At 39.4% G+C, this 206489-nt stretch overlaps 3 protein-coding genes and 2 long non-coding RNA genes across 11 annotated transcripts; 2 read left to right on the forward strand and 3 right to left on the reverse strand.

Annotated features, from left to right (window-relative positions):
- Window positions 1-17372: 17372 nt before the first annotated feature.
- Window positions 17373-94209, reverse strand: KYAT3 (kynurenine aminotransferase 3). Of its 7 annotated transcripts, none has more exons than XM_054236499.2 (15): window positions 94044-94209; window positions 79866-79974; window positions 79275-79368; window positions 61339-61397; window positions 60618-60762; window positions 57584-57733; window positions 53918-54004; window positions 53257-53382; window positions 53042-53162; window positions 45717-45793; window positions 43393-43482; window positions 38551-38737; window positions 30755-30828; window positions 30417-30503; window positions 17373-17847 (listed from the first exon to the last, which is right to left on the reverse strand). In XM_054236499.2, the coding sequence occupies exons 3-15, from the start codon at window positions 79365-79367 to the stop codon at window positions 17785-17787; spliced, it is 1359 nt and encodes a 452-aa protein (XP_054092474.1). In that variant the 5' UTR covers window position 79368; window positions 79866-79974; window positions 94044-94209; the 3' UTR covers window positions 17373-17784. The 7 variants fall into 7 exon arrangements, with proteins under 7 accessions (XP_054092474.1, XP_078188500.1, XP_008999887.3 ...); XM_078332374.1 differs by having other exon boundaries at window positions 79866-79978; XM_009001639.5 differs by lacking the exon at window positions 79866-79974 and having other exon boundaries at window positions 94048-94209.
- Window positions 94011-142364, forward strand: LOC108592425 (guanylate-binding protein 7-like). The gene is given in 11 exon segments (XM_078332377.1): window positions 94011-94157; window positions 122440-122549; window positions 122750-122814; window positions 122817-122945; window positions 124932-125177; window positions 125916-126044; window positions 126047-126192; window positions 129744-129953; window positions 132629-132731; window positions 140663-140856; window positions 141712-142364. Coding segments are annotated over 10 exon segments (1479 nt in total). The 5' UTR covers window positions 94011-94157; window positions 122440-122511; the 3' UTR covers window positions 141931-142364.
- Window positions 142365-145866: 3502 nt separating this feature from the next.
- LOC100404432 (guanylate-binding protein 2) lies at window positions 145867-172402 on the forward strand. The gene is made up of 11 exons (XM_035252067.3): window positions 145867-146106; window positions 151816-152025; window positions 152543-152670; window positions 153494-153603; window positions 155210-155406; window positions 155744-155986; window positions 158631-158911; window positions 160223-160435; window positions 169859-169961; window positions 170255-170448; window positions 171874-172402. The coding sequence occupies exons 2-11, from the start codon at window positions 151836-151838 to the stop codon at window positions 172003-172005; spliced, it is 1791 nt and encodes a 596-aa protein (XP_035107958.3). The 5' UTR covers window positions 145867-146106; window positions 151816-151835; the 3' UTR covers window positions 172006-172402.
- LOC144577170 (uncharacterized) lies at window positions 151814-155216 on the reverse strand. The gene is made up of 2 exons (XR_013520553.1): window positions 153999-155216; window positions 151814-153637 (listed from the first exon to the last, which is right to left on the reverse strand). It is a non-coding gene; the product is annotated as an uncharacterized LOC144577170 (long non-coding RNA).
- Window positions 170443-189919, reverse strand: LOC144577169 (uncharacterized). The gene is made up of 3 exons (XR_013520552.1): window positions 186191-189919; window positions 182621-182716; window positions 170443-171208 (listed from the first exon to the last, which is right to left on the reverse strand). It is a non-coding gene; the product is annotated as an uncharacterized LOC144577169 (long non-coding RNA).
- Window positions 189920-206489: the final 16570 nt, after the last annotated feature.

Genomic DNA, 206489 nt, shown 5'->3' on the forward strand with positions numbered 1-206489 from the left:
TTCCCAGGAATGTTGAGAACAGATAAGGTTAATCTTCAGCTGAAGGGAGGGAGAGGATGTTTATATTGCTCCTAAACTTGGGCCCCCAGGAGGGCCTTCTTACAGACAATTCTTTGCCTGCTTTAATTTCACATTATGTTGTTTTTATTAATTTTCTCTTCTCTCTTTGGTATAAACATTCCCCTTTTCCTGCATCCTCAACAACATCTGTTGTTTTCAGACATTTTTAGTAATAGCCTTTCCCACTGGTGTAAGGTAGTATCTCATTATGGTTTTAATTTACATTTCTCTGATGATTAGTGACATTAAGCACTTTTTTACATGCCTGTTGGCCATTTGTACATCTTCTTTTGAAAAATGTCTGATCATATTGATCGCCCACTTTTTTGTTTCTTTGAGATGGAGTTTTATGCTTGTTGCCAAGGCTGGAGTGCAACGGCATGATCTTGGCTCACTGTAAACTCTGCCTCCCAGGTTCAAGCAATTCTCCTGCCTCAGCCTCCTAAGTAGTTGGGATTACAGGCACATACCACCACACCTGGCTAATTTTGCATTTTTAGTAGGGACAGGGTTTCACCATATTGGCTAGGCTGGTCTCGAACTTCTGACCTCAGGTGATCTGCCTGCCTCAGATATTTTGGTTAATATAGCCTCCCAAAGTGCTGGGATTACTGGAGTGAGCTACTGCACCTGGCCCAGAAGCACTTAAGGTTAATTAAGTTTCATTTCTCTATCTTTGTTTTTGTTGTGTTTGCTTTTGAGGACTTGGTCATACATTCTTTGCATAGGTCATGTTCAGAAGAGTTTTTCCTTTTTTTTTTTTTTTCAGATAGTATCTTGTTTTGTTACCCAGGCTGGAGTGCAGTGGTGCAATCTCAGTTCACTGCAACCTCTGCCTCCTGGGTTCAAGTGACCCTCCTGCCTCAGCCTCCCAAGTAGCTAGGATTACAGGCATCTGCCACCATGCCTGGCTAATTTTTGTATTTTTAATAGAGATGGGGTTTCACCGTGTTGGTCAGGCTGGTCTCAAACTCCTGACCTCAGGTGATCTGCCCACCTTGGCCTCCCAAAGTGCTGGGATTACAGGTGTAAGCCACCTTGTGCAGCCTGAGTTTTTCCTTTTTATAGGATTTTTAGTTTCAGGTCTTATGTTTAGGTTTTTAATCCAACTTGAGTTAATTTTTGTATATGCTGAGAGACAGGGGTGCAGTTTCATTCTTATGTGTATGACTATCCAATTTTCCCCAGCACCATTTACTGAATAGAGTGTCATTTCCCCAGTGTATGTATTTTTGACTTTGTAAACATCAGTTGGTTGTAGGTTTGTAGCTTTATTTCTGGGTTTTCCAATCTGTTCCATTCATCTTTGTGTCTATTTTTATACCAACAAAATGCTGTTTCGTTTAATATAGGCTTGTAATATAATTTGAAGTCAGATAATGTGATGCTTGCAGCTTTGTTCTCTTTGCTTAGGATTGCTTTAGCTATTTTGGCAAATATTTTTTGGTTTCATATGAATTTTATAATTTTTTTCTAGTTTTGTGAAAAATGATGTTGGCAATTTGATAGGGATTTTATTAATCTATGGATTGCTTTGGGCAATCTGGTCATTTTAATATCAGTTCTTTCATTCTGTTTTTTTTTTTTTTAAGATGGGGTTTCACCATGTTGGTCAGACTGGTCTTGAACTCCCGACCTCAGGTGATCTGCCCACCTTGGCCTACAAAGTGCTTGGATTACAGGTGTGAGCCACCACGCCCAGCCCTCAGTTCTTTCATTCTATGAGCATGGGATGCTTTTCTATTTGTACTGTGTGTGTGTGTGTGTGTGTGTGTGTGTGTGTGTGAGAGAGAGAGAGAGATGGAGTCTTTCCCTGTTACGCAGGCTGGAGTGCAGTGGCATGATCTCGGCTCACTGCAACCTCCACCTCCTGAGTAGCAGGGATTACAGGCGTGTATCACCACACCCAGATGATTTTTCTATTTTTAGTAGAGATAGGGTTTCACCATGTTGGCCAGGCTGGTCTTGAACTCCTGATCTCAAGTGATCCACCTGCCTTGGCCTCCTAAAGTGCTGGGAATATAGGCATGAGCTGCTGTGCCCAGCTGTACTATCTATATTTCTTTCATCCATGTTTTGTAGTTCTCCCTATAGAGATCTTCCCCTCCTTGGTAAACTGTATCTCTAGATATTTTATTTATTTATTTTTGTGGCTATTGTAAATAGGATTACCTTCTTAATTTAGTCCTTGGCTAGACTGTTATTGGTGTGTAGAAATGCTACTGATTTCTGCATGTAAATTTTGTAGCCTGAAACTTTACTGACTTTGTTTATCAAGTTAAGTTTTTTGGTGGACTCTTTAGGGTTTTCTATATGTAGGGTTATATCAGCAAACAGGGATAATTTGATTTTCTCAGTCCCATTTTGGGTGCCTTTTACTTTTTTTTTCCTTTTGCCTGATCGCTCTAGCAAGGACTTCTAGTGCTATGTTGAATAAAATTGCTGAAAGTGGGCATCCTTGTCTTGTTGCAGTTCTGAGAGGGAATGCTTTCAACTTTTCCAGATTATGTATGGTGTCAGCTGTGGGTTTGTTGTATATAGCTTTAATTTTGTTAAAGTATGTCCCTTCTATGCCTAGTTTATTTTTTATTATGAAGGGGTGTTGAATTTCATTGAATGGTTTTTCTGTATCTTGGAGATAATTATATGTTTTTTGTCCTTAATTCTATTTATGTTATATGTTTATTGATTTGCATATGTTGAGCCATCCTTGCATCCCTGGGAAAAAAATCACCTGATTATGGAATACTATCTTTTTAATGTGCTGTTCGATTTGGTTTTCTAGTATTTTGTTGAGGATTTGCTGAGGCTTTTAGTGTCATCAGGAATATTGATCTGTTGTTTTCTTTCTTTATGTCCTGGTCTGGTTTTGGTATCAGGGTAATACTGGACTTGTAGAATGAACTAGGGAGAATTCCCTTATCTTTAAATGTTTTGGGAATAGTTTCAGGAGGATTGGTGTTAGTTCCTTGTATGTTTGGTGGAATTTGGCTGGAAATCCATCTGGACCTGGACTTTTTTTTTTTTTTTTGATTGGAAGATTTTAAATTACTCAGTTTCACTACTCATTACTGACTGGTTCAAGAGTTAAATTTCTTTTTGGTTCAGTCTTAGATGGTTGTGTGTTTTCGAGAATTTATCCATATCCTCTAGGTTTTCTAGTTTGTGATCATATGGTTGTCCAAAATAGTCTCTGATGATCTTTTATATTTCTTTGGTTTAAGTTTTGATGTCTTCTTTCTCATTTCTGATTGTGTTTATTTTGATCTTCTCTCTTCTTTTGTTGGACAGTCTAGTAATGATTTATGAATTTGCTTATCTTTTCAAAGAAACAACTTTTCATTTTTTTGTCTCTCTTTCATTTCTTCTCTGATCTTTATTATTTCTTTTCTTCTGCTAACTTTGGGTTTGATTTGTTCTTGTTTTTCTAGTCCTTGAGGTGTGACATTAGGTTGTTAATGTATGATCTTTCTACTTTTTTGGTGTAGGCATTTAATGCTATAAACTTCACTCTTAGCACTGCTTCTGCTGTATTACACAGGTTTTGGGATGTTGTTATTCATTTTCACTCATAAAGTAATTAATTTTTATCTTCAACTCTTTATTGACCTAGTGATCCTTCAGGAATATGCTCTTTAATTTCCGTGTATTTGTATAGTTTCTGAAGTTCTTCTTGGTATTGATTTCTAGCTTTATTCCTTGTGGTCTGAGAGATATTTGATATACTTTGGACTTTTAAAAATTTGTTAAGATTTATTTTGAGAATGTTTCGTGTGCTGATAAAATAGTGTGTATTCTATAGTTATTGGGTAGAATGTTCTGCAAATGCCTATTAAGTCCATTTGGTATTAAGCCCAATTTAACCCCAATGTTTCTTTGTTAATTTTCTGTCTCAATGATCTGTTTGGTGCTGTGAGTGTGGTGTTAGACTATTTCACTGTTATTGTATTACTGTCTGTCTCTTTCTTTAGGTCTAGTAATATTTGTTTTGTGAATTTGGGTGCTCTGATATTGGGTGCAAATATACAAAGGATTGTTATATAATGATGTTCTTTGCATTTTTTTACTGGTTTTTATTAATTGCTTGTTTTATCTGATATAAGTATAGCTACTCCCGTTTGCTTCTGGTTTCCATTTATGTAGAATATGTTTTTCTACTCCTTTACTTTCAGTCTACACATATCTTTATGGGTAAGTGAGTTGCTTGTAGGGAGCATATAGTTGGATTATGTTTTCAAAATCCTTTCTGTCAACCTATATCTTTTAAGTGTAACATTAATTCATTTACATCCAAAGTTAATATTGATATGTGAGGCTTTGTTCCTGTCATATTGTTAACTGTTTTCAAGTTTTTTCATAAATGCTTTGTGGTTTTTTTCTTTTTCTCTTTTTGTCTTTGTGGTTTGATGAAATTCTTTTGTATTGCCATTTAATTCCTTTTTCTTCCTCCTTTATGTGATTCCTTTATGAAAACTGTGAGTCTGATCTTTCAAAGTATTTTCAAGTTGGTAAAGATCAACCTTTTGTTTCCATGTTTAAGATTGCTTTGAGCATTTTCTGTAGGGTTGGTGTAGTGGGTACAAAGTCCCCCAGAATTTGCTTATCTGAGAAATACTTTATTTCTTTATTTCTTCTTTTTTTGGCTTGCTTCTTCTTCTGAGACTTTATTTCTCCTTTATTTATGAAGCATATTCTTTCAGGATAAAAAATTCTTCACCAATAGTCTTTTTCTTTCAGCACTTTGAAAATGCTATTCCATCCTCTTCAGGCTTATAAGATTTCTGCTGAAAAGTCCACGGTTAGGCTGATGGGATTTCCTATTTACAGGTGTCTAGGCACTTTTCTCATGCTAATTTTAAAATTATTTCTTTCACTTTGATTTTAGACATTCTGAATATAATATGCTGTGTTGAAGTTCTTTTTACAATATATTTGCCTGACATTCACTGGGCCTTGTATATCTGGTTGTCTAACTCTCTTAATAGACTTGGGAAGTTTTCATCAATTATTTCCTTAAATAGATTCTCTAAACTTTTAGATCTCTCTTCTCTTTGAGAATACTGACAATTCAAAGTTCAGTCTCCTTATGTAGTCCCATATGTCTTGAAGACTTTATTCATTATTTGTTATATATTTTTCCCTTACTTTTGACTTTCTTTTCTTTTTTTGAGACAGGGTCTTGCCTTGTTGCCCAGGCTGGAGTACAGTGGTGTGATTACTGTAGCCATGTTCTGAAATTCTTCATTTTGCTTGGTCTAGTCTATCACTGAAGCTTTTGAATGTATTTTCTATGTCCTTCAGTGAATTTTTTAGTTCCAATATTTATGCCTTTTTTTTTTTTTTTTTTTTTTTGATGGAGTCTTGCTCTGTCGCCAGACTGGAGTGCACTGGCGGAGTCTCAGCTTACTGCAACCTCCACCTCCTGGGTTCAAGTGATTCTTCTGCCTCAGCCTCCCGAGTAGTTGGGACTACAAGCATGCGCCAAATGCCTGTCTAATTTTTATATGTTTAGTAGAGACAGGGTTTCACCATGTTGGCCAGAATGATCTCCATCTCTTGACCTCGTGATCCAGCTGCCTCAGCCTCCCAAAGTGCTGGGATTACAGGCTTGAGCCACTGCACCCAGCTTTTTTTTCTTTTTCTTTGAGACAGGTCTCACTCAAATGCCCAGGCTGGAGTGCAGTGGTGTGATCTTGATCCCCAAGACTCAAGTGATTCTCTTACTTCAGTGTCCTGAGTAGCTGGGCTACAGGCACACACTACCACTCCCAGCTAATTTTTGTATTTTTTGTAGGGGCAGGGTTTTATCAGGTTGCCTAGGCTGGTCTTGAACTCCTGGGCTCAAATGATCCATCCATCTCTGTCTCCTGAAGTGCTAGGATTACAGGCATAAGCCACTGTGCCTCGGACTCTGCTGTTTTTATTTAAAGGATATCTATCTCCTTGGTAAATTTCTCATTCATATTCTGAATCCTTTTTCACATTTCTTTGTATAGTTTTTCAGATTTCTCTTGTATTTCATTGAAGTTCTTTAAGTATTTTGAATTCTTTATCTGGCATTTCAAGGAATTCTTTTTGATTAGGATCTATTGATGGACAATTGTTGTGGTCCTTCGATGATGTCATAGTTCTTTGCTTTTTTATGTTTCCTGTGTCCTTCCATTGATATCTGTGCATGTAGTGTAGCAGTTGCTTATTCGATTTTGTTGAATTTGTTTTGCAGGAGGTAATTATTTCCTGAAAGAATATGTATGTTGTTGATTGAGTAAAATGCTCTGGCTTTGATTTTGGGTACCTGCAGTAATGTGATATTTGTGTGACTTTTTAGGCAGAATACAGGGTCAGTGGTATCTATGATTTCCTCAGTGACACAGGGTACTGTTATTAGTTTAGGTTATAGTGAAGTTTAACTGGGGACTTGGACACCAACTGAACCAGTCTTCAGGCCTTAATGGTGGCAGTTATGGGGTAAGTGTGCCTGTTTTTAGGCCCCAGAGCAGCTTACACTGGATTTTGGTGTTAGTGGGTCCTGATTCTTGGACTTCCAGGTAGCTTGCTTAGCAGCTAGTAGTAGAAGCAGTGGGCCAGGTGTGTAGATGGGTTCTTAGGTGCCTGGTCTGCTAGTTTGATGTGGATGATGATGGTTGCAATGGTGGAACAATCCACTGGGAGCCAAGCAGTCCACACTGGTGTTGCAGAAAGCTTTGATGGGTTGGGCAGGCAAGTCCCTAGCCTTCATCTGCCTGTAGCAGCGTGGTGGGTATTATCCTAAGTGTGCTTAGGAGAGCTTGCTCTCCCTTGTCTCCTCCATGGCTCAGTGGCAGCTGCAGCTGTATCACCTTCAATTCACCCCAAGGGTAGAGTACAGCCTGGTGTTAAACTCTCAAAATGGTGCCAGCTGTGGGCTGTGACCAGAGAAGATGGGGCCCCTCTCAGGTGAGCAGCATGGCAAGAAGCTGTGGGAGTGTGATCTGCTTGAGTCTCAGTCTCACAGCAGCCCACAGCAGGGAGGTAGGTATTGTCCTAGGTGTGCATAGGAGAACCTGGTTTCTCTGGCCTTCTAGGCTGGGTGACAGTTGCTACCATGTCAACTCAAACTCAGCCTAAGAGCAAGGTGTGGCTTTGCATTAAGCTCTCAAAATGGTGCCTTGGGCTTGTGACCAGGAAGGGTGAGGTCCCTTCCAGGCAGGCAATGTGGGCAAAAAACATGGGGATTGAGGCCTGCTTGCCTCACGCAGCCCATTGCAAGGTAGTGGGTATTATCCTGGATATGTGTAGGTGAGCCCGGTTTCCCTGATTATTCTTGGCTGGATGTTGGCTACTGTCCCGTTGGCCTGAACTCAGCCTAAGTGGAGGGCACAGCCTGGTTTTAAACTTTGAAAATGGCACCTTGGGCCAGAGAGGATGGGGCACCTCTCAGTCAAGCAGCATAGGCAAGAAGCTATGGGAGTGTGGCTTACTCTCGTTTCAGTCTTAGCAGCTTGCAGCAGGGAGGTAGGGACCCTCATAACAGTGTGTGAGAGCGCCTAAGTCCCCGTTCTCCTTCCCTGGAGCAGAGCAGTGGCAGCAACAGTGTCTGTAGATCCCCAATATCTAGGCTCTCAAAAGGGCCTAGCTGAGACTGCTCTAGGCTTGGACACCTGTGGGATTCCATGTGGGTTTCCTTTCTGGAACAATGTCTCCGTGCAATTTTTAAGCAGCTTCATATATCTGGCCCAAGGCCCTAGTGGGTCAAGGGTTTCTCCCATAGCCAAGATTGTAAAAACCCACATCAGAGCCCTGGGAGTTTCTTTCTTACTGTTTTCCCATGTCCAGAAGCCTCTTTCAACTCTCAGTCAGTCCCCAAGCTGGGCAAGCTGCCTCAAAGCCTCTCCTTACTTCTGGTGTTTCCAGTCTCCTCTCTGGTGAAGCCTAGCATTCTCTCCTAGATGATCCATTTGTAATGCATCTACTTGCTGTTCCTCTCTGTGGAGGAAGTGGATACTACCAGCATGTAGACAGCCATCTAGATCTCCTCTGGATGTTTGTGCTATTAGTGGATAATTAGAGTTTGTAAAAAAAAAAAATGCTTCAGATGGGATGAGTGTTTTCATGGTCAAAAGGAAAAAAAATATTTTATCTTCTTTTGGTTTTAAGACAGGGTATTACTCTGTCACCCAGGCTGGAGTGTAGTGGCATGATCATGACTCACTACAGCCTCGACCTCTCTGGTCAGGCAATCTGACCACTTCAATCTCTCAAGTAGCTGGGACTACAGGGGTGCAACACCATGCCTGGCTAACTTTTGTATTTTTGTAGAGACAGAGTTTCGCCATGTGGCCCAGGCTGGACTCGAACTCATGGACTCAGATAATCTACCTGCCTCAGCCTCCCAAAATGCTAGGATTATAGGCATGAGCCACTGCTCCCAGCCTTTATCTTCTTAATCATGAGATTGTTGTCATAAATGAAAGACTAAACATAAGAAACAAATTTTGTATCTAAATATAAAGGAAAATAGCAAGTGTGTAATGTGATTAATATTGATTAGAAGATCCAATTATTTCTATGGTTTATTGTAATATATCCCAAGTGAGCTATTTGTTACCAGGTGAGCTTCCTATTTAATTGGCATGATTGAATAATTAGATGTATTCTCAGAGCAGCAATAAAACAAAATTCTCAGGTCTGAGTAACATAGTTGAGGTTTTCGTTTCATTGTTTTACTCTTGAGTTTATCCAACTGAGACCAAGTAGATTTTGGTTAATCTGAGATAATTTTTAATTTAATGTATTTTATAAGTGTGTGGTTACGGAATTATTTTCATAAGAATTATGGAAAAAATTTACAAACTTGACAAAAATTTGTGATAATGTATCTTTTTCTCATACTAAATCCTTCAGGGCCTCACTGTCTTTTTCCTGGGCTCCTACAGGAACCTTCTGATTGGCCCTTATCTTTGCGTTGCAGGACTTTTTCTTCAGGTCAACTTACCTTCTAGAAGAGAAATTTGATCTTTGTAACTGTATAATCTGTATCAGTAATGCATTCATCTGTAAATAACAGAAAACTGTATTATAGTGGCATAAACAAATAGGGGTTTATTTGTCTCATTCATTCCAAGTGTGGGGGTAGGTACAGTGGCTTCAAATTGCTTCCAGGGTTCCAGCCTCTTTTTGTCTTTCTGCTCTGCCATCCTTACCCTACGGACCTTCACCATCATGCTAGTTGTGGCATTAATGCAAGATGGCTGCTTTGCCTTCAGCCTTCACTTCTACATTCCAGGCAGGAAGAGTGTAAAGGGTGAAAAGGACAAAAAGGATTAAAAAGTCTCAGGAAGACTTTGCTTTTTTTCCATAAAGTGAAGCCTTCCTTGAGCACTTTTGACTAGTTGCAAAGGAAGTGGAGAAATTAGGTACTTTGGTTTTTTTAGCCTTAATAGTAGAAGTAGTCGAAGAAGAAGGTACAGAATATTAGTTTTTCAATAGCCAAACCATAGTTTCTGATCATATACCCTCTCTTCCATAAAAGATCTTCAAAAGCACTTTGGGAGTCTGAGGCTGGCGGATCACAAGGTCAGGAGATCAAGACCATCCTGGCCAATGTGGTAAAATCCTCTCTACTAAAAATTAGCTGGGTGTGGTGGCAGGTGCCTGTAATTCCAGCTACTTGGGAGGTTGAGGCAGGAGAATTGCTTGAACCCAGGAGGTGGGGGTTGCAGTGAGCTGAGATGGTGCCACTGCACTACAGCCTGGCAACAGAGCAGCAAGACTCCATCTCCAAAAAAAAAAAGATCTTCGAAAGTTCATCATTGCTTACAGTGTGAAGTTCATATCTCTTACTATTGAGTAGAATGATGTTGTTGTAGAATGACTTCTTACCTAACCTCAAGAATTTATGGACAACTTAACTTCATTTTTGCTAATGCACCTATATTAGTCAGCGTTCTCCAGAGAAGTAGAACCAATAGGATGTATAGATGTATAGAAAAAGGCTTATTTGAAGGAACTGGCTGGCCCAATTATAGAGACATGTAAGTCTAAAATTTGCAGAGTGGGCTCTCAGGCTGGAGACTCAAGAAGAGCCAACATTGCAGTTCAAGCCTGAAGGCCATCTGCTGATAGATTCTCTTTAGCTCAGGGGAAATCAGCCTTTTGTTCTATTTAGACCTTCAACTAACCGGGTAAGGCCCATCAAAATTATGAAGGGCAAACTGCCTTACTCAAAATCTACTGATTTAAATATTAATCTCATCTAAAAACATCCCCCTAGAAACATCCAGAATAACGTTTTATCATACAGCTACACACTGTGGCCCAGCCAAGTTGACACAAAAAATTAACCATCACAGCACCTAAATTAAGCATGCTTGAGGGCTGGGCATGGTGGCTCATGCATATAATCCTAATACTTTGGGAGGCTGAAGTGGGAAGATTACTTGAGCTCAGGAGGTCAAGACTGCGGTGAGCTATCATTGTACCACTGAACTTTAGCCCAAGTGACAGAATGAGGCCCTCTCTCTCTCAAAAAAAAAAAAAAAAAAAAAAAAGCATGCTTGAACACCAGGAAAGAATGACTGGGAAAGATGAGCCCAGAGAGGTAACAGTATCATGCAGAGTAGAATAGGTCCTGATGAGGAGAGACTAGCCCTTATGTGAAGAGCAATAGAGATTAATAAAGGGTTTTAAATCACTGCAGACAGGGGTTCCCAACCTCCAGGTGGCAGACTGGTACCAGTTGGTGACCTGTTAGGAACTGGGCTGCACAGTGGGAGGTTAGCGACAGGTGACCTGAGCTCTGCCTCCTTTCAGAGCAGTGGTGGCATTCGATTCTCATGAACCCTACTGTGAACTGTGCATGGGAGGGATCTGGGTTACATGCTCCTTATGAGACTCTAACTAATACCTGATGATCTGAGGTAGAAAGGTTCATCCCCAAACCATCCCCTCCATCCACGGAAAAATTGTTTTCCATAAAACCAGTCCCTGGTGCCACAAAGTCTGGGGACTGCTGACTTAAGATGTTTGCTCAGCCATTCGCCCCCATCTTTATTCTGACCCTTCTTCCAACCAATATAGTTTGTGTGGAATTGACTTCAAATTGACTTAAAACATTTAGCAAACCTAACCCCATTTGCCACAGTGATTAGTTCAGGGAGGGGCCAATAAGACACAGTATGCCATTTGCTGGAGCTTCTGAGAAAGTGTCGTCTTTTGCTGTGCTTCTAGAGTGATTATGTGATGCTTAGAAACTGCTGCAGCCATGCTGCTGTCACTAGAGGGGTAATCTGAAGGTTAACACTGACACATGGAGAAGACAGAACTGTGAGACGGAGCTTGGTGATACAGTCTAAGCTGAGTCCTGTATCAAGCTGTAACTGAAACTCTTCTACTCCTAAATCTCCAGTCGAGACAGAAAATTACCTTTTACTAGATTTAAACCCATATAACTTAGGCTTTCTATGCCTTGCAACATGAATATTCTTAATTAATATGTGTCATGTAATCACATTTTCATTTTAGAAAGCTCATTTTGGTCTATAGGGATAATAGAATGCAAGACATGAGGTAGGGAGACAAGTCCCAGGAGTATTAGGCCACACAAAAAATTTCCTTGGTTTATAAAGATGGCACACATCCACTTCCAAGTTCTGGGCTCTTGCTGCTGCAGGGCCACCCCAGGCAGCCTGTCAGAGAACAGTATTTTAGACCTGCCAAAAGCCTGTATGTAAGGAATTATGTCCTACAGAGACCCAGCCAAGAGGCCAACAGCAAGGCTTTTAGTTCTGGGAAATTCCATTCTTTTCCCTGCTTTTCTGATGTGGATCCAGACACCAGTAGCCTAAATACTGAACAAAATGACTCTGGGACCACTGAGAACTTCTGATTTCACCTTTCTGTGAAAGGCCAATCAGAGACCAAAGAAGAGGGTAATGGCCTTCAGAAATCTCTGGATAAATTCTATGAAATGTTTGGCCATCCAAAGCCAGCCTCTGGGAATCCACTCTCTGCATCTGTCTGCCAGTGCCTGTCTCAGAAAATCCCTCAACTAAGTGTACAGGAGTGGCCTGGCCCGGTGGCTCACGCCTATAATCCCAGCACTTCGGGAGGTTGAGGCGGGTGGATCATCTGAGGTCAGGAGTTCAAGATCATCCTGGTCAACATGGTGAAACCCCGTCTCTACTAAAAATATACAAATTAGCTGGGCAAGGTGGCGTATGCCAGGAGGCTGAGGCAGGAGAGTCACCTGAACCCGGGAAGGGGAGGTTGCACTGAGCTGAGATCACACCATTATGCTCCAGCCTGGAAAACAAGAGTGAAACTTTGTCTCAAAGGCTCTCCTGGACTCTTTTTTTTTTTTTTTTTTTTTTTTGAGACTAAGTTTTGCTCTTGTCCAGGCTGTAACGTAATGGTGTGATCTCAGCTCACTGCAACCTCCTCCTCCTGGGTTCAAGAGACCCTCCTGCCCCAGCCTCCCAAGTAGCTGGACTACCAGTGCATGCCACATGCCGGGCTAATGTTTTTGTGTGTGTTTTTAGTAGAGATAGAGTTTCTCCACGTTGGCCAGGCTGGTCTTGAACTCCCGACCTCAGGTGATCTGCCCGTCTTGGCCTCTCAAAGTGCTGGGATTACAAGTGTGAGCCACCATGCCTGGCCTGCCCTGCATAGTTTTCAAATGTCCCAGGTCACCTTTAACTTTGATGGCTGCTCATTCTTGCAGAGGGACACTCACTTCTACTCACTGGAGGAAAGAAGTACGTCTGTAGATGATGAAAAGCCAACCCAGAGCTTTCAAAAGGTATTATTAATTTTCTCTTATGGCAGCGTGCTATGAAAGACCCACAACTGGTGCCTGGTGGTGAGCAGGTGGTATTGGAAGTATAGGTTGTGACCAGTACTGTTGGCAGCCATCCAGATCCCCTAGGATCTCTTGCCAGCACTCTATGCTCAATCTTAACTAAGTGATTTGTGGTTAAAGCTGTTACCTGTGACCTGATGTTGGAGCCAGTCTGCCCATATAGAAAGCCAGCAGGCTCTGGGAGTTTTATGTGCCTGTGGCCACTCCACCTCCCACTCCTCTTGGCTGAGGCCACTGACTGACTGGGTTAGGAGTCAAAAGCCCAGCTCCCTTCACAAGAAGGCACACACTCTGAGGCATAATTTATGCTCCATAAGTCCGTCCCCTGGCAGTCAGGCCAAGCCGGGACTTCACATGAAATCACACATTTGCTGAGCTTCATCCCTTTCCCCAACCACCTCCCATTCATTTATGGGTGTATCTGTGAGCCTTTCCTTAATAAAATTCTTATGTCTGAAAAAAAATTTCTTCATTCAATATTGCACTATTAACCCACAGACCTCATATTTACAATCCATTCCCTCCTCCTCCCCAACTTAGGTCTCCTCATCAGAGCTCAGTGAAAAAGATAATAATTCTGTCTCTTGAATCACGCAGACATGGAGTTTCCCATGGGCTAGTCTTAGGCCTGTTGGACCAAACTATGGAAACCCTCACCCCAGGGTGCACACAGAAATTCCAGAAGCCCTGAGGTTGGGGTTGACATGTAAAACTTCAATGTTCACAGCACTAGATTCTAGTATTGCAGAATACTGTCTACTGAGAGCTCTAGCTGATTATTTGAAGGTACTGTGAAGAAACCCTATGACAACAGTGTTGATGAAATTCACTCAGGTTATTGTGTGTAGCTGTACTTCCTTAATTTTCATTGCTCTATGATATTCCATTGTATGAATATACTCCCTAAATTAATTATTAGACTATTGGTGGATATTTTGGTTGTTTCCCATTTCAAGTATTTATATACAATGCTGCAACAGACATTATTACTATTATTGTTTTGAGACAGGGTCTTGCTTTGTTTCCCAGACTAGAGTGCAGTTGTGTGATCACAGCTCACTGTAGCCACCACCTCCTGGGTACAAGCAATCCTACCACCTCAGTCTCCCAAGTAGCTGAGACTACAGGAGCACACCAACATGACTAGATAATTAAAAATTTTTTTGTGTGGAAATGAGGTCTCGCTCTGTTGCCCAGGCTGGTTTTGAACTCATGGCCTCAAATGATCCTCCTGCCTCAGCGTCCCAAAGTGCTGAGATTACAGGTGTGAGCCACGACACCAGCTGGCATTTTACATATTTAAAAAAAAAATTGAACAATACCCTGATTCTTTGGATTAAGCCATCATCCTTATAATAGTCCTCGAGGTCCTATGCTACTTCTCTGATGTAATACCTACTACTCTCCCCCTTGGTTATTCCATCCAGTCATACCAGACTCTTAGTACTCATCAGACATGCCAGGCACCCTCCTGTCTTAGAATAACTGCACCGTCTATTCTTCCCAAGATCCGCACAAGGCTGTCTCCCTCCCCTCCTTTAAATCTGCTTCCATGTCCCCTCCATGAGGCCTTTTCTCACCACCCTGTTTTAAATTTCAATTTGCTTCTGTAATAGTCATCCTCTTTCATCCCGCTCTACTTCTTTTCTTCATACAATTATGCACACATTTATATACAATATATTTTATCATGTTTATGACTTAATCTCCCTCCCCTGGCTAGATGAAAAGCCCTAGAGGACAGGAATTTTTAATGTTTGTTCACTGATATATACTAAGTGCCTACAAGAGTACCTGGCACATAGCAGATGTTCAAGTGATACTTATGAAAGGAAGGAGGAAAAGAAGGGAAAAGAGAGGAGGGAGGGAAAAAGCAGGGGAAGGAGGGAGGCAGAGAGGGAAGAAATAAAGAAGATAGGAATGAAGAAAAGGAATGGAGGGAGGAGAAGGAGAGAAAGGCAAGATAGAAGGAATTTTGCCCTGAATGGGAAGAGATAGCAGGTTAGTACATAGACTTAATCAGTGAAAGAATTTTCTAAGATGAGAGAGATTTGAACATGTCCCACTTCTGAAGGGAGCTAGAGAGACTGAAGGTCCAAGAGCGTAGACTGAGCTGATTCTGAGAGTGTGCGAGGAAACAAGATCCAGAGCATAGGTGGTAGAATTAGCCTTAGACAAGCTCAGGGAGGCAAAAACCTGCTTTAAACCCTGGTGGAAATTTTGTCAAGTTCCTAGCAAGGGTGGACAGGCTAAACAGGTTCCAAGGGGTTTCTATTGCTACTGTTACTGTTGGCTCTTTGGGCCCTGAGCTTCCTTCTAGATGGCTGGGCCTGGTAATTTTTAAACCAACAGTTCTCTTTACTCTGCTGCCACCACTAACCTGTCAGCCTTGGACAGGTCAAAGATGAATGACCATTATAACTGGAGAGATAGAAGGATGATGATGCAGACAATCACACGATTAGTGGTACAATCCTAGCTGGAAGCTGGTTTGCTAGCTTGTATTTTCATTTCATTTTTGACAGAAGTGGGGTTGAAGTCATTTGGTATGATTTAATCATGAGACTGGTGGTGGGCTTTGAGGTGAGAATCGAGGTAATGTATTTTTGTTATTAGAAATATGGGGGCTGGGCGCGGTGGCTCACGCCTATAATCCCAGCACTTTGGGAGGCTGAGGCAGGTGGATCATGAGATCAAGAGATCGAGACCCTCCTGGTCAACATGGTGAAACCCCGTCTCTACTAAAAATACAAAAAATTAGCTGGGCATAGTGGCGCATGCCTATAATCCCAACTACTCAGGAGGCTGAGGCAGGAGAATTGCCTGAACCCAGGAGGTGGAGGTTGCAGTGAGCAGAGATCGCGCCATTGCACTCCAGCCTGGGTAACAAGAGTGAAACGCCGTCTCAAAAAAAAAAAAAAAAAGGAGAATTGGTTGGGTGAGGTGGTTCGTGCCTGTAATTCCAGCACTTTGGAAGGCCGAGGTGAGTGGATCACTTGAGGCCGGGAGTTTGAGACCAGGCTGGTCAACGTGATAAAACCTGTTTCTACTAAAAATACAAAAATCAGCCAGGTGTGGTGGCACACTTGTAATCCCAGCTACTTGGATGGCTGAGGCATGAGAGTTGCTTGAACCTGGGAGGTGGAGGTTGCAGTGAGCTGAGATTGCGCCACTGTACCCCAGACTTGGCAAGAGTGAGACTCCATCTCAAAACAAAACAAAATAAATATATAGGGGAATGATAGTAATTGCTGCTGTTGTAAAAGGTAGGGGAACATTGAATTATGTCTAGTTTATGTCAGTGATGTGAATTCCAGTTGCTAGAGCCTGCCCAACTGTGCAAGGTACAGCCCAATCGCAGGCATGGAGCTCCAACCCCAGGGTTGAGTTCTTTCTTTTTGACAAGCAGAGATAGAACAATGGTGGAAATAATTCAAGGCAACAAAAGCATCTTGGCTGAAGTGATAGACAATGAAGTCAAGGCTAGATGAGGGAGTGAAGATTTAAGGGAACCAATAAAAATAAGATGGAGGATTCTACAAACTACAAGAGTAATGATCAAACTTTCATGTGTGTAAGTATCATCTGGAGGGTTAGATCCTGAAATTATTATTCATTAGGTCTGGGGTGATGACCAGAATCTCTTTCTATGACAAGGATCCTAGTAGATTCTAAAGTAAGAAGGTCACAGACCAATTTTTTTGTGAAATAGCAGATTGAAATGGTAGTAAGTTTAAAGAAGTGACTTTTTTTTTTTAGAGTTTTACTCTGTTGCCCAGGCTGGAGTGCAGTGGCACAATGTTGGCTCACTGCAACCTCTGTCTCCCAGGTTTGAGCGATTCTCCTGCCTCAGCCTCCCAAGTAGCTGGGATTACCTGCATGTACCACCATGGCCGGCTAATTTTTTTGTATTTTTAGTAGAGATGGGGTTTCACCATGTTGGCCAGCCTGGTCTTGAACTCCTGACTTCAAAAAGTGATCCACTGGCCTTGGCCTCCCAAAGTGCTGAGATTACAGGCGTGAGGCACTGTGCCTGGCCAAGAAGTGATATTTGAAAAGAGCTGAGAAGGAGAGGGAGGAGACAGAGGGACAGAGAGAGAGAAAAAAAGGGAGAACATGTACACAAGACAGCAAGCATAAATTAGAAGGACAGAGATGATGAATTTGTGATCTCAAAAGGTGAAGCAGACTTGAATGATAAAAGCCTCAGGGAGTGACCAAGGCAGTGGGTGGATGAACTCCAGGGGAGGTGAACACCAGAGATGAGGAGCTCAAAGTACAGAAAGCCTGGCTAGTCCTTGTGGACCTTGAAGCCACCGCAAATAACAGCAGTACTTGGGGTATGAGGCAAAACCGTGAACAGAGTTCAAGGCCATTGGTGAATGAAGGGGATGGTGGGTACACAAAACAAATACATGTGGTAGAGGCGTGGAACTGGTTAGTTCTTACACGGTGGCAGAAGCATGAAACTGGCTAAAGTCAGCTGAGTGTTTATTGTTTGCCAGGCTTTGCATACATTAGTCCATTTAATCCTCACAAACGACCCTCATATGAATCAGGTGCTGTTTTTAATCCCCATTTTACAGTGATTGAACTGAGTTACAGAGAGGTTAAACATCTCAAAGTTCTTACCCACTATGTTATGCTGACTCTTACAAAATGATATTGGAAGATGTGTTAATACATTTCAACTGAAAAAAAAAAAAAAAAAAAGGTCAGATCTCCTGAGTATTGTTAGGAGTTGGGTTAACCGCTTTGGAAAAACAATGGAAATAAGTTTAATTCCAGTTGTACTGAAATATCTTATAACATCCAGCAGGTGGCAGCACTAGGTAACAATTCCATCCCAGGTCCTCTAATAGAAACATTAATCCATTCTGCACATATCAAGACTTCTGGACACTCCATGCCTTGATGATTTCTTCAGCAGCATCCAGTGTGCTGTCTTTCTGTAAATTAATAAGATACTCGTCATTATTACATATCAACATAAATTCAAGATGCAGCAAAGATTTAAATAACATAATGAAGATTTAAGTGAATATCTGATCTCAAGTGAAGAAAAATTTTCAAAATGAAAAAGGAAAAGCAGAACCACAAAGAGGAAAACAATTAACTAAATGAACTATAATTACAGAAATAGATAGAAGAGTACAGAAGAGTTTACACCGAAAAAGAACAGCTGTCTGCTCCACCCCTTCCTATGATTCCCTCCACCTTCCAAGATAACCTTCCTTTTATGGCAATTTCTGGTTTTAGTTCTAATTGCTACCACCAAAATCTAATAATATGCTTATGCTTCTATTTCCTTATTTGTGAACTTCATGTATTATCTCCTACATCTATACTTTGCTCTGAACAATAAAAAGTTCATTCACACTACTCTGTCCCTTGTTTTTAAGGTTTCAGTTATAATTATTGAAAAAAGTTTATTTCTTGAATAGATGATTCACACATAGCATAAAATTAAACAGAAGGGTAAGCAGAGAAAATCCAGCCTTCTGTTCTTGGTCTTCTATTTCTCTACTTTTTCTTTCTCGTCTCTCCCTACCAGAATCATTCAGTCTGAAAGCCAATAGGTGAGGCTGAGCAAAGTGGCTCTCCATATATAGGGTTGGGAGAGCCTTGGTAACCCTAGTGCAGGACACTGCAGCCCAAGTGGAGTGAGCAGGGTGGCCAGCACGGGTGTCATGAGGTGGTGATGCTGGCTGGAACAGGGTGTCAGGGTATGAGTGGGGTAAGTGAGGCACCTGTCTGGTAGGGTGGCCTCATGCAGGGTCCTGGAGCCTGGATGAGTTGAGGTAGGCATCTGGCATGGTGTCAGTGCCCAAGAGGGGTAAGGAGGGCTTCTATATAGTAGGTGACAGTGGTGGCCTGGTATGAGGTATTGGAGACCCAGATGGGGGCACCTCTCTAGGAGGATGACAGGACAGGTTGGCATGGGTGATGAAGCTCAGGTGGGGTGAAGATGCAGTGCAGCACGTGGCACAAAATGTCAAAGCCTGAATGGGGAAAAGGGTATCTTCTTGGGGACTGGGAAGGTAGGGGGTGCACAGTAGCTTTGATAGGAGATCGATCTCACATAGAAGTATTGATTAAATTAGTAATTACATGACTACTGGCCAAATCAGGGAAAACCTAAGTATCAAAATAAGTAATAATAATAATAGTAAATCATAGCCCACTGTACTATAAAATAAAAATCCAGAAGTCTACATTGATACATATAAATAAGTTAATAAATTGCTTAATGAGATATGGAATATTTTAACAGTACTTTACTATAAACTATTTACTATTTAACAAGAAAAAGTATAACTTTATAGTAGAAAAGACTGGCAAATGCCACCTTAATCAAGTGGTTAAAGTTAACATCACCGGTAATAGGCATAATTGAAATTATGTGCCAGCTGATACAATGAAAAGAATAGAGTGTTGTCACTTCTGTGGTTTCCAGCCAAAGTGTATAACCTGAATCTAAGCATGAGGAAACATCAAACTTAAATTGAGGTACTTTCTTAAAAATAATTGGTTGATAATTTTCAAAAGTATCAAGATCATGAAAGTCAAAGAAACCTGAGAAACCATTCTAGCTTGAAGGAGACATGACAACTAAATGTGATGCATGAAGCTAGCCTGAATCATCTTATTAATGAATTGTTATAAAAAAGGACAGTACTGGGACAATGACATTTAAACTGGATCTGAGGATTAGATGGAATATCAAGGTTAACTTCATGATTTTGAGGGCAATGTTGTGGTTTTGTAGGAGAATGTCTTGTTTGTGAAGAACACACAAGAAAGTATATGGGGTTGATAGGAGTAACATTAGTAATTACGTTGATATCTTACTCTGAAATAGTTCGGAAAAAAGAAATTCTTGAAACTTTTAGTTGAGAGCATTTCAAACTATTTGTTTTAAAGTAAGTCAGCTTCTCACCTATCTACCTCAGCCACCCAGTTTTTCTCCCCAGAGGCGATGCTGGGATTTCATTATATATTTTTCCAGAGATATTTATGTACCTTTGTTTTTTACATTTTATATATATATATACATATATATACATATATATGTAATTATTATTATTATTTAACTTTTATTTTAGGTTCAGGGATACATGTGAAGGTCTGTTACATAGGTAGACTCATGTCACGGGGGTTTGTTGTACAGATTATTTCATCACTCAGGTATTAAGCACAGCACCCAACAGTTATCTTTTGTGGTGCTTTCCCTCCTCCCACTCTCCACCCTCAGGGAAGCCCCAGTGTCTGCTGTTCCTTTCTTTGTATCCATGAGTTCTCATTATTTTTGGCTCACTTATAAGAGAGAACATGTGATATTTGGTTTTCTGTTCCTGTGTTAGTTTGCTAAGGATAATAGGCTCCAGCTCCAGCCATGTTTCTGCAAAAGACAAGACTTCATTCTTTTTTTATGGCTGCATGGTATTCCATGGTGTATATATACCACATTTTCTTTATCCAATCTGTCACTGATAGGCTTTTAGATTGATCTGAATATAGCATCACTTATTCAAGCAGCCCCCACTGGTGAATAATTTTGTTGTTTACAATGTTTTGCTATTACAAATGATGCCTCAGTGAAAATCCTTGAACACAAGTCATTCAAAATGTGCAAGTAAATCCACAGGAAAACACTTGTAGAATTGTTGGGTCAAAGGGCATGGGAATTCACAGCTGGAGAGAAATTTTCAAACTAACCATCACAGAGATTTTACAAATTATCTTTCTACTCTCAATTTGTAAGAGTGTTTTATGAAACATTTTAGTTGTTTTGGTTGTTTCCAATCTAAGTGATAAAATTTCTTTGCAGTTCTAATTTTCATTTCTCTTATTATGAAATAGTAAGTTTGACAACTTTTATAAGTTTACTGAGCATCTTACCCATAATATGATAGTGGTATTTTTTGCATTAAATTTATTTACTTTTATCATTTTTATTTTGCTCTGAATTCAGACGGCTTTCTTTTGATTTCTATTTTCTTGATATGTTTTTGTCATTCTTTTATTTTTAGCCTTTCTAAGAGGTGGGGTTAGGTGTGTCCACTTCCCCTAGTAACTACCACCTACTGCCACACTATCTGCCAGTATTAAATGTTGACGTAAGAGAGTCTGGGACCACACTGATCCTCTTCTCCTGCCCCACTGGAGGCCTTGATCTTATCCAGCTGCCCAAAGGAATTTTCAGTGAAGCCCAATGTATCAAATGAGGTATATCTCCGTGTTAGTGATTATGTGACAGTTTTTCCTGAGACAAGGCATTCCCTTTCCATTTCCAGCTATGTCTTTCTCTCTCTCTCTTAACGAAAGCATGCTCAAAATGAAGCTATAAAATTATTTCCAGGTTCCATTTGTTCTGTTCTTATTTTTTTTCCAGCAACTCTCCATATTTTATTTTTCCTCTGCGTCTATAATTTTTCTAACATTTTAAACGTTATTTGTTCCTTTTTACTTCCTTTTGCTCACTTATCTCCATCCTTGATGTCCTTACAGAAGTATTCAGTGTTCTTTGTTGTGTCTGTTAATATCGTCACCATAATTTCCAACAGCCTTATTTTTTCTTTTCAATTTCCTACCTGAACTCTGATAGCTCCCATTTTATCTTCTTATAATATCTTACCCTGTCTTCCCTGAACTCTTAAAATTTCTGCTTTAATTTCTCATTTTAAAGGTTTTAAATTTGAAATAGCACTAATTTTATTTGCTCTAGGGTTACATTTTTTTTGGTGAATAGTCTCTAACACTTGTTTTTCCTTGTACATTTCTCTTTTCCTTATAGTGTCTTTGTATAGATTCATAGTTGGCTCCTCTTTGGTTATTATTACTATTACCGTTATTACTTTTTGAGACAGAGTCTCACTCCATCACCCACGCTGGAGTGCAGTGGAGCGATCTCAGCTCACTGCAACCTCTGTCTCCCAGGTTCAAGTGATTCTTGTGCCTCAGCCTCCCGAGTAACTGAGATTATAGGCATGTGCCACCAAAGCCAGCTCAATTTTTTGTATTTTTAGTAGAGATGGGGTTTCACCATGTTGGCCAGGCTGGTCTTGAACTGCTGACCTCAAGTGATCCTCCTGCCTCAGCCTCCCAAACTGTTGGGATTACAGGTGTGAGCCACTGTACCTGGCCCCTCCTCTTTGATTATGAATCATTTTTGATTGAATTCTCTTTGTAAGCTCCCACTGTCAAAGCATGTACTATTCCTATTGTTCTGGGTAATAATCATGCTACCTGCTGGCTTTGTCTGTGATTTGAAGATAGATTTGCTGATTTTGTTGTATAAGGGAGTAGCTGGGGCAGCACCAAAAAAGAGTAGAAATTCTGCTTGTCTCATAGTAAAAGTTAATATAGTTCATGTAGGGTTCAGTGAATGGGAGCTCTTTTAGACCTCACTTTTTACCAAATAATTAAATTGGCTATCCCCGATTTAATACATCTCTTCCCCACTGCTTCAACACAGCTTTTAGCACAATGACAGGAGTAAATGAGGAACTCTATAGCCCAACCAGTGTCTCCTTTCCACTGCGCCTCACATAGTTTCTGGATGACATGACTGTATGTCTTAGCCCTTTTTCTCCATGATGCCAAATGGTCTAGAGAAGTTCCTGCTGCCAGTGCATCAACGGTTCCTGTTGTTCTCAATAATGAATATGCTGCCTGCTGGTTTGTCTGTAATTTGAAGATGTAAAAGCAGGATCCTTTCTAGGATCTTCCCTCTGCCATTACCTTCCCTATTTGGCAACCTTTCCTCATACACTGGGGAATTTGTTTTCTATTGTCTTAGTTGTTTTTAAATATTTTAAAAAAAGAGATTAGAGGGCTGGGCACAATGGCTCACACCTGTAATCCCATCATTTTGAGAGGTCGAGGCAGGCGGATCACCTGAGGTCAGGAGTTCCAGACCAGCTTGGCCAACATGGTGAAACCCTGTCTCTACTAAAAATACAAAAATTAGCCAGCGTGGTGGTACATGCCTGTAGTCCCAGCTACTTGGGAGGTTGAGGCAGCAGAACTGCTTGAACCCAGGAGATGGAGGCTGCAGTGAGCTGAGATCGCACCACTGCACTCCAGCCTGGGTGACAAAAGCAAAACTCTGTCTCAAAAAAAAAAAAAAAGATTAGGGAAGGGGCTGTGTTTACCATTTTAAAACTGGAAGAAGTCCTATGTTGTTTGTTTCTTCTGTTTTGTTTACAATTTCAAATAATATACCACTATTTCTCAATCCAGTATAAGATTAAAAATAAAATAGCATTACCCTTCTTTAAAATTTCAGTCAAATGTTTACATTGTTAGGTTATTAATATTTATATTCTGAACAAATCTGGAATGGTCTATTGGTTATCTCTAAAAATTAAAAACAGTGTTTATGTTATTTTCACCAGGTTTAAAGATGAGTGAGTTGATAGACTGTCTTGATCTTAGTAAGACTATTGTCAGTAGCAACAAAATTTAAAAAACACCAGTAACACACTCAGAACCTTTTAAAAAAAGTAGAAGTTTGATGGTGATAAATCTCTCAGCTTTCATTTGTTAGGGATGCCTAATTCATTTTCATTTTTAAAGGATATTTTCCTAGATATAGCATTCTAGGCTGGAATTTTTTTTTCATGTCAGTGCTCAGAAGATGTTATTTCATTGTATTCTTGTCTCCATTGTTTCTGATAAACAGTTAGTTAACATTTCTACCTGGATGTGCTGGACTCTTGAGATCCTTGTGAGGAATGTATTCTCTTCTGGGATCCCCAAGGGGCTGTAGTTTCAAAGGCAAGAACTTTTCAGTGCCATACCCTCACCCCAGTCTCCATCCGGGATCTTAGAGGTCTTTGTTTAACTTTCACATGCACAGGGAAAAAATCAAAGGTCAATCACTCCAACGGAAGTTTAAAGGAACTCATTTCATAGGACAGAACGTTTGAATGGGGTTAAAAGTCCTTCTCCCTCATCCAGGGAACTCCATATCTGGATACCCTTCCATGATATTGTGAAAGCTGCTTGTTGTTCTCCTTTTTCTCTCTCTGCCTAAATCACTTTCTGCAAAACTCTTTGGGGTCCGATATTTACTTAAATGAGCCACTGTGCCCAGTGGGGTCCTCCCTCCCATTCTTGTGAGGGACCAAGAGCTTGGAAGAACACCATCCCATCGGGAAGCAAGCTGAGCCTCCCCCAAACCCAGAACTGGTCTCATCATTGGCGAGCCATCCAGGAGGCAAGAAAGCATGTCAGAGCGGTGAGTGAGTTGGACCCCTCTCACTTGCAATCTGTTCTGTCGCTTTAAAGTAACACCAGGAGCCACATGCTGGGTCTTGGGAGCTGCATGCTGGGCTTTGGGAGCAGGGTGCAGCAGGGCCTGGTGGGTGATCCAGGAATCAGCCTGTCTTTAGGTGATGCAGGCCAGCCAGACTTAAAGGCACAGCTTTTTTTTTTTTTTTTCTCCAAACCGGCTTTCTCCTCCCCACCTCCCTCTTTCTCTCCCAGCTGCATCTTGGGGCAAAGTTCCCAGCGGTAAACTGAGCCTGCAGGGGTGGAGCAGGTGAGCACTCTGCTGGGACCATTTGCTCACTGGCCTCATGCCCTGGCCATAAACGGGGGCCACAGGAACTGCAGTTCGCCCTGGGAGTGGGCCTGGGCTGTTAATACCAGTCACCAGCGCTGTGGGTGGGAGCAAATCAGCGTGGAGGGAGAGAGGTATGGCCAGGCCCTGCATGGGACTATGGAGCGCAGTGGCCTGGTGCACAGCCGGGCAAGCCTCTCTGGCATCCAACAGTTTGGAGGCAGCAGTGCAAAGAGGTGCTCAAACAGGGATGCATCTGCCTTTGAAACTCATAGTGGCAAGCAGTTTTTTTTCTTTTGGAGCATTGTAAGGAGCCAGCAGCTGAAGCGAAAAATAGCCACTGGCTACAAGTCCTGCCCAGGTTTTCAGGCCCACACCTGGGTTCAGATTTCAGGAAGGCAGACTTCTCCCTAGCGTCCAGATGTGGCCCGGCTTCTGCCTCCCCACACCACACCGCACCACACCGCTGCAGGGTGCAGCATTTTCATTCAAGGGAGGCTTAAGGAAGCTCTCTGGTCTGCTTTTGGAAGGAATGGCCTGTTAGCACAGTGGGTTAAGCTGTAGGGCTGGCAGCTGCAGCATTGCTGATTCAAATCCCTGGTGGAAACAGTCTTGAACGGGGGAAGCTTTTGGGCAATCCAGAAGCTGAAGGCTATGGGACTTTGTGTTTTGTGTATAATTTGTCTTGCTTAGGACTGGCTCTCTGTATGGCAGAACTTCTCCATCTTGAAGATCATAGTCAAACTGGGAACTAGTATTTTCACATAATGGAAAATGGGGTGGGGGAGGAGGTCCGGGTCCTGAGGGCATTATTCCAGCTTCAGCCACGTGGCCCCACCTTCTTTAAATTGTGTGCTTTGAGGCCCTCCCTAGAAGTTTACCCTCCTAGGGCAGTTTTATCATCTGGGTTATGTAAATTGGACTTTTGCCAGGGAATATTAGTACTCATATCCCTAGACTTACTGGCCTGGTTCAGGGACGTGCTGGCATGAACCACCCATCCCAGCAGCCCACATGTCTTTATGGTGGTCACTAAAGGCATGCAGACAGTGAGCGTGAGTACCCATGGCGCTGGTATCATGATTAAGCCGAGCACATGGGTGGCCCAAAGAAGACCACACATCTTGGGCATATGGTTATTATGAGGTACTGGTTGGGGGATGTCCCAGATCCAGCGCCCTGTCTGAGGGATGCCTCAGATTGCACAACTGCAATTAACAATCGGGGATGCAGGCATCCCTTGTGTTCGGTTTCAGATGGGTGCTACTATTCCCAAAATAAAGTCACCATTAAAATGTATCCTGGAGAATTGAGATCAATTTGACAGTCTTTAAAGAAGTGGCTCAGTTTTCTCTGCTGGACAGTGTGGCTGAAATACCCTCAGCCGAGTGGAAAAACCTGGCCTCCTAAGGGAAGTATAGATTATGATACTATTCTACAATTAGACCTGTTTTGTAAAAGCAAGGGTAAATGGTTTGAGGTCCCCTATGTACAACTTTTATTTTCTCTAAGGAATAAGCCTCAGCTCTGACAGGCCTGTTCCCCATACACTACTCAGCCCTCCTCAGGACTACCTCCACATTTGGGACTCCCTGTGGCTACTACTTCCACCAATGCCAAACAGGGCTCCTCAGCCCCTGTACCCCAACAGGAGCCAGGGAGGGCCGAGACGGCCAAGGTATGTCAGGCTACTAGGATGCCCAGACTCTGCCCACTACAGGCAGTAGGAAGAGAATTTGGCCTGACCAAGGTACACACCCCCTTCTGACTTTCTGACTTAAAGCAAATTGAGGTGGACTTCGGAAAGTTTTCAGATGACCTGGACAAGTACATAGATATTCTGCAGGGCCTGGGTCAGTCCTTCAAATTAGACTGGAAACATACCATACTATTGCTTAATCAAACTCTAACCAGCAATGAGAGAGAGGCTGCTCTAGCAGCAGCTCAAGAGTTTGGGGACACCTGGTACCTTAGTCAAGTACATGACTTAATGATAACCAGGGGAAAAGGATAGATTTCCTATAGGTAGACAGGCAGTCTCTAGCATAGACCCTTGCTGGGATTCTGATTCAGAACAGGGGGACTGGAGCTGGAGGCATTTCTTAACCTTCATACTTGAGGGATTAAGGCGAACTAGGAAGAAGCCCATGAACATGCAATGTTATCCCCCATGACTCAGGGAAAGGAAGAATACCCAATGGCTTTCCTTAAGCGATTGTGGGAGGCCTTAAGAAAGTATTCTCCCCTGTCACCAGACTCCAGTGAAGGTCAGTTAATACTAAAGGACAAGTTTATTACGCGGTCAGCAGCAGATATTAGGATGAAGCTCCAGAAGCTGACCTTGGGGCCAGAACAGAGTCTAGAATCATAACTAAACCTGGGAACAGGTGGAACAGGCTGAAAGGAACTGGAGAGACCAGAGAAAAGCCGCAGCCTTAGTCATGGCCTTCAGGCAGGCAGACCCAAGGGGCTCAAATGAGGGAAAGGCTCAGGTTAGCCACCAGTCTGGCAGAGCTTGCTACCAGTGCCATCTGAAGAAATATTTTATATGAAATTGTCCCTAGAAGAATGGACCACCTTGTCCTTGTCTGCTGTGCCAAGGGGATCACTGGAAAGCACACTGTCCCTGGGGACGAAGGTTCTCAGGGCCTGAGGTGTCTAACTGGATGACCCAACTGCAGGAGTAAGGGTGCCGGGGCAAGTTTCAGCATAAGCCATAACCCTCACGGTACTCCAGGCAAAGCTGACCATAGAGGGCCAGGAAGTTAATCTCCTCTTGGACACTGGCACAGCCTTCTCAGTATTACTCCTCTGTCCTGAACAGCTTTCCTCCAAGTCTGTAACTGTCCAAGAAGTCCTAGATGAACAGTCTCCCAGTATTTCTCTCAGCCCCTAGGAAATGGTTTATGGACGGCCCATTCTTACTAATTGTCTTGTAGTAGACAAGGAAACAGCAGATCTAATAAAAGATATAACCTCCTTGGCTAAGTCCCAACAGGCTCTTAAAACTTTACCTGAAGGACACCCTAGGGAAACAAGGGAAAGAGTTGTTCTGCCCTGGAGACTTGGTGCTTGTTAAGTCTCTCCCCTCAGACTCCCTCTCTAGGCCCATCTTGGGAAGGACCATTTTCAGTTACTCTGTCTACCCCAATGGCAGTTAAGGTGGTGGGAATTGACTCATGGATTCATCACACTGGGCTGAGCCTTGGACACCTTCTGAAGAAAATCATAGGCCTCCACTCTGCAGCCTGAAGTTCCAGGAGATGACCCTTGGTACACCTGTGAGCTGTTAGAGGCTCTACATCTGCTCTTAAGACAAAATCCCCAGGAAAGTAATGACTCATGAATCTAATTTACATCCTGGAATTAACAGGACTATAACTCTTAACTTTGCTATCTCTCAAACTCCAATTGTTCTTTCATAGTGGAAAACTTGGTGCTGGCATTAGAAAAGTTGCTACCTCTATTCAGTTACTCTAAGGTATCTCAAGAGTTAATTAATAACAAAAAGGTTGCTAATTCTCTCTGCAAAGGCAGCTCACTGCAAAACAGCTTAACTCTTTGGCTGCCATAGCTCTTCAAAGTAAAAGGGCCCTAAATCTGCTAACAACAGAGAGAGGGAGCCTGTCTCTTTCTATGAAGAAATGCTGCTACTTTGTAAACCAATTAAGTGTTGTTTTGAACAAAGAAAGAACTCAGGAATCAATGGAACACAGGGCTAAAGACCTTCAAGAAATAGTATTGTGGATGGCTGTCCTGGCTCTATCCTCTCCTAGTCCTGTTTAGAACCATTCTATATTTGTTGGCCTCTGGGTTTTTTAATCTTTAACCTTCTTACCACATTCGTTTCTTCTAGAACCATAAGGTCATAAATAATCCTGCAACTGGAACCCTGGATGTCCTTGACTTATGAGCTCTATCGTGGACCTCAGGATCAGCCTGCACCCCTGAAATGCTCCCTTCTGGAGGAAACCTCAACTGCGGGGCCCCTTCTATGCCCCATTTCAGCAGTAAGTAGCTAAAGAGCAATCAACCCCCTGTGTCCCAACAGCAGTTGGGCTTTCCTGTTCAGAGGGGAGACTAAGGGAATGTATACTCTTCCCGGCTCCCCAAGGGGGCGTAGTTTCAAAGGCAAGAACTTCACAGCGCCATACCCCCACCCACATCTCCACCCGGGATCTTAGAGGTCTTTAACTTTCACACACATGGGAAAAAAATCAAAGGTCAGTTACTCCAGCGGAAGTTTAAAGGAATTCCTTTCATAGGACAGAAAATTTGAATGAGGCAGGAATTTCTCCCACGTTAAAAGTCCCCTTCTCCCTCATCTGCGTGGACTCCAAATCTGGAGTTCCCTTCCACGACATTGTGGAAGTTGCTTTTCTTTCTCCTTTTTCTCCCGCTCTCTGCCTAAATAAATCACTTTCTGCAAAACTCTTTGGGGTATGATATTTCCTTAAATGAGCTACTGTGCCCGGTGGAGTCCTCCCTCCCATTCTTGGGTGAATGAGGGACAAAGAGCCTGGAAGAACACCATCCTATTTGGGAGCAAGCTGAGCCTGCCTCGCACCCTGGAACCTGGTCTCACTTGTACCATAAATTCCTGAGAAGAGAGTACCACAAGCATGTGCCAGCAAGCCTGGCTAATTAAAATTTTTTTATAGAGATAGGATCTCATTATGTTTCATAGGATGGTCTTGAACTTCTGGACTCAAGCAGTCCTTCTGCCTTAGTTTATCAATGTGTTAGGATTATAGACATGAGCCACTACACCTGACCTCTGGCTGCTTTTAGTATCTTACCTTTACCTTTTGTTTTTAGCATTTTATGATTGCCTAGTTGTGCTTTTAAAATATTTATCCTGTTGCTGGGCACAGTGGCTCACACCTGTAATCCCAGCACTTTGGGAGGCTGAGGGGGGTGGATCACGAGGTCAAGAGATCGAGACCATCCTGGTGAACATGGTGAAACCCTGTCTCTACTAAGAATACAAAAAATTAGCTGGGCATGGTGGCGCATGACTGTAATCCCAGCTACTTGGGAGGCTGAGGCAGGAGAACTGCCTGAACCCAGGAGGCGGAGGTTGCGGTGAGCCAAGATCGTGCCATTGCACTCCAGCCTGGGTAACAAGAGCGAAACTCTGTCTCAAAAAAAAAAAAAAAAAAAAATTTATCCTGTCGTATTTCACTGACCGTTTTAGACATAAGTTGCTTTTCACCAAATTTGGGAACATTTTGACTATTACTCCTTAAAATATGTTTTCTCTCATAGTGTTTCTTTTGTTCTTGGTTCTCCAATGATGCATATAATTGTCACTTGGTATTGTCTCATAAAGCTAAGGCTGTGTTCACTTTTTAAAAATATTTCTCTTTTTTTCAGATTGAATAATTTCTATAGATCTGTAATCAAGTTAACCTCTTTTATTTTTCTGACATCTTCAATACTCTGTTAAATCCCATAAGTATCTTATAGCAGATATTATACATTTAAGTTTTAGAATTTCCATTTGGTTCCTTTTTTTTTTTTTATAAATAGTTAGAATCTCTCTGTTCACTTATTATAACCATGTTTTCTTCTAATTTTTTAAACATGCTTAAAATATTTGCTTTAAAGTCCTTGTCTGCTAATTTCTAGATCTGAGTCACCTTTAAGCCTATTTCTATTAACTTCTTTTTTTCTTTACTACAGGTCCTATTTTCTTGTGTTTTCCTATGTCTAGTAATTTTTTACTGTATGCTGGAAATTGTCATATGACATGGTAAGGGGTCTGTATTATGCTGTCTTCCTTCAAAAAGGGTGGAATTTTGTTTTGGTAAGCAGTTAATTTTACAGCTGTAAGCCAAAATTTAAAAACTGCGTATGATCATATCATTTTTAGAAATAGAAGAAAATAGTGCTTTAAAAATTGAAATGAGGATAATAAATGTGTTTTCAATAGAGCAGAGGACTTACTTTAATGAAGCAAAATCGCACAAACTTCTCAAAGTGTGATTTAGTCTCTGAGTTACAGAATGCTGAAACAGGGATGGCTGATAGTTTCTGAAAAATAAATAGAAAAATATAAGAAAACTAGGAACACTTCAAATATTAATTTTAGGACTACAGATATTAGCGGCAACTAGATACTTTTAAATAGTCACAATAATTTCCAGAAAGAAAAATGCTTTTAAAAGTCACAAGTGGAGTATCATATAACACTACATTTGATCGATTTCAAAGCATAACAGCAGGTTTCTTCATAAATTAACTGTAAAATACAATACAATCTTGCAAAGGACAATAAACATTACCTTATGTTTAGTCATCCATTTCACAAATTTATAGTCATAAGGCTCATTATTATTCATATCAGAGAGGTCTGGATCTGAAACCACAAAATTAGATGGCCTATGAATTTCATCTGATGCAACATGTATTTCACTTAAGTCTATCAAGATTCAATATTTTCTCCTATTTAAATTAGCTTGGCTTAGAATTTCTCAGAACACAGTCACAGAATACGCTGGAGTCTCACACTATATGGTGTGGTGGGAAGTGAATTTACAGCGCTTTACTGATAGTATAATAAGGCAGTGCTCACACATACATCAGGGTGCTTATACATGCAGCTTTCAGCACAGGAAGAGAGTAGAAAAGGTGAAGGGCAGAGGAGTGCTGTCTTTCCATTTAGAATTAAGATTCTATGATCATTACTAAGGAAATAACCACAAAATTTATAGAATGTTCATCAGTAATGATTATATTTCCACATAGCCAATCATTAGGCTACAAGTTCCACAAAAGTAAAGTATCTTGTTTTGTAAGCTCTTTTATCCCCAACCCTGAGGTCAGTGTCTAGCACATAAGTAACAAAATGCATATCTGTTGAATGAATAAATTCATATTATTATTTATAAATACAGGATATCTCTTTAGATTTTCCAAATGCTACCCTTATTTTTCATTTTTGCTTCCATATATATTATACTGTTTTTTAAATTTGTGAAAAAGTCAAATATATACCCCTGTTCTCTCTTGCGTTAATCTTGCTTTAAGGTCTGGGCAGGATATATCTCTGGCATTCAGTTTTAGCAATCTACATTTCATATTGTTTCAACATTATTGACTTGTACTCTTCAATCTTTCTGAATGTCCTAAAGCAACTAATGTTGATAGTTACTGTAATCAATGAAAGTTTATAATTTATTGTTCAGAACAAATTGGGACATATATCTTCTTTCTTTTATTCATTAAATACTAGTGGTTCTTTTCAAATTAATCATGTAAAATCTTTGACACTGAAGAAAGTTTCTCCTGTATTTTTAAAACAAAGTCCTAATATCCTTTTACCTGTTATTTTAACCTCCATTCCCTCCTGTGTTTTAAGGAGAACATAAAATTTCCAGGAATAATGCTAACAACATACTGCAACTTCCTGAACACTTACTATTGGTTAACCATGTTACATGATCATCTCATTTGGTTGTTATCACAATTCTGAGAGGTAATTATAATCCTCTGTTTACAGATAAGGAAGTTAAATTATTTTTATATACATTTTATTATACTTTAGGTTATGGCATACATGTGCAAAACATGCAGGACTTATGGATAGGTACATACATGGCAATGTGGTTTGCTACCTCCATCCCCCCATCACCTATATCTGACATTTATCCCTGTTATCCCTTCCCTACCTCCCTACCCCTGCTGTCCCTCCCCTACTTCCTGGCAACAGACCCCAGTGTATGATGCTCCCCTCCCTGTGTCCATGTGTTCTCATTATTCAACACCCGCCTATGAGTGAGAACATGTGGTGTGTTTTCTGTTCTTGTGTCAGTTTCCTGAGAATGATGGTTTCCAGATTCATCCATGTCCCTACAAAGGACACAAACTCATTGTTTTTTATGGCTGCATAGTATTTCATGGTGTATATGTGCCACATTTTCCTTGGCCGGTCTATCATTGATGGGCATTTTGGTTGGTTCCAGGTCTTAGCTATTGTAAACAGTGCTGCAATGAACATACATGTGCATGTGTCTTTATAATAGAATGATTTATAATCCTTTGGATATATACCCAGTAATGGGATTGCTGGGTCAAATGGAATTTCTGTTTCTAGGTCCTTGAGGAATCACCACACTGTCTTTTACAATGGTTGAACTAATTTACACTCCCACCAACAGTGTAAAAGGGTTCCTATTTCTCCACATCCTCTCCAGCATCTGTTGTCTCCAGATTTTTAAAGGATCGACATTCTAATTGGCATGAGATGGTATCTCAATGTGGTTTTGATTTGCATTCCTCTAATGACCAGTGATGATGAGCATTTTTTCATATGTTTGTTGGACTCATATGTCTTGTTTTGAAAAGTGTCTGTTCATGTCCTTGGCCCACTTTTGGATGTTTTTTTTTTTTTTCCTTGTAAATCTGTTTTAGTTCTTTGTAGATTCTGGATGTTAGCCCTTTGTCAGATGCGTATATTGCAAAAATTTTTTCCCATTATATTGGTTGCCAGTTCACTTTAATTGATTCTTTTGCTCTGCAGAAGCTCTGGAGTTTAATTAGATTCCATTTGTCTATTTTGGCTTTTGTTGCCAATGCTTTTGGTGTTTTAGTTATGAAGTCCTTGCCTATGCCTATGTCCTGAATGGTTTTGCCAAGGTTTTCTTCTAGGGTTTTTATGGTGTTAGGTCTTATGTTTAAGTCTTTAATCCATCTGGAGTTAATTTTAATGTAAGATGTCAGGAAGGGGTCCAGTTTCTGCTTTCTGCAAATGGCTAGCCAGTTTTCCCAACACCATTTATTAAACAGGGAATCCTTTCCCCATTGCTTTTGTCAGGTTTGTCAAAGATCAGATGGTTGTAGATATGTGGCATTACCTCTGAGGCCTCTGTTCTGTTCCATTGGTCTATATTTCTGTTTTGGTACCAGTACCATGTTGTTTTGATTACTGTAGCCTTGTAGTATAGTTTGAAGTCAGGTACTGTGATGCCTCCAGCTTTGTTCTTTTTGCTTAGAATTGACTTGTCTATGCAGGCTCTCTTTTGGTTCCATATTTAGTTCAAGGTGGTTTTTTCTAGTTTTGTGAAGAGGGACATAGGTAGCTTGATGGGGATAGGGCTGAATGTATACATTACTTTGGGCAGTATGGCCATTTTCATAATATTGATTCATCATAACCATGAACATGGGATGTTTTCCATCTGTTTGTGTCCTCTCTTATTTCCTTGAGCAGTGGTTTGTAGTTCTCCTTGAAGAGGTCCTTTACATCCTTGGTTAGTTGTATTCCTAGGTATTTTATTCTCTTTGTAGCAATTGTGAATGGCAGTTCATTCCTGATTGGCTCTCTTTAAGTCTGTTATTGGTGTATAGGAATGCTTGTGATTTCTGCACATTGATTTTATATCCTGAGACTTTGCTGAGATTGCTTATCAGTTTCAGGAGATTTTGGGCTGAGATGATGGGGTCTTCTAAATACACAGTCATGTCGTCTGCAAATAGAGACAAATTTGACTTCCTCCTTTCCTAACTGAATGCCCTTTATTTCTTTTTCTTGCCTGATTGCTCTGGCTAGAACTTCCAATACTATATTGAATAGGAGAGGTGAGAGAGGGCATCCTTGTCTAGTGCCAGATTTCAAAGAAAATGCTTCAGTTTTTGCCTATTCAGTATGATATTGGCTGTAGGTTTGTTGTAAATAGTTTTTATTATTTTGGGATACATTCTGTCGATATCTAGTTTATTGAGAGTTTTTAGCATAAAGCGCTGTTGAATTTTGTCAAAGGCCTTCTCTGCATCTATTGAGATAATCATGTGGTTTTTGTCTTTGGTTCTGTTTATGTGGTGAATTACATTTACAGACTTGTGTATGTTGAACCAGCCTTGCATCCCTGGGATGAAGCCTACAGGAACATGATGGATAAGCTTTTCAATGTGCTGTTGCTATTGGTTTGCCAGCATTTTATTAAAGATTTTTGCATCTATGTTCATCACAGATATTGACCTGAAGTTTTGTTTTTTGTTGAGTCTCTGCTGGATTTTGGCATTAGGATGACGTTGGTCTCATAAAATGATTTGGGAAGGATTTCTTCTTTTGGGATTGTTCAGAATAGTTTCAGAAGGAGTGGTACCAACTCCTCTTTATATGTCTGCTAGAATTCAGCTGTGAACCCATCTGGACCTTGACTTTTTTTGGTTGGTAGGCTATTACTTGCTGCCTCAACTTCAGCCCTTGTAATTGGTCTATTCAGGGTTTCTACTTCTTCCTGGTTTAGGCTTGGGAGGGTGCAAGTTTCCAGGAATTTATCCATTTCTTCCAGGTTTACTGGTTTCTGTGCAGAGTTGTTTGTAGTAATCTCTGATGGTAGTTTGTATTTCTGTGGACTTGGTGGTGACATCCCCTTTATTTTTTTTAATGCATGTATTTAATTCTTTTTTATTAATCTGGCTAGTGGTCTATTTTGTTGATCTTTAAAAAAAAAAAAAACCAGCTCCTGGATTTATTGATTTTTTTTGAAGGGATTTTTGTGTCTTTATCTACTTCAGTTCTGCTCTGATCTTAAGTATTTCTTGTCTTATGTTTGCTTTTGAGTTTTTTGATCTTATTCCTCTAGCTCTTTCAATTTTGATGACAGGATGTCAATTTTAGATCTTCCCTTGGTTCTCATTTGGGCATTTATTGCTATAAATTTTCCTCTAGATACTGCTTTAAATATGCCCCAGAGATTCTGGTACATTGTGTCTTCATTCTTGTTGGTTTCGAAGAACATGTTTATATCTGCCTTCATTTCATTGTTTATCCAGTCAACATTCAAGAGCCAGTTGTTCAGTTTCCATGAAGTTGTGCAGTTCTGAGTTAGTTTCTTAATCCTGAGTTGTAATTTAATTGTACTGTGGTCTGAGAGACTGTTTGTTATGATTTCTGTTCTTTGCATTTGCTGAGGAGTGATTTACTTCCAATTATGTGGTCAATTTTAGAGTAGGTGTGATGTGGTGCTGAGAAGAATGTATATTCTGTGGATTTGGGGTGGAGAGTTCTGTAGATGTCTATTAGGTTTGCTTGGTCCAGATCTGAGTTCAAGTCCTTTATAATCTTGTTAATTTTCTGTCTGGTTGATCTGTCTAATATTGACAATGGAGTGTTAAAGTCTCCCACTATTATTGTGTGGGAGTCTAAGTCTCTTTGTAGGTCATTAAGAACTTGCCTTATGTATCTGGGTGCTTTGTATTGGGTGCGTATATATTTAGGATTTGGGATTGTTAGCTCTTCTTTTGCACTGATCCTTTTACTATTATTTAATGCCCTTCTTTGTCTCTTTTGATCTTTGTTGGTTTAAAGTCTATTTTATCAGAGACTAGGATTGCAACTCCTGCTTTTTTTTTTGCTCTCCATTTGCTTGGTAAATCTTCCTCCATCCCTTTATTTTAAGCCTATGTGTGTCCTTGCATGTGAGATGGGTTTCCTGGATACAGCACATTGATGGGTTTTGGTTCTTTATCCAGTTTGCCAGTCAGTGTCTTTTTGTTGGGGCATTTAGCCCATTTACATTTAAGGTTAATATTGTTGTGTGATTTGATCCTGCCATTTTGATGCTAGCTGGTTGTTTTGCCCATTAGTTGATGCAGTTTCATTTGTCAATGCTTTTTATCATTTGGTATGTTTTTGGAGTGGCTGATACTGGTTGTTCCTTTCTGTGTTTTGTGTTCCTTTCAGGAGCTCCTGTAAGGCAGGCCTGGTGGTGACGAAATCTCCCAGCAATTTCTTGTTCGTAAAGGCTTTTATTTCTTCTTCGCTTATGATGCTTAATTTGGCTTGATATGAAATTCTAAAGTTCTTTCCTTTAAGGACGTTGAATATTGTCCTCCACTCTCTTCTGGCTTGTAGGTTTTCTGCTGAGAGATCTGCTGTGAGTCTGATGGGCTTCCCTTTGTGGGTAACCTGACCTTTCTCTCTGGCTGCCCTTAGCATTTTTTCCTTCATTTCAACCCTGGTGAGTCTGATGATTATGTGCCTTGGGGTTGCTCTTCTTGAGGAATATCTTTGTGGTGTTCTCTGTATTTCCTAGACTTGAATATTGGCCTGCCTTGCTAGGTTGGGGAAGTTCTCCTGGATTATATCCTGAAGTGTTTTCCAGCCTGGATTCATTCTCTCCGTCACATTCAGATACACTTATCAAACATAGATTAGGTCTTTCCACATAATCTCATATTTCTTGGAGGCTTTGTTCATTTCTTTGCACTCTTTTTCCTCTAATATTGCCTTCTCATTTTATTTCATTGATCTTCAATCTCTGATATCCTTTCTTCTGCTTGGCCAATTCAGCTATTGAAACTTGTGTATGCTTCGTGAAGTTCTTGTGTTGTGTTTTTCAGCTCCATTAAGTCATTTATATTCTTCTCTATGCTGCTTATTCTTGTTAGCATTTAGTCAAACCTTTTTCAAGGTTCTTAGTTTCTTTGCATTGGGTTAGAACATGTTCTTTTAGCTCAGAGAAGTTTGTTATTACCTACCTTCTGAAGCCTGATTCTGTCAATTCATCAGACTCATTCTCCATCCATCTTTGTTCCTTTGCTGGTGATCAGTTGTGATCCCTTGGAGGAGGAGGGGCTTTCTGGTTTTGGGTGTTTTCATCCTTTTTGCACTGGTTTCTTCCCATCTTTGTGGATTTATCTACCTATGGTCTTTGTAGTTGGTGACTTTGAGTGGACATCCTTTTTGTTGATGATAAATTTATTTCTTTCCGTCTTTTTAGTTTTCCTTCTAACAGGCAGGCCTCTCTGTTGTAACATTGCTGGAGGTTCACTACAGATGCTGCTTACCTAGGGATCACCTGTAGTGGCTGCAGAACAGTAAGGGTTGCTGCCAGTTTCTTCTTCTGTTATCTTTGTCCCAGGATACCCGCCAGATGTCAGCCTGAGCTCTCCTTTATGAGGTTACTCTTTGGATATAGGGGGGCCAGGGAGCTGCTTGAGGAGACACTTTGTCCCTTATAGTAGCTCAAGTGCTGAGCTGTGAGTTTTGTTCTGTTCAGAGCTGCTGGGCAGGTACATTTAAGTCTACTGCAGCAGAACTCATAACTCCCCTTTTTTCCCAGGTGCTCTGTCCTGGGAAGGTGGGCTTTATTTATGAGTTCCTGACATGCTGCTGCCTTTTTTCAGAGCTGCCCTGCCCAGCACAGAGGTAGCCTAGTCACAGTCTGCCAGTAGAGGCATTGCTTAGCTGCTGCAGGCTCTGCCCAGCTGTTGTGTGAACCTCATTGTGGTTTTGTTTATAGAGGTATAGTTAGAACTGCCTCAGTAATGGTGGACTGCCTCTGCTATGGCAGACTGCCTCCGTAATGGCTGCCATTACTTAGTTTACTTTTATTAATGTTTTTTTTTTCAAAGAAATGTTAAGTTATATATGACACACTATCATGCTTCTAACTTTAAATTTGCATGGCATGTTGGAATTACATGTAATGACTTTAGGTAATATAAAAACCATTGCTTTTTGGAAACAGAACTATTTAGAATCCAGCTGTGTGACTTCAGTCAAGTTATTTAAAACTTTCTAAATCTTATTACTTGCAAAAATGGAGCTAATGTTTTCTTCAAAACATGTTTTGAAGGGTGTTCTAAGTACATGGCACAAAGTGAAACCTTAATAAATGTTATTCTCCCTCTATTTTATTTCAGTACATTCTAAAATGGCAAATATTCCCTGATAGCTTCAAAGTTTCTCTATATCTTATTTTTCTAATGAAATAGTACTTTCTGGTTAAGTAAAAAACAAACTAAAATTTTACTCAAATGAACACCAAGTATATATTATTTCACACACTTGTGTTTTTAAATTACTTACCAGAACATAGTGACAGCAAATCTTTTGTTTAATAGATTAACTAAAACAACACTGACTCCATAAACATTTAATAACAGTCACATTTAAGGTAAAAGACCTAAAAGCAAAGATAATTATAGAAAATGTTGACATTGCAAAAATCCATTCTTCTCTGCAGATAAGATGCTGCCATGGCTTTGATACCAATCTTTTCTCCATAATCCTGCTATAATTTCACACATAAATTTCCACATAGCTCAAATAATAAAAGCCTTTACAAACCTAGTGAAGACACATCAGCAATGATGAAGTATCCTCCATCAGGAACTATGGGTTTTAGGCCAACACTTTCAAGTAAATATACCATCCGATCTCTTTTTACTTCTAATTCTTTTGGCAAAGAATTAAAGTAACATTCTGGATCATCCATGCGCTTGATGTCAATCCAGAAAGCTTGAGCCAAGGCTTCCTGTTAGAATTAAAAAATACGAAAGGGAATATGGAAAAGTTATTTATTGCTTAGTTTATTGGTATAATAAATAAAGATGACCTGAGTAAAATTATTGGCAAGGAAGTCACTCAGGAAATAAGTTGAATTCCTGTGAACCTATATTAAACTCTAAATTAATGGAGGAATCAGTTATACCTGAATGATTAAATCTCATGTGAAGAACTGAGAATGAGTCATGAAAATTCAAATTGAAAAAGAGCTGTTACATAAAGATGGCTTGCTTGGAAACAAAAAGACATTAAGACATTAAGACATTTTCTTAATGAGGTGAGTTGTAGAATGACTTGCTAAATCTAAGTCAGAAAAACAACCAGAGAGTAGTTGGCCTTTCACCATTACCTTTGGGGACAGAGTGGAAATGAAAGCTAACCCACTGTGTAAAGGAGAGATGCGCCTTTCTTATTCCCTATAGGTGTGCAAATCTTTGCTGGAATCATTCATTTGCCAGGAAGGTGGTCAAAGTGTAACAGGGGATAGAAATGAGTTTCTGGAACATCTATAGTAATTCCTCTACCTTTCTTCAAGAGCCAGGAAAGCAAACTGGGCCAAGGAAAAAGCCAGTGTTTAAGTGCAGTGGACTAAATGTTTGTGTTTGTTCCCATGTTCATATATTAAAATCCTAAACCCCAAGGTGATGGTATTAGGAAGTGGGGCCTTTAGGAGGAGATTAGTGTAGAAAGGTAGAGCCCTCACCAACAGAATTAGTGCCCTTACAAAGGAGGGCTAGCTTGCTCCTTCTACCATGTGAGGACACAGCAAAAGGTACCATTCATGAAGAAGAAGGTCCTCACCAGACACCAAATCTACTGGTGCCTTAATCTTGGACTTTTCCCACCTCCTGAATGGTGAGAAATAAATTTCCATTGTTTATAAGCCACCCAGTCCATTTGTTACTGCAGCCCAGACCAACTAAGACATTAAGAATCTGGAAGGTAAGAGAGACAGTGTGGCAAGAGATGAGACTGGAGACAGAGAGAGGCAAGATCACAGAGATGCCAAAAGAATGCAGTAAAACAGAATTAGTAATAATTCTCCAGTACTACAAAAATCTTGGAAAATAAGGATTGCTTTAGCCTGGAAATCTGTGGTTTCCTGGAACTAAACATAGTTATCCTAGAACAAAACAGAGCACCTAGTTGAAAGGGAGCATAAGATGGTTCAGAAAAAGATGTATTATTGGCTGTATCTCTTTTTTCTCTTGGCAACTTGTTCATTCACTATAGGAGATACTGCCTTAGAAAATTCCAAGTGAAAGGAGACATAAACATCCATCCTAACTGCAGCATCATCCTGGGCTCCTTCCTTTTTCTCATACCCCATATGTAACCTATTGACAAATAATGTTGGCTCTATTTTCAAAATATATTCAGAGTCCAATCACTTTTTACTACTTCTACCATCCCCATCTTGGTTCAATCCAGTGGCCCTTCTCTCTTGAATCACTGCAACAACTTTCTCATTCAAGGAAGCAGTCAGAGTCTGTAAAACAAGCCAGACCAAGTCCCTCCTGAACTCAAAACTCTCTGGTGACTTTCTATCTCATTCACTCCTTACAGTGATGTGCATGGCCCAGCTCCATTTGACTCCCAGCTACCTGTCTGATCTTAGCTTTCCTACTCTTCTCCCTTGATCATTCCATTCCAGTCTTGTCGGGTCCTACTTGCAGACCCTGGCCCAGCAACAGATGAACAAATGCACTCAGACACGGATATCCAGTGAAAGCGTGGGCTTAGGGGTCCAGGCCACTCACAGAGGAGGGTGCTGTAAAGAGTCAGCAGCTGTGGCCCTTACCAGCTGGCACTGCTGGCCTTTATTCTATATAAATTTAATGACAGAGGCTTTGAGTCAATACATTTGTGGAATGGTTAAAGGCCAGGTTCTGAGGCCTAAAGCAGACACCATTTGTGGGTAATAACATTGTTGACCCCCTGAGTAGAGAGTAGTCATGCACCCATGGGTGTTCAAAGGTTGGTCTTAGGACCACATGAGTAAATAAGCTCTTTAGATAAACTCCGTAACATTTCCTTGTACCAACTTCTCCCTAATTGCCTCTGGGTAAGAACCACCGCCTTAGGCTCATTCCTTCCCGAGGCTTTTGCAAAAACCTCCTGACCTTCCAAGAAATTTTGCATCTATTTCTCTATAATTTTTCTCATAATTTCTCCCACTACCCTGACTGAACCACTACACAGTCTCTGTGCTGTTCTCTGATATAAACATGCTGGCAAGGCTGTCTACCACCTGGCCTTTCCACTTGCTGTTCTCTCTAGGTAACCATGTAGCTGCTTAAACTCCTTCAGTTAGTTGTTCAAATGTTATCTTCCCAGGGAGGCTTTTAAAGATTACCCTATTTAACACTGTGTATTCTCCCACTGGTGCTTTATAGCCTTCCTCTTCCCTATTTTATCTTTCTTCTTCATATCAATCCATAGCTGACATATTTTTAAAATATTTATTTATTATTATATTCCACCAATTAGGTTGTAAGCTTCATGAGGGCAGAAATTGTTGTCTGCTGTATCTCCAGTACTCAGTAAATATTTGTTGAAAATGAATGGATTTATTTTGAGAGGATGAAATTAATTTAACATATAATAAAACCAAATGTTAGAACTTTGCTTTATTGTGAGTTACTTTAGAGAATCGCTAAAGAAAGAACTTTTAAATAAGATTTTTTTCTGATTCAGAAGGTATTTTTGAAAGGAAGCAAAAAATCAAGTTTACTATAGTCAATATATTTTGCTCTTTTGCCCCCTTTTTCTTTGAGACAGAGTCTCATTCTGTTGCCCAGGCTGGAGTGCAGTGGCATGATCTTGGCTCACCAAAACTTCCTGAGTTCAAGCGATTCCCCTGCCTTAGCCTCCTGAGTAGCTTGGATTACAGGCACCCACCACCACACCCAGCTGATTTTTATATTTTTAGTAGAGACGGGGTTTCACCATGTTGGGCAGGCTGGTCTCAAACTCCTGACCTCAAGTGATCTGTCCGCCTCAGCTTCCCAAAGTGCTGGATTACAGGCATGAGCTACCATGCCTGGCTCTTTTGCCCTTTAACTGCCTTCTAGAAAAATAATATTTTTTCAGCATTTTGATTATCCACAGAATGATGGTAAATAAATCCCTATTTCCATAATAAATACATAAAATATTAAATAATATTTACAGTTTTCTTTTTTTACTTTATATTTTAGAAATCTTTTTTTTATCTCAGTACAGTAATTATAGTATTTCTCCATTTTATTTCTTGTTTCTTTTCTCTTCAGTAGTTGGTAGACAGAATAATGGGTCCCAACGACGTCTAGATCTTAAAACCCAGAACTTGTAAATATGTTACCTTGCATGGTGAAAGGAACTTTGCAGATGTGATTTGAATTTAGGATCTTTAGATGGGGAGATTATCCAGTGGGCCTAATGTTATCTCAAAGATGCTTATAAAGGAAAAAGGGAGGTGGGAGGGTTGAAGTCACAGGAGGAGATGTGTTGATGTAAGCAGAGGATGGATTAATGTGACTGTGAGCCAAAGAATATAGGCAACCTCTAGAAGCTGGAGAAGGCATAGAGCAGGGTCCCTCCTAGAGCCTTCAGAAGGAACACAGCAATGCCAGCACCTTGATTTACCCTTTAAGACCCATTTCAGATTTCTGAGCTGAAGAACTGCAGGCTTAATAAATTGGTGTTGTTTTAAGTCACTAAGTTTGTGGTAATTTGTTACAGCACCAGTAGGAAACCAATATGGTTACATAACATTTCAATGTTTCAATGATAGATCATGGTTTATGTAACAAACTGTCTGTAGATGATAACAGATTATCCTCAATCATCTGCAATGAATAGCCAGGTAAGTACATAACTTCTTACATGTGCAGATAATAGTTTGATATGGTTTGTATCTGTGTCTTCATCCAAATCTCTTGTCCAATTGTAATCTTCAATGTTGGAGGTGGGGCCTGGTGGGAGGTGATTTGATCATGGGGGTGGTTTCTCATGAATGATTTAACACCGTCCCCTTGGTGCTGTTCTCATGATAGTGAGTTATTGTGAGATCTGGTTGTTTAAAAGTGTGTTGCACTTCCCCACTTCTCTCCCTCCTGCTTTAGCCATGTAAGGCATGCTTACTTCCTCTTTGCCTTCTGCCATTATTTTAAGTTTTCTGAGGCCTCTCCAGAAGCAGAAGCCACTATGCTTTCTGTACAGCCTGTAGAACCATGAACCAAGGAAACCCCTTTTCTTTATAAATTACTAAGCCTCATGCATTTCTTTACCCGAGTGCAAGAATGGACTAAAACACAGCTTTAGAGTAAATTCTTAGAAGATGAATTGCTTTCATAGGGCAAGCACATATGTAATTTTGCTTAGTTTTGTCATTGTCCTTCATAGAATCTGTAGCACTTTAGACTCCCGCAAGCAATGTTTAAACAGCTAAACTTGTATTAAGAAAAAAAAAACCCAAACCATCCTGAATATGTATCTGCTCCCCAAATTCCAAATTATATTAAAAGGCCCTGCAACAGAAGGATAGAAAGAGAAGAACCAGGTCAACTCAAATATGCAATATAAAAGTAGTATCTTCACCAAAAGACCATGCTTCTACCCTGTCTTAACTATAACACTTACTTGTAAAGGAGTTGCGCAAGTATAAATCGTATTTTGTTGAACTGTCTGTAAATGTTTTATCAAATGAGTCGGACCAATGGACCAGCCAAGCTGGGAAAGGAAAAGATAAAAGATTTCAAAAAATCAGACTGTATATAGCAAATCTGAGACAACAGTTTAAAATTAATGCAATCGTTAAATATATACAATCTTAAAATGTTGGCTGGGTGTGGTGGCTCACACCTGTAATCCCAGCACTTTGGGAGGCTGAGGCGGGTGGATCACTTGAGATTAGGAGTTCAAGACCAGCATGGTCAACATGGTGAAACACTGTCTCTACTAAAAATACAAAAAAATTAGCTGAATCCAGTGGTGGTGGGAGCCTGTAATCCCAGCTACTTGGGAAGCTGAGAGAGGAGAATCACTTCACCCCAGGAGGCAGAGGTTGCAGTGAGCCAAGATGTACCACTGCACTCCAGCCTGGGTGACAGAGTAAGATCCATCCCCCACCCCCAAAAAAGTTTACACTATGAAAGTAGTACAGTATTAGTACTTAGAATCATTTCAATGCTCTTCTCTTCATGGAATGGCTTCCAACTGGAATCACTAAGCTCTGCCTTCATCACTAAGCTCTGCCTTTCAGAAGGTAAGCAGCTTGCAATCATTGTTAGCCTTTTCCTCTCTTCTAGTTCGCTAATTCTGATATTCTGGAAGATTAACAACTGGTAATAAAGCTTGTTTGAATTAAAGATTAAAGTAACATTGAATGAGGGCGGAAGGAACGCATAATTAAAACTATGTATATAGACTTTTGCAGGCCTAATTTTTGATGCCCTGCTTCTTTTTTTTTTTGAGATGGAATTTTGCCCTTGTTGCTCAGGTGGAGTGCAATGGCCTGATCTCAGCTCACTGTAACCTCTGCTTCCCAGGTACAAATGATTCTCCTGTCTCAGCCTCCCAAATAGCTCAGATTACAGGCATGTGCCACCACACCTGGCTAATTTTTTTGTATTTAGTAGAGACGGGCTTTCACCATGTTAGGCTGGTCGAGAACACCTGACCTCAGGTGATCCACCTTCCTTGGCCTCCCAAAGTACTGGGATTACAGGCGTGCACCACTGTGCCTGGCTGGTTACCCATGTTCAGGAGGGGTGAGGCTGGAAGAGAATTGGGTTTTTTAACTGGATAAATTATTGTAACAAATAATACAGGGGTTAAGTGCATGAATCCTAGAGCCAGACTTTTTCTTCTGGCTTGAATTTATTAGTGGGGTAGTCTCAGGCAAATCACTTAACTTCTCTGTGCTTTAGCTTTGTCATCTGTAAAATGAGGATAGTAATCATACCCACCTTATAGTACAGTTATGGGAATGAAAGAAACTAGTATATGTAAAACACTTAGAACCTGGTATATAGCAAGTGCCAAAATATTAGCTACTATTATTTTTTTCTCCTTTTATATTAATATGCAGCAATCTAAACACTTGTTTGCAAAGAAAAAGGTGTCATTAGTTGATTACTTATAATAGAAAAGAATGACCTAATTTTTCTTACTTTTAAAGAAATAATTAGGTCTCAAAAAGGATAAAACTCAACATGAAAGCCAAATAAGTCAAAAGATAAGCAAAGATCACCAGGTATAAAAATCTATAAACTGAGTATGTATACAATTATTCATTTATCTGCTTACTTATTTAGTTCATTATTTTGTTAAAGACAATCTTGCTCTGTCTCCCAGTGGCTGGAGTGTAGCTCATTGCAGCCTCAACTTCCTGGGCTCAAGTGATCCTTTCACATCAGCCTCCCAAGTAGCTGGGACTGCAGGCATGCACCACCATCCCTGGCTAATTTTTTAAAAAATGTATTTGTAGAGACAGGGTCTCACTATGTAGCCAAGGTTGGTCTTGAACTCTTAGTCTTAAGTGATCCTCTTGCCTTAGCGTCCCAAAATACTGGGATTATAGGCATGAGCCACCATGCCTGGCCAGTATTTAAAACACAAAACACTACATAAAATAATATACAGGCCTTTTTTTTTTTTTTTTTTTGAGTTGGAGTCTTGCTCTGTTACCCAAGCTGGAGTGCAGTGGTGCCATCTCAGCTCAGTGCAACCTCCACCTCTCAGTTTCAAGCAGTTTGCCTGCCTCAGCCTCCTGAGTAGCTGGGATTACAGGCACGCACCACCGTGTTTGGCTAATATTTTTTTTTATATTTAGTAGCGACGGGTTTCATCATATTGTTTAGGCTGGTCTCGAACTCCTAATGTTGTGATCCACCCACCTTGGCTTCCCAAAGTGCTGGGATTACAGGCCTATTTTTAAGCATTGAAATTCTTACTCATCTTACCTTCCAGCCAGTTACACTGAAAGTCTTTCCAGCACTTCCTATCGTTATTGTTCTCTCCCACATACCTGGAAGAGTGGCTAAACAGTGGAAGAAAAAAGGTTAAATAATTGCTTTCCAATTAATCTACATTTAGTATAATCGAAAAACATAACAAAGACATATAAGTTCAATGAAAATAAATGTATTATAGTTTAGCCAGTCTAGTTATGTCTAGTTTTTTATTTTTAGATAATATAACTTTAATGCAAAACACAGATGAAAAGGTTACAACACTGTAATGCTGTACCAAAATAATATGTAAATAGATTTAATAATTTTAAAATTAGTTCTGGTGCTGGAGTGTCAGGGGTGCCAGCAGGCAGTGTTCCAGTCTGCTTCAAGCGGCAGCTGTCACAGGGGCTGTAGCATTCAGTGTTCAATGTTAGCAGTGGCTGCATTTTCAATATAATAATCCTGTGGCAGGGCTTAGGTTGTGATCCTGATTACTGTTTAGGCCCCTTTATCTTGCCTATTTTCTAAGTGTATTTCTCCAGGCTTCCTAGAGCAATGGCTCTTAAAATGTGATCTCACACCAGCAATAACAGCATCACTGGGCAACTTGTAAGAAAGGCAAATCATTGGGCCTCATCCCAGACCTATGGAATCAGAAACTCTGGTGGTAGAACCCAGTAATTGTGTGTGCACCTGTGTGTGTGTGTTTTACTAACAACTTTATTGGGTTATAAATCCCATATCATGTAATTAGCCAACTTAAAGTATACCATTCAGTGATTTTTAGTATATCTATAGACCTGTGCAACTATCACCATAACCAATTTCAGAACATTTTTTTCACCCTAAAAGAAGCCCTGTATTTTTTAGCTATCACTCTTTAATATCTTCATGGCCATTGTGCCTGAATGAAGCTTATCAAACACACATATTTTCTCCATAAGGAACGTCACAGCCTTCTAACACTGAGGAATACTAGACAGCACTTTAGCACTAGGCTTGGGGGCCATTTTAAACAGCAAAATCACTGTACAGAGAATAATTGCTCATAGTGTGAACTGAAACAGAAGCAAAATGTTCGATTTCAACTTGGAATGTGTGTAGGGTGACTCCAATCTTTAAATGAAGTGCTGTGAGTACTGATTTTGGGTTTACACATATATTTTAGGGAGTAGGCAAATTTGCAAATGCAGAACTAAAGAATAATGTGAATTAGCTATATAACGGTTTTCAAGTTGATTAACATCTTTAATAAAGATATTCATTCATTCATACATCAAATATTCATTAGCAACCACCAGGTGCTAGGGACTAAGCTAGGTCTAGAGGAAACAAAGATGAATAAGATGCAATTCTTCAAAAAATTTAATTTCTAGTGGGGACATGAGTCACATAAAATGACAATTATAATTCAGTGTGATAAAAATGCTGTAATGGCAGGAGACATGGAGGGTGATGCAAGAATAGAAGAGAGTGTTGAGGGTGGCTTTCTGCAGCTAGTAATTCTTGAGCTGAGACTTAGAAGACCATATAGCCACAGCCAGGCAGAGAAGGGTAAGGAAGATATTTTGGGCTAAGGCATGTAACGAAGGCCTGGAGGCCTAAAATGCAAGTTTGTAAATTTTGCTAGACATTGGTTATAACTGGTAAATTACCATTCCGTCACCCTTTGAGAGTGCCACCCACACTTTGGATTCCTCAGGTAATTTAGTTGTGAAGTTCTTTCCATGCCACCCACAAGTTTTTCCACTCGTTTTTCAGAAGTACAAGTGGGGGCTTTTATACTGTTCTTAAGAGTTTTGGTACACACAAAGGGAAAATAAATGCTCATCTCTGGGAATCTGAGCTTGTGCTTTCTTGAAGTAATCTGTTCATAAGCAAGTAAAGTACCTACTAAAATGTAAGGCAGCTACAGAAATTTCCAAAACAATGTATAAGTAATTTCAGTCTACCCTGAAATACCTACTAAATTTGTAACAGTAGGAAAAGTATATAATCAGAAAAGTTATAATTTTATTCTCTGTGGAATATAACAAAACCCAAAAAGATAAGTGAGGAAAATATTTAGAATGTCTGCTTGAAGAAGAAATATTTCAATACTTGATAGATAGTTATATCCCTTCAAGTTTTGAGACATTTCAGGTCTTCCAAAGTACTCCAAAAGAACACTATGACACATGCCAACTTTTCTGTTTGACCAGAGAAAATCTAAACTATGTATAATGTAGATTATCACTTCCTTTAAAGTAAAGGAATATCTCATATATTAAAGGACTACTGTTGAACTTTGCAAATTGATGTAATAGCCATTTTGCATCTTTAATTTAACAAAGACCACTGTATTTGATAGAATACCCAAGTTTTAATGCAAACAAATTGCATTTTCATTTTTTTGGTCTTATTTAAACTTTATGGGCTGTTACAATTAAAAAAAAATTAAATTTAAAATATACTTCTTGCCTATCTTTAGTAAATTATGTTATCAGTTACACTTTACCCTGAAGGACTTACAGTGAGTAGATCTAAACAATAAATTTCAAGATCATCTGAAGTGATCTTTTGGGATGAATACTGCTACACTGAGTTAATTACAACAAGAAAGTAATTGTTCATGTTAATCTGATTTTCCACTGGGAAACAGTACAAATGACTTGAGAAAGAAGTCACTAACAAGATGGGCAGTGGTGGACTCTGGTCACTAACAAGATGGGCAGTGGTGGACTCTGGTACAATTTAACACATGATAACATTTTGCTGTATTAAGGTGCCACATTCTGCAAATCTCTGGCTGCTCTCTCTGTTTATATATATTCTCCTTGAGAAAATTCATTCTCTTCCATGTGTTTAGCTACCGCCAACATTTTGATGACTGCCAAAAATATATCCCATTATAATCTGATTCTGATCATCAGGCCTAAAATTCTACTTGTCCCCAGATATATTTTATTCCTCTATGTCCCATAGATACCCAAATGCAGGAAGTTTAAAGCATGAGAAGCAGCAAGTCCCTTTGCTCAGCCCTTCCCTACAAATCTGTTCCTCCTCTCCACATTTACTTGGGTTAAAGTCCTCACCACTGCTGAGTAGTTCAGGCTAGAGATGTTAGTATCATATATTTGCTTGCTTGCTTCCCACCTTCAAATGCTATACTCTATAGTTTTTAAATAGCCCCCATATTCCATCTCCAGTGCTTGGTCATCTGATTTGCTTAAGACTCTCCTCTGTGGCTGGCTCTTACCTTTGTTAAAAAAAGAAATCTAGTAATGGAACCAATTCTCCTGTTTTGTTACAGCTTTTGCAATAGTTCTCAAAGTAGGTTCACTGGCACTCTGGTGATCAAATTAATGTGCATAATTTTTAAAAATCAATTTTAAGTTTTTCTTCCAGACAATTTTCTTAAGCCTTTAGCAAATGCTACCACTTATCTGATAGTGAACACTCCAACAGTGAAACAAATAAGCATTTAGTAAATGCATGTTAAAGGCAAAATCAGAAAACCTCAAATGTGTTTATTTCAACAGCTTTTTGTTATGGACAAGTATGAACAGAATTGTGATTTTTTTATATTGGCTTCTAATTGTTGAATTTCTATTAGGAAAATTGCTACTATGTTCAGGATGGAATTCACCATATAACTATTTCATGATGTGGAATGCTATGATCTCATGGTAATCTCTCACTAAAGTAAGTTTCAGAACCACTGACCTCCTCAAAGTTTATACTCTTTATATCATATTCAAAGTCCTTTAGAATCACCCTACTTTTCCACTCTGATCTATGCCAGTTACTACAATACACCCTCATAAATCAAACTGAGGCTTAGTGTGATGGCTTATTACTGTATTCAGAGCCCTTTGGCAGGCCAGGGTAGGAGGATTGCTTGAGTCCAGGAGTTTGAGAACAGTCAGAACAACATAGTGAGATGCTATCTCTACAAAAATTAAAAATAAATTAAGAACTACAAACCACTGCTCAATGAAATAAGGGAGGACACAAACAGAAGGAAAAAAATCCCATGCTCATGGTTGGGAAGAATCAACATTGTGAAAATGGCCAAAGTAATTTATAGATTCAATGCTATCCCCATCAAGCTACCAATGACCTTCTTCACAGAACTGGAAATAACGACTTCAAACTTCGTATGGAACCAAAAGAGAACCCACGTAGCCAAAATAATCCTAAGCAAAAAGAACAAAGCCGGAGGCATCATGCTGCCTGACTTCAAACTATACTACAAGGCCACAGTAATCAAAATGGCATGGTACTGGTTCTGAAACAGAGACACAGACCAATGGAACAGAACAGAGGCCTCAGAAGCAACACCACACATCTACAATCATCTGATCTTTGACAGACCTGGGAAAAACAAGCAATGGGGAAAGGAGTCTCTGTTTAATAAATGGTGTTGGGAAAACTGGCCAGCCATTTGCAGAAAGCAGAAACTGGACCCCTTCCTGACACCTTACACTAAAATTAACTCCAGATGGAGTAAAGATCTAAACATAAGACCTAATACCATAAAAACCCTAGAAGAAAACCTAGGCAAAACCATTCAGGACACGGGCATAGGCAAGGATTGCATGGCTACAACACCAAAAGCAATGGCAACAAAAACCAAAATGGACAAATAGGATCTAATTAAACTCCAGAGCTTCTGCACAGCAAAAGAAACAATCCTTAGAGTGAACCAGCAACCAACAGAATGGGAAAAAATTTTTACAATCTACCCATCTGACAAAGCGCTAGTATCCAGAATCTACAAAGAACTAAAACAGATTTTCAAGAAAAAAACAAACAAACCCATTCAAAAGTGGGCAAAGGATATGAACAGACACTTTACAAAAGAAGACATATATGAGGCCAACAAACATATGAAAAAATGCTCATCATCACTGGTCATTAGAGAAACGCACATCAAAACCACATTGAGATACCATCTCACACCAGTTAGAATGGCGATCATTAAGAAATCTGGAGACAACAGATGCTGGAGAGGATGTGGAGAAATAGGAACCCTTTTACACTGTTGGTGGGAGTGTAAATTAGTTCAACCATTGTGGAAGACAGTGTGGTGATTCCTCAAGGACCTAAAAATAGAAATACCATTTGACCCAGCAATTACTGGGTATATACCCAAAGAATTATAAATTGTTCTATTATAAAGACACAAGCACACGTATGTTCACTGCGGAACTGTTTACAATAGCAAAGACCTGGAACCAACCCAAATGTCCATCATCGATAGACTGGATAAAGAAAAGGTGGCACATATATACCATGGAATACTACGTAGCCATAAAAAATGATGAGTTCGTGTCCTTCCTAGGGACCTGGATGAATCTGGAAACCATCATGCTCAGCAAACTCACATAAGAACAGAAAACCAAACACCGTATGTTATCACTCATAGGCGGGTGTTGAACAATTAGAACATGTGGACACAGGGAGGGGAGCATCACATACTGTGATCAGTAGGGGCGGGTGTTGGCGAGAAACAGCTGGGTGGGGAGGGATAATGAGGGGAGAAATACCAGATATAGGTGATGGGGGGATGAAGGCAGCAAACCACCTTGCCATGTATGTACCTACACAACAATCCTGCATGATCTGCACATGTACCCCAGAACCTAAATTAAAATTAAATAAATAAATAAATTAGCCAGATGAGGTGGTGCACACTTGTAGTCATAGCTACTTGGGAGGCTGAGGCGGAAGGATTGCTTGAATCCAAAAGTTTGAGGTTACAGTGAGCTATGTGCCACTGCACTCCAACCTGGGTGACAGAGCAAGACCCTGTCTCAAAAAAAATTTAAATAACTGAGCTTTCTTCTTTTTTTTAAAAAATTTCAATAGTCATTTGCCTTCCTTAAGTGTATCTTGATGTTTCATACCCCCTTGCCTAAGTACATGGTAGTTTAGTTTTTAGGAATTTGGTTTCTGTTTCTGTTTAGCTGATTCTCTACCTTTTGGCCACGCCTTTTTTTATTTCCCTCAAACAGTTGCTTTCTCTTCCCATCTCTATAGCAATTTGTAATATACTATAGGAATAATTATGACACATGCAACAATGCAACAATTTAATATATATAAGCATACTACATTTCTTATTTTAATTTTTCTTAAAAAAATTTAGCCAGGTGTGGTGGCCTGTGCCTGTAGTACCAGCTACTTGGGTGGCTGAGGTGGGAGGATTGCTTGAGTTCAGGAGATGGAGGTTGTAGTGAGCCAGTGGTACCTGGGCTCAAGTGATCCTCCCACCTTAGTCTCCCAAGTAGCTGTGACCACTGCATCTGGCTAATTTTTAAAATTTTTATGTAGAGATGGGGTTTCTCTGTTGCCCAGGCTGGTTTAGAACTTCTGGACTCAAGCAATCCACCTGCTTTAGCCTCTCAAAGTGCTGGGATTATAGGTGTGAGCCATTGCACCTAGCCTAAATTTTAAAATTTACCTATTCCTGCCACATTTTTAAGTCATTCTTCCCTTAATCTTTTCATCTTTCCTCTTCATTTATTCAACAATTTCTTTCTAATTCTCTATCACGTACAAGATTCTATGGAAAATGGGGATGCAGAGAGACTGACACAAATTCCCTACATTACTTCAGTTTAGAAGTAAAATATACAGATTCTGATATTTACTATAGAGGAAAAAACAAAACAAAACAGAAAAAGGACAAAGAAAATGCTGGAGGGAGAGGTGTAACTATCTTCAGTGTGATGGTCATGAAAACTGACATTGGGACAAAGGCCTGAAGGAGCCAAAGGACTGAGCCAGGCGGATTATTTTGAAAAGTATTTCCAGGCAAAGGAAAGGGAGGTGCAAAGACCCAAAGGTTGTAGCGCAGTTTGTAATCCTCTAGTTGACATGGTTTGAACTACCTCAGCAGACAGTATGGCATTTGTGAGATAGTCCAGTAGTAATGGCCGAATCTCAAGCAAGGGCCAAGCAGCATACCTTACTACCTGTGTATTTCTTTCTGTTGACTTGGCATTTTGGTAACTTGTTCAGCCCAGACAATCTAGAACCTCTTCAGGTACAAGTAAGCTCCCTGTGCTTACTTGTCTTATGTGCCAAGTAATGGCTGGATTTCTGCTAAGAAGCCAGGGATTTGGGCAAAAGAATGACTTCTCTGGTATCATAGCTTTAGAGTATGATCCAAAATCTCTGACTCTTTGTCCTTTGAGTTATTCAATTATTCATCAATTCACGAAAGTATTGCTCATTCAAATACTACTTTTGAGTCTCATTTTAGAGTTGGTCTGGGATCCTTTCCAATCAGTTCTTCCATATGTGCCCAAACACATTTAGATTTGTGACTATATTGTAGTCAGTACCTATTTTTAAGTGCTTATTTCCAGAATATACAAGCCATTCATAAACCTCATCGCTGATGCAGAGTGTGTCATATTTGATGCAAAGGTCAGCAATTACTTGGAGTTCCTCTTTGTTATATACCTACACGTAATAAAGGAAAGAACACAGCCAATTATTCAACATGTGAGAAATGATAGGTCAGAGGACTGTATAAGGAGATAAGAGACTTGCTTACCTTGCCCAGTGGGTTATGTGGAGTATTTAGTATAATAGCTTTTGTTTTGGAATTAAATTTACTTTCCAGTTCTTGAGGATCTAATGTCCAGTCAGAACTAGACCATTTTTTTCCATCAACAGGTTTCTAAACATGAAGAATGAAGATATGATTTAATTGTCATGTTTACTGTCTTACAAATGAATAAACTAATAAGGAAAAAAAATCAAAGAAAGTCATGGCAGAGGTAAGTGGGTAAATTACCAAGAAATGGTTCCTTAGAGTAGGAACAAAGAAAAAAAGTAGAAAAAGACTAACAAAGAAAATAAACAGAAATAATTAGGCTGTGGTTCTGCCTCGAGAGCCCAAAAAGACCTAAGTCTTATGCTCACACCTGTTAAATGGAGAAACAAGCCCTGTCAACATTAATTGCTGTTAATATTCCTTCACAGGAGCTAGCTGTAACTATGGTTAATGTGTCTGATACTGTAAGGCTAGCTGAAGATTTTGTGGTTCTCCTTAGTCTATTACTTATTTTGAAAATATTTTTAAAAGACAACTAGACAAATAAAGATATTCAGTAAATCTCTAGTAGTAACTTTATCAGTGACAAAGTAATTGGTATTTTCTAGACGTCTTAAGTCTTGAAACTTTTCCATATGACCCATACTAGCAAACTTACAGATCTCAAAGGAATAAAAACAGGTGTTGCTCCAGCCATTCTCACCATGGGCTCATAGCAGTCATAGAAAGGCACTATTATTATGACCTGCAATGAAAGCAAATAAGATCACAACCTATCAATTATTTATTCATGTTATTAATACTGTGTACTACTATGGGCTAGGCACTATACTATGTGTTGAGATCTAGCAGTAAAAAAGCCAGGCTTTGCCCTTGTGGAGCCAACATCTGAGGGGAAGAGACCTCGGAGATAAACTTTTCCAGGTAGTCTTGACTGGAGTCCTTGGTATCTTAGGGAGATCTACAAATAAGCATGCAGTCGGAGCATTTGAAATTACATATAAAATTTCTTATGCGCACAGGTAGATTTACTGGGAGTGTGGGGCTATCACATTCTCAAAGGGATATTCCAGCCAAAATTATTAAGCATTTCTTCATATTTCAAATTAGAAAATAAAATCTAGAATATGAGTGATATATAGGCAGTGACAGACAGCAGCCCATGTGGAAAGAGAACGCTGTAATGTTCCCTGGTATAAAGTGTTAATTTAAAAGCATTATCCTGCGAGTAAAGATGTTTCTCTCTTCTCAAAAGTTCAGTCAGATTTTGTATTTTTAGTAGAGACGGTCTTGCCATGTTGGCCAGGCTGGTCTCTGACTCCTGACTTCAAGTGATCTGCCTGCCTTCGCCTCCCAAAGTGCTGGGATTACAGGCCTGAGCCACTGTACCCAGCCTCATCTGTGAAGTTCTCAGGGACTAAGACAACCTATCTTTGTAACTCTACTGGGAAATATAATGCTCGATACAAAGTGAGAGCTCAATAAAGGAAAATAAATTGGAGAGGCAGGGCAGTAGGGTGGGAGAAATATACCTCCTACTCTTCACCTTGATTTCTTTACTCTTATGATGTGAACAGTTCCTCTCTCTCTTTTTTTGAGAGTATTTACTGATTCCTCACTATTTTAGGTGCTGGCAGTAAAGTTATAAAGTTCTCCTGGAACTTACATCCTACTGAGAAAGGCTTATAATGAATGGAGAAACAAATAAGGACATTAGATAATTTCACACAGTAATAAATGCTATAAAGAAACAATAAATAGGTCAGTATGATACCAATGACATGTATGTGATTTCAAAATATTAGATACGTTGACTAAGGAAGAAAGAACAGAGGAAAGAAGGCTAAGAGCTAAGCTTCAGGATACTCCCAACAGAGTGGAGAGAAAGAAGCAACAAAGGATTAACAACATCAAAGTATGAGGCAAAACTATGTTATAGGATTAAAGGAGGTTATGTATATGAGACCGTGAACTTTTAGGTCTCCTTAAATTTAAGGTTTCCTTAAATACCTTGTCCTGGCACAGTGGAGTGAAATTTAAGGTTTCCTTAAATACCTTGTCCTGGCACAGTGGAGTGCATCAAAGATGTAAAAGAATAACATAACACAAAGCAGATAGCAGCCTCTTTCATAAAAGTGCTATGATAAAGGGCTATGACAGTTCAAAGAGAGTTAACAATATAGATCAGGATAAATATTCATTCTTCAGACTCAGCTTAAGCAATGTCTCTGGAGCTTTCCAGACTTAGCAGAGATGACTGCCTCTTCCTTTGGTCACTACCATAAATTACACATTCTCGGCTACTGGCTAACACACAATGTTCCTCTTAATCCATTTGCAAGTCTGTGTTTTCTACCAGACAGGGGACTCTTACTGCATAAGACCTATCTTTAAGAAATCTTCTATCTCACAGTGCTTAGCGTATACTGGATCCTCAGTATTTTCTGAATAAATGAAAGAGTCAAAAAGTATTAAAGCAAGGATACTGGAATTATAATGGAAAACAGGGGTAGAGATGACTGAGGTAGGTGCAAAAGTTGGTCATAAATCACAGTACTAAATAGCAGAATCATTTAACCTTCCTGTTACATTAACACATCCTCAGCCTGTCGCAGTGACTCATGCCTGTGATCCCAGCACTTTGGGAGGCTGAGGCAGGCGGATCACCTGAGGTCAGGAGTTCGAGACCAGTCTGGCCAACATTGCGAAATCCCTTCTCTACTAAAAATACAAAAATTAGCTGTGAATGGTGGTGGGCGTCTGTAATCCCAGCTACTCAGTAGTGGCTGAGGCAGGAGAATCACTTGAACCCATGAGGCGGAGGTTACAGTGAGCCAAGATGACTCCACTGCACTCCAGCCTGGGCAACAGAGGGGGACTCCATCTCAAAAACAAAACAAAACAAACAAACAAAAAAACAAAACAACAACAAAAAAAACCCCACCATCCTCACATGGGATGGCTTATGCAATTACTGGGCACAAAAACACATTGATCAAAAACTTGTAGACCAAGTTCAGATTAAAGGTTGTTTTAGCAATGAAAACAAAAGATTCTTTTTCTCCAGCAGTGGCAGTCCCTTCCATCTGCCCTTATTTAAAAAGGCTATAAAGATAAGAATAAATTATATGCAACAAAATTGATGACTCTCACAGACACAAAAATAAATGAATGGATCCAGACCCAAGAGTATACACTGCATACTTCTATTCACATCAAGTAAAAGAGCAGTCAAAACAAACCTATGGTAATAGAAGACAGAAGAGTAGTTACCTCTGGGAGAATATAGACTAGGAAGAGCTTTCTGGGTACTGGAAATGTATTATATCTTTATCTGGTTGTAGTTACACAGAAATTTATCCAGCTGTACATTTAAGATTTGTGAACTTTATGGTACATGCATTATACTTAAAACATAATTAAAAATAAAAAAAGAAGCTGTGGAGTTTCATTAGGTCCCATTTGTCTATTTTGGCTTTTGTTGCCAATGCTTTTGGTGTTTTGTTCATGAAGTCTTTGCCTACTCCTATGTCCTGGATGGTTTTGCCTAGATTTCCTTCTAGGGTTTTTATGGTGCCGGGTCTTATGTTTAAGTCTTTAATCCATCTGGAGTTAATTTTGGTGTAAGGTGTCAGGAAGGGGTCCAGTTTCTGCTTTCTGCACCATTTGTTGGACAGGGAATCCTTTCCCCATTGCTTGTTTTTATCGGGTTTATCAAAGATTGTATGGTTGTAGCTATGTTGTGTTGCCTCTGATTACAATAGCAAAGAACTGGAATCAACCCAAATGCCCATTGATGATAGACTGGATTGGGAAAATGTGGCACATATACACCATGGAATATTATGCAGCAATCAGAAATGATGAGTTCGTGTCGTTTGTAGGGACATGGATGAATCTGGAGAACATCATTCTCAGCAAACTGACACAAGAACAGAAAATGAAACACTGCATATTCTCACTCATAGGCGGGTGATGAAAAATGAGAACACATGGACACAGAGAGGGGAGTACTAAACACTGGGGTCTATTGGGGGGAAAAGGGGAGGGCCAGTGGAAGGGGGAGGTGGGGAGGGATAGCCTGGGGAGAAATGCCAAAGGTGGGTGAAGGGGAGAAAGCAAACAAAACACACTGCCATGTGTGTACCTATGCAACTGTATTGCATGCTCTGCACATGTACCCCAAAACCTAAAATGCAATAAAAATAAAAAATAAAATAAAAAAAATAAAAAAAGAAAAGAGCATAATATAAGTAAAAGATTCAAATGTGGGACAAATGATAGTTGATTAATATAGGTATTATGATAATGTTAATATACTTACTTCATCTCCCTCATCAATTAATGCTTGAATGGCATTAAAAAGAGATCCATATGCTCCTACTGTCACAAGGACTTCTTTATTTGAATCAATTTGCTTTTGATAAAGCTTTTCATACAGGTAGGACAGAGCTTTCACAAGTGATGGATGGCCCTGTTGGATTAAAAATAAGAACAAAACCTTGAATTTAAATATGGGACCTATTGTTTGAGGTAATATGACTCTAAAATATAATAATTTTTAAAATTTGGATTTGATGTTTATAATTACCCAAAGAAAATTTACATTTTTAAATGGAAATACATTTTTAAAAATTTCCTACATTTAGAGGATTCCCACACTAATAGTCATGGAGGCTTGCTAATGATTAAATCTTCTTACTAAATAAAAGGTTTGGGACTATATAATTTCAAAGTATTTGCTCTGAATAAAGATGAACTCTTAGTATTTTTTGACAGCAGTTAAATCGTATTGAAAAGAGTTGGATTTGTTTCCCAGTTAAAATAAGTTTAAAAACCCCATACTAACTGTATACCCTCTCTTTGGCTCTTCCCGATTGCTGGAAAGGTTATGCCAACCAATGGACTAAAGAGAGAGAACAAAAACAAATTCACCAAAGACATGAACACCAGTGTTGATGTGATAGCAAAGGTTAGGTGGAAGTGAGACACTACTCACACTGGTGGTCAAGAGGGCAGTGGTTATCCAAGGTACTACTTTCATAAGAGAAGTGAAGGGATTACGAAGGTACAGTCTGAGGCAAGTAGGGGGTCTCCTGGATTGCCTCTCTCTCAGTTCTTCCAGCTTCTCTCCCCTTCCCTCCTTTTCTTTCTTTCTTTCCCTTTTCCCCTCCTTGTTTTATTTGGTATTTAAGTCAATATTTCTTGTTGTTTTCTGTCCAGCATCTACGTCCCCTTTTGCTTTTGAGGTACTACTCTGATTTTGTATCCCTTGAGAGTAAGAGTGCAAGTGCAGGTCATGTGCCTTTGTTTGAAAGCATCTTGGGCTCTGAAGCAATAAACTGAGTCCCTTTGAATTTTACTTTAATAGCAGGTCTAACAAATTCTAGCAAAAGGAGATCTGAAAAGCAACTATAAACACTATACACATTTCTTAGAATGGTTGTGCTTTTAAAATTAAAATTTTAAATATGAAAATAATTTATGCTTCATGTAATAAGTAAAAGTAGGCAAAGATGTGTAAAAAAATTAGAATTGTTTCTCAATATTATTTCATTCCCATCCCCCTGAGGTGACTAATGTCCACAGTCTGGTGAAACTAATTTTATGAGACCATCATTACCCTGATACAAAACCCCCAATTAGAAGGTCAGACAAAACCATTAGGCATTTCTTTACATTTCAAGTTACAAAAATTGTTGATCAATAAGTAAAAGTTTTTCATCTTGCTCCATTTTCCGGATGAGTGTGTGCAGAACTGGTATTATTAGTCTGGTGCAAAAGTAATGTTTTTTTTTTTTTCATTAAAAGTAATGGCAGGCCAGGCGTGGTGGCTCAAGCCTGTAATCCCAGCACTTTGGGAGCCCAAGGCAGGTGGATCATGAGGTCAGGAGTTCAAGACTAGTCTGGCCAACATAGTGAAACCCTGTCTCTACTAAAAATACAAAAATTAGCCAGGTGTGGTGGTGCGCGCCTATAGTCCCAGCTACTTGAGAGGCTGAGGCAGGAGAATCACTTGAACCAGGGAGTCAGAGGTTACAGTGAGCAGAGATTGTGCCACTGAACTCCAGCCTGGGCAACACATAGAGACTCTAGCAAAAAAAAAAAAAAAAAAAAAGTAGTGGCAAAACTGCAATTACTTTTGCACCAACCTAATAGTTCTTCCTTAAATGCATGATAGACTAGTTCTTCCTTAAATGCATGATAGACTTCACCAGTAATTTATCGAGGTTTGCTTACAAGAAGACTTTAACTACAAATTCATTTTCTTTCACTGACGTAGGGCTAGCTGCGTTTTTCATTTCTCCTTGTGTCAGTTTTGGTAATTTGTATCTTTTAAATAATCTATTCATTTTATCCAAGTTGTCAATGAACTGACATAAAATTATTCATAACATTATCTTATTATTGCTTTCATGTCTGTATGATCAGTAATGATACTCCTTTCATTTCTCATACAGTATTTTGAGTTTTCTCTTTTTTTTTTTTTTTGATCAATCTAGCTAAAACTTTTACTTACTGATCTTTTCAAAGAACCAGCTTTTGGTGTCATTAATTTTCTCTATTGTTGGTTTATTTCTAGCCTTTCATTATGGATTTGTATAGGCCGGGGAGTGGGTTATGTTGAGTAGGTATAAAATAGGGGTCTGTAGGGTGGGTTGGGGAGTGAGAGTCTAGAAGAGCAGGGATTCTCACCAGTGTCAAACCCTGTGACACAGGTAAGTTTCACTGCTTTTTCTCTGTGGGATTCCCAAAGCCAAGCTCTTCTATGGATTTTTGTAGTTAGATCACTATAAAAGACAAAAAACAGGCTTCCTCCTATACCATTCCCCTCTCTATTTCCCACAATATCATAAAAGGAAAAGACAAGTGGTCAGGCATATGATAATCGCATGGCTTTTGACACAACAGATACAAGTCTACAGTTCAAAGGTACATCTGATCTGGAAAATCTTTGGCTGTCATAGGCATTTCATTACAGAAGGATGGGAGTGAGCTGGGACAGGGTGGAAAAAGGTACTAGTTGGATATAGAGTATATTAAATAAGGGGTCAGTGCTAAGGCTGAATGAATGTTGATGAGATAGAAAAGGCACATCTCAAGAGAATATTGTTCCTTACCTTGTTGTTGCCACAGGATCCCATCTTAGAGCAAAAGAAAAGTTAGGGCCAAAAGAAAAGTGTAGAGGGGCTGGAAGTAGGAGAAGGCTCATCTCAGGACATAGGGCAAGGGCAGGAGTTCCTGTGGTTGTTAGGGTGGGACAGCTGGTCCCAGAAAGTCACTTACATATATATGTAAAAAAAGCACACCCCCCCCAAAATAACAGCTCATGCCCTATATGGTCCTGATATACTTACAAAGCCTCGTGTATATTGATTCAGGCTATCAATTGCTGCAATCTTTGATAATTCTTCTTTTACATATATAGGAGGGGATATATCTGGAAAGCCTTGGCCAAGATTCACAACAGAAGGGTCTGCAGCCAATTTGGTAAATTCAATCCTAAGATTGAAAAAAAAATTAATATTAATAAGTACTACAATTATAAAGTTTGCTTTTTACATCTTATAGGCTTATGACAAAACTGAAAAACAAGACCTAGTTTAGTCCTATAGGTTTAAAAAAAGTGAGTTTCCAACAAACATTTACCACCCACAAAAATGAGTTTACCAAATAGAATGATAGCTGAATTTATGAACCCTTACAAACTCAATTTCCTGCTAGCCACGTTTTAACCATATATATATTTTTTCTCAACAATTCCAGCTGCTGCTAAGTTCTCTTATCAACTATTAGAGAACAGAACTAATAAGAAAAGTTCTTGGACTGGAAGGTAAGTTCCATGAGGGCATCAACATCTGTCCTTTTCTCTGCCATATGTCCCGTGTCCGCCATGTGTGCTAAATGAACATTCAGTGTATGGATTGCTAACTTCCTTCCATTTTCATTTAATGGATGAATTAAATAAGCACATTTATTTATAGACTGTGGATGAGACAAAAAAACCTCTCATCTAAAGATATAAAAATATGTAGGAAAACCTCACTAAATTATTATTGTCTGTTCTAAGATACTCACCACACATTTTTGTCAAGTCCTTCAATTCGTTTCGCATTTGTGAATTTCAATGACATTTTCTGAAATATATAAATATTGAAAGGAATTTAATTGCTTTAGTCAAAATTTTAAAGTGCCACTAAATCATGGGTCACTCTTCCTTTTCCCTACTGTTGCACTGTAAATAGTAGTCCTAAAAGATAAATCTTAGACTCCAACACAAAATTCTGAAGAGAAAGTCATCTCCTACCTACTACTGAAAGAATGCCTCTTTTTTTTTTTTTAGATCTGGCTGCCTTGCCCAGGCTGGAATGCAGTGGTGCGATCCTGGGTCACTGCAGCCTCAACTGCCCAGGCTTAAGCAATCCTCCTGTCTCAGTCTCCTGAGTAGCTGGGATATAGGCATATCCCACTGTGCCCAGCTATTTTTTGTTGTTGTTGTTTGTTAGTATTTTTTATAGAGACAGGGTCTTGTGGTGTTGCCGGGCTAGTCTCAAACTCTTGGCCTCATGTGATCTTCCTACCTTGGTCTCTCATTGGGATTACAGGTGTAAGCTACCATGCTTGGCTGTAAGAAGTGCTTTTTAAAATGAACTTTAGATGTTCATCTCACCTAAGGACAAAAAGTATCATCCTAGCCTAGAAAGCTAATCAGTCTGAAGGCTTGTAGTAGTAAAGAAAAAAATAATAATGCAAAAAAAAAGTCAGTTAAAAAAAATCTTAAGCCACACTCTGAAGATCATTTTAGGTAAGATGTACTAAGAGTTTCACAATTAAGTTCCTTGTATGGCATCAGGAAAGACTCAACAAATGGTTTTAAAGCTACTCAGTAAGGGGTTCCATAATAATCACTAACATTATTGAGTACTGCGTATGTACTAGGTACTGTTCTAAGTGCTTTACATAATTAACTCATTATTAACATATATTTACAAAAACCCTATGTAGTAGTTCTGTTACATAGTTAGAACTATGAAGTACAGAGAGGTTAAGATCCCACAACTTTCCACAACTGCTCAAGTTTATAAAAGCTATTAACATTTAAACCCAAACAGGTTCAACTCAGGATCTGAACCTAGAGGGTCTGACTCCAGAATCCATACTCAGAACTATTATATAATTTTACATTGTCTGTTACATAATAAGAACTTCTAAGCTAAGGCTGTGGTAGAAAACTAGGAGTTAATAATTATCACATAACATACAATTTTTTAGTTCTTCAGATTCTAAAATTAAGTTTTATACTATCTCTCAAAAGTATTGAATTAGCTTTGAGTTCATTGTTAACAAGCTGGTAGAAATAAAAAAAATGATTGACAGCATTTTTGCAAAGAATTTTCTAATAGAATATTAATGTAATTTTAATTCAATCTGGGAAGAAGATAATGATAATGGTTATTAAATAGACCATTGTTCTCATTCTATTCTAAATAATGGGACTAAGAAAAATACCCTTTTTAGTCTAATATTTTTAATCTTTGAAACATCAGTGAAGTAAATCACATGAAAATTCTCCTGAGGTTAAAACGCTTATAATAGCATTATAAGAACCCATCTCAACATGATGCTGATGCTATTCGAGAGACAACTGTAGAACTACCAAGTTCCAGCACAATAGGTAGAAACATGTATCTTAACAAATGCTCTTTTCTATCTCTAAAACAATGTCTAAGGCTTAATTCATTCAGTAGTGACCACAAACACACAGGATGATTTGTACATAAAAGAGTATGATGTGTTGTAGACAATTTAGACACAGAGTCCAACTTTTCTTAAAATTAATTAGATAATTGAGGTTGGAATGTACTTTCAGGTTTAACTTTCTTTAAAATTCTAGACTGGCCTCTTCTCTCATTGTTCTTCCTGTTCCCTCTTCTCTCCCAATTCTATGCCACACCTATTCTAATATTTCAAATAGTCCATGTTCTCTCTCATTTCAGTAGTTTTATGTGTGATCTTTCCTCTGCCCAAACACTCTTTCTATACCAATGTTTCTCAATGTCTTTTTTATCAGTGCCCACCTAAAGAGGCTTCTTAGGCATTTTTCCTAGTCATCTCCCTTCCCCTCAATCAAATATTAAGAGGAATATGATTTTGTCAGATAGAACTGAGCTTCGTTGGTGACAAAAGTGTAATATAGTTAAGATTTATCTTGTCTGCCAAGCACCCATTTTCTTCTCCTGGGGGAGCTCATGTCTTTGTTGAGAATGTATGTTCTCTACTCAGTTCAATCTCTAGTCCCCACCACCCCATCCTTGGACTTGGCTAATTCCTACTCTACCTGGCATGTGCACTTCTCAAATTCGACTTCATTCCCTCCCGAAAGCCTTCTTTGGTTCTACTAGTCAGGGTCAGGTGCTTCTCCTATGTGTTTCCATTAAATGCAGTGCAGCAAATCATCACTTAAAAGTGTCAGATAGGTTCTTGGAAACTGTAGCCTTAAGCAAAATGATATACAGCATGACCAATTTTACCATAGGCTAACTGAGATAAGTAAGAGTTCAGTTCCTTCTGCATATTTCTGGTCACAAACACATTACTACACTTCTAAATAAAGACTGAAACACTTCTAATATGAAACATTGAAATAAATGTGAGCTATATATACATTTAAGAAAGACTAACAAAAAGTAAGATAATTATTTGCCCAATTATCCCAGTTCAGGATTGCAGTGGCTGGAACCTATCCTGAGAACCAACCCTGGACAGGATGCCATCCCATTGAGGGGGGCACTTGCACCCACCCACACTCACCTCAGACTGGGACCATTTAGACACGCCAGTTCACCTCATGTACATTGCTTTGGGATGTGGGAGGAAACTGGAGTGCCCAGAGAACACCCATGCAGATATGGGAAGAATGTGCAAACTCCACATTGACAGTGGTCCTGACCTGAAATCAATTTTTTTCCTTACCAACATTATAATGAAATGATGTGGAATGAAACATATTCAAGAATCTACTGTCTGTATCTTCCCTTAGACTGAAGCATAGCTTGTTCACTGATGTCTGTCTACGTTAGTCAGGGTTCTCCAGAGAAATGGCACCAATAGAATGGGTGAAAGATTTATTTTAAGGAACTGGCTTATGTGTTTGTGGGGGTCGGCAAATCTGAAATCTGCAGAGCAGGCTGGAGACTCAGGGAAGAACTGATGCTGCAGCTGGAGTCAGAACTCCCTCTTCCTTGAGGACCTCAGTCTTTTCCTCTTAAGGTCTTCGACTGAATGAAGCCGACCCATAGTATGGATGGTTATTGGTTTTACTGAAAGTCTACTGATTTAAATGTTAATCTCATCTAAAATATACCTTCACAGAAATATCTAGACTGATGTTTGGCAAATATCTGGGTACCATGTCATAGCCAAAGTGACACCATCACAGTATCCAACATATAGTTCTATGCTAGCACATAGCAAGTTTTCAATAACTATCTGATGAATGAATTAAAAAAAAAAAACACCTCACTCACTTTACAGGGGTGAAGTTATGGTATCAGTTAGCTGTGTCAGTCAGCTAAAGTTAATTTATACTTCAGTGATAAATGACCCCAAAGTCTTGGTCACCTAAAATCATAAAGGTTTTCTTGTTCATACTGCGCATCCACTAAGGTTCAGCTGCTGCCCTGGTCTGTGTCACTGTCATTCTGAGACATAGGCTGATGAAACAGCCTCCATCTGGAACACTGCCTGTTTGAAGTCAGAGGGAAAAAGCTCTTAAAAGGTTCTGTTTGGATGTGCACACATCACTTCTTTTCATATTTTATTGGGCAGAGCAATTTCATGGCTAAGCCTCACATCAGTGGGGCAAGGAAATGTAACTGTCTAGCAGGGAAGAGCAGCAAATAATTGTGAAAAACAATGTGGTGGAAATGAAGTCTGGAGGTATAATGAGATACGTGGTTGTTACGGGTTGCACTGTGTCCCCCTTAGTTTCATATGTTGGAGTCCTGACTCCCAGTTCCTCAGAATGTAACCTTATGTGGATGTAGGGTTACTGCAGATATAATTAGTTAAGATGGGGTCATTAGAGTGAACCCTAATCCAATACGACTGGTGTTCTTATAAGAAGGGAAGATGTGGTCATAGACACAGACAGTGAGAACCCTGTGTGAAGATGAAGGCACAGACTGTGACGTTCCTGCCAGCCAAGGAAAGCAGAGATTTCCAGGTAGTCCAGAAGACAGTGGGGAGGTATAGAATAATCTTCACAGCCCCCAGAAGGAACTGGCCCTCCTGACACTTATCTCAGACTTTTAGCCTCCCAGACGGTGCGGGAATAAACTGTTGCTATCTAAGCCACCTAGTTCGTAGTACTTTGTTAAGGCAACCCGAGAGAACTAACACACTGGTGAAAGTTTACAAGATACTGTACGATGTTCAAAGTCACAAAAATTCAGTAGTACATCCAAGTGCTCACTGCCTAAGTAAGAACTACTTCCCAGAGCAGATCCAGTATCAGGTAATTAAAATAAACCTGGGGCTGGGCTCTGTGCCTCAGGCCTGTAATCCCAGCACTTTAGGAGCCTGAGGCAGGCAGATCACCTGCGGTCAGGAGTTCAAGACCAGCCTGGCCAACATGGCAAAACCCCATCTCTACCAAAAATACAAAAATTAGCCAAGTGTGATGGTGGGCGCCTATAATATTAGCTACTCAGGAGGCTGAGGCAGAAGAATTGCTTGAATCCGGGAGGTGGTGGTTACAGTGAGCCAAGATAATGCCATTGCAATCCAGCCTGGGCAACAGAGTGAGACTTCGACTCAAAAAATATATAAAAATAAATAAAATAAAATAAATCTGGAATCCTATGGGGAATCCATAGGGCATGAGTCCCAGGCAAGTAAGGGAATGTCTATAAGGCTTGTATAATTCCTGGACCAGCTAACCCTGTGACATGACTTTGGCTACCAGGGTGATTAAAGGCCTGTACTTCTATGTTATTAAGGCAAAACTACTAGGGAAATCATAAGTAGCATCTTTTTTTTTTTTTTGAGACAGAGTTTCGCTCGTTACCCAGGCTGGAGTGCAATGGCGCAATCTCGGCTCACCGCAACCTCCACCTCCTGGATTCAGGCAATTCTCCTGCCTCAGCCTCCTGAGTAGCTGGGATTACAGGCACGTGCCACCATGCCCAGCTAATTCTTTATATTTTTAGTAGAGACGGGGTTTCACCATGTTGACCAGGATGGTCTCGATCTCTTGACCTCGTGATCCACCCACCTCAGCCTCCCAAAGTGCTGGGATTACAGGCTTGAGCCACCGCGTCTGGCCCATAAGTAGCATCTTTAACCTTACTTTTGTTAACTTGAGTCTAAAACAATGAAGTTCTAGAAATTCACCACCAGGTGGCAATCTAGACAAAGATAAGGAAAAGATTGTCTTTAAAAGTTTTAACAGATGAAAAAAACTAGTATATATGTTTATCTTAGACCCTAGTACAACAGAGTTTCAGTTGGATATATTTTTAGGACTCTTTCCATAAGACCTGAGGCAGGTGGGATGGAACAGGTACAGAAAAAGTTTTCCTAAATGATGGGCTGAAGCTAGGGGAATCGAGGCTGTGGATATCTGTGTTGTATGAGCTGTGAATCAGGTCTTCATCCAGAGATGCCAGGGTCACAGCCAAAACGTTTACTATTAGTAACAATAACAATAAGTACAAGAAAAGGCCAGAAATATGAAACACAAAGCTAATGGCTGGAGAGGTGAAAACAGAGAATCAGGCTTGGGAAGCAGATGGATACCACACTTAAGGACCAAGAAAAGAGCAAAAGTGAGTACCCCTTTCATGAGGGGCCTGGGGATGCTGGGGGACCCAAACTGTCACTGTCTTTTAGATGTACGAAGTAGGGTTTTGTAGTTGCAATCCTGTGTCATTTAAAAAATACTTTTCATTGTCTCTTAACAGAGTACTGTATCTTAAGTATTTTAATTTCCTGAGTCATAAAAATTTCACTTTTAATTACAATGTGTATTTTTGGTTGTTTTTGAATCATATTTTACTCATTCATTCCCCTATTGCTGGGCATTTGTTTTTTCCAGTGTTTTACAATGCATTTTGGTGTTTCTATTATGTATTTTAATTATATGGTCTCTGATATTTTTCCCTTCATTTTAAAGTTTGATGTAGGTGAATGCTCTATTGTAAAAAAACCTAATTATCACAAGAAGGACAATATCCTCAATACTGTAGTTATCTAGTTCTATCAAACTAAACATATGAACTTTTGATTTACATTTATTGAAGCTTTACATTATATATACAGCACAGAGTTATGTGCTGCATGAACATGTTTTGGCCAATGACAGACTGCATATATGATGGTGGTCCCATAAGACTATGAAGCAGGCCGAGCATGGTGGCTCACATCTGTAATCCCAGCACTTTGGGAGGCCAAGTAGGACAGATCACCTGAGGTCGGGAGTTCCAGAACAGACAGGCCAACATGGTAAAACTCCGTCTCTACTAAAAATACAAAAATTAGCCAGGTATGGTGGCAAGCGCCTATAGTCCCAGATACTCAGGCTGAGGCAGAACAATCACTTGAACCCAGGAGGCAGAGGTTGCAGTGGGCCAGGATCATGCCACTGTACTCCAGCCTGGGCAACAGAGTGAGACCCAGTCTAAAAAAAAAAAAAGACTATATGGAGCTAAAAATTCCTACTTGCCTAGTGGTGTCTAACCATTGTAGCATTAGCACTGTGGCACAATGCATTAGTCATGTGTCTGTGGTGATGCTGGTATAAACAAACCTACTGCAGTGCCAGTCATATAAAATCTAGAACATACAATTATGTACAGTACACAGTACTTGATAACAAGCTACTATGTTACTGGTTTACGTATTTACTATACCATACCTTTTATTGTTATTTTAGAGTGTACCCTTATTCAAAAACAAGTTGACTATAAAACAGCCTCAATCAGGTCCTTCAGGATATTATAGAAGAGGACATTGTTGTCATAGCAGATGACAGCTCCATGCATGTTACTGCCCCTGAAGACCTTTCAGTGGGACAAGACATGGGTGTAGAACACAGTGTTATTGATGATCCTGTTCATGGGTAGGCCTAGGCTAATGTATGTGTCTTGGTTTTTAACACACAAAAAAGTAAAAAAATGAAATAAAATGTCTAATAGAAAAAAGCTATAGAATAAGGACATAAAATATCTTAAAATAGTTTGTATAGTTTGTGTGTTAAGCTAAGTGTTATTATAAAAGAGTCAAAAATTAAACATTTAAAAAGTTTATAAGGTAAAAATGTTATGTATATTTATATTTATGTATATAATATATACATTATGTATCATATGTTACATGTATTTTGATGTTTCAACCATTACAGTGATGACACTTAGTATTCGTTCATTCCTTAGCACTTATCCCACTTCCTAAGCATTTTTTTTCGTTTAAATACAGATCTATCTTAAAAAGAAACTTTGTTATATTCCTTTTTAGCTTTTTTGCCTTTTTTTTCCTGCTATAGAATTGTGTTGACTGCTCATGCTTCCATGAGATTTCGTTACTTCTCTGGGTGAAGTTGCCTTTTTTTATTTATTTATTATTTTTTTATTTATTCTATTTTATTTTTATTTTTTTTTGAGACAGAGTTTTGCTCTTGTTACCCAGGCCGGAGTGCAATGGCACGATCTCGGCTCACCGCAACCTCCGCCTCCTGGGTTCAGGCAATTCTCCTGCCTCAGCCTCCCGAGTAGCTGGGATTACAGGCACGTGCTACCATGCCCGGCTAATTTTTTGTATTTTTAGTAGAGACGGGGTTTCACCTTGTTGACCAGGATGGTCTCGATCTCTTGACCTCGTGATCCACCCGCCTCGGCCTCCCAAAGTGCTGGGATTACAGGCTTGAGCCACCGTGCCCAGCCGCCTTTTTTTATTTTTGAGACAGGGTCTTGCTCTGTCACCCAGGCTGAAGTGCAGTGCCACCATCACATCTCATTGCAGCCTCAACCTCCTGGCTAAAGCAACCTCCACCTCAGCCTCCCAAGTAGCTGAGATGACAGGCATGTGCCAGTATGCCTTTTTTTTTTTGAGACAGTCTTGCTCTGTTGCTCAAGCTGGTGTAATCATGGCTCACTGCAGCCTCTGCTGCCCAAGTTCAAGTTATCCTCCCACCTCAGCCTCCTGAGTAGTTGAGACTACAGGTGTGTGACACCACACCTGGCTAATTTTCTTCTTATTATTATTTTTTATTTTTTGACAGGGATAGAATCTTGCTATGTTGCCTAGCCTGGTCTCAAACTCCTGGGTTCAAGTGATCCTCCTGCCTTGGCCTTCAAAGTGTTGAGATTACTGGTGTGAGCCTCCATGACTGACCTTAATTTTTTTTTTTTAAACATTCATTTGTAGAGAGGGTCTTGCTTTGCCCAGGCTGGACTCGAACTCCTGGCTTCATACCATCTTCTTGGCTTGGCCTCTCAAAGTTCTGGGATTATAGACATGAGCCACCACATCTGGTGGAGTTGTGATTTTTGCTTAAGGGCAGAGTATATGCTTCAGGTTGGACGGTGAAGAAGAGACCAGTGCATAAGATGCCTTTGAAGCTCCAAAGTTAATAGTAATCAGATCTCTTAGTTGCATGAGGCAAACTCAATCCTAAACAGTTTAGGTGAAAAGGGATAATTCATTAGAAAGCTCATGTTACCAAGGGAAAGGCAGAGGTGCAGCCAGGTTGAATGGTAACAGAAACCTTGACTATCACAGGACTTTGCTTCATCTCATTTGTACCCACTCTCTCAGTTTGCATTTCTTTACTTGAGACTAAACAGAGTCACATCTCCCACCTTCATGACCACAGAGGGACTGAGAGATAAACACTCCGAAACTGTTATTGATTATTATTGCTTGACTTAAAAAAACTGTAAAATCTATATATTATTCAGTGGGCTCAAATATCTCTTAAAAAGTTGCAGATTCTGAGCCACAGAATGAAAGAAAAGTATTTATGAACAGGTATCTTACAAAGGACTTTAATAAAGAATATATAAACAATTTTTACAACTCAATCCAATTAAAAGTGGGAAAAGATTTGACAGCCACTTCACAGAAGATACAAAACTGGGCAAAAGGTACCTTAAAAGATGCTCACCAGCATTCATCACCTGGGAAATCAACATAAAACCACAATGAGATACCACTAGATTCCCATCCGAATGGCCAAAAACTGAGTGTTGGCAGGAATGTTAGGCAGCTGGAACTCTATATAACCCTGGTGGGAATATAAAAGGGTATAAACCCTTTGGAAAACAAACAGTTTAGCAGTTACTTAAATGTTAAACATAAATCTGCCATGCAAGCCAACCATTCTACTCTTCGGTATTTACCCAAGAGAAGTGAAAACCTATGTCTACACAGTGACTTATATATAAATGTTCCTAAGTTTTATTCGCAGTACTCCCAAACTGGAAACAATCCCAAGGTCCATCAACAGGCGAGCAGAAAAACAAATAATGGCATATTCACATAATGGGATACCACTCAGCATTAAGAGGAATGAGCTACTGATACACCATGAGCTGGTGAATTTCACATTCATTATGTGTGTGAAAGAAACCATAAACAAAAAAGTACATGCTACACAATCCCATTTATATAAAATACTAAACAACAACACAAAGAAAACTAATATATGGCGACAAAGACAAATCAGCGGCATGAGGGATGGACTGCAAAGGATCTTGGGGAATCTTTTTGGGGTGATGGAAGTGTTCTGCTTGTGGATGGTGACAGTGGCTTCACAGCATACACATCTGTCAAAATAATCATTGAGTTGTAATTCTAAATGGATACAATTTGCTGTAACTTGATAAAGCCACATTTAAAAAGCTGCCGGAGTATTCTGAAATCATGCCCTCTTTCTCCCTCTGGACCAAGCACCCCCTAAGCAAGCTGCCTTTAACAAAATTATCTCATAGATTTTGGATGCCTTTTAACCTATGACTCTCCATTCAAAAAATCAGGAAAATTACTTTCTTTTGCCACCAGATGGCAGAGGAAAACAACAGAATGTTCCTATAATGGTGGAAGAAATGAAAGCAAAACTCAGAAGTGGAAATATAAAGCAGAGAAAGATGACTTAAGGATACATAAAGAAAAAATGCAATTATATTAGACTCAAAAGTGTGTATATTTAACAGGAACCCTTTTTTGTAGCTTTTTCTTTTCTTTTGTAGACGGAGTCCCGCACTGTCACCCAGGCTGGAGTGCAGTGTCGCAATCTTGGCTTACTGCAAGCTCTGCCTCTCAGGCTCAAGTAATTCTTGTCCCTCAGCTACCTGAGTAGATTGGATTACAGGCATGCGCCATCATACATGGCTAATTTTTGTATTTTTAGTAGAGATGGGATTTTAGCATGTTGACCATGCTGGTCTCGAACTCCTAGCCTCAAGTGATCCTCTTGCCTTGGCCTCCCAAAGAGTTGGGATTATAAGGGTGAACCACCATGGCTGGCCTTAACTGGAACTTTGAAGCAACATATATTTTGTTTTTTATTTTATTTTATTATTTATTTATTTATTTTGAGATGGAGTCTTGCTCTGCCTCAGCCTCCCAAAGTGCTGGGATTACAGGCGTGAGCCACCGTGCCTGGCCTAGTTTTTTATTTTATAAAGAATTATTTGTGCCTGAATATGCTGTATCTATTCAACATCCATTGACTGAACAGATCTGTTGAGTGAAAGGGAAGCAATTTAGACTCCCTCTGAGAGATAATATAGCTGGGAAAAAAAAATCTGTACTTTGATAGAAAACTATGCACTGGAGACTTCCAGATGCATAGTTTTCTAAGTACAGCGCCACTATTTTCCTGTGCCACTGCATCGCTCTCTCCCGGGAAAGAACAGGTCCCGTTTCCTCCTGGCAGTGCGTGCCCCGCCTGTATTTGCCCTTCAAGCAGTGACCTTCCCTCCTAGTCTTTATTTATGGTTGTGCCCTTCCTTCTTCTCAGCCCAGAGTGTTCTGTGTGGGTGGTGATGGGGGTTCACCAGAACACAGAGTGTATTTTCTTATTGAGTCCTTCTGCCGTGTCTGTGTAAGTGCCAGTCTGCCAAAAAAAAAAAACCAAAGAAAAGAAAAAATGATAAAGGGGATATCACCATCAATCCTACAGAAATACAAACTATCATCAGAGAATTTTGTAAATACCTCTATGCAAATTAACTACAAAATCTAAAAGAAATGGATACATTTCCTGCACACATACACCCTCCCAAGTCTAAACCAGGAAGAAGTTGAATCCCTGAATAGACCAGTAACAAGTTCTGAAATTAAGGCAGTAATTAATAGCCTACCAACCAAAAAAAGGCCAGGACCAGATAGATTCACAGCTGAATTCTACCAGAGGTACAAAGGAGCTGGTACCATTCCTTCTGAATCTATTGCAAACAATAGAAAAAGAGAGACTCCTTCCTAACTCATTTCATGGGGCCAGCATCATCCTGATACCAAAACATCTCAGAGATACAACAAAAAAAAGAAAATTTCAGGCCAATATCCCTGATGAACATCAAAGTGAAAATCTTCAATACGATACTGGCAAACTGAATCCAGCAGCACATCAAAAAGCTTATCTACTACGATCAAGTTGGCTTCATCTGTGGGATGCACAGCTGGTTCAACATATGCAAATCAATAAACATAATCCGTCACATAAACAGAACCAATTACAAAAACCACGATTATCTCAATAGATGCAGAAAAGGCCTTCAATAAATTCTTCAATGCTTCATCCTAAAAACTCTCAGGAAATTAGGTACTGATGGAACCTATCTCAAAATAGTAAGAGCTGTTTTTGACAAACCCACAGCTAATCTCATACTGAATGGGCAAGAGCTGGAAGTATTCCCTTTGAAAACCAGTGCAAGACAAGAATGCCCTCTTTCACAACTCCTATTCAACACAGTACTGGAAGTTCTGGCCAGGACAGTCAGGCAAGAGAAAGAAATAAAGGGTATTCAGATAGAAAGAGAGGAAGTCAAATTGTCTCTGTTTGCAGATGACATGAATGTATATTTAGAAAACCTGATCATCTCAGCCCAAAATCTCCTTGAGCTGATAAGCAACTTCAGCAAAGTCTCAGGATATAAAATCAATGTGCCAAAATCATAAGCATGCCTATATACCAATAATAGACAAAGAGAGCCAAATCATGAGTGAACTCCCATTTACAATTGCTACAAAGAGAATAAAATACCTAGGAATACAACTTACAAGGGATGCGAAGAACCTCTTCAGGGAGAACTACAAAGCACTGCTCAAGGAAATGAGAGGACACAAATGGAAAAACATTCCATGCTCATGGATAGGAAGAATCAATATCGTGAAAATGGCCATACTGCCCAAGGGAATTTATAGATTCAATGCTATCCCCATCAAGCTACTATTGACATTCTTCACAGAATTAGAAAAAAACCACTTTAAATTCATAATGGAACCAAAAAAGAATCCGTATAGCCAAGGCAATCCTAAGCAAAAAGAACAAAGCTGGAGGCATCATGCTACCTGATTTCAAACTATAATACAAGGCTATGGTAACCAAAACAGCATGGTACTGGTATCAAAACTGATATATAGACCAATGGAACAGAACAGATGCCTCAGAAATTACAGCACACATCTACAGTCATCTGATCTTTGATAAACTGGACAAAAACAAGTAATGGAGAAAGGATTCCCTATTTAATAAATGGTGTTGAGAACGCTGGTTAGCCATATGATATGCAGAAAACTGAAACTGGACCCCTTTCTTACACTTTATGCAAAAATTAACTCAAGATAGAGTAAAGACTTAAATGTAAGACCTAAAGCTATAAAAACCCTAGAAGAAAACCTAGGCAATTCCATTCAGGACATAGGGATGGGCAAAGACTTCATGACTAAAACACCAAAAGCGATATCAACAAAAGCCAAAATTGACAAATGGGATCTCATTAAACTAAAGAGCTTCTGCACAGCAAAAGAAACTATCAACAGAGTGAACAGGCAACTTACAGAATGGGAGAAAATTTTTGCAATCTAGCCATCCAACAGAGGGCTAATATCCAGGATCTACAAAGAACTTAAACAAATTTACAAAAGAAAAACAACTCCATCAAAAAGTGGGCGAAGGATATGAACAGACACTTCTCAAGAGAAGACATTTATGTGGCCGACAAATATGAAAAAAAGCTCATCGTAACTGGTCATTAGAGAAATGCAAATCAAAACCACATGGAGAAAATGGCAATCATTAAAAAGTCAGGAAACAACAGATGCTGGAGAGGATGTGAAGAAAAAAGGAACACTTTGACACTGTTGGTGAAAGTGTAAATTACTTCAACCATTGTGGAAGACAGTATGGCGATTCCTCAAGGATCTAGAACCAGAAATACTATTTGATCCAGCAATTCCATTATTGGGTATATACCCAAAGGATTATAAATCACTCTACTATAAAGACTCATGAACTCGTATATTTATTTGCTATTGTTCACAATAGCAAAGCCTTGGAACCAACCCAAATGCCCATCAATGATAGTCTGAATAAAGAAAATGTGGCACATATATGCCATGGAATACTATGCAGCCATAAAAGAGGATGAGTTCATGCCCTTTGCAGGGACATGGATGAAGCTGAAAACCATTATTCTCAGCAAACTAACACAAGGACAGAAAAGCAAACACTGCATGTATTCACTCATAAGTGAGAGTTGAACAATGAGAACACATGGACACAGGGAGGGGAACATCACACACCAGGGTATGTCAGGGAGTGGGAGGCTGGGGAGAGACAGCATTAGGAAAAATGCCTCATGTAGATGATGGGTTGATAGGTGCAGCAAACCATCATAGCACATGCATACCTATGTAACAAACCTGCACGTTCTATACATGTATCCCAGAACTTAAAGCATAATAAATAAAAAAGGCCGGGCGCGGTGGCTCACACCTGTAATCCCAGCACTTTGGGAGGCCGAGGCGGGTGGATCACAAGGTCAACAGATCGAGACCATCCTGGTCAACATGGTGAAACCCCATCTCTATTAAAAATACAAAAACTTAGCTGGGCATGGTGGCGTGTGCCTGTAATCCCAGCTACTTGGGAGGCTGAGGCAGGAGAATTGCCTGATCCCAGGAGACGGAGGTTGTGGTGAGCCGAGATCGCGCCATTGCACTCCAGCCTGGGTAACAAGAGCGAAACTCCGTCTCATTTAAAAAAAAGCATAATAAATAAAAATTTAAAAACCCCAAAAAACCAAAAAGAACTATGTACTGGTCACAGCACAGCTTTACAGCTGATATTTACAAGGCTAGAATATGTCCTTCAGTTATTCTGTGCTTTTATAAATTGAAGCTAAGTGATAGACATGCAGACTCCAGTTCTAGTTTTGATTATCTTCCCTCTACCCTGTGGAAAAAAGAGTTTTGCCTTCATTCGCAATCCAGTTCCTTTACTACATATAAATTTGTGCTTATTGACTTTGCTCTGTACTGGTTATCACTTCTGTCTGTTTCCCTCATATCACATGAGTAAAATAAAAATCTTTAGCACATGCTGTTTTTATATTTGTATGAGTCATGATTTAACTTTTTTCTGAAAATTATCTTTTTTAACAGCTACTTTAAAGAAACAAGCTTACTGCAAACAAGGATTTCTCTAAATCCAAGAGCTGATAACATGTGTAAATACATGGCTGGAATGCCAGGATATGGAGTTAGGTCAAGCCAAGAACAAAAAGCCTGATTTGTTCTCTTAAAAAAAATTGGGCTCAAGCCAAGACCTTGGAGGAGTAAGTGAAGAGAGGGTGCGAATATTGTCCTCACGCGTATCAATAGGCCTGGGTCCCTTCTGCCTGCCTACACTGTGTAATCTCAGCCCCCCAATCACAGCTCTAATTTAATCAGAGTTGGACAGAATCAGGCTGAACCAATCAGGACAACTGGAAGTTTGGGTTTGAGACTGAGAAACAGGTTTCTGCTGGGCACTTGCACCAGGAAGATTGGTAAGTTTGAATCTGTAAGTATCAAAATACACCTACATCCTAAGTATATTGATATATTTAGGATATCAATATAGGTTATCCTATATACTTAGGATATCCTAAGTATACTGAAGTAAGTATCAAAATACACCTACATCCTAAGTATATTGATATTGTTCAAGGTTGTTTAATGCAAAGAGTTTTCAAGCCAGATCTTAGTTCAAAATTAAACATCAAAACTCCTATTGTGTGAAGTAGGCAGGTTACCCGACATCTCTGAAATTCAGTTTCCTCATTTGTTAAGCAGGAAAATGAATACCTGCCCCATGTAAGTGCTATGGCAATTAAATGAGGCAAAGCCGTAAGTGGAAAAACATAGTTCATGGCACACAATATATATACACTCCAAAACCAGTGCCCACTCAGAAAATAGAAGATTCTCTCAGATACAAGTAGGATGAGTAACTTTGCACTAGAGGAGGCAAAGATGTAGGGTATGGCCTAAATGTACAAAAGGTAATACTTTTTTTTGAGATCGAGTTTTGCTCTTGTTACCCAGGCTGCAGTGCAATGGCAAGATCTCGGCTCACCGCAACCTCCACCTCCTGGGTTCAAGCAATTCTCCTGCCTCAGCCTCCTGAGTAGCTGGGATTATAGGCGCGCCAGAATGCCCAGCTAACTTTTTGTATTTTTAGTAGAGACGGGGTTTCACCATGTTGACCAGGATGGTCTCGATCTGTTGACCTCATGATCCACCCACCTCGGCCTTCCAAAGTGCTGGGATTACAGGCTTGAGCCACCGCGCCCCGCCCAAAAGGTAATACTTTCATATCAAAAGAGAGGGTTGGGCTGGATGCAGTGATTTATGCCTGTAATCTCAGCACTTTGGGAGGCTTATCAGGGTAGATCACTTGAGCCCAGGAGTTTGAGACTAGCCTGGTCAATATGGCGAAACCCCATCTTTACCAAAATACAAAAACTAGCTGGGAGTGGTGGCGGGCATCTGTAGACCAAGCTATTCGGGAGGCTGAGGCAGGAGAATCGCTTGAACCCGGGAGGCAGAGGCTGTAGTGAGCCGAGATCACGCCACTCCAGCCTGGGCAACAAGAGGGAGACTCTGCCGGGGGCGGGGGGAGAGAGTTGATTTCTTTAAGGAAGGACAGACCTAAAGAAAAGGTTTTGTCCAGTGTTGCTTTTGTGCTTCTCTGGTGGACATTTAAATTTCAGAAGCTCTTTTTAAAAAATTAATAGACTATTTTTTACAGCAGTTTTAGGTTCAAGGCAAAGTTGAACAGAAAGTACAGGGAGTTCCCACATACTCCCTTGACAACCCATCACATGCCACTCTTTGTTAGACTAATCTTCATTTCAGATTTAGTCCTTCAGACGGAATTTTTTTTTTTTTTTTTTTTTTTTGAGACGGAGTCTCCCTCTGTCACTCAGGCTGGAGTGCAGTAGTGCGGTCTCAACTCACTGCAACTTGTGCTTCCTGTGCTCCAGTGATACTCCTGCCACAGCCTCCCTAGTAGCTGGGATTACAGGCACCCACTACCACACCTGGCTAATTTTTGTATTTTTAGTAGAGATGGGGTTTCACCATGTTGGCTAGGCTGGTCTTAAACTCCTGACCTCAGGTGATCTGCCTGCACTGCTGAGATTACAGGATTACAGGCGTGAGCTACCACACCCGGCTGAGATTGCAATTTGTATCCCCTCCTCTCCCCCTTCCCCTTTCCTTCTTCCCCTTCCTTTCTTTCCTTCTTTCCTTCCCTTCCTTCCCCTCCCCTCCATTCCCCTCCTCTCCCTTGCCCTCCCCTCCCCTCCCCTCTTCTCCCTTTTCTTCCTCTTGTTATATAGCAGTAAACTTTTTCCCTCCCTCCCTTCCTCTCTCCCTTCCGGGAGACTGGAGAGCAGTGGTGCAAACATGGCTCACTACAGCCTTGACTTTCTGGGCTCAGGTGATTCCCCCATTGCAGCCTCACAAGTAGTTGGGACTACAGGTATGTACCCAGCTATTTTTTCTGTATGTTTAACAGAGATGGGGTTGTGCTATGTTGCCCAGGGTGGTCTTGAACTCCTGGTGTGAAGCGATCCACTGGCTGCAGCCTCCCAAAGTGTGAGCCACCATGCCCGTCTACATTTTTCTTTTAGCATTCAAAACATTCTTTAAAATTAGAGAAGTAATAAGTAAAATATTTTTGTAGAAAAGCAAGTAATACAGGAAAGTACAGCATATCCTCCATTCTATTCCCTTCCTTGGAGGTAACCTTCCCAGCAGGTTTTCAATGACACTAAGGATTATGTAGATGAAATGAACATTCTAAGTAGGTTTACAGGAAATTATATGGCTGGTTCTGACAAGTCTTTCTTGATTTAATCATCGCTTTTGTAACACTGGCCAGTCTTTTTCATTTGCCCATCAATAGGAAGAATATTTATCTCTTTATCCCTGTGTGACTGTTTTAAATGCAAAGCCTCTGATGATGTGTAGACACTTTTCCAATGTAGTTAAAATGGTACAAACACTTTTGCAGTTACTGAAAAATAAAACATAAAGCTACTATGCAATCCAACCATTCCACTGCTAGGTATGGAGAGGATTTAGTGCTATCCCAAATAGTCCGCAAGTGTGAATCATGCATTGCCAGTGGTTCTTGCCTGGTACATACATCAGAATCACCTGGAAAGATTTTTCAAAATACATTCCAGATATACAGAATCAGAACAGCTCATGATGGGCCCTGGCATATGTAGTCTAATAAAAGTTCCACAAAGGATGATTCTGCACACAAACACCCATTTAGTGCCATGGCTTCATATGGTCACCTTGGGTAAGCACACCCACTCCCTTGGCTTCAGCTGACTTCTGTGTTGGGAGAGGGCCTGAAGAAAGGTGGTCATGGTGGCATTAAAGTAGAGAGAGAGAATTCAAGACAGTTATGAATAGGTACAATAACTTATCTGTAAGTAAGCAATACCTACAGAAGTAGAGAATCCGAGGATTTTGGAAGAAATTGTCTTCAAGAATTCTGCTCTCCCACTAAGAAAGCAGAGGCTCCTCTGGGCCAAAGACATCCTATAAAATAAAAGAAAAATTGAGAAGAGGAATAAACATATGATAGGTACATCATTATCAGACACTTAGAGCTAGCTGATACATCATAAGCTTACGTAAAATCCAAGTAAACATTTTTGATAAGTGAGCTTTCTTTCAAGTGTTCTTTCTATGATACAATCTCTCATCACTGGAAGCATTCTAATAAGTGTATTCTTCCTTGTATAAATTTATATTCACATCATTTTAAACTAGAGAGCTATAAGAATATTCTTAATTCAAAGAATAAGGCTTGTAGTCAAGAGTATTACATTTCAGTAAGTGAAAATTCCATTTCTAAGAGCTATAAAATCCAGAGTATTTTAATCTAGGAACTACTCAAATTTCAGAATCCTCTGGATAACAGTCACTAGTAAAAGCACAATTTGTAACAGTAAATTAAAGTTGTTAGAAACAGGTTATTTAAAAAGTTGTTTGAAAAGATGAATGATAGTAGGTCCTTGATATATATAAAGAACCTATGAGTGACTCTTAGGTTATGCTGAGGGGGTACTTCCTCCAAAAATTCCAGCAAGCCATTTTAGTTGATTCCAGAGGCGTGATAGGCATGCATTCTGAATTGCTTCTCTACCTGTAAGGAAATTGATATCCGTCACGGGTAAATGAAAGATCAAGGCAATGAAACTCTATTATAATATTGCCACTTAGAAGTAGAAAGAAAATCCAGCTTTCTAAAAACATTTAGGCAAATAGAAATTTCTCTCAAGTCTACAGTATAAGGCTGCTGTATCAGTGGATGGCATTTCAGCTAAGTTATCAAATCTTAGAGAAAAAGAGACAATCTGTGGATTTAAAAGGGCCACTGAAGCTACCTATAAATCTCTTCAGGTTACCAAAATGTTAAGGCTAAAGGACACTTTAGCTGTGAAAAATCATATACTAGATGTTTATTAAAAAGTAGAATATAGGCCAGGCATGGTGGCTGATATCTGTAATCTCAGCATTTTGGGAGGCTGAGGTGGCGGAGCACTTAAGGCCAGGTATTTGAGACCAGCTTGGCCAACATGGTGAAAACCTGTCTCTACTAAAAATACAAAAACAAACAAACAAACAAACAAAAAAATCCCCCAAAAACAAACAAAAAAAACCCCATAAAACATTAGCAGGATGTTATGGTGTACACCTCCAAACCTAGCTAGTCGGGGGGCTAAGGCAGGAGAATCGCTTGAACTGGAGGGTGGAGGTTGCAGTGAGCCAAGATGGTGCCACTGCACTCCATCTTGGGTGACAGAGTGAGACTGTCTCAAGAAAGAAGAGAAAAGAAAAGAGAAAAGAAAGAAAGAAAGAAAGAGAGAGAGAAAGAAAGTAGAATATAGAATTCTGGCCAGTCATGGTGGCTCAGGCCTGTAATTCCCACAATTTGGGAAGCCAATGCAGGTGGATCACTTGAGCCTAGGAGTTTGAGAACAGCCTGGCCAACATGGCCAAACTCCGCCCCTACAAAAAAATAAGTTAGCAGGTGTGGTGGTGGGCACCTAAAATTCCAGCTACTCAGGAGGCTGAGACAAGAGAATCACTTGAACTCAGAAGGCAGAGGTGGCAGTTAGCTGAGATTGCACCACTGCACTCCAGCCTGGGTGACAGAGTGAAACTCCGTCTCAGAAAAAAAAAATCCTGCTCTTGTGTATAAAATCTCAGTTTAGATGACTGCAACTAAAAAGACCTTTCCTTGCCATGTAATCTATAGCAGCCTCTTAGCCATTCTACATCACACCAGCCTATTACTTTATTATTAATTCTCTACAAAGCGTTTTCCGATTTGTCTGTTTGGCTGGTCATTTATTTACTGATTAAAGTAAATTATAAGCTCATGAGCAGGGATCTGGTATGTTAAGTTCACCACCGTATCCTCTGGCATCACAGCAGGCACTTGATAATAACTGTTGAGTAACAAAATAGAACATAAAATCACATTATAAACTAATAATTTAAGTGGGCTATTTATGAGAACCCTTTAATGAAATATTGATTCCTTTTGTAAAGTAAGTAGTTACCCTTTGTATTTTATGTCTTTCAAGTTTAAGTTTTCTTAAGCCAAGACATGCTAACTTTTTAAAATAATGATTGAAGTTCTGGGGTACATGTTTGTTACATAGGTATACACGTGCCATGGTGGTTTGCTGCATCCATCACCCCATCATCTACATTAGGGATTTCTCCTAATGCTATTCCATCCCTAGCCTGCCACCCGCTGTTATCCCTTCCCTAACCCCCCCACTCCCTGACAGGCCCTGGTATGTGATGTTTCTCTCCCTGTGTCCATGTGTTCTCATTGTTCAACACCCACTTATAAGAACATGCAGTGTTGGATTTTCTGTTCTTGTGCTAGTTTGCTGAGAATGATGGTTTCCAGCTTTATCCATGCCCCTGCAAAGGAAATGAACTCATCCTTTTTTATGGCTGAAGTACTCCATGGTGTTTATGTGCCACATTTTCTTTAGTCTATCATTGACGGGCATTTGGGTTGGTTCCAAGTCTTTGTTATTGTGAACAGTGCTGCAATAAACATATGTGTGCCTGTGTCTTTGTAACAGAATGTTTTATAATCCTTTGGGTATATACCCAGTAACAGGATTGCTGGGTCAAAGGGTATTTCTAGTTCTAGATCCTTGAGGAATCACCACACTGGTTTCTATAATGGTTGAACTAATTACACTCTCATCAATGATGTAAAAGTGTTCCTATTTCTCCACATCCTCTCTCTGTTGTCTCCTGATTTTTTAATTATTGCCATTCTAACTGGCATGAGATGGTATCTCAATGTGGTTTTGATTGCATTTCTCTAATGACCAGTGATGATGAACTTTTTTCATATGTTTGTTGGCTGTGTAAATGTCTGTTCATATCTTTTGTCCACTTTTTTATGGTTTTTTTTTTTTTTTTTTTTTTTGTAAATTTGTTTAAGCTCTTTGTAGATTCTGGATATTAGCACTTTGTCAGATGGGTAAATTGCCAAACTTTTTTTCCATTCTGTTGTTCGCTGGTTCACTCTAATGATAGTTTCTTTTGCTGTGCAGAGGATCTTTCATTTAATTAGATCCCATCTGTTTATTTTGGCGTTTGTTGCCATTGCTTTTGGTGTTTTAGTCATGAAGTCCTTGCTCAAAGACAGGCTAACTCTCATGGTACTAACTCCTGTGTTCAGGAAAGTAAGTAGTTACCCATTGTATTTTATGTCTTTCAATTTTAAGTTTTCTTAAATCAAGACATGCTTACTCTTATGGTACTAATTCCTGTGTTCTGGAATAAAATACTAACTCAATTAGACAGATGGGATAATTTTCAGGAAAAGTATTACCAAACAACAGGAACTATATTGAAGAATCTTCATTATCACCAAGTTCTTTGACTTAGGACAATATATATATATTTTTTCATCAAATAGATGTCCATTTATTTAAGTTCAGCGTGATTCTTCAAGTATTCGAGCAAAGTATAAACAAAATGCTTTCTTGCAAATGGACAAATGAGAGAAGAAACCTCTTTTAACTTCTTGAGATAAACGGGGGTGGGCGGTGGGGGGGCAGGATGGAGAGGAGGAGAAATTATTAAAAATCAGGATACCTGGATTCTAGTCTTCATCTTGATATTTTAAAACGGTGTGCACAGAACTTGAAAATGGCGCTGTGAGAACAACCCAGGATTGAAGCTCTCGCTGGATGCGCGGAGAGGGTGAGTCGGGGAAGCATTTCCAGACGGATCTTAGTTGCCCACAGAATGGGGAAATTCCCAGGTATAAAAGAGACGCAGGACGCCAGGCAGAGGTCTCGGCTGGTGTAGCCGGCAGCCGGTGCGGCACCGGCCCGTGCCGGGGAGCAGAGGCGCTACACAGCGCTCCATACAAAAGCGCACTGTTACGGGTGCCCTGTTGAACTGGCAAACTGAGACCCGAGAGGGCTGAACTTGAGACTGAATAAGACTTGGACTGTGAGCCAGCCCAGGAAATCCCAGGGACTCAGCGTTGGGGGTAGCGCAGTGTGACAAACAAAACGGCGATTCCAAACGCTCCCGGTGAAAAGGTTTTCTTAAAGCGCAGCTCCGTGGGGGAGGGGCGTCCGCCATTACCGAGGCAATCAGCCCCTACGGAGGTACACGCCCATTGCTGACGCAGCCTGCCGTTGCTGAGGCAACCGGGTACAACAGAGAGACTCCACCTCAGGGTATAGCTCCTGGCAACAGGGTGGAGACTGCAGCAACAGGGCGAACCTCACACCAGCAGGGCAGAGCCTCGGCAGGCAAAAAGTGACTAGACTGCCTCCTAGCTGGGCAGGACAGTGAGGCGGACACTCACAAGGAAAGCCCAAACCCGCCCCCAGACAGAGCATCTGGAAAAAAAAGGGTTTTTTTATGAGTTAGGTTGCAGCAGAATTAAACATAGCAGCCTAGCAGCGCTGAATGAACAACAGAGCTCACGGCTCAGCACTTGAGCTCCTACAAAGTACAGACTGTCTCCTCAAGCAACTCCCTGACCCCTCTATATCCAAAAGACTGACATTTGGCAGGCATCATTCTGGGACAAAGATAGCAGAAAAAGAAACTGGTAGCATCCCTTGCTGTTCCGCAGCCACTATAGGTGCACCCCAGACAAGCAGGGCCTGGAGTGGACCTCAGCAGTCGTACAGCAAAGGGGCTAGAATGGTAGAAGGAAAACCAAGTAACAGAAATACTCCATCATCAACAATCTGGGCGTCCACTCAGAGACCCAATCAAAAATTCAGCAACTACACAGACGACAGGTGGATAAATCCACAAAGATGGGAAGAAACCAGCGCAAAAAGGAGGAAAACACCCGAAACCAGAACACCTCGCCGCCTAGAAAGGACCAAAACTCCTCACCAGCAAGGGAACAAAGCTGGATAGAGAATGACTGTGATGAAATGACGGAATTAGACTTCAGAAGGTGGATATTGAGAAACTTTTGTGAGCTAAAAGAACAGGTTTTAAATCAATGCAAAGAAACTAAGAACCTTGAAAAAAGATTTGAGGAAATAATAACAAGAATAGATAACTTAGAGAGGAATATGAATGAATTAAAGGAGCTGAAAAACACAATACGAGAATTTCGCGAAACATGCACAAGTTTCAATAGCCGAATTGACCAAGCAGAAGAAAGAATATCAGAAGTCGAAGATCAACTCAATGAAATAAAATGAGAAACCAACATTAGAGAATAAAGCGCAAAAAGGAATGAACAAAGTCTCCAAGAAATGTGGGACTATGTGAAGAGACCTAACCTACGTTTGATAGGCATACCAGAATGTGATGAAGAGAATGAATCCAACCTGGAAAATACTCTTCAGGACATTATCCAGGAAAATTTACCCCACCTTGCAAGACAGGCCAACACTCAATTGCAGAAAATACAGAGAACACCACAAAGATATTCCGAAAGAAGAGCAACCCCAAGGCACATAATCGTCAGATTCAACAGGGTTGAAATAAAGGAGAAAATACTAAGGGCAGCCAGAGAGAAAGGTCGGGTCACCCACAAAGGGAAGCCCATCAGACTCACAGCAGATCTCTCGGCAGAAACTCTACAAGCCAGAAGAGAGTGGGGGCCAATATTCAACATCCTTAAAGAAAAGAACTTTCAACCCAGAATTTCATATCCAGCCAAACTGAGCTTCAGAAGTGAAGGAAAAATAAAATCCTTTGCGAACAAGCAAGTACTCAGAGATTTTGTCACCACCAGGCCTGCTTTACAAGAGCTCCTGAAAGAGGCACTACACATAGAAAGGAACAACCAGTACCAGCCATTGCAAAATCACACTAAATGCTAAAGAGCATCAACATAATGAAGAATCGACAACAACTAATGGGCAAAACAGCCAGCTAGCATCAAAATGGCAGTATCAAATTCACACATAACAATATTAACCCTAAATGTAAATGGACTAAATGCACCAATCAAAAGACACAGACTGGCAAAATGGATAAAAAGCCAAAACCCATCAGTATGCTGTATCCAGGAAACCCATCTCACATCCAAAAATACACAAAGGCTCAAAATAAAGGGATGGAGGAACATTTACCAAGCAAATGGAGAGCAAAAGAAAGCAGGAGTTGCAGTTCTCATCTCTGATAAAATAGATGTTAAAGCAACAAAGATCAAAAGAGACAAAGAAGGCCATTACATAATGGTAAAAGGATTGATAAAACAAGAAGAGCTAATGATCCTAAACATATACGGACCCAATACAGGAGCACCCAGATACATAAGGCAAGTTCTTAATGACTCACAAAGAGACTTAGGCTCCCACACAATAATAGTGGGAGACTTTAACACTCCACTGTCAAAATTAGACAGATCAACTGGACAGAAAATCAACAAGGATATCCAGGGCTTGAACTCAGACCTGGAGCAAGCTAACCTGATAGACATTTACAGAACTCTCCACCCCTAATCCACAGAATATACATTCTTCTCAGCACCACATCACACCTACTCTAAAATTGACCACATAATTGGAAGTAAAGCACTGCTCAGCAAATGCAAAACAACTGAAATCATAACAAACAGCCTCTCAGACCATAGTGCAATCAAGTTAGAACTCAGAATTCACAAACCAACCCAGAACCGCACAGCTTCATGGAAACTGAACAACTGGCTCCTGAATGTTGATAAACAACGAAATGAAGGCAGAAATAAAGAAGTTCTTCGAAATTAATGAGAACAAAGACACAACATGCCAGAATCTCTGGGAAACATTTAAAGCAGTCTCTAGAGGAAAGTATATAGCAATAAATGCCCATATGAGAAGAATGGAGAGATCCAAAATTGACACCCTATCGTCAAAATTGAAAGAGCTAGAGGAGCAAGATCAAAAAAACTCAAAACCCAGCAGAAGACAAGAAATAACTAAGATCAGAGCTGAACTGAAGGAGATTGAGACACGAAAAACCCTCCAAAAAATCAATAAATCCAAGAGCTGGTTTTTTGAAAAGATCAACAAAATAGACAGACCACTAGCCAGATTGATTAAAAAGAAAAGAGAGAACAACCAAATAGATGCAATAAAAAATGATAAAGGGGAAATCACCATAGATTCCAAAGAAATTCAAACCATCATCAGAGAATATTACAAACAACTCTATGCACATAAACTAGTAAACCTGGAAGAAATGGATAAATTCCTGGACTCCTGTGTCCTCCCAAGCCTAAACCAGGAGGAAGCTGAAACTATGAATAGACCAATAACAAGGTAAGAAGTCGAGGCAGCAATTAACAGCCTACCACACACAAAAAGCCCAGGTCCAGACGGGTTCACAGCCGAACTCTACCAGACACACAAAGAGGAGCTGGAACCATTTCTTCTGAAACTATTCCAAATAATCCAAAAAGAAGGAATCCTTCCCAAATCATTCTATGAGACCAATATCATCCTGATACCAAAACCCGGCAGAGACCCAACGAGAAAAGAAAACTTCAGGCCAATATCCATGATGAACATAGATGGAAAAATCCTCAATAAAATATTGGCAAGCCGATTGCAACAGCAAATCAGAAAACTTATTCATCATGATCAAGTAGGATTCATCCCGGGGATGCAAGGCTGGTTCAACATACGCAAGTCTATCAACGTAATTCACCACATAAACAGAACCAGAAACAAAAACCACATGATTATCTCAATTGACGGAGAGAAGGCATCGACAAAATTCAACAGCCCTTTATGCTAAAAACCCTCAATAAACTCGGTATCGATGGAATGTATCTCAAAGTAATAAAAGCTATTTATCACAAACCAACTGCCAATATCATACTTAATGGGCAAAAACTGGAAGCATTCCCTTTGAAATCCGGCACTAGACAAGGATGCCCTCTGTCACCACTCTTATTCAATATAGTACTGGAAGTTCTAGCCAGAGCAATCAGGCAAGAAAAAGAAATAAAGGGTATTCAAATAGGAAAGGTGGAAGCCAAATTTTCTCTATTTGCAGACGACATGATAGTATACCTAGAAGACCCCATCGCCTCAGCCCAAAAACTCCTGAAACTGATAAGCAACTTCAGCAAAGTCTCAGGATATAAAATCAATGTGCAAAAATCACAAGCATTCCTCTACACCAATAACAGACTTAAAGAGAGCCAAATCAAGAACAAACTGCCATTCACAGTTGCTACAAAGAGAATAAAATACCTTGGAATACAACTCACAAGGAACGTAAGGGACCTCTTCAGGGAAAACTACAAACCACTGCTCAACGAAATCAGAGAGGACACAAACAGATGGAGAAACATTCCATGTTCATGGTTAGGAAGAATTAATATCGTAAAAATGGCTATACTGCCCAAAGTAATTTACAGAATCAATGCTATACCCATCAAGCTACCATTGACTTTCTTCACAGAAATGGAAAAAACCACCATGAACTTCATATGGAACCAAAAGAGAGCCCGCATAGCCAAATCAATTCTAAGCAAAAAGAACACAGCAGGGGGCATCACACTACCGGATTTCAAACTATACTACAAGGCTACATTAATCAAAACAGCATGGTACTGGTACCAAAACAGAGATATAGACCAATGGAACACAACAGAGGCATCAGAGGCAACACAACATAGCTACAACCATACAATCTTTGATAAACCCGACAAAAACAAGCAAAGGGGAAAGGATTCCCTGTTCAACAAATGGTGCTGGGAAAACTGGCTAGCCATGTGCAGAAAGCAGAAACTGGACCCCTTCCTGACACCTTACACCAAAATTAACTCCAGATGGATTAAAGACTTAAACATAAGACCCGACACCATAAAAACCCTAGAAGGAAATCTAGGCAAAACCATCCAGGACATAGTAGTAGGCAAGGACTTCATGAACAAAACACCAAAAGCCAAAATAGACAAATGGGACCTAATCAAACTCCACAGCTTCTGCACGGCAAAAGAAACACTCTAGTGTGAATCGGCAACCAACAGAATGGGAAAAAATTTTTGCAGTTTACCCATTTGACAAAGGGCTGATGTCCAAAATTTACAAAGAACTCAAACAGATTTACAGGAAAAAAACAAGCCCATTCAAAAGTGGGCAAAGGATATGAACAGACACTTTACGAAAGAAGACATATATGAGGCCAACAATCATATGAAAAAATGCTCATCATCACTGGTCATCAGAGAGATGCTAATCAAAACCACATTGAGATACCATCTCACGCCAGTTAGAATGGCGATCATTAAAAAATCTGGAGACAACAGATGCTGGAGAGGATGTGGAGAAAAAGGAACATTTTTACACTGTTGGTGGGAGTGTAAATTAGTCCAACCATTGTGGAAGACAGTGTGGTGATTCCTCAAGGCCTTAGAAATAGAAATTCCATTTGACCCAGCAATCCCATTACTGGGTATATATCCAAAGGACTATAAATCGTTCTACTACAAGGACACATGCACACGAATGTTCATTGCAGCACAGTTTACAATAGCAAAGACCTAGAATCAACCCAAATGCCCAATGATGATAGACTGCATTGGGAAAATGTGGCACATATACACCATGGAATATTATGCAGCAATCAGAAATGATGAGTTCTTGTCGTTTGTAGGGACATGGATGAATCTGGAGAACATCATTCTCAGCAAACTGACACAAGAACAGAAAATGGAACACCGCATATTCTCACTCATAGGCGGGTGATGAAAAATGAGAACACATGGACACAGAGAGGGGAGTACTAAACACTGGGGCCTACTGGGGGGAAAAGGGGAGGGCCAGTGGGAGGGGGAGGTGGGGAGGGATTGCCTGGGGAGAAATACCAAATGTGGGTGAAGGGGAGAAAGCAAACAAAACACACTGCCATGTGTGTACCTATGTAACTGTATTGCATGCTCTGCACATGTACCCCAAAACCTAAAATGCAATAAAAAATAAAAAAATAATAAAAAAAAAAAGGTGTGCACAGAACTAGAGTTATTTGTTACACTGGAACTGAGGACTTTAGAAATTTAGGATGATTTACAGGTCAAAGAAGAGGTGAGAAGCAAGCATGAAACTCCATGTCAAGGTTAGGTGTTGAAAGCAACCTAGAGCACACCTGTTCAGAGCGGTGCCTGAGGTGATGCTGAACCATGCAGTGAGGTGCTGCCTTAGTTGGTACTTAATTTAAAATATGTTTTTCTCCTACATTTTTTCTACTTTCAATCATTATTTTCCCTTTTCATCAGATATCCCTAATTCCATCACCTGTCCTCTTTCTGGTTCCCCTGAGAGTGTAGTCATAGCTGACAACACTGTGATAAAATTGTAACAGATAAAACCTGAGACAGCAGGGTGTGGAGAAATGAGTTTACTAGTGTTATGGGTTAAACTGTATTTCCCCCACCCAAGAGAGCCAAAGAGGAAGTGCCAACCCCCACTATCTCAGAGTGTGACTTTATTTCAAAGTAGGGTTGTTGCAGATAAAATTAGGGTGAGATCATACTGTTATACTGGGGTGGGGTGGGTTGCTGATCCAATGATTGGGGTCCTTATAAGAAGAGAGCCATGGTGGGGTGTGGTGGCTCACGCCTATAATCCCAGCACCTTGGGAGGCTAAGGCCAGTGGATCATGAGGTCGGGAGTTCAAGACCAGCCTGGCCAGCATGGTGAAACCTCATCTCTACTGAAAATACACAAATTAGCCAGGTGTGCCGGTATGCCCCTGTAGTCCGAGCTGCTTGGGAGGCTGAGGCAGGAGAATCGCTTGAACCCAGGAGGTGGAGGTTGCAGTGAGCTGAGATGGCGCCACTGCACTCCAGCTGGGGTGACAGAGTGAGACACTGCTTCAAAAAAAAAAAAAAAAGAGCCACATACAGACAAAGACACAAAGGAAGAACAATGTGTGATGAAGAAGGAAGAGATTGGAGTTATGCAGCTACAAGCCTAAGATGGCCAACAAACCACCAGAAGCTAAGAGGCAAGGAAGGATTCCCCAATAGATTTCAGAAAAAGCGTGGCCTTGCTGACATCTCGATTGTAAACTTTAAGCCACCACAACTGTGAGAAAATAGAATTATGTTGTTTTAAGCCACCCAGGTTGTAGAACATGGTTATAGCAGTCCCAGGAAAGTAATATATCTAGTATCATATATTTAGTAAATGGGGCCCAGATTTAAATTCAGCTTTCTTTGACTGCATGAAAATAAAATAAAATAAACCCCAACCCTGTAAGAGCAATAGTAAAGAAAAATTAGAACATGTAGTTAATAAGAAACTCAATAGAACTTCTACATAAAATGCTAACAAATCAAATCCAGTAGTATACAAGGAGGATAATACATCATGACCAAGGGGGGTTGGATTTATATAAGAAACCTATTAATGTTATTCACTACATTAAGAGATTAAAGCAGAATTCAATCTTAAAAAAAAGTTTCTCTCTGAGGTCAAGTTACGAACTTTTGCTGGACCTTGGTTTCTCTATTTTTCACAATAGGCGAATAAATAAGGTTTGAGTTAAAGCGAGCAGGTAGAGGGAACCCTCTAAGGACATAAAGATACAATGGAATTTGCTGATTATGGTGGAGCTGTCCCAAAAGACACAGTTGAGAGTTTGTGTATTTTTAGTAGACAGGGTTTCACCATGTAGGCCAGACTGGTCTCAAACTCCTGGCCTCAAGCAATCTGCCCACCTCCACCTCCAAAAGTGCTGGGATTATAGGCGTGAGCCACTATGACCAGCCCTATCCTTTCAATTTGCTTACTATCAGTAACTATCAGTATCTTAATTATCATCAACATCTACAAGAGGCTGCCCCTACTTTTTCCAATCAGCCCCTGTCTTCCTTTATTTCCCAGTGTAGACAGTTCCACCACTTCAGTAATGCTCTTGACAATGCCTTAACCATTCTTGCCTGTCTTTTCACTTGTCTGTAAAACCCTATTCCTGGATGAACCTGACTACAGTGCCTGCTTTTCCTATGGCCCCTGCAGCTGTGGACTCCTGGAGAAAGTCCCACGGGATATTGGTTTCACCACAGATTTGTGGTTATCAATCTCAAATTGACCCCCAAAACTCTGCCATACTTCTACTTTATTTTGTAGGCAATACTTGTCACCCATAATCCAAAATGATTCTTTAAATTTTTTCCCACACTCCTTTAAACTAAATCCCTCTACCTTCCTCCTCAGTCCAAGCAGATTGCGCTCTCGACTTTCCCAAAGCTAAAAAATCCTTGTTTCTTCCTTCCCATTATAAAAAAGGAAATTACCCACCTTCAAAAGCAGTCTCTTCTCCACGACTTAGATCTCATTCCCTCTACAGAGACCTTGCTCCACTGATTATTACCTCTTTTCTCCTGTATATTAAACTTGCCTTGTTTAAGTCTCTCCCAGTTAAAGAACATAAAAACAAAGAAGCAAACAAAAAACACAAAAAGTAAAACTCTTGACTCTACCATCTCCCTGTTGCTCATTTTACTAGCTGTCTCCTATTCCTAAATCTATGCTCCTCAACCCAGTGCAATCTGACTTTTATACCCATTACTCCATAGTGGAAACTCTTGCTAAAGTCAGTTTTGACCTTCATATTGTTAAATCCAGTGGACATTTTGCAATTCTCACTTTCCTAGAGCTCTCTGCAGCTTTAGATACCAGTGGGCAAGCCCTCTCTCCCCTGAGAAACACCATATCCCCCTCATTTCCCTCCTACCTCTCCCTCAATCCGCCACTGAATGATGGAATTCCAAGACCTAGACTTAGGCGCTCTTTCCATCTCACCTATGACTCTCTCACTAGGTAATCGCATTGTGGGAATATAGGTGAAACACAGGTGAAAAAATGGCTCTCAAGAAATCTAAGCAGGCTGACAAATGTAGATTCAGAACCTTTGAATCAAACTATTTTTTTCATCTGCATTTTATTAAGTAAACACATTTTGAGCAGCATTTTCTAATGCAATCAACACTGCATATATATATATATACACATACATATACAGTTTCACTAAATGAGATAAATATATTAAATTTAGATGTCATAGAAAAGTTGGAGAAAATAAAAAGGTATATCGCTGTTAATTCTAAACAATACTTTCACTGTATTTTTCTAGTTTCTCCCTAAAAACAATTTCTGTGAAGAAAACCAGGCTACTTATGAATCAGGATGATCTACGTAATCTAATTATAGCACATTATGCATAAAGGCCATATTCAAAAACGTACGATCAATAGAAATTACATTGTCCATTTATTATCAATTAGTTAGACTGTTTAAATGAAGATTCAGAAGGTATGCTTAGCAGATTTGGGGTGGCCTGAAGCTGAGAAAGCTGGTGAATTTTGGGGGCCGAATACAAAGCTAAAAGGCAGACAAGGCAGTCAAAATAAATCTGAAGAAGCTTAAAGCGCTAGCCTTAAATCCAAATTATCCAATTTTACTTTACACATGGGGAGGAGAGGAAGAGATTTAATTTGACAAAGCCCAGAACATCTGGGTTAACTGCAAGTTCAAGGAAGATTAACACGAGGCAGAAAGAGCTACAGCTAATAATGCACCGCCCACACTGTTACGAGTCCAACCACGGGAAAGGTGATTTTCCTTTCATAATTCTAACTTGTTAGGTTGCTTCTAGAATGTTTATAAGTTTCACTGATACAACATAGGGCATCTAGGCGGTGAACAAAGTACTGGATGGGGGAGTACAGTGGAAGAATGGGCTTCAAAGCCACAAGAGCGAAAAGAATTAGCCAAAGTTGTTCAGCACATGATTTAAGGACACAAGCCTGAAACTGCTGGAAAGCTGTTCTGTGAAATGGGATTCGTGTAACTAAACTTCTCCAGAGGGGAGCATTGCGGCTGCCTGGGTGCAGCAGGAATTCGGTTTTAGTACCCGAGGTCAGACTTGCTAAGGGCTGACCTATAGCCCTAGTCCAGGTGGACGCCGAGGAGCCACGCGCGTGGGAGGAGCGGAGGATTTCTGCGCCACCCGACTCCAAAAGCAACAGACTTGACTACTTTTCTTTTCTTTCTTTCTTTTTTTTTTTTTTGAGATGGAGTTTCGCTCTTGTTACCCAGGTTGGAGTGCAATGGCGCGATCTCGGCTCACCGCAACCTCCGCCTTCTGGGTTCAGGCAATTCTTCCTGCCTCAGCCTCCCGAGTAGCTGGGATTACTGGCAAGCGCCACCAGGCCCAGCTAATTTTTTATATTTTTAGTAGAGACGGGGTTTCACCTTGTTGACCAGGATGGTCTCGATCTCTTGACCTTGTGATCCACCCGCCTCGGCCTCCCAAAGTGCTGGGATTACAGGCTTGAGCCACCGCGCCCGGCCCAGACTTGACTACTTTTCTCTTTTACCTACAAATGTTGGATTCCGCTAAGCTTCATTTATGAGGCAGCCTGTCAGCCTTGGTTTCCTTTTGGATTTTTAAATTAAAAGTCTGGAAGTCACCCTCTCAGACTGCCTTCTAAAATCCCAAACAGCGAACTAAAGAGTAAAAGCGGCAAGACGGTGGCCGGGGTCTCGGGGCTTCCCATTGGAGGCCAGCCACCTCGGCGCCTTTCCCTCAAACTATTAATCCAGGGCCGACTCCCCGCAGTCGCCCCCGCAGGCCCCTCCGGCGGGGCTCCGGAAGAGCAGTCCGGCCTCCGTCCCCGAGCCCCGCACGCCGGGACGGCCCTCGTCAGTTCGCACGGAAGCGCCCGCCCTACTCACCTACCAGGCGCGAGAATCTCGCCACTCCAGGCTCGAGTCCCGCCTGGGCTTGAGGGCCCGGCTGGGCGGGGTTCGGACGCGGGGGGCGGAGCCGGGACAGGGATTGACTCTGAGGTTTGCGCTCAGTGCGCGCTTTGGTGAAGGGGTCGGCCGGGATTTTTGGACTGGATGAGACTGGTTGAGGGGTGTTTTTTGGGGGGAGGGGAGGAGCGGGATTTTGGGAATCCCGGGCTGGTGGAAACAAGGGGGCGGGGTGGGGGGGGGGGCGAGACTGATGTGGCACGGGATTGGCTGTGGAGTGTGACTCAAGGCGCGCCTAGGCTGTGAGGCCCGCCGCGATCGCGGACTGGATGGAAATGGAGCAGGGAGAGGGGTGGGCCGCGGGTTGGCCTTAGGGAGGAAGGGGACAGGATGGAGGCGGGTCTGGACGTGGCCGGGGATTGGCTGTGGGTGCGGTCTCAAGGTGCGCATTGGCTGTGGAGTCCTCCTGGATCACGCGCTGGTTCTGGCAGGCGGCGGTGAAGGACTGCTGTTAGGCGGGCGGGACTTGCAAATAGACGTGGAATTTAGGTCCAGGGCTCAAATCGGATGCAAGCGGCTGATTGGGTTGGGGCAGGTTATGGGACGTGGACTGGTGTGCAAGAATGAGCAAGCTATGGGGCCGCTGAGCTTGTACAAGTGGTGGGGTCGGGTTAGAATAACTTTGCAAGGCGCCTAAGACAGGGCAAGGCTAGAGAGAGTGTGAAAAGGAGTTCCCGGATGTATTTGTCATTTGAGATGGGGGTGAGGGGTTAAAAAGCGGAAAAGAAAAATCTCTAGGAAAACAAGGAAGGAAACCACTGGTGACTTCTTTGGGGAGGGCAGTGTCAGCGAAAGGAGAGTTTTTGTTAAAAATTGAGTTTTATGTTTAGATTGTCTTCCATTTTAAGAGGATGAGAGGCTAGAGGGAGTGGGAGAGCCGTTAGCATTGCTACTCTGTTCTAAAAAAAAGAAACAAAAGTAATCTTTGATTAAAAGCATATACTCTTCAGGGAGGTTCGGAAGACGATTGGGTGCAGGGAGAAATTATTGTGTACAGGTGGGGGCAAGCCTGGATGTGGCCTGGGATTGGCTATGGAGTGTGACTCAGGGCGCCCATTAGCTGTGGAGTCCGCCGCGATTGGGAATCTTACTACCTCTTACCTAAAAGGAGGGAGGGAAAGTGCTAGGTTAAAGCTGTAATTGGTAAAGAAGCAACAATCATAGCTGGGGGAGGAGGATAGTTTGATATTTTTGTAGTTTGCGCTGTGACCTTGTTTTTATCTGTGGTTAGGCAAAAATACTGCGATCTTGTTTGTAATCTCACTTCATCATGATTACAGAATGACCTGGTATGATGTTAGTGTGTTGTGAGATTATGTTTTCACAGGGCAACCCCACAGTCAATTCCTAACAACGCTAAGGTTAAGTGTCAGTTCCGTTCCTGACACCAAGGGCTATTTTTCTTTTTCTCATATTTACCAAATATTAATTGCAAACATAGATGCTGAGGCAACTGGGAAGTAAGAATGAGGTAGAGAAAACCTGTGTCTCTACCTTACATTCTGGTAGGGAGAGACAAGCAATAGACAAGTAAGTATGAAAAATGATTTTAGAGGGTGATAAGTGCTACGAAAGAAGCAATGATGGGTGGAGATAGCTGCAGATTTAAATAGGAGGGTCAGGAAGGCTTTTTTTTAGGAGGTGACATTAGAACTCAGAATTGAATGATAAGGAAGCAGCCTGCAAAAATGTTTCTGGAAAGGAAAATAGGTGTCGAAAAGGCCCAGAATGTAGAAAAAGGCCCTGTAAGCGAGTCCTTGAAATTACTAGCTAATAGGTATATTATACTTATATCTTCTGTTCATTTGTTTTCTGAATAAAAAAAAATATGTAGATTAGGCCTTTTCCCTTGCTTCATCTAAAGAACTAAAAATATTTTGAAATATAGCAGAGAGAAGGTGGTATAGTATAATGGATAAGCCAAATTGCCTGGTTCAAATTCCACCTCTGCAATTTTCTAGCTGTGTTACCTTGAGCAAGTTATTTCATTTTTCTGTGCTTCAATTTCCTCAATTGTAAAATGTGAATAATAGAACCTTACTCAGAGTGTTATTGTAAGGATTACACTATTTAATGAATCAATCAAACAACCAAACCAAAACAAACAATACTTAGGACAGTGCTCAGTCCTTAGTAAGTACTATAACACTGGTCCTTACAAAAAAGGGAAAGAGGAACTTTAGGGTGGGCTGCTATTTATCCCTCAGTATTTGATATTCTATTCTATTTAAAAAACAAACAAACTTTTTTTTCAGTCACAATCCCTTTTAAAATCTGTAGTAATAGAATCCCCAAGTTTCAGCAAAGTACATGGCACATGGTATAAAGACTGCATTTCCACCCTCTGTTATGGCTGGGTTGGCTGTATGACCAAATCGTGGCCAATGGCATATAAGCGGAAGGTGTATGTGCAGCTGCCATGAAATGTCTTAAAGGAGTGATAGGCCCTTATTATTCCCTTGGTTTGCATTTTCCCTGCTAGTTTGGGTGCAGGGTGCAGGTCTAAGATGACTGCAGTCCTCTTGGACCACCATATGGGATTTACAAGTTCAAGATGATCTAGTGCAATAGAATCAGAGAGGAGGATCCTTAGCCCTGACATCATGGAGCCACCACCCCAGCTTGGGACCAACTATCTATATTTGCAAATAAAGAAATCAACTTCAATTTTGTTCAACTCTTACATTTCTTTCCTGAAATGTAGTCACAGTTTGCCTGTAATTGTTTACTGACTATTCTAGTTTGATTCCCAAAGGCGTTCCACTTTACTTTCACAAGAGTCTTCCAGGTAACAGTAGAGGAGTGAGGGAGGAAAACAAGGTGGAAAATATCAGCAATGCCTCAATATCTGGAAATGCTGCTGAAGAGGTATCTGCGACTTCTAGGTATTAAGAGACAATGAGGCAAGACTACATTTATAACCCTACAGTGGTACTAAGAAGGACCTGCTCTAGGACAACTAACTTGTGGGTTTGTAAGTTTCTAAAGCATTTTCCACCTTATAATCCTGCTATAGAGAATTATGCTCAGTTTTCAGTCTCATGTATCTACTTTAAATGCAATATTTATGTGTGTATATTAGAATATTATAGTCAACTAAAGCTTCCTAGCCAGATAATAATAGCTATACAAACATTAGTTCAAATATTTTTAAAACCATAATAGAAGTTGTAAGTTTAACCTATAGAAAGGCTGATCAGGGTAAATACGTGTCTATTTATCTGTTGACTGTCTATCCACATACACGTTTGGCTGGATTGATAGCAACTTAACTGTTAGAATTTGTGATTTGAATCAGATAGTCTTTACAGTCTTCCAAGAAGTTTTAAAAAGGGAAAATGAATTTTGACTTTACAAATATGTTTGGCAACAGAATATACATTCCTGTCATCTGTACACAGCACTTACTCTAAGGTCCACCACATGCTCAACCATAGTGCAATTCTCAACAAATAGAAAAAAACTGAAATAGTACCAGCCACACTCTAGGACTACAGTACAATAAAAATAGAAATACTGTGAAGATCTCTCAAAACCATATAATTACATGGAAATTAAACAATCTGTTCCTGGATGACATTTCAGTAAACAATGAAATTAAGGTGGAAGTCAAAAAAGTCTTTCAAACCAGTGAAAACTAAGATACAACATATCAGAATGTCTGGGAACACAGTTAAAGCAGGGGTAAGAAGAAAGTTTATAGTGCCAAACATATACATCAAGAAGTTAGAAAGATCTCAATGAACAACCTACCATCAAACTTAGAGGAACTAGAAAAATAAGAGCAAACCAACTCCAAAGCTAACAAAAGATAAATGACCAAAATTGAGCTGAACTGAATGAAATTGAGATGCAAAATCTGTACAAAAGATCAATAAAACCAAAGCTTGTTTCTTTGGAAAAATAAATAAGATTGAAAGACTGTTAGATTAATAAGGAAAAAGAAGATCCAAATAAACACAATCAGAAATGTCAAATGTGACATTACTATTAATCTTACAGAAAAAAAACCAAAAAGTGGACACTATTATGAACTCTATGCGCACGAACTAGAAAACCTAGGAGAAATGGGTACATTCCCAGAAACATAACCTCCCAAGAATGATCCAGGAAGAAATTGAAATCCTGAACAGACCAATAATGGGCTCCAAATTGAATCGGTAATAAAAAGCCTACCAACCAGAAAAACCTGTGGACCAGAGGGATTCACAGCTGAATTCTACCAGATGTATAAAGGAGAGCTATCAATAATCCTACTGAAATTATTCCAGAAAAATCAAGGAGGAGGGACTCCTTACTAACTCATGAGGTCAGCATCAATCTGATGTCAAAACCAGGCAGAAACACAGCAAAAAAAGAAAACATCAGGTCAACATCCCTGATGAATATAGACACAAAAATCCGCAGCAAAATTCTAACAAATCAAATCCAGCAGCACAGCAAAAAGCTAATCCAACATAATCAACAGGCTTTCTTTCTGGGATGCAAGGTGGGTTCAAAACATGCAAATTACACATCAAAATTACAATGAGATATTCTCTCACCCCAGTTAAAATGGCTTACATCCAAAAGGCAGACAATAACAAATGCTGGCGAGAATGTGGAGAAAAGAAAAGCCTCATACATTGTTGGTAAGAATGTAAATTAGTACAACTACTATGGAGAATAGTTTGGAGGTTCCTGAAAAAACAACCACCACCACCAAAACCTAAAAACAACCGCCATATCATCCAGGAATCCCACTAGTGGGTATATACGCAAAAGAAAGGAAATCAGTATATCAAGGGGATGTGTTCACCCCCATATTTATTCCAGCACTGTTCACAATGCTGGTCCAAAGTTAGTGCCACATGCTTCATGCCAGTTAGTTCCCTAGAGCAATGTTAGGCATATAAATCAACACCAGCTTCTCTAAGTCTTTAAGGAAGGGATATTAATGAAATCGTTTGTGGGGAGTAGAGGGAGAAGATTCTATTACAAATAGTACAAGAATATAAATAATTATAAAACTCATGAAATAATATGATGTTGAATAATTAAATGGTAAACTTTCAGGGAGAAGCATTTGGAATGGAGTTGGGATAATAAAGTGTATACAAGATGTTCATTCATTAGAAAAAATTTATTGTATGTATATGTGCCTGGCAATCTTTCTAGACTCTACTGATGCTGTAATGAACAAAAAAGTTAAAGACCCTTCCCGCTGGACCTTATATTCCAGTAAGGAGGGGAGACAGGCAGTAAGTTTAAACAAACTCATTGGTAACATAAGGTAAGGATAAAATATTGTGAGGGAAAATAAAAATTTTGGCCACTAGATGGTGCTCATTACTTTCTTAATTTCTTTCACTTACCTAGTCCATTCAACTGGTTAGGGATACTGACTGCATGATGCTCTGCTAAATTGGAGTCCGGTGCAGTGGCTCTTGACTGTAATCCCAGCACTCCAGGAAGCCAAAGTGGGAGGATCGCTTGTGCCTAGGAGTTCAAGATCAGCCTGGGCGACATAGCCAGGGCTCGTATCTATTATTATTATTATTTTTTTAAAGTTGTTTGGATCAAAGCGATAGGTTCTCTCTCTTCCTATCTCCCTTATCCTAATTTTGATTTTTTAAATTTGTTTTCTATTTTTTAGAGACAGAGTCTAATTGCAGTGTTGCCCACACTGGAGTGCAGTGGTGGGAGCATAGCTCACAGCAGCCTCGAACTTCTGGGTTCAAGCAATCCTCCTGCCTCAGCCTTCCAAAGTGCCGAGATTACATGCGTGATCCACCATGCCAGCTTCCTTAGAGATTTTCAAGGACAATTTTTTTAAGAGGCAAGTCTTGCTATGTTGCCCAGGCTGGTTTAGACTTCCTGGCCTCATGCAGCCGTTCCTCCTTAGCTTCTTGAGTAGCTGGGACTGTAAGCACACATTACCATGTCCAACTAGATTTTTCTTTCCCTTTCTTCTTCCTTCCTTCCTTCCTTCCTTCCTTCCTTCCTTCCTTTTCTGTAATTGACTGATAATTATGGTTAAATAGGGCTAAGACATACTAAAGAGCTGTGTGAACTATCTTGGTATAGGGGGATTAGATTACCTCCTTCCTAAATTATAGATGTGCTCTCCCCTCAATTTCCTGGGTATTTAATTTTCTTTCATTTGTTTTTTTTTTTTTTTTTTTTTTTTTTATTTGATTATAGGTTTTCGGGTACATGAGCAGAGCATGCGAGACAGTTGCGTAGGTACACATATGGCAGTGTGCTTTGCTTTTCTTCTCCCCTTCACCCACATTTGGCATTTCTCCCCAGGCTATCCCTCCCTACCTCCCCCTCCCACTGGCCCTCCCCTTTTCCCCCCAATAGACCCCAGTGTTTAGTACTCCCCTTTCTGTGTCCATGTGTTCTCATTTTTCATCACCCACCTATGAGTGAGAATATGCGGTGTTTCATTTTCTGTTCTTGTGTCAGTTTGCTGAGGATGATGTTCTCCAGATTCATCCATGTCCCTACAAACGACACGAACTCATCATTTCTGATTGCTGCATAATATTCCATGGTGTATATGTGCCACATTTTTCCAATCCAGTCTATTATCAATGGGCATTTGGGTTGATTCCAGGTCTTTGCTATTGTAAACAGTGCTGCAATGAACATTCGTGTACATGTGTCCTTATAGTAGAACGATTTATAGTCTTTTGGATATATACCCAGTAATGGGATTGCTGGGTCAAATGGAATTTCTATTTCTAAGGCCTTGAGGAATCGCCACACTGTCTTCCACAATGGTTGAACTAATTTACACTCCCACCAACAGTGTAAAAGTGTTCCTTTTTCTCCACATCCTCTCCAGCATCTGTTGTCTCCAGATTTTTTAATGATCGCCATTCTAACTGGCGTGAGATGGTATCTCAATGTGGTTTTGATTTGCATCTCTCTGATGACCAGTGACGATGAGCATTTTTTCATATGATTGTTGGCCTCATATATGTCTTCTTTCGTAAAGTATCTGTTCATATCCTTTGCCCACTTTTGAATGGGCTTGTTTGTTTTTTTCCTGTACATCTGCTTGAGTTCTTTGTAAATTCTGGATATCAGCCCTTTGTCAGATGGGTAGACTGCGAAAATTTTTTCCCATTCTGTTGGTTGCCGATCCACTCTAGTGACTGTTTCTTTTGCCGTGCAGAAGCTGTGGAGTTTGATTAGGTCCCATTTGTCTATTTTGGCTTTTGTTGCCAATGCTTTTGGTGTTTTGTTCATGAAGTCCTTGCCTACTCCTATGTCCTGGATAGTTTTGCCTAGATTTCCTTCTCGGGTTTTTATGGTGCCAGGTCTTATGTTTAAGTCTTTAATCCATCTGGAGTTAATTTTAGTGTAAGGTGTCAGGAAGGGGTCCAGTTTCTGCTTTCTGCACATGGCTAGCCAGTTTTCCCAACACCATTTGTTAAACATGGAATCCTTGCCCCATTGCTTGTTTTTGTCAGGTTTATCAAAGATTGTATAGTTGTATGTATGTTGTGTTGCCTCTGGTGCCTCTGTTTTGTTCCATTGGTCTATATCTCTGTTTTGGTACCAGTACCATGCTGTTTTGATTACTGTAGCCTTGTAGTATAGTTTGAAATCCGGTAGTGTGATGCCCCCCACTGTGTTCTTTTTGCTTAGAATTGACTTGGCTATGCGGGCTCTCTTTTGGTTCCATATGAAGTTCATGGTGGTTTTTTCCAGTTCTGTGAAGAAAGTCAATGGTAGCTTGATGGGGATAGCGTTGATTCTGTAAATTACTTTGGGCAGTATAGCCATTTTCACGATATTAATTCTTCCTAATCATGAACATGGAGTGTTTCTCCATCTGTTTGTGTCCTCTCTGATTTCGTTGAGCAGTGGTTTGTAGTTCTCCTTGAAGAGGTCCCTTACGTTCCTTGTGAGTTGTATTCCAAGGTATTTTATTCTTTTTGTAGCAATTGCGAATGGCAGTTCGCTCTTGATTTGGCTTTCTTTAAGTCTGTTATTGGTGTAGACGAATGCTTGTGATTTTTGCACATTGATTTTATATCCTGAGACTTTGCTGAAGTTGTTTATCAGTTTCAGGAGTTTTTGGGCTGAGGCAATGGGGTCTTCTAGGTATACTATCATGTCGTCTGCAAATAGAGACAATTTGGCTTCCACCTTTCCTATTTGAATACCCTTTATTTCTTTTTCTTGCCTGATTGCTCTGGCTAGAACTTCCAGTACTATATTGAATAGGAGTGGTGAGAGAGGGCATCCTTGTCTAGTGCCAGATTTCAAAGGGAATGCTTCCAGTTTTTGCCCATTCAGTATGATATTGGCTGTTGGTTTGTCATAAATAGCTTTTATTACTTTGAGATACGTTCCATCGATACCGAGTTTATTGAGGGTTTTTAGCATAAAGGGCTATTGAATTTTGTCAAATGCCTTCTCTGCGTCAATGGAGATAATCATGTGGTTTTTGTTTTTGGTTCTGTTTATGTGGTGAATTACGTTGATAGACTTGCGTATGTTGAACCAGCCTTGCATCCCCGGGATGAATCCTACTTGATTATGATGAATAAGTTTTTTGATTTGCTGTTGCAATCGGCTTGCCAATATTTTATTGAAGATTTTTGCATCTATGTTCATCATGGATATTGGCCTGAAGTTTTCTTTTCTCGTTGGGTCTCTGCCGGGTTTTGGTATCAGGATGATGTTGGTCTCATAAAATGATTTGGGAAGGATTCCCTCTTTTTGGATTGTTTGAAATAGTTTTAGAAGGAATGGTACCAGCTCCTCCTTGTGTGTCTGGTAGAATTCGGCTGTGAACCCGTCTGGACCTGGGCTTTTTTTGTGAGGTAGGCTCTTAATTGCTGCCTCGACTTCAGACCTTGTTATTGGTCTATTCATAGTTTCAGCTTCCTCCTGGTTTAGGCTTGGGAGGACACAGGAGTCCAGGAATTTATCCATTTCTTCCAGGTTTACTAGTTTATGCGCATATAGTTGTTTGTAATATTCTCTTATGATGGTTTGAATTCCTGTGGAATCTGTAGTGATTTCCCCTTTATCATTTTTTATTGCATCTATTTGGTTGTTCTCTCTCTTTTTTTTAATCAATCTGGCTAGTGGTCTGTCTATTTTGTTGATCTTTTCAAAAAACCAGCTCTTGGATTTATTGATTTTTTGAAGGGTTTTTCGTGTCTCAATCTCCTTCAGCTCAGCTCTGATCTTAGTAATTTCTTGTCTTCTGCTGGGTTTTGAGTTTTTTTGATCTTGCTCCTCTAGCTCTTTCAATTTTGACGAAGGGTGTCAATTTTGGATCTCTCCATTCTCCTTATATGGGCACTTATTGCTATGTACTTTCCTCTAGAGACTGCTTTAAATGTGTCCCAGAGGTTCTGGCATGTTGTGTCTTCGTTCTCATTGGTTTCAAAGAACTTCTTTATTTCTGCCTTCATTTCATTGTTTACCCAGTCAACATTCAAGAGCCAGTTGTTCAGTTTCCATGAAGCTGTGCGGTTCTGGGTCGGTTTCTGAATTCTGAGTTCTAACTTGATTGCACTATGGTCTGAGAGGCTGTTTGTTATGATTTCAGTTGTTTTGCATTTGTTGAGCAGTGCTTTACTTCCAATTATGTGGTCAATTTTAGAGTAGGTGTGATGTGGTGCTGAGAAGAATGTGTATTCTGTGGATTTGGGGTGGAGAGTTCTGTAAATGTCCACCAGGTTTGCTTGCTCCAGGTCTGAGTTCAAGCCCTGGATATCCTTGTTGATTTTCTGTCTGGTTGATCTGTCTAGTATTGACAGTGGAGTGTTAAAGTCTCCCAATATTATTGTGTGGGAGTCTAAGTCCTTTTGTAAGTCATTAAGAACTTGCCTTATGTACCTGGGTGCTCCTGTGTTGGGTCCATATATGTTTAGGATCGTTAGCTCTTCTTGTTGTATCGATCCTTTTACCATTATGTAATGGCCTTCTTTGTCTCTTTTGATCTTTGTTGCTTTAAAGTCTATTTTATCAGAGATGAGAATTGCAACTCCTGCTTTTTTTTGCTTTCCATTAGCTTGGTAAATCTTCCTCCATCCCTTTATTTTGAGCCTTTGTGTATCCTTGCATGTGAGATGGGTTTCCTGGATACAGCACACTGATGGATTTTGGATTTTTATCCAATTTGCCAGTCTGTGTCTTTTGATTGGTGCATTTAGTCCAGTTACATTTAGGGTTAATATTGTTATGTGTGAATTTGATACTGCCATTTTGATGCTAAGTGGCTGTTTTGCCTGTTAGTTGTTGTAGATTCTTCATTATGTTGAAGCTCTTTAGCATTCAGTGTGATTTTGGAATGGCTGGTACTGATTGATCCTTTCTATGTGTAGTGCCTCTTTTAGGAGCTCTTGTAAAGCAGGCCTGGTGGTGACAAAATCTCTGAGTACTTGCTTGTTCACAAAGGATTTTATTCTTCCTTCACTTCTGAAGCTCAGTTTGGCTGGATATGAAATTCTGGGTTGAAAGTTCTTTTCTTTAAGAATGTTGAATATTGGCCCCCACTCTCTTCTGGCTTGTAGTGTTTCTGCCGAGAGATCTGCTGTGAGTCTGATGGGCTTCCCTTTGTGGGTGACCCGACCTTTCTCTCTGGCTGCCCTTAGTATTCTCTCCTTTATTTCAACCCTGTTGAATCTGACGATTATGTGCCTTGGGGTTGCTCTTCTTGCGGAATATCTTTGTGGTGTTCTCTGAATTTCCTGCAATTGAGTGTTGGCCTGTCTTGCTAGGTGGGGGAAATTTTCCTGGATGATGTCCTGAAGAGTATTTTCCAGCTTGGATTCATTCTCTTCGTCCCCTTCTGGTACACCTATCAAACGTAGGTTAGGTCTTTTCACATAGTCCCACATTTCTTTGAGACTTTGTTCATTCCTTTTTGCGCTTTTTTCTCTGATCTTGGTTTCTCGTTTTATTTCATTGAGTTGGTCTTCGACTTCAGATATTCTTTCTTCTGCTTGGTCAATTCGGCTATTGAAACTTGTGTTTGCTTCGCAAAGTTCTCGTATTGTGTTTCTCAGCTCCTTTAATTCATTCATATTCCTCTCTAAGGTATCCATTCTTGTTATCATTTCCTCGAATCTTTTTTCAAATCTTTTTTCAAGGTTCTTAGTTTCTTTGCATTGATTTAATACATGATCTTTTAGCTCATAAAAGTTTCCCATTATCTATCTTCTGAAGTCTAATTCCGTCATTTCGTCATAGTCATTCTCCGTCCAGCTTTGCTCCCTTGCTGGTGAGGAGTTTTGGTCCTTTCTAGGAGGCGAGGTGTTCTGGTTTTGGGTGTTTTCCTCCTTTTTGCGCTGGTTTCTTCCCATCTTTGTGGATTTGTCCGCTGGTCGTCTGCGTAGTTGCTGACTTTTCGTTTGGGTCTCTGAGTGGACACCCAGAATGTTGATGATGAAGTATTTCTGTTGCTTGGTTTTCCTTCTACCAGTCTAGCCCCTTCACTGTACGACTGCTGAGGTCTGCTCCAGACCCTGCTTGTCTGGGGTGCACCTCTACTATCTGTGGCACAGCGAGGGATGCTACCAGTTTCTTTTTCTGCTCTCTTTGTCCCAGGATGATGCCTGCCTAATGTCAGTCTTTTGGATATAGAGGGGTCAGGGAGCTGCTTGAGGAGACAGTTTGTACTTTATAGGGGTTTAGTTGCTGAGCTGTGCACTCTGTTGTTCATTCAGGGCTGTTAGGCTGCTATGTTTGATTCTGCTGCAACAGAGCTCATTAAAAACCCCCTTTTTTTTTTCTCAAATGCTCTGTGTTGAGGGGTTTGGGCTTTATTTTTGGATGTCCGATCAGGTGTCCTGCCCAGCTAGAAGGCAGACTAGCCACTGTTTGGCTGCCGAGGCTCCGCCCTGCTGTTGTGTGATTCGCGCTGTTCCTGCCGGCTCTGCTGTGGTCTCCACCACGCCCTGTGGCGGAGTCTCTTCGTTCTAGCGTGTTGCCTCAGCAACGGCAGGCTGCGTCAGCAGTGGGCGTGTATCTCAGTAGGGACGGGTTGCCTCGGCAACGGCTGGCTGCGTCAGCAATGGGCGTGTATCTCAGTTGGGGCGGGTTGCCTCGGCAACGGCTGGCTGCGTCAGCAGTGGGCGTGTATCTCAGTTGGGGCGGGTTGCCTCGGCAACGGCTGGCTGCGTCAGCAGTGGGCGTGTATCTCAGTTGGGGCGGGTTGCCTCGGTAGTGGTGGACGCCCCTCCCCCTCAGAGCCTCTCGGACCGTCTGCTCGGGATAGTTTGAAATCGCGGTTTTGTTCGTCCCACTGGGTATCCCAATCCCTGCAATCCCCTGGGCTGGCCTATTGTCCCAGTCTCATTCAGTCTTAAGTCCAGCCCTCTCAAGTCTCAGGTTGCCGGTTCAACAGGGCACCCGGACAAGCGCGCCCTGTGGGGAATGCTGGGTAGGGCCGGCCGCGGCCGCCCCGGCTGCCGACTTCGCCAGGCAGACCTACTGCCTGGCGTCCCGTGTCTTTTTTTATACTTGGAAGTTTCCCCGTTCTGTGGGCAACAAAGATCAGTCTGGAAATGCCGCTCTGACTCACCGTTTGCGGATTCAAAGAGAAGAGCTCCAATCCTGGGTTGTTCTCACAGTGCCATCTTGAGTCCTCTCTCTCATTTGTTTAATATATGTGTTCAGCATGGACTTTTAGCTCCTTATGAGAGAAACCACAACCATGTTTCCTAGTCCTTGGCAGAGTACCTTGTAGATAGCAAGTATCTCGAATGAAGTAATTCCTCTAGCCTAAGCAATTGTTGTTTTCTATGTAGTCTTACCTAACTTCCTAAGAGTTCTGTTTTAGAGTTAGATTGGGAGTGGAAATCTGTATAACAAGACCTGGGAGAGTGTTAAAGTTAGGCTTTGTTAAAGATATTTCTAAAAAGAGGGTCTTGAGCCTTCTTTTCTACTGTGGGAAGAAGGAACATTGTAAGAACTACAGGGTGATGGAATCTAAGGAGATACAAGAATTGTGATCTATCCTGACAGTCTCTTGGTCTTAGAGTGGTTTTTAGTATATAGATCCTGTTCATGTTAGATTTATATCTATTTATTTCCTTTTTTTGTATCTATTGTAAATAGTATCATTTAAAAAAATTTGGTTTCAAGTTGTTCTTTGCTTATATACAGAAACTGTTGAAGGTTGGTTTTTGTTTCGACCTTAAATCCTTTGACTGTATTAAATTCATTTATTAGTTCTAAGAGTTTTATTGCAGATTACTTGGGCTTTTCTACATAGGCAATCACGTTGCCTACAAAATAAGGAGTTTTATTTTTTTATTTTTTTGAGATGGACTTTCACTCTTGTTGCTCAGGCTGGAGTGCAATGGTATGATCTCAGCTCATTGCAACCTCTGCCTCCTGGGTTCAAGCAATTCTCCTCTCTCAGCCTCCCAAGTAGCCTGGATTTCAGGTACATGCCACCATGCCCAACTAATTTTTGTATTATTAGTAGAGACGGGGTTTCCTCATATTGGTTAGGCTGATCTTGAACTGCTGACCTCAGGTAATCCACCCGCCTCAGCCTCCCAAAATTACAGGTCTGAGCCACTGTGCCCAGCCAGACCAGTTTTATTTTACCCCTTCTCATCTACATGCCTTTTATATCCTTTTCTTGCCAAATTGTACTAATGCTTTCAGTGTAATGTTGAATAGGAGTGATGAAGGTGAACATTCTTGCATTGTTCCTGGATCTGAGGGGCAGAAGATTCAGTCTTTAATCAAGCACGATGTTAGCTATAGAGTTTTTGCAGATGCCCTTTATTAGTTTGAAGAAATTTATTTCCATTCATATTGCTGAGTTTTCTTATGAGTGACTGTCATATTTTATCAAGCTTTTTCTTTATTTATATAATCATGTGATTTTTTTTTTCCTTCTTTAGACTTTTAGTGTGGTGAATTACACTAGTTGATTTTTGAACTGCTTTACATCCCCAGGATGAATCCCATTTGATTGGGGTGCACTTTTGTTTATATTGCTGGTTTGATTTGCTAGTATTTTATTGAGGATTTTTGCATCTATGTTTAGGAGTGATAATGGTCTGTAGTTTTCTTTTGTAGTGTCTTTGTTTAATTTTGGTATCAGGATAATGCTGTGCTCATAGTATGAATTGGGAAATGTTCCCTTTTATATTTTCTGAAAGAAATTATGAAGAATTGGTATTATTTAAAAACAATGCTCAGTAAGATTTCCCAGTCAAGAGGGGCCATCTGGATGTGGTGATTTGTTTTTCAGATTTTTAACTTTTTTACTGCATTTCAGTTTCCTTAGAAATTATATGACAGTTCCGGTTATCTATTTTATCTTGGGTGAGTTTTAGTTGCTTGTTTGTGCTTCAGAAATCAGTCCATTTGTCCGAGTTGTAGAAGTTACGCACATAGAGTTGTCAGAATGTTGAAACGTTGATGTTTAGTTTTACTATTTAATGCATCAAAGACTAAAAGGATTTCTTAAATTTATGTTTAAAAAATTTTTTTGGTAGAATCACTTTCTTTGGCTTAGTTGATTCTCGAGCCTGGACATTTGTAAGACTGATCGGACAGGTTTCACTGAGGGATTTCTGGTTTTTTGTCTGGATCGCAGTGTTTGATGTGCTCCTTCCCTGTAGATCAGAGGAGCTTATATTTCCTTTCACTAAACTCAGAGAAGGAGAACAAGCAACTTATTACTTAAACAAGAGAATATATACTTCTATAAACTGAAAATATTTTTGGCACAGAGACACATACCACACAAGCCAGCAATTGTAGGCCTTAAGCTGTGGTAGCTTCAGCAAACAGGTAGGAAATGAATAAGGGAAACTGGAAGCACTTTGTCATATAGATCATGAGAAGGCTACTGGGTCATTCCAAAAGGATTCCACAGCCAACTTAATCAGGCTCCCAATGGCCAGTACTCTTGTTTGTAGATCCAGGAACAATGCAAGAAAAGCCTAACGTTGCATTGCCATTTTCTTGTCATTGTTGCACTCAGTGACACTCTCAGACCTACTATGGCAGAAAGTCAGAGGAAGGGTAGGGGCCAGGAATCTTTATATTTAATAAGGTGATTTTAGTGCATAGCAGGATTGAGGAACACTGGTGAAAGCAACATGCCTGCTTGGAGAGAGAGCTTTTTTTGATTCCTGGAGATATTAAAGAAAAGCAGCAAATCAAAAGTCAGATGATATAAAATTGGGCCTGGACATTGATGCTACCAAACTAAGGAGGAAGTAACTTAATTTTCTTGAGTTTCAGTTTTTAAAAAAAAATTTTAAATGGTTAATAAAGAAACCATTATTTGGTTTTGAAGACAGAGTGAAGTTTTTCTACTGTGAAGTTTCTTCGACAATAAAAATGTGTTTATTTAATCCTTTGTAGCAATGCAGCTTGAAAAAAGAAAATATAAAGCATGTGTTAGTTCATTTTGATGGTGCTGATAAAGATATACCTGAGACTGGGAAGAAAAAGAGGTTTAATTGGACTTACAGTTCCACATGGCTAGGGAGGCCTCAGAATCATGGCAGGAAGTAAAAGGCATTTCTTACATGGCGGCAGCAAGAAAAAATAAAGAAGATGCAAAAGCAAAAACCCCTGATACAACCATCAGATCTCGTGAGATGTATTCACTATCACGAGAACAGTATGGGGGAAATTGCCCTCATGATTCAAATTGTCTCCCACTGGGCCCCTCCAACAACACATGGGAATTATGGGAGTATAATTAAAGATGAAATTTGGGTGGAGACACAGCCAAACCGTATAAAAGCATATCTACAAAAACATACCATCTATATGTTGTAGTCTTTACTGGTCCCCTGTGAAGTTTCAGTTCAGATGAAGAAATACTGCTTGGCAGCACCATGTGTAACTACGAAAAGAGGCATTCTTATCTGATGGGAGAGGAGGGTGTTCATGATTTTAAAAAAGTCCCCAAAGCAATTAGGAAAGACAGTTATTAATGTGGATTGAATGTCATAACTGCTTTCCTGTTTTTTCTCGTCATGTAATATTTATTTATTTATTTTTCCATAAGTTAATGGGGTACAGGTGATATTTGGTTACATGAGTAAGTTTCTTAGTGCTGATTTGTGAGATTTTGGTACACCCATCACTGGAGCAGTATACACTGCACCGTATTTGCAGTCTTTTATCTCTTGTCCCCCTCACACTTCCCCCCAAATCCCCAACGTCCATTATATCATTCTTATGCCTAGTATTCTTTTATAAATTTGGGAGCTCCAGTATTAGGTGCATATATGTTTAGGACTGTGATATTTTCCTGTTGGTCAAGGCCTTTTACCATTATATAATGTCCCTCTTTGTCTCTTTTAACTACTGTTGCTTTAAAGTTTGTTTTGTCTGATATAACAATAGCTATCTCTGCTCACTTTTGGTGTCCATTTGCATGAAATCCTTTTTCATCCTTTAAGTTTATGTGAGTCCTTATGTGTTAGGTGAGTCTCCTGAAGACAGTGGATGGTTGATGAGTTCTTATCCATTCTGCAGTTCTGTATCTTTTAAATAGAGCATTTAGGTGATTTACATTCAATGTTAGTATTGAAATGTGAGGTATTGTTGCGTTCATAGTGCTCTTTGTTGCCTGTGTACTTTGGTTTTTTTTTTTTTAGCTTGTATTTCTGTTTTGTAGATTCTATGTGATTTATGCTTTAAAGAGGTTCTGTTTTGATGTTTCCAGGATTCATTTCAAGATTTAGAGCTCCTGGCCAAGTGCGGTGGCTCATGCCTATAATCCCAGCACTTTGGGAGACTGAGGCAGGTGGATCAGGAGGTCAAGAGATCAAGACCATCCTGATCAACATGGTGAAACCCCGCCTCTACTAAAAATACAAAAATTAGCTGGGCATGGTGGCATGTGCCTGTAGTCCCAGCTACTCAGCAGGCTGAGGCAGGAGAATTGCTTGAACCCAGGAGGCGGAGGTTGTGGTGAGCCGAAATTGTGCCACTGCACTCCAGCCTGGGTAACAAGAGCAAAACTCTGTCTCAAAAAAAAAAAAAAAAAGAAGATTTAGAGCTCCTTTTTAGTAGTTCTTGTAGTAGTGGCTTGGTGATGGCGAATTCTCTCAGCATTTGTTTGTCTGAAAATGACTATCTTTCCTTCACATATGATGCTTAGTTTTGCTGGCTGCAAAATTCTTGGCTGATAATTGTTTTGCTTGAGAAGGCTGAAGATAGGGCTCCAATCCCTTTTAGCTTGCAGGGTTTCTGCTGAGAAATCTATTGTTAATTTGATAGGTTTTCCTTTATAGGTTACCTGGTGCTTCTGTGTCATAGCTCTTAAGATTTTTTCCTTCGTCTTAACTTTGGATAACCTGATGACAATGTGCTGAGGTGAAGATACTTTTGTGATGAATTTCCCAGGTGTTCTTCGTGGTTTTTGTATTTGCATGTCTAGGTCTCTAGCTAGGTTGGGCACATTTTCCTCGATTATTCCCCCAAATATGCTTTCTTAGCTTTTAGAATTCTCTTCTTTCCAAGGAACACTGATTATTCTTAGGTTTAGTCATTTAATATAATCCCAGACTTCTTGGAGACTTTGTTCATATTTTCTTATTTTTTGTTTCTGTTGGATTGGGTTAATTCAAAGACCTTGTCTTTGAGCTCTGAATTTCTTCTGCTTGTTATTGCTGCAACTTTTCAAAGCATTTTGCATTTCTAAAAGTGTGTCCAAAGTTTCCTGAATTTTTGATTTTCTTTAAGCTACCTATTTTATTGACTATTTATCCTTTCACTTATTGTATTATTTTTTGGATTTCCTTGCATTAGGCTTTGCCTTTCTCTGGCTCCTCCCCAATTAGCTTAGTAATGAACCTCCTGAAATCTTTTTCAGGTAAATTAGGGATTTCTTCTTGGTTTGGATCCACTGCTGGTGAACTAGGGTGATTTTCTGGGGGTGTTGAAGGGCCTTGTTTTGTCCTTTTACCAGAGTGGTTTTTCTGATTTCTTCTCATTTGGATAGCCTCTGTCAGAGGGAAGGTCTAGGGCTGAAGGCTGTTGTTCAGAATTCCTTTGTTCCCTTGATGTAGTACTCTCCCCTTTTTCCTATGGATGTGGCTTCCTGAGAACCAAACTGCAGTGATTGTTGTCTCTCTTCTGAGTCTAGCCAGCCAGTGCATCTACCCAGCTCTGGGCTGGTACTAGGGGTTGTCTGCACAGAACCCTGTGATGTGGACCATCTCAGCTGTGGATACCAGCACCTGTTCCAGTGGAGGTTGTAGAGGGTGTAATGTACTCTGTGAGGGTCCTTGGCCTTGGTGGTTTAATATTCTATTTTTGTGTTGTTTGGCCTCCTGACAGAAGGTGGCACTTTCCAGAAAGCATCAGCTGTAGTAGTGTGGAGAGGAACTGGTGATGGGCAGGTCCCTAGAACTTACAAGATTAAATGTCCTTTGTCTTCTGCTACCAGGGTGGATAGGGAAGGACCATCAGGTCGGGGCAAGGCTAGGTGTGTCTGAGCTCAGATTCTCCTTGGGTGGTCTTTTTGTGGCTGCTGTGGGCCATTGGGATGAGATTTCCAGGTCACTGGAGTTGTGTAGTACCTAGGAAGATTATGGCTGTCCTTGCCGAGTCATGAAGGTTATTAGGGGTGACAGGGAAGCTGGCAGTCACAGGCCTCACTCAGCTCCCAAGCAAACTGTGCTGCCTCTTCCCCCGACCAATAGCCCTGAGTCTGTTTCCAGGCAGAAGGCAAGAGGGGCTTGAAAATTTGCCTGAGGCTTTCTGCCTCCCAGCTGAGAAAGAAAAGGGCTTTAGTTCTTCACCTGCCTGTGAAGTCTGCATGCTGGATAGGTGCCCTCCCCGAATTCTGGCCAGGAGAGTTCTCGCCCTATTCAAATTGTTACAAAGTTTGGCTAGATAATTTCTTCTTTCTGTGGAGTTTTACCCATTTCTCCTCTGGCTGACCTCCCAATAGATCCCTGTGATGCCAGGCAGGAATGGGCTGCTGAGGACCCAGCGAGTTCACAGGGCCTTCCTACTGCTTTCTCTACCCCTGTATTTTACTCTGCTCTCTAACTTGACTCAGCTTCAGGTAAAGTTGGAAACTTCCCCAGCACACAGACCTTTAGATTCTCCAGTGGGGGCATGTGTCTGGGAGAGGAGGGTCTCCCTTTCCCGCTTTTGCAGTTGGGGCACTTACAGTATTTGGGGGGTCTACTGGGTCCTGCAGGAGCAGTCTGCTTCCTTCAGAGGATCTATGGATTCTCTCAGGATTAATCATGTAATATCTGAAACACCACATAATTATTTCAAGAGTCTAACATATACAATCTAATCATTATGATTCTTGTAAATGTAAGTAAAATAAGGCAGGTATATAATAGAACTTTGACCAATGTTTCTATAAAGCAAAGGTCTGCCAACTATAGCTTATGTGGTCACACTTTTGAAGATAAAGTGTTATTAGAATATAGTCCCACCTATTTACTTATGCATTGTCTATGGCTGCATTTGGACTATATGCAGAGTTTAGTAGTTGAGACAGAGACTATGACCTGCAAAGCCATAAATAATCAGTATCTGGTATTTACAGAAAAGTTAGCCAACCATTTGTATAAAGACTCAAATCTTATTTTTCGGTGAAAAACTAAAAAAAGAAAAAAAAGGAAATGAAAAACATAGTGAAACTTATTTCATTTCTAGTTCAAAACCAATCTTTAGTCCCTGTAAGAAATGTCAACCACTTACCTAGGACTTTTGATGATCGGGATGAAGTCTACATATGCTAAGTAATAACAAGAGGATTATTTTATTGGTCAAAAATGTCAAAAAAATTCCATATTCCCTTGGCAGGATTTCAAGTATGACCTTTAAGAATTAGGAAAAGACTAGCCTATGCTTTAGGATTAAAACAATCAAGTAATTAAACTAGTTCAATTTTCTAACATATTATCTATCATCATTTAAAGTGAATCATTGCAAATTATACATTACTAAAATTACAGTGCATAATTGTTATGTGATTATTTAATTCAGCATCAATTGCCTAACGGTCCAAAGTGTTACATTAAAGTTATAATCTAGATGAATTGAACAAGAAAGAAAAGATTTCTTTGTTTGCCCATTTGTTGATAATTCAATTCCTATTCATGCTAATGATTTCTTCTACCTTCCTATGGAAAACATGAGATTCTAGGGATTGCTGGCAAGATGGATGAATAGGAAGAGCTCCGGTGTGTAGCTCCCAGCAAGGGTGACATAGAAGGCAGGTGATCTCCGAATTTCCAACTGAGGTACCTGGTTCATCTCATTGGGACTGGTTGGACAGTGGGTGCAGCCCAAGGAGGGCGAGCCAAAGCAGGGTAGGGCATCGCCTCACCCAGGAAGCACAAGGGGTAGAAGAACTCCCTCTACTAGCCAAGGGAAGCCATTAGGGACTGTTCCTGGCACTCTGGCCCAGATACTGGACTTTTCCCATGATCCAATGTGCAGACAAGGATATTCCCTCTTGTGCCTACAACACTAGGGCTCTGGGTTTCCAGCACAAAACTGGGTGGCCATTTAGGAAGACACCGAGCTAGCTGCAGCGGTTTTTTTTTTGTTTTCATACCCCAGTGGTGCCTGGAATGCCAGTGAGACAGAACCGTTCACTCCTTTGAAAAAGGGTGCTGAAGCCAGGGAGCCAAGTGATCTGGCTTGGCAAGTACCATGCCCATGAAAACCAGCAAACTAAGTTCCACTTGCTTGAAATTCTCGCAGCCACCATAGCAGTCTGAGCTCAACCTGTGACGTTTTGAGCTCAATGTGGGGAGTAGCATCCGTCATTGCTGAGGCTGGAGTAGGCAGTTTTAACCTTGCCTGTGTAAACAAAGTCACCAGGAAATTCGAACAGAGTGGAGCCAACAGCACAGCAAGGCCTCTGTAGGCAGATTGTGTCACTAGACTCCCTTTTCACTGTGCAGGGCAACTCTGAAAAAAGGCAGCAGCCCATCAGAGACTTATAAATAAAGCCCTCACCTTCCTGGGACAGAGCACCTGGGAAAAGGGGCGGTTGTGGGTTAAACTTCGGCAGACCAAAATGTCCCTGCCCGGCAGCTCTGAAAAGAGCAGCAGATTTTCCAGCACAGCATTCGAGCTCTGATAAAGGTCAGACTGCCTCCTCAAGTGGCTCCATGACCCCTGTGTATCCTGACTGGCAGGGGCTGACAGACACCTCATATAGGAGAGCTTTGGCTGGCATCTAGCTGGTACCCTTCTGGGATGAAGCTACCAGAGGAAGGAATAGGAGCAACCTTTGCTGTTATACAGCCCCAGCTAGCGATTCCTAGGCAAGCAGGATCTGGAGCAGACCTCCAGCAAACTCCAGCAGACCTGTAGCAGAGGGGCCTGACAGCAGGAAAACTGTCAAACAGAAAGAAATAGTTTCAACATCAACAGAAAAGATGTCTACTCAGTGACCCCATCCAAAGGTCACCAACTTCAAAGAGCAAAGGTAGATAAATCCATGAAGATGGAAGAAACCAGAGCAAAAAAGGCTGAAAATTAGAAAAACCAGAATGCCTCTTCTGATCCAAGGGATCACAACTCCTCACCAGCAAGGGAACAAAACTGAACAGAGAATGAGTTTGAGGAATTGACAAGAGAAGGCTTCAGAAGGTGGGTAATGACAAACTTCTCCTAGCTAAAGAAGCATGTTCTAACCCAATGCAAGGAAGCTAAGGACTTTGAAAAAAGGTTAGACAAAATGATAACTAGAGTAACCAGTGTAGAGAAGAACATAAATGACCTGATGGAGCTGAAAAACACAGAACAAGAACTTTGTGAAGCATACACAATTTCAATAGCTGGATCAAGCAAAAGAAAGGATATCAGAGATTGAAGATCAATTCAATGAAATAAAGCAAGAAGATAAGATTAGAGAAAAAAAGAGTGAAAAGAAATGAACAAAGCCTCCAAGAAATATGGGATTATGTGAAAAGACTAAATCTGTGTTTGATCTGTATACCTGAAAGTGATGGGAAGAATGAAAACAAGTTGGAAAACACTCTTCAGTACGTTATCCAGGAGAACTTCCCCAACCTAGATAGGCAGACAAACACTGAAGTTCATGAAATACAGAGAACATCACAGAAATACTCCTTGAGAGGAGCAACCCCAAGACATATAATTGTCAGATTCACAAGCATTGAAATGAAGAAAGAAATGCTAAGGGCAGGCAGAGAGAAAGGTTGGGCTACCCACAAAGGGAAGCTCATCAAACTCACAGCAGATCTCTTGGCAGAAACCCTTCAAGCCAGAGGAGTTGGGGCCAATATTCAACATTCTTAAAGAAAGAATTTTCAACCCAGAATTTCATATCCAGTCAAACTAAGCCTCATAAGGGAAGGAGAAATAAAATCCTTTACAGAAAAGCAACTGCTGAGAGAGTTTGTCACCATCAAGCTTGCCTTACAAGAGCTCCTGAAGGAAGGACTAGACATGGAAAGGACAACCAGTACCAGCCACTGCAAAAACATACCAAATTGTAAAGACCATTGACACTATGAAGAAACTGCATCAACTACTGGGCAAAACAACCAGCTAGCATCACAATGTCAAGATCAAATTCACACATAACAATATTACCTTAAATAATGGGCTAAATGTCCCAATTAAAAGACACAGACTGGCAAATTTGATGAAGCATCAAGACCCATCAGTGTGCTGTATTCAGGAGACCCATCTCACATGCAAAGACACACATAGGCTCAAAATAAAGGAATGGAGGAAGATTTACCAATAAATGGAAAGCAAAAAACAAACAAACAAAAAACAGCAAGGATTGCATTCCTAGTCTCTCATAAGACAGACTTTAAGCCAACAAAGATCAAAAGAGACAAAGAAGGGCATTACATAATGGCAAAGAGATCAATGCAACAAGAAGATCTAACTATCCTGAATATATATGCACCCAACACAGAAGCACCCAGATTAATAAAGCAAGTTCTTAGAGACCTAAAAAGAGACTTAGACTCCCATACAATAATAGTGGGAGACTTTAGCATGCCACTGTCAATATTAGACAGATCAACGAGACAGAAAATTAAAAAAGATAGTCAGGACTTGAACTCAGATCTGGAGCAAGTGGACCTAATAGACATCTACAAAGCTCTCCACCTCAAATCAACAGAATATACATTCTTCTTGGCATCACATCACAGTTATTCTAAAACTGACCACATAATTGGAAGTAAAACACTCCTCAGCAAATACAAAAGAACAGAAATCATAACAAACAGTCTCTCAGACCACAGTGCAATCAAATTAGAACTCAGGATTAAGAAACTCACTCAGGGGCCAGGCGCAGTGGCTCAAACCTGTAATCCCAGCACTTTGGGAGGCTGAGGCGGGTGGATCACGAGGTCAAGAGATCGAGACCATCCTGGTCAACATGGTGAAACCCCGTCTCTACTAAAATACAAAAAATTAGCTGGGCATGGTGGCACGCACCTGTAATCCCAGCTACTCAGGAGGCTGAGGCAGGAGAATTGCCTGAACCCAGGAGGCAGAGGTTGCGGTGAGCCGAGATCGCGCCATTGCACTCCAACCTGGGTAACAAGAGCGAAACTCTGTCTCAAAAAAAAAAAGAAACTCACTCAAAACTGCAGAATTACATGGAAACTGAACAACCTGCTCCTGAATGACTACTGGATAAATAATGAAATAAATGAAGAAATAAAGATGTTCTTTGAAACCAATGAGAATGAAGACACAATGTGCCAGAATCTCTGGGACTCATTTAAAGCAGTGAGCAGAGGGAAATTATAGCACTAAGTGCTCACATGAGAAGTGAGGAAAGATCTAAAATCAATACCCTAATGTCATGAGTAAAAGAACTAGCTTTTAAATCAACAAATTTAAAAGCTAGCAGAAGTCAAGAAATAACTAAGCTCAGAGCAGAACTGAGGGAGACAGAGACAGGAAAAACCCTTCAAAAAAATCAATGAATCCAGGAGCTGGTTTTTTTAAAAGATCAACAAAATATTAGCCAGACTAATAAAAAAGAAAAGAGAGAAGAATCAAATAGATGCAATAAAAAATGATAAAGGGGATATCATCACTGATCCCACAGAAATACAAACTACCATTAGAGAATACTGTAAACACCTCTATACAAATAAACCAGAAAATCTAGAAGAATGGATAAATTCCTGGACACTCACACCTTCCCATTATTAAACAAGGAAGAAGTCAAATCACTGAATAGAGCAATAACAAGGTCTGAAATTGAGGCAGCAATTAATAGCCTCCTATTAACCAAAAAAAAAAAAAAAAAATCCAGGATCAGATGGGTTCACAGTCAAATTCTACCAGAGGTACAAAGAGGAGCTGGTACCATTCTTTCTGAAACTATTCCAAACAATACAAAAAGAGGGAATCCTCTCTAACTCATTTTATGAGACCAACATCATCCTGATACCAAAACCTGGCAGAAACACAACTAAAAGAGAAAATTTCAGGCCAATGTCCATGATGAACATTGATGCGAAAATCTTCAATACAACACTGGCAAACCGAATGCAACAGCACATCAAAAACTTATCCATCATGATCAAGTTGGCCTTATCCCTGGGATACAAGGCTGGTTTAATATAGGCAAATCTATAAATGTAATCCATCACATAAACAGAACCAAAGACAAAAACCACACGATTATCTCAATAGATGCAGAGAAGGCCTTTGACAAAATTCAACAGCACTTTATGCTAAAAACTCTCAATAAACCAAGTATTGATGGACTATATCTCAAAATAATAAGACCTATTTATGACAAACCCACAGCTAATATCATACTGAATGGGTGAAAACTGGAAGTACTCCCTTTGAAAACCAGCACAAGGTAAGGATGTTCTCTCTCATCACTCCTATTCAACATAGTATTGGATGTTCTGGCAATCAAGCAAGAAAAAGAAATAAAGGGTATTCAATTAGGAAAAGAGGAAGTCAAATTGTCTCTATTTGCAGATGACATGATTGTGTATTTAGAAGATCCCATCATCACAGCCCAAAATTTCCTTAAGATGATAAGCAACTTCAGCAAAGTCTCAGGATATAAAATCAATGTGCAAAAATCACAAGCATTCCTATACACCACTAACAGACAAACAAAGAGCCAAATCATGAGTGAACTCCCATTCACAATTGTTACAAGGAGAATAAAATATCTGGGAATACAACTAAAAAGGGATGTGAAGGACCTCTTCAAGAAGAACTATAAACCACTGCTCAAGGAAATAAGAGAGGACACAAACAGATGGAAAAACATTCCTTCCTCATGGATAGAAAGAATCAATATTGTTAAAATTACCATACTGCCCAAAGCAATTTATAGATTCAATGCTATTTCTATTAAACTACCATTGAGATTCTTCACAGAATTAGAAAAAAACATTAAAAAAAATTCATATGGAACCGTAAAAGAGCTCAGGCAAAAAATAGCCAAGACAATTCTAAGCAAAAAGAACAAAGCTGGAGGCATCATGCTACCTGAAGTCAAACTATACCACAGTGCTACAGTAACCAAAACCCATGGAACTGGTACAAAAACAGGCACATAGACCAACAAAACAGAACAGATAACCCAGAATTTAAGACTGCACACCTACAACTATCTGATCTTTGACAAACCTGAGAAAAAAAAAGGAGTGGGGAAAGGATTCCCTATTCAATAAATGGTGCTGGGATAACAGGCTAGCCATATGCAGAAGATTGAAATTGGACCCCTTCCTTAGACCATATACAAAAATTAACTCAAGATGGATTTAAGACTTAAATGTGCAACCCAAACTATAAAAACCTTAAAAAACAACCTTGGCCATACCATTCAGGACACAGGCACAAGCAAAGATGTCATGATGAAGATGTCAAAAAGCAATTGTAACAAAAGCAAAAATTGACAAATGGGATCTAACTAAACTAAAGAGCTTCTGGACAGCAAAAGAAACCATCAGCAGAGTAAACAGACAACCTACGAATGGGAGAAAATATTTGCAAACAATGCTTCTGACAAAGATCTAATATCCAACATCTCCTAAAAACTTAAATTCACACAAGCAAAAAAACATTAAAAAGTGGCCAAAGGACATGAATGAGTGTAAATTAGATTAACCATTGTGGAAGACACTGTGGCAACTAATCAAAGACCTAAAGACAGAACTACCATTCAACCCAGTAATCCCATTATTGGGTATGTACCCAAAGGGCTCTAAATTGTTCTATTATAAAGACACATGCACACATATGTTCATTATGGCACAATAGCAAAGACATGGAATACACCATGGAATACTATGCAGCCATAAAAGAAGAACAAGATTGTTTGCAGGGCATGGATGGAGCTGGAGGCCATATCCTTAGCAAATTAAGGTAAGAACAGAAAACTAAATACCACATGTTCTCATTTACAAATGCAAGCTAAATGATGAGAACACATGGACAAATAGAGGGGAACAACACACACTGGAGCCTATTGAAGAGTGGATGATGGGAGGAGGGAAAAGATCAGGAAAAATAGCTAATGGGGACTTGGCTAAATACCTGGGTGATAAAATAATCTGTATAACAAACCCCCATGACACAAGTTTACCTATGTAACAAAGCCCCGTGTTGCAGTATAAAAGCCAAAACATACTAATTGTATTTTCTTTTTTTTTAACTTTTATTAAGTTTTATGGTACTTCATTAAGTTCAGAGACACCACTAAACTTAAAATATTTCTTAACTTCTTTATTTTATTTTATTAAGTTCTGGGATAAGCCTGAACTTAAAATAAAAGTTTAAAAATATATAATTAGTGTGTAGAGGCTTTGATACTGCAAAAATCATAAATGTGTATGGGGGTCTCATTTAGAAACAGTGAATTTAAAGATACAGTACTAACATTATCAATCATCATTTCAGTATACAACAAAGATGAAATATTGACTTAAAATAGGTTGTAACTTGCATAAAATTTTTTATTTGCAAGAGAATAATTGTTCAAGGGACCAGAATATACAAATATATATGTGCTTGATGGAAGCAAAATTACTTGTTGGCCTTGGAATTTGTAGATTTGGTTAAAATTTAATTCTATTTAAGGAATCTTCATGTCTTGCCCTAAATATTATTCTTAGCCTTATCTTCTCCACATACCTATTCACTCACTCAGTTGAATTAAATAACTCTGTAATACCATTATATGATCACACCCTAACAATTGTGACTTGAGTCCTGTTGGGTCTTCCACCTTTTTAATTCTTTCATTTCCACAAGTCCTCATTTTATGTACTCCTTAACGTCCAGCTCTTTTCACCTACTGCCATCTTATTCTAGTTAGACATGGTAACTTCTTGCTTTGAACTCAGAGAGCATTTGTTCCTCTTTATTTCTCTTCCTTCCCACTTCCCATTTTATGGATTTTTTTTAACGTTATGACTTTGGTTCCACTCCTGGCAGAAATTATCATCTTGGTTGTATTTTTATGTTGACAACCCTATCTGCCACTCCTGAAAGTCATCTTGTTGTCATTATGGAACTTTGCATCCACGAAACCAAAGGCGGGGTTTGCATTTTGTACATAGCCAAACAATTTTTGGTAAATTTGATTAACATTTGCATTCCTCACATAGCCATGAATAAGAAAACCTGCAAAGGGATTATTGTTCACTAGTTACTGCATACTTACTATGCTGTAGTCACTGTATTAAATATTTTACACATTGACAGTGTCGATTGCTACTTTTAATACCTAAAGAAAGCGAAGCCCTGAGAAGATCAATATAAGTGGCAAAAATACCGCTTGACATTAACATCATCTTCAAAATTCATATTATATGCCCTACTATTTAGCTTTATATCCTACAGATAAAATAGTGAATGAAAAACCAAATGAATGAATTAATAAGTGAATAAGTTAAAAGAAGACTCCTAAGTCCTAACTGTAATGTGTTTTCTAATGGAAGGAATAATATCAGATCAAGTTTGGAAGAATTTAATTTTGTCCCAAACAAAAAGTAGAGACTATCATTCAGGAGACTTCAAACCAAGATGCTCCCCTTATAATAGTTAAAGCACAATTTATAAAGCATAAGAGAAGAAAAGTTTTCACTTATCTTGTGATTGGCCATTATGCATTAACAATAATTTTAGGGCAAATAGAGATGTTTAGACTGCTTTTCTATAGCTAATTTATTTAATGTGACTGAATCAAGGTGACAAGCATATAAAGCTTACATTTGTGTTTCCTTTAGACAGCAATTTGGGAAATCTGAAATGACTTAAGTTTTAGCTACATGGATACTAGTAGTTGACCTTCAGGTGTATCTAAACTTTCGCCTCCATTTTTATTTTTCTGTAACACTAGAGTGACTCTAAGAATGGCTCGTGGATCTTTACCCTGGCTGTGCTTCTAAGCAGCTGCTTTGTCTACAACAGCATGAGCACCATCAACCACCAGGCTCTGGAACAGCTGCAGTATCCTTCCAGGAAGTGAAGAGCCAGGTTTTATGGAGTTTAGGGAAATGGAAACTGAAACTGTGTCTTCTTTGCTGTGACCCAGTTGTCCTGGTTGAGTAAGAAGAGACACAGTGCAAAAGGGAATGTTTATCAAACTTGTTTCTAAGTGAGATGTTGAAATAATGGTGTAGGGTGTTACTCCTTAGCTAAGATCCCAGCTATGTAATTGAACTAACAGAGTTAATCAGGGCAAAATCCTGCCCCAGGACTGATGAAGTTGAGGACCCAGTGAGTTTGTGAGTTTCTTTCCAGACTTTATTTGGGCTGTTCGAGATTTTACCCTGGAGCTGAAGTTAGATGGACACCCCATCACAGAAGATGAGTACCTGGAGAATGCCTTGAAGCTGATTCCAGGTATCGGAGCACGGCCTGGATAAGGAAAGGTTCAGTAGTGGGTGGGTTCAACTAAGACCTGCCATTCAGCACCTGACACAAATTTTTATATTAGACTGGATAGAGGCCCATGCTCATGGTATTTGGTGATCACCAATATGATTCTTGTGGTTATTTTTACTTGAAATTTCCCAGAGGTTGAAGTTTCAATTCACTGAAGAAGTTCAAAACTCAAAGTTCAATCAAATGATTTTAGACCAATAAGTACCATAAAAAATATATTGAGGATTACAATTAATATTATCACATCCTAAGACTCATATATTTGTGTTACTTATTAACTTCAAGGGTTCTTCCTATTCTATTTGGAGAAAATTAACTAATAATTTGGAAGTTCACAAACACAGAATCACAAGAAGTCAAATGATCTAATTTTGGAAATACATTTCACTCTGTCTATTTTATTAGCCTGGATGGTTATATCTTTTACAGAAAAATAAAAAAGATTTATACAGTAAATGATTCAGGCAATTAAAAAATACACTGACATATGCTTCCAGTAAGACTGTCAAATCCTTCATTTCACTGTTTTCATAACATCACCTACTTCATTCTACAGACTCTTACAATATATTGTCAATCTATTATACATTTGTTAAATGGATTGTATTTAGCAGAGTGGATACCTGTTGGTACCTACAATATCCATCTTTGTTCATTTATTCATCCTTTCAACAAAAGTTTGTTTTGAGTAATCTGTATATGCCCCAGAATCCCTCTGCAAGACAATGTCAGACCTAATACAATCTGACCTGCATATTTTTTGTCTCTATCCAACATTATCCCCAGCCACATCTTGTCCTCGTTTTTAGCAGTTACTTTATTTTTAAGCCCAACATTTCATTTCTGACATGGGAAGAGTAAGATTGAGAAAGTGTGTGATGCTATGTAAAATTAGCCAGAAGCAGGAAGAAGAATACTACAATATCTCATTTATATATGGATTCTATTTTAAAATGTGAAATACATAGAAACAGAGAGAAAACAGTGGTTACCAGGGCATGGTGAGGGAGGAAATGAGGACATGTGGGTGAAGGGTACAAACTTGAAGTTATACAGCATGTAAAAGTCTAGGGTCTAATATACGGCATGAGAACTATCATTATCAATATTGTATTTTACATTTAAAATTTATGGAGATTGGATTTTAGGTACTCTTACCAAAAAAAAGAGGTGGGGGATAAAGGAAAGTAAGTTTGGAAAATGTTAGATATATAATTTATAATTTGCTTACTTAATAATAATTTCACTATGTACATGTATATTGAAACATCATATTATAACACTACAAATATATACAATTTTAAAAGAAAAAAAGTACCTTTTTTTTTTCTGTTGCAGTTTTGCTCTTGTTACCTTAGCTGGAGTGCAATGGCGTGATCTCAGCTCACCGCAACCTCCGCTTCCTGAGCTCAGGCAATTCTCCTGCCTTAGCCTCCTGAGTAGCTGGGATTACAGGCACATGCCACCATACCCAGCTAATTTTTTGTATTTTTAGTATTGACGGTGTTTCACCATGTTGACCAGGATGGTCGTGATCTCTTGACCTCTTGACCCACTCACCTCGGCCTCCCAAAGTGCTGGGATTACAGGCTTGAGCCACCACGTTCAGCCAAGAAAGTACTTCTTATCATATTTTAGTTAGTCACAATTCAGCAAACATTTAAAAACCTGTCATTCTACCATATATCATACAGTGGCTGAAAAAACTAACCATAAATTCCTTCACTTAAGGTGGATGCCTTCCCTTCCTTTTGACTGTGCTCTGTGCAGAAATGGACATCCCGTACCTTATGTAGATTAGCCTAAGTTTGGTTGCATGAGAGGATAAAGTAGATTTGGAGACACAAGAGACTGTAGTGATTAATGCAAGGAACTCTGGATATGAAAATATCAGGCTTGCCTAAAAGCTGTTCTTCAGTAGTCAATTTTTCACTAATTCTGCAGGCAAGAATCCCCAAATCCAAAATTCTAACAAGCCCAGGGAGTGGATCAGGCATTTCTTTCCAAAACGGAAGTGCTTTGTCTTTGACCAGCCAACAAATGACAAAAAGCTCTTACTCCATGTTGAAGAAGTACCGGAAGACCAACTGGATAGTGATTTCCAGGTGCAATCAGAAAACTTCTGTTCTTATATCCTCACGCATGCAAAGACCGAGACCCTGAGAGAGGGAATCCTTGTCACTGGAAACCGTGAGTCTATTTCTCTATATGGGTCTTTATTGAGACCTACTGTATCTCAAAAACTAGTCAACTAAGCTTATGAGCACAAACAACTGGTAAGGAGATAACATCTGTGTTATGAAGTGTGGGATACATGAAGGGTATTTTTCTCAGTGAGGATATAAAAGATGTATTGTGAATTTAGACAAAACAGAAAATAAGTAGCATGTCGTGAGTTTTTGCAAGCCTATTGAGATTTAGAGCTACAAAATTCAGTGTAATCTCATATAGAAAATTGACTTCATGAACATGTTACCTGTGCAGTCTTTTAGTGCTCTGTGCAGAAAAGAGCTTCTCAACGGGTTTAATGTTCTGTCACTGTCTTAAGAGTCTTTATAAAGGCACCTGCATTTACATTCAGAACTATGATCCACAAATGATATAATTTATGTTGCTTAATAGTTGCTTTTAAATTTTTACTTAAGCAGAAAAGTATTATTTCAAGAAACGCTTGAACATACTGTTTGTGATTAATAATTAACTTTGCAATGTGATGAGTTGGAGAGAAAAGAAAGAATAAACAGGAACAGCAGTGATGTTATTGTAAGAAAGTGGATTCATAAAAAGTAGTAGTAGTAAGAGTAGAATTAAAAGAAGGAGAAGGAGGGAAAATTCATGTTAGGTAAAATTTTTTGTGATTTTTAGAATGCTGATGCATACCGCTTGTAAAACAATGAGTGAAAATGTTCTATCCATTCTCTAAATTAGGGCTGGGGATGCTGGTGGAGACCTACCTGGATGCCGTCAACAGTGGAGTGGTTCCTTGTTTGGAGAATGCAGTGACAACTCTGGCCCAGCGAGAAAACTCAGCAGCTGTGCAGAGGGCAGCTGAACATTACAGCAGATGACCCAGCAAGTGAGGTTCCCCATAGACACACTCCAGGAGCTGCTGGATGTGCATGCGGCCTGTGGGAGGGAAGCCATTGCAGTCTTCATGGAGCACTCCTTCAAGGATAAAAACCAGGAATTTCAGAAGAAGCTCGTGGTGATGTGTGTTTGTATTTTTTTCTTGACTCCTGCCTTTCTGGAATGATACTTAGAGTCCAATTTTTTATTGCCATGGTTCGTCTCCTTCTTGTGGCAAAAGGAGCTTGGAGTATTTTATGTGACTCAGTTTAATGGGAAACAGTTTTCTATTTTTCTAAAATATAGGAAATTGATTATTTTCTATCATGCATAAGAAATTATGATTTTAGCCCATTTAACAACACATTTATACAACATACTAACTACAGTTAGTAACAATGGAGTGCATTCTTAAAAATTACTAATACTATTTAAGCACTCTTGCCACAAAAGAAGAAAAGTATTTGAGATGATATACATGTCAATTAGCTTGATTTAGTAGTTTCATAATCTGCACAAGTTTAACAGAACTTTTAACTTGTACACACTGTTACATTTCATGCTACATTTCAAAATAACATGATGCAAGCATTATACATATACCATTTTTATTATTTTATTTTAAAAAGGTAAAACAAAGAAACACTTGCCTGACTCTGAGTGTCAAAAGAATGCATAAGCTCACAGCTCTGTAAGTCAGAAGTTCATTTCAGGGCATCTGTGTGCTCTGCTCAGTGTATCACAAGCTGAAAACAAGGTGTTGATTGAGCTTACTTCTCACCCGTATGCTCAGGGGACCCTCTCTCCATCTTCAAGTCAGCAAAGATGCATCAAATGTTTCTCTTATTTCTAATCTCTTTGGCTTCCTCTTCTGCCTCAAGGTAAACAAAAAAGCTCTGCTTCCAAAGAGCTCATGTGATTTGGTAATTCTTTTTTTCTTTTTTTTGTTTTGGTCATTTGACTAAGTAGGTATGCAAGGTATGTAGTGATGCCTTATTGTGGTTTTCATTTTCATTTCTTTCTTTTTTATTATGATACTTTAATTTCTGGAATACATGTGCAGAATATTCAGGTTTGCTACGTAAGTATACACATGCCATGGTGGTTTGTTGCATCCAACAACTCATCACCTACATTAGGTATTTCTCCTAATGCTATCCTTCCCCTCGACCCCCATCCCCTGACAGGCCCCGGTGTGTGATGTTTCCCTCCCTGTGTCCATGCGTTCTCATTGTTCAACTCCTACTTTTGAGTGAGAACATGCAGTGTTTGCTTTTCTGTTCCTGTGTCAATTTGCTGAGAATGATAGTTTCTAGCTCCACCCATATCCCTGAAAAGGACATGAACTCATCCTTTTTTATAGCTGCATAGTATTCCATGGGGTATATGTGGCACATTTTCTTTATCCAGTCTATCATTGATGAGTATTTGGGTTGGTTCCAAGTCTTTGCTACTTTGAACAGTGCCACAATAAACATATTTGTATATGTGTCTTTATAGTAGGATGATTTATAATCTTTTGGGTATTTACCCAGTAATAGGATTGCTGGCTCAAATGATATTTCTGGTTCTAGATCCTTGAGGAATCACCACACTGTCTTCCACAATGCTTGAACTAAGTTACACTCCCACCAACGTGTAAAAGCATTCCTATTTCTCCACATCGTCTCCAGCATCTGTTGTTTCCTGACTTTTTAATGATCACCACTCTAACTGGTGTGAGATGGTATCTCATTGTGGTTTTGACTTGCATTCCTTTAATGCCCAGTCACGATGAGCTTTTTTAAATGTTTGTTGGCTGTGTAAATGTCTTCTTTTGAGAAGTGTCTTTTTATGTCATTTGCTCTTTTTTAGATGGGTTATTTTTTTCTTGCAAATTTGCTTAAGTTGCTTATAGACTCTGGATGTCAGCCCTTTGTGAAATAGATAAATCACAAGAATTTTTTCCAATTCTGTAGATTACCTGTTCACTCTAATGACAGTTTCTTTAGCTGTGCAGAAGCTCCTTAGTTTAATTAAATCCCATTCATCAATTTTGGCTTTTGTTACCATTACTCTTGGTATTTTAGTCATGAAGTCTTCACCCATGCCTATGTCCTGAATGGTATTGCCTAGGTTTTCTTCTAAAGTTTTTGTGGTTTTAGACATTCCATTTAAGTCTTTAATCCATCTTGAGTTAATTTTTGTATAAAGTGTAAGGAAGGCATCCAGTTTCAGTTTTCTGCATATGACTAGCCAGTTTTTCCAACACCATTTATTAAATAGGAAATTTTCCACCATCGTTTGTTTTTGTCAAGTTGTCAAGATCAGATGGTTGTAGATGTGTGGCATTATTTCTGATAGGGTTTTCTAAATAGATAATCATGTCATCAGCAAACAGAGACAATTGGACTTCCTCTCTTCCTATTGGAATATCCTTCACTTCTTTCTCTTGCCTGATTGCCCTGCCCCAAACTTCCAATACTATTTTGAATACAAGTGGTAAGAGTGGGCATCCTTGTGTTGTGCTGGTTTTTAAAGGGAATGCTTCCAGCTTTTGCCCATTCAATATGATATTGGATGTGGGTTTGTCATAAATAGCTCTTTTATTTTGAGATATGTTCCATCAATACATAGTTTATTGAGAGTTTTTAGCATGAAGCAGTGTTGAATTTTATCAAAGCCTTTTTCTGCATCTATTGAGATAAATCATGTGGGTTTTGTTATTGGTTCTGTTTATGTAATGGATTATGTTTATTGATTTGCATATGTTGAACCAGCCTTGCATCCCAAGGATGAAGCCAACTTGATTGTGGTGGATAAGCTTTTTGATGTGCTGCCATATATTGAGGATTTTCACATCGATGTTCATCAGGAATATTGGCCTGAAATTTTCTCTTTTTTTGTTGTGTCTCTGGGTAATTCTTAAATACTTTCTTGAGTATACTCAGTACTACTTGAATACTATCCATTTCTGAAAGCCAACAGATATCATATAATGCTACCTAAACACTAGAGTACACTCCATTGTATTAATAAGCCCAGGGACTATGGAAACCTGGGGGCAGGAAGGGGGAATTTTGGGGGATATCTTAAATCTGCAGTTGGCACTGTTAATGAATATTCTTTCAGTCTGTCTTTTACCAGTCCACATGTGACAGAAATCTCTCTAGTACCTACTGAGAAAACCCAGATGCAATCATAATTTACAAATGTAAGCAAAAAAATAATTATGTTCCCATATCTTCTCATGTTAAGATTCTTTTTAGAAGAATTTCAAGAGTTACAAGCTCTGTTCAGAGTAAAATCAAGTCATTAGTGGAAAGTGATTGTACTGGAGGGGTTGATTTTCTATGTACACATTTTATCCATAGCAATCCATGTTCTCTAAGGACACTACTGCTGCCACAACTGAACTGTCCTTTGCTTATCGTTCATAGTTAGATCACTGTTAATCGTCCTTTCCCTTTCTGATCAATTCTCTGCATGACCTGTGTAAAGTTTATGAACTCAAAGATAGAGTTCATAAACTTTACACAGGTCATGCAGAGAATTGATCAGAACTGGAACTAAAACAAGTTTCTGACTCTTGGTCTACACCAAATCTCAGTCCACTCTGAAGCCATCAGACTACTTCTTCAAAGAGGATCATAGTTGGACCTTTCCTTCTAACAGCTTCTTTTACTGCTGTTCCCTACATTTCTCTGGCAGGACTCCACAGAGAGAAAAAAGGAAGACTTTGTGTTGCAGAATGAAGAGGCATCTGCCAAATATTGCCAGGCTGAGCTTAAGCGGCTTTCAGAACACTTGGTGGAAAGTATTTCAAGAGGAACTTTCTTTGTTCCTGGAGGGCACAATCTCTACTTAGAAGCAAAGAAGATTGAACAGGACTATACACTAGTGCCTGGAAAAGGAGTTAAGGTGAGAAATAAGGGGAGAAGAGGATGAATGGCAGAGGATGGTCAGAGGGTCTTCGTTGCTCCTTCTGAAAAATCTAAGAGCACAGTACCATTTATGGACAAAAAGTGAAGCATGGTAATATCTTGATATTTTACATCTTAAAATCCGTAATTATTTAGCTACTCTTATAAAACAAAACTATTTTTTTTTTTTTACCAAAGAAGATTTAGAATCAGAAGTCCAGGTGGTCATTTAAAAGCTTGTGGCACCTCCCCCCACCACTCTCTTTCTCTGACTTGCTCCTGCTGTTTTTGTCATGTGACAGGCAAGCTACCCCTTCACCTTCCACCAGGAGTAAAAGCTTCCTGAAGCCTTAGCAAAAGCCGTGTTTCCTGTAAAGCCTGAGAACTGTGAGCCTGTCAAACCTCTTTGCTTTATGAATTACCCCTGAACTTAAAAGTTAAATTTAAAAAAATTTAAATGTAGCTTCTAACTCTATACCTAAATCATTATTGTTCACTCATGCTGAAACAGCAGTGTCCAAAAAATTATTTTAAATGCAGATCAGACAAAAATAAATAGCTACTTGTAATGCTTCTTAGAAAGATACATATATCAAATCAGAATTTTTTTTACTTCATAAGTCCCTGACAGTTAAAGAGAAAAACGTGCTTAATTCTGGACTGCAAAGTCTTTTGCATTCTCAGAACCAAGCCTAGTACTGGTCAGGTGATTTCAACTCTCGGTGTTTCAATTTCCTCACAAAATGAAAAGAAGGTGACTGTCTAATATGTAAAAAGCCAAAATTCTGAGTATTGACAAGAATATGAAGCAATTGGAATTCTCACACATTGCTAATGAGGTATAAATCAGTACATCAATTTGGAAAACTGTTTAGTTTTCATTGCTAAAGTTGAAAAACAAATACCCAGTGACTCAGCAAATCCATTTCTAGATGTGTACATTCACTTAAAACACAGGGACAGAAATGTTCATAACAGCATCATTCACAATAACACCAAACTGAAATTTTACCCTAATGTCCATCAACAATAGAACAAATCAACAAACTAGTATATTCACATAATGGAGTCCTGTATCACAATGAAAATGAATAAGCTACAATCCCATAATAAGAAAAATAAATACATTACCCAGCCTTAGGTATTTGTAGCAATGCAAGAATGGCCTAACACACCCATGAATCTAAATTTTTTTTGAAAGAAAGGATCAAGGAAAATAACCACCAAAAAATGCCTAGGTTCTTCCTTCTGTGATGTGCCCCACCCGCCCAAATTACAGTCACTCATCACATATTGTCTAAGGTATTTATGCCTCTTTTTCCTTCCCATGTGTGACTATTAAGTCTATGTGGTGTTGTATTTTCCTTCATTGGTAATTTCCCATATTTGATAGCCATGTTACTCTTTTAAAGTTTGGAATTCTTATAGTTTCTCAGGCCAGGTACAGTGGCTCACACCTGTAATCCCAATGTTTTGGGAGGCCAAGGCAGGAGGATTGCTTAAGACCAGGAGATTGAAACCATCCTGAGCAACATCATAAGACTTCCATCTCTACAAAAATTAAAAATAAAATTAGCCGGGTGTGGCAGCACACATCTGTGGTCCCAGCTACAAGGGAGGTTGAGGCAGGAGCACTGCTTCCCAGCAGGAGTTCAAGGTTGAAGTGATAGTACCACTGAACTTACACTTGGGTGACAGAGTGAGACTGTCTCAAAAAAGAAAAAAAGTTTCTCAACTGTTTAATTTTCAGTTATATTCCCCACTACTCTTGTAAATAGGCTAGTTACCTGTTCAGTCTTTAAGTTTTAACTTTTTTAATTAAATTTGAATACATTGTTTACTTTTAATGAACTATTATCAGCATTCTTAAAAGTTATCAAAGGTTAATAAATAAATAGCCTAGAAAAGCTTCCAGCAAGGTGAGAGCTATTAATAGATGTTATCCTAATTTAAAAATTAAATTTATATTTAAATTAAATTCCAAATTAAAAAGGGTAGACAGGCATTCAGGCAGAAGGAAAAGAAAGCAAATAATGCAAACTATAGAGGATGTGTGTTTGTAGAACTGCATAGAAATCTGGTTGTCTGTACCCTGGGGTGGGTGGTGAGCAGCATCGCTGTGAGAGGAGGCTGGACAGGCACAAGGGAGGCTGCTGCTCAGGGTTTTCATGTCTAGCAAAGAGCTGGACTTTTTGTTGTGGCTGTGGGAGGAAAGAAACCACAGTGGAATCTTAAGAAAAATGTGAAGTTGGGCGGGGAGTGGTGGCTCACGCCTGAAATCCCAACACTTTGGGAGGCAGAGGCGGGTGGATCACGAGGTCAAGAGATCAAGATCATCCTGGTCAACATGGTGAAACCCCGTCTCTACTAAAAATACAAAAATTAGCTGGGCATGGTGGCGCGTGTCTGTAATCCCAGCTACTCAGGAGGCTGAGGCAGGAGAATTGCGTGAACCCAGGAGGCGGAGGTTTCTGTGAGCCTAGATCCCGCCATTGCACTCCAGCCTGGGTAACAAGAGCGAAACTCCGTCTCAAAATAAAAATAAATAAAAAATAAAAAGAATAATGTGAAGTTTACAAGGTTAGATTTGTGGCTTTATTGAACAATAATTTTCTCATCACAAGGCAAGATTTCTGCTGCCTGACAGGTCTTTGCTCGTTCTTGGTTCCTCAGGCAAACGAGGTCCTCCAGAGCTTCCTGCAGTCACAGGTGGTTATAGAGGAATCCATCCTGCAGTCAGACAAAGCCCTTACTGCTGGAGAGAAGGCCATAGCAGGTACAGGGGCAGGGCTCAGCTCTCAGAGAAAAGGGTAGGTTTTGGCAACACCCGCTTGATGTTCAGAAAAAAAACCGTTTTTCTTATACCAGGAGCTTTCTTCTCATAGAGGACACATGCTCTGCTAAAACTGAAAATAAGGGGAGTTGGGATTGAACATCCAGCCACTCAGTTCCTTCCCACAACATTCTTAAACATGCTCTAGCTGACATGAATAGTGGGAGAATTCAGAGGTCCCAGTTCCCCACCTTCGTGCTTTTCTTAAAGTCAGTTTGGCCTCTGAACTCAGGAGAGTAGATCTCAGACCAGACTGTTACTTTCTTTTTCTTTTTCTTTCCAACTTTTATTTTAGGTCCAGAGGGTACACAAGTAGGTTTTCTGTATGGGTAAACTGGGCATCATGGGGATTTGTTGTACAGATGATTTCATCACTCAGGTAATGAGCATAGTATTCAATAGGCAGTTTTTCAATCCTCGCCCTCTTCCCATCCTCCACCCTCAAAAAGGTCCTGGTGTCTATTGGTTCCTTTGTGTCCATGTGTACTCAACATTTAGCTCCCATTCATAAGTGAGAATACGCAGGATTTGGTTTTCTATTCCTGCATTAGTTTGCTCAGGGTACTGGCCTCCAGCTGCATCCACAGTGCTGCAAAGGATATGATTTCATTCATTATTGTCTGTGTAATATTCTAAGGCATATATGTACCACATTTTCATTATCCAGTCCACCATTGATAAACATTTAGGTTGATTCCATGTCTTTGCTAGTACAAATAGTAAGCAGTGAACAGGTGCATGCATGTGTTTTAATGATATAATGATTTGTTTTCCTTTGGGTATATACCCAGTAATGGGATTGTTGGGTCAAATGGTAGTTCTGTTTTAAGTTCTTTTAGAACTCCAAACTGCTTTCCATAGCAGCTGAACTAATTTACAATCCCAACAGCAATGTATAAGAATTCCCAGGCCAGGCGCGGTGGCTCATGCCTGTAATCCAAACACTTTGTGAGGCCAAGGCGGGTGGATCACAAGGTCAGGAGATTGAGACCATCCTGGCCAACATGGTGAAACCTCGTCTCTACTAAAAATAGAAAAATTAGCTGGGCATGGTGGTGCAGGCCTGTAGTCCCAGCTACCGGGGAGGCTGAGGCAGAAAAATCACTTGAACCAGAAGGCGGAGATTCTGTGAGCCTAGATCACACCACTGCACTCTAGCCTGGTGTGCAAAAAAAAAAATCCCTTTTCTCTCTCAAAAAAAAAATCCCTTTTCTTGGCAATCTTGCCAGCATCTGTTATTTTTTGACTATTTAATAACAGCCATTCTGACTGGTGTGAGATGTTATCTCACATGGTTTTCTATTTGCATTTTCCTAATGATTTGTGCTGTTTAGCATTTTTTTATATGCTTGCTGGCCATGTGTATGTCTTCTTTTGATAAATGTCTGTTAATGTCTGTTTCTCATTTTTTTAATGGGGACATTTGCTTTTTCTTAATTTCTTTAACTTCCTCATAGATTCTGGATATTAGACTCTTGTCGGATGCATAGTTTGCAGATATTTTCTCCTATAATGTAGGTCGTCTGTTTACTCTGTCAATAGTTTCCTTTGTTGTGCATGAGCTCTTTAGTTGAATTAGGTTCCACTTGTTAATTTTTTGTTTGGTTGCAGTGGCATTCAAAGTCCTCATCATGAAATCTTTGCCATTGCCTCTGTCCAGAATGGTATTTACTAGGTTTTCTTTTGGGGGTTTTATAGTTTTAAGTTTTACCTTTACATCTTTAGCTCATCTTGAGTTTATTTTTGTACATAGTGAAAAGAAGGGATCCAGTTTAAATCTTCTGCATATGGCTACCCAGTTAACACAGCACCATTTATTGAATAGGGCATCCTTTCTTCATTGCTTATTTTTATCAGCTTTACCAAATATGAGACAGTTGTAGTTGTGTGGAATTATTTCTTCTCTCTCTAACCTTTTTCATTGGTTTATGTGTCTGTTTTGTTTTGTTTTGCTTTTTGACCAGCATCATGCTATTTTGGTTATTGTAGTCTTGTAATATAGTTTGAAGTCAGGTCATATGGTGTCTCTGGCTTTGTTCTTTTTGCTTAGGAGTGCCTTGGCTACTTGGGTCCTTTTTTGGCTCCATATGGATATTAGAGTAGCTTTTACTAATTCTATTTTTTTAAAAGTTATTGACAGTTTGATAGGAATAGCATTGAATATTTAAATTAGTTTGGGCAGTATAGCTATTTTAATGACATTGATTCTTCCTATCCATATGCATGGAATGTTTTTCCATATGTTTGTATGGTCTCAGATTTCTTTCAGAAGTGTTTTATAATTCTCATTGTAGAGATGGTTCACCTCCCTGATTGGCTATAAACCTGGGTATTTTATTCTTTTTGTGGCTATTGTGAATAGGATTGCGTTCTTGATTTGACTTTCAGCTTGGACAGTATTGGCGTGTAGAAATGCTACTGATTTTTGTATGTTGATTTTTCTTTTTTGAATTCTGAAGCTTTGCTGAAGTTTATCAGCTGGAAGAGGCTTTGGGCAGAGACGATGGAGTTTTCTAAGTACAGAATTCTATTGTCTATGATGAGAGATAGTTTACCTTCCTCTCTTTGTATTGGATAACTTTTCTTCCCCCTTGCCTGAGTTCTCTGGCTAAAACTTCTAGTATTATGTTGAATAGGAGTTGTGAATATGGGCATCCTTGTCCCATTTTGGTTTGAGAGTGAAATGCTTCCAGCTTTTCACATTCAATATGATGTTGGCTGTGGAGTTTTCATAAATACCTCTTATTATTTTGAGGTATCTTCCTTTGATGCCGGTTTGTTGAGATATTTTATTTTATTTTTTTTTAATTTTTTATTGGATTTTAGGTTTTGGGGTACATGAGCAGAGCATGCAAGACAGTTGCGTAGGTACACACATGGCAGTGTGCTTTGCTTTTCTTCTCCCCTTCACCCACATTTGGCAATTCTCCCCAGGCTATCCCTCCCCACCTCCCCCTCCCACTGGCCCTCCCCTTTTCCCCCCAATAGACCCCAGTGTTTAGTACTCCCCTTTCTGTGTCCATGTGTTCTCATTTTTCATCACCCGCCTATGAGTGAGAATATGCGGTGTTTCATTTTCTGTTCTTGTGTCAGTCTGCTGAGGATGATGTTCTCCAGATTCATCCATGTCCCTACAAATGACACAAACTCATCATTTCTGATTGCTGCATAATATTCCATGGTGTATATGTGCCACATTTTTCCAATCCAGTCTATTATCAATGGGCATTTGGGTTGATTCCAGATCTTTGCTATTGTAAACAGTGCTTCAATGAACATTCGTGTACATGTGTCCTTATAGTAGAACGATTTATAGTCTTTTGGATATATACCCAGTAATGGGATTGCTGGGTCAAATGGAATTTCTATTTCTAAGGCCTTGAGGAATCGCCACACTGTCTTCCACAATGGTTGAACTAATTTACACTCCCACCAACAGTGTAAAAGTGTTTCTTTTTCTCCACATGCTCTCCAGCATCTGTTGTCTCCAGATTTTTTAATGATCGCCATTCTAACTGGCGTGAGATGGTATCTCAGTGTGGTTTTGATTTGCATCCCTCTGATGACCAGTGACGATGAGCATTTTTTCATATGATTGTTGGCCTCATATATGTCTTCTTTCGTAAAGTATCTGTTCATATCCTTTGCCCACTTTTGAATGGACTTGTTTGTTTTTTTCCTGTAAATCTGTTTGAGTTCATGAAAGTTGCTGAATTTTATCAAAGGCCTTTTCTGTGTCCATTGAGATGATCATGTGGTTTTTGTTCTGAGTCCATTTATGTGAGGGATCAATTTATTGATTAGCATATGCTGAATCAACCTTGGATTTCAGGAATAAAGCCTAATTGACAGTGGTGGAGTCACTTTTTAACATGCTGTTGGATTTGGGTTTGCTAGCATTTTGTTGAAGATTTTTTCATCCATGTTCGTCAGGAATATTGTCCTGTAGTTTTGTTGTTGTTATTATGTCTGTACTGAGTTTTTAAAATCAGAATGATGCTGGCCTTATAGGATGTATTAGGGAAGATTCCCTCCTCCTCAGTTTTTGCAATGGTTAAGTAGAATTGGTACCAGCTCTTCTTTACATGTCTGGTGGAATTGGCTATGAATCTGTCTGGTCCAGGGCTTTTTCTGCTTGGTAGGCTTTTTATTACTGACTCAGTTTCAGAACTCGATATTAGTCTGTTTCAGATTTCAGTTTCTTCCTGGTTCACTTTTGGGAAGTTGTATGTTTCCAGGAATTGATCCATTTCTTCTAGGTTTTTTAGTTAGCGTGCATGGTGGTGCTAATTATAGTTTCTGAGGATTTGTATTTCTGTGGAGTTCGTGGTAATGTTCCTTTTGTTGTTTTTTATTATGTTTATTTGGATCTTGTCTTTTATTGTTCTTTTTGTTAGTCTTACTAGAAATATATCCATCTTATATATTCTTCCAAAGAACCATTGGTTTCATTGATCTTTTGTATGGTTTTTCTTGTCTCCATTTTGTTCGGTTCAAGTCAATTTTGGTTATTTTTTGTCTTCTGCTACCTTTGTGCTTGGTTCACTCTTGCTTCTCTAGTTCCTTTAGGTGTGATGTTAGGTTGTTAATTTGAAATATTTCTAACTTTTTGCTGTAGTCGTTTAGTGCTATTAACATTACTCTTAACACTACTCTAGCTGTGTCTCACAGATTCTGGTATGTTGTATCTTTGTTTTTATTAATTTCAAATAATTTATTTCTGTCTTAAATTCACTGTTTACCCCAAAATCATTCAGGAGATTGTTTAATTTCCATGGAGTTGTGTGGTTTTGAGAGATATTCTTTGTATTGATTTCTGTTTTTATTGCACTGTTGTCTGAGTACCTTGGTATGATTTTGGGTTTTTTTAATTTGTTGAATATTGCTTTATGATGGAGCATGGGGTCAACTTTAGAATATGTGCCATGTGCCGATGAGATCAATGTATATGCTGTTATTGCTGGGTGGAGTGTTCTGTAGATTTCTGTTAGGCATTTTATTCAAGTGTCATGTTGAGTCCTGAATATCTTTGTTAGTTTTTTCACTCAATTATCTGTCTAATATTGTCAATGGGGTGTTGAAGACTAACACTATTATTGGGTGGTTATCTAAGTCTCATCATAGGGCTCTTTGAACTTATTTTATGAATTTAGGATTCTCTAGTATTGGGTGAATATATTTTGCATAGTTAAGTCTTCTCATTGAATTGAAACTTTTATCATTCTGTAATGCCTATTTTTATCCTTTTTGATTATTATTGGTTTGGAGTCTGTTTTGTCTGAAATAAGAATAGCAACCTCTGCTCTTTTTGTTTTCCATTTGCTTGATAGATTTTTCTTCATCCCTTTACTCTGAACCTATTGGTATAATTGCATATGAGATTGGTCTCTTGAACATAGAACACAGTTGGGTCTTATTTCTTTATGCAACTTGCCACTCTGTGCCTTTTAATTTGGCTTGTTAGCCCTTTTACATTCAAAGTTAATATTGATGTGTGTGGATCTGATCCACACATATGCTCATGACACGACACGACAACATGTCACCATGTTGACAGCTGATTGCTATGTTGATTTAATTGTGTTGTTGCTTTGTAGTGCCAATGATCCGTGTACTGAAGTGTGCTTTTGTGGTGGCTGATAATGGTTTTTCATTTTCATGCTTAGCACTCTTTTCAGCACCTTGTGTAAGGCAGGTCTGTTTGTTAATGACAAATTTCCTTGGTATTTGCGTGTCTAAAAAGAATTTTTTTTTCCATTGAAGCTTAGTTTGTCTGGATATGAAATTCTTGCTTGGACTTTCTTTTCTTTATGAATGCTGACTATAGGTTTCCAGTCTCTTTTGGCTTGCAGGGTTTCTTCTGAAAGTTCTATTGTTAGCTTGATGGGATTCCCTTTGCAGAACACCTGCCCTTTTCTCAAGCTGCCTTTAATATCTTTTTCTTTCACATTGACCTTGGAAAATCTGATAACCATCTCATATGTGTTGGGGTTAGTCATCTTATATAGGATCTCACAGGGGTTCTCTAATTTCCTGAATTTGAATTTCAGCCTCTCTAGTGAGGTTGGGAAAATGTTCACGGACACTATCCTCAAATATTCCAAGTGGCTTGCTATCTCTCCCTCTCTTTCACAGGTGCCAATGGGTCATAAGTTTGGTCTCTACATAATCTGATATTTCTTTCAGATTTTGTTCATTCTTTTTTCTTCATTTTTGTCTGATTAAGTTGTTTTTCAAAATGAGTTTTCAAGCTCTGAGATTGTTTCCTCATCTTGGTCTATTCTACATTTAATATTTTTGATTGTATTATGAAATTCTTATAGCGTGTTTTTCAGCTCTATCAAATCAGCTTGGCTCTTCTTTAAAATGGGGATTTCATGTTTTAGTTCTTGAGTCATTTTACTGAATTCCTTCAGTTCCTTGGATTGTATCTCAACTATCTCCTGTGTATTGATAATCTTCATTGCCATCCAGATTCTGAATTCCATGTCTGCTACTTCAACCATTTCAGTTTAACCAAGAACCATTGCTGGGGAGCTAGTGGACTCATTTGGAGGTAAGGAGCACTCTAGATTTTTGAGTTGCCGGAGTTCTTCCTCAATGGTATAGGCTAATATTCCTTTAGTCTTTGAAGTTGCTGTTTCTTTCATGAAGTTTTTGGCTTTTATATTACTTTCTTCCCTTGAAGATTCAACTGGTATAAGTTGTGTTCAGTTGACCAGGCTTTTTTCCCAGATGAATTCAAGGGGCCAAGGCTCAGCTCAGCACCCCTGGGCTGTGGGCTTGAACCTTAGTAGGCTGGGACCAGGCTCAAGGCTTTGTTGTCTGGCCCTTCTAGGTTAAGCACCTGCTGTGTTGCAAAGGCCAACCTCTTCGTGGTTAATTGGCAACAGTATTCTGGTGTGGGGTGCTGGCAAAAGCACTTTCTTAGGGCAGTGGCAGTGTGGTCCATGGTCATGGGTGAGTGGCGGCAGCAGGGCAGCAGTGCTGCAGGTTCTGTGCATGTACATTGGTGGTCACACGTTGACAGGGTCTGCACACTTGTGTGCACCAGGAAAGCGGTGGTGAGAGGCTGCAAGCAACTGTGCACCAGCTAAACAGTGGGGAGACGGTGCATTGAGTGCACACTGGTGTGAGCCCACCTGCTGAAGCTCTATGATGGTTACATAGGGTATGTCAGCAAAGAAGATATAATGGTAGCTGTTGGGAAGTTCTTCAGTTTGGAAATTGAAGTTGTACTTGAAGTAGATGCAGCCAGGCAAGAACCATGAGACATGCTGACAGACTGGGAGGTGCTCAGATCATAGTGGACCCCTTCCACAGGCAGGGTAGCCCAGTTCTATCCAGGACCAACAGTTAACAAAAGCCAAAGCCACATATTGGGTATGCCAAGCTGGGAGTTCCTGGTTGTGCTCCACTGGAGCCATTCCTGTGCCAAATATCTAGGCTCCACCCTGGCCAGGGTCCTGTCCCTATCAACTCTCCAAGCAGTTCTCTTTGCCAGCTCAAATATCTATGGTAGTTATGGGGTATCCTAAAGCTGGGATTCCAGAGGCCCATGGTGAGAGTGGGCCACTTTGCACCAATTTCCCTCACTCCTTCCCCAGGAGCTGCTCAGGATTAGGGCTGAGTCTTGGTACTTGGCAACCTGTGCAAGTTTCCCAGCTTTCTTTCCCTTCAGCCTCAGGTCTGCATCCTTCTTTCATCTTCTCTCAATGACTTCCTTCTGAAGTCCTGCTTAGAGTGTATCAGTCTTTTTCATGGTCCGATCTCTCAATGGGAGAAGCTCTTTCTGACTGCATCTGCTTAGCCATCATAGTTCTTCTCTCACCTGACTGTTATTTTCTTCCCTCTGTGAAACCTCTGTGAAACAGCTAAGCAGGCTAAGAAGCAGGCAGCTGAGAAGGAACAGGAGCTGCTAAGACAAAAACAGAAGGAACAGCAGCAAATGATGGAGGCTCAAGAGAGAAGCTTCCAGGAAAACATGGCCCAACTCAAGAAGAAGATGGAGTGAGAAAGGGAAAACTATATGAGAGAGCTGAGAAAGATGCTGAGTCACAAGCTGAAGGTGAGTCTGAATGAAGCTTGGCAGTGCTTGAGGCACAATGCCAGTTCCTCAGTTAGGGAAGGGCCAAAGTTTTAAGCCCAGTCAAGAATCCAGAAGCAAGCACAAAAGGCATATATTTCACTTAAATTTCAAATACACATGAATTATAACGAAGCCTGTAAGTCTACAAGACTTCAGCATTTTCTGTCATGTTAGACTTTGGAGAGTACACATGACATCCCCCATGGTGCCAGGCTGCTGTTTGTGGTGATTATAGGATGGTCTCACTGTGCCCCAATTAATTAGGACCTTAGTCCACCCGTCCTTAGGATTCTCGGCACAACCATCAAAAGCCCCGAAATAGATCCATCTGGATGAAAGTATCGGTTTTGCCTTGATATGAAATGATACTGAATGATCTCAAATTGCTCCATTTGTTTCTGTATCTGCCTGACGCATCCGGTACAACCTGAGTAAAATATATTCCTTGTCCCAACCTGGAGCTTGACAATAAGCCTTTTATACAGAGTCCGTGGTCCCTATTATTTGCTAGATGAGCATGGCCATGCTACATCAGTGGAAAGGGGAATCCATTAGAATTAAACCTGCATTCCCTCTTAAAGGGGATTCATTGTGCTGAAACGAAATTCCTCCCCACATCCAGTGAGATGGTGCTGAGGAAATGTCACAATGGTATAAATTATGGATACTCCCACCATTCAGATCCAGTCATCTGGAAATGTCTAACAAACTCATCAAAGAGTTTCTAAGATGCTAGAAACATGTAAATGTGTTTAACTAATGAAATAGTTAAATACAAAACTCTGACTCTTTATAATTGGGGATTTTCAACAGTAGGCTCTTTTACTTTCATAGGTCCGAGAAGAACCACTTACTGAAAGATTTAAAGAGATATTTGAGTTGTTAAATGAAGAGATTAATCGACTGAAAGAAGAGATTGAAACAGCTGAAAATGAAGAGCCCTCAGTGTTTTCACAGATTCTGGATGTGGCTGGCAATATATTTATGGCAGTACTACCTGGGGCTGCTAAGCTGGTTGATTTAGGGATGGAAATTCTTAGCTCATTTGTGTAATAGGCTAAGAATTCCTGCTAAGAAAATTATAAAATAAGGTTTCTTTTGTTAAAATGGCATAACACTGTTGCTCCTTTTGAAAGTATATGTGTTGTTGCATTTTCATTTAAGAAAAGTTTAAAATTAAAAAGCAAATTTCAAAGAATATGGCCTGAAGTCCATAAAAACAAACTTAAATTTGACTGATTAATAATTTATAGAAATGGGGGACAAGTTGGAAGATAAAATTATTCCTAGAAAAGATTTAAGTAAAGCAAAAAGGCAAACAGTAAGATGAAGAAATCATTTTCAATTTTTATTATAGTCATGGAGATAATTTGTTATAATTAGCTCTTGTAAATCAGTGAGAAGAGAGTAACACCACATATCTTAAACAGGCAAAAATGTGATAATAATGCTAATTTCACTGACAATAAAAGTTGTGCAAAGAAAAACTATGAGGTTCTCGCTTCAATTTTTGATGCACAAGAAAGAACAGTTTGACAGGGCACTGAGCTGGCAAGGGTTTGGGGATATTGTCAGTGTCTCATATTTGGTAGTGAGAGTGTGAACTGTTGGAATCATATATGAGTTGTTTAAGTTCACATACATTTGATCTAGCATTTCCACATTTAGAAATCTATCAAAGAGATTGATTTACTCAAACTGAAAATGGTGTATATAATAGTATATATGTTGCACCATTGTCGTAATGCCAAAAGACTGAAAAAAACATTAAAGTCCCTCTTTCAAGTACTGATAAGGAAAATCTTGGGAAATTCTTGGAATACTCTACAGCCACTAAAATGAAGGGAGAGTCTCTATTCGAACTAATATGAAAAGTCTACAAAATGCATTATAAGTAAAAAAATGATTCAGGAACCGTGTATAATTACTACCACTGAATTTAGAAAATAATGAGCTTGTGCGTATATTATTATCTCCTTCTGGAAAAACAGAAAACAATCTAGTATACATGGTCATAGCAGGAATGAACTTGAATAGTTGAGGCAACAAATGAGAAGATAACTGATTTCACATCATATATTCTTCTGTTCCTCTATTTTTTATAAAGATTTATTGCATTAATGTTATATTTATTGCCCTTGTTGAGTGCTTTAGGTCAACAATTATGGATTTCATTTGTTTTTTACTACAACCTTGAAGGACAAATGTTATTATCTTCAGTTTGTGGATAATAAAAGCAAGATAGTGAAATTAATCTGTTTGTCCAAGGTCATTGGTTAGGCTACCAAGTTATGGCCTCAGCTTGTATTTCATAACTCCAATTCCACTACATAGACTTTAATATCAAGGAATGGAAGAATAACTCTTAAACTGAGTTGCAAGACATATCAAAAGCAAAACAAACATATAGTTGTCAAGATGAACACAAATATAATATACCTAATTGAAAAAATAGGATCTACTAAAGGATTTTATACTATTTACAAAGTCTTATTTTCTTGTATTCCAAATAGGGAGCCCTATTTAGTTACAAAGAATTACTGCCAAAGCATGGATTTGATCTTTGATCTAATTTTTTCAACATTTTGTGATCAAGCAAACTCTTATGAAAATCTCTTGTTCTTTCCTCTTCCAAGGCATTATGAAGCCAGAAAAAAAAGCTCCTCTGATTCGTGCACTCCAGAAGTCTTTCACTCTTTTGTCAATATGGTTTTGTCCCTCTCTGAGTCTTTCTATACATTTGTCCTCTTCATGCAGGCAGCATTAACTAGGGTGACTTTAGCACCATAAAAAGTACATTCGATTGAGGCACCTCTACCAACACCACAAGCGCATAGCCTCCACATCCATCCAGTCTCTCAGGGAGCCGAAAACACTTTCATATGCTAACCCACCAAAAAAAAAAAAAAATCATACTTTGTGATCTTCTGTGTCTTTAATATTTTATATGAACTTATTATTATGTCTTTAAACATGGATAAAACAATGATTGAAATTAAAAAGGAAACAGTAATAAATGAATGGGAGAGTTCCCATTATAGGAAGAAAATTATTTATACCACTAGAAATAGCATAAGTCAGCTCAACAGGAAAAGCCGGCTCATCAGAACAAGGGACTAAAAAGGGCACAAGACATGCATCCTAATTTTGTTTTTATTATGACCTTTCAATAAAGATTTCAAAGTTTATTCCAAAGTATATTTTCATATACAAAGACCCCTGGGCTGTTGCTTGGAAAGGTCTCAAAATGCTGTCTCGCATTTATAAAGACTATGAAATAGAAAGAAATTTTTTGTTCAGCTCAGCATTTTAGGAATTCGTATTGGCTCTCTAGTGCCCAGTGCTTGAAGAACTCGAATGAACTCCTTGTAGTTCCATAAGCTGAGCCTATTCCTTTGACTGAGAGCCTGTGCACACGGGACACAGGCTTCTTAAAACCTTGTTTCCTCACCCTTTATCTGTTATCGCTCAACCCCTACTCATCCTTAAAGTGTCCTACTTCCTGACTTTCCAAGGCTAAATGAGATGCCCTTCTCAGTGTTGCCATGGCACCATCTTGTCACTCCTACCATTGAAGATGCCATATAGATGTAATATTAAAAGTGCCTATTTACTTCTGTCTACCACCTTTGGTCTCAGATGCCAGGTCTTCTTCAACTTGTCTTTAGTTCCCAGCACAAAACTCACCACATAAGCTGAGGTGTGGGCCAAATACATAAGCTACCCTCCAATACATCCCCAATTTGCCATATGTTAACTGTATTCCCAATTTCTAGAGCTCTCAAATAAAGGACACAATCTTAGAAACCGGTGCAGAAGGGAGTCACTGAATTAGAAAGAACATGCACACTTGTCTGGATCTACTCTGTTCTCTCTGAGGGACTGGACACCTCATGGCCCTGTGTTCCTCAAGCTTCTCACCTATGATAATCATCCCAGAATGAAGTTACTGCCTTTGGCTCACAGGGCAGTTACAATGTTTAACATAGTGAAGGAAGTACCAGAAACTAAGAAAAAAATGGGCTCTTTCAGCTAATAAACAAGTATTCATCTGCATTTACTCTTTTTTTATTATTTTGCTTTAGGTACATACTATATCTGGCATTTCTCCCCATGTTATCCCTCCCCACCCCACCCTCCCTCTCCACCCTCCTCATTTACTCTTAAACTATACATAATTCACAAAGTTTCAGTTGTCCCTGGAGCTATTTTTTGGTTCCCTGATACAAAAGACAGATTTTGTTGTTAAGCAGAAAAGAAGCAGCTGATTTCCTAGCATTGCTTCTATTTTGAAGTAACCCTGCTCTACTTTCACTTTCCACACACACATACACACACACACACACACACACACGCTGGCATAATACCTCACTTGTAATTTCACCTACTCGGAGCCCGAGAAAAAAAAATCACTTAAGCCCAGAAGTTTGACGTTACAGTGAACTGTGATTATGCCATTGCATTCCAGCTTGGGCAACAGAGCAAGAACTTGTCTCTAAAAAAGAAATAAATACAAAATAAAAATACAATGGTATGATCTACATAAAGATGTTATCACTGTGTCTGTATCAAGTGTGTAATAAATGAGTTACCTTCATCATTATTTATTATTTATTAAATGTTAAGCATCAGGACCTGGGTTAGGTGCTAATAATCCAAAAGTATATAAGATATAGATATTCCCTCAGGGCACTTACAGTGCTCAAGCTAATATCCAAGGTAATTGGACCTAAAAAATATATTATATGAGGCTTTCTCATCCACATGCTTCTCAAACTGGCCCACAAACATGAGATAAATAGCACTATTTTAAATAATGACCCAATGAAGGAATTTTAAAAAATTAATACTGCAAGCAGTCTCTAAGATCTTTTCCAAAAACAAAATGGCAACTTCCCAGTTGAGAAATCATGACAAACCCTCTTACTAGCACAGCTGCCAGGAATTCCTTTTACGGCTAATGAGTCACTGCTTTAGTTAATACTTTCTGTTTCATATTAGTTCATTCCTTTGCAGAGGTTGCCTCTTTTTCTTGTCTTCCACCAGGTCTCTGAAGAAAATCTGAGAAGCCCCAGACATTGGAGGAGCCAAGTAAAAGTTCACAGTTACTGAGAGAAAAAAAGACGGAGAAAGCAGTGCCACCACACTCAGAAGAAAAGAGAGGAGGATAAGAATCAACTTTCACATTGAAACAAACTTCTTTCCAACTCTAAAGGATTTCTGATTTAGGTAAGACTGGGACGGGTTGGGAATCTATTTACCAGGGTTGATCAGTTTTATCCAAACTGACCATTCCCACCATAGGAATGGTCAGACTACTTATGGAGGGAATGGTCCCTCCGTAGATGGGAATGTTTCCAAATTGTTATTTCTTTTTTGACATCATCTTAAGTTGACTTTATCATTATCAGTATCTGCTGAATAAAGTTAGGACTCCATTACATTCACTTTGCCACTTTTATGGCTCTAGGTAAAAGAAGGTAGGCAACTTGGGGTCTGCAAAGAGAGGGAACAAGTTTTTGTTACTGTTTTTGTAGGAGACAGAGTAGATGTTACTGTTATTCCTCTTAAATGGTTGAAAGAACATAATGCTTACAAAGCGCTGCATTTTCCACCAGCTAGTTCATCAGCCCTTTATTTCTTTTTTTTTTTTAATTGTATTTGGGATCTGGAGTACATGTGCACATCCTGCATTCTGCAGGATTGTTGCATAAGTACACACATACCATGGTGGTTTGCTGTCTCCATCCCTGACCCCCCACTCATTGCCTAAATCAGGCATTTCTCCTGGTATTATACCTCTCCTTTCTCCCTGCCCCTGAGCCCCTCGGTCCCCCCTCCCCTCCCCTCCTTTCCACCCCCACCAGCTAGCCCTGTAAGTATTGTTCCTGTCCCTGTCTCCAAGTGTTCTCATTGTTCATCACCTGCCTATGAGTGAAAACATGTGATGTTTGGTTTTCTGTTCTTGTGTCAGTTTGCTGAGAATTATGGTTTCTAGGTTCATCCATGTCTCTACAAAGGACACCAACTCATCGTTTTTTATGGCTGCATAGTATTCCATGGTGTATATGTGCCACATTTTTTTTTTGTCCACTCTATCATCAATGGGCATTTGGGTTGGTTCCAGGCCTTTGCTATCTTAAACAGCGCCACAATGAACATACGTGTGCATGTGTCTTTATGACAAAATAATTTAGAATCGTTTGGTTATGTACCCAGTAATAGGATTGCTGAGTCAAATGGAATTTCTATTTCTAGATCCTTGAGGAATTGCCAAACTGTCTTCCAATATGGTTGAACTAATTTACACTCCCACCAACAGTGTAAACGTGGGGAACAAGTTATTATAATTGTGGAACTTATACAATCTTTGTACACCTACTTTTCTGAGTCAGTCATTGATTTTAAGGTAGTATACATCGTGCTGCAAAATAAAACAGAAGTCTTTCCAGAGGTCTCTGTGGGCCATTGCTGTAAGAGAAAATGGGTCCTGATCACAGAAAAATAAATGGCTTTTTTTGCCATTGTCCCCTGAAGAGATGGGAAGTAGATAATTAGATATAAGACTTCAGTAGAGCAAGTCAGAAGTAATCAACTCTATATAGTAAACAAAGCACTCTTTATTATAGGATAAAAAGGAAAACTGTAATGCTTATAGTCTATGACTATATGTTATAGAAATTAGGCATTTTATATCACAATCATTTTAAATTACAGGGATTGAGATATTCAAGGTAAAAACAAAAATTAAGATGTTACTACAGGAAGGCTTTTCACTCGTTTTATTTTTATTTACTTATTTAATTTTTCTTGTCAACTTTTGTTTTTATTTTCTTCAAAATTAGATTTTCACATAATTTATAGACTCAAACAATTCTGAGACTTATTCCAAAAAGAAATCCTCCTAGTAAACCCCCCACCTTTATCTCTTCTCTTTTTCAATAGCAACCACTTTTAATTATTTTAGCTGTTTTTTGTTATTTACCTCCACACATAAAAATAACAACCTTGTGTTTCCTAACTTTTGAATTTCCAATTTGAGGTATCATATAGGGAAAATAAGGATTTAAGTCGTACTCATCATCTCCAATTCCTTTATCACACACCACCTCACCACTATTACTACCACCCACATTCACACAAACTCTGTCCCATGATCCCCTCGATAGAATTATGTCATACTTCTATTTAGATTAATGCTCAGTGTTTTCATTAGTATGACAATTCCAATGTTACTTAGAGCATTGACACTATAGATATGAACGATATAGATACACTCTCTTTACTTTTCCTTTCTTGAACAATTTTTTTTTCCTAAAGTAATGCTTTCCTCCTTTTTGTTTAGTTTTCTATTTGTTACTAATTCAGCTTCTATGTTCTTCCTAGTAACTTCCATTCTTCTCTGGAATTCATTTTATTCAAATGTAGAATCTGTTAAGGGGAAGCAACATAATTATATTGTATTTTCTCTCATTTATTTCATCTTGATTTTAAGGTGTTTTTTTTTTTTTTTTTGCTTTCAGAAAGATTTTCTCATCTTTATCTTATGAACTTTCTATTGAATTTTAGTTATATACTGTACTTTTAATTTCCAAAAATATGTCATGGTTTGGATATTTTTGTCCCCTCCAAAACTCATGTTGAAAGTTAATTCCAAACAGTGTAACAGGGTTGGAAGATGGGGCCAAGTGGGCAGAGCACTCATGAACGGATTAATGACTATAAAAAGAGTTTCTGAGAGTGAGTCACTCTGGAGGATGAAGGCTCCAAGGCACCATCTTGGAAGCAGAGACCAGGCTCTCCCAAGACACCAAAGCTGTTAGCACTTTGAGATTCGACTTCCTAGCCACCAGAACTATGAGAGAATATATTTCTATTCCTTAGTAAATTATCAAATTATCAATGCCTGGTTAAACAGGATATGCCTACAGTTGTGTACATACTGCTCTACGTGAAGCAGAAGTCACACAAAAAGCAAGCCCTGGTTCATCAGGGAATGTTTCCTGATGCTGGCTTCATTACCTGAAATAATTGAAAGCAATATGCAAACTGATATACATGCAAGTAATAGAGAATCAATCATAAAGCACAGAAAGGTCAAACTCTGGTAACAAAATCTGTTGATTTTCTATATGTCAGATGCCAGATATGAAGCCTGAGTGAGTAACAGGTAAATGCTGATTCACAGAAAATATTAAGAACCAGTGATGGGCTATGGTAACTCAAGGGGCTTCCTGTATAGTGAGAGGAAGGAGCCATTGGGTAGCCTGAATCTCACAGTCTGACCAGAATGGCTGGAAGAAATCCAGACCAAGGCTAGGTGAGAATAATATCTTTGTTTCAAAGTATGGAGATGTGTACGATACAAGATTCCTCAGGTGAAGGTTCCTATTACTGTATGCATGAGTTCAGCGAGCTCAGTCCAAAGATCTAAATGTGAATGTGAAAAGTTACCAAAGGAAATTTTGTAATTAAGTCAGAAAATGTGACATACCTAAAAAAAAATTCATTTTCTGAACAATGAGATACAAGAAGATCTGGTGGGAATTCAATCTGATACATCTTTCTGGAGTAAAGCTTGGCAAATCAAACAGAATAAATTGCTCTTACCTTTTGACCCAGCAATCTCACTTATAGGACACCATCCTAAAGTAGCTCCTATAACAGTATAAAAATACACCCTCACAAGGTTAGCAGAGGTTTTCATTGCAGCATTGTTTGTAACTGCTAAATATCTGAAACTATCTAAATGTCTATACATAAAAGAATGGTTGAATAAGCTGTGGTATGTTCACATAAATGGAATAGATGCCTGTAAAAGGAACTGAGAGATCTTCCTATGAACTGGTATGGAGAGATTTCCATATTTCTGCATGATGTGATCTTTATGATAGAAAATGTGAATAAGAAAACATACATGTATATGCTCATTAATGAAAAGAATGTCCAAGAAAGGTAAACTATAAACTAACAAGACTGAACATCTGTGGAGGATGAGTGGGCCTGAGGTGGAAAGAATAGAAAGACAGCTGGAATGGGAATGAAGTGCTAAGATAAAGGAAAAGTGACACTTCTCTGACTACAGCTTGTTGTAAAGTCTGACTTTCATAACTGTGATATTTCACATACCCAAAATAAATACACACATACTTAAAATGAACCAACAAACAAACCTAACTATATTACAAATAAATGATTTAACCATGCCAAAGAGAATAGAGAAGGAAAAGGTAGTCTAAGCAACTTTGGAATACAGTATTTTGACTGTATGTGTAAGACCAAAGACAAACAGAACTGTTAAGTAATAGTGCACTCTAGTTAGCAAATTTATGTTACAAAGACTTATGAGTTAGTAACTTTAATTGTATGTAGTAGAATTGAGCAAATAATTTATTATATGTAATGACATACTCAGAGAAAAAGCTTTAAAAACAAGGAGGGAAAGTATGAATAAATTTTGTTTTGTTGAATTGGAATTAGAAATATCAAAAGAAACTTAAGCTTATATGTAGAAATGGACAGATAAGAAATAAATGTAGATGTTTGTGTTCATGTGCTAGTATACAAACACAGATTCCTTGATTTTCCCTGTGAGAAAGTAATGACTGGAAGTAATGACTACACCTAGTGTGACATCTTGGTGTCTAGGTACCAGTATCCAATGAAAGCAACCAGAGCCTTTAGGAGAAATGGTCGATTCTAAGGCTGAAGCAGATATTAGATAAGCCTGCCACAAGGAAAGAAGCAGTGAAAATATCATGGGAGCATGTCCAAAGAATTTGGGCTCTAGCTTGAAGCAGCTCTCAGTGAACTAATCTGGGGAGTTGAGCAATGAGATAAATAATGATAATACAGTGTTACCCGGATGATAAGATAAATATCTGTAGGTCTACACTGATACAACTAAATGATTAAATAAGTAAATAAAACAAATGAAGGAGAAAGGGCAGTTCTTGCTCACATTAAAACTCTAATCAATGTAGAAGGAATGATGAGAATAGAAAATTACCTTCAGTCTAACACAACACTAAGTTATAAGCAACAATTATCAATGGATGCAAAAAACAGTGACTGAAAAATTAGGAAAGTATGATGAAACTTTATTTGCATGGTCTTCAAAGTGTCTCTCCAAATGGTGTTTTTTAGTGACAAAATGGTACATAACACTTTGTGGTGGAGAAATCTGGCAGAGACTACCTTAACCAAATGATCAAAGTTAAGGTCACAGCATTAGAAAAAGTCATGTGAACATCGTGAATCCCTTAATAGGAGACTCTGAAAATGGTAGAACATCACTTCAGTGACATTTGCAAAATAAAATGCATAACTTCAATCTAGTAATAAAGAAACATCAAAAAAATTGAGGGATGAATATTCTACAAAATCACAGGCTGGTCAACTTCTAAACTGTCAAAGACATGAAAGACAAAGAAAGAATGAAAAACTATCAAAGATGCAAAGAAAATACAGAAACATAAGGACCAAATGCAATGAACAATCCTGGACTGATCATGGAGTGGAAGGACATTAGTTGGAAACTGGTGAAATGTGAATAAGGAGTGTAGGTTAGTCATCATTGTTTTAATGTTAAAATCCTAGTTCTATGGTTATGTAAAATTTTAACATTAGAGAAAATGATATATGGGAACTTTTCATACCCATTGTACATCTTTTCTGTAAGTCTGTTTCAAACTATCTTGCATGTTCTGCACATGTACCCCAAAACCTAAAATGCAATAAAAATACAAATAAATAAATTAATTAAAAAGAAAGCCAATGGACCAATTTGTAGGACAGACTTAAAGAGAAACAGGGCTTTAAAAAATGTATATGAAAAAAAGTTCATGCATAGAAATCAAAAATGTAATCCATATTGTAAAGCTCAGCATGGCTAGCTACCTAGAAATTGCTTTCCATTTCATCTTTTTCCTTGCACAGAAGGGAACAACACCCTGGACATGGCTGCAGAGATTCACATGACAGGCCCAGTGAGCCTCATTGACAACACCGAAGGGCAACTGGTGGTGAATCCAGAAGCTCTGAAGATCCTGTCTGCAGTTACGCAGCCTGTGGTGGTGGTGGCGATTGTGGGCCTCTACCGCACAGGCAAATCCTACCTGATGAACAGGCTGGCTGGGAAGAACAAAGGTGAGTGACACCAGCAAAGCTCTGCCAAGTCCCTCCTGTCTGTACACACTGTGAGCATCCAGACTTGGAATGTAAGAACAGAAAGTTAGAGATGAGAATGAATATTGAAAGCTAACTTTTAATCCATGAATGGGCTCTTTACATTGACTTTGGAGGATTTCAGTCAGCTGACCCTTTCGTCCCACTTTACTTTTATTTTCCCATCTGAGAGTGTAAATGTGCCTTTCTGGAAGGAATATGTTATTAAATAAAGTTAACTTCCATAATAATACTTATAAAACATTTTTTAAAACGTTTTTATAGTGACAGCAAGCTTCCAATGAACTTTAAGGAAAAATGAATGTTTCACTGTGGATTAGATATACAACTTTCCTATTTACTGGATTGTCATTAAGATTTATGCCAGTTGTATTTTCTTTTATCTCTTTTACCTTTGATTATGTTAACTTTTATCTCAATTTCCAGAAACACCTCCTAATTAATCTCTTCTCCCTTTTATCCTCTCCTCCTTTTGCAGGCTTTTCTCTGGGATCCACAGTGAAATCCCACACCAAAGGAATCTGGATGTGGTGCGTGCCTCATCCCAAGAAGCCAGGACACACCCTAGTTCTGCTTGACACTGAGGGCCTTGGAGATATAGAGAAGGTAAAAAGATAAACATTTTTAACATTTCACTTAGGTAGATTAAAATCTACATAAACAAGATCAGATCAATAACCTCGTTGCACTATCACTCCTCCTCCTTGATTTAGGACTCTAGTTAATTACATTAATAAATTCTTTTTTAATTGATGTGGAATAAGCATTCAGAGTATACAGTAAGTTCAATTGATTAATTTTTGGTAAACCTATAAAATCATGGCTAATGTTTTCAGTCATTTTTTTTCATATTATAGTGAAATGTTTTGGTAAGGTTGTTGAAGGTACTTATAAACTTCAGTAGACATTTTAAAAACATGTCTGATTTATTACAGTGGGAACCCATAAAGATGGTAAAAATTTTCACATCTACAGTGGCACCAGTAGAAAGAGGAGCAAAGTGTAAAATCTAATGATAACATGTTTGTTCATTAAGGATAATATATTACTGCTCTTATAAATCTTAGACATAGAAAGCTGTTATTGAAGGAGCCTATCTTAACTACTGTGTATCTCTTACCATGATGTGCCATGGAAGTGGAATAGAGTCATAAACTAAGTTTAGGAAACCAGTTTGCATTTTAGTAGCTGATCAAAATAGCTTCTACTAACAAGTGCTCATGTGTTTTCCACTAACATATACATTTCTATATAATACCTTAAAGTATACATTTGCTCTACAAATGGAAAAATACTGCATGAAGAAGTGAGTTACCTAAGTTTTCACAACTTGTAAGAGACAGTTGGAGTTCAGTCAGTCTTCAGCTATCTGAATTGATTGTACCTTCTGCTAGTCACTCTTCGGTGTGGCTTCTACCATAACTTACAGGGTGACAATGAGAATGACTCCTGGATCTTCTCCCTGGCCATCCTCCTGAGCAGCACCTTCGTGTACAATAGCATGGGAACCATCAACCAGCAGGCCATGGACCAATTGCAGTATCTTTTTTTGTGGTCCAGAACAGCATTAAACCTAGAAAATAACAGCTTCATTATTATTTCACCAGGTACACAGGCAAACAGGTACTGAAGAATTCATAAGTCCCTCTTTAGTAAATCTCATTATGCTGAAAATCTCATATATCCTGGTTACATATATCCTTAGACACTCAGCCACCCAAGACTCTATATATCATCTATCTGACTTTCTCCTATCCCTGTCCAAACCCTCAAGGTCCTCAAGAGCTCATGGTCTTACTTTTGCAATTCTCTATATTCTTATCAACTGCTCTAAGTTTTGCCTTCTAACTGATACCTAGCTATACATTATAGATACTATTTCTGCTACAGACCTCTCCAGTGGTCTTATGTGATAATTATTTTTTATATCATACCTTGCATATCGTAAGTGTAAGAGATGAGTTAGGTGTCCTTCTTCCTCCATGTTAGAGTTATGGACTCCTTCTCATTCCTTTACCATTAAAAAGAGAAGCTTCTTTAATACATATACCCTTTGACTATGCCAACCACTATAAATTCCCACATCATTCATAGAAGTGCTCAGATCAAAAATTTAGGAATCATCTTGGATGATTCCTTTCCTTATGTCCTGGAAATTATTAATCATCAAATTCTTTCAGCTTCACTATCAAAATTATTTTCTTAGACTGGCTAATTCTCACTACTTCTTTCATGATAACTCTAAGTTTTCATTGCCTCTCATCTTGGTTATCTTTTCAACTACCTAATTGGTTTTTGTTTTGTTTTGTTTTGCATATACATTTGACTCACAGAGGCAATGCCAGCCAGTATGATTTGTGTTAAAAAATATCATACTATATCCTCTCTTCACTTAAAACCCACCAATGACTTTCTATTAACTTACTATTCAATTTCAAACTTCTTACTTTGGTTTACAGAGCTTATATATCCCAAGCTCTATTTATTTTAAGGCTTCTGCCCTACCACACTAGACTTCTTGATATATGTTGGACACACTCAGTGATTTCCTATCTAGGGGCTTGCAGGTTCTGTGATCTCTGTCTGCAATGCTCCTCCAGTGGATTTGTATATGACTGGCTCCTTCAATTCATTCAGATCACTGCTCAACTACAATGTCACAGGTAATTTACCTGGAAAACTATATAAATCAGCACCACATGCAGATACACATGGTTATTCTCTACTTTTCCTATTGGTAGATTTGGAAGGTACCAGAGTGTTAGATGAGTGTCTATTGGTTGCTAGTTCCAAAAGATACACTAGGAGCTAGTTGCCCAGTTTGTTTTTCTTCAAGACAATTGTTATCAATGCCTGATAATATATTATATTTTTCTTTACTTGTTCATTGTTTGTTTCCATGATTAGAATGTAAGCTCTATAATGGTAGCATTGTCTTATTCATTACAGTATTCTTAGTCCCTAGGACAGTGCTTGTTTCATAGTAGGTGCTCAAAAAGTGTTTGTGAGTGAATGAATCCTGTAAATAAAAGTTTGTGAATGAATGAGCTAATCAAAAGACACTGAATTATTTTAGTTAAGCATTAGGAGAAAATGTAGTATAAAAAGTGGCATTTTCTGTAATTTTCTTAACTTAGCGTCTCAGTTATGTGACAGAGCTGACAGATCGAATCAAGGCAAGCTCCTCACCTGATAACAATTATGTAGAAGACTCAGCTGACTTTGTGAGCTTTTTTCCAGCATTTGTGTGGGCTCTTAGGGATTTCTCCCTGGAGCTGAAAACCGATGAAGAACCCATCACTCCCGATGACTACCTGGAGCTTTCGCTGAAGCTAAGAAAAGGTTTCTGGGTCTAATGGTTGGTGGGTTAATATGTAGAGAGCAGATAATATCAAAATGACCATTTCTGTGTATACAAATTATAATTTTTAACTGTGTTTTCCTGACTGTTCTGCTAAAGGAAATGGAAATACTGCTTGACTATATCAGTTGGAACCAACTTTAAATGCATTACCTATCACTTCTTGGAGACTTTTCTTTCTCTGTCTTTTTAATTGTTTATTCTTCCTTCCTCATTAATTTCCTCCTTATGTGGGCTTTGTGAAAATTATGAAATTGAAAGATTATATTCAAAGTAATTAATCTGAAGTTTTATTACCTCTAATTTTCACTCCTATAGGTGCTGATATAAAAAGTAAAAGCTTTAATGATCCTCGTTTGTGCATTCGAAAGTTCTTCCCCAAGAGGAAGTGCTTCATCTTTGATCGGCCCGCTTGGAGGAAGAACCTTGCCCATTTGGAGCAGTTGAAGGAGGAAGATCTAAACCCTGATTTCATAGAACAAGTTGCAGAATTTTGTTCCTACATCCTCAGCCATTCTAATGTCAAGACTCTCTCAGGTGGCATCACAGTCAATGGGCCTCGTGAGTCACTCTCTCTACCGACTTCCTACCACTCATTGTAGAGGATAAAATGGAATGCATAAGGGTCACTTCTGACAAACTCATAGTCTATCGATGTCAAGGAAAACACAACACGAAGGTCATATCATAAATTTTACATGAAAACTAAAACTATAGTATGGTCTTATATTCCTTGCAAGGAGAATAAAGAAAAGAACTAGAATCTAATTCTGCTATGGTCAACTTCTCCAGCAACTTCTCAGCTCCCTCTTAATAAAATAAACTCAGAATATATATACTGAGCAACAAAGAAAAAAAGCAAATACTATATGCAAGTTAGATTTTGCCGCTAACTGCAGTACAATTCTCTTGTTCAGCAATTCAGAAATATTTAGGGAACGCCTGTAATGTAATGTACCAACCACTGGGTATAATGATGGATAAAAGAAATGTGACTTTCATCCTCATTCTGGCATAATAGGAGCAAAAGAAACTTCTGTAAAAAGTAAAACAAAACTTATAATGATAAATAGTGATTAACATAATGCATAAAATAGTAGGCTTCTATGAAAGACTAAAGGGAGGGGCAGGGAGATATAATTTAGACTGTGAGAGAATGCTTGTCTGTGAACATCATATGTAAGATGAGAACTTAAAAATGATTGATTTGGCTGGCTGTGGTGGCCAATGCCTATAATCCCAGCACTTTGGGAGACTGAGGTGAGTGAATCACTTTGAGCTCAGCAATTTGAGACCAGCTGGGCAACATGGTGAAACCCTGTCTATGTTAAAAATACAAAAACTAACCCAGCATTGTGGCTCACACCTGTAATCCCAGCTACTCAGGAGGCTGGGTAGGAAGGATCACTTGAGCCTGGGAGACAGAAGTTGCAGTGAACCGAGGCTACACCACTGCACTCCACCCTGGGAGACAGAGTGAAACCCTGTCTCAAATACATGCATACATATATAAATATATATAAAATAAATGATTGAGAGCTAACCAAAGCACATAGAGAAATAGCTTTACAGCAAAAATAATGTCATATGGAAATACCCAGGGCAGGAAAGACCTTTGCAGCTTCAAGAAAATAGAAGACAGGGGCATGGCACGATGATTCAAGCCTGTAATCCCAGCACTTTGGGAGGCCAAAGTGGGAGAATTCCTTGAACTTTGCAGTTTCAGACCACCCTGGCCAAGGCAAGACACTATTATCATGAAAAAATTAAAAATCAGCCAAATGCATGGTGCATGCGTGGAGTCCTAGCTACTCAGGAGGCTAAGGCAGGAGGACCTAGCATGAGCCCAGGAGTTCAAAGCTATGGTGAGCTATGATTATGCCCTGCACTTCAGCTTGGGTGACAGCAATATTCCATTTCAATTTCTTTTAATGAAAATAGAAGAAAGACAGCTGATTGGAACAAGAGTAGACTGAATAAGAGAGGTGTCATAATTAGAGAAATATACACGGGCTAGGTCCTGAAAGGACTGGCAAGGAACTTTGAGGAGATTAGAGTTTGTCTAAGTTCTAGGGAAGCATTTTTGGCAGTTAGGTAAAGTTATCTAACTTACGTTTATACATATCTTTCTGAATATTTTGTAGATAATTTGTTGGAGTGGTGAATGGGAGAGAATGAGAGGATGGATGCTATTTGCAGTGGCTGAGCGATAAATGGGCATTGGGTTAGTCTCAGATTATGGCAGTAAATGGTGAAAATGGACAAGATCCAAACATATTTTGGATATTAAATCTAAAAGGCCTGTTGATGGAGGGAATATGAATTTGTGAAAGGAATAAGAAGGAAATGCCAAGCCTATCTGCAGAGTTTTGAGTTTAGCAATTGCTTTAATGGCTGTGTTATTTAATGAGATCAGGAGGAGAAATAGTTTTTCAGAGTGGATGAAGTTTTGATATTTAGATTATTTAATATTGAGTTTCTTCTGCTTTACACAGTAAGGAGTATAAAAAGTGCATTAAAAATAAGGTGCAAAACTTATTTTTAATCCAAAGCTCAAAAGAAATGTCAAGGCAGGAAGCAAAATATACCAGCCATCCATACAGATGGTACTTAAAACTACAGAGAGATGACGAGGTCCAGGATTTAGTCACAAATAATCACCTCTTCTTCATGACCAACCACTCCAGTTCGCCTGAGATGAGGTCTTCCTGGCATGGGAGACTTTCAGTGCAACACCCAGCAAAGCCCTTACAAACACAATGAGTTTATACCCTGCATATAGTTCTGATGAGAGACTATGTAAGAAGACATACTTACCTAAGCCAGACACAGGACTAGTGGCCTGCACCACTAAAATTATTGAAAATTAAAAAGGCTAAGTTTTCTTATTGACCTCTTTCCTAAATTAGGAGTGAAGAGAAAAGGAATAGAGGGAGAGATGAGAGAAAAGAAAGTTAAAAAAACACCTTGACCTAGTATATCAGCCACAAAATACCCTATTCATTTCAGTATCTTCTTTTGGGTGAAGGAATTAGGAAAGAGTAACTTTAATTTCCTCTGTGACTAGAGATTAACAAACTATTCCATGACTATTCTTTATCCAAAAATTATTTAAAACTATTCTTGTGACACTCACTTGAAAAGCACACAAAATACTCGGTCCCACCAAGTGATATTCACATTTTTAAAAATTTCCCTTTTGCAGGTCTAGAGAGCCTGGTGCTGACCTATATTAGTGCTATCAGCAGTGGGGATCTGCCCTGCATGGAGAACGCAGTCCGGGCCTTGGCCCAGTTAGAGAACTCAGCTGCAGTGGAAAAGGCTGTTGCCCACTATAACCAGCAGATGAGCCAGAAGGTGCAGCTGCCCACGGAAACCCTCCAGGAGCTGCTGGACCTGCACAGGGACAGTGAGAGAGAGGCCATTGAAGTCTTCATGAAGAACTCTTTCAAGGATGTGGACCACAAGTTCCAGAGGAAATTAGGGGTATATTTGGTGTTCTACATCATGAGAGGGAGAAATATATGAGCCTTTCTTGGGAGAATAATTCTTTTTAGACCCCAAAATAGTTACACTCAGTTATGTGTACATATTTAAAATAATTATTAAAAGACTAGAATATGCATAGCCTTAGACCTTTAAAAATGGCACCTAAGTTTTGCAGAAACTCAGTTTCATTAGTTTTTCCTCTCTGGGTGCCATATTTTAAGAAAGTAAGTAGATTGTACAACAGCATTATTAAAGACTATGTTATTTTTTTATTTTAAATTAAAAACACATTGTTTTTATGTTCCCTGGTAATTATCAGTGGGAGCTAAATTATTTATAAACAACCCTAATAATGTGTTGTTTTTTAAATGTAAGCCAATGATAAAATATCCAGAAAGCCACAAAAGAGAAATTAATTATATAAATTATTAGAGAATGTTTTAACATCTGCCTCATTCCAAGTGAACGAAGTATTTTTGCATGAAGAAAGACCACTTGATAAGGGAAAGTTCTCTCTCTAGCTAGGAAGGCGGGATCTTATAAGTGATAAGTTGTTACATTCAGAGGTTCTGGTGAAGCTAGATAGCTGATGTCAGCAATTGCCACCTTTTCAACCTAAGGAGGAAAAAGAAAGTTTCTTAGTTATGTTACCTTAAGTAATTTAATGTAGATAAATGTGTTTTATGAAACTTTCTAAATACTGACAATACCTATGGTGCAATCTTCATTACTTTTATTGTCCTATGTTGAGAAAATATTCTCATATTGAAGAATGTACTAAATAATCCTGTACTCCTTACTGAGCACTTCTAAAAAAGTCCCTTGGCCAAACACCTTACATCACCGCATATAACCCTGCAGGGAAATTGATGAGATGGGTATTGCTCCTCTGCCCTACAGACCATGAATCCTCAGTTCACAAAAGTTGTGTGTCACAAGCCACAGTATAGTGGATCTGGGAACTCTAGGCAGGTTGCCTGACTCCAGTGTTTCTGCTCAGAACTATTCCTCAAATGAGAGACATGAAAAGACAAAAGTTTCATATGAAATAGTGTGTGCTTTGAGACTCATTCTCTGAAGCAGGAAAACTGGAAGAAAGGAGCTTTAGGAAATCACAAATGGAGAAGTAGATAAATTTCTGCAATAAGCACAACTTAGGGATATTCTAGGATCTAACAGCAAGGTGAGGAGCACGGCCCTATTTGGAGGCCACAGTTTCTTCAAGGAGAAGCATTTCCCAGTCTCTACATAGTTAACATCCTCCTCATGGCTTCACTGAAACATCTGTGCTGTTTTGCCACTTCACAGGCCCAGCTGGAAGCAAGGCGAGATGACTTTTGTGAGCAGAATTCAAAAGCATCATCAGATTGTTGCATGGCTTTACTTCAGGATATATTTAGCCCTTTAGAAGAAGATGTCAAGCAGGGAACATTTTCTAAACCAGGAGGTTACCGTCTTTTTCTTCAGAAGCAGCAGGAGCTGAAGAATAAGTACTACCAGGTGCCAAGGAAGGGGATACAGGTACGACACACTAGATACCATTTCTTGGGACGTGCTGAGGGGATACTTTCAAAGCCCACTGGCAAGAAGGTAAATGGCACTGCAACTGGTGCCTAGGGCCTCTGCCTTTCATTTTTCCGTTTACTGATTCAATAAGAGAGCCCACCATGAGAGAGATAGCAACTTCCTCCTCAGAAGCGCAGATGTAGCCCTCGAAAAAGGTTTATCAAATTGACTCATTTATTTATTCATCCAGTCATTCAACAAATACTTGTTTTAGCCTAACTGTATGCCAGGGACTTGTCAAGTTGCTGGGGATACAGCAGTTAAAAAAAAGAGAGAAAAAAAGGGGGCCAAGCTCTCTCAAAGTACACACAGGCAATTAGCAAATTATAGCTTATGAACAAATAGTAATAACAGTTAACATTTATGTTACACTTCCTGTGTTCCAGGAACTGGGCTGAGAGCCTAGTTCATTAATACTAAGAACAATTATATAAAATATGTATTAATAACCCAAATTTGTAGCTTTTTACTTTTTTGCTTTTGTGAGTACATGGTAGATATATATATTTATGGAGTGCATGAGATGTTTTGGTACAAGTATGAAATGCATAGTAATCATGTCATGTAAAATGGGGTATTTGGTCACTCAGGCATTTATCCTTTGTGTTGCATACAATCCAATTATACTTTTTCAGTTATCCTAACATGTACAATTTAATTATTATCGACTATAGTCACCCTTCTGTGTTATCAAGTTTTATGCTATCAAGTATGTGGTGCTATACTTATTTTATTCATTCTTTCTACTCTGTCCTGGGAAGGTAGAACTTTATTTATAAGTCCCTGAGGGGCTACTGCCTTTTTTCAGAGATGCCCTGCCCAGCAAGAAGGGAGTCTATTCACAGTCTGCCTACAGAGAACTTGCTGAACTGCCACAGGCTCCACCCAGCTGCTGTGTAGACTTCCCAGTTTACACAGGCAAGGTTAAACCACCTCAGTAATGGTGGACACCCCTCCCCTACCAAGCTCAACTGTCACAGGTCAAACTCACACTGCTGTGCTGGCTGCAAGAATTTCAAGCCAGTGGGTCTTAGCTTCCTGGCCTTTGTAGGGGTGGGAGCTGCGGAGCCAGATGACTTGGCTCCCTGCCTTTTGCCCCCTTTTTTTCAGGGTAATGAGCAGTTCTGTGTCACTGGCCCTTCAGGTAGAAGCTAAAATGGCCACCCAGTTTTGTGCTGGAAACAAGGGCACTGGTGTTGGAGGCACCAGCAAGAATCTCCTGATCTGCAGGTTGTAAAGACCATGCGAAAAGTGCAGTATCTGAGCCAGAGTGCCAGAGTGTCCAGAAAAGTCCATAATGGCTTCCCTTGGCTAAGAGGGGGAGTTCTCCAGCCCCTTGCAGTGCCCTGTCCTGCTTCGGTTTGTCCTCCTTGTGCTATGCCCACCGTCTACCCAGTCCCATTGAGATTAACCTGGTACCTCAGTTGGAAATGTGGAGATCACTCGCCTTCTGCATTGCATTTGCTGGAAGCTGCAGTCCAGATCTCTTGCTATTCGGCCATCGTGGTGGAAGTCCCCAGGTCTTGGTTTATTTATTTATTTATTTTTTATTGCATTTTAGGTTTTGGGGTACATGTGAAGAACATGCAAGGTTGTTGCATAGGTACACACATGGCAGCTTGATTTGCTCCCTTCCTCCCCTTCACCTATATCTGGCATTTCTCCCCATGCTCTCTCTCCCCAACTCCCCACCACACACTGTCGCTCCCTTTTATCCCCCAAACAGACTCAGTATGTGATACTCCCCTCTCTTGTCCATGAGTTCTCATTGTTCAACACCTGCCTATGAGCAAGAACATGTGGTGTCTGATTTTCTGCTCTTATGTCAGTTTGCTGAGAATGATGGTTTCCAGGTTCATCTATGTCCCTACAAAGAACACAAATCATCGTTTTTGATGGCTGCATAATATTCCATGGTGTATATGTGCCACATTTTCCCTGTCCAGTCTATCATCAATGGGCATTTGGGTTGGTTCTAGGTCTTTGCTATTGTGAACAGTGCTGCAATGAACATTTGTGTGCATGTGTCCTTATAGTAGAACAATTTATAATCCTTTGGATATAGACCCAGTCATGGGATTCTGGGTCAAATGGAATTTCTATTTCTAGGTCCTTGAAGAATCACCACATTGTCTTCCACAATGGTTGAACTAATTTACACTCCCACCAACAGTGCAAAAGTGTTTCTATTTCTCCGCATCCTCTCCAGTATCTTTTGTCTCCAGATTTTTTCATGATCGCCATTCTAACTGGCATGAGATGGTATCTCAATGTAGTTTTGGTTTGCATTTCTCTAATGACCAGTGATGATGAGCATTTTTTCATATGATTGTTGGCCTCAAGTATGTCTTCTTTTGTAAAGTGTCTGTTCATATCTTTCACCCACTTTCGAATGGGCTTGTTTCTTTTTTTCTTGTAAATCTGTTTCCGTCCTTTGTAAATTCTGGATATCAACAATTTGTCAGATGGGTAGAGTGCAAAATTTTTTCCCATTCTGTTGGTTGCCAATTCACTGTAATGACTGTTTTTTGTGCTATGCAGAAGCTGTGCAGTTTGATTAGGTCTCATTTGTCTATTTTGGCTTTTGTTGCCAATGCTTTTGGTGTTTGGGTCATGAAGTCCTTGCCTACGCCTATGTCCTATTCACAGTCTGCCTTCAGAGAACTTGCTGCCTACAGAGAATGGTTTTGCCTAGATTTTTTTCTAGAGTTTTTATGGTGTTAGGTCTTATGTTTAAGTCTTTCATCCATCTGGAGTTCATTTTAGTGTAAGGTGTCAGGAAGAGGTCCATTTTCTACTTTCTGCACATGGCTAGCCAATTTTCCCAACAGCATTTATTAAACAGGGAATCCTTTCCCCATTGCTTGTTTTTGTCAGGTTTGTCAAAGATCAGATGGTTGTAGATATATTGTGTTGCCTCCAGGGCCTGTATTCTGTTCCATTGGTCTATATCTCTGTTTTGGTACAAGTACCATGCTGTTTTGATTGCTGTAGCCTTGTAGTATAGTTTGAAGTCTGGTAGTGTGATGCCTCCTGCTGTGTTCTTTTTGCTTAGAATTGACTTGGCTATGCAAGCTTTCTTTTGGTTTCATATGAAGTTCAAGGTGTTTTTTTCCAGTTCTGTGAAGAAGGTCATTGGTAGCTTGATGGGGATAGCATTGAATCTGTAAATTCCTTTGGGCAGTATGGCCATTTTCATGATATTAATTTTTCTTAAACACGAACATGGAATGTTTCTCCATCTGTTTGTGTCCTCTCTTATTTCCTTGAGCAGTGGCTTGTAGTTCTCCTTGAAGAGGTCCTTTACGTTCCTTGTTAGTTGTATTCCTAGATATTTTATTCTCTTTGTAGCAATTGTGAACAGCAGATTGTTCTTGATTTGGCTCTCTTTAACTCTGTTCTTGGTGCATAGGAATGCTTGTGATTTTTGCACATTGGTCTTGTATTCCGAGACTTTGCTGAAGTTGCTTATCAGTTTCAGGAGATTTGGGGCTTAGATGATGGAGTCTTCTAGATATATAATCACATCATCTGCAAATAAAGACAATTTGACTTTCTCCTTTCCTATTTGAATACTTTTTATTTCTTTTTCTTGCCTGATTGCTCTGACTAGAACTTCCAGTACTATATTGAGTAGGAGTGGTGAGAAGAGGCAGACATCCTTGTCTAGTGCCAGATTTCAAAGGGAATGCTTCCAGTTTTTGTCCATTCACTATGATATTGGCTGTTCATTAGTCATAAATAGATTTTATTATTTTGAGATACGTTCCATCAATACCTAGTTTATTGAAAGTTTTTAGCATGAAGGGCTGTTGAATTTTGTCAAAGGCCTTCTCCGCATCAGTTGAGATAATCATGTGGTTTGTGTGGTAGGCTCTTAATTGCTGCCTCAACTTAAGACCTTGTTATTGGTCTATTCAGGGTTTTGACTTCTTCCTGGTTTAGGCTTGGGAGGATGCAAATGTCTAAAAATTTATCCATTTCTTCCAGGTTTACTAGTTTATATGCATAGAGTTGTTGGGGTGTCAATTTTAGATCTCTCCTTGCTTCTCACGTGGGCATTTATTGCTATATATTTTCCTCTAGAGACTGCTTTAAATGTGTCCCAGAGATTCTGGTATGTTGTGTCTTCATTCTTGTTGGTTTTGAAGAACAGCTTTATTTCTGCCTCCATTTCACAGTTTATCCAGTCAACATTCAAGAGCCAGTTGTTCAGTTTCCATGAAGCTGTGTGGTTCTGAGTTAGTTTCTGAATTCTGAGTTCTAGTCTGATTGTGCTGTGGTCTGATAGATTGTTTGTTATGATTTACATTCTTTCACATTTGCTGAGGAGTGATTTACTTCCAATTATGTGTTCAATTTTAGAGTAGGTGTGATGTGGTGCTGAGAAGAATGTATATTTTGTGGATTTGGGGTGGAGAGTTCTGTAAATGTCTATTAGGTTTGCTTGCTCCAGGTGTGAGTTCAAGTCCTGGATACCCTTGTTAATTTTCTGTCTGGTTGATCTGTCTAATATTGACAAGGGGTATTAAAATCTCCACTCTTATTGTGTGGGAGTCAAAGTCTCTTTGTAAGTCATTAAGAACTTGCCTTATGTATCTGGATGCTTCCTTATTGGGTGAATATATATTTAGGATATTTAGCTCTTCTTGTTTCATTGATCCTTTTGCCATTATATAATATCCTTCATCTCTTTTTAACTTTGTTGGTTTAAAGTCTATTTTATCAGAGACGAGAATCACAACTCCTGCTTTTTTTTTTGCTCTCCATATGCTTGGTAAATCTTCCTCCATCCCTTTATTTTGAGCCTTTGTGTATACTTGAATGTGAGATGGGCTTCTTGGATACAGTGCAACAATGGGTTTTGGCTTTTTATCCAATTTGCCAGTCTGTGTCCTTTGATTGGGGCATTTAGCCCATTTACATTTAGGGTTAATATTGTTATGCATAAATATGACCCTGCCATTTTGATGCTAGCTGGCTGTTTTGCTCATTAGTTGATGCAGTTTCTTCATCATCTCGATGCTCTTTACCATTTGGTGTGTTTTTGGAGTGGCTGGTCCTGGTTGTTCCTTTCTATGTATAATGTCTCTTTCAGCAGCTCTTGTAAAGCAGACCTGTTGGTGATGAAATCACTGAGTACTTGCTTGTTCACAAAGGATTTTATTTTTCCTTCACTTATGAAGCTTAGTTTGGCTGAATATGAAATTCTGGGTTGAAAGTTCCTTTCTTTAAGAATATTGAATATTGGCACCCACTCTCTTTTGGCTTGCAGGGTTTCTGCTGAGAGATCTGCTGTGAGTCTGATGGGCTTCCCTTTGTGGTAACCCAACCTTTCTCTCTGGCTGCCCTTAGCATGTTCTCCTTCATTTCAACCCTGGTGAATCTGAAGATTACATACCTTGGGGTTGCTCTTGTGGAGAAATATCTTTGCGGGATACTCTGTATTTCCTGGACTTGAATATTGGCCTGCCTTGCTAGGTTGAAGAAGTTTTCCAGGATGATAACCTGAAGAGCATTTTCCAACTTGGATTCATTCTCTCCATCACATTCAGGTACACCTATCAACTGTAGATTAGGTCTTTTCACATAGTCCCATATTTCTTAAAGACTTTGTTCATTCCTTTTTACCCTTTTTTCTCTAATCTTGCCTTCTCATTTTATTTCATTGTGATGATCTTTGACCTCTGATATCCTTTCTTCTGCTTGGGAAATTCAGCTGTTGAAACTTGTGCATGCTTCGCGAAGTTCTCATGTTGTGTTTTTCAGCTCTATCAATTCACTTATATTCCTCTCTAAGTTGTCTATTCTTATTAGCATTTCATCAAATCTTTTTTCAAGGTTCTTAGTTTCTTTGCACTGGGTTAGAATATGTTCTCTTAGCTCACAGAGGTTTCTTATTACCCACCTTCTGAAGCCTGATTCTGTCAATTCATCACACTCATTCTCCATCCAGCCTTGTTTTCTTGCTGGGGAGGCATCGTGATCCCTTGAAGGAGAAGCGGCGTTCTGTGTTCAGGTCCTTTCATCCTTTTTGGGCTGGTTTCTTCCCATCTTTGTGGATTTATCCACCTCTCATCTTTGTAGTTGTTGACTTTCAGATTGGGTCTCTGAGTGGACGTCCAGTTTGTTGAGGATGAAGTTATTTCCTTCTGTTTCTTAGCTTTCCTTCTAACGTTCTGACCCCTCTGCTGTAGGACTGCTGAGGTCCACTCCAGGCCTTGCTTGCCTGGGGATCACCTGTAGTGGCTGCAGAACAGTAAGAGTTGCTGGCCAGTTTCTTATTCTGCTATCTTTGTTTCAAAAGGATACCCACCAAATGTCAGTCTGAGCTCTACTTTATGAGGTGACTCTGGATATACAGGGGTCAGAGAGCTGTTTGAGGAGACAGTCTGTCCTTTATAGGAGCTCAAGTGCTGAGCTGTGATCTCCATTGTTCATTTAGAGCTGCTGGGCAGGTACGTTTAAGTCTGCTGCAGCAGAACTCATAAACCCACACCCCCCTTTTTTTCCCCAGGTGCTCCATTCTGGGTAGTTAGGGCTTTATTTATGAGTTTCCATTGTGCTGCTGCCTTTTTATCAGGGCTGCCCTGCCCAGCGATGAGCCAGCCTAGTCACTGTCTGCCTGCAGAGGCTTTCCTGAGCTGCTGTGGGCTCTGCCCAGCTGCCGTGTGAACTTCCCTGCAGTCCTGTTTATACTGGTGTAGTTAGAACTGCCTCTGTAATGGTGGAATATCTCTGTAATGGCGGACTCTCTCTGTAATGGCAGGTTGCCTTGGCAATGATCGGCTGCCTCAGCAATGGCAAACTACCTCTGTAGTGCTGGACTGCCTCAGTAATGGTGGACGCCCCTCCCCCACAGAGCTGGACCTTCCCAGGTTCAGCTGTGCTTGCTGTGAAACTCTCAACCCATTGCGTTTCCAATTGCTGTTTTTTGTGAGAGTGGGAACAGCCGAGTCTGATCACCTGGCTCCCTGCCTCAGAGTCTTTTTTTCTTAGTTGAACAGTCGACTCTCTCCCAGGTATTCCAGTTGCCTTTTGAAAAGGTGCTGGGATCTGTGTGATTTCCCGTGTGGTGACCCACTGCATCAGCTGAAACAGCAGCACTGAGATTCGCAGCATTTTTTTTGTCTAGGAATCTCCTGGCCTGACTCCCTGTTTAAGTCCTTTTTTTAATTAGATGAATTGGTGACTCTGCCTTCCCAGAGCTCTAATCAACAGCTAAAATGGTGCCCAGACCCGTGTATTTTGTATGGAGAACTGCCACCCTGGAGCACCAGCAAAGCAGCCATGCCGGCCAAACCAACTGTGCTGGCGACCTGTGGGGCTCCTCCACCTGGGAATCTCCTGGTCTGTGGGCAATAAAAATCCATCGGGAAATGCGGTTTCCACTCACCCTCTGCGCTTTCACTAGGAGCTGCAATCCTGAGCTGCTCCTAATTGGCCACCTTGGATCCAACCTTGAAAATACTTTTAACTGAATCTGGATCTTGGTTTTTTCAATCCATTCAGCCAGTCTGTGTCTTCTGATTGGAGAGTTTAGTCTCTTTACATTTAACTTCACTGTTGATAAGTAAGGACTTACTTTTGCCATTTTGTTATTTGTTTTCTGGTTGTTTTGTGGTCTTCTGTTGTTTTTTTCTTTCCTGTCTTCCTTTTAGTGAAATTAACTTTCTCTGCTGATATGACTTAGTTTCTTGTTTTCATTTTTTGTGATTCTGTTGTATGTGTTCTGGTTTGAGGTCACCAAGAGGCTTGCAAATATCATCTTGTAGCCCAAATAACAATATTTGCATAAGCAAACAAGCAAAAAATGAATAAAAATTCTACACCTTAACTTCATCCCCCCACTTTTTAACTTTGTTGTTTCTATTTATATTTTATTGTACTGTGCATGTTTTAAAATGTGTTTTAATTATTATTTTGATTGGTTTATCACTTAGCCTTTTTACTTAGGATAAAAAAAGTTTACATACCACAGTTAGAATGTCATATTATTCTGTTTTTCTGTGTACTTACTATTACCAGTGAATCTTGACAATCAAGGGTTGAATCTTCTTTGGTTCTATATCCTACTTGTATTTGGATATTGATATATTTCTCTAGAATAATGATATCTTTCTCTGTTATTATTTTTTTAATATCTTTTTCCTTCTATCTCTTTCTCTCGCTTCTCTTCAAGTCCAATAACTTAGATTAGTCCTTTTGAGGCTGTTTTCTAGATCTTATAGGTGTGCTTCATTATTTATTATTATTTTTCTTTTGTCTCCTCTGTGTATTTTCAAATAGCCTGTCTTCAAGTTCACTGATTCTTTCTTCTGCTGGAAGAATTCTGCTATTAAATGACTGATGCAATCTTCACTATACCAACTGCATTTTTCAGCTCTAGAACTTCTGCTTGATTCTTTTAAAGTATTTTAATCTGTTTGTTAAATTTATCTGATAGAATCCTAAATTCCTTCTCTGTGTTATTTTGAATTTCTTTTAGTTTTCTCAAAACAACTGATATGGTTTGGCTGTATCCCCACCAAATCTCATTTTGAGCCCAATTTTATGTGTCTGTTCTTACAGAAGGCTTCTCAGATGAAGTCAAGTTTCAGCAGAATCTTCAAAGAAGTTAAAGAGTGAGCTAAATGGACTCTAGGAAAAGAAAATTTCAAATAACAGAAATGATCCTGATACATAAATTGGCTTGTCTTTTAGGAATAGCAAGAAAGCTATTATGCTGGTAGGTGATGAATCAAGGAGTGATTGGTGAGAGGTATGTTCAGAGGAGTGGTCAGAGACGAGAGGCCAGACTGGGGAGTATGTTGAAATCCAATGAAAGAAGTTTAATTTTTTTTTTGATAAATTAGAAAGTCAATAGAGGGCTTTGAGTATAAGAGTGGTATGATTTTTCTTTAAATAATATAGTGAAACTCTGGCTTCTTGGAGGACAATTGACTGTAGGGAAAAAAGAATGGAAGCAGACCAACTCTGAAGCTTTAACAATGATCCAGCATAGAGGTCATGCTGTCTTGGACCAGGGTGTTTGTATGAAGCAGGTGACAAGGGGTGGGTTCTGACTTTATTTTGAAGCAAAGTCTAACAGAATTTGCAGATGATTGCTTACTGGGTATGTGAGAAAACAAAGATAACCAAGATATAGTTAGATGAACAGAGTTATTAATTATTAAAATTGCGGTGATTGGAAAGGAACAGGTTTGAAGGGAGATCCAGAGTTGCATTTCAGAACTACTAAATTTTCAATACTATTTGAATTATAAAGTGAATTGTTATATGAGTGGTAAAATTAAATTGAATTAGCAGATGTATTGCAGGGTTTTGTGCTAACCCATAATCACCCTTTCTTCATTCTACCTTACTCCGTATAACCAGGCTGAAGAAGTGCTGAAAAAATACTTGGAGTCCAAGGAGGATGTGGCTGATGCACTTCTACAAACTGATCAGTTGCTCTCAGAAAAGGAAAAAGCGATTGAAGGTGAGAACAGCTGAAAACACTATAGGTGGTTGGAAAGTCCTCAAACTGTTAGTTAGCAATATTGCTCCACTTAGAAGTATTATTGTAGAGAAAGAATGGCAAGTATCATTCATAGTTCTACGAGAGTTTTCTTAACTAATGTGTATGATCAGTGGTTTTCTGGTTACCCAGGGCAATATTACAAGAAGTTTTCTCAGTAATGTGAGAATAAGACAAACGAAAAAGAGTGAAAGGAAAAGGGAACACCTGCAATTGAATACTCATATTTTTTTCTGCTTATTTTTCTTCCCCAGTGCAACGTATAAAGGCTGAATCTGCAGAAGCTGCAAAGAAAAAGTTGAAGAAAATACAAAAGAAGTACAAGCAGATGATGGAACAGAAAGAGAAGAGTTATCAGGAACATGTGAAACAATTGACTGAGAAGATGGAGCGTGATAAGGTCCAGTTAATGGCGGAGCAAGAGGAGACCATCATATGTAAATTAAAGGTATTCAATTGCATCATCTCAATTTTCTTTTCCGGTGCCCCAAATTGAAAACAAAGTGTAAGGGTGAGAACCTAATGGTTCCCAAAAAACTTTCTAGCCCAGACACTACTACATTTTTCATTCCCGGTTTTTATGCTAGTCATCTCTAGTTAATAAAGATTGTTTACTTTCAGGACAATTTCACATGGAATACTTTATTATGCTGTCACAAATAAACATTACTAGGCACTGCACACATGTTTTACATTATGTGATCAAATTTTCCTCTAATGGCAGAGGAACTATTATTTTCTCATTTGCCAAATGAAGAAATTATAATTTCATGAGCAATAAGTAACTTTTCTGCATCGGACTACCTGGAGAAATATCTCGTCAGTCTTTCCTACTAAGAGAGATCCATAGGGATTTTGTTTCTGTCATGCCTGCTATAACTTTATGTCTAGAAGCACTGTTATGAACAGAAAGATTCCCTACCTGGGATAGGCATGATGGCTCACATCTGTAATCCCAGCACTTTGGGAGGCCAGTGGTGTGGAGTGGATCACATGAGGTCGGGAGTTCAAGACCAGCCTGACCAACAGGGAGGAAACACGTCTCTACTTAAAATACAAAACTAGCTGGGTGTGAGGGTGCATGCCTGTAATCCCAGCTACTCACGAGGCTGAGGCAGAAGAATCACTTGAACCTGAGAGACAGTGATTGCAGTGAGCCAAGATCATGTCATTGCATTCCAGCCTGGGTAACAAAAGTGAAACTCCATCTAAAAAAAAAAAGAAAAGAAAAGAAAAGAAGAAAGAAAGATTTTCTAACCATCTACCCACTTAAACACACTGGTTAAGTGCCCATGGTGCCAATACTTTCTTGTTCTCTGGGCTCTTTTCCACATTTATGTTTGCCCAGAAATACCCTATGGGCCACTGTAGGCCCTGATCTCCTCAGTTTATTTCTGTTACCTCTGAATTTTGGAGACTCGTACTAAATTCTCCAATCAAACACTTACCTTAGTCTTGAGTTATGTAGTAACCTATCAATTGAAAATCACCTATCTTTCATATCTTCCTAGATATATATTTGAGTCCATACTATACAGATCAGAAATGAAAAAAGAGAAAAGAACAAGAGTTTTTCCAGAAAGACTGTGTTGCATGTGTGTGAAGGGTAAAGGGACTGAAGAATAAAATGTTGGGTCACTAATATTTTAGAACCTGTAGGACAACAACATTTTTGAAGCTAAAGAAATCATAGAAAAATTATTGGCAGGTACTGGAGACTCAGAAGAGAGTGCTAGAATGGAAAGTAAGGGAAGAAAGCATTTCAAAAAAAGTGTCAAAAATTCTTGAAGAATCAATATAAGTACAAAAAGGGGAACTAATTTGGTGAAAGTGTGTTAAACTGGATGGGTTTATTCTCCACTTTCGCTTTTAGGAACAGGAACTCCTTCTCAAAGAGGGGTTCCAGAATGAGAGCAAGAGACTTCAGAAGGAGATACAAGATATCCAGATGAGGCAGGTGGATCTCAAGGACATGAGATTGACACGATGCCGGTTAATATTGTGAAACCCCGTCTTTACTAAAAACACAAAAAATTAGCTGGGCATGGTGGCACGTGCCTGTAATCCCAGCTACTCAGGAGGCTGAGGAAGGAAAATTTCCTGAACCCAGGAGGCGGAAGTTGTGGTGAGCCAAGATCACACCATTGCACTCCAGCCTGGGTAACAAAAGTGAAACTCGGTCTCAAAAAAAAAGATATCAAGATGAGAGACACATCATCGGACCCAACATTTAACATACTCTAAAAGTCCAAGGAGCAAAATTTGCCTACCCAGCTCCCTCTCCCCAAGGAACAAGGTGAATGAGCAACTCCAGTGTGTCAAACAACTGCCATTAAACTTAACTCAAAATCATGATGTGAGCATTTTTGTTGAACAATAAAGTTTGCAAAGTGAAGGTTCAATATGAGGTCTATGTTTTACTGACAGAGCAATTCAATTCATGTGTATTTATAGACTAACTTTTAATATAATCTTTAAATCCTATATTTGAAATCATGCACAAGGACTCAAGAGAGATATTAACAACTGGAATGCATTTTATGAGATATTATGCAGTTTCCGTTCAGGGTAGATTTTTTCTCTCATATGCACCACCCTTCTGTATATTCAGTCCTGTGCTCTTATTCAGGGATTTACTATGATCCTAGGATAGGGCTGGAGTGTTGTGAATATGATGAAAATCTGATGAGACCAAACAAACCATGGGGTGCAGTCGAGCATCTCTCCTGCCAAGTGTGGCCTTTGTATGGCACCCTGGCTGCAAATGAAGGAGATCTGGGACACTTAGCTATGCTTTGAAGTACAGACAGTGAACAGTTCTCATTGGGGTGAAGGCTGCATGATCTATGGGCACTGGTAGAGAAAGTGGTTGCCTCTGTGCAGAATGCATATATGAGAAGAGGCTCCACATTCTCTGTCCATATAAACCCTCTAGGTAATTACTGCCCAATTCCCAGGCCACCTAGATTTCTCTTCTCTAATCTCCCTTTCTTAGTCTTTTCCATTTTCTGAATTTTAGAGAATGACTTCTAGAATCACAGAAAGGAGAGCTTTAACTCAAACTCCAATTACTTTCCATTTGTCTGAGGACCATGACTATAATTCTATAAAGACTAAAACTCAACTGCATTTTTCTCTCTGCCCCTCTGCTATGACATTATATACTCAAAGCTACTCAGAATAAATGACTTGCTAGGGCAAAAACAGATGACAGATCAAAAATATCAAGAATAATTCATTAATACAGAACATCTTACTCCAATTGTTTCAGGGTGTGTATTATTCAGAGTTCTTCATGGCAAATAACAATCTGCTCAGCAATTTAAGTAAAAAGTAATTTAATTTTTAAGACCATTAAGGTGCACACAGATACTCCAGATTTGTGAGAGAGTCATAGTCTGCCTCTATTCTACCCAGAATAATACTACCATTGTAAAGGCATCTCATGGAAAAACCACACAGCTACCATGACCCGGCACCATGATCTCTAGATGAAATGCTATAAGCTTCTACAGTGTCACCTATGAGTAAATGGATGCCACCACTTTCACATCTTCAGTAAACAAACACACCCCTACCCCATAAAACATTGCATCTTGAGTTGCTTACACCTCCAGCTAAGCCTCAGAATAGTCAGTGTGCAGGGAAGAATCTAAATCATATGCCTACCCACGAGGAAGACTGAGAATTTGAATTTTTTTGTCTTCTACTTTTGAAGGTAGAAACTAATACCATGGGAAATTTTTCTCTGAATTTAAGTCAACCAGTTTTTCCAGGTAGATGTCGGGAGATAAATCTTACAGCATGAATAAAATAAGACTTGCGCTAGTATTTTTGTGTACATCAGATACAATACTCTTCTCATCTTTTTCTCTTTGTCATGATTTTTCAATTTTTTTTTTAATTTTTTCCACTGTTGTTTTATGTCACGCACTTTGCTAACATTCTTTAAGTTATTCTGAGACCAACTCAAGATGGTGCGGTGAGAACAACCCAGGATTGAAGCTCTTGGTAAATGCGTGGAGGGTGAGTCAGGGCCGAATTCCCAGACAGATCTTTGTTGCCCACAGAACGGGGAAATTCCCAGGTATAAAAGAGATGTGGGACGCCAGCAAAGTGGTTTTGGCTGGTGCAGCTGGCGGCCAGCACTGCAGCGGCACTCCACAGCACTCCACAAAGCGCACTTGTCCGGGTGTCCTGTTGAACCGGCAATCTGAGACTTGTGAGGGCAGATTGGCATATCCATCTGATTGAATGGGACTTGGACAGTGAGCCAGGCCAGGAGATTCCAGGGAAACGGCGTTTGGGCCAGGGCAGTGGGACAAACAAAACAGCGATTCCAAATGTTCCGGGTGGAGAGTTTCACTGCAGGCACAGCTGAACCCAGGATGGTGCAGCTCGGTGGGGGAGGGGCGTTTGCAATTACCAAGGCAACCCGCCCCTGCTGAGGTACACTCCCACTGCTGAAGCAGCTTGCCATTGCTGAGGAAACCTGCCACAACAGAGAGACTCTGCCACAAGGTGTAGCTTGTGCAGCAGGGCAGAAACCGCAGCAGCAGGGCAGAGCCTGCAGCAACAGGGCGGACCTCACACCAGCAGGGTGGAGCCTCGGCAGGCAAATAGTGACTAGACTCCCTCCTAGCTGGGCAGGACAGTGCAACGGACACATAAAGGGGTTTTTTATGAGTTCTGCCACAGCAGAATTAAATGTAGCAGCCTAACATCCCTGAATGAACAACAGAGCTCACAGATCAGCACTTGAGATCCTATAAAGTACAGACTGTCACCTCAAGCAGCTCCCTGACCCCTCTATATCCAGAAGACTGACATTTGGCAGGCATCATTCTGAGACAAAGATAGCAGAAAAAGAAACTGGTAGCATCCCTCACTGTTTTGCAGCCACTATAGGTGCACCCCAGAAAAGCAGGGCCTGGGGTGGACCTCAGCAGTCATACAGTGGAGAAGCTAGACTGGTAGAAGAAAAACCAAGTAACAGAAATACTTCATCATCAACAATCTGGGCGTCCACTCAGAGACCCAATCGAAAAGTCAGCAACTACTCAGACGACAGGTGGATAAATCCACAAAATGAGAAGAAATCAGAGCAGAAAGGAGGAAAACACCCGAAACCAGAACACCGCGACTCCTACAAAGGACCAAAACTCCTCACCAGCAAGGGAACAAAGCTGGACGGAGAATGACTGTGATGAAATGATGAAATTAGACTTCAGAAGGTGGATAATGAGAAACTTTTGTGAGCTAAAAGAACATGTTTTAAATCAATACAAAGAAACTAAGAACCTTGAAAAAAGATTCGAGGAAATGATAACAAGAATGCATAACTTTGAGAGGAATATGAATGAATTGAAGGAGCTGAAAAACACAATACGAAAACTTCGCAAAGCATGCATAAGTTTCAACAGCCGAATTGACCAACCAGAAGAAAGAATATCAGAAGTTGAAGATCAACTCAATGAAATAAAATGAGAAACCAAGATTAGAGAAAAAAGTGCAAAAAGGAATGAACAAAGTCTCCAAGAAATGTGGGACTATGTGAAGAGACCTAACCTATGTTTGATAGGTGTACCAGAATGTGATGAAGAGAATGAATCCAAACTGGAAAATATTCTTCAGGATATTATCCAGAAAAATTTCCCCAACCTAGCAAGGCAGGCCAACAATCAAATGCAGGAAATACAGAGAACACCACAAAAATATTCCCAAGAAGAGCAACCCCAAGGCAAATAATCGTCAGATTCAACAAGGTTGAAATAAAGGAGAAAATGCTAAGGGCAGCCAGAGAGAAAGGTCAGGTTACCCACAAAGGGAAGCCCATCAGACTCACAGCAGATCTCTCAGCAGAAACTCTACAAGCCAGAAGAGAGTGGGGGCCAATATTCAACATCCTTAAAGAAAAGAACTTTCAACCCAGAATTTCATATCCAGCCAAACTGAGCTTCATAAGTGAAGGAAAAATAAAATCCTTTGCGAACAAGCAAGTACTCAGAGATTTTGTCACCACCAGGCCTACTTTACAAGAGCTCCTGAAAGAGGCACTACACATAGAAAGGAACAACCAGTACCAGTTCCAATATTGCACTAAATGCTAAAGAGCATCAACATAATGAAGAATCTACATCAACTAATTGGCAAAACAGCCAACTAGCATCAAAATGGCAGTATCAGATTCACACATAACAATATTAATCCTAAATGTAAATGGACTAAATGCACCAATCAAAAGACACAGACTGGCAAATTGGATAAAAAACCAAAACCCATCAGTGTGCTATATCCAGGAAACCCATCTCACATGCAAGGATACACAAAAGCTCAAAATTAAGGGATGGAGGAAGATTTACCAAGCAAATGGAGAGAAAAAAAAAAGCTGGAGTTGCAATTCTTATCTCTGATAAAATAGACTTTAAAGCAACAAAGATCAAAAGAGACAAAGAAGGCCATTACATAATGGTAAAAGGATTGATAAAACAAGAAGAGCTAATGATCCTAAACATATATGGACCCAATACAGGAGCACCCAGATACATAAGGCAGGTTATTAATGACTTACAAAGAGACTTAGACTCCCACACAATAATAGTGGCAGACTTTAAAACCCCACTGTCAATATTAGACAGATCAACCAGACAGAAAATCAACAAGGATATCTAGGGCTTGAACTCAGACCTGGAACAAGCAAACCTGATAGACATTTACAGACCTCCCCACCCCAAATCCACAGAATATACATTCTTCTCAGCACCACATCACACCTACTCTAAAATTGACCACATAATTGGAAGTAAAGCACTCCTCAGCAAATGCAAAACAACTGAAATCATAACAGTCTCTCAGACCATAGTGCAATCAAGTTAGAACTCAGAATTTAGAAACCAACCCAGAACCCCACAGCTTCATGGAAACTAAACAACTGGCTCTTGAATGTTGACTGGATAAACAATGAAATGAAGGCAGAAATAAAGAAGTTCTTTGAAACCAATGAGAACGAAGACACAACATGTCAGAATCTCTGGGACACATTTAAAGCAGTCTCTAGAGGAAAATATATAGCAATAAGTGCCCATATGAGGAGAATGGAGAGATCCAAAATTGACACCCTATCGTCAAAATTGAAAGAGCTAGAGGAGCAAGATCAAAAAAACTCAAAACGTAGCAGAAGAAAAGAAATAACTAAGATCAGAGTAGAACTGAAGGAGATAGAGACACGAAAAACCCTTCAAACAATCAATAAATCCAAGAGCTGGTTTTTGGAAAAGATCAACAAAATAGAAAAACCACTAGCCAGATTGATTAAAAATAAAAGAGAGAACAACCAAATAGATGCAATAAAAAATGATAAAGGGGAAATCACCACAGATTCCACAGAAATTCAAACCATCATCAGAGAATATTACGAACAACTCTATGCACATAAACAGGTAAACCTGGAAGAAATGGATAAATTCCTGGACTCCTGTGTCCTCCCAAGCCTAAACCAGGAGGAAGCTGAAACTATGAATAGATGAATAACAAGGTTAGAAGTCGAGGGAGCAATTAAGCCTACCACACAAAAAAAGCCCAGGTCCAGATGGGTTCACAGCCGAATTCTACCAGACACACAAAGAGGAGCTGGTACCCTTCCTTCTGAAACTATTCCAAATAATCCAGAAAGAAGGAATCCTTCCCAAATCATTTTATGAGACCAACATCATCCTGATACCAAAACCCGGCAGAGACCCAACAAGAAAAGAAAACTTCAGGCCAATATCCATGATGAACATAGATGCAAAAACCTTCAATAAAATATTGGCAAGCCGATTGCAATAGCAAATCAAAAAACTTAACCATCATGATCAAGTGGGATTCATCCCGGGATGCAAGGCTGGTTCAACAGATGCAAGTCTATAAACATAATTCACCACATAAACAGAACCAAAAACAAAAACCACATGATTATCTCAATTGACACAGAGAAGGCATTCGACAAAATTCAACAGCCCTTTATGCTAAAAACCCTCAATAAACTCGGTATCGATGAAACGTATATCAAAGTAATAAAAGCTATTTACGACAAACCAACAGCCAGTAGTATCATCCTGAATGGGCAAAAACTGGAAGCATTCCCTTTGAAATCCGGCACTAGACAAGGATGCCCTCTCTCACCACTCCTATTCAATATAGTACTGGAAGTTCTAGCCAGAGCAATGAGGGAAGAAAAAGAAATAAAGGGCATTCAACTAGGAAAGGTGGAAGCCAAATTGTCTCTATTTGCAGACGACATGATAGTATACCTAGAAGACCCCATCGCCTCAGCCCAAAAACTCCTGAAACTGATAAGCAACTTCAGCAAAGTCTCAGGATATAAAATCAATGTGCAAAAATCACAAGCCTTCCTCTACACCAATAACAGACTTAAAGAAAGCTAAATCAAGAATGAACTGCCTTTCACAATTGCTACAAAAAGAATAAAATACCTAGGAATACAACTCACAGGAATGTAAGGGACCTCTTCAAAAAAAACTAAAAACCACTGCTCAACGAAATAAGAGAGGGCACAAACAGATGGAGAAACATTCCATGTTCATGGTTAGAAAGAATTAATATCATGAAAATGACTATACTGCCCAAAGTAATTTACAGAATAAACACTATTCCCATCAAGCTACTATTGACTTTCTTTACAGAACTGGAAAAAACCACCATGAACTTCATGTGGAACCAAAAGAGAGCCCGCATAGCCAAGTCAATTCTAAGCAAAAAGAACACAGCGGGGGGCATCACACTACCGGATTTCAAACTATACTACAAGGCTACAGTAATCAAAACATCATGGTACTGGTACCAAAACAGAGATATAGACCAATGGAACAGAACAGAGGCATCGGAGGCAACACCACATATCTACAACCATACAATCTTTGATAAACCTGACAAAAACAAGCAATGGGGAAAGGATTCCCTGTTTAATAAGTGGTGTTGGGAAAACAGGCTAGCCATGTGCAGAAAGCAAAAACTGGACCCCTTCCTGACACCTTACATTAAAATTAACTCCAAATGGATTAAAGACTTAAACATAAGACCTGGCACCATAAAAACCCTAGAAAAAAATCTAGGCAAAGCCATCCAGGACATAGGAGTAGGCAAGGACTTCATGAACAAAACACCAAAAGCATTGGCAACAAAAGCCAAAATAGACAAATGGGACCTAATCAAACTCCACAGCTTCTGCACAGCAAAAGAAACAGTCACTAGAGTGAATCGGCAACCAACAGAATGGGAAAAAATTCTTGCATTTTACCCATCTGACAAAGGGCTGATATCCAGAATTTACAAAAAACTCAAACAGATTTACAGAAAAAAAACAAGCAAGCCCATTCAAAAATGGGCAAAGGATATGAACAGACACTTTACAAAAGAAGACATATATGAGGCCAACAATCATATGAAAAAATGCTCATCATCACTGGTCATCAGAGAGATGCAAATCAAAACCACATTGAGATACCATCTCATGCAAGTTAGAATGGTGATCATTAAAACATCTGGAGACAACAGATGCTGGAGAAGATGTGGAGACAAAGGAACACTTTTACACTGTTGGTGGGAGTGTAAATTAGTTCAACCATTGTAAAAGACAGTGTGGTGATTCCTCAAGGCCTTAGAAATAGAAATTCCATTTGACCCAGCAATTCCATTACTGGGTATATATCCAAAGGACTATAAATCGTTCTACTATAAGGACACATGCACACGAATGTTCACTGCAGCACTGTTTACAATAGCAAAGACCTGGAACCAACCCAAATGCCCATTGATGATAGACTGGATTGGGAAAATGTGGCACAGATACACCATGGAATATTATGCAGCAATCAGAAATGATGAGTTCGTGTCGTTTGTAGGGACATGGATGGATCTGGAGAACATCATTCTCAGCACACTGACACAAGAACAGAAAATGAAATACTGCATATTCTCAATCACAGGCGGGTGATGAAAAATGAGAACACATGGACACAGGGAGGGGAGTACTACACACTGGGGTCTATAGGGGGGAAAAGGGGAGGGCCAGCGGAGGGGGGAGCTGGGGAGGGATAGCCTGGGAAGAAATGCCAAATGTGGGTGAAGGGGAGAAAGGAAGCAAAACACACTGCCATGTGTGTACCTATGCAACTGTCTTGCATGTTCTGCACATGTACCCCAAAACCTAAAATGCAATAAAAAAACCCAAAAAACAAAAAACAAAAAAACAAGCAAAAAAAAGTTATTCTTAGCTTTTAAAAATGATACTTAAGAAAGCCTTAATAGGACTATAGAACAGGTACTCCCTACTCCCCAACCCTCCAACACAATATAACACATTAGTTCATTTGTATTTAAGATTTATCTTGTTTATGCCTCAATTTCGGTATCATTCTTACCTTTTAAACAGCTAATATTTTGTATCTAGTTCTGTGCAAGCAAAAAGCAATCTTATTCTTTCTTATAATTCCCCTTTTACTTAATCAGAACATTTTTTTTCCAGTTTGTTCATTAGTCACGCTCAGGTAAAAGAATAGTCTCTCTTTCTAAAGAAAAACAAAATATCATTTGACCTAAATCTGTAGATGTCTCTCTGAGTTTTGACTTAAAGTTTCTCTCGTTGTATCCTGCATCCCCTCAGGTCCCACTCATTCACACAGCCCAGGCCTGATTCAGCCTTACAGGCACACAGTGAGAAAGGAGCAGGGCTTTTCTTTTTTCATTTCCAGCTCTATACCTCCCACAGGGTATACTAGCTCATGCTTATGATACCTTCAAGTTGTAACACTAGAGGGCAGGGAATTAAGGAAAAGAAACCTTACATGATACATAAGTGATCTGGTGTTGTCACCTTCTGGTGGTGGCTTAAGTCCTTAAGGATGATTTGGATTCTTTGCTGATTCCCTCTGTCTGGACCTTGCAGTAGCACATCCCTATTGTAGTCCACTTCTGATTCCTTTCCTCAAATTTTCTCTTCTAAGGATCCACTTATTCCATATATGCTTGCTGTTGAGATCAATGCACCTTGACATGTTGACATCTGGTGCAAGATTCCTTCAAGATGACTCAAGTCCAGAACACCCCAGTGATTCTACCCAGGAGAAAAGCTCATGCGCATCTACCTGCCACACACAGCAGGGACAGGAGGCCCCCAAGTCTCTTTTCTTTCCTACTTGGCCGCAAACCATTCCACCCTAGACTATCACTTTTAAATACTTTTAGGCATGAGTCAGGCACCAGGGCTAGTGTCCCCAAATCCCAAAGAGCACATATCAGCTTTTCAAGAGAATCTTTAAGTGCCCATTGCTACTTCGTTTGTAAAGGTAGTAAGAAAGCAGCGCCTCTCATTGCCGTATGAGGAAAATGAGCAAAGATAAAAAGAGGGTGGGGATCAATTCACACCAATACCTCTCTCAAAAGAACTCTCTGCTGCTAATCTACTCTGATCAGTGTCTTCACCTCATCTTATATTCCCTGGATACAACTTGGTGTAAGACCTACACAATCTCTCAGTACTATTCTTTTAGAAAATGAATAATCGAACTTTCACACTTGGAGGGGAAAGGTAGAGATAAATACTGCCAGATTGTTCTAGTCCACTTTCGTTTCTAGTCTACTTTCAGGAATAAACAGCAGTGATTAAACATAATTTAACCATTTTTTTAACAAACTGAATTATTTGAACCAAGTGCCAGAATCTTGTGGCATTGTGAACTGGCATAAAATGTAGTTTAAAATCTTTGTAGTATATTTGCTGTAAAATGAAGATGATAGTACTTGCCTCACAATCTGGTACTGAGGAATAAATTAAATTTAATAAATAATATCTGGAAAGAAGTTAACACAAAGTCTGCAATATAATAGGCACTAAATGTAATATGCTGCTGCTTCTTCTTCTTCTTCTTCTTCTTCTTCTTCCTCTTCTTCTTCTTTTTTGAGACAGAGTCTTGCTGTCTTACTCTTATCATCCAGGCAGGAATAGAGTGGAGTGGTGCTATCTCAGCTCACTACAACATCTGCCTCCCTGGTTGAATCAATTCTCCTTCCTCAGCCTCCCAAGTGGCTGGGATTACAGGCACACACCACCATGCCTAACTAATTTTTGTGTTTTTAGTAGAGATGGAGTTTTGCCATGTTGGCCAGCCTGGTCTGGAACTCCTGACCTCAAGCGATCCTCCTGCCTTGGCCTCCCAAAGCACTGGGATTACAGGCATGAGCCACTGTGCCCAGCTGAATGCAACATACTTTTCATTATAACACTAACCCAGCCTTCAATGCTGCAAATATATTTGATTTCGGTAATATTTAAAGACTTCTTATTAAAACAGTATGCCATTTTCCACCTCTCAATTTAGTTAATATTAAAAAGCTTTATTCCACCTATGGGGGGTGGGCATGAAGGAATGAAAGCAAATTTATTAATATATCTCAAAAAACCTTTAATAAAAACACCATCTCTTACCTTAATTCTCCACTCCCAGTTTCATTCTTTCAAGCAAAATACATATGGAAGGCTACATCCTTAGTTTGGTGCTAGATACTCACCAGTATATAAGAAATGTCCTTTACTTCACCTGCTGCATCTCTGAGTAACTAACCTGTTTCGATGTGAGTGTGTCAAATATTCGAAGAAGTTGGACTTTAAAACAATATGATGCCTCCTCAACCTTTGCTTTCCACAATGTCACCCAAACCTGAAATAAGTAAGATGATATTTCACATGATATGATGGGCTTTTAAAAACAAGAAGAAATGATATCTAAGATTTCTTCCAAAAATAAAATTTGAAGATGTTATTGCAACCACTAGCATAGCTCCCAGAAAATTCTTTACAGTTTTAACCCACTGCTTTACACTCAGAAGTTTGAGGTTCAGTGTATCTAGTCTGTTACAGAGGTTGCTTTTTTTCTTTCCTTATAATTATCTGTTCTCAGAAGGTAACTTGAAAAGCTCCAGTACATTGTAGAGGTGAGATAAAAACACAAAGATCGGCCAGGCGCGGTGGCTCACGCCTGTAATCCCAGCACTTTGGGAGGCCGAGGCGGGTGGATCACGACCTCAAGAGATCGGGACCATCCTGGTCAACATGGTAAAACCCCGTCTCTACTTAAAAAAATACAAAAAATTAGCTGGGCATGGTGGCGCCTGCCTGTAATCCCAGCTACTCAGGAGGCTGAGGCAGGAGAATTGCCTGAGCCCAGGAGGCAGAGATTGTGGTGGGCCGAGATCACGCCATTGCACTCCAGCCTGGGGAACAAGAGCAAAACTCCATCTCAAAACAAAACAAAAAAAAAAACACAAAGTTCAAGCAACTTCAGCATAGCCTAAAGATACAAAATCAATGTGCAAAAATCACAAGCATTCCTAAACACCAAGAAGACTTAAAGAGAGCCAAATCAAGAACAAACTGCCATTCACAATTGCTACAAAGAGAATAAAATACCTAGGAATACAACTAACAAAGGATGTAAAGGACTTCTTCAAGGAGAACTACAAACCACTGCTCAATGAAATAAGAGAGGATACAAACAGATGGAGAAACATTCCATGCTTATGGTTAGGAAGAATCAATATCATCAAAATGGCCATACTGCCCAAAGTAATTTACAGATTCAATGCTACCCCCATCAAGCTACCAATGACCTTCTTCACAGAACTGGAAAAAAACACCTTAAACTTCATATAGAACCAAAAGAGACCCCGCATAGCCAAGTCAATTCTAAGTAAAAACAGCAAAGCAGGAGGCATCACACTACTGGAATTCAAACTATACTACAAGGCTACAGTAATCAAAACAGCATGGTACAGGTTCCAAAACAGAGATATAGACCAATTGAACAGAACAGAGGCCTCAGAGGCAACACAACACATCTGCAACCATCTGATCTTTGACAAACCAGACAAAAATAAGCAATGGGAAAAAAAGTCCCCATTTAATTAATGGTGTTGGGAAAACTGGCTAGCCATGTGCAGAAAGCAGAAACTGGACCCCTTCCTGACACCTTACACTAAAATTAACTCCAGATGGATGAAAAATTTAAATCATAAGACCTAACACCGTAAAAACCATAGAAGAAAACCTAGACAAAACCATTCAGGACATAGGCATAGGCAAGCATTCATGACCAAAACACCAAAAGCATTGGCAACAAAAGCCAAAATAGACAAATGGGACCTAATCAAACTCCACTACTTCTGCACAGCAAAAGAAACAGTCATTAGAGTGAACTGGCAACCAACACAATGGGAAAAAATTTTTTCAATCTACCCATCTGACAAAGGGCTGATATCTAGAATCTACAAAGAACTAAAACAGATTTACAAGAACAAAACAAACAAGCCCATTCAAAAGTGGGCAAAGGACATGAACAGACACTTTACGAAAGAAGACATACATGAGTCCAACAAACATATGAAAAAATGCTCATCATCACTGGTCATTAGAGAAATGCAAATTGAAACTACATTGAGATACCATCTCACGCCAGTTAGAATGGCGATCATTAAAAAATCTGGAGACAACAGATGCTGGAGAGGATGTGGAGAAATAGGAACACTTCCGCACTGTTGGTGGGAGTGTAAATTAGTTCAACCATTGTGGAAGACAGTGTGATGATTCCTTAAGGACCTAGAAATAGAAATTCCATTTGACCCAGCAATCCCATTACAAGGTATACACCCAAAGGATAATAAATCGTTCTACTATAAGGACACATGCACACGAATGTTCATTGCAGCACTGTTTACAATAGCAAAGACCTGGAACCAACCCAAATGCCCATCGATGATAGACTGAACAGGGAAAATGTGGCACATATACACTATGGACTACTATGCAGCCATCAAAAATGATGAGTTTGTGTCCTTGGTAGGGACACGGATGAACCTGGAAACCATCATTCTCAGCAAACTGACACAAGAAGAGAAAATCAAACACCGCATGTTCTCACTCATAGGTGGATGTTGAACAATGAGGTCACATGGACAATGAGAACTCCCCTCCCCTGTGGAGGGGAGCATCACACACTGGGGTCTGTAGGGAGGAAATAGTGTAGTGACAGTTGCGGGGTGGGGATTTGGGGAGAGATAGCATGGGGAGAAATGCCAGATTAGGTGATGGGGAGGAAGGCAGCACATGACACTGCCATGTGTGTACCTATGCATCAATCTTGCATGTTCTTCATATGTACCCCAAAACCTAAAACACAATTAAAAAAAAAAGATCTAGCCAGATATAATGTCAAGATCCTTATCTGGGATATGTATCAAATATAATGGAGAAGGCAAACTTGCATCTTGAGCAGACACAATTATGAATAGAAGTGTTCTCTGCAACCTTGAAAACTAGTCCTTTTGGAGAACATTTAATATTGTGGTTCCTTTAGTGTTTTGGTTATGAAGTCCTTGCCCATGCCTATGTCCTGAATGGTATTGCCTAGGTTTTCTTCTAGGGTTTTCATGGTGTTAGGTCTTAAGTTTAAATCTTTAATCCATCTGGAGTTAATTTTTGGATAAGGTATAAGGAAGGGATCCAGTTTCAGCTTTCTGCATATGGCTAGCCAGTTTTCCCAACACCATTTATTAAATAAGGTTTGTTCTCACTAATAAATTAGTGTTTAACAATGAGAACACATGAACACAGGGAGGGGAGCATCACACACTGAGGCCTGTCGGGGGTTAGGGGGGTTAGAGGAGGGATAGCATGGGGTGGGAAGATAGGGGAGGGATAGCATTAGGAGATATACCTACTGTAGATGATGGGGTGATGGATGCAGCAAACCACCATGGCATGTGTATACCTATGTAACAAACCTGCGTGTTCTGCACATGTACCCCAGAATATTAAAAATTTTAATAATATAATAAATATTATATCATAATACAATAAAAAAATTTTTTAATTAGAAAAAGAAATAAAAACCAAACAAAAAAGTATTAGAGTTCCATTTGCAAAGTAAATCTCTTCCGATTAAATTTGCAGGGGTGGTATCACAAGATAGAAAGGAATGTTTTTGCAGTCAAAGCCCAATAGTTACAGTTAAGGGCTGAGATACAGGGAAAATCTGTGGGGTATTGGAAATACCGCCTGTGTAATAGGCTTACTCCACAGAAAAAGGTTAAGCGAAGATGGCAGGGTTTAATGAAAAAAGAGTAGCAACCTTATTTACCAGGAATTGATGACGTTGACCATCTATATTAGTATCATATTCACGGTGATTGTTTAGCATAAGACAGAATATTGGATGCTTTTTCCTCTTCTGATTTTTGTGAGAACATAGATTGATCCGAATTAGGAATTTTTGTATCTTTATTTGTTTCTTGTAAGATGGCACAATCTTCTTTCCTGTGTCCTGTTAACAATATCCAAACATGACCTTGTCAACAAGTCACTTGTGATAAAATGGGTAACCTAGCCATTGGATTAGTAGGGCTACAAGTTTATTTTAGAACCAGATTCACTTTTGTTCTAAAGCCCTTTCAAAATGCTATACTAGGTATTGTCCTGCAGATAAAGGGGCTATTTCCATTCTAATTGATTTTTAAATTGGATCTTCAATTGCAGGATTAACTCCATTGGCAAAATGAATATAAAAGAGTAGCTATTACATCAACATCTTCTTTAGCTTCCAAATGTTGGAAAGTATTTTCTAGTCTATTCTGAAAATCTCCTTTAGTTTCATCAGTTTGCATGACTGAATTATGGCCCAATTAATTTTTGCTGGAAATGTTTCAGCTCTGGCTTTTAGGAGACTTCAACCTACACTTACAGCCTTTAAAAAAAAATTTTTTTTTTTTTACCCTCAGATTTATTGTGGGAAGAAGGATTCTATAGCTCCCTTTCCAGGAAAATATAACCAGCTTTTGTCACCCAGGATTTAGCATTTCAGATTTTAACCAACATGACTGCAAGTTGATATAGGTCACACATAGGTCAGTGTGTTACACTGCTAGTGAGACTGCTAGTGAGAAAGAGACTGCTAGTGGGAGGGGGTCCCTGGAGAAACTCCAATCAGCCTGCCCATGGAGGTGGAGCCTGGGGAAATTCAGGACCTTTGCCATAGGGAGGAGCCTGAGCCTGTCCCCTTTTCTTCCTGGGTGGAAACTAAGATTCAAACTGCCTGGCAGGAAGTGCTCTAGCAGATCCCCCCTTTTTTTCCTTTCACCCAATAAAACACTGCTTTGTTCACCCTTCAAACCATTTGCAAGCCTAAATTTTCATGGCCATGGGACTGACAAGAACACCGTCTTTGGCCGAACTAAGGAAACATCCTGCAACACTAGGGTTGTCATAACAAAATGCCACGTACTGGGTGGTTTAAGCAACAGAAATTTATTTTCTCACAGTTCTAGAGGGTGGGAAGTGTTCTTTTCTTGGGTTTTAGATGGCTGCCTACTTACGGTGCCCTCACCTGGCCTTTCCTCTTTGCTTTTCCATAGACAAGAAGAGAAAGATTTCTTCTTCTTCTAATAAGGTCATTAATTCCATCAGGACATCCTCACCCTCATAAGTTAATATAAACCTAATTACATCCCAAAGAGCCCATCTCCAAATACTGTCACACTGGAAGTTAGGGCTTCAACAGCTGAGTTCAGGGAAACAAAAACTTTCCATCTACAACAATCAGGAAACCCTGGGTCATGTTCATCCAAAAGAATTCTAAATTCTTCTATGAATATTTGCCAATCTTAATTGAGTTTAGGGAAATCTTTTATTTAGAGTTCTTAATTCAGCTTAATTCAGTTACAAGATTTAAACTTTGTAATTCCCTTCATACCTGGATCATAAGAAGAAAGAATTTTTGGAAGTATCCACCAAAATAAGGCTGAGACAAATAATTAGATAACAGTTTCTTGGAAAGACAAATTGAGGATAAATTCTGGAAGACAAATCAACAAAGTGTGTCAGTCTGTTACAAGTTGGAAAGTTGGAAGTGTTCCTGAGTCTGTTACAAGTTGAAACGCTTTTATAAGAAAGTTTAGAAGGAAATAGAACTCCTCACACCAGTTATCCTCTTTCATTGGAAGGTACAATACAAAGATTACAATCATCGGATACAGATTGCAACATGCTGACTAAAATGTTTACATGCCAGACAATCATGAAGCTTCATGATTCAGAAATAAATAAGTGTTCTTTTCAATAAAGTAGGTCATACACTAATCAGTAAACAATTTTGAAAATTCAGGTTAATATTTTCTACTCAGGGACTGGATGTTGCCATGAATGACAAGACCTCCCCAACATGAGTACATTTGGAAGCCTGTTTATTTCTAAAGTAAACTGTCAAGTGTGACCTGTCTCAGAGGTCCCTGGAATTTTGGGGTTTCAGGAGAGTTGTTGGGAAAAGCTAGAGGTCTGAGCAAGAGGAAGAAGAAGTATGTGAAGGTATTGAAACAGAGAAATCAGAAAGATGAGGGTGAATAGAGAGAGCTGAATACAGAGAGGCAGCTCTAGGCAAGTAAATTGTTTGATTTGCTTGCATTTGGAGACCTCTACGTATCAGCCAAAACAAATACTACCCATTGGGCCAGAGAAATTTTATCCTCTTTCTTTTTGAAGATGCCTCTTAAATGAAGTTTTATTGAAGACAAATGTTTGTCAGAGTGGCTTCTGAAGGACTGAGTCATCTTTAGTGAAGTCATTGTCGTTTAGAAAGATAGTCGAAAGAATTAAAATTGTAATATGAGTACATACAAGAAACCAGAGTTTTCCTGCAACTGGAAAGGAATTACACTCCAATTGAGACAGTACGTGGAAGCGTCTCAGTCCCAGCAGACGAGACATAATAACCAAGACTCCATGGGTCTCACATGTCCGGGCATATTCCCTCCCCTACCTCCTTGCTTCTCTTAGCAAGCTGACCTAAGTCACACAGCAGAAAGCTGCCCTGCTCCTAACTCAGCTGAACAAGCTGAATCCCTAACCATATTAGAAAAAACCTAACCATTTATGTTCTTGAATTACTTCTCCTAAGGTTGTTGAAGAGGGACTCTGGCATTCCTGTTAAGAACCTGACCAGATCCAGCTGGCTAAAGACAAGATGGACTCCAGCACTAATCTTTCACTGAGTTTTTCCTCATTATAATCTCCTCTAATACTAAAAATCACATCCAGTGGTGGAGATTTTAAATGCTAATGAGACATACAATGCATGAAGAAGCATGTTCTCAAATTTCACAGGTGCTAAAAATTCCCCACCTCTACATGCCTACATGCTTGTGCAGGGCAACTTCTGTTTTTAAAACCAACAGATCTCTGGCAGGGCAAGGTGGCTCACACCTGTAACCTCAACACTTTGGGAGGTCAAGGTGGGTGGATCACCTGAGGTCAGGTATTCAAGACCAGGTTGACCAACATGGTGAAACCCTGTCTCCATTAAAAATACAAAATTAGCCAGGCATGGTGGCACATGCCTGTTATCCTAGCTGCTTGAGTGGCTGAGGCAGGAGAATCACTTGAACCTGGGAGGCGAATGTTGCAGTGAGCTAAGATCGTGCCATTGCATTCCAGTCTGGGCAACAAGAAGGATACTCCATCTCAAAAAAAAAAAAAGACACCATTGCATCTCATGAGACCATTTACTGTCTACTGTCACAAGAACAGCATGGGAATGGCCTGCCCCCACAATTCAATAATGTCCCACTAGGTCCCTCCCACAACATATGGGAATCATGAGAGCTACAAAATGAGATTTGGGTGGGGACACAGAGCCAAACCATAATATAATGTATTAAAAAAAATTATGGTACCAGATAATACAACAAAACTTAAATTATAATCATTTTAAAGTATGGCACTGAGTATAATAAAAATCAGCAGGCAACAGGACTAAATGGATGGTCCAGAAAACATTTCCATACAAATAATAACTGTCTAGCCATTACAAAAAAAATCTATTATACATATCTGACATTAAAATAAGTTCTTTACATTTTTTAATTGAAAAATTTGATCTTATTGTAAACTGACAAAATACAATTGTATATGTTTATAAAATGCTAAGTAATGTTATGTTTATGAATATAATACAGAATAATTAACATATCCATTGCCTCAAATATTTGTCATTTTTGTGGTGAGAACATTTGAAATTTACTCACCTAGCAAGTTTGAAATATGCAATATACCATTATTGACTATACTCACCATTCCATGCAACAGATTAAAAAAAAACCACACACACACACACACACACACACACACACAAAAGCTAATGTCTCCTGTGTAAATCAGACTTTGTATCCTTTCATCACCATCTCTTTATTTCTCCCACCCTCACACTCTGGTAACCACCCTTCTACTCTCTGCTTCTATTAATTCAATTGTTTTAAAGTCCACATATAGGTGAGAACATGTGGTATTTGTCATTCTTTGCTTGGCTTATTTCATCAATTTCATCCATGTTGTCTCAAATGGCAGAAATGTCTCCTTTTTAAGGCTAGATAATATTCCATGTATATATACCACATTTTCTTATTTATTTATTTATTTTTATTTTTTAATTGCATTTTAGGTTTTGAGATACATGTGCAGAACACGCAAGATAGTTGCATATGTACACACATGGCAGAGTGATTTGCTGTCTTCCTCCCCTTCACCCACATCTGGCATTTCTCCCCATGCTATCCCTCCCCAGCTCCCTCCTCCCCCACTGTCCCTCCCCTATTTCCCCCAATAGACCCCAGTGTGTAGTGCTCCCCTCCCTGTGTCCATGTGTTCTCATCGTTCATCACCCGCCTATGAGTGAGAATATGCTATACCACATTTTCTTTATTCATCTATCTGTTCATAGCCACTTAGGTTGATTCCTCAACTTGAGTAATGTGAATAAATGCTGCAATGAACGTGGAAGTGCAGACATCTCTTCAATGTACTGATTTCCATTTTTTTAGAAATAGACTCAAAAATGGAATTATTACACTATATAGTAATTCTATTTTTAGATATTTTAAGAAACATCCATATTGTTTTTCATAATGGCTGTACTAATTTACATTCCCATCAACAGTGTATCAGAGTTCTCTTTTCTCTGTATCATCACCAACATTTGTTTTCTTTCATCTTTTTTTGGTAATAGCCATTCTGACAGATGTGAGGTGATATCTTATTGTGGTTTTGATTTGCATTTTTTCTGATCATCAGTGATGGTGAGCATTATTTCATGTATCTGTTGGCCATATGTGTGACTTCTTTTGAGAAATATCTATTGAGGTCCCTTGCCCAATTTCAAAATTGGGTTATCTGTTTTCTTTCTATTGAGTTGTTTGACTGTCTTATATGTTTTGGGTACTAAGCTGTTATCAGGTATATGCATTCCAAATATTTTCTCCCAATCCATAGGTTGCCTGTTTACCCTGTTAATTGTTTCACTTTATGTATAGAAGATTTAGTTTGATGTAGTTTTATTTGTGTATTTTTGTTTTTATCACCTGAATTTTGTGGGTCAAATTTAAAAAAAATCATTGTTCTAATCAATGTCATATCATTTGCCTCATATGTTTTCTTCTAGTCGTTTTTCAATTTCAGATTTTATATTTAAGTCTTTATTCTTTTTTAAGTTCATTGTTATATGGTATGAGATAAGGGTCCAATTTTGTTTCTCTGCATGTGGATATTCAGCTTTCCCAACACTCTATACACTCTTTATTGAAGAGACTGTTCTTTTTCAACTAAGTATTCTTATCACCTTTGTTGAAAATCAAAGGTGTATATGGGTGGGTTCATCTCTGGGTTCTCTCTTCTGTTCCATTGAGCAAAGTGTCCATATTTATTCCAATACCATATTGTGTTAATAAAAATAGCTCTGTAGTATAGTTTGAAATCAGGTAATGTGATGTCTCCAGCTATGTTCCTGATGATCATGATTTCCTTGGCTTTTTGGAGTTTTCTGGTAACTCCATGTAAATTTTAGAATTTCTTTCTATTTTTGTGAAATAAGACATTGGAATTTTTAAATTGTACTTTAGGTTCTGGGGCACATGTGCAGATCATGCAGGGTTGTTGCATAGGTACACACATGGCAATGTGGCTTGCTGCCTCCATCTTCCCGTCACCTACATCTGGCATTTCTCCCAATGTTATCCTTCCCCAATCTCCCCCCTTGCTGTCTCTCCCTTGCCCCCCCAAAGCATATCCCAGTGTGTGATGCTCCCCTCCCTTTGTCCATGTGTTCTCATTGTTCAGCACTCACTTATGAGTGAGAACATGCGGTGTTTGATTTTCTGTTCTTGTGTCAGTTTGCTGAGAATTATGATTGCCAGATTCATCCGTATCCCTACAAAGGACACAAACTCATTATTTTTTATAGCTGCATATTATTCAATGGTGTATATGTGCCACATTTTCCTTGTCCAGTCTATTGTCAATGGACATTTGGGTTGGTTCCACGTCTTTGCTATTGTAAACAGTGCCACCATGAACATATGTGTGCATGTGTCTTTATAATAGAATAATTTATAATCCTTTGGGTATATATCCAATAATGGGATTGCTGGGTCAAATAGAATTTCTATTTCTAGGTCCTTGAGGAAGTGCCACACTGTCTTCCACAATGGTTGAACTTACACTCCCACTAACAGTGTAAAAGTCTTCCTATTTCTCCACATCCTCTCCAACATCTGTTGTGTCCAAATTTTTTTTTATTTTTTATTTCACTTTAGGTGCATACTATATTTGGCATTTCTCCCCATGTTATCCCTCCCCACTGTCCCACCCCCCATTGTCTCTCCCCTACCCCCTCAACTGTCCCCAGTGTGTGACACTCCTCTCCCTGAGTCCATGTATTCTCATTGTTCAACACCCACCTATGAGTGAGAACATGCAGCGTTTGGCTTTCTGTTCTTGTCAGTTTGCTGAGAATTATGGTTTCCAGATTCATCCAAGTCCCTACAAAGGACATGAACTCATCTTTTTTTATGGTTGGATAATATTCCATGGTGTATATGTACCACATTTTCTTTGTCCAGTCTATCATTGATTGGCCTTTGGGTTGGTTCCAGGTCTTTGATATTGAACACAGGGCTGCAGTGAACATATGTGTGCATGTAACTTTATAATAGAACCATTTATAGTTCTTTGGGTATATACCCAGTAATGGGATTGCTGGGTCAAATGAAATTTCTATTTCTATGTCCTTGAGGAATTGCCATACTGTCTTCCACCATGGTTGAAATAATTTACACTCCCACCAACTGTGTAAGAGTGTTCCTATATCTCCACATCCTCTCCAGCATCTATTGTCTTTAGATTTTTAATGATCACCATTCTAACTGGCATGAGATGGTGTCTCAATGTGGTTTTGATTTGCATTTCTCTAATGACCAGTGATGATGAGCATTTTTTCATATGTTTTTGGGCCTCGTATATGTCTGCTTTTGAACAGTGTCTGTTCATATCCTTTGCCCACTTTTGAATGGGTTTTTTTTTCTTGTATATCTGTTTTAGTTCTTTGTAGATTCTGGATATTAGCCCTTTGTCAGATGGGTAGATTGCAAAATCTTTTCCCCATTCTGTTGGTTGCTGGTTCTCTCTAATGATGGTTTCTTTTGCTGCACAGAGGCTCTGATTTTTAATTACATCACATTTGTCTATCTTAGCTTTTATTGCCATTACTTTTGGTGTTTTAGTCATGAAGTCCTTGCCTATGCCTATGTCCTAGATGGTTTTTGCCCACATTTTCTTCTAGTGTTTTCATGGTGTTAGGTTTTATGTTTAAATCTTTAATCCATCTGGAGTTAATTTTAGTGAAAGGTGACAAGAAGGGGTCCAGTTTCTGCTTTCTGCACATTACTAGCCAGTTTTCCCAACACCATTTATTAAACATGGAGTCCTTTCCCCATTGCTTGTTTTTGTAAGGTTTGTCAAAGATCAGATGGTTGCAGATGTGTGATGTTGCTTCTGGGACCTCTGTTCTGTTCTATTGGTCTCTGTCTCTGTTTTGGTACCAGCATGATGCTGTTTTGATTACTGTAGCCTTATAGTATAGTTTGAAGTCCAGCAGTGTGATGCCTCTGGCTTTGTTCTTTTTGCTTAGGGTTGTCTTGGCTATGTAGGCTCTCTTGTGACTGCATATGAAGTTTAAAGTGGTTTTTTCCAGTTCTGTGAAGAAGGTTATTGGTAGTTTGATGGGGATAGTGTGGAATCTATAAATTACTTTGGGTAGTATGCCCATTTTCATGATATTAATTCTTCCTAACCATGAGCACAGAATGTTTTTCTATCTGTTTGTGTCCTCTCTTATTTCGTTGAGCAGCGTTTTGTAGTTCTCCTGGAAGAGATCCTTTACATCCTTTGTTTGTCGTTTCCCTAGGTATTTTACTCTCTTTGTAGCCATTGTGAATGAGAGTTTACTCTTGATTTGGCTGTCTGTTTCTCTGTTATTGGTATATAGGAATGCTTCCGATTTCTGCATATTGATTTTGTATCCTGACATTTGGCTGAAGTTGCTTATCAGTTTGAGAAGATTTTGGGCTGAGACAATGGGGTCTTCTAGCTATACAATCATGACATCTGCAAATAGAGACAATTGGACTTACTCCTTTCCTGATTGAATAGCCTCTATTTCCTTTTCTTGCCTGATTGCTCTGGCTAGAACTTCCTACTATACTGAATACTAGTGGTGAGAGAGGGCATCCTTATCTAGTGCCTGATTTCAAAGGGAATTCTTCCAGCTTTTGCCTGTTCAGTGTGATATTGGCTGCAGGTTTGTCATATATAGCTTTTATCACTTTATGATACTTTCCACTGATGCCTAATTTATTGAGAGTTTTTAGCATGAAGGGCTGTTGAATTTTGTCAAAGGCCTTCTCTGCATCTATTGAGATAATCACATGGCTTTGTCTTTGGCTCCATTTATGTGATGGATTACGTTTATGGATTTGCATATGTTGAACCAGCCTTGCATCCCAGGATGAAACCTACTTGATCGGGATGGATAATCTTTTTCATGTGCTATTGCAATCTGTTTGCCAGTATTTTATTGAAGATTTTTGCACTGATGTTCATCATGGATATTAACCTGAAGTTTTCTTTTTCAGTTGAGTCTCTGCCTGGTGTTAGTATCAGGATGATGTTGGAATCATAAAATGAGTTAGGGAGGATTCTCTCCTTTTGTATTGTTTAGAATAGTTGCAGAAGGAATGAAACCAGCTCCTCTTGGTACATCTGGTAGAATTTAACTGTGAACCCATCAGGACTTGGACTTTTTTTGGTTGGTAGGCTATTAATGGCTGCCTCTACTTCAGCCCTTGTTATTGGTCTATTCAGAATTTCAACTTCCTCCTGTTTAGTCTTTATAGTATACAGGTGTCTAGGAATTTATCCGTTTCTTCCTGGTTTACTGGTTTATGTGCATAGAGCTGTTTGTAGTAATCTCTGATGGTGGTTTTTATTTCTGTGGGATCAGTGGTGATATCCCCTTTATCACTTTTTCTTGCATCTATTTGATTCTTATCCCTTTTCTTTTTTATTAATCTGGCTAGAAGTCTGTCTATTTTGTTAATGTTTTCAAAAAAAACAACTCCTGGATTTTATGATTTTTGAAGGGCTTTTTGTCTCTCTATCTCCTTCAGTTCTGCTCTGATCTTAGTTATTTCTTGTCTTCTGTAGCTTTTGAGTTTTGTTGATCTTCCTCCTCTAGCTCTTTCAATTTTGATGATAGGGTGTCAATTTTAGATCTTTCCTTGTTTCTCATGTGGGCATTTATTGCTGTAAATTTCCCTCTAGACACTGCTTTAAAGGTGTCCCAGAGATTCTGGTAAATTTTGTCTTCATTCTGATTGGTTTCAAAGAACATCTTTATTTCTGCCTTCATTTCATTGTTTATCCAGTCGACACCCAGAAGCAAATTGTTCAGTTTCCAAGTGGTTATGCGGGTTTGAGTGTGTTTCTTAATCCTGAGTTCTAGTATGATTGTGCTGTCTGATAGACTGTTTGCTATGATTTCCTTTCTTTGGCATTTGCTGAGGAGTGATTTGCTTCCCAAGGATGTGGTCAATTTTAGAGTAAGTGCAGTGTGGTGCTGAGAAAAATGTATATTCTGTGGATTTGGGGTGGAGTGTTCTGTATATGTCTATTAGGTCCACTTGGTCCAGCTCTGCATTCAAGTCCTGGATGTCCTTGTTAATTTTCTGTCTCGTTGATCTGTCTAATATTGACAGTGGAGTGTTGAAGCCTCCAACTATTATTGTGTGGGAGTCTAAATCTCCTTTTAGGATGTTAGGAGCTTGCTTTGTGTATCTGGGTGCTCCTGCATTGGGTGCATGTATATTTGGGATAGTTAGCTCTTCTTGTTAGATTGATCCTTTTACCATCATGTAGTGTCCTTCTTTGTCTCTTTTGATCTTTGTTGATTTGAAGTCCATTTTATCAGAGATTAGGATTGCAACCCCTGCTTTTTTTTTCTTCTCCATTTGCTTGGTAAATCTTCCACCCCTTTATTTTGAGTCCGTGTGTGTCTTTGTATTTTGAGTCCGTGTGTGTTGTTGTATATGAGATGGGTTTCCTGAATACAGCACACAAATGGGTCTGGACTTCTTATCCCATTTGCCATTCTGTGTCTTTTGATTGGAGTGTTTAGGCTGTTTACTATCAATGTTAATATTGTTGTGTGAATTTGGTCCTGCCATTTTGTTACTGACTGGTTTTCTTTCCCGTTAGTTGACTCATTTTCTTCATTGCATTTTGGTCTTTTCAAGCTGGTACTTTTGCTTTTGCAGTGACTGGTACTTGTTCCTTTCTGTGCTTACTGTTTCTTTCAGGAGCTCTTGCAGGGTAGGTCTGGTGGTGATGAAATCTCTCAGTAATTGCTTGTCCATAAACGATTTAATTTCTCCTTCAGGTACAAACCTTAGTTTAGCTGGTATGAGATTCTGGATTGAAAGTTCTTCTGTTTAAGGATGTTGAATATTGGTTCACACTCTTTTCTGGTTTGTAGGGTTTCTGCCAAGAGATCTGGTGTGAATCTAATTGGTTTTCCTCTGTGGAGAACCTGACCTTTCTCTCTGGCTGCACTTAGCATTTTTTCCTTCATTTCAACCCTGGTGAATCTGATGATTATGTGCCTTGCAGTTGCTCTTCTTGAGGAATATCTTTGTGGAGTTTTCTGTATTTCTTTAATTTGAATGTTAAACTGCAGGCTTGGCAAGCTCTCCTGAATAATATCCTGGAGCATGTTTTCCAGCTTGGATTCATTCTCCCCATCATATTCAGGTACACCAATCATGTGTAGCTTATGCCTTTTCACATAATCCCATATTTCTTGGAGGTTTTGTTCATTTCTTTTCACTCTTTTTTCTCTTACCTTGCCTTCTCTTTTTATTTCATTGCATTGATCTTTAATCTCTGATATCGTTTCTTCTGCTTGATCAACTCAGCTATTAAAACTTGTATATGCTTCACATAGTTCTCATGCTGTGTTTTCAACTCCATCAAGTCATTTATATTCTTCTCCAAGCTGGTTATTCTAGTTAGCATTTCATCTAATTTTTTTTCAAGGTTTTTGGATTCATTGAGCAGTGTTTTGTAGTTCTCCTTGAAGAGGTCCTTTACAACCTATGTTAGTTGTAATCCTAGGTATTTTATTCTCTTTGTAGCAATTGTGAATGGCAGTTCGTTCTTGATTTTGCTCTCTGCTTGTCTGTTACTGGTGTATAGAAATGCTTGTGATTTCTGCACATTGATTTTTTAACCTGAGACTTTGCTGAAGTTGCTTATCAGTTTCAGGAGATTTGGGACTGAGATGATAGGGTCTTCTAAATGTACAATCATGTCATCTGCAAACAGAGACAAATTGATTTCCTCTTTTCTTAATTGAATATGCTTTATTATTTTTTTCTTGCCTAATTTCTCTGGCTAGAACTTCCATACTATATTGAATAGGAGTGGTAAGAGAGGGCATCCTTGTCTAGTGCCCAATTTCAAAGGTAATGCTTCCAGATTTTGTTCATTCAGTATGATATTGGCTGTAGGTTTGTCATAAATAGCTTTTATTGTTTTGAGATATGTTCTTTCAATACCTAGTTTATTGAGAGTTTTTAGCATGAAGCACTGTTGAATTTTATCAAAGGCCTTTTTTGCATCTATTGAGATAATCATGTGGTTTTGTCACTGGTTCTGTTTATGTGATGGATTATGTTTATTGATGATTTGCATATGTTGAACCAGCCTTGCATCCCACAGATGAAGCCAACTTGATCATTGTGGATAAGCTTTTTGATGTGCTGCTGGATTTGGTTTTTCAGTATCTTTTTGAAGATTTTCACATCTATGTTCATCAGGGGTGTTGGCCTGAATTTTTCATTTTTTTGTTGTTACTATGTCAAGTTTTGAAATCAGGATGATGCTGGCTCCGGAAAATAAGTTAGGGAGGTGTCCCTCTTATTCTATTGTTCGGAATAATTTCAGAAGAAATGGAATCAGCTCCTCTTTATACCTCTGGTAGAATTCCACTGTGAATCTGTCTGGTTCTGGCCTTTTTTTGGTTGGAACGCTGTGAATCACTACCTGAATTTCAGAACTCATTATTGGTCTTGTCAAGAATTCAATTTCTTCCTGGTTTAGTCTTGGGAGGGTGTATGTTTCCAGGAATTTATCTATTTCTTCCAGATTTTTTAGTTTATTTGTGTAAAGGTATTAATAGTGCTCTCTGATGGTAGTTTGTATTTCTGTGGGTTCAGTGGTAATATTCCCTTTTTCATTTTTATTGCATCTATTTGATTCTTCTCTCTTTTATTAGTTTCACTAGTGGTCTATCTATTTTATTAACTTTAAAAAAAGCTAGCTCCTGGATTCATTGATTTTTTTTTGAAGCATTTTATGAGCCTCTATCCCCAACTCTGCTCTGATCTTAAGTTATTTCTTGTCTTCTGCTAGCTTTTGAATTGGTTTGCCCTTGTGTCTCTAGTTCTTTTAATTGTGATGTTAGGGTGTTGATTTTAGGTCTTTCTCTTTTTCTAATGTGGGCATTTAGTGCTATAAATTTCTCTCCTAAAACTGCTTTTGCCGTGACCCAGAAATTCTGGTATGTTATTTCTTCATTATCACTGGTTTCAAAAGCTTCTTTATTTTGGCCTTAATTTTATTATTTACTCAGTAGCAATTAAGGAGCAGGTTGTTAAATTTTTATGTAGTTGTGCAGTTTTGAGTGAGTTTCTTAATCCTGAGTTCTAATTTAATTGCACTGCAGTATGACAGACTGTTATGATTTCCATTCTTTTGCAATTGCTCAGGAGTGTTTTACTTCCAATTATGTGGTTGATTTTAGAATAAGTACTATGTGGTTCTGAGAAGAATGTATATTCTGTTGATTTGGGATGGAGAGTTCAGTAAATATCTATTGGTTCTGCTTGGTCCACAGCTGATTTCAAGTCCTGAATATCCTTTGTAATCTTCTTTCTTAGAATGCCACACAACTACAAACTTTGACAAACCTGAGAGACAAGCAATTGGGAAAGGATTCCATATTTAATCAATGGTGTTGGGAAAACCAGCTAGCCATATGCAGAAAGCTGAAACTGGACCCCTTCCTTATACTTTATACAAAAATTAACTCTAGGTGGATTAGATTTAAACATGAAATCTAACACCATAAAAACTCTAGAAGAAAACCTCGGCAACGCCATTCAAGACATAGGCGTGGGCAAGGACTTCATGACTAAAACACCAAAACCAATGGCAACAAACGCCAAAATAGGCAAATGGAATCTAATTAAACGTAAGAGCTTCTGCACAGCAAAAGAAACTATCAATAGAGTGAACCAGCAACCAATAGAATGGGGAAAAATGTTGCAATCTATCCATTTGACAAAGGGCTAATATCGAGAATCTACAGAGAACTTCAACAAATTTAAAAGAAAAAAAAAATTAAAAAGTGGGCATAGGTGGTTTTTTTCCAGTTTGGTCAAAAAAGGTCAATGGTAGCTTTATGGAGATAGCATTGAATCTATAATTTACGTTGGGCAATATGGCCATTTTCCTAATATTGATTCTTCCTAACCATGAGCATTGAATGGTTTTCCATCTGATTGTGTCCTCTCTTATTTCCTTGAGCAGTGGTCTGTAGTTCTCCTTGAAGACGTCTCTCATATCCGTTGTTAGTTTTATTCCTAGGTATTTTATTCTCTTTGTAGCAATTGTGTGGATGACAGTGTGGCAATTCCCCAAGGATCTAGAAAAAGAAATACCATGTGACCCATCAATTCCATTACTAGGTATCTACCCAAAGGAGTATAAATTGTTCTATTATAAAGACATACACACATGTAATTTCATTGTGGCACTGTTTACAATAGCAAAGACTTGGAACCAGCCCAAATGCCCATCAATAATAGACTGGATAAAGAAAATATGGGACATATAAACAGTGGAATACTATGCAGTCATAAAAAAGGATGAGTTCATGTCCTTTGCAGGGACATGGATGAAGCTCAGCAAACTGACACAAGAACAGAAAATCAAACACCACATGTTCTTCACTCATAAGTGGCTGTTGAACAAGAAAACACATGGACACAGGGAGAGGAATGTGACACACTGGGGCCTGTTGCAGGGTGGGGGGGATACAGGAGCGAAAGCAGGAGGTAGGGGGATTGGGGAGGGATAACAGGAGAAGTATCTGATGTAGATGATGGTGGGGGATGAATGCAGCAAACAACCATGGCGTGTATACACCTATGTAACAATCCTGCATGATCTGCACATGTACCCCAGAACTTAAAGTATAATAATAAAAGTAATAATAATAAATTTTTTGAAAGTTGGCAAAGGGTGTAAACAGACACTTTTCAAAAGAAGACATTTATGCAGCCAACAAACATATGAAAAAAAAGCTCATCATCACTGGTTATTACAAAATGCCAATTAAAACCACATTGAGATACCATCTCACATCAGTTAAAATGGCCATGATTTAAAAAATCAGGAGACTACAGATGGGGGAGAGGATGTGGAGAAATATGAAGGCTTTTACACATTGGCGGAAGTGTAAATTAATTTAACCATTTTGAAAGACAGTGTGGAGATTCCTCAAGGATCTAGAACCAGAAATATCATTTGATCCAGCTGTATCTATCCATTACTGGGTATATATCCAGTAATGGGTATATAATGTATATAACAAAAGGATTTTAAATCATTCTACAATAAAGACACATGCACACATATGTTTATGGCATCACTGTTTACAATAGCAAAGACTTGGAACCAACCCAAATGCCCAACAGTGATAGACTTGATAATGAAAATGTGGCACTTATACACCATGGAATACTATGCAGCCATAAAAAGGATGGCTTCATGTCCTTTGCAGAGACATGGATGAAATGGGAAACCATCATTCTCAGCAAACTAACACAGGAACAGAAAACCAAACACCGTATGTTCTAACTCATAAGTGGTGTTAAACAATGAGAACACATGGACACAGAGAAGGGAACATCACACACCAGGGCCTGGGGGTAGGGAAGGAATAGCAGGGGGTGGGGAGATTGGGGAGATAACATTAGAAGAAATACCTAATGCAGATGATGGGGCGAGGGATGCAGCAAACCACCCCCATGGCACACGTATACCTATGTAACAAACCTGCACGATTTGCACATGTACCCCAGAACTTAAAGTATAATAAATAAATTTTTTTAAAAAAAGAAAGAAAATGAAAAAAATCAGTTTACATGACAAAAAAATGTTTTCTTTCTTGTTGATTTGTCTAATATTGACAGTGGGTTGTTAAAGTCTCCCACTATTATTGTGTGGGAGTCTAAGTCTCTTTGTAGGTCTCTAAGAACTTGCTTTATGAATCTGGGTGCTCTTGTATTGGGTGCATATATATTTAGGATAGATAGCTCTTCTCATATCACTGATCCCTTTACCATTATATAATGCCCTTCTTTGTCATTTCTGATTTTGTTGGGTTTATGTTTGTTTTATCAGAGACTAGGATTGCAATCCCTGCTTTTTCTTTGGCTTTCCATTTGCTTGGTAAATATTCCTGCATCCCTTTATTTTGAGCCTATGTATGTCTTTGCATGTGAGATGGGTCTCCTGAATATAGCACACCAATGGGTCTTGACTCTTATCCAGTTTGCCAGTTCGTATCTTAATTGGGGCATTTACCCCATTTACTTTTCAGGTTAATATTGTTATGTGTGAATTTGATCCTCTCATTATGATGCTAGCTGGTTATCTTGCACATTTTATGCTTTGAATGCAAATCAGTTTTACCCACTAAAGTAAGTCCAGTTTAGGGCAGTGGCTGTGTCTAATTAATATTCATACACTTATCAGCACCTAGTACAGCACAGTGCATACAGTATATTTGCTCTCTATACACACACGTGCATGTGGTTGATTGTTTTTCTAACTTGCAGGTCTTGCTTCCATTTGGTATGAGACTCAGTGACCCCAGCTGAATCACTGAACCCTCCTTGCTATGCACTCTATGGCAGGCTCCATAAAGCCCTTTATGTGAAAATAAACTTATTATCAAAACATTCCACACCTGAAATTCAGTCTGTTCATTGGATGCTAATATTGAGACAGTCTTTGAAACCACTAGGCATATATACATTGATTGTTGTATCATGTAATAATACTAAATTGTGAATTGATTTGATCTGTGACTACTAGAAGGATTCCACAGACTGCAAACCAAGTGAGCTGAAAAGTGAGGTAATGATGCCTCCTCATTCCCCCCATCTAAATGAAAAGATCTCTAGAAAATTTTTCCAGCAGTCTGACATAAAAACAAAAGGCACAGAAACTGTTCCCAACACGTTGCACTAAACAGAAAGGAACTGATTTTTTAACATCTAGTCTATTTCCCAGAAATGAAGAGCTTGTCCTTGCTTTCACTTTCAATGTGACTGTGTCCCAATAAAAATAGTTTCAAGTTGTCCTGAATTGACATCAGATTTTTTACCATCTAGTCTAGTTCCCAGAAATGAAGAGCTTGTCCTTGCTTTCACTTTCAATTTTATTGTGTCCAAAATAAAAATAGTTTCAAGTTGTCCTGAATTGACATCAGAAATCCTACACTCAAAACAAAAAATGGAGGGCCTGGGACTTTTCATTTATGAGAGGACTGATTAGACTTCAAAGTTAGGGAAAGTAACAGGAGAGACATACAGCACCAGAATGTTTCCATCTGCTTCAGCAGAATAAAGAGCCATAGACAAACTCAATTTGATACTCTTTTAACATGATGCTGCATCATTTGAGGAAATCTCAAATCAACCAACTGTCAGGGTCCTGTAGCCTGATAAGCTATTATTACAAAGCAATTAAACATCTTTAAACTATATTTACTGCTCTGTGAAATGAAGAAAATAATGCTTGCATCATAATATGTGCTGAAGAATAAATTCGTAACATCTGTAAATAATCCAGCACCATGCCTGCCAGCCTGTCATTTGGAAGACACAAAAAAATTTTACTTCTTTAAAGATGCTTTTCTTTTTCTTAGAGACAGTCTCTCACTCTGGTGCCCAGGCTGAAGTGCAGTGGCATGATCAGAGCTCACTGCAGCCTTGAACTCCTGAGCTCCAGCAATCTTTTCACCTAGCCTCCCAAGTAAGTAGGACTTTTTATAGAGATGAGGTCTTGCTGTGTTGCCCAGGCTACATTTTACTTCTTATAACAACATTAACTCAGACTTCATCACCTCAAAGAAGCCCATATAGTACAAGATGAAAATGTGGTGAAAATAGTTATATAAATATATGTTCCTTTTAAATAGAAATCAAAAATTCACATTTTATTTTATTTTGTTTTATTTTAGACAGAGTCTCACTCTGTATCCCAGGCTGGAGAGCAGTGGTGCAATCGATTCTCCTGCCTCAGCCCCTGCTAGCTGGGACTACAGGCATGTGCCACTACACCTGACTAATTTTTGTACTTTTAGTATAGACGGGGTTTCACCATGTTAACCAGGCTGGTCTCAAACTCCTGACCTCAAGTGATCTGCCTGCCTCAACCTCCCAAGGTGCTAGGCTACAGGCATGAGCCTCTGCACCTGGCCAAAAATCGCCTATTTTAAAAAATGTCTTTTTCCACCTGTCAGTTGACCAATGATTAAAACGTCTGATTCCACCTGTTGGGGATGATGTCAAAGGTGGAATAAGCACTTTGAAGTATGGAAGGAACAGAAAATACTTCCAGGGACAAATTTTAAAACATGCCTCAAAGGTCTTGAAAAAGAGCATAACCTTTAACCAACATGTTTACTTCCAGTTTTATTCATTAACTCAACAAATACTTACTGAAGGCTTATTATGTTTCAGGCACTGATTTGAGGTTCTAGAGGTTGGACAGTTAGGGAGAAACAAAAATATCTGTATTTAGGGACATTACATTTTAGCAAGCAATAACAAAAATATAAAACACACAGAGTGTCCAATGACCACAACTTTTATGCAGAAAAGCGAAGCAGGAATAAGGGAGGGAGAGAACAAGCTGGCAATTTAGAGTATAGCAATTTGCGTCATGGAATCAGAATTAGCATCAATGAAGTGATATTTCAGGGAACACCTAAAGCAGTAAGGGGGAAGTCACCTGGATACCTGGGGAAACTTAGTTGCAAAAGGCATGCGCCACTACACCTGACTAATTTTTGTATTTTTAGTAGAGACTAAAACACAATTATATACATTTGAGTTATTACTTAAATCAGTCTTTCTGAAAATTTGGGTATGAGAGTTTTTGAGGATAATTTGGTGGGAAGGGGGTTGGGAAGTGGGAGCGCTGATTGAGTCAGTTCTTGCATGAGTCAGTTCCTGGGTAAGAGCCACAAGACCAGTTTTATAGAACTGTCTTTTAAAAATTAGTTTAAAAGATAAATAAGAAGAAATATGCATTTATATTGTCTTTTGCAACTATATAATTATCTTACGATGCTCTTTGTCCATATGGATATGTATTACCATCTGGAGCCACCTGCTTTCTGTTTGAAAGCCTTCTTTTAATAATAGTATTTCTGGTAAAGCCAAGCATCTAGCAGTAAATTTTCTTCAGGTTTTTAGGCTTTAATTTCCCCTCCCGCTGTCCCCCCACCCCCACCACCCACACTCTGTTTCAAATAGTCAGTTTCTGTGGGAAAAGCTTTGGAGTTCTGATTTTATGGACTGTCTCTCTCTGAAAAGTATCTCTGAGCCATGATTCCTTCAACTGAGCAGAGGTGGTAGCTTCTGCTCCTTTCCATGTGCCCCTCCCAACATGATAAAAGTACGCTACAAGTGAACCACAGTGAGAGTGACAGGCCAGGTTTTCTCATCTGCCATTCCTGAACTAAAGCTGAAATCTTCTTGAAAAATTATAACTGAGAATATTATTATGTGAAAGAGATCTGACCTAACTGACTCTATTGTACTCCTAACCTCCAAGCTGTCCTTGTTCATCCCTAAATATAGGCCAAACTGACATTGGAAGGAATTTAGTCAGCCCTGTCCCAAAATAAAACCCCTTCTTCCCTGAGGACTAGACTGCCTTTGCAAGGCTAACAAATTAGCCATCAGATTAGAAATTATGGTCTGGAAGTCACGCAGCTAGAGGCCACAAGATTCCAGACCTCTCCAATTGCCACCCAGGTCAATAAACTAGTTCATCTGGTCTTGTGGCCCTTACCCAGGAACTGACTCACGCAAGAGGACAGCTTCCACACCCTGTGATTTCATACAACCCAGCCAGTCAGCGCTCCCCACTTCCCAACCCTCTTCCCACCAAATTATCCTCACAAACCACCATACCCAAATTTTCAGGGAGACAGATTTGAATAATAACAAAACTCTGGACTCCCATATAGCCAGTTCTGCATGAATTAAACCCTTTCTTTACTGCAATTCCCCTGTCATGATAAATCAGCTCTGTCTAGGCAACAGGTGAGGAGAGTGTTGAGCAATTAAGAGTGGAGCTGGGAGAGGTTGGGAGCCCTTGGCTTCTGGTCACATTCACCAGAAATTTAGTCTTTACAATTCAGCATTGGGGTGGATGAAAAATTCTGGTGGACTGGCACTTCTGATGGGATATGTTATCCCTTCTTAGAATGTGAGAGAAGAGGCAGCCCCATCCTCTTCCCATAGCCCCCAGTAGTCAACCTGAACTGAAAATGAGGATGAAGAGGGCCGTGGCTCAAGTGCCACAGCCTCTTGTTATTCTTACCAGAGATGTCGGAGCTCTTGTTGAGTAGAAGTTTCATTGTGATGTATGCTTTCAGGACAATTTGCAGAGATTTTTAAATAGTTCTAATAATTTTAACAGATGTAAGGATGTTACCCCCTAAAAATTAAAAGACTTTAGTTTTAATAATAAAGGAGCTACAATGTTAAGGAAGGATAGAGTTTAGATAAATTATTTTATAAAATATAAATGAGAAAATACACTATCTGCATTTTTATATACATCTAATATACAATTTTAATGTATAAGTAAGAAATGTTCACACAAATTTGGGGCTGGTGGCTCATGCCTATAATCCC

This window comes from Callithrix jacchus, chromosome 7 (genome assembly GCF_049354715.1).
Source record: "Callithrix jacchus isolate 240 chromosome 7, calJac240_pri, whole genome shotgun sequence".
NCBI classification, from domain to species: Eukaryota; Metazoa; Chordata; class Mammalia; order Primates; family Cebidae; genus Callithrix; species Callithrix jacchus.

Excerpts from the sequence above, each read along its gene's own strand:
- LOC100404432 (XM_035252067.3), top strand. The coding sequence starts at position 151,836 with ATGGCTGCAGAGATTCACATGACAGGCCCAGTGAGCCTCATTGACAAC. Across the intron at positions 152,026-152,542 it reads GCTGGCTGGGAAGAACAAAG|GCTTTTCTCTGGGATCCACA; the intron begins GTGAGTGACACC and ends CTCCTTTTGCAG. Across the intron at positions 152,671-153,493 it reads GCCTTGGAGATATAGAGAAG|GGTGACAATGAGAATGACTC; the intron begins GTAAAAAGATAA and ends CATAACTTACAG.
- KYAT3 (XM_009001639.5), bottom strand. The coding sequence starts at position 79,367 with ATGTCTTTGGCCCAGAGGAGCCTCTGCTTTCTTAGTGGGAGAGCAGAA. Across the intron at positions 61,398-79,274 it reads TCCTCGGATTCTCTACTTCT|AAAATGTCATTGAAATTCAC; the intron begins GTAGGTATTGCT and ends TATATATTTCAG. Across the intron at positions 54,005-57,583 it reads TAATTGATGAGGGAGATGAA|GTCATAATAATAGTGCCTTT; the intron begins GTAAGTATATTA and ends CTTTCATTGCAG.